The sequence below is a fragment of the Lichenostomus cassidix genome, chromosome 2 (assembly GCF_008360975.1).
Source record: "Lichenostomus cassidix isolate B80296 chromosome 2, HeHo_3.0, whole genome shotgun sequence".
Lineage (NCBI taxonomy): Eukaryota > Metazoa > Chordata > Aves > Passeriformes > Meliphagidae > Lichenostomus > Lichenostomus cassidix.
This window is the reverse complement of record NC_139482.1, coordinates 51408977-51697334: the sequence shown is the minus strand read 5'-3', so window position 1 is coordinate 51697334 and position 288358 is coordinate 51408977. Positions and strand designations below refer to the sequence as shown.

At 41.8% G+C, this 288358-nt stretch overlaps 4 protein-coding genes and 2 long non-coding RNA genes across 9 annotated transcripts in view; 3 read left to right on the top strand and 3 right to left on the bottom strand.

The window, feature by feature from the left end:
* VOPP1 (VOPP1 WW domain binding protein) overlaps positions 1-49160 on the top strand; it is a 62106-nt gene extending 12946 nt beyond the window's left edge. Inside the window, exons 2-5 of the mRNA XM_085051559.1 lie at positions 31366-31424; positions 44198-44275; positions 46301-46437; positions 48699-49160. Coding sequence (XP_084907685.1) covers positions 31366-31424; positions 44198-44275; positions 46301-46437; positions 48699-48880 — 456 coding nt within the window. The 3' untranslated portion in view covers positions 48881-49160. The remainder of the gene's footprint in view (positions 1-31365; positions 31425-44197; positions 44276-46300; positions 46438-48698) is intronic.
* Positions 9182-11306, bottom strand: LOC146441361 (uncharacterized). Its single transcript, XR_014850436.1, has 3 exons — positions 10784-11306; positions 10354-10506; positions 9182-9515 (listed from the first exon to the last, which is right to left on the bottom strand). It is a non-coding gene; the product is annotated as an uncharacterized LOC146441361 (long non-coding RNA).
* Positions 49161-53562: 4402 nt separating the features above from the next.
* On the bottom strand, positions 53563-86948 carry LANCL2 (LanC like glutathione S-transferase 2). 2 transcript variants are annotated; one of them, XM_085051548.1, is made up of 9 exons: positions 85929-86948; positions 75723-75840; positions 71074-71281; positions 68730-68877; positions 67980-68126; positions 64213-64395; positions 61728-61904; positions 58395-58467; positions 53563-56668 (listed from the first exon to the last, which is right to left on the bottom strand). In XM_085051548.1, the coding sequence occupies exons 1-9, from the start codon at positions 86127-86129 to the stop codon at positions 56553-56555; spliced, it is 1371 nt and encodes a 456-aa protein (XP_084907674.1). In that variant the 5' UTR covers positions 86130-86948; the 3' UTR covers positions 53563-56552. The 2 variants fall into 2 exon arrangements, with proteins under 2 accessions (XP_084907674.1, XP_084907675.1); XM_085051549.1 differs by lacking the exon at positions 85929-86948 and adding an exon at positions 85430-85580.
* A 7489-nt stretch (positions 86949-94437) lies between these two features.
* LOC146441358 (uncharacterized) lies at positions 94438-98466 on the top strand. The gene is made up of 2 exons (XR_014850435.1): positions 94438-94928; positions 97848-98466. It is a non-coding gene; the product is annotated as an uncharacterized LOC146441358 (long non-coding RNA).
* Positions 98467-118609: 20143 nt separating this feature from the next.
* On the bottom strand, positions 118610-274541 carry EGFR (epidermal growth factor receptor). 3 transcript variants are annotated; one of them, XM_085051539.1, is made up of 28 exons: positions 274449-274541; positions 167515-167666; positions 165846-166032; positions 165031-165165; positions 163198-163266; positions 160869-160987; positions 159305-159446; positions 158497-158613; positions 157795-157921; positions 157629-157702; positions 156356-156446; positions 155405-155604; positions 154254-154386; positions 152772-152871; positions 150760-150917; positions 145314-145349; positions 143879-144020; positions 142097-142219; positions 140777-140875; positions 136193-136378; positions 132774-132929; positions 131897-131972; positions 130598-130744; positions 128138-128235; positions 127431-127598; positions 127290-127337; positions 127084-127189; positions 118610-126062 (listed from the first exon to the last, which is right to left on the bottom strand). In XM_085051539.1, exons 2-28 carry the CDS (start codon positions 167593-167595, stop codon positions 125686-125688), a joined length of 3495 nt encoding a protein of 1164 aa, XP_084907665.1. In that variant the 5' UTR covers positions 167596-167666; positions 274449-274541; the 3' UTR covers positions 118610-125685. The 3 variants fall into 3 exon arrangements, with proteins under 3 accessions (XP_084907665.1, XP_084907663.1, XP_084907664.1); XM_085051537.1 differs by lacking the exon at positions 274449-274541 and adding an exon at positions 274096-274232; XM_085051538.1 differs by lacking the exon at positions 274449-274541 and adding an exon at positions 274096-274232 and having other exon boundaries at positions 127084-127186.
* LOC146441356 (uncharacterized) lies at positions 274200-276101 on the top strand. The gene is made up of 3 exons (XM_085051540.1): positions 274200-274752; positions 275471-275515; positions 275925-276101. The coding sequence occupies exons 1-3, from the start codon at positions 274200-274202 to the stop codon at positions 275990-275992; spliced, it is 666 nt and encodes a 221-aa protein (XP_084907666.1). The 3' UTR covers positions 275993-276101.
* The last annotated feature ends 12257 nt before the right edge of the window (positions 276102-288358 follow it).

Here is a 288358-nt window from a genome sequence, read left to right as displayed (position 1 = left end):
GATGTGTGAGAGCTGCTATGGGAGCTTCTGTAATGTGAAAACTCTTTAATTTGCAGCTGCACAGATACATTAAGAGTAATCCTCTCTGGACTGATAGGCAAGTGTGAAGTAGTGAAAAGAGAAGGAAGCCAAGACTTACATACTATGTTAACTTTTTTAAACCAGTGAAACTGAAATGGTATCTCATTTATGTAAGTTTTAATGAGAGGTATATCTGTAAACTGCTGCTTAGGATCGAAGAAAAATAATAATTCTTAGTTTCATTCTTAGTGGATAAGATGGTTCAAGGTGTGTAGGAATGGGTATGAAGAGGTATGGAGGCAATTTTTACATCTGATGCAGAGACACTGTACAAGATTTTGCTTTACTTTTTTCTACCTTGCCAGTGTCACATGCAGCACATATAATCTGATTTACTTTAGTAGGAGTGTTATCTTCCTTGTTCTGAAACCTCCAGATGCAGGCTTTGACCATGTGGATTGCTAGTGTGTGACAGAAACCCTGGGGTTCAGCTGGAGCCTACCAGTTGTATTGGATGTGATGGCAGAACTGCCACTGGTGGGAAGGAGCATGATGGGCTCCATGTTTTGGAGTTTGAGCTCCAATTCTAATTGGTCATCTGTTCCCTTCAAAGAAAATAGACTGTAAAGATATTAAATTTCTTATGAAGGTTCAAGTTCAGTTAAATAGATTTCCAAAAGCAAGTCCAATGGAGAAAAACAAAATGAGCAGTGTCTGCAAATATCCCGCTGTCTGGAAGTGTCTGATGGAGCCAAATTAATGACTTTTAAGAAGTTCCCTTTTGAAATGTTCCTGCAGCAAGCTTTTAAAAAAGATCTAGAGAGGCTTGAAAGCAGGAACCCTTTATAAAAGGTCTTTTCTTCGAGCAAGAACATTTGGACATGATGTGAAGCAAGGTTAGGAAGGGACAATTAGTGCTGGGTTTGCTGATACTGCCTAGAGAAAGCTGTGCAGTGTTTTTCTCTGTGGTAGGGATGGCACTTGTAATCTCCCTGTCAGTGTTTGCAAGTGTTACTCGAGCCCTGCTGGTGACTCCCTGGACATCTCCTGGAAGGTGACTGCCTCATGTGTGAGGGTTGTGAACACCCAGGTCTTGAGGAAGGACTGAGGTCCTGAAGCCTCTGAAGCCATCCACAGGACAGAGTAACTCTTCCAAATGGATTGATCTCATGTCTGTGCAGGCTTGCCAGATGTGTCTGGACCTGACCCTCCTTCAGCCTGGCAGGTGTTTTTCCAGCCAGTTGATGGTAGGGATGTGTCGCCTTTGTGCCTGTGGTGCCAGCATGATGGTGACAGCTGGCAGGGCCAGTGTCCTGCCGCTGGGCTGGGTACAGCTGCCTGCACCTGCAGGGACAGAGGTGCTCACACTGGGATGCCTGTTCCAAGCTAGAACGTGTGCTGAAGGTGGCAAAACTACATCATGTGGCTGACTTTAATACCTGGCTCCTCAACTGCTGATAAAATCACCTTTCTTTTCTCTTTTAGTGTTCTGTGTTGTTCTGGAGGAGAAATTCTTTCTTAATGATGTCCTAGCCTTTGATATATGTGCTGTATTCATGGTAACAGCTTCTCCAACTATCCATCTTCCAAATTAGATTAAATCTTTTTGTACATTTATGGTATTTCTTCATGCTTTGTTCAAACACAAGTAATTAAATAAAGAACAGTTTATGCTGTTATGCTTCAGAAGTCCTTGCCAGTGCTTAGATTTTTATGAGAAACCAGAATTTTGCAGTAGATTGTAATGAAAAAAGTATGCTTGTCTGGCACATCTCACAGAAGGATTTCATAGTACGTAGTACGTAGTATTTCATAGTACGTAGGCAATATTAAATATGTCGTAGCATGTTCCAGTCACATCCAGTCCAGATGCATAGCCTTGTACAGATGGGTAAGTGGGCAAAAAGTGTAGAAAGAGTCGTGCAGGGTATTTGTAGCAGAAATAGAAAGTTAAGATTTCTGATTCCTGGTGTCCTACTCCAGTTCAGTATAAGAAAACTGCTTTGACTTTATTATAAACACTTTGCAACAAGCCTTTCTTTTTCATGAAGTTACAAACATGGGCATTTTTTGGGAAGTTCCAAGCAAGGTATCTTGTCAATGGAATTAATCTCTGCAGGCACATGAGTGGTCTGGAGGAAAATTGCTTGGATTATACTCTTCTTCATGTGACATTATCAAATTGTGACCATAATGTTTGTTCAGTGTGTCCTTTTAGTAGTAAATCTGAGATCAATAGGTACCTCCAGATACTTTTAGTCTTTTGTTTTATGCATTTGCACATTTACCATTGAATTGTACTTGTACTGGGATTCTATACTAGTCTTAATGACTTTCTGATGATCTAATTAACCTCAGCTCGTTAGTGATGGCAGTATTTATTTGTGTAGAATATGAATTAATGAAAGTGTCCGCCTGCATCTCACCTCTTTGGATAGCTGACTAAATCTGTTTAACTTACTGTTGTCTTCATAGTGCTGCGTTCTGAAATACTGCAGGAACTAACACTTGTGTGAGGTTCTTTTTTTTCCTTTTTTTTTTCTTTTTTCTTTGCTTTTAGTAATTCATAGAGTGTGCAGTCCTAAGAGAGTCTAAAATTTTGCGAAATTGGGTCAATGCCACTAGGTAGATTAGGTCAAAATAGAAATGACAGAACATCAAAACAGTTTCGAACATTCAAAGGCTGGTTTTGTTTAAGTACTTCCAAAAGCTAGGGAAAGTCCAGGTTTACAATGTGAGGAGAGTGGAAGTTTTTTTCTGAAAAGCTTGGCATTTGCCCAGGGTGTGGGAGGCCAGTTTTGTCTCCTTTGTGTCCTCTGGATGACTTAAGTCCTGAAAGAGTTCCTGCCCTAGATGGGGTATACTAGAATTGATTTATGTCAATTGTTGACATTATCCCTCTTTTCCACTTCTAAAGTACAAAGGAAATATGTGCTAAGCTAGGTGGACAGCTCCACGATGGCTCAGTTGTTTAGGTGCTCTTTGGAGAGAGAGACCTGTGTTTGCAGTGTTTATTCCGATTATACCCTTCAGAGACTGAAGAATATAGAAATTGAAAGACAGAAAAGGGTGAGACATTAGGTCTATTGCTTGTAATTAAACAGTGTGGCCTTGTCTTGGGAAGTGTTTACATGGGGAATTTGGGGAATATGCTTGTGTGTGCTGGAGAAAGAGATAATTCTGTCCTTGTTACTTTTTTACACAATGTCCGAAAAATTTTGCTGCTATCTCATGATAGAGATAGGACGCTGGTGAAAATAGGTCTTTGCTCCTATAGTTATGCTTTTCATGCAAATGTATAGAATGCATAAATGTATGCATAATGTTTAAAAGAAACACTGCCAGCACAAAAGTTTGAGGTTCTGTCTCCTCCAATTGCCTGAAGTTAAATTTTGTTCACTTCCAGGAGAGCGAGAGAGTCTTGAGTCCTTCTGGGTTGGAGACTTGAACACAAACTTGCCATATCCTGGCAGAGCACATTAGCTGGGTTGGGTGGATCTTGACTGCAATTGCTACTGCTCCCTTCCCCTTATACCTCTCTGTGCTGCAGATGTGTCCTTTCGGGCACCTAACAGATGCAAAAAAACCCAAAGCAACATTTTTGTTTTGTTTTTGCTTTAGGCATGCAGGAGTACAGTTTCAGGATCTGAAAAATACAGTTATGTGCCCAACTCCCTAGTATGAGTGGGTTTCTCAGAAGATTTCTCTTACAGTTTTATATCAAGCTGGCGCTATCTGGAGTTTACCTGCTGCTACATATTTAATTGATATGATGACATGAAATATTTGTATTTAATAAATAGCTTATAAAAATCTGTCTTTCTTCTTTTTTTATATTTAGGGCATCTCATGGCAATGTCCTGAATGTTGCATATCCAGTCAAGGACTGTGACAATACTGGAGAGATGTATTTCAAATAATTACCATTCCTCCTGAATAACTAGAAAGATGGGAATGGTGGTACAGTGAAGGCTGCAGAGAGGGCAGTGCCTAGTATACCTTTTCCAGCCTTAAAGACTGTTGTAAAACAGATGCATGTTACATTTAGGCTGAAGGTATTGCTAGTACCTCTTCTAAGCACCAGATTTTTTGCAGGGCTGTTGTATTCCTGACATTTCTGTGCTGGTTCATGGTACCTTCCTCAGCTCCTTCCTGTCTGATAGGGACTAGGTTAGGGAATTCGTGAGGCTGATTTTGGTGTTTTCCTTTTCCTTTAATGAACATCTTAAGGCAGTCTTAAGTACTCATTTCAAATTTTATTTATATGAACTGGTGAAATGTCCACGAAACTGGATGTTTGATACATTAAGTAGCTAGTTTATAGATTCCTGTGTAAGTCTCTCTTATGTTTGCTGCTCTAATTGACTTTATGTGGTTTTTTCTCTGAATATTTCTAAATAATCCAATGATTTACATTTTTTCTGGACGAGTTCAATTTTTTGTTTCTGTGGCTGGTGACAGGGCTGGTAAATCAGGATTGATTTAACACTTGCCACCTCTGTTGGTAAGAGAGATCATCCAAGTGCTCTATGCAGTGAAATTAAAGGAAAAGAGATAAACAGTTTTCAAATAAAAGCATGCACATCAGCAGCATCAATCCTACCGTTCCTTGTACCACCATGTAGAATCGGCACTCTGGGTTTCTTGTTGCACACTGTGGGTTTAAGCTTGGAGGAAACCCTGCATCTTGAGCCTGTGATCACAATTTTATGTGCATAAATAGTGCTGGATTTTACAATGTCCCCCAAGAATTCTCTGTTCTACTGTCAGGCAGTCTTGAAACAAGCTGCCTACATGTGTGCCTTGCAAATAAGCCTCAAACCTAACCTGGAGGAAAAACATCTGTGGGTGGATACACAGCCCAAGCTCCCCACCTCCTCAGAGCTCTGCCCCTCAAATGAGGCTGTTGGCAAAGTTGATAATGAATCCTGGTGATGGGGATGACTTTTTGTTTGGTGCAGAAGTACCCAGTTTTAGCTGTTGTTGGAAAAAAGTTACTTCTTTAGAGCTCATGTTAGAAATAATCAGTTTCCTCATTCATGTCTTCATATATTTGAAGATCTTTTTCCATCTGGTGTTTTTGTGCGATCTACTATACTCTATAGGAAGCAATATAAAAGTATGGCCCCATGGCTAAGGGCAGTGTCATTTAGGAAAGTGGAGTTGTGCAGTTGGCTCTGCTGTCAGACACAGGCACATTTCTTTGTGATTTTTGTCACATATTCTTCTTTTAGTATAAGAAATTATAACTTCTACTCATAGCTAGTCTTGGAAGCCATGGATTAAAAGCCTTAGGAAAGATGGATAGGTAAGTTTCAATAAATTGAAATGAGCGGATCCTACTGTTAACAGATGTGAGGAACAGGGATCTCTGATATCCTTTTACTGAGTACTAAGGAGGATGACCAAGTATCATGGAGTTATCTCTGACCATGTAACGTGTTGGTTCTCACATCAAAGAATGCTCACTCTGACTGTGGGCTGGGGGTCCTCTTTCAGTCTGTACTGTTTCATAGTTAGGAGGGTTTTTTTTTAGTAATGAACTTAAAAGCCTTTAATGAAACCTTATTTTTAAAAAAGTAAAAGGATCTGGATATCAGTTTCATTGCCTCTATGGAGAAAGATTAATTTCTGGGATTTTGTTTTTCCCCCTTTTTTAATGGCCTTGACAACATCAACATTCCTCTGGGCCTGAAGAGCCTTGGCAGTGCTTGATTTGTGATACAGTTGGCATTGTACCTTAAGGAGCCACAGGCGTTGTCATCGTATAGTGTTAAACTCTCCTCCATCATTTGGCAGAGCAGGGCTATCCTGTTCCTCCTGCACCTTGATTTTGGAACCTGGGTACATGATTTTGCAACAAGTAAATTCTATTTAAATCCATGCAGCTTTGATCTGAGATTTGTCTTCAAACTAATTGTAACTCCCAGCAAAGTTCACTCACAATGTTATCTAGAAATTATGGATTCAACGTGGCTTTCCAGACGCTTGCCTAAGTTTGTCAGAAAAGGTTATAAATGAGATATATCTTCCAGAGGTTTTTATTTGTCTGAAAGCCACAAAAAGTATTTTGTATTTCATGTCATGATGATTCAACCCCAGCTGGCAGCTAAACTCCACAGCTGCTCGCTCACCCTCTCCTGGTGGAATGATGAAGAGAATCAAAAGGGTAAAAGCTAGTAAACTGATGGGTTGAGATAAAGACAGCTTAAAAGGGAAAGCAAGGCAAGGGATTTATTCTCTGCTTTCCATGGGCAGGTGGGTGTTTAGCCATCCCCAGTCTCTATAACACGTAACAGTTACTTGGGAAGACAAATGCCATTGCTCTGAATATCTTCCTCTCCTTCTTCCCATACCTAATATTCTGAGCATGACAGCAGATAGTATGGAATCTGCTTTTGGTCACTTGAAGACAGCTGTCCTGGCTGTGTCCCCTCCCAGCTTCTTGTGCACCCTCATGTCCTCCCTTGGTGAGGCAGTGTGAGACACAGAAAAGGCCTTGGCTCTGTGCAAGCACTGCTCAGCAGTAACTAAAACATCTGTGTTATCAACAGTGTTTTCAGCACAAACCCAAACACAGCCCCATACTGGCTACTGTGAATCAAATTAACGTTACCCCAGCCAAAACCAGCGCATTCTGTACCTCTGATTCCATCCCATTTACATTATGCTCAGATCCCACACTATCCTTATTAGCCCCCACCACCCTTCACCCACATTCTTTGATATAATTTGTAGCTGTCATTCCCTTAGTCAATGAACATTGGGTTCATTTAGTCCATGACTTAGGGGTTTCATCTCTTATAGGGAGCACTCAGGACAGGAGAGATGATGTGGAGTTAATTGTGTGGAATTACTGGGTACCACAACCAGCTCAGGTCAGGTCACTGCTGCACTTGCCCTGCTTCTTGTAGGGCTTGTCCTCCAGTGGTTCAGGTGGTTTTTGCTGTAGTAATTCCCATAACATGCAATTCAAAGCCTGGGTTGCAGCAATTGAAAGGCATTTCCACTACAATCTCCACCACTTGTCCCTTTGGACCAGACCTTAGGGTTTAATCATGCAGTGAACTTGACCCTGCTGCAGCTTGGATTTGTCCACAAGACTATACTTCCTTAACAGTTTTACTTGCTTCAAGTGGAGCTTTATCTAAGCCACAGTTTCTTCAGGGATATACCCATTGTGGCATTATCCACAGCCGCAGTTGCTTTGAGATGCACCTGTTCCAGCGTGGCCTTTTATCCATTGGTCACAATCCCTTCAGAAGTACACCTGCTGCAGCACAGACATAACCATGGCCACAGTACCTGCCCTAACATGGGCTTATCTACAGCCACAGGCGCTCTGGAGTGTTCTGCTCCAGTGTGGACTCATCCACAGGTGGCAGTCCCTTTGACTTGAGGTCACAGTGGAATTCCAGCCTGTACAGCACAGAAGCAATGCTCTGGTCATCTGCCAGCTCAGGCGCATCGGCGTGGCTGTTATCAAAATGTTCCCAGGCACAGCAGGGTAAGATGATAAGCAACACAGCAGTACAAGAAGCAGTGCAAACAAAAAGCAGCCAGTAATGAGCACCAGACTCTGACAGACAGGCAAGCAAGCCTTTCAGGCACAGGACCCTGCTGATTAATAGCCAAACAGCAGTAACAGCTATAAATTCCACCTAGCCCCTTCCAGTCTAACCTGTTGTTATCTCCGAATGTTCAAGTCCCATGCTGGCACCCAGAAAGGATGGTTGTGGTTTAACTCCAGCCAGCAACAAGGCACCACACAGCCTCTCCCTCACTCGTATCAGTGGAATGGGGAAGGGAATCAGAGGGGTAGAAGTTAAAAAAAAAAGCATGGGTTGAGATCAAGGCAGTGAAACAGGTAAAGCGAAAGTTGTGCACAAAACAAGCAAAACAAGGCATCCATTCACCACTTCCCATGGGCAGGCAGGTGTTCAGCCATCCCCAGGAAAGCAGGGATCCATCACACATAATGGTTACTTTGGAAGACAGACATCGTCACTCTGAACATCTCCCTTTCCTTCTTCTTCCCCCCACTTTATATGCTCAGCATTACACTGTATGGTATGGCATATCCGTTCGGACAGATAGGATCAGCTGTCCAGACTGTCTCTTTCCAACTTTTTGTGCATCTCCCACCTTCCTCACTGTGTGGTGGTACAAGAAGCAGAAAAGGCCTTGAGGCTGTGTAAGCACAGCTCAGCAGTAAGTAAAACAACTCTGTGGTATCAACGCTGTTTCCAGCACAAATCCCAAACTAGCTTCTGTGAAGAAAATTAACTTTAACCCAGCTAAAATCAGCACACTTCATCATGATGCTTTCATGAAAAGCACCCTCAATAAGCTACCACACAGACTCATCCATGTATTATGTTGCTGTTCAGGAGGTGTTGGTCAAAACTGAACACCTTTCTAAATCCTCATCAAGCCATTTCTCAGGCCATAAAGTTCAGTGGGACATTTGCAGGGGTGAGAGGAGATGCTCCTCTTACTTGTTGCAGTTCTGTGTGGAATTGGATGGTCTGTGTCTTGCAAGCATAAGATCATCTTTGCGGTTGTTTATGGATTTATAAATCTGTGGAATCATGGGATGTGTATTCCTTGGCTGCACCTCTACAGAGGAAGTCTGAATATTTAATGGAGGATTGAGTACTGCATAACTGTTCCATGTAAGAACTTAGAGAAGGTGTTTTGATGGATTGGTTGGTTTGCATCTCAAACTCTGTAGGGTCAGAGATTGTGGGTCTGAAATGTTTTATACATCTTGTGTAGGTTTTAGGCAATTAATATTTCATGCTTGCCCCTAGATATGTGGTAGTGGTTAAAACTCAATTAAGTGGTGATTATACAGAACGATGAATATTTCATTTATTTAATATGAAATAGGAAAAAAACTATATTGCTGCCGTGCTGGTTTTATTTCAAAAAACTTTGTCAAGATTAGCACATTGAAAATCTCTTAAGTGTCCTGAGTTTATTCTGCTGCAAGAATGCCAGTTTTCTTTTGAAAATGGATTTTTAATGACTTTTTAAAATAGATTTTGTTGCTTTACAAGGATGTTTCTTGCACCTTTATAAAAGTTTTTGCCTTGTTCACCTTCAGATACACTCCAAAGTAGTGTTCTGTTCACACCACTTATTAATTGAGCTCTTGGTAATTGCACATTCAGAAATATATGTGACTGCAAGACTGAAAGAAATCAGATGGGTGAGACAAGTGTCTGTGTGTATCTGTACTCTGTCTCAGATGGTGGCAGGTGCTGTGCCAGGAAGGGCCATGAGCCTGCCCACTGTCTCGGGTCCATTCCTTCCTTTCATGCCTCTCCAACATATAGACCACTTGGATCAGAGATATTAGAGTGTAGCTCCCTTTTTATTCTGTTTAGTTACTGGCTTGGATCTATCTTCCATGGATTTGTCTAGTTGCTTTTAAATCTGTCATCTTCTGCATTCTCCTGTGGCTACAGATTTCAGATGATGTCTGTGTGCTGCATAAAAAAGTACTTCTTAAATTAATTTCCTGCTAGGACAAGGGGCACTCATTGAAATTAATATTACAGGGCTTGGCAAGTAATAGTTCTGTATTTGGCCTCATTCAGCTGTGCATTCAACCTTGCTCTTCCTCATCACCAAGGCATCTGTTTTCCAAGTTGAAGGCTCCCAAACCTTTTAGACCCTTCTTGAAAGGCAGCTGCTCCATCTGATTATTCATTGTAGTTTTCCCTCCCTGTACATCTGATTTCTAGCTACAAGCGCTTCTCGAAAAGCAGAAATAAGGACTTAGAGGTGCACTTCAAATTCCTAGGGGAGAGAAATTGGTCACTAGTGTCTGCTGAAAATTTGGAATTCACCTCCTGTATGGAAAAAGAGCTCAAACTGATCTTTAAAATACAGCTAATTTTATTTCCTAAGCTTTTAAGGAGCTGTAATAAAATAACTCATTGGTTTGAGTTGGATTCCAGTAGTGTTACTGACTTTTAGTTGCCCTTACTCTGCAAGGGGTCATTAGTGGAGTGAAGGACTGTGGCTAGCACAGGTTTTCCCATGAGAACTTTCTCCTGTGTTTTATAAACAAAGATAAAGTTTGGATGTTGTTAAAACAGTGTCTCGAGATTTGGACAGTTCAGGCCTGGCCAATCAGGCCTAGGGGGAGGTTTCTGACTGACCAATCTGGGTGACCTCTGAAAAGTCTATATAGGTTGGAATCAAAATAATAAAGCTTTTTTTTTCTATGCCACGCTGAGAATCCGGGTCTTCCTGTCTGCTAGCGGCTCAACAGCAACAAAGGACTTTTCAGCACAGAGAGCTAAAGAGCATGAAACTTACCTGACAAGCACGTGTTGACTCATGCCTCCTGCAGCTTCACTGCTTTTGATGGGGCTGGCCAAGGGGGAAATCAGTATGTGCTTACCTCCTCAGAGAGAAACTAGTCTAGCTTAATTTCCAAAATCCAGTGCTTGGAGGCTTGCTGGAGAATACCTGTAGGAGGAGATGGACAGATTTTAGCCTGAAGAGTGGGGATAAGTGCAGCTGTCAGAAGACAGTTGAAATACATGTACTGCTTCTGCAGCCAGCGCTCAGCTTCCCTCTGCAATGTGAGCATAAAGGCTGCTCATCATCACAACTGGCTCTTAAAAACTGTATTACATAATGGAAGTTTATTATGTGGTTTGTAGCTCACACTATTACTTAGGATTAAGTTTTGTTTCATATAGCTGTCCCACCACCACTGCAGTGTTATCTTCCTGTGTTATACCAGACAGCATGGCCAACATCCATTCTGGGTCATCTTCCAGTGAGCTGAGTAGTTTTTCAGATAAGAGGCTCAGTTTTGTATCGTATGAAACTTTGCTGTAGACAGTGTGGAGAAAGTAGAATTTGTTTTGTTATCTTTGAGGTGGGGCATGTGTGTGGGAGTCTGGGGGAGTTGGGATGGGCCTGCTGGTCCTTTTTTCTTTTGAGTCTTAGCCTGTGCTGTTGAGGGAGTGCACTTCGATACTTGGTGCCTGTTGGATTTTCTGAGGTGCTGATGCCTTTATGGTGTATCACAAACATCTGTTAGTGCCACAGCTGGAGTGAGAGATGGCAAAGGCACCCATGCTAAGATGTAGGCCATGAGATGAAGATGGGACTTCCAGGCTGTTTGGGTCTCTTAACTGTGCTCTACCCTTGAAACTGTAGGCAAATTTGACCACTTGGAAGTATGTGGAGAGTCAAACATTAATGGAAAATCCTCACAGTGCATTCTTCTCTGCATATTGCCTTTGTTATCTAACCCTGTCATCACAGTAGTGCTGCTGTGGTCACAGTGGTGAGATGCAGGAGGAGCTGAACATTATCTACAGATTGTTAGCATTCACATCCTTGTCATTTTCACCCATTTCAGTGCGGCTGTAAATACAGAAAATTGATTCTTTTGAATGTTAATTTGGTTGCCTGGACTCAAACTGCTGTTGAAGGAACTGGATTATATGCTTTGATCTGTGTTGTAGCAGTCAGATTACAGAGTTGGGCTGTTAACAACAAGTGTTTGAGTGTGTCTTACATTAAATACTGCAAATCAGAGTTCAGCTGCTAAGGATCTTACCTGGTGTGTTGGTTGCTTTTTTTCAAATGAGCTTCAGTGTGAGCCTATAGTAACTGTAAGTTTGTTTGTCAACATAGAGGTTTTTTCATAAATCATATGCCCATGGTTATAGTGTTCCTCATGGAAAACCAAAAGGACTTGGGTGCTACTTTCTCAGAGACACGTGGCAGCTCCCATTTGCCCACTCCTTTTCAATTCAAATGCATGTAGCCTGGTTCACATAGGTCTTTGTATATTTTAGTGTACCTACATTTTGCTGATGCATGGCTAGTCATATATTTTTTTTTGAGGAGGGCAGTTTTAAGTACATCTGATATTTAGAGTCAGTGATCTGTGCTTTCTATGTCATGTAAATGAAGAGTGCTTTAATGCTGTGCCTTAGACCTGAGCTAGTTAAATGTATGACATGTGAAATTCAAGCCCAGTAATCTTGGATCAGTCCAAGTGCTAAATTCTGAGAATTTGAACCATGGATATGCTTACTCTTTTTGTTTTTGTTATGAATTGAAAATAATATTATACCACCAACTCTCTTCTTAGTTCCTAGGTCTCTTCAAAATCATTCTACAAATTCAAGAATGTCACTTGATAGAGCTGAAAAAAAAAGAAAAGAGGAGAAATTATTATTTGACAGCCTAATGCTAAAATAAAGTTCTGTCTGTTTACGTGGGGCCAGAAAATCAAGTAGCAAACTTGTCAGTGTAAATGGAATGTTAAAAAAAAAAGGAAAAAAAATTTTGTAGTTCCTGTAGGAATGCCAGCAGGGACTTGTTGAGACCTAAATTCCAAATAAAAATATTTGTAGGCTTATAAGTCTAGTGCAGTCACTTTGGGTACGTGGTATTTGTTGCCTCTACACTTCAAGCAAGACTTGCAGAAACACAGGGACATGAATAATAATGTTTAGTTTGGTTGTTTGCAAAAGAAACTGGTGTGACATTCCTTGATGCATCTGATGGTTTCCTTGATGTTCCTGATGCTGCAAGATGGTCTTGCTTTGCTGCTACTTGGATGAAAACATAAATAGGTAGTCAGAATAAGACTTTTTGCATCCCTTTACTATTGTGCTGGTCCTAGTGTTTTCATCCTGAATCCAACCTAGTCTTCAAATAAATGTGTAAAGTTCTTGATACGTCTCCTTTGTCCTGCCTTTTTTCCAAACATTGGGAAAGGCTTCCAGTAAACGTCTGCAGTTTCCTTGTTGTTTATCTACAGGTCCTGCCATGGACTCTATGCCATGAATGCAAAACATGGCAGCAGTTAAGTGGCTGTATCGAGACCAGTTGCTGTCAGGACAAGAAATATTGCTTCATTGTTTGCTTCTACCCTCTCTTTGCATCTTGCTTTCTGTTGAGTATTTTTATTTTTACACTTTGATAGTCCCTATTCCCTTTTTGTGTAGTAGTTGTGCAGCCATGTCCTGGTTCCTGATACGGGCTTCTGGATGCAGGCAATGATCAATGTGCAATAGCAGTCATCCAGGCATACTTTCTATCAAACTCTACTTCTGGTGAATTTATTTCCCTTTTATTTTTTTTCTGTGGTGTTAAGTACAACAAGCAGCTGCTTCTACCAGCAGAAACTCTGGAGAACCAATTTTCCCATTGTTGATTTTTCCTTCAGTCCATATGGATTTCTCCTTAGAGTGAGGGGCAGATGTACTTTGCCTGCTCAGTTGTATAACACACCACTGGTTGCTTTTCTGCCCTGAACGCATAATGAAATAACCTAAATGATTATAAAAGCTTTAGTATCAGCTTCATTTCATTTTAATAGACCAATAAAAGCAACCAGTGTGCAAGCTGCTGGCTCCAGTACTCCTGCATAAACCGTTAGGAAAACAATATTATTGGCTCTTGACAAAGGAAAATGGCAGTGACAAATCCAAGAAGTCATTTTGAAAAGAAGTCAATCAAGTGCCAGTGAATCCAGAGGCCCACTCATATGCATGCTGGCTGCTGTGAGCTCTTTGTTTAAGGTTGAGAAGTCTGCACTTTCTCATAATTTGTTTTACATGGCTTTGTCTTCTGTAAATATCCTTTGCAGTGTTTCCAGCAATGCTGGCAGCTGCCTAGGCACTAGAGGAGCTTTCCCAGTTAGCTTGTATGCACAGAGATCTGATGGGTTTTTCATTTTATGCATGAGACTGGCTCATCTGGCTGCCTCTTATGCTCTCCCCTTGCAATGCTAGCAGATCATGTATTTGCTGCACTATACCTCATGTGCCAGGTACAGTGTGTTGACCTTGAAGAGCAGGAGTCTCCCTACAAGGACTGAAGGAACCCCAGGATTTCTCTGCTGGAATGCCTGTGGTTACCTCTCTGGTTGTGGGGGGTGGGAGAAGAAGCATCTCATGGGAGCCAACACATGGAGCCTTCTGTTTTGGGCAAAAACAACAAAATCCTGCGAGTCTTGTATTTACCTAAGGTTTGTTAAATGTGCCTTGAAGGATGCCTATACAGTTGTACTGTGTATTTCAAAGTATGCAGAAACTGTAAATCTACCTACCAACCTTCAGCAGATATAAATTAGTACCATCTGCTAATATATTATCCTCTGTTTTTTTGCTGTGTTAGATAAACAAAAGCACTGCTCATGTTTGGGTACGTGCATGGATAGACAGACAGTGGTCTGGTTTCAGACATGGCTACCTGTGAGGGTGGCTGCACCCTGGTACTTTCTGTTGAATGGTATACCTCTGACCTGGGCTGGTTAGAAGACCCCAGTTCTGCTGACACCCTTTTTCTGTGTGCTTTGTGTTTAGGCTTTGCCTGAGACCTCTGCAAAAGCAATACAAGATTCTGAGAGCTTTGATCCCCTCTTCACTGTCTCTTCCTTTGTTTTCCTTCTTTCAAGCTGAAAAGAAAAACCCTGCCTTTTAAATTTCACTTGCTGAATTTAAAGATATCATGATCATTCTTTTCCAGGAAAAGTTTTCAGCACTGCAAACTTTCCTAAGGCATAGACTGTGTATGGGTGCTCCCCAAAACCTCTGGTCAACTGAAGCAATTTTAAAATGTATTATCAGCTAGAGCAAGACAGATGCTGGAAGAGAGATGTAGATGACCTCAGGGACAGTGAGAGGATATGAGAGAGGATTAAATTTTCCTAAAACAGAGCCTGGAAAAGATTAATATCTCTCTGTTATGTGCTATGTTCTGGTAGTTGTGCATTAAGTACTAATAAGGGAACTGAGGCTTCTTTCTGTTCCCCTGTAACCCTGAGGAGCATTTAATAAATTTGTATGGACTTTTCCTTTCCATCTCTTTGCTTTTGCAGAAGTAGGTGAATAGCACAGCATCATCACCTTTCCTGCTTGTCCAAATCTTGTTTCTCTCTTAGGATTTGTTTCACTGTCCCTGCAGCACATCTTCCAATCATCTAGGTGGAAGTAGTTGCATGTGCACATTTTTAAAATTTAGATTATTCTTTGATTCTTCTTTGTGTTCATCAGTGTCACTGGTAGCAGTCTGAGAGTTCACAATCTGGTATGCTGGCATCATGTGCTTCTCTTCTTCTTTTGACTGATTTTTGTAGTTATAAACCTTTGAAGAATGTTTGCCCTGTTGTTTTCAGTTCCATTATATTTGTTCTGGTTTAAGGCAGATGTTTCTAACCCATTAAGAATGCCTTTACTGTGGTAGCTAGACTTAAATTTGCAGAGTTGATCTGAAATACAACAAGAATTTCCAAATTATCATCCTTCGTCTCTTGGTGCATTGTGGATTTGTTATTTTCAGTAATCTTTGCCATTTAGTTGTCAGTCTCACATTGGTGATCTTCCTTTCCATTGCCAAGATCAGCTGCTAGTGTCAAGAGGTTATGATTGCTTTAATGAATGAGCAGGGAGCTTTGTAGTCTGATGGCTGCAGACAAAAAAGTTTGATATTTCATTCTCTTTGAACAGAGTTATAAAAAGTCAACACAAAAACATGTAAAGAATTTCAGCAGTATATCACTACAACACCCTGTTAATTTCAGTTTCAAAGTGAAGGATTTCTCTGGATGATGTTTTCTTTCTTTTCTTTTTGTTTAAATGGAGATTGTACTGTTCTCAGAGCAGTCCATGTGGATGTGCCTGGAATAAGTCATCAAGTCATCTCACAGATGTAGTCATTCTGGATGTAGGGTTTTATTTTGGCTTTTCTCTTGCAAAATACATGGTGAGGCATATTTTCTTTCCTGTTTTCTCCTACCCCTTCTCCTACTACTCAAAAGAAAACAGAGTTAGCCCTTTAGTAGCACTACCTGGTGATGTAATTGCAAGCCCTGAAATCTCACTGGAAGCTTCTGGCTGGACTAGGCTTGAAGTGTGAAGAACATCCTCTGGTCCCGAAGTTTCCAAAATGCAAGTACTACTTGTGCATGATCATATCAGCTAAGTTCTCCTTCCAAACCCTCTGTATTAAGTGGGTTGTTGGAGCTCAGTGATGACCAGGGTCTTGTTTCACCCGTTCCACACATCGCCTTTATGTTGCAGAGTGTGCATGAATGTTGCTGTGCTGCCAGACGTGTGATTCTTTGTTTCTGGAGGTTTCCACAGTTTCTCTTATTTTAACTAGTTTTGCAGTTGCTCTGTGGCCGGGTAGTTGCTCACACTAGTTGGTAGCTCTAATACTAGATTTAAAAGCTGATTAAAATCACTTCTGAGATCTAGTTTCTTTCTTTATAGAGAAAATTAAGTATGTCAGTAAGCTGGTATCTTCTGAGAGAATATACAGTGAATGGTCCCTGTCTGAGACCGCTAAGTAGCAGCTACACTTGCTTTAAACAATGAAGGCTCTGTCTTTTATGACTGGGGACAATATCCTGGCAGGTCTGTACCTGTCTGAATAGGTGCCTATATGCCTCAATACATCTACTGTCCTGTGACATGCCCCAATAATGTACCCAAATATTGCCTGTCACAGGAGCAGCCATACGTGCAGGGACTGAGCTGTGGACAGCCAGAACAATCATCTGACATGAATAACGAGTTAAACTGTGTAACTGATGTCTCTGTAGACACCAGAGGGATATGGCTTTGCTCTGTTGAACAGGAGGGGAAAGGGATCAGGAAGGACACCTATGTGCAGGATGAGGTCAGGGAGAGCCCAAAAGCCTGAAGAACAGCTGAACACCAAGCTCTCTCCAACAGGCTCTCCACAGCTCTCACTGTTGCTTTGTTCCTTTGTATCCCTTTGCAGAAGATTCCACCAGATCCAGCTGGTTGCTCTTCTCCGTCCTTGAGCTGCAGGCAGGAGCGCAGTGCTGTTGGCACTGGCTGCCTGATCCGCCTGCTCCACCTGCCTTTAGGCACTCAGCAGTGATGGCTTTGCCACATCTGTGCCATCAATTGCCTTGGATTTAAAATAATCCCATTCTTTACCTGCAGAAAGGCACGGGCCTATGTGTGAAACTATTATTTAAGTCTGCTTTTCAACCCAACCAGGCCATTTCCTTCCCCACTTCAGTCACATTCACTGGGCAGTTTATTTATGTGGAGCGATCGGAACCCGAGTCTGTGATCTGTTGAGTGTTGGATTGAGCCTTTGCTTTTGCTTTTGCAATTGTTGGGCCAAGGCTGGATTGTTGGGGCCTTTTTTCCCCTCCCTTAAGTAGATTAAAACCGTATCTGAGCATAATAGAGAGCTCTTAGCAATGTTACAAGCTTTGACTTGCTTTAAAATGTCTTTTTTCCTCCTCTTTAAAACTGTAACTTAACATGTTTTAAATTTTTCTCTGTCAGTGGGCCCTTAACGGGAGGAGAATAAATCTTTTTTCACCAGATGTTAACTTCTAAATGCTCTGGCTTTATGACCTCTAACTGTGCCTTTATGCATGAGAATGAGGCAAATGAAGCCCAACAAAGATAGAAACTCTGTATTTCCAATAATAACTGTTTCCCAATTTCCTTGTCACTTCTGAGCCTTTGAATTTTACTCTTCTGCATGAAGTCTTAATGTTTCTTCTATACTTCATTGCTCCTTATGGCTGTTATGTGTGAATTTATAGCCATTGTCTTTTTGCTAATTCGGCTCACTCTGGTTTGTGAGTGGGTATGTGTGAGAAGATGCTTAGCAACTGATGGCAGAGCTTCAAGAGGGGTAACTAAGAAAGCATTTCTGCTGCATCTCACTTCAGTGTTTCAAAAGTGTTTTTAGTATTTAGATTCTCCTTGCCAGGTTTAAGAGGCATATTTTGTTTCAATTCTTTTTTTATACAAATATTAAGTACTTTATTGCTTTGTTCTGTATGAACTTTGGGAAATCCACTCATCCAGACTATAGACAAGTTGGTTTATTCAGGGAGATAAGCTAGCAAAACCTCCCTGTGTAATGCATTTCGCACCAGAAACACCCTACACTTAAAATAGAAAAATCAGCTCTTCAGCTGTAAAAATGTTTTCCACTTCATGAATTTTTATTAAGCATATTTTTTTCCTTCTAAGCATGCTAGTAAGTCTGCAAACCTGGTCTATCTAGCTTTGGAGTCGACAAATAGCATTAAATGAGAAACAAAAATCCGAGAAAATGTTTGGAGTGGACATCCAGTGGTTTACATCATGTTGTCCTCCTTCCATTTCTCTACTTGCTGTAGTCGTTGACTTGCCTTTGGCATTCACATCAGCTAAAATATGTGCCTGCTGCTCAGATAGCCTTGTGCCAGGACTGAAACTGGAGCATATTGTTCCATCATTAAATGGGCAACGTTGAATACTTGGGAAATGAACAACATCTGCAAGTTCTTCAGCTATTTTTATTTGTACTGTGGCTCTAATTTTTCTAGTGTGTTTGTGCTGAAGTCAGAAGAGGAAAGGAAAATAGATCCCCCAAGAGGCTGATTTTTTTGTTTTTAATTTAAAAAAAGGCCCTGTCTGACAAAGGCATCCATAAAACAAATAGAACCAAGGGTTGCCTAGCAATTTACTCGATGCTGTGGGGGCCCCTTAGTCTGGTTGCTGGTATGAATTTCTGGGGACTTTAGTTGCACTTTAGTATATAGTGAGGTAATTGGCACTTTCCACAGTCAGCCCTCTCCTTTAAAAGTCCTGCTACTAATAGCATCTGTCTTAGCCTTTTGTAAAGATTGCTGGCGGCAAACAATTTTCTGTTTTATTTATGTTTTATGGTCCTAGCCAGAGATATGCTCCTGAACCCCTGACTGCCACTCCACTCAGTGGTCTTTGGATGAGGCCCTAAAGTCAAGCTAGGAAAGCTTTAGAGTATGATTGTTAAACAGGATTTCTTAAGTATCCTTTAAGCATCCAGTAGCTTGAATTTGTTCCCGTAAGTCTCATGATCATGTGTCAGGAATGACAAGGCAGAGCCTTGTCCTTTCTGAAAGTTCAAAAAGATGCTTCTTAGAACTGTAGGAACCAGGCATAAGTGCGTTGTTTCTTTACTTGAAAAGCAATTTAGCAAGAATTTTTTTTCCCTTTAACGGAAAGAGAAGTGGTCAAACTGAAAGAGAGGGGGTCTATTCCTTGGGCTGGACATAATTGTAGAAAACTGCATACCACTATGGAAATTTATAGCCATTACTTAAAAAAGGTTGCATATGGGTTAGTATATTTCTGTATTCTAGTAGATATGAAGAAAGGCCATGGTTTGCTGTTCATAGTCAGTAACTTAAAACTTTAAGGGCAAAGCTAAACCCCCTAACACTGGTGCACTGTGAATTGCAAGAAGAGTCTTCTTTGTATATGGAGCCCTATTCACGTGTGTGAAGGACTGAGACTTTATCCAGTATCTGGTGTCTGATCTGGTAGTCTCTGAACTGGGGTGAAAATTTCTGCTGCTTTAGATGAACTTGGCTTTATTGACATGGGTTGGCACCCTTGCATTTAAGCTATTAGAAATTTTCATCTTCTCATTGATAAATAGCAATAGCAAGCATGAGCCATAGGCAAGCAGCCTCTCAATGGTGAGGTGCCAGACTTTTCCTTTCCCAAATTATAGGCTAAGCACACTCCACAAAAAAGGATTTATTTTTTTGCCTTGCACTGTGGGAAGATGATAAAAAGATTTCTGCCCTGGGCTGGCGTGAGGAGGTGTAGCTAATTTGTGGTGTCCTGCTTCTGTGTCAGAAAGGGCTTCTGGTACCAAACTTGGTTCTAGGTGAAAAATTGGAACTGCTGCCTTGCATGGAGGAGAAGTTCACCAGTTACCTGTCTGTAGTATAAAAATGACAAAGCCAGTGGAGTTGTTCCTTCATCAGTACCTCCCTTTGCAAGATGCTGTCATTCCTCTATGGTGGCCAGTCATTCAGAGACTACCTCTGTGATTTCTTTGGCTGCCACCCTGTTGGTTTCTCTCCTCTGAAGCCTGTTGGGAAATATGCTGGGAATAAGCCTTGGCTGTGGCTCAGAGTCACTGCCATTTATTCCAGTTAGCCCTAAGTTTTATTCCACCTCATATTTTTCTGGTTGTCTCAGGCATGTCATTGTCTTCCTCACTTCTCTGCCCTGCTGCTCCTATTCCATTTCTTTCTCTCATCCGTGAGTTTGCATTTGTAGTTACAGTATAAAGTGCCTGAACAGAACTGCCCTGGAGAAATATAGGAGCTTTAGTGCTCAGTGCTGTTTCCCCTCTGAGATGAACCCAGCACTTGGAAGAGCAGCTGGCAGGCCTGTGAAGAGAGGGGCAGCAAGCCAAGCCGTGTCCTGTGAAAGCAGAAGCAATGCCCTTGAAATCTCTGGAATTGCCCATTGCAAGCACAGGGATTAAATTTTCTCCGAAAGTTCAGTTTATGCAACATTATCAACACTGACCAAAATATGCAAGTGTGTCTGTACTCGTCTCTGAGCTCTTGGTGCTATTTCCATCTCTCAGTGTGGGCAGGCGCTATTAAAATCCTCAGCACTTTCAGTCTAGTTGAATAATTTTGTAGCTGCTAGGTTTATAAATTAAACATTTATGGCCGTATCTCATGCTATTATCCATCCGTAGCAGTACCTCCAGGCAAGGATCTTGAGCTTTTTTGGAGTGTAGGCCATGTGTTAAAGAAGAGCGAATGTTTCATTTATGCCTCATCTCACTCTTACACTTCTCAGTATCCCTGAGGTAACCTCAGATATTTCTTGTCAGGAAATAACCTTAGTTAGGAGATTTTTGATGTCTGTGGTGTCTGTGTCAAAGGGAAAAGCAGAGTTCACTGCAGCATCCTGAATTTTTTTTATGTCTTTTCAACTTCCCGACACACAAATATGATCTATCATCTGCAAGCAGGAAAAAAGAAAAACATAACATCAGACGAACTACAGACTACAGGGGTGGTAGCTAGAGGTCCAACAGTGATAACTTGGACATTTGCATTTTAACTGTAGTTAATGGAAGCTGAAAGCTTGATGGTGTCCCAGAAAAATCCATGTATATGAGCAGATGTTTGAATGAGGGGCATGCACTGATTAACAGTGAGAGGAGGCATGTGAAAAGCTACCCACATTCTGCATGTCCTTCATCAAGTTGTGAAGTGAGTGGTTTGAGGGCTGAAAGGAGGTGTGAGCCAAGTTGTGGCTTCTATACCTAACCAAAGAGGTTGTGTGAATTTGTCTGGTTATGTATATCCAGTATCTTTATCCAAAAAGTTATCTTTAGAACCCTTTTTTTTTCTTCTTCTTTTCCTTCCAGGAAGCTATTTTGAATGTGGAAAACCTTAGGTCATAACTCAAACCAAGGAAATTATCCTTTTAGAAAAGTGCCAAAATTCATATGCTTTTGATTTAAATGAAGAGATTTATCACATTCTTAGTGGTTTATGTTGAAACAGGACAATCTGGGACATTCCAGATCATTGTTTAGGTACATCAGGCTCCTAATAAAAGATATTAAGCAAATATTAAGGTCTTATGTAGGAAGTTAATTCATTTGGAAAAATGCTTCACCATCAGTAGGCATTGTCACTTGCCTGAAAGGGTTGTCTGCTTATTTGCTAGTCTAGTCCTTTAACAGGAAACACTCGAAGGAGACAAATGCATAGTATTTCTTCTGCTCAAATAAGTGGTTGTGAGGTGCAGCTGTTAGATTTGTCTCACTGGAATTTATTAATCGTATGCTATTGCTATGGCAGTGTATTGGACTGTCTGAATAGGAGTCAGTTTAGGTTCTTAAGTTTAAATTAAAAGGCATTGGTGAGTGTCTGCCTAAAAGCCACAATAGAGCATCTCCCTAAAAGCTTAAATTTACTTGTTAAACAAATACAAATTACACTCAGTCAACTCTTCTGCTCTTTTATTCTCTGAAGAGAGTTTTGGCTTGAGACAGAGATGTGTTTGCTTCCAATCAGTGGGAACTTTAATAGACTGTGTACAAGAACAGAAAGATGTGATTATTAGCCTGGATGAACCCAAACCCATAAACTCCTCCCAGTGTTGCAGTAACTGAGTTCCAGAGCAAATAGGTTTCTGGAGTGTGACACGGAGATGATTGTATGACAGCCCTGTTTGATGAGCCAGCCTTGCAGACCATACCATGCTTGCCTTTGCTGTGTTACTATCTGAGTTTCAGCATTTGCTTCAAGTTAGTTAGTCTAATGTAGCTGGAGCAAATGAGCTAAAGTTTCATTTGGAACTGTTTTTCTAGTTCCCAGTGTGATCATTAAGCCAGGTCGAATCTGTACTGTAAATTATACATTGCTGCTTTTCCCTTGAGAGACTGAGAGGCCTTGTGAGGATGTGAAGGACATGGTAAATGATGGCTGTTAATATAAGCGTGTAGGTAAGCACTGACTTCACTGTTAAGCAGGTGAGAGTTGACCAATTGTGAAGCTTCCCCCAGCAAAGCATTCAAGTAGATGCTTCTCCTCATAGAAGTACCTGGATTCTGACTTGCCGGGGCTTTTTAGAAACCGGTTTTCAAATACCGGCATGTTTCCAAGGTAACCTCTTTAATCTCTACTGTGTTCAGATGCTTACTAATTTAATATACATATGACATGTGTAATCTGATTTAAAATTAACAGATGCTCCTAAAAACAATCAAACACTAAACGTGATGGGTATCTAGAATAACTTTTTCAAGGTGAGAACTTGACTTGGCATTTCTTACCTTCCAGGGGAACAGCATTTAGATAGTATTCCATTACTATTGATTTCTTTTGTTCCATGCACCACTGGGTGTGTGATTGGTCATGGACTATGCATCTTTTTTTATTTTTTTTGAGACTGAGGATTGGATACCTTCAGTGTCACAGATATTTTCAGGACTTCTAAGTGCAAAGGATTTTGATCCAGTATTTGTAGTTTTGGAATAATATCTCAGAAAAGTGAAAAGAGAAAGGTCTTAGTTGAATAAAAAAATATTTTGTTTTCCAATAACTCCTCATAAGAAGGATCTGAGGGAGGTGTGCATCCCTGGATTAAATGTCAAGAATGAAAAATAAGGGTATTAGGGAGGGGAGCAAGAGTTGCTGTGATTATGCAGCTGCGCTCTGTCCTCTCAGCTTGGGCTGTCTCTCTCTGTGGAACAAATGAGTGTGTGTGGGATGCATAACATCAACAGAACAGAGCCTAGGAACTCCCAAAGCAACTGCCCTGTGTCCTAGGGACCATCCAAGAACTCTGTTTTCCTGTAGCCTTTGAAGGGCTGTCATAGCTTAACTAACCAGAATCTGTAGCGCAGTGCTGTTAAGTGCCTCGATCTTGCCTGCACCGCAGATGATAAAGAAAATTGAGTCTGAATTCATCTTCTTTTGCTCAGTCTTTCTTTGCTTTGGTTTTATTAATTTGGTGGAGGAAAGATGGCCCCCGAGGATTTAAGCACTAGGTAATTTAAAGGCTGTTTTCATTCTTGGAATGGTAAAGTGGAAGAATGAAATGCATGTAGGAAATTCGCCAGTTCAGCATGGACTGGCATGGTTTAAATAACAATGGTGGAGGAACCCAAATCTCAACTTTACCCTTAATAGTGCCCTAGATGGCATCGGTTCCTGCCAGCAGAATGTGCCTCCTCAGAGTCGAGGCTGGAGATGAACCAAGCTTCCAGTCCGTAGTCAAAGGAAAGCTAGTTTGGTGTCTGTGTTCATGGTGACACTGAAAGTGTTACCTATGTTCATTAGAGGTATGTACATAAAAGTAAAAACATTGTATCACCAAATCATTTTATATGAAAAATTTCATTTAGGTATGTTTCATTTTTAAAGAGACTGAGGGTGGAAATGGTGAATGCTCTTGCTCTTGGCATGATCTTCCGTTCAATTTCTGACAAATAATTCCTTCCTCCCATGCACCCTACTTTATGTGTTGTTGTATTATGAGACTTGTTCTGTAGTTAAGGAATGCAAATAATAATAGCCTTGGTTTTATTTCTCATGCATATATAGAAGGAAACAGAGTAATTGCAGATGCTGAATCCAATTTTGGAGCTGTAGAACCTGCCCAGTACCATTTGGAATGGATCAACGTCTGCAAATGGAATTGGGAAATTGTTGCATCTGTTTCCCTGCAGTTGGAACAAAAAAGTCTGCCACTACCCCCTTGAAGCTGCAGAAACTCCAGTGGAATGTTGAGTCTTTTTTGTTTTTCTTGGGTGAAAATGCCTTCAGTATGTGGCATGGCTGATGCTTTCTTGCAGGTCTGACATTAGAACTTTCAGTATAAGATAAATTATACCAGGAAGGTTTAAATGCCCCCACCTCCCAGATTTTATGTTTGTGCAGTTATTGCTGCATTCGTGGGTGTAGAAATAAGAAGGAAAAGCAAGTCCAAAACTTCTCTTATACTGGGGATCTCTTGGCACTTTTGTAAGCATCTGGCTTGACATTCTGATGTAGAACTGAGCTGGGTATTCCACATATCATAGCTATGCTTTCCAAACAGTTTGAGAAAGATTGAGTGCAGTTGTTCCATCCAAGGCAGTCTGATGGTGGTTTGGGTTGATGGCAAGTTGAATATGAGTCAACAGCACACCCTGGAAGCCAAAAGGGCCAACTATGTCCTGGATGCATCAAGCACAGCATCACCAGCCGGGCCAGGGAAGTTACTGTCCTGCTCTATACTGCACTGGTCTGGCTCCACCTTGAGTCCTGTGTGTGGTTTCAGGTGTCACAATATAAGAAGAATATAAAATTATTAGAGAGTGTCAAAACTGGGGTGACTGAAGGGTGAAACACCTTGAGGGCAAGACTTAATGAGAGGCAACTGGGATCACTTATTTTGTGGAGCCTGGAGAAAAGAAGGCTGAGGGGTGATCTCATTTAAGTCTATAACTTCCTCAGTAGGGGTAGGTGGATGGGGAAGTGCTGATCTCTCTCTGGTGACCAGCAATAAGACATGAGGGGATGGAATGAAGCTGCATGGGGTAGGTTCAGATTGGAAATTAGGAAAAAGTTATTCGCTGAGAAGGTCACTGGAACAGGCTGTCCAGGGAAACAATCATGGCACCAAGCCTGTCAAGTTCTGACAGCATCTGGATGATGCTCTTAGCCATGTGGTTTAGTGTTATGTAGTCCTGTGAGGAAGGGCTTGGACTAAATGATTCTTATGGGGCCCTTCCAAGTTGCACAATTCTGTCATTCTGTGATAGTTGTGCTTACTAATTTCTCATATTAGTGCTCACACGTGCGAAGAGATAATTAGTAGGCGTGACTGCTGAGAACGGAGAGAGACCTGAGCGCGGATGAGGTGATGTGTGTGGGTGAGGTTTTGTGCAATGATTTATTGCCCCAGGCGGGCAGTGGGGAAGGTGCAGCAGCCCAGGGGCTCTGCGGGGAGGGAGAGTGCTGTCCGTGGTGCTGAGCGCTGGCCCCGCAGCCTTCCTGTAGTGGGCTCTGAAAAATAAGGGTGCCTTGCTTTGCATTTTATTTCTTCCTTTTCTTCTCCTTTGGATACGGATGAAGGAATTGTATTCAATTGAAATTGTATTGTTCTGGGACTGAAGTGCATTTGCAATTTGCTGCATAATGGCAAAAAAAAGATATTAAACAAATAAATGAGTCAGGCTCCTGAAATGAAATGGCACACGAGGGATATTTGTATTTCTTCTGTGGGAAAGGTTAATAGATCTAAATGCAAAAAAATGCTTTGTGATGGGAAGCTATCTAATGCTAAACCCACATTAATTCAAAATAAAAATATGATGATTAATACATATGCTCTGTGCAGCACAAGAAGTAATAAGAATTAGATGCTTGTGCTGAAATTTTTTACTGTTGCAGAACACACACTGATTAATTCAAGGTGGAAAAATTAAGAATCCTATATCAGAAATACTCTGTTTTTTCTCAGAGAACAGACAAAAAGTCTAACCAAAACCAACTCGTAATGAAATATCTAAAAATAATTTTTTATATTATGAGTTGTAGGATTTTCGTAATCTGGTGTTGATGAAAGAGCTGTATAAACTAAATGCTATTTGTTCTGTTTACTGTTAAATGGGAGGGAAAGCTTGATAAAGGATTGGTATCCTCATTAATTCAGTAAATAAAAATGCCTGAACATAATCCTGAGTTTTAGTAAAAGTTCCTCCTGTCTTTTGCAACAAGGGTGTATGTTGAAATCACTGGTAACATGGCTTGCCAGCTCAGTGTCTTAGAATAGTTGTGCAGATGGGCTACTTTCACTCTCTGCTGTTAGCATTGCTAGGGATACTAGGGAAGAAGTAGGGATGAATTTTGATGGATTCAGGCAAGGCTAAAACAAAATGTGTTTTCTCTAGGAAATTGTTTTCACCCTTGGGCTGCACTTTCCAGTTTCAGTATATGTTGTCTCTTATTTTAATGGATATTTTGCCCTTTTCTTGGCTATGGAAGAACAGGATGTTCATATTCTTGTGTCTGCAACTCCAGTCTTTCAAAGTTTGAGCATGCAGAAGTCCTTCTGTTACAGCCCAGCTTGTATCTCATAATGCTTCCAGCTCTTGTCTAGGCACTGAAAGGGATAGTGTTCTGAAAACTGATGCAATTTTAAAGGTCAGATTCTGTGAAACATTGTGATTCGTAGCCAATAGTGTGTCTTCTGGAGCTGCTTATTTAGTCTTGAGTTGCACTGTAGACTTTCTCTTCATTTTGTCTGGGCTTCATCAAGTATTTGCCAGGTGCAGTGGCCAATAAAGCCAGGAAAGATCTGGATTTCACAAGTGGCCTTCTGTAACAGAGGCAGCAGGTATAGACAGTTGTTTTTCAGATGCTGTGGAGCTAGATGGTGAGAAAGGTGTTGTCCTTCCCATTTTCTCAATTACTAATTTGATCCAGCAGTATGGAAGACAGAGTTGTGGCTCTGTGTATCTGAATAAGATTGTGTGATGCTCAGAAACAATAAGGTCTTGTTTCATGTCTTAGATACTTCTAACTCTTTCTTCCTGTTTATCTATCCTGTTTATCCTGTGTATTAATCCAAGCAGAACCTCAGAGTCTGTAGACACAAGGCTGGCATTTTGGATCGTCTTGCACCCTGCTAATGTACGGCATATACCCAGCTAAGTGGGAGGTTACAACCACTAAGCAGGTCATCCCAGAATACCAAGAGCCATTTCCATTATATATGTGTAGCAGGTTGCTGTTAAATACCTTTTCTTCCCCTTCTGAATCTACCTTGGATCCTTACAACTGCAATAGATAATGGAAAAGAAAGAGGCTTGCCCTCAGTTGCTGGTAACTGATAGGGTTTCATTGGCCTTCTGACTGACCGTAGCCCTGTGCCTCCTACAGAATTTGGCTTTAAGCAGATGTCACAAACTTGCTCTGGATGTCCCTTCAGCATACAGATAGCAGTTGCCCTCCGTCTGCCCTCCACAGGCACGGCTGTCTGCAGCAGGCTGCTTTTTTCATTGGTACTCATAACAAAAATGGACTGTACTCATACTGGAATGTGCATATGGGGCTTTATTTGCTTTTACTTTTTTGTTATTAATTTTCAAACCTCCAGTGAAGGCACTGGGTGTCAATCAAGATTACAAAGAGTAATTAGTCGATCAGATCTATGTAGGTTCTTGTTGTTGCCCTGTGGATTGAGAGATAATGATGTGCAATGTGGAGGATATTCCTGCTAGGGATAGTATTTCTGCAAATCCTGGAAGCATATCTGTGGAGTACCGCCTGACATTCAGTGAGCAGGCTGCCTGCTCTAGAATCCCCCACACCATGTGCATACATGTGCATTTGTGTTCTGTATTTTGTGGTGTGATCAAAACCAGTCTTTGGCTAATGTTTTAGTAACTCCTGTTTCTCATTGTTCTCACTAGCAGCAGTAACATTTGGAATCTCAATCTGCAGCAGGAAGCAGGTTTCCTTTCTTAAAGGAAATCTGAAATAATTTAGAGGCCACAGAAAAGGACAGCTTGCGATTCACATTGCTGCAGTCTTGCAAAGAAAACGGGCTACAAGACAAATGCTGATTTATTTAAAATCAAACAAAAAACAAGTCTTGTGTTTTTTCTCTTTCTCTTCTTTTCTTTGCAAACTTAAGGAATGTATTCAAGCATCTGGCTAATTCACATACCATTAATGCTCTAAAGATTACATATGCACACCCAATTAGACCTGCATAATTTATTTTAAAAATGAATATACTCTCGTATTTGTATTTTATAACTGTGCCAAATTCTTAAAGGGCACAGAAGGGAGAATTTTATAAGAGAAATGTGCATAGTCCCTCCCCTAGAAAAGTTGGAAGTATCAGTAGGGTTGTACTTAATTTTAGTTTTAAAACCGTAGACACACTTTTTTGGCTATTAGTGAATGGGTAAATGGCTTTTAAAATACATGAATGAATGCTTGTTGGAAAGTCTGAGATACAGCCTGTCTTCGTATGGGAGCTGGCAGAGTGGGAACCCATCGTGATGTGTGAGGCCCTATTGTATTGCAGCAATATGACTAATCTTCCCTTTGCGTCTGGTTTGTGTGCTGCAGCGAGTTCCTGCCAGCTGTGGTTTCTTGAGGGTTTCATAGTCTCAAACAACTACAAGGACATTGCTCTCCAAAGGCTGAGAGCCTGATGCTGATGGCATATATCTTCTCTTACTCTTGTATGCCTCTCCACCAGCTTAGCTATGAGGCCAGTACCACTCAGAAGAATAATTTGGATCTTGGCAAGAGGCGGATTATCATAGCCTTCTTCAGAGGATGTATGTGGGCTGGGAAAAGCTAATCTGTACCCTGACCCCCTGTTCATCTCTCTAGTGCCCGAGTGCTAAAGGCACTCAAATCCTTTGAGGCAGTGACATTCTTGACTTATTCTCAGCAGCAAATTCCTGTGAAGTCTGCTAACCAAAAGTCGGGATGGTGGTTAGTTGCTGCCTGCTTTATGTCAGGCTTTACTGGAGTAAAGTTGCCATGGAGATCGGTGGGAGTTTGACTGAGCAGGGAGCTCAGCGCTTTGCCCTTGTGCGTGTAAATCTGTCTGACATGTCATGTGGATCAGATTTGGCTCTGCTGCTCACATTTGAGGTCCACTTGCTTTTTTTGCCCGATTCCCATGTAGGAAAGCTGAACAACTGCCATGCAGTATTCATAGCACTGTGATATTAAAAAAAAGCAGAACTGGGATTGATGCCTGCTCTTCCAGGGCCAATTTAAAAGTAAATCTGGGCACCAAAAGATGTTTAGTGCAGGTATCTAGGCCCTGTAAGCTGAAAGGAACTTTCCCAGACTGGAGCCTTTCTTGTGACATCAGTAAGCATATTGGCTGTCTGAAAAAGAGAATTATTTAGAGGCAGAAACAGAAAACCTACAGTTAGAGAGATGTTGGAAGGAGGAATCTTCCAAATTCATTTTAGAACTTGTAAAGCAGATTAAAATGGGGGGGAGGGTGGGGATACTGAATATAAATGTCTGCTTTACACTTGTAAAGGGTGTGCAGGCTCCACGTGCTCAGAAGCATTTCTGGGAAAACATAAATTAAAATGCTTGAGACTGACAAAAGGCTTCAAGGCTGGTGAGGCAAATGGTGACTCATATTGGCTGAGAAGCAGGAAGGAAAAACATTTAATGGCAGTGCACACCCCAGTCTGTACTCTGAAATGAGGCTTCCCAAGGGGTTGACCTGCAGGCACTGGGATTTTAGCCAACGTCTGCTGATCTACAGCCTTCAAAGGTGAAGAGCCAAAATATTTTTCAGTGACTCGGCAGCATGCCTGCTGGGTTTTTCAATGCATGTAGGTTTGCACGGTGTTATGGAGAGAAACTTGACATATCTCTAGTTTTAGAGTAAGAGGAAACAGCCAGCTGGTGAAAATATTTGGAAGGAAGGGTTAAAAAGTTGGAACCTCTGAAGGAGAGGGGAGAAAGAGGGAATAGGGCAAATGCAGTGATAGATCTTTCAACACCGCTTGTTTCAGCAGAAGCTAAGGAGTCCTGAATATACTGCTTGGACCATGGCATCAATTTGATAAGGGAACAAGGTTTCTGCTGTGCTTATCCTAGAGAAAGAAGACTGTCCTTTCAGCATAAACTAAAGCTTGTGCATCTTGAAGACTGGCGTGAGCCTGTTGTGTTACTGGGAAAGGGCCTGATCACATGCATCAAAAGCATCTTCTCCTCCCCCAGTCTCCTGGACCACTCTTAACAATTTAATCCATAGCAGTTTGTCTTCATGGGCTGTAATTGATCTGTCTGTGATTTAGCTCATCAGATGCTCATTGAAGAGCTTGCAGCCATTTTTATTCATGAAGAGTGACAGTCTGGGGTCTAAACTCGCTTTTGTCTTAACTGGATTCATTTAGTATTCTGGGCTTCGGGAAGGCTAATAAACGTATATGAGCTATTATTTAAAGGTGAGCTGCCAAGTAAATATGAAGAATGATCCAAACGCTGGCAGTGTGCCAAGGCCTCTCCAACATCAGGTGTCAGGTGTGAGCAGCAGAGGGAAGTGTTGCTGAAACCCCAGATACTCCTCATTGCTCTGCAGTGGGTGTCCCACAACTATTAGTGATGAGATAATGCAGCTTGCATGGGAGCTCCTGGAGCTGTGTCTGCAGTGAAGATGGCATTTTGTGCTAATGATGTCAGTGGAATACATAGAAATATTTTGTGCATTGTGTAGAGTTTGGGCTTGACATCTGGTTTTCTTTATTAGGGGCTGCTATTGTTCTGAGCTGCTGCCTGTGCTCTGGCAGTTCCTGTAACGATGAGCGCTTCCCACGTTGCTGGCACACACATGCTGAGAAAATGCATGTCACCATCCTTTAACAGGGATACACTGGCAATCTGCAAAAGAGAAAAAATGCTCCTGGGCTGCAGAAATCAGTTTCCCTTCTCCTCTACTTTAATGAACACTTGAGACATTTCCCCACTGCAAGTCCCTCTTCTCCCCAGGAAGAGGAGATGGGATATATGTTTCTCCATTCTGCTTCTTCCTGACCCTGGGTCTGCATGTCACACACTTCCAGAAGGACGAAAAAAACTGTTGAATTTACTGTGTAGTCATATGCATAGTATCATCAAATTGCTTGTGTCTTGGAGGTCTCGTAAGGGACTATAATCATGCATGGGCTCTTAAATTGTCCATGGTCTTTTAAGACAGCAGTTCTGCCAGGGAACACATGCAGCTGGATCCTGGGTCTGCGCCAAATGTACTGACTTTGTTCGGGAACTGTGGGAAGCTGGTGGGGCCCCCCAGACAAAGCCCTGCGTGAGGGATCTGAATCCTGGCAGGACACACTGCCATTTACATGAACTGACTTCCCACTTGCTGTGTGTATCTGGATTGGGAAATCTTTGGAAATATAAAACTTTCCTAACTGCTCAGAGTCACAGTATTTATAAATACTCTAAGTTTGTGTTTATAACTGTACATTATTCTATGTAAATATTAATGCCATATTTTTCTTTCTTTGTAGTGTACAGAGGCCAAAAAGCATTGCTGGTACTTTGAAGGATTATATCCTACATATTATATGTAAGTAGTCTTTGCTCTTCTTTTTTGAAAGAGAATTAGGTCCTGTAGGCTCTTAGACTGTTATTCTTTCACTAACTGTACTTTTTCTATAACTTCTCCGAGACTTTTTCAATTTTAAAAATGAAGATGAAATAAACTGTCATTTCCCCCCTTGCCTGTGACCCATCTCTTTCCCTTTCTCCTTAGTAAAAAATGAGTGCAGATTCATTTTGCCACACACCCCAGATGACCTTTCCAACTGAAAACAAAACTCAAGTACTTGAGCAGCTCTTATTTCAGAACACTGAAAGGAAACCTAAGTAGAGCAGTGTGAAGACAGTTCTCCCTTTGTTGTGAACAAGGACAGGTAATCAGACAGAATGCCAAGAATGCTTTGAAAGTAACTTTGTGCCTGTGCTTATACTGTTGTTTAATTTAGTGAGTTGAGATGATTTGTTATCCATGGCATAACTGTCCTTTTGATGAGTGGCATCTACATGCACATCAGGCTTGGGTATGAACCAAATGTCAGTGACCTGTAGGTGTACAATTGAGGATCTCTCTAATTGCAGTTTTCTGGTTTGTATTGCCCTCTGCAATGACAAAAAAGTAGAGGAAATGTGTGGGTGGGAGGTACTTTCCACGTGGATTTGGGAGCAGAAAGGAGACAAATGTAGTAAACTTAGTACCTGAGTTGTATAACTTTATAATTGCAAACAACTGTAAACATAAGTTTAAAAGAAATAAAGCAAGGTGGAAGAGCATTAGGTTGTCTGTTCCCTGAGCAAGCTCTTTCTTGCTGAAGGATTGGAAATGACTGTAATCCTTGTGCTACCCAAGAATTTCCCTCCCTTTTCTTCTCCACCTCCACTTCATCTGCCAGAAGCGGGAGAGAAATGCTAGAGACGAAAAGCAGCCAGGAAGCCAGCTGTGAAACAAAGCCCACAGAAAGAACAAAACACTATGATTTAATCATTTGTGATCCTGGATATTAACTGCTTAGGAAGTGTTTGTGCCTAGAACTCACTGTCTCTTTTTTCAGGTGACTGAAATGCTGAGAATTACTCATAAATGGTTGGCCAGAACAGATGGGGGAATTTAAATAAGTTCATTTTCTTTGCATGCTAATAACAACAGGACTTTGATTCCACCTACATTTTATTTTGCTTTGCTGCAATGTGGGAAAGAAGATGGGATGTTACAAAATTATGAAAATCCCACTGTACCTTGACATTCAGGAGTGTGTTATTCATCATCACCTTGGTGTTTTGCTTAAGTTTCTGCCCACGTGCTTTCATGGATAGTGTTTGTCTCCCTTGGCAATACAAAGAGGTGGCTACTTGGATATTGGGTATTGGTTCAGACTTTTTGTGTACCTACACAGTCCTGCAAAAGCAAGGAGTACAAAAAAATAGCCAATTGTATATTTGACACTGTCAGGTCAATCTGAAGACCATCACTAGTCATCGTGTGTGTTTGTGTTACTGCAGCACTGTGTTATTCGAGTCATTGTATAGAAGTGTTGTGGCTGCCAGTCTTCTGAATAGTGCAAGTAAATGGAAGAAGGAAAGGGAAAGGGGTGAGATGTATGTGCTCAGCTGTTGTCCCAGTGGTGATGAGTGTCACGTTAATGCTAATGTTGTTGTGATTATGAGTTTAAGTGGGCAAGAAGAAACTCTAAGGAAAGACGATAAGGATTTGGGGATGGTAAAGCTCAGAAGAGAGATAATGTGTGATAAGTGAAGGAATATGGAAGGGGGGAGAGGGTATTTGAGTGCACAGGAGCCCATTAGGGTTAAAGGGAGCATGCATCAAAGCAGTAGGAAGTCTGTGCATGTTTGCAGTGTCTGGGCTTTCCTACTTTGATACTTCTGCAATTTCAGTTTCTGTTGCCTAGGGTGCCCAGCTGCTTCCTACCTTGCACTGTCTTTTGACATGGTGGAGGAGAGGCACAATTCCAGTCTCAATATCTTAGGGTGAAGTCCCATTGCTTCAACACTTGTTTGACCCCTCACTGAGTTAATTCAATTTGCTAACCCCACAGAAAGTTGTTCATTTTAGCACATTTGAGTTAGTGTTGAATCAGCTTGCTATAGTTTTTGGCAAACACTGGTGAAATGGGAGGAAGGGAGTATTCTGCATATTGTGGGGGAGGAGGCATGAATAGCATCGTCTCCATCAGCATATGGTTGCATGTTAAATCATCTAAAAGCATAATATGTAACTTTATACTGAGAGTGCCTCCCCTGTACAAATCTAGATCTGGGATGTGCTGTAGTGAAATGCGGTTTATTTTATCTTACAATTTCTGTAGCAACAGTCCGTATGAAGCAGACATATTTAGATTTATACTTAAAGGTGTTTGCAATAGATTCCATTCCTTTCTATCACTGGTTTTCTGAAAGAACATTTTTCTACCCAGTTAATATATATAGCCTCTCCTTTGGTCTCAAGACTACCTTTGGAGACTTACAAAACCCAGCAATACAATCCTTTTTATTGATTTCCCTGTGATTTCAGTCCCATGCTGGTACTATGTCACATCTCTCATGGAGACAGTTGGTATTGTAATGAAAAGGTTGGCATGTCAGCTCAGAAATGCCAAGTCCTGTGTCTCTTCACCAATGTAGTGTGGCATGCTGGGACCGAGGTATCCCTGAACTGGCACATCTACACGCCTTAGCCCTTCTGGGTAGGCACACCCTCCTAGAAGGCACCTGCCTCTCTTTAAATTACCCAGAGTAATAGAAATCTGGTGGACTGTCACATAAAGTGGTGGTTTGCTTTTGTGGGAAGTTTAAAGGCAAGATTGCTGAGTTAATCTTTTCTGTAAAGGCTTTACTTGAGCCATCCAAAGACAGATAAGAATTTGTCTGCTAAGCAGGGGAACAGTGTGCCAAAAGAAGTGTTCTGGAAATTCAGCTAGATTTGGGCAGGTAAAACTTGCAGTTATATGACTGTTCTTCTTTTGGAGTTTAAGTTTTTTTTAGTTTTTTTATTCAATTTGTCTTCCAGTATAATAATCTAAAAAAAAAAAAAAATCCATTGGAGATATTGTTAAAAACTTTCTTAAAAATTATCTGTTATGCTTTTTGTCTTAACAGCTCAGGCAAAGGTTGGGGATCTCTGTTCCAGAACTAATGATACATCTTTCTTTCCAAATATTTATTGGTATTAGTATTTTTAAATGATTTTTCCAGTGGACATAATTATGCTATCCTTCATATATCATCAGTAAGCTTTAGTTTAATTCAAGCGTGTTTCTTCCAAATGCAATTCCATTTCTTAAGGCTAGACTGAGGAATTGATAATTTTCCAAATTTTTCTCCCTCCTGTGTGAATAAGATACAGCTTACTTCAGACCAGAAATGAACATGGAAAGCTTACTGAGAATTTGAGAGACATAGGCTGGTCTACTGTCATTAATACAGAGAACTTCCAAGACTGTTCTTAACTTATTTCCCTAACCCAACAAACCGTTTCTCCATGTCATTGTCGCCTGAGTCACTGGATACTGTTGTCAGTTAGGTACTTTCCTCCTACTTCAGCAAAATGTTTATTTATATGACCTAGAAAAATAAGTAAGCAAATATAAAGCAGAGAAAGGAATTAGTAATTGGAGTCTAATTCTTATCCTCTGGAAAAGCAGGGAGCCAAGTTGTTCCTGACTTTGCTTAAAAAGGTCATACATCTCCTTGTGTGGATGCGCAGAAAGTGATTCAGAATTAAAGCTGTCTCAAGAGACTCAATTCTGATGCTCTACAGAGATCCTCATCCCACTCTCACTGAAGTAAGCCAGCTCAGCCTTATCCTAGATGTGCTGATGGCTGGCAAAAGAAACAGTCAAGGTACTTCTCTTCCATGGTAATAATGTGAATAGTAACATACAGAATGCATTAGATTGCAAAACCACCTTTCCTGTATGCAGATGCCAGCAGCACTTAAGATACTCCAGTTGTTTTTTCCACTTCTAAGTTGAGTGTTAATAGGAGAAGGAAGGCTGCTTTATGTCTTGCTGATGAGTAGTAGTTTGACTGGAATAATTGTGAATGTCCCCCTCAGTTGCAGGGTGAAGTATATTTCCTGGTATGACTGATCAATCCCATAGGTCTATTCTGTTTATTTTTCCTTCAGTTGTTAGCTACCATCATACTGGGGCTTTTAATGAGGTGATAAATTCCAGATACATGTTTCTAATCCTCTCCTTGCCAGGCTTCATGGCATGTTTGTAAAAGAGCAGGAATGTTTTTGAGTATTGAGTGGTAAGCATGTGTCCGCAGCAATAGATACACCATGGCAGGTGTCACAGGATAGTGAAGTAGTCACCTGTAGGGCAGGAGACCCATTATCCCTTGCCCTCTTAACCTCATCATGAGGTTTCTGCTTGTTTTTTATTTAGTCCATTTAGCTGCCTGCCTGTCCAGACTGTAAGGTCTGCACTTGGTTGCGAGAATATTGAGGGAGACAGTGTGGAAAACCTTGCTGAAGTTGGAGTAGATGAGATCTCCAGCTCTGTTTGTCCACAGAGAGATTCCACTGCCAGTGTAGTGGTAGAAGCTCTTCTTGCTGGACTTGATGTCTCTTCCAAATACTAGTTGTAGGTGAGGTTTGCCTTTCCTAACATCACATCTACTTGTATATATGATGATTTTTAAATGCCTCTTTTTAAAGCCTGTAGCTGCTTCCAGCTCCTAAGTACTGACTTCTCTCATCTGAGTTCAGCCCTGGGTTCCTTGTCTTAAGCAGATTAAGTTTTGTTGTATTTATCACATGGTCATATTCATCTGGATTTTGAATGTAAGCCCTTATATTCTTGGTGATCAGTCTGTAATAATTCTGTGCATTATCAAGAACCTGCAGAATGTTCCAGATGAAAACATAAAGAGTGATTTTCTCTTGCTGTTACTCAGCAGATCGGTTAGAGGGCACTTCTCCCATCAATGTGTGTACAAGAGGCAGGGAAACCACCCCAAACCAGACGCCGTGTGCGTTGCGTGATGATACCTACTGTCTGTGCTCCACATCCTGTTTAGTGTTTTTAAAGTTGGCTTTCCTGATGGTACACTTAGCTTTCCATTGCAATTACATCTGCATGAAGTGTCAGCAGGTGTGTGTTTAGGGCAGTAATACAGCTGCTGATTTATCCTGCCATTTGATTTGAAGCCAGCAGGGAGGAGGGAGAGGGGAGGCAGTGTAATAGTTTTGCAAGCTTCCAGGCACTTTGAATAGCTGGCACTGTACAGAAATGGAGACCTGGATTCACTCCAGGGCCACCAGGTTTGCAGTGAGCAGTCACAGGAAGGGCCTGTTTGCATACGTAGTTCAATGCAAGAACGTAAGTGCACGGTTTGTGTCATGAAGGAAGACAGCAATAATTGTCAGACCATCTGTATAAAAAGGCAACAGAAACCCACCATCATTGCTCAGTCCTGTGTGACCTTAAACAATAACAATACAAAATGACACAACTAACTTCAACAGTCAGTGCCCTTGAGGTGGCCCACTCTTTGCTCCAAATAAGGGACTAGAGTCCCTTGATGTTGATGAAGCTGTTGAGGCTGTAGTCCTGACTGCTGTAATTACACAGCTGTTAGGTGCCGTGCCAAAGACTTGAATTTTCTTCAGGGGATCAGTTATCTAAAGCACAATCAGGGCAGATTTAGGCTGCCAAATTAACACCCAACTCATCTTGCTAGGAGTGGGTCCTGGAGAGGGGAGAGGGGTTTAATATCTCAGCCCTCACAGGCCATCAAACAGATGATGGACCTAATTTGAGATTTGAAGTTCTGAATGATTTTGGAATTGAAGGCTGACCAGGTATCAGCAGCTAATTCTGAGAAAGGTGAGGAAAGAGGAAAGAAGCGCATTCTCTGTCTTCTGGTGGGGTACTCCTCTGAGACCAGACCCTCCCCTGGCTGAGGTGGGGCAGAGAACCCAGCCTCCTCCCCTTCTCATTTCCAGAGGATGCGATAAACACAGTTGTAGCTTATCATGAGCCTCAGTTTTTCCTGCGGAGGGTGTTTGGCTTGAAATACTCTTCAGATCATTATTTCTTCCATGTCCCAGGCAAGAACTTTAATTAGAGGTTTGTGTTCCGTTTCTTCTGGCTTCCTGTCAGTGTGACAGGAAGGGTTGCACCTGGTTTGAGCTTCAATGGACAGCATGAAGGTGCATCTGATACCAAAGTTGTGTTGAAATTTCTGACCCTTTCCAAATAGGGAGATCCCGAATTAAAATGTTGAAAGACTTGGTTGGCCATTATTACCCAGTCCTTCTCTGCATCTGATCGTGCAGTGACTTGGTGCAGGAAGAAAGGTTTACTATGTGTTAGTATCTCAAATTGAGGCAGACAGCAAATTCCTGGATACCCATCGCCCCCTGCCAGCAGACTGCCTATGATTTCCCAAAACAGTAATGAGATGCAGTAGTACTGCCCGCCCACTGGGAGCAGCTTGAGATACGAAGAACTAATCATCTGTTTAATAAGGGGCCTGATGATGAACTAGAAGTCCTCGTTCCTGTTGATACGAGAAATTTACAATTCCACCTCCAGAAAATTCAAACTTGTCATACGTATTATCTGTAGCTTACTTTTGTCAGATCCTTAAGCTATGCTGTTTCTTTGCTTTGTTCTGTGAAAGAAAAGCCTGCAGCTTTTGTTGAAAAATGGCTGCTTAAGGTTCCATATACTGCTAGTGGGCAAAGCCCAAGCCACTGCAATTCTTGCTGGGTTCTGCCACAAGGGAGGCAGAGAAAATTTCTAGATGGATATATGCTGGCCAGAAAACCATGTAGTGGTACTTTACAGACAACAAAGAGAGTTCCTCTGTAGGGTGGCATTCTTCTTGGGATCTGGGAAGAGAGGGCTGGGGTTGTGGCAAACCTTTGGGTAGGAGAAGATTGTGAGAAGGGTTGGTTTAATAGGAGCAGCTGAGCAAATACTTCTCATTCCATCAGAAGTGGGGGAGGATTTGCTGTATTAGCTGCTGAGCTCTTGCGCAGAGATAGTGTTTATAGGCTCTTCACCTACAGAGTAATTGAGAAATAAACCCTTTTTCAGCTGTTGCCTGCTCTTGTTTTTCATGTCTGTGTGAAGGACAGGAGCCAAGGAGATTGTCTTGTAGGAGATTTTAATTGTGTCAAAGCAGACAGGACTCTAATCTGAGCAAATACTGTTTCTGTCTCTGTTGTTTCTACTCTGTAGAAAAAAATTACCTGACAGTCCTTTTCTTTTTTTTTTTGCCTTACATTTTCTTATGTAGTTAAGGGCTGTGAGATTTACCAAGTGCCTGGATTTACCAAGTTACTGTCTCTAGTGGTCTCCTGGGTACCAGCAGAAGTGTTTTAACTCTCAAGTACAGATGTGCACTGAGGTCACAGCTGCATTCATCTATTCAGCAGTTATATTTATTATAATAAACTTATGTATTCACTACTTATCAGACTTATGTCTTAGAAGGCATTGTTATTGCATATGCTGAGAGATCACCTCTTTATAAGAAGACAAAGACTTTTTGGTGCTGAGGACCTGTAACTGCAGGTGACTGAGTTGGAGTTGTGTCTGCTGAAAATTAAGCCATGTACATGCTAGAGAGACACAATGAACTCCAAGACCGAGGCTGGAAAGCAGATGTTGCCTATGACTCTGTTCCACCAGCCAAAGACCTTGCCTATCTCATTGCTCCTCAAGCACTTGAGTGAATGCCAGTGGAAGGATGTGGCCTTTGTGTTGCAGCATCTTTCTGGAGAGAGATTAAACCTTTGGGACTCAGAAATTGTTACTTAGGTAGGACTCCCAGGTGCAGAGTTGGACTCTGTTTTGATTTCCATCTTCTCTGGGCACCTGTAGCAAAATGGATTTCTTGGTGTAACCCTTCCATTGTGCAGTGGTATTCCCCATGTTTGCAGTCAATAGTCTGTGTCTTTCCTTACACAGCAGTACAGGCAATGGATTTGCTTTGAAGACTGCTTTGTATGGAAAGATGGAAATGCACATACAGAATTGTTTGAAATTAATGTTTAAATAAACTTGATAGAAGATAACTCTTCCTCAATGGCATGGTACATCTTCAGTTAATATTCCTCATTCTTTATCCATCAGGTCTCAGTCTTGTGGCAGTGTAGCTCAGTGACATCACATCAGTGTAGATCTTGTTGAGCTCAGTATCATCACTCTTCGTTGACAGCACAGCCACAGCACAGAGCTTCATTAAAATTTTCTGCTACTCGCTTTGTGGTGACTGCCTGCTTTTTCTATTTGTTTCAAGGCTTATTTGTCTTTTCTCTATTCAGTATCATTTTATCCGGGCAGCTGAGTTACAAGCAGATTAGATTGTTTTATTTTATTTTTCAAACTTTTTTTGTCCTAGAACAAGTAAATACATATGCATACTTCAGCTGTTGGCTGTTGGCTGCCATCTGTTCCATGGGAGCAGACCTGAACCTTCTGACTTTGATGGCTCAGCACTGGCTGTGCCTGGAGGAGACCCACTCTCAGGAGTTCACCCCTTACAGTTCTTATGAGTTCTTACTCCTTCTGGTCTTTTGCTCATGTCAGTATTAAGGCTGCATCTGGCACTTCCTTAAGTTCATCTAATGCTACTACCAGCCCCCCAAAATTTTTCTTTTGTGTTCTTAGTTTTGGTCTACTGCTATATTTTCATTTACACAGGCCCCCGACTCCCTTTACTTTTCTTGTCCCCCAGTCCAAAACTGCCAGTGCTTTCTGTGTTTCAATGAATCCCAATTTGTATCATTGAATTTACAGTTATGTACAGCAATCATGTAACCTGTGACTGGCATGCAACCTTTTTTTAAAATTCAGGTCTGGCTTGTCTTCAGAACAGTGGTTAGAGATCATGCAGTTTACTGTATCTGGTAGTTGAGGTGGGGTTGTGGTTTTAATTCATCCTCTCATCCTCTGTCTCTGTGTCTACAGTAAGGTTTCTGCCACTACATGTGGATTGACAGTTTATGTTTTTACTCCTCCAAAATACATTACTAATCAAACATCTTAAATGTTAAATCAGGTTTTGACCCATATGATGCAAAACATCTAGAGAAAAAGACTAAGAACACTACAGCTTGCGTTTCAAAGATGCAGCTCTTTGCTGCAGCAGCTCTGCTAAGACGGGACTTGTTCAACTGTGTAGATGCAGGTATAATTGGAGAAGAGCTATTGGACAATTTCATTGAGCAGCTATTATCCACAGAACACATGCAAGAAAAGAGTTGTAGTTGTTTGTACAGTTTGGGTCATACCATACACCTTTATGTGAAACTCTCTGCTTTGCTTGTCCTTAAAGGAAAGAAGTTCAGTGCCATGATTTAAGTGTGAACCCAGAGAAAAACCTTGTCCCTGTGATCTGACATACTATGTACCTTTGATCTGTGACACAGCAGTTCCTTGGTGTGCCAGCAGTTCAAGACATCGGACATGCAGATACAGTGCTTTCACTCCACTGAATTAAGAATGAAAATATGTGCCTTCTAAATCATAAATCACATTGCAGACAGTTTCCAAGAGACTGTATTCTTGTTGAAGTTGCAGATTAGCAAAGCAAATAAATTATGCCTTATGCTGTGTCATGGGTTAACTTTTGATCAATGAAATGAACATTGCCCTAGGGAAGTGGAGTTCTTGGAATCATCACTGATCTGTGAAAGAGGGAAATTGACTTTAGAAAAGTCTTCTGGAGATGGGCTCAGTGCACTTCAGATCAATCGTAAATCTCATTCTACTTCAACTGGCATTGGGCACAACTGGTGCCTGTAAAGCAGAGCCAAAGCATGGGTGCAATTTAAAGAAAATGCATACTAATTCAATAAATATATATGTGCGTGTGCTTAATTATGGGGTTTTTTTAATGATCCAGGGTCTTAATTCTGCTGTGATTTGCTGTCAGGCAGTGAGAGATAGTACATCAAAGACTGGTTATACTTAAGGTTGTACGCTACTCTATTCTTAAGCTGATTTTGTTGTTGTCTTTTGCCAGGTAATAAATCTGGCTTTTGTAAGTTAATTGTCATGTAATTGTCATGTAATTGTCATGTAATTGTCATGTAATTGTCATGTAATTGTCATGTAATTGTCATTGGGATCGATCTTGTCAGGAGTTGTGTTGATTTTCCATAGTGCATTGAATCAAGAACAAGAGATCAGCAGAACTTTTGCTGTAGCCTGATGGCAGTATCAGCAAAAGGAATGTTTGTTCTTCCAGTCCTTTTTGCTGCTGCTATCAAATGGTGGGGAATACAAACAGCAGGTTGTTATCATGGCATCATCCTTAATTGCAGCCTTGATTCCAGGCTCACATATGGGTACACGTGTCCATTTTCACAGGCACACAAAATAAAGCACTTGTTTGGTTTTAAGGGTAAAAAGTGAAAAGAATACCAGTGTTAGATCTCAAAAGGATTTCCTTCTTGAGTTGTGGTACTGGTTTAGCTTCACAGATCCACCCAGCAAATGCCGTGCTCAGCCTTGGATGAGTTGGCTCAGAAAGCTTGCTGAGTGCCACGAATTGGAACCACAATAAGAGACTCCTCTATCCTTTGCATCATTGTTTTCAACCATTTGAAAGTGCAGTCATCTGAAACTTCTGTTTGATGGCCTGTTTGTTTGTCAGTCAGTGGTCTCAGGAGCTTCATAAATATTCAGCAGTGTAGCCTTTCTGACTTCCAGCTGGTGCTTTAGCCTTCTTTTGCAGGAACACAAACTAAGCCATTGAGACTTTAAAAATGGTGCTGACTTGTAACCTAGATAACTCAAAGATAAAAAATAGATCCAGGTACCATATTCCTCTACAGATGCTCCTTTAATTTTGGTGGTTTGAATGACCATAATTATATATGTTTAAAATAGCCATTTCCCATGTCTTCTGGCTCTCGAGAAAACAGATGCAAAAGAGGCAAGGCAGGGGTGGGCATGGGAGAGGTGTGTGTGCAGCCTCTATGCCCTCTCTGTTTAAGTTTTATTACAGGTGAAGCTCTTGGGGCTCTGGGAAATGGTGCCTCCACTCCCCATCCTGTGTGTGGTCAGGTGTAGTTGTATGGACTCACAGAGCCAGTGTATGGAGGCAGAGATAAAGACTGCTCACATTCCTAAAATATTTCTTTTTATTTTTGTCCTAATGACCTCAAGAAAGGCTTCTAGATTTGTGGGCTCTGTTTCTTCTCTGTTCTTCTGGCCCAACAAAATTCATGCTGTGCAGCATCAGCCAAGGGGGCAAGTGCCTATCACCATGGATGAAATGCTCCAACCAAAGGCATGTTGCAGAGCAAAAGGGTACCATGACCACTGCTTTAACAGAAAGCAGCAGCTTCCAGTCCATTTTGTAAGGAACCTGAATCTGTCCTTGACTTTAACGTATGTCTTGAAACCTCCTGTAAGGTTGATCCACTGTAGGAGCATGAAGAAGTGCTTAATTTCTTGGTCCCAATGGGACTGAAGGTAATGCTGACTTGCTAAGCCTTGTTAGTAGTTATGTGAGGTCTGGTAGCTTTGAGTATGAGCAGTTGTCAGGATCCTGGGAAGCTTTAAAAAAGAAAAATTGCAGATGGGTCACTTTCAGGTTCAGTGACAGCAAAGCGGGTATTTTTTCTTTTGGTATGAGCGACTTCCTTGGCCTGAGTCTCAAACTGGATGTGTTAATGAAGCTTGCCATGATGATCATGTCAGATCCTCCAGCTTGCTTTAATAAATCCTCCTCCTTATTTGTCATCAGAAGAACATGAAACTGTTTTAACTTGCAAAACAACTGATTGTGTATCCATAGAGCATCCTCCTTTGGCTCCAGCTGGAGGCTGAAGCCTATGTGACAATATGTTTTGTGAGTGAAGCCTTGTTAATTGAGCATGTAAATGTGTAATTGTCTGTACAATTATTCAACTGACATGTTTTTAGTTTGCATACAAATATGGGAGCACAGTCAAGCAGTTGAGCAAACTGTCCAGGATCAGATGCGCAAATAAATATGTGCATTCTGCACACAGATGTGAACACCCTTAAAAAGATCAATCCAGTTTTGGTCACCTCCTCTTTTCTTTTTGTATGTGGATATGCTAATCTTCTTATTTTCATCCAAGTCTGTAACATATCATAGATTCTGTGTTACCTTGGTAATTTTCCCTACCAAACGTTTCACTTGTGTGGGAAATGGGAGTTACCATAGGAATTGTCCAGAGGTTGCCTTTAATGTATGTGCTTGCTTTATTGAAGTGGTACCTTGTGCTTACAGTGATTGGTGCTGTAATACCTTTAAAATTGCAACTTCTGAGAAGCAAAAACAGGCATAAAATTTGCAAATAACAGTACAATTAGAGTTTTCTCTGCACTCGGTGGTTTCTCTGCTTGGAAGATCTTCAGAGAGAGGGTGATCTGGCAGTTTTGTTCTGGCAATTCTTGTCTGTTCCAGTGAATAAAACTCCAAACATTGATGCTCCAAACATCTGTTGGAGGTCTGTAGTGTTCATTTACTGTGGAAGAAAAGACAATAATACTGCTTTTCTTTATAACTTGTCCTTTTTAATATAGAATTGAACACCACATTCAGTCTTTTTGAAGTGGTTTGAGATTAAGTATAGAGGAAGGTATTTTCAATAACATGCAAAAAGTTCCTGAATAGGGATAGAGCGGTGCCATGTATATGATTGACAGCTTTATCCAGCCAAGGGTAGTATGTTCTTAAAATAATGCTTTGGTCAGGGGTGAAAATGGTGTCAGGGTTGGGGATACCATTTTAATCTGTGTGACAGCTGCTTCTCTAACACTCCATCTCTTTATTTCTCTGCAGATGTCGCTCCTATGAGGATTGCTGTGGTTCAAGATGCTGTGTAAGAGCTCTCTCTATCCAGCGACTATGGTATTTTTGGTAGGTCCAGGGCATTTAGGAATTTTATGTTTGTCCTTGTCTTGTTTGTTGGACTTAAATCAGGGTATTGGCAGCCCTGGTATTTTAAAGTTCAGTAGGTGCAAGGATGCAGTAAGGTGTATGTGTACACAGAAATGCAAGGACTTTGATTTTTTTTTCTTGTAAAATTCTCCCGATGTAGTAAGAAAAGAGTCAAAAAGGAGGTTATTCTTGTCAGATTGACCTTTCCTGCTTCTGCATCTAACTGCTTTGTAGAGGCAGCAGTTCCACTTTTATCCAAAACTGCTGAATTCTTTATGCTTGTCCCAGCTACTACCCAGCAGCAGCATTCACTGGCTTTTGTTGGGCACTCTGTTTTAAAAGTGGATCATATAAGGAGGATTGTGCTTTTAGGCAGGGTTTAGTATATTCTTGCCAGCTGAATTGAGGCTTCAATTAAAAAGGAAGAGAAGTACATTTATGACTATGAGGATTGCACTAGAGATGACAGCAAAGGAAAAGAAAGCAGAAAGATTGAGCTTGTGAAACCAGCAGCTCAGTAATCTGGATAAAGCTTAAACTAATCACTATTATATGCATAATGAAAAAATAAGGTAAATTCCTTTTGGAGTGGAATTTAAGAAAGCACCTGAATAAAACCTTCTCATTACAGTACAGAGAAAGCAAATGCTCTCCTAGAAGACCTGATTTCAGGCATTTTTATGTGGAATTTGAACACTGATTTTAAAAAGCCTTCAAAATTGAAACAAATAAACAGTGAAAAACAGAAGCCTGATATATACTATAATACAGAGATTTCCCAAAGCTGACTGTGGGATTTCAGTGTACAATCCTTACTGATAAAAGTGAAGAGCTCTCTATCTCAATCCCTGGGCTGACGTCGTAAATCTCTGTTTTTCTGTTCAGAAAAAAATCCTTTGCAGGAGCACTGCCAAAGGGGAGTGTATTAATATTGGCTCAGGGAAAAAGAACCTCCTTCTGCTCTCATTTCTAATGTAGAAACAAGAACAGAGTTTGAGCCTTTGCATGAAATAACTCTTGCTGCAATGCTGTGCTACACTCTTAGGCACCCGGGAATTCTCCAGAGGAGATGAGCATGGTGTGTAGCATGGCTTGCCTCTGGCCTCCTTCCCTTCCAAAAAAAGCACAGTCGTCATTGTCTTCCAGTCAAAGGCCATGAAACAAGATGGCAATTACAGGCAGAAGAACCATTCATATTTACCAGAGCTTGCATGAGTCACTGGAGTGTCTGATAACTGATCAAGGAAACACAGTGAAAGCCTCTGTCTGAGGATCAAAATCTGATGTGCCCTTGCTGCATGTTCTTGTTTCCACAGCACCAGGGCAAGGGAATGGTGAGGACAGTTTAGTTAATTTGGAAGAGGAGCTGAGAGGAGGAGAACTGTAGCTAAATTATGTCTCTTTTTATTGAGAATGTAATGTCCCATCTAGGAAGCACAGAGCAAAGTTTGTCACCATCAGTACTGAATTCTTCAGTCTTCTGGTTTGATCTTAAGTGCCAGCTATCATGCTTCCCACAGGAGACCAAATTAAAACATTAGGTTAATTTAAGAACATCTAAGATTTTTCTTTTAATGGCAACTGCAAAATAGTATTCCTCTCTGTCCCCCACAAACCTCCTGGGCAGCCTAGATGTTGTAAGCCTGGGGCCTGCTTTCAAGACACGCAGTTTGAGACTGTATTGGCCTGGAATTTCAGTTCAGCATCCCAGTGGCCAAGGTCAGGTGTGAACCCGAACTTTTGAAAAGTTCAAGTGTGTTTTACTTTCAGGTTTGTATTTTACGTGGCAGAAAACATTGACAATAGTACTAAGCACTGAAGATGTCCATAATATATCCATAAGTGCCCAATGAGTGCTATCCCAAATGACAGACCTGCTCTCAAGAGGGAACCTATTTAAGAAACCCTGCTAAAAGATGAAGGCTGATGTACTGTCAGTAAACAGTCTGGATTTAAATACTGCCTGAATGTGCAGGTTTTGACTTCTCTCTTCTTTTTGCCTAGGTTCCTTTTGATGATGGGAGTTTTGTTTTGTTGTGGAGCTGGTTTCTTTATCCGAAGGCGGATGTACCCTCCTCCATTAGTAGAAGAACCTACTTTTAACGTGTCTTACACCAGGCAACCAGTCAACACTGCATCAGGTTAGAGACTGCTTATACAAGTTTCACTGGTTTCTTACTTTGGCAAAGGCACTTGAAAAGGGTGGGTTTTGAGCTTTTGTTTCGTTGGTTTTTGGAAACTGTGGGATTTGTACAAGGAATTGCACTGCACTAAACCATGCAGCCACCTCCTGCAGTGAGTGATGTCTTCAGCCTTTCCAACAGCATAATTCAGCTTCAGTGTACAGAAGCAGTTTTGAAACACGGGATGACAGGACTTTCAGTTCTGTTTTGCTTCCCAGTACCTTTACAGCTGTGTGTCTGTGCATGAAAGGAGGCTAGCAAGCTCTGTCTTTGCAGTGTAAACAAATGATAGGTGTCCAAATTCAACAGTCACATGAGCAAAGAGTTTTAAATACGATTGGTAACATCTGGCAGAGGTGAAGGAAAGCCTAGTATTTTCTTCCACAATCTGGCTGTCTTGCAAGTATTTTCTTTTTGATTTGCCTTCAGTGTTCTGTGCTGCAGTCTTTCTGTGGCAAAATGGTCTTTTTCCCCTTGTTAGTCTGATTGCTGTCTCTCTGGTAAGTAATAACTGTGAGCATCAGGAGAACCTACCTAGTGAGGGCTCCCCTGGCAAAATTGGTTTCTATATTTGTAATTTCTTCCCCTCTGTTAGGTAGTTCCAGTTGGAAACTCTGCTGGGTTTGAATGGTTAAAAAGATGTTGTTACAGACACAAACTGACACTTTATTCACCCTCCTTGTTTAAATCCTGAGAGGTTTTTTTGGGAGCTCCCATTCTACCTCTGTTTTTCTCTTTGACTGAACAGAGTATTTTTCAGCTGGGGGCGAGCCAATCCAACTAGACTAATATTTTTAAGCCTGAAAAATAGCCTTGAGTTTATGTGAACAGAGAGTGTCTTTGGCTGGATTGGTAAACACCAGATTTAAATTTAGAGCAAAGTTTTACTCTTTTATGGTGCTTCATGGGACACAAATTGTGGGCAAATATAAAATAAATACAAGCTCTTTGATGACTTGCTTATGGCACCTGCTTCCAGACTCTTATTACTGTTACTTAAAAGCTTTGGGCTCTGAGCTAACCCCACCACTTATTCTATTTTTTATTTTTAATTTTTCTAGTATTCTAGAAATATTCAGCAACAAAAGCAATGAGAATTAGTAGTTAAGCAAGTTCCCATTTTCCACTAGTTACTCTTCCAGTTTTGGTATCTGTAGCAAATTTACTGTTGAAGTGCAGCCCTCAAAACATGACTCATTTCCTGTCTCACTCCTTCCCTACAGAGATAGCAGCAGCATCTGATGGGAGTGCTTTTCTGGGGGCCTGACTGGCAGAATGGAAGAGGGAAATCCCTTAGAAGCTGTGTCATTGTAGGAATCACAGACTGTCACCAAAAGAGGAAAACCTGTTGCTCAGTCTTGACTTTTTTCCCAGTCCATCTTTATTTAAACAGACAGAGAGAGAGGAAAATTAGCTTACATCTTGAGATAGTCTGTGACTTCAGTTGCATTAAGTCGTCTTCCACCACCCACTGTGATATCTGGGGAGGGTTACACACCAGCTTTGTTCTTATGGCAGCAATCTTTATTGCTCCTTATGTGTCATAGCCAAAGAATTTCATGTTTGGCCATACATTTCCTTTCCTTGTCCCTGCAGGCTCTGATGTAATGTCCTGAATTTAATCTGTGCAAAGCTATCTTGTCCCATTGTGTTAGCCAGCAGTAACTGGCTACGACTTGGCTCTCTGCTTCATGCAGGTTCACCTGCAAGCTGTATCTAGGCATCACCTCCATGCCTAGGAGGGAAATTATCCATCTGAGCTGTGCTCTGGTTTATCAGCAGTCCAGGACACCACAAAATAATCTGTGTAAGACTTGACACCTGAGTCAGGGCCACAGTAGAGACTCCTTTGTCCATCTGGATTCCCACACCTCTCTTCTCTGTCTCTTGCAGACAGAGAAGCTTTTCTATCAAGGGAGCTGAACAGAGCTCACTGTTTTCCCTTGCAAATGGTAGTTTGCCTGGAGCAGTGGTGCCCTTTGTTTCACTAAGTGATTTCCATTGGATGTAAAATTGAAACTTTTTGGTGATACCTGAAAAACTGAATGCAGTCCTGCCAGCCTGGGTTTTTTCTGGAAGGGAGAAAGATATTCCTTATCTTTGCTCTGATGACCAGTATGGAAAACCTTGTCTGAATGTGCAGAGCACAGGCCCTGGGAGAGCACAACCCAATTCTGCTGCTGTTGCTGATACCTTTTCTCTCCCTTTCTTTCTTTCAGGGTCACAACAACCTGGAGTGCCGTATTACACAGATCCAGGCGGACCTGTGATGAATCCCATGGCTATGGCTTTCCATGTCCAGCCCAATTCCCCACAAGGAAACCCTGTTTACCCACCCCCACCTTCCTATTGCAACACACCACCTCCCCCCTATGAGCAGGTGGTGAAATCCTCCACGTGAGGACTCTGGCTCTCTGACCTGACTGTGTGAGAAGAAGATGCAATTGCAAAATGACCAAGATGGAGGGCACCTGCCCTTTTGAACACTTGCTAGTTCTCCAATTCCTCTCTCCTTCCCTTCCCTGCGCCTTTCCTCATTAAAGTTACTTGCAAAAGGGTGATTTTAATTTTTTTTCCCCTCTTTTCTTTTTTTTTTAGTAGAAGTGGATTTTTTCTTTGTCTTCAAAATGAGAGAAGTTGTCTTTGTAATGCTTTTAATGGAAACCTATATTTAAAACCTGTATGTCTTTCTCCTTATTTATTGTTCATTTCAATCAAGGTTTTAATTGTGTTGTGGCAGGTTACTGATAACAGTTCTTGTAACCCCAGACTGATGTGCAGCCTCCCCACAGCAGAAATGCCCTCATCTAAGGGAAATGACAGAGAAAGAGGATAAAGATAGAAGAAGCAGGGCAATGATTTTATCAGAAATTGTGACTATCATCTTTTTCTTATACGATTTTCTTCTACAGTTTAATTCTGATATATAACAGAAGGATGCTGTGATAAAGTCACTGTGACTAGAGTACCAGCATTGGTTGAGTCATGGCAGAGGCTCTGCCAAGTGCCCTAGGAAAGAGGGAGTTGTTGCTTTAAATGATGCACCCAAGAAGTTAAGAACTGGGACCTGAGTGTTTCTTGTCCATCACCTGGACTCTGTCTGTGTGATCAGCATCTTGGCTCCCCTTGTTGTGCCAGTGCTGAGATTGTATGAAACAGACAATGACCTGAATGTTGGCACGAGAGGGAGGTGTTACAACCTCAGAGCTACTTGTGCCTCTTGACAGAACAGTTAGGAACAATGAAATACGTAAGTTTTCTTCCCTAAATTGGAAAATATTTAGAAGGGATAGGAGCACAGGTACAAGTTTACTTCCTTTGATGTTGATGGGAGTTTAGTTTAGTTTGAGAAATAGTATCTTTCAATATAGTTTTACTGCTGCCACAAAGAGTACCAAGTAAAGCTGTCATCTTCAGGTGGCAGATCTGTAAATCTGCTCTCCTCTCTAGGTCAGAAAAATAATAACTTTTTGGGACAGGCTCTTAATAGCAGATGATTTGGATTTCAGTATCTCTGAGTTCTTCACACATTTTGTTGCGAGTGCTCGTGGCCAACTCTCTGAGTGACCACAAACAACCACTTTAAAATAAACACAGAGCCCCTTTGCCTTTCAGGGCTCTCACACCCATCCATGTCTAGCAGAAATGTGAAGCTGCTCTGAAACATGGCTTTGTACTAATGGGACTTTCTCCCTTTGTGCATATTCAGAGTCTTGTCACCGACATGACAAAAAGATGATGCCATTGCCTCCTGCTGCTGAATGACCTGCAAAAACAGCATAGCTGAGGGTTAGGAGTCCAGTGTAGTCTTTTGGGTATCAGGTGAATGCTCCTATGTCATGCCAGCCAGGGCACAGAGGTCGCTGAGGTGGTTTGGAATCTGAAGACCTCTGTTGCAGAGGGAGCCAAAGCTTTATTGTGCTGTTGTTCTGTGCCAGTGGCTTCTGAGAACTTGTTTCTAGGTGTCAAGCTGGATTTGCAGAACATCTCTTTTGCTGTGAATTATGAGTGTCTAAGAAGAACTTCTAGGGCCACTGTTTCTGCTGGTGGAGTTAGTAGCCCTCTGGAGCAGAGCTAGCTCTGGAAGAGTACATTCCTGCATACCTGACTTGGGTGAAATTGTAACCAAGGCTTTCCCTTACTGTGCATCATAATAAGGGACAAAGCAAAGTACTTCTGTGTGTGCAGTCTAGGCTTGGGTGACACTTCAGATAACAAAAAAGTACATTTTGTATATGAATACTAGGTCCATCTGCACATCACAACTGTATATTTTCTAAATTAGCATGCACTTGAAGTGTATGCTGTGAAGTGTAAAGCTGTGTATGTCACTGAGTATGGTTGTGTTTACAGAACGTAATTTTTTAAAAGCAAATCCAACTTTTTCTGTCAATAGAAATGGCAACAGACCTCATGTTAGTAGATAGATGTTATTACGTCCTTTTATATTATGAAATATATGTATGACAGCTGGCTTTGTCCTGGACACATTGAATAGAATGTGCAAGCCTTTGTACATTGAAATTCAACTTCAGGTGAAGTTTCCTGATGTCTGGCTGGTTTTTTTCCTAGTGTTGATGGATGACACTGCCTCATACAACACAGGGAATTCTCTGCTAACAAACTTGCTTGGTCTTTTCTCAAAAACCCAACACCTGTGTGGACATCCATATGTATTACTTGCAAATTGTTTACATGCCTTTCCTCTAGTTACTGCCTTGCAAATTCCAACATGATTTTACTTGGCAGTGGTGATGCCCCAGAATCTGCCAGCTGCTGCAGCTTTGCTAACATGAACTTCCCCATGGGGGTTTGGTGCTTTATCTGCTGGGATTCTCTGGGTGCAGCTACTGCATCCTCTCTCTAACACAAGAGATTTTGAGCCTTGTTCATGAGGCAGGGTGGTGTTTTGACTTGCAAAATAAGGTTGGTGCTGGTGCCTGGGAGTCCTGGGGATGTGTGGGGCACTCTTGTGCACCTTTCCCAGAGGCACTGGAACAGCATGCAGCTGATTTCCCTGCCAGCCTTTGAAAAGTCCCCATCTACCTCAGGAAGGTGATTTAGTGTCTTGTGTTCATCTGTCTCCTGGTTCTTGCAGTCATGTTTCATCCAGGGGTTTAAATGCTTTGATAGGGCTTGGGCAGAATGGAGATGCTTTAGTGGAGCCCTTGAACCTGGGTGGGGAGTCAGGAACATGGATAATGTAACCCCTTAAGGTCCTTTCTTCAGTTGTGTGTTCCCAAAATGTGTTTGGTGTACCTCTGAGGAGGCAGGACCAGGCAGGGAAGGACACCTTTGAGGTCTCTGCTGCTGTGACCTGGCAGCAGTGAGAATGAGAAGGGGTCAGTGCCCTTCTGCTGAAATCGGAAATGAGAAGAGGCACCACCAGGGACTCCTGGTACACGTTGTGTGTAGTTCTGGTGGGGCCTGTGTTTCATCACTTTGGGAAATGATAATGTAGTGACAACTTTCTATAGTTTGTGGGTGTTTCTGTTTGGTTTTTTTTTCCTTTGGAGCCCTTGTGACAGCTTACACTGCTGTGACAACAAACAGCTGGGACTACATTTTCCAAAAAGGTATTCAGACCACCTAAAGAAGCAAAGGAGGTATTCTTTCTTCCCTACTTTAGAAAAACCAACTCCAAAACCTCAGAAAGGTTAGCTTTATATGCTTATATCCAAAATGTCACTTTTTGGCAGACAGGTCAGCCAAGAAGCTGTAACACTTGTTCAGATAGTGAAGCCTATTTGCTTTCATTTTTTCTTTTCTGATCTAACACTGCTAATTGAGTAGGTGAGCCAGGATGTCTTTGTAGGCAGTGTGGCTGTGGGAGCCCCCCCTCTGGTGTCCTGACACCAGGAGCTGAGCTGCCTTACACTTTGTACTGTTTGGCAGGGAAATGACTACAGAGACACCATGCCAGGGAAGATCCAGCGTACAACAGCTTTTACAAAGCAACTGCTAGAAATACCGTAATTAAAGATGAGAGGTGCAACTGGCAGTCACTGTCGCAAGCTGCAATGTGCTGCTAGATGGAAGGGGACAGCAGAGAAAGCAGAGGGAACAGTGACAAGCAGCCCTGCCTTTGTGTACAGATCTGTTATTTTAGCTTTATGCAGTGAGAGAAGTCACAAGGATAGATGTATCTCTGTCTCACCGTTTCTCTCCTGTTGCCTAACCCTATCTTATCTAATAGCTACAAGCTGGATTTACAGCAGTCTACTTGCAGATGTCAAGGAGAAGCAGTGGTTTAAAGTCAGCTCCTTGTGCACAAATCACACTGGCCCCAACTGTGAATCGACATGAAACCAATGGAAACAAATGGGAAAAAAGTTAACAATTTCACCAGTTTGATGCTGCTGCACCAAACACCCTGCTGAGCAGAGCTCTGGCAGCATGGTGCTGCCTAGCTGTGAGGTGATACACAGCACATGTACTTCTTTCCATGCAAGTGTCATATGCTATTTAGATGTTACAGAAATCTGTTGTGCTAGCAAAGCCCCAATGCAATTAACCACCTACACCTGAATTTGTAGATTATCTACACACAAGAATAAATGCTGAATTCAATAAAGCAGCAGTTTCTCTCAGTGGCCAGGATGGCCATGAGTGGCACAAGGGGCTTTGTGAAACAGAAATACTGCCCCTTGCTTGTTGCATGCTTGGCATTTCTTTCTGTTAAAGCTAGAGGAATATTTCAAACTTCCTCAAAGCTGGACAACAGCTATTAGTCAGCTGGACAGAGGTTTCATACATGTGTGTTAAAACCAGCTCATCCTGAGCCAGGCTTTAGCTGCAAACTCTTCAGCAAGACCTGTGTGGCCACAAAGGAAAGCAGTGCTTTACACTAAGCAATGTACACTAAAAATTGCCTGGGAGCAGCAGCAGGAAAGACACCTGCAGTGCTGTTAAAATGTAAAGGTTACAAAAAAGCAATCTGCCCTATCTCTGGCATGTGTTTCATCCTGCAGGACTATGAGATGGGGAATCAGCTCAGCAGTCAGATCAGTGGGACAGCTATCGCCACAATTCTGGAGGGAAGGAAGGAGAGCCGCAGTGAAGAAAAAAACAGACTAACACAAATTACCACCACATAGCTTGATCTTTACTAATAAAGCCAAAGAACAAAACATCAGCATTTTTTTCCTCTTTTTCTGCCCAAAGAGCATTTCCTTTTTTAACACTACTGCTTTTTGCAACAGATGGACTATTACACACGGACAAAGCAAACTAGGGAATATTAAGACATTTTCTACATTTGTAGTTTGATATCATTTCTGAAGACAATGCCTTGGTGAAATGCACCATTTCACCTTCACACTGTATCTTTTTCTTAATGGGCCACCTTTATCACAACACTGTGATGAACAGAAAGGAGGAGCCACGGGGAAAGTCTTATCAGGAAGATGAGGCAGATGCGCTGACACTTCCCAACTCAATACATTTCCAGTCTTACTTCTGAGAGCATTCTGCAGAGAAAGATGGTGCCAGGCCTGCCAGGCCCCACCATGGCTGTGGTACAGAAGAAGCTGGCAGCTGACTTACTCATTGACAGGTCCACTCCATTGTCATGGGTATCTGCTCAGCATTAAGCTGTTCTGAGTGTGTATATACCTATGTATTTTTAAAAATGGCAGGTTTTAATACCCTTTAGTCTCCAGGCAGCCAAAATCACCTCCCACAGGAGCCATTCCAAGCACAGTAGCCAACGCCAATATGCATATAATCACTGAATGAAAAAACCTGCCAGCTGACCCTTGGTTAAACAGTCTGTACAATACAAGCTTGGGATTTGGCAGGAAGGCCAGTGGCTTCTGTCTTTTTACAGGCAGTTGCTGTAAATGTGGTGAGCCCTTTCCCTGTTAACACAGCCAACATGCTCTGCAGCCACAGTGGAGGGGAAGGAACAACGGGACATGAAACAGCATCAGAGCTGGGGTCTACCTCCTTTGTAAGCATTTCTCTGAGACTTCATCCTGCGCAAGTTCCTTCCTGGTTTATCTATGGGCAGGATCCACAGGCTGAAGAAAGAACCACAGTTAGCTCTTCGAATTCTTAGCATAAAGGAATCTCTTATTGAGATGGTCTTTACTGGTACACTGCACATTGCCTCTGTGATCAGCTCTTCCTCTTCTTCACTGATCCTTCATATTAATAAGTCCCTCTGTTCCTCACTTTCTGCTCCTCTGCTCCTGTTTGCTTCAGCCCAGCTGCTTACCATGCAGCATTCCCCACCCCCACTGCCTTTCAGCATTTTCCCCCATCCCTTGCTGTAGAGATGCAGCTGGGTTTGTTGCTTCCACCTCACCTTCTGCCCTTTGCCAGAGGGGTGGAAAAGTCTCTTGCTGCTCCCACGTTTTAATCCTACCTGACAAATCAGCAGAGAAGCTGCTACACTGTGACATTAAGCTGTTCTGCACTGACACTGCTCCTGTTGTCCAGCAGAACTGAACAGGGAAATTATTAACATCCCCAACGGATTTGGCAACAGACACTGTAACACACTCAAGGAAGTCACCTGCAAGGTGATAAATCAAGAAAGATTTATGCAGGAACAACAATGCATCTCCAAGCCTGACCACAGACACTGATGCTCAGCAGATGGCCCACAGGTCACAGATATCCTGATGCATGCTCAAAAGGTCAAACTCTGCCATCTGTCACACTCACACCCAACTGAAGATGCCAATTAATATTGGCACCTGGAATGACAGAGCACAGGAGACCTGGGGAGAGGATGAACACAGAGCCTGAGTGACTGAGAGTGCACTACACTTTGGTACTGCCTGGACACACAAGCCTGCTCTAGGTGTACTCAGAGTTTGTCCCACTTCTCCCAAACCAATGGCCTGATATACAGGAGCACCTGGAGGCAGGTCTAGTGTTTCACAACCCCACCACACTATAGGGGGAAGCAAAGCACTAGCAGCAGTTAAAACTATGGGAAAAGGGCTTTTCCTGTGTGAATTTTAAGACAAAATATACTTCAATTACAGCTGCTAGCAATGGCTTCATATTGCTTAATAATCCTCTGCAGCCTCAATAAGCAGCTGGTATTTATCACTCCTGTACTACTACATGGGAGGGGAGGGCCCAGAACAAATAACCACCTTGGTTCCAAAGTAACAGCCATCTTGAGCTACCTGCATGAGAAGCTTGCCCTGGCACCCTGCCCTCCCTTACTCATCTGTATAGGAGATACTGCAGGACAGATTTACTCCAAATCCAGGTCCAGGAAAGACAGTTATGCTGTCCAGGCTCTGCTGTTGGTGTCAAAGGGAGGTTAGTCCATGTGACTCCACCTGCAGTTTAAGCTCATGGCATGGGATGGGGCTTTGCAGTGGTGGGAAGAAGCATCTCCACTGCTCTAAGTCCCTAATACACTACCCAGCTGCAGGTGTCAGAGGGAGCCTCTCTTTCAGACTTTCAAAGAAGCCTCCCACAACAGCAGCAAAAGACAAGTCAGGCCCCTTCCAAACTGCTATGTTTCTGAAAAGAGATATGGCCTCATATCACTTCATCAAAACAGGTTCATCTCCACCAGCTTAGCTTGTAAGGACTGTGGAGAAAAAGGCAGAAAAAGATGAACATAGAAACATTTTTCATCTAAGAACTGCCAGCTCACCAGTGAAGCTGGGCACCATCCTGCAGCAAACTCTCTCTGCAGGTAACCACTCTGCAGAAAGCAACACTGCTCTTGTTAGTCATGCACGAAGGTACAGGACAGAGATTCACACACAGACCAGCTTTTTGCTAACAACAAAAGACTTGGATCAACACACAACACCAATAAACGTGCAGAGCATGGCAAAGACCTGAAGAAGACAAATACAACAGAAGAGAAAAAGTTCAAAACTTGACTTCTCTGGTCCTCCATCTGAAGGTGTCACTTTAACAGAACTTAAATGTGGCTTCTCCTGTCCATGCTCTAATGACTTCATGGTCCTTTTGGGGCAGGAGGGGTGAGAAAAGGGCTTTATCCATCTGTCAGTTCAGCGTCAAGTTGGTTCACTATCGGAGGCACTAAACAATCTCATCTCTTTTGGCATCAGTTTCCTTTCAAAATGATGGTTTTAGCCGTCCTGTTCCACTTTGTTTTCCCTCCTTTGAGGTCTAAGTTCAAATGCTGGAAACTGGGAAGTCTCCGGAACTGAAATATCTGAGAGGAAGTGAATAGCTCCAGCCATGCCTAAAACATAGCAAGAAAGAGATCTTTGTACATCTTTGACATTAAAATAGCACAGCTGACAGCAAAGGCAACAGCACCTGTTTGAACACCTCCCTCACTACATCTTTTTTTAAAGAGGTGAACTTAGGCCCTATGGAAAGGCAAGTTCATCTGTACTTCACCCTGAAAACCAAGTTTTATTTGACAAGATCAAAGGCAAGAAACAAGATATCTCTGCTAACATCTCAACTGAACAACTTCAATGCCATTTCAAATTAAGAAAAGGTTAATCCAAGTTTAGACTGTCCATCATTTGAGCAGCTCTTGCTCATCATTTCACAGGTTAATAGAAAAAGCCAAAACCTTATTGTACTTGTGAAGAAAAGATTCATTTCCTCACTGTTCATGAAGAGGTCATCCAGAGCCCAAACTGTATCACCCAACAGAACTTGTAGGGTGACAGACAAGAGAGGCACAGCCGGAAAGCATACAAATACAAGTTCAGTTTTATGACCAAGCTAAAATCCTATTTTATAAACAGCTATGCACACATAAAGGAACCTTTCTCAATTACAGCATCTGATGAAAACAAAACAATTAGGAAAATCCCATAAGATGCACATGCAACTTACGTTCAAAGCATGCACATACAGGCAGAATTGAACAATTACAAGCACAATTGTGGCTACAAAAACAAAGCCCAAAATGAACAGTTTTAAAAATCTCAAACATGAGACTTGTAGGTTATTTTAGAAAAAACCCCAGACAATTAAAAACTAAAATAAAAACTGTATGTCAGCTTTAAAGCACAAATCATCTTGCTGTTGTCACTGTTTCACCTTCTCAACAAATTTTAAAGCTTCTATACAACAGATTGTATGCCTGCTTTTTTCCCCTCCCTACAAGAGTAAGCATGGGTGCTCTCAGGAAAAGGAATACTTATGTTTTTCGCCTTTGAGCATTAAGACAGTAACTGTATTTAGAAGGGTTGCATACAACTACTCTCTCGTGCTTATTCACGCCCTGGATTGTTTATTTGCAAATCCCCCTGCTCGGCTGCTGTAATTTCAAATACGTGCGGCAGGTGGCGCAGGAGGCTCATTGTTCACGGAGCAGCCGCGGAGCTACCTGAAATCCCGCTTGCATCTCTAATTCCTTGCTACTGATTCTGTAACGTGAGGAGGATAAACGGAGTAGAAAATAAAATTCAAATAAAAAAATACAAAGGTCTAACTAAGTATCTGGTAACATCTTGGAATTTACAGATAAGCCCTTAAGAACTCTGCATTGCTTTCCTGTTCAAGTGATTTGGGTTGATATTAAAACTACCTTTCCTTGGTTGAGTATGGCAGCAGAGAAGGTCTAGTTCTGACAGCTACAAACTTGTTTGAGACCCCCTACCCACAGATGCTGCCTAGTCCCTCTGAAAAGCCACCTGTGACAAAACTATTGCCTGGACTTCTGTTTGCTGTAAACCAAGCAGCATCAGCCCAGCAGAATTTCATTCCAGATTAACACTGGCACTGGTTTTACATTTGAACTGCTGAAATGCAAACAGGAGTGAAAGTTGTGATAGTGAATGATTTTTGTTTGTCCTTTCTACCTCCTGCCACCCTGCCTTCTTTTAGGCAAAGGTAATGGTATAGGGAACCCACCAAATACTTCCCAGCTCCTACATGTGTGCCAAAATTGCAACGATGCCCTTCTTTCCTGTAGTACAAAACCATTTGCAACCCCATCACTTTACCTTCAAAGAGGGAATAAGGTCGGTCAGGAATACGACATCCATGTGCACCATACTCCAAACACCATTCAGCAAACTGGGGAACACATTAAAAAATACATTTTTATTCAAGATAGTTAAATGCAAGCTTGAGCATCTGAATATCATTAATAGGTAAAAAACATAAAGCTGGGTAAGCAGACACACAACACACAAATCACTGAGATTAATTTGTCCTCCTTCAACCATGACAAAGCCACAATCAGGTTTTAAAATATGCATTTGCACAGAATGAATTTCATAACAATGTAATTAGGTGGTCTAGACCTCTGTAAATCAACCCTGCTACATGCCAATGAAAAATGCTGTAATAACAGATATACTCAGCCAAAATTTTACTAATATTTTATCAGTTTCTTACATTTGTGCTTAATTTATCCACAAACTCAGGACTTAATGTTGTTAATTGGATTTTGGTTTTCTTTCATTTCTGTGCACCAATTTAGAGTATTAAATCTTCAGCTGCCATTAATTAGCTTTATTTACTGGCTCTCCCTGAGCCTTATGAAAAATCATTATGAATACAGTTAGACAATTATGGTCATCAATATTATGTTGCAGAAGATGGATTACCATTAAAAAGAGCTAAGAGTGTCTTATGTTTGATCAACACTGCTGCAAGTAGCTACAACAGACACACATGACTTATGAACTGCACCTGGATCAATTCAGTAACCACCAGCTACTTCTCCTTTACGGCTCCCCAGAGCATAAGGGGGGGCAACAAGTTTCCCTGGCATTTCTGTGCTTGGATGCAAACCACTGCTTGTTCAAAATACAGTGCATAGACTCCTGCAAAGCAAACAACTGAGAGGTCTCTCCCTGCTTCCTCTGCAATTTGGGCAACCTGCTAGCAAACAGATGAGCCTAACTAGAGGGTGCCCCAGCCCTAAAGCTGGAGCTCTGTGGGGTGTAAGCATGATCCCAGAGCCATCGGTCTGTTCAGCAGGAGGAAATGGGTGCCATCTCCTCTCTTCCTCCTTGCCCCACTCCATTCTGCTTAAATATTTAGCAGGGGATGAATCTTTCTTTTCTCAATAGAGGTGTGTGTATGTGTGTGAATGTCTTCAGGAAACACAAGGAAAAACCACAGAAACAAACGTGATTCACACTGTTATTGAGAACTGATTAAACGTTTCTGGGCCCCTTCTGGGTATAAATCTTCAAACTAAGGTTTAGTTCTCCCATGTAATCCTGTCTTAAATGTGAGGATTGAACATGTTTATGGCATGTTTCTAAGCTATAATCAATTCTTGCAACATCCACATCTGATTGCATACTTTATTATTACTTTATTATTTGCCTTTATTATTACTTCCAGCCTGGGAACTGCAACAGAAATTTCAAAAATGCACCGTAGGCTACTGAAGCACAACCATCCTTTCCAAGGTCATAGCTTCAGCACAACACAGATCCAGTAAGCCACGGTATCTTTGTTTGACTGAACGTGGAGGGGAGGGAAAGAAAAAAGTATCTTAGGAAGACAACTGCCATTATTTGTCTCACAGACTGGTCATGCTTGTCACCAACAGTGGCAATTGCAACGCTGAGCAGTGTAGGGCTTGATGCTCTGTTGCCTGGAGCCCAGGATGCCATAGCCACTCTCTCCTCTTACAGACAGGCTAGCTAGCAGTGCCTCAGCCTCCTGGGAGTCTGTCTCATAATGTGAGAGAAAAGCTGAAGATCGAAGTGTGAAGCACAAAATAGGGGTGTTCTCTATTCAAGTTCTTGTGGCTCATTTGTGAAACAGCTTCATGGCTTCCGTGAGGTAACCAGGGATTCTGGGCAAGACTCCCTCCTCTGGGCCTGATGTTTTCAGTGTGAAGAAGCACCTCTGGGTGGGGAGCCATCTCATTCTCTCAGTTACGTGCCTCTAGGTACCAACATAACTGCATGTTTGCTTCCCTGCATGCTCTGGCTCAGAAAAAAAAAGATTTCAAGAATGCCAGACAAGCAAATTCCTCTGCCTATTTCAAGAATGTCCCTTCAAGGGGATGCTGGAGATGCTAAATGGCAGAGTGGCTGCAAATATGCTGCCTATGCTGGGCTCCTCCAGCAAACAGTCTGGGCACTGCACCATAACTTCCTTCTAAAAGGGATTTCAGGTACATAACTGAGTCTCTTCCTTTTTCTGGCTTTGAGACAGGTATGTTTGCTTTTCTTTAGCTTGGTGTGGACAAACATCAGGGCTCTCTTGGACCAGAAATGCAGCACCAACAGGAGCTGCCAATGCACCACAGAGCTGCAGAAGGTGTGCTAGCATGGAGGATGACAGGGAGGATTAACAGCTGTGCTGCTAGCAATACCTGCAGGGTGTTGTGGCTCACACATCAGCAGTGGGTGACTCCATGTGTAACAAAGTCACACACTTGCTGTGGAAGTACTAGGGTTTTATTTCAATCCCTAGGATGCATGTGTGTCTACAGGTGTCCTCACAGCACGATGCTTCGGTAAATGTGAGACAAGCACGAGCTTTTTAAAGCTCTGACAGACCACAGGCTGACTACAGAGACGAATACAGTAATTTTACTTATGGCAAATATTCACTAAAAAGCACCTAAGAAGCAACTCACCAAATTTCATTCGCAATACTTTGCAAAAGGCCTCAGCTAAATAGCTGTGTACACAATATAATACCTCATGTTAGTGAATTAAACTGAAAAAAAAATCCAATAAGCCAAATCAAAGTCTTACAAGGTAACAAAACAGGCAGAGAAAACCTTCTTTGGTAACTGCCAGCACAGTCAACAGCTGATGGCAGAACCTGGACAACTCCAATGGAAAAATTCGGAGTGTGTCTTTCTCTGCAATTTGTGTTAATAACAGAACTCTAAATGAGCAATTTAATAACTGCAATTCAGAGCTCTAAAAGCCCCAAACAGGCACTAGTCTGAGAACAAATAATTACAAAAGACTACAAACAGTATTGCTTGAGGAGCTGAGGGCGACAGTGGATATCTCAATGGAATAATTAGCACCACATAACATCAGTCTGTTATTGTTCAGGCAGGCTAATTTTCAAGCTCTTATTTTCTTCTGAATACATTTATTCCCTCCCCTCTCACAAAACATTTGTGTGTTACTCTGCTTATTTAAGACAGTGCTTGCTGCATATGCACAGTTGAAGTCGTCCAGTCAAAGTGTAAGTAAAGAGGAGCAAGTGACAGGCCCTGTTATCCCACCCAGCAGCACAGCCAGCTCCAGTGCACATCAGCCCACTCCCACCCCTTTTGTGTGTTTACCCTTGCACAGGCACTGGGATGTGAAAGGGAACAGGAATTTTGTTGGGATGCTCACCTTGCAAGCTCGGTAGAGGTACTTTCTGTCCTGAGTTAGGTTATAGAGAGACAAGAAGGAGTAGCCATTGCCAGCAGTGCCGTGGCAGATCCCGTACCCTTTTCTCAATAAACCTCTCTGCCAGATGACATCACTGCACTCCATAGCATCTTTCAAGTATTTTTCCTCCTTAAAAGTCTGTGGAATAAAAACAGAGAATAAACACACATCAATTGAAGTCCTAATGAAAACAAAAGGATGCTGCAGTTGAGAGATATTTTGCTGCTTGTGTGGGGCTTTTCCATATAAAATTTATTTTTAATTTTAATAATCTATTCCTCACAGACTTGCCTTTCTTTTCTTACTAAGTTGTTTCTCCTTTCCCTGCACAGTAAAAGAAAAACCTTTTCAGGTTTTTGTTTCTGAAATCAGGACTTCAAAGAAAAAACTCAAGTTCAAGGCCTTTGGTTCTACAACCTGTAATCTACTTGAAGGGGATGGATGTGGTCCTTTGTTCTTCATCTTCTATTCCCAAACCAGAATTTGAAAATACTGAAATGTGATGCTGCCTCTAAGGACTGCAAAACAGAATACTGGATATCAAATCTGGTCCTAGATTGGTAGGTCCTGCTCTTCCTGACTATTTCCTCCTGGTTACTCACTGTTTGCCTTCAATGCCATGTCAAAAACATACAAGAGTATGTCTTTCCATAGTGCAAGACTCTTTTCTCTGTCACATGTACAAGCAGGAACCCTACATTGCCTTGATGGGTATTTGTATTAGCATATGAGTAGAGTATATACTCAGAAGCAGTATTCAGTTTGAGCAAAGGAACAATTTTGCAATGTTTATTGCAACTGAAGTGCACTTTAGACACAGAGCCCACTCAGAAAGCAGCAAACAAAAGCAAGTAATTGAGCTGATTACCACCAGAATTCCATCTTTATAAAGCCACTTTTTTGCCCACCTTTGCCTAAGTCACTTTACAGATCAACAAACAAACAGAAACCCAAACCAACAATGACAAACCCCCCCCCCCCAAAAAAAAAAAAAACCAAAAAACCAAAAGCCAGACCTGAGGCACTACTGTAGACTCAGTCTTTTGGAGATGGCATCCCTGGTCAAACTATTTAATAAGGTAATAAAAGCAACTAGCATGCAAGATTCTTAAATCCACCAGCTTGATAAAAGAAGTGGCTCTCTGAACAGGGTTTGCCAGCTACTTAGCCGTAACATTTTGAATTAAGGCCTGGCAAAAGCACTTGATTTCCAGGACAAACACTGCTGTCTCTTATCACAAGTCCCTGTGCCTGGTATGAAAGCACAGCCAGCAAAACACACTCCAATTTTTTTCTTTCAGTGCTTCTAAAAGCAGAATATAAAGAGTAATAGAAAAACATATGTTTCATCACATTAAATATAAAAAGAGGCCAAAAAGGAGACTACTAATCAGAACTTGGTCCTATCCCCCTTACCTCCTGCAAAACACTTTGTGCTGGGGAAAGCATCACACTGACAAAGGAGAGAGCACAAAAGTGTTAAGTCAATCTCCTACCCACAGTCCAGAGAAAAAGCAACTGTGACTGCTGCTACATGCAGTAAGACTGTAAGAAATTTACAGTTCACATTACAGGTAGCAGCATGAGTAATTATTCCATAAACCAAGCCTGCTTTTCATCAGCCCACCCAGAGGCCAACCAGAGAATCTGTCAAGGAGGGTTGTCAAAAACAAGAATCAATTTGCATAAATTTAATTAAATGGCATACTTTCAAATGTCATGCAAATCAGAAGCACACAAGAAGACAGGTAGCAAACCTAGTTAAAAATGGAGAAGGGCAAACAGCATGCTTGTGGTAGCTCAGCCATTATATTTATGCCCTAGAAGGGGCCTGGGATCTTGGCTCTGACATTAAGCTCTCAAGAGTTATATCTTCATAAAGGAGTAATTTATGGAAGACACTCTTTGGCGAGGCACATGAACCAACACTTTTGAAAACCAACCTAATTGTTAAAACTCTTGGGATGAAGATTCAAAGAATTTAGGTCAATGTCCTCACACCCAGGACTCTGATGCCAAATTGCTTAAATACATGTCCCTTTTCCAAGAAAGCCTAGTAACTACTAGTGCCCTGAAAAGCAATTTTACCCACTTATTTTCTCTTTACAAATATACCAATATAACTATTCTGAGATTTTTAGGTGCCTAGCCTGGGGTTCTTGTTTGAAAGTCTAGATCTAGATAGATACTAAATTAAAGCCTTGCAATCTAACAGGCCTGCATACAGGTCTCTCTGTAAAGACAGATATATATATACGCATTTATGTATGTGTGTATATATATATATATATATATTTCAGAGCAAGGTGCTAATTACACCAAAGTTGCAGGTTTGGCCCCTGCATGGGCCACTCACTTAAGGGCTGGACTTGATGATCCTTGTGGGTCCCTTCAAACTCAGAATATTATGTGAATCTGTGAAACCTATGAACACAGAATGATTCACCTTATAAGCTTGCATGAGCATGTGGATGACTCCGGGGGCACCATGGCACCAGTGAACCAGTCTGTCAGTCTCGTTGCTCAGTGATGACGGGTAATTCCCAGATCGGAATTTTTTATGACGCACGTAGTCAATGCTTGGCTTCACCAGCTCTGCCAGGGTCTCCTGGTCCACATTTGCAATTGGCTGAAGAAAACATTAAAAAAACTCCATCACTAAACACATCAAGAGAAGTAGTAACAACTTGTGTATCAACACTTAATTCAACAATCTGTTTTCAAGTATCCTACATACGTGCCCTTGATCCAAATACTGTGAATCACATCCTACAGATTTAATTAATATCTTCTGATTATACCCTTATGAAGTGCATTTTTACAGTTACTGCAGAGACAAAGAAATTAGGGCACCAAGTTGTTACCTGTCTTAATGGAGGTGACACAGAAAGACTATGGAAAAACTGAGAGCAGAATATGAGGACTCCCAGTCCTCTCTTCGTAGCTTAAAATAGCGAGAACATTTACAGGAGGAGAAAGACAGTTTTGTAGATATGGAGCTCATAATACACACTTCCAACATATCAGGTTACACATTTCCTTTTAAAAATAACTATTTCCCAACAAATGAAGGAAAGTGCATATAGCAGCATACCTGAAAGAGGTTTATGAAGGTCAAAGTTTTCCATTATAAACAAAGCTCCTTGAAGCTGTGTGTTATAAAAGTGCATTTCCAATTTCAGAAGCAATAGGTACCTCACAAGATATCTAAACATCTTTGTACTACAAACTCATCTTCAATTGCTCTTAGGAATTTTCTTTCTAATTTTCTTATTTAATTTACATCCTGGCCAAATGGAGAATACATCCATCAACCTGCATGCTCCTTGTAACTAAAGGTTTAGAAGCCAAGTAACTGTTGGGTCTGCAGTTGCCCTTTGTTGGCATTCCTTCCACTACCAGCCTATTTTACAGCATTTTAACAGCAGAGCTCTCTATTTTTCCACAACCTACATAATTTCCGGAATTTCTGCAAGCTGTGGGAAAAACCACAGGCACTGGACCCTATAGCAGCCTAATAACTGAGCTTATTTTTTTTAAATAAGTTGTCCTTATTGCTGATTCAATGTCATTCAGTTTCACTGCTTCCCACCAGTTCCAGCACATTTGCGTTAAACAGGTGAGCACACTCCTACAATTGAAAGTCTGACAGTCAAATAAAGGAAAACTTTCAATAACTATATTTTGAGTAACCTGAAGAAACCAGAAGCCTCTATTTCACCTCAGCCAGGAAAACCCTCCCAGACTTCTATCTACACAGTCCCTCAAGCAGACTCCAGCTCTGTGCTTTTCTGAGTGGAACAGAAACCTTCATGCTGCTCATCTGAAGTACACCCCAAAGCTGATGAGCCCTCACTCAGACTCTCTCAGAGCCCACCCCGTGAGGTTGGGAGGCTTTGTAGGAAAGTTTGTTTTGGGGCTCTTGATTTCACACTGCACTCTGGCAGAAGGTAGCAAAGAGGATGGACACCAGCAATAAATGCCTTCAGTCTTGCACTGTGCAAGACAAGCCCAGCCCAGCTCAGCCATCCGTAGGAGATAAATGCAAGAAGAGCAGAGCTCTTTACAAACCTTCTTACCTTACGCTTCCAAGAATATTTGAGTACAAGTGAGTGTTCTGCCCAAGCTGCTGAGGTTCCCAGCACTCACTTCAAACAGCTAAAAAGTAACCTACAGGTATGTATTCTGACTTTGTGGCCAAGAGCAATGATATGCAGACACTTTTGCTTCAGGGTTAGTGAAAGGATCTTGGAGTAGACACTCCCTAGCTAGCACTTCAGAATTCCCTCTCTACCTCCTGGATGAGTACTTCAACATGGCTAAGCTCTTATCCTTCCAGTAGCCTGTAAATAACTCCAGCCACACATGTTTCCTCCAATTTAACAACTGTTTGGACAATGCTCTGGGCACATGGTGTGATTCTTGGGGTGTTCTGTGCAGGGCCAGGAGTTGGACTTGACGATTCTGATGTGTCCCTTCCAAATCAGCATGTTCTGTGATTCTATGATAAAGGTGTTTTACAGAAATTACCTTCAGATCTCAGGTGTGATGTTAAATGCCTTTTTTCTTTTATCAAATAACCATTCAGTAAACCATCTCTTGAATTCTTTGATGAAAATATAGCAAAATTCACTCCATTTGACGTGGGAGGGATGGGGAAAGGATGGGACTCTGATATGCCATCTTCTGCAGTGGATGACTCAACTTTGCATGACTCACAATATTTAACATACAGTGACAAAATGGTAATCTAATGCTGCATAAACAATGGCTTTCTGGTAATTCTTAAAAGCAGCAATTACATATACAGGAAAAATAGCTGGGATTTTAACATGTAGACAGAGTAGCTTCTGCTCAAACCAAAAAGCACTGTGCAATTATTTCTGCTATCAGCCTTGAATAGTAAATGAAGGATAGAGCCTTTAACGAGCCTTCTTTAGAGGACTAGATGTTTCTCTGAAAATCTAGCGCTGCCAGGGAAAGAAAAATGGAAGCCAGAAAGATGAGGGAACCAGAAGGGGATGAACAAATGTTGAAGAAAGTAGTAGGTAAAGCTGAGAGCACGGTAAATCAGAGCAGCTGGAGGCCCCAGTGGGATGGTCACTCCAGAAAATGGGTGTAGTGAGGTTAAGAAATGCCCCCAGGTAGCAGAGCAGTAGCTATTTCCGTAGCAAAGACAGTCAGTTTAACCAGAACTACTGGGGGAAGTGGTGTAAGGTAATCTGAAACACAGAATCTTTTCCAAGCAAGGAATGGCTGAGCAGCAGCAGCACAAAATACCAGCTCAGTCACTTCTGCAGTGAACATTCCTACACAGCTTGAGGCTGCGAGGACGTACAGTCCTTCCATTTGCCTGAAGAAAACTCATTCTGCATGATCTGGTGAGGAAATTGATATATAAAAAGATGCATGGACTAGCAGCAGCACCTTCAAAATCCAGAAAGAGGTGTGATTAAGTTTTGCAGCTCTATGGCCATCTTCTATCATGAATTTTAACGCTCTTTTCCCAGACTTTAGAACAGAAATAAGATATACTGCAAATCTCGGGGCAGGGTGGAATTGATTTAAGTGTGGGAAAGAGGAAATTTACAGAAGAGAGGATCTCACTAAGGAAAACAGAAAGAGGAAAGTAACAGTCATAAACGCACTAAAGAACATCAAACTTTTGTGTGAGAAATTCAGGAGATATGGAAGAAGAAAAACATCTAAATAATAAAAGCATACTAAAGACTATATGCAATTAAGAATAGTCTTCCAAAAGCACCAAGACAGTGGGAAAAGAAAATTACTAGAGAAGAGAGAAAGGGCAGAGAGGACAGGAGGCTCCAGTGCTGCAATCATTTAAAAATAGCAAAAAAATTGAAGAGTGATGGATAGTGAGAAAGTGAATTTTTACCTGTTTTAACTGCCAGCACCAGAAGAAGTATGATGATGAAAGAAAGCACATCACTGTCTTTGCTGAGGACAAGAAACCAGATCCTGAAAAGCTAGTGCTCTGAACCACAACTCAAGAGTTAATTCATTCTAATGTGAGGATACTCTACTCACAGTTTTCTTCTGCTATCAAAGCCTTAGGTTGCCCTTCTGCACAGTTCTGTGCTGCAGTCTAACTCCAAACTGTGAGACCCTGATCCAACACAACACTGCACATGCGTGAAAAACCAAGAAAAAAATCACTGCTATTTCATCCCAGCCAACAGAAGATGCTCTTACCTGCATGAGCATGTAATAGATCCCAGCCACTCCATGGGCTGCTCCAACATACTGCTTCCTGTGCCACTGGTACAACAGAGGACAACGGTCTGTTTTCCGCTCCTCCTTTGAAAAGTTTTTCCCTGACTCAATAATAGCATCTATAACCTAAGAAAAAGAACACACCCTGATCACCTGTCTTGCTTACTTTGATTCAGAGGGTTTTGCTTTGGCATGGCTTAAAAGCACAATAAACAATAAGCAACAGTATAGTGATAGGACAACAATATTCAATTCACTTGGATTTGAGCGTTGAGGTAGAAATAGTATTTTCCTTAATGATGAAATCACTTATATTTTTAAGAATAGAAATTAAATATAGCAATTCTAATTACTTTTTTCCAGCCCTGCCTTCTCTGGTTCTGGTATTTGCAAAACAGTCATTCATGTTCCCCTCACTGAATTCTTTCTTTTCACTGAAACACTTCCACACTTCTGTCTTACGTTTTTTTGTAACAAGGTCTCATCCTCAAGTGGTACAAAACTAGACATATATTAGACGTATTTCTTTGGCAGATCCACCCACACTGGCCTGTCTCAGTCCCAGCTGGGCAGCAGGGAAAGGGGAAAGAGACTGATGGACAGATGAGATTGGGTTCCCAGCTCTAGATCCTTCTTCTCTCCCTCTCATAATTGTTTCAGTTATGCACAAGAGTGATCCCAGTTCAATCTTAGTGAAGCTGTGATGCTGGAAAGAGTAAAGTGTCTTACCTCTTTGATAACAGACTGTGGGACAGTGTCTGGACCGATTTCAGTATTCAGGTACAGCAAGGCATACAAGTAACCTGCTCTGCCATAGAGCAGCTCATCTGGAAGTTCGGCATCCGTGCTTATGACTGTCCTTTGGAGTTGCAACAACCTGCATCAGATAAGAAAGGTGGGGAGAGTAGAGACCACACTGGACTGTGCATAGACACTCCATCAATCAGCAGCAGAACAAATGGTGAAGCCCCACCACTGCCCTTCAATCCCCCCCAGCTCAGCTGGCTGCCAAGCTGACACACAGGAGCTCTGCAGGCCTGCCATCCCTGAGACTGGACACTGTGAGCCAGAGCCAGGTCAGTAGCAGTGCAAGAGTCAGGATTTTGCACAGACAGAAACAGATGTATGGGTGCAGGGTAGGGTTTGGAGAAGCCTGGAGAGCTACTCCAACAAAGAGAAACCTCCTGGAGCCTCCAGGAATTTCACCAAAGTGAAGGACACTTAATTGTACCTGTTTAAAAGGGAAAAATCCAAACACACAAAAACCCCCAAATACCACCATTTGTCACTCCCTCTCCCAAGAAAACACATTGTCTTAAACATTTAGCACCTCAGTTTTGAAAAGGACACTGCTATAACGCACAAGTGCTTTGCCTGCCCTTAGCAATGAAGGGAAAAAAAACCAAAACAAACCAACCCTTGGGCTGGCCATTGTAACTCTAATTTTCTCTACTAATACTCTACCAGTCTGTACCAGCACTGAGGTGGATCAGAGATCTGTTTTCCTGCCACTCTCTCCCTTTCTCTTCCTATCTTTTTTGATTAAATTGATAATTAGATGAAACCATGGTGATGATCGCATTTTAAACTGGGGGAGGGGCAATGACAATCTGGATTAAGACCAAATTCAATTCCCAGATCCCCCCAGCTGTTATTTCTCGGGAGAAATGTTAGCATTAATATCATGCAATAGCAAAACCACTGACCTCAATCATATGTTTATGCTGTCCCTGCTTAATACCAGGGAAAAGCTACTCACAAAAAAGTTTTATATTTCCTTTCTCAGAACTATGCTTTGGGTTTAGAATTAAATTATTTTCTTCTAAACTGTCCACTATTAAATTTTATTGTTGAAATCATACAACTGGACAAGGTAAAATGTTAGAAGTGAAATCACAGATTACATTTTGACATCTATAATGTACCACTCAGCTGGTGTCATGAGCATGTTCGTAAACAAAAGAGTTATAAAATAAACAAATAATCAAACTAAACTCCTTTTCACTACTCCTCCTACAAAGTACTTTCCAAGGAGAGGCAATGCTAAAAAATTTACTGCTAATCTCATTTTCCTATACTCATGCTTCTTGCCTTACAGCAACACTGCTTTCTGAGCTGCATTTAAAATTACATGCCCAAGTTTAATGCCAGTTCTAAAAGCAAAAAAACCCAAACCTAATACTCATTTCAAAACTGAAATATTCTTCATTCAGGAACAGCAGGAGAGATTAATCATACTATGATTCTAGACTAGAAAGAGACCAATTAAATTTCCAAACATAAACCAGAATGGAGATGAGGACATAAGCCTAGCTGCAAATTCTGCCAGCCTGAGGTATGCTGCTGGACAGCTAGCAGGTGGATTGTGGTGCTGAATGAAAACCCCACAGCATTCCAGCACTTACAGCACTTGCTGGCATTGCAATCAACTCCGAACCAGCAAAGGCACAGTCAGCTCTCAAATGAAGCCACATCTAAATAGGATTCTTGAGACATTTGTTACATTTAGATTACTTTGAAAAGGGGCTGGAACTTTTTCAGGCTACCCTTCATATGCTCTGCCCTAATTAAATCTCTTGCCTTTACAAGTTTGCTCTTCCAAATACTTCCTCTTTGCTTTATAAAATTTGTTAGGTATCAATTCGATGCACCATGTTTCCATCTGGCTGTTTCCAGATCTTGCAGTGCACGTTTTGTAATGAATCTACAATTAAGACCCACTTGACAGGAAGCATCACATACTGCACAAGCACTACATATTGCCAATGACAACCATGTGGCTTTTGTTAAATGTCACTTCAATGTGACAAAATCAGAACATGCATGCACTACAGATACACCCAGGACATCCTGTCCTAATAGTGATAGAGGACTCAAGATAACCCACTAAATATGAAGCAAGTGTAAGCCAGCTTTAGTAAAGATAAAGCCTATTTTGTATTCTTCTACTGAAAATTTATCAGCGGAGAAGGTGTCTCCATCTTTAATCCTGTCCTCTAACATTTGCAAAGGTTACTGAACCAATGCTCTCTACAAATGAAGGCCATGACTTTTTCCACCATCAACTACTTACTTGGCAACACATTCTTTAGATTCACTGTCGTTTTTCAGTTTGTGGTAAACCACTGCACCCACTGCCAATGGCCCAGCATCACCACAGAGGAAAGTAACTCTTCTGCCATTCAGATTGCGAAGGATTCTCTTCACATAATCAAGAGATCGCTGCAAATGGCTCTGGTTTTTCGTGACACGGTACAGTTGCAGATATAGGAGGGCAATACCTGAAACAAACACAAGAACTAGTTTCACTTAGTTTTCCATCTGAATATATCATATTCCCCTCTTTGGTGCCTCTGAACCAGTAACTCAAATGTGAACAGGTATTTCGGCAATAAAACCATGTCAGTTAAGGGTCCTAGCTTACGCAATGTGAAGGCATTGGGCCATCTATTTGGATTACATTTCAGCTGGACCGTGGCAAAAATAAAAATTATTAGACTGAAGCCCAGTGATAGAGTCTCAATTGCCAGAAAAAAAGAAAATCCAAGACACAAGCCTCAACACATGGCAAAGTGTATTGGGTTTGCATGGCCAACTTTGGTAGCAGGGGGCTACAGGGGTGGTTTCTATCAGAAGCTGCTGGAAGCTTCCTGCATGTCTGGCAGAGCCAATCCCAGGTGGTTCCAAAGGCTGATGGGCCACAGGTCAAGGCTGGGCTAATTAGAAATGGTGGTAGCACCTCCGTGACAATATATTTAGGGAGAAGAGAAAAAAGAAGTTACTGTGCGGCTGTAATTGGGGCCAGAGAAGATTACGAGAGGAGCAACTCTGCAGACACCAAGGTCAGTGGGGAAGGAGGGGGAGGAGGTGCTCCAGGCACTGGAGATGAGATTGTCCTACAGTCCATAGTACAGACCATGGTGAAGCAGCTGTGAACCTACAGCCCATGGAGGGACTACAGGATGCAGAGATCCACACGCGGCCCATGGAGAGGACTCATGGAGCATGCTGGAGCAGGTAAATGCCTAAGAGGAGGCTGTAGCCCCTGTGGAGAGAGAAGCCCACACTCTGCACACACAAGCAGCCTCTCCTTGAAGGACTGCACCCCACAGAAGAGTGACCCATGCTGCATCAATTTGAGGGGTACTGCTGCCTGTGGGTGCACTCACGTTGGAGAAGTCATGGAGAACTGTCTCCCGTGGAAGGGACCCCACAGTGCAGCTGGGGAATGACTCCTCTCCCTGAGCAGCAAAAGAAGCATGTAATAAACTGACCATAACCCCCATTCCCTGCCTCCCTGCATTGTCGGGGGAGGAGGTAAAGCTGGGAAGGAGGGAGAGGTGGGGGGAAGGTTTTTGAAGGTCTTATTTTACTTTGCATTATCCTGCTCTGATTTTGTTAGCAATAAATTCAATTAATATCTCTAATTAGAGCCTGTTTTGCCCATGGCAGTATTTGCTGAGTGATCTCTTGTGGTCCTTATATCTCAACCCACGAACCCTTCGTTATACTTTCTCTTCCCTGTCCAGCTGCAGAGGGGAGTGAGAGAGAGGCTTTGGCGGGTGCCCTGCATTCAACCAGTATCAACTCACTACACAAAGAAACCAGTGAAGATTCAAAAATTTGAGCCAACAAGCATGTTTATGACTGAGTACACTAACAGTGTAACAATACCCATCTATTACATGCAAGAAGTGACTAATTGCCCATTTGATTTGTAAAAGGATCTTTTGATGACTTTTTGCACTTGTTAAGTTCTTCACAACCCCTCAAAGTACTTCACAACAAGATTACAAGCTTGTACAAGTCAAGCTGGTTTGTAAAAGCCAAAAGTCAAACAAGGACTTGGAGACTGCCAGAAGGTACTATCAAGGTTCACTCCATAATATTTGTTACATAGTTTTCCATTAAAACAATACCTTAAAAATAACAACAATGTAGACTGAAAAAGTGAAAAAAAAAAAAAAAAATCAAAGTGGATGTCTATCGGCCAACTGCAAGCAGACATGTGCAGAAGTAAATCCTGAATCTCCAGACCACACTGTAACTCAAACCCATTTCTGAATGAAGACAGCACTTTCCTGAGCCTCAACCAAAGCTGAGTATACACAAGGCCCACTTAGCTCACAGAGAGGCTCTACTCAGCAGTACAAGAACAAAAGCACCACAAGAGTGCTGGTACATCCTCAGATGTTCCCTGGGTAGGCCCTGAGCAAGCCTTTCTAGGTGAGTCTAAGAAGAAAGCTGCAAAGCCTGGGCAGCCCCATTCAGCATCATGGGAACTTGTGGACTGTTTACACGGATTTGTGGAGCCCCTTTTTATGCTGCCACAAATGTGTAGGTATCTTGGCTTGATCAAAGGATGATCAGAAATATAGCCACAAAGTCCAGTTCATCTAATCCTTCCTAGTGTTTCTCAGTGCAACACACTTCAAATGGCTCCTCCAAGAGGTCATACAGGCACATAAAAAAAGTACTTGTGTAATCATAGGATTCTTATATGCACCCTATGATTGATACACGCCAACAGTATGTGTTCCAAGATTTTAAAGATGTTTCACAATGTACAAGCCAATGCTCATGACTGCACTGCCAGTAAGATTTGCCTAGATTTGGTACACAAAAAGCAAGACAGTTGTTTACAGCACTATTTTTACCTTCTGATTTGCACACTAGGAAGATGCAGCAAAGAGCAAGGCTGGGGAGAAAATATTTGCACTAAGTATTTTCAAAGTCAGATAATTTAAATACCTTTTATTCAGAACTATATCCACAGGAGCCTTGAAAGAAGTTCACAGCTTGGAATAGATGTAGATGGCAATCCTTCTACAAGATGGAAAAATCCCACTCTCATTAGACAATGTCACTTGTTCATCTGTATTCCTGTTTGAGCTAATGATGCCTGTTACTTTTACCTTATGACTCATTTTCAGCATGCTCTGGTTTATCAGCCATAATTTCAGTTGTCAGTCACTGTGTCAGAACACAGCTCCCCGGGAGCCATTCTGTACTGTCAGCACGAGCAAGCCCACCACTGGAGATCTGCACGCACTCAACAGCCAGTTACTTTCAGACCTTGAAACACGTCTATCTTTTAAGCCTGAGTTGTCTAAAGCTTCCCCACCCATCCACCCACAGCACCATCTGTACTGAAACATCAAGAAGAAAGCAAAGCAATTGTACCCTTTCACTGCCAGATTTAAGCCTAAGGATGGACAAAGGCTGGAGAGCTTTTCCAAGTTACACCCCCTCACGACATGATGATGAAAAAATAGATCTCCTCAGGGCACATTTCAAACATGCTGTGCTAAAATCTTAAGTATACTTGAAGCTTGAGCTAGAAGAGCAAGAATAGAATATGCTGTTCTATCCAACAAAGTCCCACTTAACAGGCCTAGATGGACATGCCCTGGCTTATCTTGAAGAACAGTGGCCACATCAGACATGAAAACTGTAGGCTCTGCCTAAAGGACCAGTGTTCAGGTTTCATCTGGGATATAGTTGATTTTCTGCTCTGTAGCTACAGTGCTGTGGTTTGGATTTAGTGAGAGAACAACACTGATAGCACGGTGATGGTTTAGTGGTTGCTGAGCAGTGCTCACCCTTAAGTCAAGGACTTTTCAGTTTCCCATGCTCTGCCAGGGAGCAGGTGCACAAGATTCTGGGAGGGACCATGGCCAGGACAACTGAAGTGAACTGGCCAAAGGGATATCCCATACCACAGGACATCATGCTTGGCACATAAACTGGGAGGAGGTGGCTGGAAGCCACCAATCACTGCTCAGGCATGGGCTGGACTTCGGTGAGCAGGTGGTGAGCAAAGGCATTCTGCATCACTCATTTTTCTTGCATTTTATACCTCTCCCCTTTTCATTACAATTATTGCCATTGGTTGCATTATTATTACTGTTTTATTTTACTTTATTTCAATTATTAAACTGTTCTTACCTCAGAGTTTTACCTTTTTTTTCCCCCAAATCCCCTCCATATACAACTAGAGCAGAGGGTGAGGTAGTAGGGGCAGGGGGTGAGTATTCCGTGTGATTCTTAGTTGCCAGCTGGGGTTAAATCATGCCAATCAGAAGGGCTCATTTACATCTGGACAGCATCAGTGGTGCAATGCTAAATTAACAATGGTCCCTAGCAATAACCATCACATGCACATGTCTAATTTTCTTCATGATCTTCACAGTCTTGCAACCATACCTCTACAGTCCCCCTCCTCACACAGTCATTTCACCATTTTTGCACAGACAGAACAAGAACAGCCAAACTACCCATATTCCACATTTGAAGGCTCCAAGCTCCTGGGCACAGAACATATTCTTCCCATCCCCCCCAGTGACTAGAAGATGCTGTTACCATTAGAAAACTGCTAACTAATAGCCAGTTGAACAGAAAAAGGTGAAAAATAACTAATTTTAAAAAGCAAACTTAAAGGAACAAGAGGTAAGGCAAAAAAGCAACCTTAGAAAATCCACTCCTTTTGCAAGACAAAGATCTCCATATACAAAAGTCAATTATCATTCTGTATCTTTGTCTGCTGAAGTCAATGCAAGTTCCAGACAGTAGTGACCAGGGCTCCAGAGTTAAAAACCAGCTCACACAAATGCCTGTAACAAAGTATTTCTGCCACTCCAGTGAGAATATCAGAACCTCCTGTGAATAAATCCAAATATATCATTAAACAAATACACTTTATTCATATTCTAGCTTTCTCACCAGTCCAGCCAGTATAGGCAGAGCAGTCATGTGGATCTGCCGTCTTCAGCCCTTCCTCCATTTGCTGCAGAAGGTCCTTGATTTTTGCCTGGATACGTTTCGAGAACCGAGCATTGACCTGAAAGCAGGAGATAGAGAATGAGCCAGAAAAGAAAAAAAATCAAGAATGCAAAGCACCTGCTCCACTTTCTTGTTTGGGAAGAAAACCAAACCAAGCCCAAAACAATGAAACAAAAAATAACTAGGGAATAAATAATACATACAGCCATCAGCAGGATCAAGGTGGCTCATCTTAAGTGTGTCTCATGTATATGCATTCTGACTACATTTTAGAGTAACTTACAAGTATCTACACTAGACAAAAATTACCTGTGGATGCTTTAAATTCACACAAAGAGCAGCTATAGACACTGTGACAGTACGTAATTCTAATCACTGTCCCAGTACCAAGACCATGTTATGGACAAACAGCACAAGCCCCACGTTATAGATGTTTGTTCTCATCACAAAGTCCCTGCACATCCTTTCTAGCACTACAGAGCAGGAAATAGCCAAAGGAAAAGAAATGTTCATACTAAAGACAATGAATCCAAAGAGGATGAATAAAAGTAGCTCAGCAGTTTCAGCTCAAGCATGAAGGTAAAGAAACAAGTCTTTGATTTCACACACTGCTTGCTTTTACTTTTGACCAATAGAAGTTTATATAGATGCTAGATATGAAATATAAGAGAGCATGCTTTACTCTTGTCAACATTTCTCTCTCATGCACATTTTATGGGAAGATACATTCCTGATTACTCCTTAAAGCTTACGGAACATGGAAATCAGCATGCTAGTAAGGTAAGTTCTTGCTTGATTACAATACATCCCAAAAGTGTGGGCTTTGGACAAGTTTCAGGTCCTGGATGCCACCATGTAACTGATTACTCAAGACATACCACATTTTGTACTCTTGTTCAGAGTGGAACTTCAAATAAAAAAACAGTGATTTCAAACATCCATCCAACAGATTCAGAAATAAGAAAGATTACAAGAATTGCACAAGGCTTCTGACACAGCAGAAATCTCCAGAGTCAATTGTTCAAATCCATTTTAGGATATCCATGGTAGGACAGGAAGGGACAAGGAAATTGTGCCATTATATCGCACATTGAACATATATTCTAGAAACAAGCCAGAGACATGTTAAGCTTCTCCAGTATCTCTAAGAAATAGCAACCAAACACAGTAGGCATTTGAAGTCTGTTACTCTTCAGCTTTAACATGGTGTTAAGCACCTTTCTGTTAGGGAACTGTACTATGCATCCACATCATCACCACCCCACCACTCTCCCATTTTTCACCAGTTCAGGGAAGTCTCAACACAAAGGAAAACGTTCCCTAAGGGCAGGGCTTCTCTCCTTCAAAAGACAGCTATGCCAATGCTAAGGCATATGGTGAAACAGCATGAGGATATTCACATGGATGCATGCAGGCACAGAGATCAGCTTATCTGACAAGAGTGAACTGAGGCTTCAGACTCCCCATTTATTTACCTACTGCACATCACAAGCATGCTGGTTATCTTTTTGTTCTGACAATACACCTGCTGTTACCAAATCAGGATATTTTATATCAAACACCAGATTAAATTACTCAGGAGGGGAATACTAGGACATCAGGACGCCTGTGTTCTGCACTGAAACCTCAGTCCCATACAATTAATTTAGCTCAGGTTGGTAAACCCTCTCTCTAGAATGTGAATTGTAACTTACTTGTCTTGATTCAGTGCTTGGAAAAGCACATATGAAAGGATATTTTTAACAACAACAACAATAATAATATCCGCAAGCCCAAACAAAGCTACTCCCAAGCGTATGTTAGTGTGAATAGGTTAGAAGTGGCAACAAAGTTTTCCTCAGCTTTCTACTCCTCCACCACTACCTCTCTTTTCTTCTTGTTGCTCTGAAGCTTTCACAACTGAGCACTGTTACTGATAATTTTATAAGATTCCCCTATAAGCATGTAACAGATGTTTACATGCACTGGAATAAATTAATTACATGAAGAAATGAATGTTGAAAGGTGGCTTTACAAGATCTAAAATCTTCCTTCAAGGAATCTTATTACAGCTGAGCATAACACGCTCACTTGTGTGGAGCACAGATTGATTTTCATCAGAAACACATTCATCTCACGGGGATGTTTCCAGCTGGCATTCAGCCTTTTCTGCGGGTCACTTGATATTCCTGTAGGGACAAACAGAAACCAGGAAGCCTGATCTCTGATATCCAGTGGCACATTTACTTCTGGTTCACAACAGACAAGATGATGGCAGGAGCTAAAGACTATCTTTAATTAGAAAAGGGTCTCTCCAGGAATTCAACAGCTGCATTACTTCTCTGCTGCTGCATAAAGAACAACCACTATCATCCCAAACTGGTCAAGTTTTATATTGTCAAAACGCAAAACAAGAGATCTCATTCCTCATTGTACCAAATAGAACCTTGTGCCATATTGGTTATGGTAATTGAAAAGGCTCATTATCAGCACAAAACAAATGTAACACAAAAGAAACGAAATAAATTGGTTTGAAAATTAATACTTTCGTTATTTATTTGAACCATATCACTTTTTCCATTGCAGTGACACAGTAGGCAAAGCTACATCTCAATACAAAGTGTTCAAAAGCCAACAAAAATACAAGGAATGTAAGTATTTATGTAACATCACTCACCTCCATCACTAATGACAAGGTGTCTAAATTATGCTGTCCTTGTTAGCAATACATGTTTCCCCTATCTGCTTTCTTTCGTATGGAGGGTTTCTAAAGAGAATTTAACTCATCTTCTTTTGTAAATTCAGCACGAGAACTACACACCCTACATTAGAGCACAGTGCTAATGACACACAAAGTCAAGGGTTTGATCCCCATATACACTATTCATTTAAGAGTCGGACTCAATGGTTTTTATAGGTCCATTTCAACACAGAATATTCTGTGATTCTGTTATTACAAAAAATACATCATGATGCAAATAAAAATCTCCTAAAACCCCCAAACATTTCACTTGCAGTCAACATTACAATAACATACCAATTCCTACTGACATACCTCTCCATTGCAGCCATATCCTTACTGCCTTACTGCCTTACTGCAGCCTTACTGCCATGGCTTTAAAAGAAACTAGAAACAAGAGCAGATGAGGCAATAAGCAGCTGCTATGTATGTATTTTATATCATGATTTCTGGTAGGTAAGAGAAGTCTGTAGCTTTAAAGTCTTGCATGCACATTTAGACCAAATATCACAGTGCTGACATAAGTCTGACGATGCAACTCTGAAACCTCATGGCACTCCTTTTGTCATTAAAAGTAACCTTTTTGTTTGACAGACATGGGATGAGTTACCTCATTTGCATCTGCCAAAGACATCTAGATATCTATGTGCTGCTCAAAAACACCTCTTGGCATTTTCTTGCTCATGACATCTTTGCTAAGGAACTTGTGCAGAGTCACAGCAGGCCGATGGGGACCTGAGATCACAGCTTCACCACAAGTTGCCAAGGTACTAGTCTTTCTTGCCACCACCAGCTCCCAACACAATCATCTTGCTATTAACCCTGTTTTAATTCATCAGGTTTTGGGGGACTGATTCTGTGTGCAAAACCAGACTGCAGAAGTAAACAACTGATTCTGCAGAAGTAGCAAAGAGATGATGTATATCACATATATATAACATATATACCTATACACACAGTGCTACCCACCAAACAAGCAAAACATGCTTTTATTTCATTTCACTTTGTTGTTGGTGATGCGTAGAACAGGACACATAACATGGTGCTGTGTTGTCTTTCAGCCAAAGTACATTTCAAAGAGAAGAAAACACAGCCCAAGTTAGGTACTGCAGCAAGAATTCGTTTAAAACCCAAACTTGCACAGGAGATTGCAGAAAGGACATGACAGACACCGGCAAGGAAGAATGGAGTAGGGGAAAACTCACAGTTCTGCTGAAATGGGAAATCCTGGCTGTACTGAAGTTCATTGGGAACTTTGCCACTGACTGTTAAGGGAGCCAGGTTTCACACCCATGCAATGGAGCATGGGCTTATTGAAGCAGGATGAGGTCTCATGCTCACCTCCACTGAGCTCCTGCAAAAACAGACCAGAAGGGATGGCAGTAGGATCCCATATGCAGAATCTAGCAAGGTCTGCTATGAGGTGACCAGCCTTTTTGTACAGAACAAGTTCTACTTTATTTTTACCTAAGTCAAAAGACTCATATAGCTCCAAGAGCAGCGCTTTCTACTTTGAAAATACCAGATACTATGGAAGCTCATCACCCAGCCTCTGAAACACTCAAACACATTTCTCTGATACGTCTCAGGTCCTCCAGAAACAAATGCCAGTTCTGCAAAACCACATGCTTAATACATGCTCTGAAACACTGCTGCCTGTAGAACACATTGCACCGTTTTTCAATGAGCTGCCATTTAGTGCCACACATGTGATAATGGGGGAAAAAAAGTAAAAAAACCAAAAAAAAAAGTTAAAAAAAGAAGAAGGGGGAGGGGAGGAAGACAGAGAGAAATCAATAGCTGTCGGCAAATTCCTACACTGCTACAAATGCCAGCTTTGGAATAGGCTTTAAACACAGTTATCACCCTATCTCAGAAGATAAAAGGGCATGGAAAACATCATTAAAAGCTAAACATTCAAGTTATAGAAAGAATGTAAGAAATAAGAAGACTGGGTCTCTAATGCATTTGTGTGTGAAAGAAGCTGTATGTCTCATTGGTTTAAGACAGCAAAAATCCAAAGCTTAAAGATTTAGATCATTACAAAGAATCATCAAAAAGCTCCAGATTATTGGTAACAAAAATAAACATGATTAACAGATATCCTATGTTTTGGGAAATAGAGACTGATAAAGCAAAATAGCAATACTGAAAATCGCTGGTTCTCTAGGTAGCCTAACACCAGCACGTTACTTCTTGAAAGCTGAGAAAATAAAAGCCTGTTGAGAGTATGATTTAAAGTCACTCACTACACAGAAGTCTCTGGCCCAGCTGTGACATATTTAGGTGGTCCTCAAATTGCAAAAAAAAGCTAAAACCTCTACCAATTCTTTCTAAATTACCTCAATGCACAGAGAGCAGATACATTGCACATATTGAGCTTGCCAGTAGGTCAGTGCAGTTAGACCCAAATAAAATTTATTTGCACCAGAAAGCAAGTCCCTGTAATTACACTTGCCCACACAACTAGCTGGAGTAACAACACATTAACATGAAGGCCTGCAACATAAAACTAGAAACTGACAAACAATGGATGGATGTGAGATAATTTAATCAGAACTTGGGGTTTGATTTTACAAAGTATTTTCATTCAGATCTGGTTGACTAAAACCAAAAACCCCTGTGGCTGAAGTGTTGTCCTGAATATCAGGAGAGGTTTTCGCTACAAAAGCATCAGAAAAGCCCTAAGCAGTGTTCAGTGCTGACCCATGCTGTAGGAAAGAAGCAGCAGTTCTTCCTCTCAGGCTGTGTACAACTGCCAGGAGTTGGTGAGGGACAATGAAGTACAACAAACTGATTTGCAGGCGCAATTTAGAGACTCTCAAAAAGCGAAACAAATGTTACTTCTGACGAATCACAGAGAATACTACAAATCTTGTTTGTTTCAGAGTCTCCTATCAAAACAGCATATGCCTGAGATGGAGCCAGGAAATGGCCAAAAAAGTAACAATCTCAAGAAATGCAGCTACCTCTCTGGCAAAAAAAAGAAAGAAAAAAAAAAAGGGAATAATTATTTTCTGGCTTTGGAGGCTGAATTTTGCCTCCAGTGCAATGAACTGTACAACTCCCACTAGTATAAGCTGTTGCTGAGTCAGTCCCAGAACAGAGAGAACTTACTGTTCCCAGTGAGATAACTAAAATGCCCAGTGAGACAACCCAAAAAAACCAAACCAAACAAAAAAACCACTACAAAACAAACAAAAAGCCAAACAAATAAAAACACTAAGGGGGAAGAAGAGCGGTGCTATAACAAAAAAACCTTTATATATATCTTTAAAGATACATTTTACAGGAGAAGGAAGACTGAAAGACACATAAAGCAATTATCAGAAGTAACAGGACATTGAGAAGGCATTAGGAAACTAAACACTATTAAATCACCCAAATGATAAATCTGAGTAAATATTCTATCTCACCATTAAATCATATTTGGCAATAGGCACCATTATCTTTAAAACTGGTTCTCTGTAAGGAGCCCCCTGCAAAGCCTTATTAAGTACATTGTATACATTTGTCAGAACATACTACTTTTTTCTAATATTCTTGAAACACCATGGTTAAGTCAGGAAAAAAACTTATAAAGAAAGAATTAGCCTAAAAATAAGTTAAAGTTTGGGCATTCTAGTGACCAATTCGTAAAGTTTGAATCTAATTTTACTGCTCTCTTGTGATCCCATGAGAAACTCAAACAATCTTAAAGTGAGGGCTAGGATTGTGTTTATTTCTTGATGACTTAATTTCTTGATGCTTTTTTTTTTTTTTACTCAAACACAAAATTCACATAATTGTCCAGGCTTCCACCTTCCCTGGCTGAGCAGATAATATCAGGCTGCCTTTTTTTCCCAAGTCACTGGCCTGTAGTCAGTGTGAAGGAGGATCCCAAATCACATCTGGCTGTAGTATGAATGTAGCCACCACAAGGCTGTTGTGGCTCCAAGGACAGTGGACAATTGGAGGTTGACACTGGTGGGTCACCCATGGAGACACGTCCTTGAACAAGCCATCACCACTCCTCAGCAGCAAGTTCTCATCACCCTTTTCTTTCCCAGGAAATCCATTAGAGCTTTGCAGTTCTCTGCCACACTAGGGAACTAAGAACTAAGGAGTGTTCTTTTTCTGAGTCTACTCATTTCTCTGCCTCACCTGACCATCTACATTTCCATTTTGAAAACTTTTGGACCACTCTGAGATAATATCTATAGGTACCTTTTTAGGCTAAGGTATCACTATGGGGTCCACATGAAAAGGAAAAAGGGGACAGGATATATATTTAATTGAAAGAGTCATCACTTATTAAACAAAGATTTACATTTAAAATTATGTTTATTACTAATCCAGCATTAATGCTGTCTGATTAATTATTACCTTGGCTTTCTCAGACAAGCCACAGAAGCAATCTAAGTTCATGACACTTTAATGGTGAAGAAATCTAGTTATGAAAACAGGGAATTTCAATTACATGGGCAGAGCCTGCACAGATAGCTGCAGTGTTTACTGTGACTATTTGTAAGAAAGCAAATTAGCAACCTCAAATTCTGCTTCTCCTACTCCCATACCTTCAAGCTCTCTGAACTGTATCTTACCCACACACACTTCCATATGCAGCACGTTGTCCCGATTGTCTCACATTTCAGACAATGCCTGAAAGAGCTTCTTGTCCTTTTATCAACCAGGTGAATTTTAGAAGGCAATCATGACAGACTAAGAAATCAAATGGAGGGATTAATAATGCATTGCCTTCCATGACAACAGCAGAGCCCTGCACACCTCAGGTTGTCATTACATGAGTCACTCAGCACTCCTCGCTCCACTCAGCAGCAGATGGGAGGGAGGAATTACGCAGTGCACTGAGGCCTTCTGAAAGATGCTCTAATTTTTAGGATATCTGTGTACTTGTGTACAGAAGTTTACAGAACAGACTTCCTAGCTTGTGCAAAGTCCTTTTGTCTTCACTGGGTCTTTAGGCAAGCAAGACATTTTGCTGATGGAATGGGAGCCTATTAAATGCAAAAATAAAACACTAAAACATAAAGTGAAAATCACAAAAAACAACAAAAGCACCCCAAAGAACCCATCGCAAAGTCTCATAAAAACACAGCACTAGGCATGACTGCATGCAAATACTTCAAAGAATATAAATACACATAAATATAGCTATATTCTACCTCAGAAATATGTAAAATGACTCCTCAGATTTTGCAGATGCAAAACCAAAAGAAAATGTACACATGCATCTGCCTTCTCCTATGAAATGCACAGAATTGCTGTAGTTACACGGTTTCAAGGCATTACAGCAGATTTTTTTTTTCTAGAGGTGCTTCATCCTTCTGAATATAACAGAGCCCAGACACCACCTTTTATCAAATACATGGCTACTCAGGTGCTCTAACGTATTTTCTGAACACACCTGCACAAATGGCTGCTGACTGCCACACCGTAATAAGGAATGTCATCTGCAATTGTTGCTGGGAAAAACATTTGCACCAACTGTAAAACAGCATACTCATCCACAGGAGAGCATAACATTCCTAGAGCATTCCTAGAGGAAACATAGGGCTAGAAATTCTTGACTAACTCACTTCAGCTCTGCCACAGAACCATGCCTCTGAATTTTGATTCATTCAAGAATCAAACCTGAAGTAAATTAAACTGTTCTGCAATACAGCTAGTAAACTCGAAAACATACTTTTTAAGAATGTTCACCTTATTTTGATATCTCACTATTTTTCTGGTTATCTCCCTTGAGAAAGCTCTAGTCCACCTAGATCAGCAGTAAACAAAGGAGTATTTTCTCTTTTAAAAAATGGACATGAAGCGTCAGATCTAAAGCAGCTACACAAGAAGGATGACTTGTCTATGAAGGCCTTAGAAGGAAACTCTTGGTATGTTTTTTACCAATTCAACGACAACATAAAGCTATAGCCATTCTGCCATCTCCTCTCTGCCTTTATGCTTGAACTCATACTTGGATGATTTTTATATACTAAGCCAGATACAAAAGAACAAAGAAATAACAGTTCTCTTCCACAATGAAAAAAAAATAGTTTTACCAACACTGAGCATACTGCCTGAGTTGTGTAAAAAATAAAACTGATTTCACTTTTGAACCTCTTGTTCCTTTTCAAGCCTTCTAAAATGCTCTGCTTTTGAAAGGTGCAATTAACTGCAGCAGTAAGACACTGAAGCCCTGAAGTATACTCTTTTGTGCACTCTACTTAGCCACATACAACTTCATAAACCTCAGTCAGAACAACTGAGTGAAACTTTTCATTGCCTTGGACTGACGGTGAGCTGATGCTGTCCTGCTGGTACTTAAAATGGTCAGAGAACATCCTTCACACTGATGGGCATCACCATCCTTGTCTCGCTCTATCAGCAAGTCAACTCTATATTGCCACAAGCAGAAAAATACAGAGCTGATATCAACAACTTTCCTTTATTCACCCCAGCATAAAATCAAAGGAGTTAGGAAGCTAACTTCCCACCCCCACCACATTTGTGCTTGAAATAGTATCACCACACAGAATTTTTAATGCAAAAGATGACAAAGCTTCACAGTATTGAAGGATGAAACTGCACAGGGGCCAGAGGATGGAAAGTCCATATTCTGGCATTTCTTCTGCAGCTTAATCTATCCTGTGTGGTGACAGGCCAGGCCAGAGCAGCTTTAATACTTAAAACCTAAAACCTACTTAAAACCTCAAGACACTCATAGTACCCCAACCAGCATTGTGTGGCGTCAATGAGATGAGCAGAGCAGAAGACTGCAAACCTTGTGTGACCAGGGCCACCACGCAGACCTTCTGCAGGTACGAACCAACTGCCAGATGCCTATCACGGTGCACCTAAACCTATAAATGTGTGTATGTCACTAAGCAAACAAGTGAGAACAGTCTAGCATCACCTAATGCCTGAATGTTGCTGTTACCTGAGAAAAAAATTCTCCTTTCTTAGATGGGCGCTCATCTTTTTCCTTCCCTTATACACCTTCTCTGGTGAAACTCGGGCAACTTGCGCTGACAACTTCTGAGAAATGGAACCACCTTGCGAGAGCAGCTACAGCTGTTCTGTTATCCCAGGTCGGGCACCACGTTCGCTGCCGTACCGGGACAAAACAAACAGCTCGAACGAACAGCCGCTCCTGCCGACTCTGAGCCGAGCGGCCGGGCCGAGCTCCCGCTCCTTCCCTCAGCTCACCCCGCCGCTCCCTCTCCTCGGGCGCCCCCTGCGAGCCGGGCCAGGGCGCAGGCCGCGGGCAGCCCCACCGCCCCCGCCGCCGGGCCCGAGCTCCGCCGGTGCCAACCCGGGGCTGAACCCACGGCCGCCCGCACCGCGGGGCCGCCGCTGCCGCCGAGAGGGAGCGACCCGCGGGTGCGGCCGGGCCCCGGGGCCCGGGAAGCGGCGCCTACCCGCCGCTCGGAACTCACCTTCCCGTCGGCGCCGAAGGGGAGGGACTCCTCCTCCGTCGGCTGCAGCAGCGCCCTGTCCCGGTGAGCGTCCGCCGCGCTGGGGGCTGCCACGGCTCCCTGGGGCTGGTAGTCGGGGTAGGGGTTGGCGAAAGCCCGCTCCTCCATCTCCGCTTCACCGCCCAGCTGCAGCTTCAGCCTCTTGGACATGCTCTCTCCCATCTCAGCCGGCCCCCGGCCCGCCTCCCCGCACGGCGAGCCGGCGGGGACACACTCCGCCCCGCAGAGCGGCGGCTTTGCAGCAACGCGAGCGCTGCGGCCGCCCCCGGCTACAGCTGCCCCCGGCTACAGCAGCCGCCCGGCGGGGGCTGGGGCTGGGTCAGGAGGGCGGCTGCAGCGACAGTGCCCGCGGCCGCGGGCCCATCGGGGCCGCCTCAGGGCGGAGGCGCCGCCGGCCCCGACCCCGAGCCACCGAAGCCCAACTTTGGAAGGCGAAAGGGAAAGCTGAGACGCCGCGGCTCTGCTCGGCGTCCCCGTCAGCCGGAGCGGGGGAGCGGCGAGCGCGGCGGCATCACACCCTGTACAGGGGCAGAGCGCGGCCGGGGCCGCGACCGGGCCCCTCCACGGGAAGAGGCAGCCCGCCCGCCAGCGCAGGCTGGGTGGCACCGCTGCAAAGCTCGCCCCAGCGCTTCATCCTCCCCCGCCGGGGCTTCAGTGCCTCGGGCTGCTGCTGCCGCCGGCCGCACGCCGGGCGGCGGAGCGGGGCTGCCGCCGGCTCCTCCCGCCCGTCCCCCCGCGGCGGGGGCGAGCCGCCGCCCGGCGCATCTCAGAGGAGAGGCAGCAGCAGCAGGAGGGGCACGGACAGCCCCAGGAGTAGGCAGTACGCCACCAGCTCCTTCGCCCGGCTCATCCGCAGCCGCCGCCGGGCCGTGCTCATCCGCCAGCAGCCCCCGGCCAGCCCCGGCGGCAGGGACGGACGCAGTCCTCAGCTACCGCCCAGCAGGGACGGCGCAGGCGGCGGTGACCGCCCCTCAGCCGGCGAGAGGAGGCAGCTCCGCGGGGAGAAGGGGGGTGGTCTCCTTCCCTCGGCCCGCCCCTGGGCTGTAATGTTGGCCTGGCCACGCTCCAAGAAGCCAAAACGTACTAAAAAACCATCCCCAATACCCTCCAAAAGATATCAGAAAACCTCACAGGCCTGGAGGGGGCTGGCGGCGGTGGGTGGGGAAGACCGTCAGCGATCGGCGGTGGCGGCTGGACGTGAGGGTGGGATAGCATCCCACCTGGGGAGGAGCGCCGTCTGGATCCCGCGTGGATCGCGCGTTTGTGTCCCGGATCCTGGCCTGGGAGAGGGGGCTGAATGCTAGGGCTCTGTGTCCACATAAATTCGTCCCGTCGCTTTATGACACCTCCATTTTAAGCTAGGCGAAGAGCTCCGGATGAAAGGGCACTGTACAGTCATCGATGATAAATATTTCCTCTTCACAAATAAATGGTAGATGTCGTCGATATTGTCACAGCCTTCAGAAATTGATACTGCATACTGAAACACCTTTGTGTAGAAACAGCCAGCAGAAAGCCTGCAATCCAGCCAAACACTGCTCACAATATTGTGTAAAAATACAGACACAGGGGAACTAATTATCCCATGAAATATTTACTCCCAATTATGCCATCCTTTTTGCCAGTGCTTGTAAGTCAGGCAGACCATAAAGCATTAATTCAATAACGGGACACTGTGCAGAATTATTGATCTTTAGTTTTATGCGTTGGGTAATTTTATTGCTATCAAAATACATATTCAGTGTGTAGGATTAAATATAGGTGACATCTGTCCTGGCATTGGCTTCACTTTACAGTTGTTTGTAGCAATATACATGTGAATAAATGGAACAACTTTACTGTTGTTTGTAGCAATATACATGTGAATAAATGTACATGTGAATAAAAGGATATGAATTTGAAATAATACCTTCTTCATTTATATATTTTTATAAATTGAGGTGATGACAAAGCAGAAATTCCAAACAGGCTGTCTGACAAGAAGTACCTTGTATTTGTTCTGGAAGTGAATATAACCAGTGGCTTAAAAATTAGAGTTATCTGTAAAATATCCTCTTCTGTGATAATTTAAAAAATCACTATGCATCATTTATTCTTTGATGGCTAAGTCTTTTGTGCTGTATTGCAGTGCCTGAAAAGGTAAATGCAGAACCTTTTTCAAACGTCTCTTGTCTCTGTGTAAATGTTTCTCTGTGTAACATGTTTTCATCTGGAATGGTTTCCTACCCTTAGTGGAGACTAGCTGCATCAGTGCAAGTAACTGCATCCCCATAATGAAGATCAGAATTAAGCTGATATGATTGTGTATGGCTTCTGTTTTCATACACCTTCTACTCTCCTTGAATCAAAATGGTGGGAATATAAAAGCAGGCTCATACCAACTGGTACCTGCTCAAGGTGTATAGATAGGAGAGAAGGGGCTCCCTGGCACCCTGCAAGAGCAGGTTCTTCCCTTCTTCTGGAGTTGTGGGTTGGGGGGTTGGTGGGTTGGCATCTCTTCCCTTTTGCATCATTGCACTGTTTGATTATCTGCATGCTGCTGCATTTAACACCCTGTTTTCTGAGCACTTCTTTTCATGTTCACTGTTCTTCACATTTATTGCAATGTGGTATGTTAATTTCAAGCATACAAGGCCTTCTTTTTTTCTTAGCAGATGGGATACAGTTCAAAAGTCTTTCAGGCTTTTTTTTCAGGAGTGTTTTCTCCTTTTACTGTTTTACCCTTGATGCATGTGGAGCTCCCACAGCCTGAATGGGAATCATGGACGAAGAAGGAGGAAAAAGTTGGGCTGAGTGGGGTGTCAACCTGTAACATAAGTTTTAAGGAATAATAAATTCACATCTGTCCTCTCCAGCAGTAGGAAGCAGGAGGCTTCGCCTACTGAAATCATGATTTCATTTGCGCTTTCATCCAGAAAATATCTAAATGCTACAGAAAGCAGTGAGCCCTCATTCTACTTCCCACTCCAGCTAAGCACTCCTGGAACCTGCCTTCTGCAGCACTGGCAAATGTGCAGCCCTGCAACAAGCTAATCTAGGTGAAAGCTGTCCCTTTCTGTGATGTAGGTAAAATCCAACTAATGTTTAAACAAAGCCTGATTCTTACTTAGAAATAATTTTCTTCATGTAAATCATGAAAGGTTTTGCTTATAAGATCAATGGGCTATTCATTCTTTACACAAGAGAAAATCATAAACCACTCTCTTCTCACCTTTCCTTCTCTCCAATCCTCTTTCACATCCTGCAGTGTCTGATACTCTGCTCACAACAAGACTAGTGCAATTTTTTTAATAGTAAAATAAAATATCAGTTACATTTTTGATCAGGGCTAAATAATCAGAATCTATACATAAACCATTAATGATGCTGTGCTTTCTTATGTATCTGGCTGCTTGATTCCCAGCATGTGCAGTAAATCAACCTAACTAACAAGGTGGGAAAGAGTATTGTATATCACAGTCAACCCTCTGAGGACCAGCACACAGCTGCCCTTCCCACTACACTCCATGGAGCTACACCATGATGCAAGGTTATGTGGCTTGTGGAACAAATGTGAGCAACCATCAGGGATCTCCATAGCTCTAGCTGTGACATGTTCAATGGTTCTTTCAGCCTCTGTGGTCATTCTTATTACAGCATAATAGTTCTCATTTATTTTTATGCATGATGGCTCCACATATTTGCAAGCAACAGCCCCGTCCATGCTTTGTGCTGTGGAGACGGGATGATGAGTATATGACTTCAGCACCCATGCTAAAGTGCTTTTTAAATTCTGGGAAACCAGTGTAGCAGCTGGCATTAATCTAATTTTATTCCTGGACATAGAGATCCAGCTGAAATTAACTGAGAGAAGCAAGAGCTTCAGGAATGGACCCTGCTAATGTGATCCATAATGGAGAACAAGGCTGTGCACTGCTTTATTTAGTGTGGAAAAATAAGGCATGACAATTTCTCAGCCAGTGTCAAGTAGAACAGCAGATCAGTGGTGATGGGGTAGTTTATACCTGCTGCAAATCAGGGGTCATGCTTTTATTGAACATAAATATAGTCTTTCATACTGGCTTTTGCTTTTTCTCTGGTTACCTCCTCTTCACCTTCTCCTCTTCTGCACTATGTCTATGCTGCAAACATAGTTTGCTCTGCAGCAAACTTTTTTGTCTTTGATCACTACCACAGGCCTATAATAGCCCATAAGAAAGGACTTCCTAATTCCCTCTTCACCTCCCTTTATCTGCACTCCCTAGTTTCTTTTTCACCTCCACCTCTGTATAATAATAGACTCTGCAACTAAATTATTTAAAGCTGTTTAGGTCTATTAAACTAGGGCTTGTAATAATCATGGTATTATGAAATAAAATCTGCAGGATCAGATTTTGCATTTTATTTGCAAAGGACTTGCAGGCTTTGGACCAAATTCAGTCCTGTGTTTAGTAATGCAACATAAGAACTAATTGATGTGTGTGACACATTATTATCATATTGTTTATCAGTAGCAACAAATTTCTCTGGCTGCTGTAAATAACTGATCTCTATGATTATATAACATTGCTATTTAAGATCCTATAGATTCCTGTGAATCTGAGAGGACACTTTGCTACTCAATCACAAAATAAATGTTTCTTTAATATAGTTCTCTTCATATTTTCTCTTCTTATCTTTGGTCTTGTAGCAGCAAAAGCAGTGTCACGAAGTCTGTTGCACTTCTGATGACTGCCTGGTAATAAATGATAAGACTGAATAGCAGTTGTTGCACTTCAGCTTATTATTAAATAATGGATTTTGTTAGAATCAAACATTTATGTTGCTTATCCCCTTATTGCCAGTGGATTTTTATTTGCACATCCTGAGCAATACAACTAATATTGAAATCATACAGGCAATGATGCCTGTAAATGTTCTTAGAGGTCTTTACCATCTATGATGAAAATGGAGACAGCTCACTGCTGTTAAAATGTACCCTTTATAATCATAGGCCTAATGCTGAGTTCTAAAAGGAGTTATTTCCAACCCTGACAAGGTTTCTAAGTCTGGGAAAAGAAAAGTTCAGTTAGTAGAACACAAATGTAATCTCCTGAAGCATGAGGAACAGATGTGAAAGATGAGTTCTGTTAGAATAGCTGTGGCTAACCAGTATCAATAAAAAGGAGCAACAAAACAAGTGCTGGACAGGAGGATTCCCTTTGCCTAAGGAAGCTGTTACAAGCTGGACATCTTTTTTCTCCTGATATTCTTTGAATAACTTAATGTTAGAGGCTTAAAAAGCAGCCCTAGTCACTACCTTGAGGTTGGGATAGATGAAAGACTCAGGCCTAGGATTCACCAGAAATCATGGGCATGTTGCTGTGATGCACTGAGTGATCTCAGTCCTGTTTCTTCAGGGCTTGATTATGGAGGCTTGCGATCTTCAGAGTGTACTCACAAGTCCACAGGTTTGGGTTCTGTCTTCAGTGGGTTTTGCTCCATCAGGACAGAGTGGGGAACAAGCACCTTCAAGCAAAGTAGCTTTACAACTTTTGCAGGACAAGAGCAAACTACAACAGTACAAGAAGGGAGAAGAAGAGAAACAAGGGTAAACAACGGAATACGAGGAAAACTAGACAAAGATAAAACCATCGAGGACTGTACTGCTACTACCTAGGAGAAGATCTCACTGACTTTAAATGAGGTGTATAGCTTGTCTCTGCCCTGACACTGAAACCTCAAATACAGAAAATAGTGCTTAAAATAGTACTGCCTTGATAATGATAGTAGTAAAACAGCAAGAGAGTCTCTAACACAGTATGTGCCGTCCACTGCCTTTCACTGTGGGTAGTCACCAGCCCTCAGAATCAGCAATACAGCACCAAACTGGAGGACAAACAAATTTCTCACCCATCTGCCTGCTGCAAGAGGTCAGGGTTGTTCCTGACATGTTTGCTTGACCGGGTTTTGAAAACCACCACTAAGAAGTGCTCTCTCCACAGGCAGCTACCCCTTCTGTTGTTCCCATGATCAAATTATTTCCTGTGTCCAACTTGAAAGTCCTCTGGTGCAGTTTCAGACCATGTGGAGAAGTGTTTACACTGTTATTCACGCCTCGGTAGCCTTGCTAAGGAATCAAAACTAGCACAGGTACAGCTGCTGTCAGCACAGTGTGAGTATGTGGATCATGGTGCAAGGTGTGAAATGGGCTGCATGTCTGAACAGCACTCTTCTCTTTCCCCCTGCTTCCCCCCACTTCCCCCTTCCCCTTGTGGCATGATATTTTGGATTTCTTGCCTGCCATGCATTTGATAGCTATTGACTTGTCCAGAAAACCATGCTGTAACTCCCTTTGTTATGTTCATCTCTATCCCAGAAGGGCCCTGAGGATACCTAGATTGCCACCAGCAGTGAAAAGGCAGACAGGTCATGCATTTAACTGGAAACCTGTATCAAAAAAGCATCTAAGGTGAAAGAAGAATCAAATCTACTTGTGTATCTCAGTTGATTTCCACTAATTGCTCTGAGAGCCCTTGGGATTGCAGCATTTGTAGAAGCATAGAAAGTCTCATTTTCTGGCGTATATTATGCATGTGTTTCTGCAGGCTTTTCTGATGACCATATGATTTTCAGAAGCCTGGATCTGAAACCAATTTGTTAAGATGTTACTGTAGCATGCAATACTCATCAGGATTTTCTTTCTCATGTGTACTGCTCATGTATTTTACTTGTTGGAGGTTGGGGGATGCCTTGGAATTTTTCTCCATCACTGTTACTAAGCAACAAATAGCTGGGTGATTAGAGCTATGAACTCTTTTGTAAGAGGCAAAGGGTGTGTTTGGGCAGGGCAGGGTAAGGGAAGAGCGGGCCGTTGGAACACTCACTGTCATTCAGACGCTGAGAGGAGAGGCTGCTCTTTGCTTTTCGGGCTGCGACCAGAGGAAATCCAATTGTGCCCTGTTTTTCTTCTCCTGGCTGGGTGAGCTTTGATTCAACCTTTTTTCCCACTGGGAGGTGCACGTTTCCCCAGGCTGCGTTTTCTCGTAGCTGCTGCCGGGAGAGTCCAGCTGCCTCTGCCGCCTGCCCCCGCCCTCTGCTGCACGAGACTGCGGCGTCTGCTGTGACTGCAGAAATCCTGGCGACCTCGCTAGCTAGCCAGGGAGAGAGCCAGCTCCTACCCCTGCTGCCCTGCTTTCTCGCTGCTCTGAGCTGCTTCGCTGCCCTGCATGCTTCTCAGCCCGCCATTACCAGCTGTGTGAGGCTGGCCTGACGCTGCGCCACAGCGCCACCTGCAGCCGCTCAGGAGTCAACGCACCTGCCCTGCCCGGCCGGGAGCTCAACAGCGCCCCTGCTGCTTGCGACTGTAATTACACCACACGGGAAAAGGCTCAGCAGCTCACAAGTCATCTGCTATTGGTTTCTGGTTCTAGTTGTGGTTGCTATTATTGTTATAAATAATTGCTTGTTTATAGATACTAGTAAAGAACTGATATTCCTTTTCCCATACCTTTGCCTGAAAGCCCTTGATTTTCAAAATTAAATAATTCGGAGGGAGGGGAGAATCACATTCTGTGTCCCAAGGGGGGGTTCAACCTCTCTTGGCAGACACCTGTCTTTCAAACCAAAACATTACTATAAACATAAAATTTCTAGATGGACTTCCACTGGTGGAAACTTTCTGCACATTACCTGAGGAGAGCACCAGGCAGTGGCCTTTTCATCCTTTGCTATGGGATCCATGCCCCAGCCTTTCTGGAAGCAGAAACTGTATCATCTAAGGAGATATCTATGGGTCAACAAAACAACAAACCTTTTTCTCTGCTTACCTGAAAGGCCAAAGGAGAACCACATTCATGTGGAAAAGTTCCTAACACAACCCTCTTACAAGAAGAACCTCCATGTGGATACCAGTCTCTTGATTTACATATAACACATCCCTTTTTCATCCTTGTGGAGAACAGCATGGGGAGCCAGTGTGTTTTTACAGAAGAGCAGTAGTGGCCAAGGGAGTCACAGCCCCTTTTTACTGCTGCCTAATACAATCTCACTCACACATTATAAGATAGAGTCATAGGTAAAAGGTTGTATAGTGCACCCCTCCCACCTCCACCCAGTTCGTGCAGGGCTTCATCTGTCCCTGCAAGGTATATATTAGTGCCATCAGCATTGCTCTTCCCATGATTTCTACAGTTTGAGGCTAGGAGGAAGGAGAAACAGAAAAAGGAACATATTCCTTAGTCACTGAATTTCCACATTTTCTATTAGTCACTGAAATGGTCTGTGTTAGCCAGAAACTTGTGCCTGCATGATTTTATCTTTTGAATTCTTCTTGCTCTTCAAGATCTGATTTGTCTTTAAAAGAAACCATGTTTTTTTCAGAAAGCATGAGGAAAAAGGTCTTATTTCCAAGAATGAAGGCGGAGAGGATCTTACAAAAGAAACTGCGCATATTCCAGCAATACCAACACCATTTTGGTAGTCCACAACACTGTACATGTGCGAGCGATGCTGACGCCATTTTGGTAGTCTTTTCCAAATTGGCCAATTGAAATTAAAAGGCCCGATTTTGCGGGTTGGGGGGGCTCCTGCACACAGCCAGTTGGTGTGGGGACATCAGAGACAGTCTCCGCGTTTACCGTGGACCACGCGTTGCGCCGTACCGGCTCCAGGAAGCGGCAGGACCGGCTCCAACCACGCCCCGCCTGCAACTCCCATAAGACAAGCGTGACGTCACTTCCTGCACATTCCAAAATGGCGCCTGCACCACGCAGCACGCTGCGCGCGAGTCGGAGTGCCTCCGGAGCACTCCCTGCCACTCGCGCAGGCACCGGAGGGCATCCACGGTGTGCGGAGAGGCAGCTACAAGTGGCACACGCCGCTCCGGCACTGCGAAACCAGTTTGAGGCTATGCGCACACGGCCGGTGGCTCCGGAAGCCCTGCAGCGCCAAGCCCGCAGCACAGAGACATTCAGGAAGGACAGCGGACGCAGTGCGATGCGGGTAAGCCGTCGCCGTGGCGGCATTGGGCGTAGGGCTACAGTTTCGTGTCTCCGGTACCCGGTTCTGGGTTACAGCTTCTGGGTTCCGGTGACACACAACCGTTTTCTGGAGTTCCACTTCCGGGTTCTGGCACCTGACTTCCGGTGGCCAGAACACGGCTTCCAGTTTTGGAAATTAAGTTCGGGTTTCTGGAACACTACTTCCGGTTTCGGAAATCCAGTACCGGTTTCCAGAACATGACTACCGGTTCCAAAAATGCATTTCCTGTTTCCAGAAACCCACTTCCGGCTTCCAGTACAGCCTTCCTGCTTACGTAATGGACTTCCAGTTTCCGGATATATGTTTCCGGGTTCCGGTACCTGACTTCCCTTTTCTAGAAGTCAACTTCCCGTTATCAATACACGACTTCCGGTTCCAGAACATGACTCCCGTTTTCTGGAAATGAACTTCTGGATTCCGGAACAAAATTTCTGGTTCCCCAAACCTACTTCTGGGTTTCATGACCGTACTTCCAGGTTCCGGAACAAACGTTCTGGTTTTTGCAGTCTCTTCCCGTTGAAGAACAAAACTTCTGGTTCTACTTTCGGTTTCCAGATGCCCACTTCCAGTTTCTGGATAATCATGTCTGGATTCCGGTAATCCACTTCCCATTTCTCGATAATAACTTCCTGTTTTGGAAGCACAACTTCCGGTTTCTGGATAATCACCTCCAGTTTCCGGAACACTACTTCCGGTTTCCGGAACACTGCTGCTGGTTTCCAGAACACCGCATCTGTTTTCTGGGTGATCACTTCCGGTTTCCGGATAATATCTTCCGGTTCTGGAACACTACTTCCTGTTTACGGAACACGCCTTCTGGTTTCTGAAACATAACTTCTGGCTTCCAGATGCCTGCTTCCAGATAATAACTTCCGGGTTCCGGAACAGTACTTCCAGTGTGCAGGTGCCTACTTCCGGTTTACTGGTGCGTACTTCCCGTTTCCCAAATGCCCACTTCTGGTTTTCGGATAATCACTTCCGGTTTCCCGATCACTACTTCTGGTTTCCAGATAATCACTTCCGGGTTGGGTTAGGGTTTGGGTTTTTTGGGTTTGGGTGAAAACTAAACTTAGGTTATTTATTACTCAGTTTAACTGGGAGTGTAAGAGTTGGAAATCAAACTGCAATTCCCCTAGCAATGCTTATCTCTGCAGCGAGCAAATTAGCCAGTAGTGCGTGGTTGGAGAACAGCACGTAAAGGACCTGTTTAACCAACAGAGGAATCATGATGCCATCCATTACCAACCGTTAGGGGAACTTTGCAGCATACAAAGATTTGGTACAGATATTGAAGAAAAGATTAATAGGGAAGATGGAGATAAATGGAAAAATATTATGTGGGTTTGTAATACATCATTCAGTGGAGAAACTCATTACTGTTTTTTGCTAAGAAAAGCAATTCTGTAGCTCTCACTCTTTGTACAGTTTCAATAACATAATTGTTAATTTTCCATGTGGCGTAGTAGCAGGTTCATACAATTATTTTACAGTGAGTGAGGATCTAGAAGAAAGGGAGGCAACAATGTGCTATTATCAAAGGGGATGCATGGGGCTAGAGAAAAGGTAATAAGGTTGACAGTAAGGTAATAAAGAGTGGATTTGGGAATACTTATAACAGGCATTTGTATTAACAGTGTTTGTACAGAAAATAAGGAAAAAACCCAGTTAATTTTGCAGAGGATGATCAGAATGCTGTAGACTTCAGTGATAGAATGGGCAGTTGTGGATGTAGGGTTGGTAGATTTAATAGGTTTATGGGTATATTTACCACAGTCCAAGGTCATACAATCTGCCTGCAGGAGAGTTGGTCAATTGCTAAAAAAAAAAAAAAAATCCATTAAAACTGGAGCAGATGCCAAAAATGGGAATGGAGAGTCTGCTTAATGCAGAAAGCTGAGAGCATTCTGGCTTGTTGAGCAGAATGGAGGCTGTTCACAAATACAAGAGAGATAAAAACATACATCTGTACACTAGGGAGGTGAAAAATGATTAAGGACCATACCTGCAATAGAACAAAATTATTATATGTTGCTCATGATGAAATTCAAGCTAAAAAAGAACAAAAAAAAGGAGTGGTTAACAATCAGAAGAGGAAAACTTTGGAGCAACCTATCAGTGAGGCATTTTGGAAACACTTCAATGAACTTGGGGAAAAAGTGCTATAATGTGGTTGTTGTGAGCCAGTAAACTAAGACTCTCATATTTCTGTGGCTCAGGGAAGTACAGTGGTCTCAGGAGGCATGAAAGAATGCCTCCTTATTCATTGAGGGTGACAGCTTCTAGGAGCCCACGAATATGCAAACAAAGTGGTTTTTTTCTTCATAAATTCCTGGTGAGGGAGATATATTGGCAAGTGAGATGGCTGTAATATTCTCTAAGCTTCTGTGTGAGATTTCCTGCAGCAGGCTTTTAAAGTCTAATTGTCATTAACAGTTCTGCACATGGTGTTTATGTGAGGATGGAGAGCAGATATCTAAACCTGCTTCAAATTCTGCCAAGGGAATGACAAGCCAAATTACTGGTCTGACAGATAAAGAAAGTTAGAAAAGGATGAATCTAGGCAGTCTTCCATTTTATGGCTTGAAGGGAGATTTCTGTCTGAAGTGAACTCCCTATTCAGACAGTTTCCTGAGATGTGTTTTTATTTCCTCAGCTCACTCCTGGTGTTTAACTGTATAAATATTTCCATGATCTAGCACTGAGTTTTCAGGTCTAACAATAATGAGAAGACAGCTGAAATACAAAAGTGGAGCCCTCCTAGAAGCCATTTAAAAATCTATCAGTCTGACATAAAACAGGCTACTAATAGGGCTGTATTTAGATTTTTCCTAACCTGAACAGGTAAGGAACTTATGTGGCATGTTCTCCTTTTTTCCTCAGATGTTCTAGCTTTGAAGAGCATTTTGGATCACAGAATACAGGAATGACTTGGTTGTTCTTCAGTCCCTCCATCACTGTCACACTGCATGCAGTTCACCATAAGGCTGAGTACCCCTCTGCAGTTATGAAGATGCTAAGAAGTTGCAGAATACAGAAGTTTGTGTGCTTGAACAATGAGAGAGGTGACTGCTAATGTCATAGAAAATCTCAGCTCTTCTGACGTAACTGCACTGACTGGCTTAGACTTCCTAAAGTAGTTAAATAAAAGAACATAACTTCTCCACGTGTGTTGCAATTCAGTTGTCATATCACATCAGAATTAAACAAATAACCTTTGCACATTTCTGGAGTAATGTTGGCCTTTATCAAGTAGTACAAATATTGTTGTATCCAGGCTCAAGCAAATTTATTTTTTAGCGTGATTTATTTTTTCACATCTATTTTTTTTGACCATAAAGTACAGCATCTTTCCAGCACAGGGGCTCCTTAACACACTAGGCCAACTTCTGTAAAAATTATAGATTCCAGGGACTAAGGTGGAGGAAATGATTGCAAAACTATTAATCATAGTTGACTATTTTAAGAAAAGGACAGCATAAGAGAAGCAAAATAGAGATAATGGGCTTCAGTAAAGCAGACGTTGATAAATTTTATGAGAGGATTTTTTTTGAGGGATAATTTAAGGATAAAGCAGTGCAGGGGAGATAGCAATTACTGAAAGAAGCTGTATTTAAGACACGACAGCAAATTACTGTGCTGCAAGGGAGAAAGGAATCAGCATAAGAAGGAATAGCTGCAGCAGAAGCTCTTTAAAGTCTTGAATCTTAAAAAAGGATTTATTTACAAATTAGGAACAAGGCCATCTGGCTAAAGCTGGGTAGAAAAAAAATGGACCAAAAGTGTATGGTTGAGCCCAGAAAGATAAACTATACAATGACTTACTACTATCAGGGGTGATAAAAATTAATGTGAAAAGATTGTATGAACACTAAAAGAGCAGAAAAAGGCAAAGTACAATTCTGACCCATTCCTTAATAGGCAAGGATTCCAAATAATAGAGCCATGATGAGAAAGCCAAGATATTTAATGACATCTTTGCTTCAGGCATGACATAAATTCTTAGCAAATGCCTAAAGCATTTAGGTTGTTTCCAAGAGCACAGAGTAGGGAAAGAAGAGGTTAGAAAATATTTAATATGTTACATATATTAAATTTAGAGTGGCCTGATAAAACTGACCCTGGAATATCTAAGAAACTGAAGCAATATCTGAACCAGTAGCACCCATTGTTATCAAAAGAAGAGAAGATTCTCTAGGAACTTGAAGAAAACCCACAGAACCTGTTCTTCAAGAGAGGAAAAGTAAGATTCAAGGAGAAAACAAGTCTGTCTGTGTTTCCCGGAAAGATAAATGTGATCAATGTATGAAGTACCTAGAGAATAATAAGATAATAAAAACTGTCAGAGCAGATTTGTCAATAATAAATCATGTCTAATTAATGGTTTCCTTCTTTGATAGGATAATTGTTCTTATGGATAAAGGAGATGCAGTAAATACGTCTTGACTCTGCTAAGGTTTTTGGCATGGTCCCATCCAACATGCTCTAAAGGAAACAAGAGAAACATATACCTATCCAGGGTCATGGTACAGTGAGCACACACTCACATGCTCTGAGGTTAAACTGGGAAGACATTACATGCAGGGCTCTGTAGAAACCACATTTCAACTCAGGATTTTCATCAACAACATGAATTGTGAAAAATACAAGTGTTCAAACAACTTGAGGCCAGGAGGGATTACAAGCTCTTTGAGACACAGGATCAAAATTCAGAACCATATTGAGAAACAGCAAAAAAAGCCCAAAATCAATGAGGGAAAATTCAGTATTTGTATACAAGCACTTAGCCTTGGGAAAGGGAAACAAAAATACAAATTATAAAACAGGGTATGAAGGTGCAAAGTTGCTCTTATGGAGCTGTCTAATGAAGCCATGACAAATGATACTGCCATAATATGAAACGGTTACAAAACTAAGCAAATCTCAGGCTGTGAGGAGCTGACAGAAGTGTTGTAGGTAACATATGCAAGGCAATTATCCTTCCCTGCTTGACCCTGGGATGCTGACACTGGCATGGAACAGTTTTGGACACTACACTTTCTCAAGTGTTGCCAAACTGGGAGGAGTCCAGAAGAGGGAAATGAAAAAGGTAGGAGGTAGAGAAAGCATGGCCAGAAAGCAAGAGCCAAAGTCGTGACTTTTGAGAAAAGATTGAAGGAATTTGCTTTATTTGGTATAGAAAAGAGAAGACTAGAAAGAAGATGTAATAATAATCCAGTATTCAAGGCCTATTAGAGAGAAAGATGGTAATTTGTTCTCAAAGACCCTTGCAAAACAGACCATGATGAACTCAATGACGTTGCATTGCAGATATTTTATGGTGTGGTATTAGGAATTTATCTGTGTTGCAGTGCCTAATATGCTACACAGGAGAGTGTTTATGAAAGGATTTTAAAATTGGGCTGGACAAATTATTAGATATGGTCTTGGTATAATAGTCTAGTCCTTCAGAGAGGAAAAAGGACTGTTAGATCCCAAGACATCCTTTCCAGGCTTGCACTGCCATTATTCTATTAAATTAAGACCAGGAACTTCAGGACTTGACTTCATAATCTTTGCAGAAAAATTTCAGTTCCAAACTTCAAATATACAAGGCTATTTGAAGGCATCTTTTGCTTTATATGGACGTTAGACAACCACAATAAGAAAGGAATGTGATTAAATTTTTTTACACTGTCTTTAATTTGGGGCTAGTTAAGGAATAATGATATGTGAAGAACAAGATGTAGTTAAGGAACTGTGGGAGGCCTGTAAAGAATTAAACCTGGTGTGTGTAATGAATTCTCAATAACTTCAGCAGGCTGGTTGAGCTGGTAGCCTCATTGGCAGAAATCAGGCTAATTACACCTACCCTGAAAGTCTTAGGGTAGCATCTTAGGGTAACCTAGAATGTTATTCTTAGGGTTATTGTGGAAGAGAAAATGGAACATAAGATGGAACCTTACATGAAAGGCCAAGCATACAAGACATGGAAAGAGTGGAAAGTGTAGGAAATCCTGAAGACCTTAAGAACCAGAAGCAATAGTAGAGAAACATGCTTAAACCCAAAAGCTTTTCTGTGTTTGTCAGAGAATCACAGACTATCCTGAGCTGGAAGGGACTCACAAGGATCATCAAGTCCAACTCCTGTCTCTGCACAGGATAGCACTAAAAATCACACCATGTGCCTGAGAGTGTTCTCCACACCCTTCTTGACCTGTGTCAGGTTTGGTGCTGTCACTACTTCTGTGGAGAACGTGTAACCTGGGCAGAGACTGTAAAGGTTTCCACAATTGTACTTTACTCATTTGTGTTCTCCAATCATGGTCTATAATGGTGGTCACAGGAGGGCTGTGACCTCTTGGGAAGCTGTCACTTCAGTGTTGCTCCATTTACAAAATCTCTCCCAAATAAAGGGTCTGTATGTGAAGACTATGCCAGTACTGGTTTAATCAGGTCTCTTAATGCAGCAGCAGCAAAGGGCATTTCTTGCTAGCTGCCACAGATTATGCATTTATCAGAACAGCTCTGGGATTTGAATACCAGTGGTGGGGCCCCAGATGTGAGATGCAATATAGAAGTTACCTATGAACCACAAAATGTAGCACCCTTCTTCCTTAACAGCTGGATCCATGTACACCATGCAGTGCCTCTGAATGCTGCTGACAGCCTTGGAAGAGGCTTCACTGATAGCAAACTGCTGATGCAAAGCTTTGGCTGGTGTCACCAAACCAACACTTCAAAGTGTTGGTGTCACCAACATAGCCTCTTCCAGCCAACCTAAGGGTGCCTTAAGTGCAGTGCAGAGGACAAGTGTCCATGCATACACAGTGTCCCTGCTGGCTCCTCATCTCCCAGGCACTGCAGCTTCACCCAGTCTGAACTGACCCTTGGAGATGAGCTGATGGAGCAACAAAAAGGACAGAGCAACTCTCACTCCTCGCGGGGACATGGCAGCCAGGAGCCTTATGGTATGGTGCTGGGGCTTCCTTCCCCCACATGCTTCCCAACTGCAACATTTGCATCTGTTTGAACCCCTCTTTTGTGGCAGCACTCTTTGGAGGACTGGGGTCTTAGGATCTCAGCATCAAACATGAGTCCTGGCGTTGAATCTGGACTACATACCTCCTTTCATGTGCGGAAGGCAAGTGGACAACCTCAGCAAAAGAAGTGGGTCTGGGATGCAAATGAAGCCGCCACATGGTCTGAGGCAGAAGGTTTTCCCTTTCCCACTCAGTGACCAACATACTGTACCCACTGCATCATGAATCTTGATGCCTTGGCAGCAAGAGATCCATTACAGTGCGGTTTCCACTCTTTAGCTGAAAGCCTGGCATCTGCTATGGTGTGCTGTATAGAAAAGGCACAGAGTAGGAGGGAATGAAGAAGCTGTTCCAAGGAAAGTATGTTTATGAGAAAGCTTCGGAAGCAAAGGGAATTAAGTTTGAATGAGTTATTCCACATCTGCTGTCTGTTAATCTCGAGTCATTAAGCTTAAACACCAGTGACAGCAAATGCCCTTCTTAAACCTTCTGAGCAGAGGTAGGAAAGTACATATATGTTGACATGCTTCTGGCAAGAGCAGCAATAGAGAGTGGGCAATAAGAGTTGGGTAAGGGAAGTAATAGGCTTTAGCAGGAGGGATTTGTTAAATCTTTGTTCTCCTGCTGTTACTGAGACAGGAGAAAAAATGTAATATTTCTGCATGTAGCTGAAGCAAGCAGAATGTCTGAAATATCTGATGTATGTCTACTCTGGTTTACAGGGACTCAAGAATCCCATGTATTGTATGCTTGGGGATGAAATAGAGCTAGACCCTAAGGGACAGTGACCTGTAAGTCTTAAATGTGTCTGCTTGATTTTTGAAAAGTGACAGAAGCAGCCATAAGGTCAGCATCTTTGCCTTAAAAAGCCTGAGGCTTTGAAGAGTTATTCAAGGCAATCATTTATCTTGTACCTATGAGGAGTTTTTTTTTGCTTAGAAGAAATAACAGAAGGATTTTTTGCTTAGAGGAAATAACAGCAAAACTTTGGTCCCGTCAAGAAAGAAAACATGGTATCTTAATTATCTGAAGAACAGAATTAGTTAGCTCTTCTGCTAATGATGCCTCAGAAGATCTCACTGACCATCAACAATGAAGTAGTCAAAAGCTTAACATATATAGGACATATTATTTCTCTACAAAGGGGAGGATTTATGCACAGTGCTTACTTTAAACTTTGGATACTCTTCTTACTGTATTGCAAACAAATCCTCCCCCATTAATCAGTAGGACTAAAATTTAAGAAAAAGCCTTTTAGTCTGTAATTTCAAGCACCTCAACAGAGAAAAATTAATAAGCAATGACGTGATCTCTGTTTTCTGTATCTGGGATGCTCATTATTGCACCTCCAGACAGTGAAGTTGCCTGTGCTACACCCAGTTAAACTCACGTTTTCTTGAATATAGGTGGAGAGTTGGCCAAAAATTAGCAGCACATTTTCTGGAGAACATGATCTTCTTATTTTCCTCGTATCAGGAGCTATTGAAGAGACATGTGCTCTAAGAATGTACCCTGAAACAGTGCAAGGATCTCTATTTATCTAACAATAAATTGAGAATCTTTTGTAACAGGAGTGCTACAGAGAAGGGAGGAAAGATTTGTAACAAGAGAACACCAATAATTTGCAAATACTGAAAAACTCAGCTGGGTATGAGAGCATGATTTCCCCCCACTCCAGGTTACTCGTTATCAGCAGTGATAAAAACTCGCTTTTAACATGTGGAATGCTTTAGCTGGAATTTAATGAAAGCAATTCTCTCAATGAAAAGCAAAATAAATTAAAATTTTGTTTCGGCTTTCCTAAATGTACGACATTTTTGTAGCTCACATGACTAAAATTCAAATGACTATATTTTTCTCTTGAAATCAGCACAAAAGATTCTTAATGAATGCCTGAATAAGATAAGCTGGAAAATAAATGGTTACTTTCCTGATTTCACTGGCAGTAAAAGTATTGTGAGAAAGAATTGGGAAGACTTAGTATTTTGATGTAGCAAGAATTTCTTTCACTACTTTTTTCTTTGTCTCTAAGTATACTGATTCATCTCTAGCATTCAGGTTTCTGTGGTTAAAATAGACAGCTGTGCACCAGTCTTTGGAAGTAATGCAAACCAAAGAGCATCACACAGCAATTTCTGTAGCTAGAAAAGGACTTAACTTTCAATTACAGCATGTTTCAAAAAGACATCTTGGCTTGTTTTTCTCTTTGTTACAAATTCTATTTGATTTCCTCAGTCCTTATCAGTAGGTATTTTGGATTTTATTAGTGCTTCAGCATACCAACAAAGTATCTTTCATTGAAAAGCATGTAGGTGACTCCTAAATAAAAGATGCATTAACTTTATGGTAGTTAAGATGTTCATTTTACGCATAGTATTGTGACAATATTAACGCCACACCTGGTAGCAACATCAAGAAAGAGCTAAATGGGCATGCAGAGATCCTTGTGATACCATCTTTTCCAGGGTCAAAGTTGAAGGTCTTGGTCTAGCAAGAAAAGTATCTTGTTTATCTTGTTTTGCTCTGGTCTGGCCTTTCATTAGATACACTGATATTAAAAAAAAAAAAAAGTGTGTGTGCTTGTGACAACTTCAGAATTTGCAGTATTAGGTAAAATATGGAACATTTATTTAGAAGGTTTACTCTCCAATGGATCTGCCTCTAGTGGAAAAGATTGACCTTAGTTACAATTCCTTCCCTATCAAAGATGTCACACTGCTTTTGGAGGAATCATTATTAACAACACCAAACAGCTATTGATGGTGACTACCGAGAGCTCAGTGACTGCTAAAGCTGGTTACAATCTAGACCATCTCTAGATTTTACTTTGTGTTCAGAGGAAATTCATTCCTGTGCTATTTTGGGTCTACTAACAACATTAATGATGTGATATTTTCTGCCTGCTGCCTCCTGGTTTGTCAGTATTGTGGGTTTTTTATTCTTGGTATGTGTGTTGAGTTTGCATTGCTTAAATGACCTCTGTTCTTTTTTCTCTCCCTTAAAAAATAAATACTTCCCTATGTTCCAGTTGATCAAGGCTTAGAAACCCACTGCCTCGGGTGTTTTCAGTCTCTTTTGAGTTTAAACTTCTTTGTCAGGATTCTTGCCAAGTGCCTTAGGATGCAAAAGAATCACAGACACATCATCTGGGAAAAGATTTTGTATTCAAGTTGAGACTGAATTGACTTACCGGTTATATAGGGTACTAGGGAATACACATTCACTACATCTACTAGGGAATACACATACACTACTGTGTTCAGGCCAGGACTTCAGTTCAGCTCAGGAGAAGCAGAACTTAAGATTTACATTTTGATAGAATTGTCAGGTATGTTTTGTTTGCATTATTTTTTTAGTTCTTTTTCATATGCTCAGTATTTCAGTGGATGCTTTGATGTTTTATGATGCCTAATGTTTTCTAAGAAATTGAATGGCAGTGTCAAGTTCAAACTAATAAAAGTTGTCTGATCACAGCACAATTTGTAGGTCAGTCTTCTTTAGTCCTGACAATTTTCTAACTTCAAGATGAAGTTAAAGGTGATAAACTTAACCTTTCTAACATGAAGATTGTCCGAGTTTGGATGCAAATCTTGCCAAATCTCAAATGTATCATTTGAATATCCTCTATAATAGTGTTGGTCAAAACCCATGCAATTTCACTGGGATAATTTGTCACATGGAAGGAAAATGACCTCTTTGGTGACATTACTACCAAGATAACATGTCGGACAGACAACATAGGCTGACATTATAGATTTTGCAAGGTGCCAATACACCCATGCCGTAATTCTCATTTTTCCTAAATGTCATGTGCTCATGTCCTTGCACTGCCATTTGCTGTAGTATTTGAACTTTTCAGCCACACTAATTTTGTTGTAATGAATACTACCAAGTCCATGCTTTAAAAAAGGTGAGGATTGGTGTTTGGGTACTGTGGGAGAATTAGAACATGAATAGAGTCATTGGAGGGAGTATCTGGAGCCGAGGACAAATAGGGAAGCTATTATTACTTTCTTTGGCACTTGGCAGAACTGAGGATATGAGGTTCTGGCATACTAAGTCTCCCACATACAAGAACCAAGGTTTAGGGGAGCTTTAGGTCTGCAGATTGGAAGAGGGTTAAGAAATGTTTTTTTGCAGGCTTATAAATACATGGGATAGAGTTTTGGAACCAAATCAACTCATGCCAATGCCAACATACTTATTAAATTGCAAAACAGTGAGGCTCCTATCAGGGTAGCTGCTTCTTCAAGAATGTAGCTGCTTCTTCAGGGATGTATGTCCCATCCCTGGCAGTATTCCAGGTTGGTCTAGATGGTGTTCTGAGCAACCTGGTCCAGTGAAAGGTGTCCCTGCCCATGGCAGGAGGTTTGAAACTAGATGGTGTTTAAAGTCCTTTCCAACCCAGTCTATGATTTTATGATTCTTCAAGGTGCAGTTTGAAAAGCTGAGGAAATTTCCATTTCATCCTTCTTTCCTTTGCTGAAATATTCATTCGAGGACCAAGTGAAATCAGTGCAATCTGGCTATACAGTATATAAGTATATAAACCATCTTGAATTCCTCACAGCATTTTCCACATTGAAAGCATTCAATGGTTATCAGATGTTGTATGTTGACCCACATTGGTACTTGCTATATTAGACATCTATGAAATACAGGACTTGTATCATCTCAATCTTCAAGTATTTGAACATGAACATTATTAGGGCTTTACTTTTGTGAAACAACAAAACCTGAAGAAGAAAAATAGTTTTCTGATAGTCCAGTTTGTCTCACCCTGGATTTAGCCCATCAGAAAGCACCCTGAGGTCCTCCAATGGTCAGTGATACCTCATGTGACTTGGTCTGAGTGAGAAGCTTGTGCTCAGAATCCTCTCAGCAGCCATGTGTGATGGAAGACCTATTTTAGAGTTTGCACAGTGATGTTCATAGAGGCCATCTCCAAATCAGCACCCACCTTGATGAAATACTGTAGGGATCTCTTTGCCTTGTGAAGGATGGAGATTTCCCAACAGCCCTTCATGTTCTGACAGTGTCTGGCCAGACTTCACAGCCCAGTAAGTGTTGCATCCAGTCTGGTGCAGTGAGCGGTTTCTGATGTGGACAGCCTGCTAACACAGCAGAAGTATCTGCTCACTCAGAATCAGTTTCTCCTGTGACACCTAAAAGCTCAGTTGCCACAGAAAGCCTAGTTCAGTGGATAACTGCTTTGTTATTCAGCACTCTTAAGAGCATGAGATTATTTTACTAAAAAACCCCATGTTTGCCATCCTGCTCTTTACCTCTGACGACAAGGTTCCTGTTCCAAACTGCTGAGTTATTTTTGCTGAAATTTTCAACAAAAATAAGCAATTTTGTCAGGCACTGAAAAAAAATACAGCCAGAAAAGAGGAAAAACTGTAGCCCCCTGAAGACTAGGGGTGTTTCTTGCTTCATTTGCTCTAAAGCAGCTTCTGTTACTTCTCTTCCAATTACTGTTCCTTTTTGACAAATCAAGGATAACCGATGTAGAATTAAACCACTTGGGAAGAAGAATAAATCACAGTTATCAGGCTGCAGTGTGCTTCATTAAGTAAGTTAATCTATCAGCTTTACATGGAAAAAAAAAGCATGGACAAAAATTGCCTTTCAACCAAAGCAGTCCTAGAGGGAGAAGGCAACATCAATGTATTCAGCGACTGACAGGATGGAGCTATGGGCTTTGGTTATGATATCTTCCTTCTCAGCAGGCTGCATGCTTCTTGTGGCTCTGTCAGATCTGGCCTTCCAAAGTACATATAGCTCTAGTTAGGGCTACATAAAAATGCAAAAGAGCACAGGACTGAGGTCAGAGAGTGAGAAGAGATGAGAAACTGAAGAGTCAAGAAGGTGGTCTGAGGATATGAAGGAAAGGTGGGAAGAGGGTAAAGAATCCCATAAGGTGAAAAAGATGATGGCCTAAACAACAAGTAGAATGAAGATGTGAAAGATTAAAAAGAGAAAAAGGAAAAGCAAACCAACAGCTCAACCTTCTACTACTACTTTGATCAAGAAAAGCTCCTTGATCTTGGCCAAGAGGTCTTTGGCCATGTAACACAAGTAGGTGATGAGAGTGGAATGAGAGAAAAATGAAAAGCCTGGGCAATGTTCACAGAGAGGCTCATCTTGCTTAAGAACTATAATAGTGGAGGCAGAAAGTGATTTTTAATGTTATATTAAGCTGTGTGAAATGTGATGAGGGGGGCAGGGGAGGTGTCAAGTGGAACAAGAGGGCCAGACATGTTGCTGGTAAGAGTGGTACAGATTTAGCATCCCCATCCTAGTGAGGTGGGATAGGGAGGAGAAGTGTGCTCTCCTGACCAGGTGTGTTTCCTTGTACTGTTTCAGTTATTGCTGAGCCAAATGATGCTGCAGGAGTGGAAAAAGGAGAGGATTGATGCTTCCATTCCCACTCTATATGTGGGCATTATGGGTATGTTTTCTTGATTATTTATTGATCTTGATGCTCACAGAAAGTTATATTGTGGTAGCTGGAGAAGCTGAAGTCTTTCATGTGAAGTACAATCAGACATTGTAAGCGTCTGTGGTACTGAGGTCTCCTAGGGCTAGTTCTGAGGATAAACATGCAGGCCAGTCTTCATGATGATTAGACTCAACATGTCAGTGATGTCACTGTTTTATTTCAATCGTGAAACTGAATCCATCTAGCTATGTCACATACTTGCAACAGTCATCAGAAGATGACCTAACTTTTGTCAAACACTAATTCTAAGTAGCTGTGTACCAGCACTTTAGAAATGCATCCCAGTCCCCTACTAATTCCATTAGTTTTCCAGATATCTGAATATTTCTCTTTCCTTCCATCTCTGGATTTAAATATAAACAGATGGAGGATTTAGAAAAAATAAAAAGGAAATTCTCTATGGTTTCTAGCTATTGGTAAATAACCAAATAAAGTGTCCTCAACAAATTAAAGAAGTAAGCTCTTAAGAAGCTTATCTAGCCTCATCTCCTACTATTTGACCTTTACTTTTTTCAGAATTAGCACTGATTTGATTTTGTCCTGAAATCATTTGCTTCCTGAGTGGTCTGTCTTTACAATGTATGGCTCTGCCCAGTGTGCATTTTGGTGAGGGCTGCTGATGAATGGGTGGCAGCTCTGGGGACAGCGAGTGTTCAACTACCAATTCTAATACTGGAAGAAGGGGCAAAACAGGGAGCAAATCATAATGTATATAATGTGAAATGTTGAAAGCTGATGAGGCAGTAGGAAACACACAGATCTTATACTAGCATATGTCTGATAGCAAAATGCTTCATGATTGTGAAAGAGTGAAGACAGGGCTCTGAACCTTGTTGTACTTTGCTCCTTGTTGCACATGGAAAAAATCAACATAAACTTTGGTATACTACCAAACTATCTGAAAAGGTAGGTCTGCAATTTTGAAACAGTGGATCAAAACTTGCATGAGCCCATTCAAAGCCTGAAAGTTTTAAAAAGAGTTCATTTGGAGCAGGAAAGACACCCAGCCAGTATATATCAGCACTGCTAACTTCCAGACCAAGTCGGGCAAAACAGATCCACTGTGGAAAACAACTGTTGCAGGGAAAAGTCCCAGTAGTCCAGGAGCTTCTATAGTCCCACAGAGCTCCACATAAAGAAGGAATGGTGTGGGTTTATAAGAGGCAAGGAAATGTCCTTCAGCCATGAACTCAAGAGTGAATTCAAGTTTTCTCTCTGAAATTTTTGGTGCTGAAAGACGAGAAAACCTGTTATATGATGGAAACAATGTTACTGATATGCCTCAAAGACGTAAAAGATGTGAAGGTTGCCTTTTGTGGAGCTGAGATAAAAGCTTCAATGAAAACATTTCAGAAAGTCAATGTAATGAACACTGACATCCCTGTATGCAGGCCTGCTTAAAAGCTTTCAGTGTATCAACAGATGTACTCTTCCTCCCACAGGAAAGTTTAAGAGAAAATTCCCGTTAATAATAGCCCATTTAGTGCTTTAGTGTGTGTGTCTTTTAGCCATTTGTGCACCACAAAACCGAGAATGCCTTACCCCATTTGGAGAACTCTGCTTTGCTTACAACACTATCAGCAAATCATGCCTGAGGAAAGGTTTGACATTTCCAGTTACTCACTAGCAACTTTATAGGTCTAGCTTTTCACTTGCAAAATTTCCCTTAACTGACAAACTGCTGAAACTGGTGAAAATTGCGGCTGGACAGTAAACAGCAAATCTTGCTGTTCTGGTTTAATTGTCAGTCCAGCTTATCATTATTTTGTCACTCTGTCATGGTGGTCACTGCAGAAGCTCAAAAACTGAAGAACTGGAGTATTTATAGAGTCCAAGTCTGGCATGTACTTTGCCACTCTATTGTGGCAAAGCCTTTAAGAATTTGCATTTGGAATTAACTATGCAATATGGTCTTTGGCAGAGTTGTGTCACTCTTAAGCAGTTACAATAGTATCAGCTGACAAAGTATATGAGAAAGTCATAAATTTCTAGAGATTAGTTCAGTGCAGGAAGAAACACCTTGCATGAAGACATTGCTCAGTACTGAATGGGAAACTGAACTTTATGACCACTTTTTTAAAACAGCCTAAGAAGATTTATGAGAAAAGGGTAAAGCAAAGTTTCCATAAATGAATCAGAACTACATCTTAAAAGCAGTGGGAGTCAGCTGGTAATCCAACTGCTAGGAAACTGTCTAAATATCTAAGTATATGTGTGCTTTGAAGAACTGGGTCATAAGTGATCTGGCTATTCAAAATGTCATTGTAAAAGAGAGCTACTCAGAAGTATATTTCTCTGAGCCTTCATCAGTGGATAACATTATGCCATACAGTATTTTTGATGTCCATCTGAGAGGAAATATATACAGACTTGTGTAGTTTAAAAATACATATTTTACTCCAGTTTTACCTTTTGGATTACAATCACAAGCTAGTGAGTTGAACTCAGCTTTTATATCATGCACAAAAGATTGATGCTGTTATTGGTGGCATGGCAGCAAACCCTGCTGTAGTGAGGCTTCTTGGGGCACACTCTGACTTGGGCCTTCAAGTGAGTCATGTAGTTCCTTCCCCAGGATGTAAGGATGCCCAGAAAAGAACCAAGTGAGAGTAGTAACCTCAGCAGAGCTGAAGAACTTACGAGTGTGTGCCAACAAGAGAAATGGTTTAAAAGGCCAGTTTGCACTCATCTTGGCTTTGCTCATGCTGAGGTTGCATGCTTGTATTACCCCAGGAACAACTTTACCGAGCTTCTGTGAGACTACTTTACAGAGTTAATCTTGTAAGCAAGTCTTTGCAGACCCACCCAGAGAAGTTCACTCCAACAGGGAGGGTGATGTGCTGTTAGTCATGCTTTAAAGACTTAAGAGGGACATAAATTATATATAACTTTTTACACAGGTTGTATACACACCTATGCATTTCAATAGCATAGTTAGTGCTATTTGAAGTATTTATAGAAGTGCTTTGCATTCAGTGGTGAGTTAAAAAAAAATTTGTGGTTCAGCTGATATCTCAAAGGAATATTTAGAAGTTTTGCTACCATTTCCCCTAAGGCCCTTCCCATGATAGCTGCAATACTCAGACATAGATGGTTAATTAGTGAATGTTTGTAAAGGACTTTGAAGATGAAAATCTTGTTTTCTTTCTTTTTTTCCCTTTTTTCCTTTTAATTTTTTTTGGCTAAACATGCTGATGGTTACAAAGGTGGGATTTCTCTCAGCTTATTTGTTTTGCATGCTGCACTGAAGTGGTTTGCTATGAATTCAGTTTGCTGCCAGATTTTCAGTAATTAGTTTATCTGCTTTGCCTGCTGCTTCCTTTTGCCATGCTGCCCACTCTCCCATAGACCAGCACTGCCAAGGGTGCAGCTGAAGCAGGAGGAGGCTGGGCTCAAGTGCTATGCCTTTCACTATGGGCCAAGTGAAAGAAACTCATTCCCTGTAAGTCCATCAGAGTTACTCCTTGACTTCAATAAGCAATGGAAACATAGCCTTGAAACCAGAAAATGCATGGAACTTATTGAACAAGATCTGTGGGGCTAAATGTTCTCATCTACAAAGGCAACCCACACTGGCATTCTGCTTAGTATAATACTCCTTAACCATTCAAGGTTGAAAAGATGTCAGCAGCTCTGCCCCTGGCATGTTTGACAAAGCCTTCATTCCAGGAAATCTGGTACAAAATAACAAAATCTAAAGAGTCAGGTACTAAACAGTGTGCACTAGTGCATCTTATTCATTTAAATACAAGAGCTCAGCATCAACAACTTTGAGTCTAATTCTCAGAGCTTCCTGCTGTTTCAATAAAAAAACTTTCCCTTCTTTTCGTTGAACTCATTAGGTCATTCTTTATCTACTATCTACGCTTCCACAGGAACTGAAGCATGGAACAAGGCAAACAGCAGTCTCCTTCATCACACAACATAGTATACTTTCATATTCAGTAAAATCACATAACGTTATTCTCTCAGCAATCTTGATGTGCCTAATTTATTAAGTTTTCATGAATTAGACCACTGCAGTATGAGAAAATTTTATACCTATACAAGTGGGTTTATGAAAGATCTTATATGGCTGAAAATAGGTTTTGGGGTATTTACATATTTGAATGTGCAGCTGAGACCGGAGGATACCTTGAGAAGGTGCAAACAGCAACCACTGGACTTCATCTTAGCCACTGCTGCTTACTTAACTGTGTGTCACTTTGTTTGCCTGCATTGCTTCTGCATAGGGTGAAATGCACCTTCCCTATAAAAAAAAGCATCCAGAGTACTATGACAAAACCCCACCATTACAGCAAACCAGTGGTGTTACTGAGTTTGTATTGAATCACAGCAATGTGCAGAGTGAGAATTTTATAAAATGAAAAAAAGTAAATGTAAAATTTCATTTACAAAATTAAAAAAGGCCCAGGAAAGTGAAAAGAAAAGAATTCTCTTTAGCCCAAACTGTATTAAAATATTTATAGTCAAGCAATATGATGTTGGAGGGAAGGCATCTATACTACATAAATAGTTCTCCCTCTTTTTCTTGAAATTATATTATAAATTATCACTATTAGTTTATTGCGCACTAATTTCTCAGCACCTATGGGTAAGCAGTCCCTCTCTCTATATTTATATCTTCAATAAAAAGAATGTCCCTGTTAGATATTTCAAGGCAAAAATCATAGTCAATAGAACAGAAGAGTAGCCATAAATTAGTAAACTGATATAAAGCCCTGCTGGCTCAGTGGCTGTAAACCAGCAGAGTTCCAATCAGACCCCATTATGTTATACTCATTGGAGAGCTGAAGCAGTCCCAGCATCAGGGACTAACTCTTCTGCTTGGTGAACTGGAGTGACCTGCCAGAAATATTTCAAGAGTGGCTGGAGTCAGGGTTTCCCTCAAATTTCCATCAGTATTATTAAAATTCTGGCTTGGTGTCATCAGACCATATAGCAAAATATCTTTCCCAGGAGCTAAAAGGCAGGTGCTCAATGAAAGCATGTAAAAGAGAAGGCATCCATGGTCTTGGGGTAATTCAGTTTATAATGAACCTATTTATTCCTTTTCTGACAGCCTCTAGGTAATTTTTTTTTATTTCTTGGTGTGAGAAAGCATAAGTTGGAGTCGTGCTCATTAACTGAGTTTGAAATAAATATTAATAGAATAGCAGTCTTTCACTCAAGAAAGTTTTGAGAAAACATTTTGAATGATAACTTCAACACACAGTAACCCAGAACTGAGTACAAAATATCATCTGTCAGCCCATTAAAAACTCCTTGATGTAACACCTTCTCTGTGTAAGCAGCTGATAGGCTTGAAAAATAGGAAATTGCACCCTGCAAGAGGATATATATGCTCCTGTGGCTTGTTCTACCTGCTGTGCAAACCTTTTTGCATGTAAAGGTGAGACCAGAAGACTACAGATCCAGCATCTCTCTTCAGAGGGCACTCTTGGTACAGTGATCTTCATTTCCACACGAAATCTAAGAGGCCTATCTCAAAGAGCACTGAGCTGAGTACCTACAAAACCTTGCTAGGAAGCGTGCAGTGCACAGAACAGCCTGCAGCCTGTATTTGGTTCAGCTACAGAGCTAATACTTGTGTAATTGCACTGACCCTTTAATAAAGGAACTGTTTAAAAGGCTGCCATCACCTCAGCTAAAATCATAAGCATGGGCTCAACAACTGGCTTCCTACAGGTACTTCCTCTGAACTGTCTCCTGCTACAGCCCATGCTTCCTCTTCTTCTCACTTCCAGGCAGGACCTACAGTCACTTCTCTTCCTATGGCACTCCCCCATAGGCCCCTTGCTACATCCTCCTCCACTAAATAATACAAGTCCACAAGACCATCCAAGGAGCAAATCTACCTAATTCCATCCAAAACCTCTCTAGAGGGCTCAAACCTTTGTGGCAAAACAAAATCACGACATGTACAAAGGGATCTACTTAATAATTCAGGAAATAAAATGCTCTTTCTGTGCATGTGTCTTTGGTCATTCAACCATGACCAAATTCTGGTGCAGATTTATTTTAACGAAAATGCCTGTTGTCCCAAGTCAGTCAACCAGCCTCTGACGTGTCCCTTCTTAGCTCAGTGCTCCACAATGTTTTCTTCCAGTCCTGAAAAAGTATGCAATTCTTCTATCCTGACAGCCCTTTACAGTCATGCCAGCACCTATTTGCTCCCTCCACTTAGGCCATCCCACACTAAACAAAGTTGTGTTTCTTTATCTCATTCTTTTTAAAGTAAAAAAACCCCAAGTTGTTTTTATTACCTGTGTGTAACAAGCTCTCCTACCTCCCAGGGTCCTTGAAGCAGACAGGGTCACCTCCCTCCAAGGTCTCTCCAGGATTTCTTTGGATAATCTAAATGTACCACCTACACCCTCTTGTCTCCTTCTTCTGGCTTCCCCCTTGTAAACCAGGCTAGTGGAAATCCTCTGATGGAACTGGCCCAGCTACCAACATTTCAATGGGCTCATCTCTGGCTAAATAATTGTTTTAAACTTTCCAGTGAGTATTGTCCCTCTGGGAGAAGTGACCTATTGATCTGCACCAGTTTCTATTAAAGGGAAGCATTAGAAAGCCAATGCAATTAGCACTCTGACAAGGTTGCTTACAAAGATGAATTTGGAATCAGTGTTACCTCTAATAACTATTGCCTCATCACATTTGGTTTAATTACATGTAGATCACTGATTCTCCCAGGAATTTCCTGGTGCCTGCTTGCCTTTTGGTGTTGGTTTCAAGTGTCCATTGGAGGCAGCCTGACTATCAAGTAACTCTGAAGGTGTCCCTTGCTGCTGCCTCCCCTGTGGTGGGGGAAGGCCTTGTTGGTATACAAAGTGTTCCTCATCAGGCTTTGATATGGGATGGGGGAGAAAGCAGCCTGACTTTTGGGAGGAGGGCAACTGTGTTTGTGCTCTTGTGATGTTACATATTGCTTACAGACACGTGCCTCGGGGGCATGTCCATTGCTCTCTGCTCCTAAAGTTCCCAGGTTTTGGCACACATACATTTTGCTACTTTCCACCACTGATACAACTCATGTCTGATGGAAGCTAGGTTTGTTGGCTTAGCACTTAAACCCAAGAATAATTTGAAGTCTCACTTGTTTACAAATCTATTCCAGCATCAATATTCACAGCAGCAAAACAAAGTGGCCAGATTTTTTAGGCAGATCCCCACTGGATTCTAAACCAATAATACAAGTGCTAGAAATAACCTTGCATTAGTAAGCCCCAGGGGCCAATACACTAATTTTTAAAAGTATATGGAGGTAGTGTTTGCATTAAGTGAAAACATGGCTTTTCTAAAACTGCCATTTACTGAAAATAGCCTTTTTTATTTCCACAATACATTAAATCCATGCTGGAGCATTCCCATAAGATAGGAAATGGATGGATGAAGAATTGTCCCTACCAGCAATGTAATGATCACAAACCAAACATGAACCTAAATCTCTTTGTTGTGACACAGCCCATTTGCATTACTTTAAGATTCTTCACAGCATCATCTGCACAATGCTGCTTTTCTTGCAAGACAGGAAGAAACACAATAACTGAGAATTGGGGAAATAAAATTATTTAGAGTAACATGCTCAACAGATTCTGAGGGCAGGAGGATGTCACACTTGTTATGATGCTATTACTTGTATCTCTGTCGTTGAGGGGCATGGTCGTGTCCTTTGCATGTACATTGTCATGTCAGAAGTCAGCTCTCTGGTACACGCTATTGTTTTGCAAGTCTGCTAAAACTAAGCTGCCAAAGAAAAGGATTAATTTTCCATTGGATCAGTGCAGCGACTCTTTCCAGCAGCATCCCATACATAGGTTGGATTAAATGTACCATGAACCTGTACTCCAAATGGACTGGAAAATAAATTGCCTACGCAAGCTCATTTTTTCTGCTTCATTTGCTGGGAGACCTATTTTAAAGCTCTGTGTGCTGTGGACAGAGTTTCTTCCTTCCAAGAGAGGGCACCATTAGCTTTCCTTCTGCTGCTCTTTGAAGCAGGGGTAATAGGAGTAGTCCCACACAGGTTTTGCAAGCTTGGACTCCTTTTGGAAATCTCAAATAGCTGCAGCTGTGTTCTACGAGGCACCCCATAGGATGTCTGGCTACAGGGGCAAGGGCTGTGCCTGAAGGATCCCACCACTATGTTGTGCCAGAGCTGCATTCCCATGACATTTATGCCTACCCCACTCGGTTTGACCTAGCATGGCCTGGCCTCCATGGACAGTGGTAGAGGTTGTACATTGCTGTATTTCTTATGACCATTACATTCACAGAGATCTTTAGCTTTTGATGATTTAACGGGCTCCAAGAGCTAGATGGAAATCTATGCTACCGGCTGTGGCCCTCACTAGCTGTACTTTGGCTTGCTAAATCAGGGCCAAGACAAACACTGCTAAATAAAAGCTGTCTGTGAGACAAGGATATTCATCTCTTGTATCATCATCACTCCTATCTGAGAGGGACAGTGTGAAGTCTAATGCAATCCATAAGTCTGTACCCTTTTGAAAAAGAAAAGGGAAAAAAGGTGCATGCATACAATACATGATAAAGACGACAAACGCCTACTGCGCTATTTCTGAGCTAGTTCAGTTTCACGGGGCTGTAACTCACTGAAGGCAGCAGTCTCTGAGGTTAACACACACATTAAATAACATTCTTCTGCTCTCTTAAGAAAGAAAACACATTTTCAAGTAAAAGGATTTCTGCAACAAGAGCTTTGGTGTTGAACTTCACACAGATGGTGCTTATTAGAGAGATTTCAATTCCCAGCAAACAATTTAAAGCATCACCTGATCTGTAATTCCAGCTCCTCTCTCAAATAAATGACAGCAATAATTCACATTGTGGAACTGGGGGCTTTCTTCCCCATATATACTTATGGATGGGCTCTGAGCCAGCCACCTCATGATGTGGGGAGCAGCATCAGCCACCCCACTAAGCACCCTGAGCAGGATACGTGCCTTTGTGCCTGCTGTGCCAGTGGCACCTCTCCTGGGGGCCTGCCATGGGTCTGATGCATGTCTGACACAAGAACTGAGTCCATCTCTGATAGCAAACGGAATGCCACTGTAACGAATCTGAGTCACCTTCACTGCTGCTCCCATCACGTGCCTTTGGCAATTTCAAGGTCCCTCTTTCTTGCCAGACCCATGCCTGGTACAAACACCCCTTACGAAATGCTGCTGCAGAAGTGTTGCCCCGGTCAGAGCCTTAGGACAGGAACAAACAGGGTCATTTGTGATCAGTTACTGCTGAAATGTGACTGTCTAAAAGAGTGATAGTGTAGCCCTTCCATGTTCACTGCTGTAGGAGGCACATGGGTTTGTCCCAGGTGCCATGGTAGGTGGTCCAGCCGTGGGCCTTGTCAGGGCACATTACCTCTTTTATCGGCTGCCTTACACATTTCTGACATGTTCTGATGCAATTATTGGGCATTTAGATTAGTTCCCCAGAGGCTGGCTTTGTTGATCTCCTGGGTTGAGGTCAGGAGTGCCAAAGGGTGAGGCATGCTTAGTGCTGCTGTTGATAATGATGGAGCCTGTGGAAGAGATTTGTATTCCTCTCCTATCTTTTAATAGCAATTTTCTATATCTTATCTTAGTTTGCCATATCCTGTGCACGCAGATATGGAGGTTAAACTGCAGCTGTGGTTCTTTGGCTGTCTTCTATTCTTGCACCCTCTGTCACTTTTCTGTTTATTTGAAGTTGACTGCATTGAACTCAGTGGAATTTCTCAATGCTCATCCTTCCCAAACACCCACGCTTTTCTACACTTACACCATTCTTCATTTTAAGTTCCTCGCTTTTGGTGCTTTGAAAGTGGGATTTAGCAAGTCAGCATCCTCACCTCTCTGGGGTCTGTACAGAGGCATTGCTCTGCCTCTGTCAGATACAGACAACAGCAGTTTCCTGTCTGATAAAGACTTTTAAATCTACAACTTTCTTTCTGATCTTCACAGAGGAGGTGCACAGATGTACAATATATATTTCAATTTCCTTCTTGATAGTAATTATTCTTCTTCATAGCAATACTAACTTGTCTAGTATCTTCTCAAGTCAGCTGATCTCTAAAGCAGGGGGAAGGAAATCATGTGCCAAAAAACCAAGTATTTATTTAATTACTTTTATTAAAATAAAAATATCATGCATTAATACGCATTAGACATTTCTGAGAACCAGTAATATGAAGATTAAGACTACATTGTTTCTGCATAAAATAGATTGAGCTGGTAAAACATGCAGTCTACGTACTGGAAGGGACTGGATGGAAAGATGAAAATGAGAAAGGTGCTGTTGTGGCTTTTTTTTTTTTTTCTGTGTACAAAATTCATCTATAAAGACAAAAATTATTTCATTTACTAATTGTGATACCAGGGACCTATCCAGGCTGAATGCATACTGACAGTTCCATCTCCTCTCTTCTTTACTGTGTTGCCAATGCAGTGTATTTTGCTCTGTTATGTTGAGGATCCTGCAATTCCTTTAATCTTTGTCTGCTGCATGGTCCACCAGTTGGATAATTAAACACCCATACACAGGGTACACTGGGGCTTCATTTGACTGCCTTTGCTAACAGAATTTCTCTTTCTGCCTAGTGTAGTACAACAATTTAAGTCACCAGTGACTGGTTGAGACTTTATTTCACCTTAGCTATGCACTATGGAAATGGCCAACACTATGGCTTCATATGTCACATCACATGGATCAGCTTTTGAAGGATTGCTTTCACTCTGCTTCTGCTCTTGCCATGGAAGTGAAGTGGGAACCTGGCATGTAAAGGAGCAGCTTTTTTTAGGGCCCTGATAAGCAGCACCTGGGCTTTCATATTGCACTTACAATGGCCACAAGTGTTGCCTGTATTATTGCTCACACCATCAAACTCCAGCACTGTGCATGCAGAGAGCCAAAGAGTCTTGGAGAGAGGAAAGAGTGCTGTTACGAGCTTCACTAAGCACTGGATAAATCCCCAAGGTGACAAATTCTACCAGAAAAAAAATCTAAGTCCATCAGTAAAGAACCCTTATTATGAGTTCTTCTCTGTCTACAAGCTACAAGCTAGCCACTGCTTTTTGTTCCCCTCAAATACAACAGTATATTACAATAAAAGTCCTCCAAAAATTAAAAACAATTAAAAAGAATAATATACACCTCATTTTTTATCGCTCATATACAAACAATCTTTGATCAACAGTATAAACCATTAAACCATATAAAAGTCAAGAGTTTCTTATTTTACAAATAGTGCTTTTATAGTTGAGTAACTTTACAATGCTATGAGGGTACCGTCTGTATCTATGGATATATTGCTTGACAGTTTATTAAAACCAAGTTATCATACCTTGTATTCAGTTGATTGCATCAATACAAAGCAGCCTAAAATGGGCAATGGATCCATAGGATCTCTGATTATTGTGAGGGATTTTCAAAAATCACTCAACATTAGCCTTGTTTTATATTCTCAGTGTAATCAATTTAAACATCCCATTAATTTCAAGGAGAATACTATTAGGAATGTAGGATTAAAAAAGCAACGTAGGTATGTGAGCCAAGCCTCCTACCATTGTAGACAACTACTTTGATTATTCCCTTTAATAAAATATGAGGATAACATTGATGGTGGTTGCAAATGCACACTCTCCAGCTAGCTTGTGAGAGGTAAGGAGAAGAGTCTGGATAAATTTCAGCCTGACTGGAAATGATGTACTCTATTGGCTGTGTAGGAACATCTACCAGTCCACTTGTTTGTGGCAGTTCTGATTTCTGGTTTTCACCTTGTTAATCAGAAAGGTTAACAAGGTGAAACCTTTGTATCTCAAAGCAAGAGATACAAAGAGGTCATAGGACCTGTGCTGCTGTGCATCCAGACAGCCCCATCTGCACCATGTTAGAGATGACAGCAAAGTTGATGAAGCACCAGCCCCAAATCTTGTCTGAAGACATTTTGCTTGCTGACTTCAGCAATGCAATAAGTGGTGTGTCTTTTACCAGGTAGGTGTCCAGTTATCAATTTTTTCCCCTGGGAAACCCATTTTTGGATGCTGTTGAGGCTTAGCTTGACCACCAACAGTGGTACAGACTACTATGACTGCACTTTTCTCTCCCTGCATAAAAAGAAGGGGTTGCACCAACCCTACATTCTCAATCTACACAGCCATGGTAACACAGGTGGTGATCTACCTGAACATCAGACATCAGACACAGGCAGGATGCATGGCAGAAAGCAAAGCATATCGTGGAAGCTCAGTGATTTCAACTCCCCTGCAAAATTAAAGTCATACATAACCAAAAGTGTTACTGTTTTAAAGTCTCACTGCCTGCCTACACACTTCCTCACACAAAAAAGTTATTTCATCATGTCTCATCTTCTCATCATCATATTTTTTCCTGACACTGAGCCAAAATATAATCTACTTGCTTCTTTTTTCTTGGCTGTGTCTCTGTTTAGATATTGCATTAAGTGCAATATGGAAGAGAGGTTGTAGGTTTGGCCCTGAAGTGATACGTGGTCCTGATATTCAGTTTGGTTTTCTATGGACAGGCCTCACCCTCCTGCCAAGCTCTCTTGGCTCAGTGGAGGTCTGACCCAGCCCCAGTGAGGAATGGAGCTCTGTAGCTCTTCTCTATACAAGAGGCTGCGGAAGTGGTGATCAATACCCTATTCCTTTAAAGCAAGAAAACAAGGCTTAACATCTTTGGTCCTAATGCAGCCCATTTGACAAGGTACTTGAAGGTGTCATGTTTTTCTTTTGTATAAACCTTTCCTTTTTTCTATTATCTTCTTCATTATTTTAAAAAGGCGCCTTGAAAGTTGTATGTCAGAACAAAGAGGGAACACTTACAAAAGGAAAGCTAGAAAATGGGATCCCAATATAAAAATTTGAACCAGTGGTGAAAAAACATTACAAAGCACTCTTGCTAAGTGTTATACACAGTTTGACATTTCACGAGTATACAGTTTCCACCAAGACGGAGGACACAGGTACATTTTCACACTTTGTCCTGATTCAGGTGTTTTCTCATAGAGAAGCTTTGGAGGAAACAACAGGCAGAGTATCATAACTGCTTATTTGACAGGCAGTGGTCATACTAACAGAAGATGTTGAACCCTGAATGTGAAAAATGAGCACTTGTCTGGAAATGCAAAGTTTCTCCTTGGCACCCTGGAGCACCCGCAGACAGACCAAGAATTCCCCAGGCACCTTGTGATGGGACCTCTTTAAGCTATTTGGGCTCCTGTGACATTGTTGTAACCCTAACGATGTCCCCCAGGGAAGAGAGATCCCCCTGTGGTATGAATGCCATGTACATTGGTTTTCGCACAAGTAATCACTGCAACCCCCTTCACATCCAGCTGGGATCAGGGACAGGAGCACCTGTACCTCCAGGAACAGTTAGTGGCCTCAGTGATGTCCCTGTGCAAATTCAGCAGCTGTCTCAGGTACAGATTTGTCAGGTGCAGCCCTTCCATGGCATTGCTCTCCCCACACAAGCCCCTTCCTTTCCAACAAACCACAGGACCACATTTCCTGATGCTATGGTGGGCTTCAAGTGATGGTAAGGTTGGTGGGATGGGGCATCACCCCAAGGCATTCCAGAAACCATCATCTAGTTCCAACTGCTCTCTCTAAAAAATCTTACTTCAATGTTGACTGTCAGCTGGGAACAAAAGCAAGCCCCTGGCCTCTGGATGAATTTACTTAACAAAATCAATTGCAACATGAAGGAAATTTCCCAGGTCAACTCCCTTTGCAGGAGAAGAAAACAACCCAAGGCCCAAAATGAAATCAAGTGCGCTGACACTGTACACAATCACTGGAAAACATCAAAGTAAAATGAAGACTCTTACCTTATATTTACATACACTTAGAAGCTATTAAAAGTCCTAAATTATTACTGCAACAGGAGCTCTGTATTAACTACTGTTTTATGATAGATGCTAAGGACTAACTTATGAGTATTTCATTTGCCTTCCTTGAGAAATACAGTAAAAAGGGAAATTTTATCTTTCTCAAGTGATAAAACTCTGCTAGCTTTTATAAGTGGCTGTGGAATGCTACATTTCCCTATTTAGCTGTGTTTTTAAAATCAGCCTTTTCTACCCACACCTCCAGCTGACCTTTCAAGTTATTTTTAGATGTTGATTTATGCTGCCTAACCATGCTCCCCATCATCCATACGGGATGATTTGTATGTATGATTTGCAGGGGCCTCCTTGCTGTTAAATATGCAGTGAGCTGCAGTGGGAAAACCAGGACACTACTGCTGCTTTTTGGTGCTTTTTTTTTTAATCCTGGTGGAAATGATTTGGTATATTCCTTTTGTCTGTTACCCTGTGAGCATTACCTTGTATAGCGCCTGTGTCTCTAGCCACAGCCAGTTGCTGCAGAGTCCCATCCTCTCCCAGTGCCACTGGATCTGCCCCTGAAGGCACTACCCAGTTTTTATTTTTTGCTGGCTTTTGAATCGTTACTGAGCTGCCAATTTACAAATCATGGCTTACAGGACACCTATTTACCAGAAATACTTAACAATGTATAGTTGATCCTGTTAATCTGGAATCTACATTCATATCATTTGTGGTCCTACATCCTCTTTCCTACTTTTTTCATCAAAAAATCACATTCAAAGAAAGATGCTCTTTCAAACTTACATTGCTTAATTTTTAGATGAGTTTCCTTGTTAGTAGCAATGAATTGCTACTGAATCCCTCCTGAATTGTTTTAAAGGGCAAGTATTAACCTCCATTAAATAACTGTCATGCTACATAATGCTAGTGGTACACATTGCTATTTCTCTCAGTGGCTTTCTTGTTTTAGCTAACAGATTAAACAGATTAAAATCAATAAATTCCTTTGTGCAACAGCATTTGAAAGATTCTGTGGGAGAATATGCACTGTGTGATTTTCTAGTGTTCTGCTTGGAGACACAACAGATTTAGCAAATTGAAAGATTATCTGTGAATTCTGTTAAGATCTTTTTTTAGTTTTATGTACATTTCTGCCAGGGTGGTGGGTGGGGAAAAGCAGTGTTGCCTGTGCGCACATGTTGCACACTTGTGAGAGCAACACAACAAATCTGCTCCCAGGAATGCAGGGAGAAATCTGCCGCTAATTGGACGTGGGAACTGAATTTTGGTTACTGTTTTAAATACAAGCCAGTGATAATCCAAGTCAAACATTGTATCTTCAATGCCAGTGTGTCTGGGACTCTGTCATGGTGAGACCACATAACAAACAAGAACAATCTCTGGATTCTGACCCAACATGCCCCTTTACACTGTACTGTAGTCTGACCCATGAGCTGTACACATACAAGGCGCTAAAGCATGTTACTTAAAAAAGGGCTTATATCACATGACTGTAAATCTCCTTTCCTCAGTAAATCTGTAAAAACGGTGCTCTAAGGGTTTGCTGCTTGATCCTGGACTTCAGAGGCAATACTTAAACTGAAACAGATAATGATGTATTCAAAACACAGCAGCAGCATAAATTTGACTGTTTCTAGCTACTTAATATAGACTACAGATCCTCTCCGAATCAGCTGCTAATGCTACCCTCAAGCAAGTTGCCAACATTCAACTAGTATTCAACTAGCCTTTGTCCCCAAATGAGAATTTGCTTTCTGATCTAGTGGTTTGATTAAAATAGCACTGCCAAGCTGCTGGTGGGATGCATATGAAGGACTGACTAAATTCACACTTTAGGCACTTGACTCCTCCTACATTCATAAGAAATGTTAATGATGGAATGATTTTATGGGTCACTGGAAAGACTAGTTACTTTTGCTGCTGTGACTGATTTATACCATCAAGCTAATCTTAGCCTTGCCTTGCCTGTCTATACCACACTAATAACCAGAAGATGATGCTGGGTATTTCGAAGAAGCAGTAGGTAACCCTGTGCTTCAGACGAAGGAGATAATATTTTCCATCCCTCCAGATTATTCTTTCTTTCCTTAATTCATTCTCACTGCTCCTCTTGCATTGCCAGGATAGTAACCCCAAAGGGACATGTAACCAGCCCCAGCCTCTGCCTTGGCTGTATTGGCAGTATTCTGTCTTGAAGTAAGTAAAGTGTACTACTTAGATACCCCTTTTCTTTGCCAAATGTATAAGGAAAATGATTTCTGCTCTGAGCGTCTTTAAGAAGAGAAATAAAGCTGCTGGGCTAGAGCTACCTGTGTTTCTTGCCTTAGTCAAATTTAATTTAGTATAGTTCTTCCAGTCTGTCTCGTGAGTGCTCCAATTTGCCACTATTTGCATTTCCTTGACATTTAATTGAAGTCTGTTAAACATTATCTGACACTTCATTTTTCAGTTTCGGCAACATCTTCAACAGTTTTGTTGAAGAAGAAAGGCATTTTGACAACTTGACAGCTGCATAAAGGATCAGAACAAAAAAAAAGTCTTGTGTTTGACCATCAGAAAACCATCACACTTGTGAGCACTTTATAATCACGTGTGGGTGACTTGGAGGTGTGTTCCTCTTGTCAGTTTATAGCAGTAGTGGTCAGCAGGTGATGCATTGTGCCATTTTGCTCCTTGTGCTAGTTTTCCCCAGACCAATCCACTCCACACTGCTCTGGGCAGAATCGCCCATATGTCCCTCAGATGCACTTCTCACCTTTGGGCCAAAAGGCAGTATATGGAGCCAATTTGTAAAAATCTGGTGGTTTGGAATAACAGTTTCAGTTCCAGGAGTTTTGGAACATAATTTTTTTTCCTGCTGGTGATCTGAGCAACACTTAGCAGATGAGCAGTACAAGCATCTGATCTTGTAAAAGATCCAAAAATTCTGTTAGAAACATTTATAAAAATACAGAATGTAGAAAGGAATTCGACTGTACAATGTGTACAGCTCTCAAGTTCATCCCAGAGTGGCTTTTTACCATGCTACCATTTGAAAATGAAAGGAATGCATCTGTATTTCTTCAGTCCGGGAAGATCCTGCTCCATCCCAACATGCATCCGAGCGCAGGCTATGGGCCTCAATACATGGAAACGGGCAAGGAAAGACCCAAACTACCATCAGACAGGCTTTGCAGTTTCAAAGCCCCATGCTGAAATGGAGAGGTGTGCTTTTCGATGCATTGCGGTTGCCATTTGCTCTGAGCCAGAGTTCGCTCTTGCAGCAGCCAACAGTTCACTTATCCGGTTTGCCTCGCTGCAAGAAGAAACTCTCTATGGTCATGCTGAGGCTTCAATGTATTCACTTTTTGGTGCCGCTACCCTCAAGTACTCTGGGTTTTCTGCTGCAGGAACTTTCAAGAGACCGTTAGGTTTGGTTTCCTTCGGTAAGAAGTCCTGCTGGTAGTCAGGATTGTCCAGATTTATTTGGTGGTTGCTCGCCTGGATCCAGTAGGGAGAGCTCTCAAAGACTGTCTTGGCCAGTGGAGATTGGTTGGTATTGAGATACTCAGGGTTGTCCACAGCTGTGCTGTGTGAATTCTGGTAGCTGGAGTCTGTGGGGACTTTTGAGTTTGCTGTGAGAGAGAAGTTGTTGTAGATTGGATTCTGGACTGCTGAGGCAGATGTTTTCTTGGGCACCAACTGATTTACATACTCTAGAATAAAAAGAAAATAAAAATGAGAAGGAATGAAAAGGAAGATATAAAATGAATGCAGCCATTTTTGTCACTTGACATGTAGTTTCAACCCAGCTGCCACTTGCTCTTCACACATGGCATATCTCTGAACTTCCCAGAGTGGAAAAGAGCCAAAGGCAGGGACTGCCACTCTGTAGCACCAAACATACTGCCCTGAGGTTCACCTTTAAGAATTTTGTTTGCCAACCAACAGAAAGATGACTTGGACCAGGAGACAGCGAGATAGCTACTGCTGATTTTAGTGGCATGTGGGTGGCTGTGTCCCAGATAAGTGTTCTGAAATGGCAGTTTGGGAGGTTAGCTGCCAGAAGCTGTTTCCCTGAAAAAAATGTTTAGAGATGAGGAAAATGCCAAAAAATTCAGGACTGGCAGTAACAGTGACTCCACATTTCACGTCAGTGCTATTCCTCGCAGGGCCTTTCACCCTTTTTAGCTATGGCATATTCTTGGAACGGTTGGTTGGGATTTTTTAAGGACACAAAGCATCATCACTGCATTATCCAGCCCCATCTCCCTCAGTGCTCACTGGCTCTCTCTGACCACCTACACTGTAAGTCCACGTGAAACCATGAACTACCTTCTGTAGAACAATTTCTAAAAGCAGTGAGACAGCCATAAAACTCTTTATATTGCTGAAATGGTAAAAGGAATGAAACCAAAGTTTTAGAGGATATTTTCTCAAGTACAAAGCTGTAAACAAATAACCACACATGCAAACTCCCTGCCTAGATTCCACACATGGCTACCATAAGGAACCTGACTCATGAGGGAACTGAAATGAGAAATGGTCAGAAGTAAACAGATAAAGGCTAGGAAAATGATATGTGCATACTTTTCCACTCCCACTTACTGAGCAAAAATGGTAGAAAGCATTTGAATTGCTTTCTTTCTACAGAAAAGGAAGGAAAATGATTGTATTTGCAACCAAATGGCTTGTGAATGAGTGACCATGGGACGGAAACACAGGGGAGGTACTTACCTGGGGCTGGCAGGAAGCTGTCATCCATGCTGTCCTCCAAGAAGGCGCCTGTTGGGTCTGAGCTATACCTCTGGACAAAGCTGTCTTCCCGCACAGGGTGCCCCTGCTAGGATGAAAGTAGAGAAAAACAATATTAAAGGGACTCATTTGTAGAAGCTGATCCACATAGGAGGAGTTACTCCTTTATTAAAGGTTATTCTACTTACCCCGTTCCTGTCAATGCAGGTTGTAGCAGAATTGTTGCTGGTAGCACTCTTAAAAGACAGAGAAAGAAAATACAGACATTATGAGAAGCAGCTCACTCTTAAAATTGCTTGTCATGTTTCCACAGTGGAAAAATTTCCTACCAATGAACTCAAGAGAGGAGTGCGAGATGTTGAAGGGCTGTTGAAAAAGCCCTGGTGTGGCACGAGATACTCATCAGCATCCACTATATCTTCCATATCCTCCTCCTCCATCAGAGTGCGGTAAAACTTGGAGTCCGTAGGGCTGGGCAGGTGCATCCTATCATCTCCCTGTTAAAAAAATCACCATGAGAGAGGACTCACAGACTCCTTTCAAGCCCTGCTTCTCCCCTTCTCTGTGAGACAAAGTAATTTAACAAGAGGGACAAGATACAAAATCTTGATTCACAGATTCACAGAATATTCTGAGTTGGAAGAGCCACACAAGGATCAAGTCCAACCCTTCAGTAAATGGCCCATATGGAGATCTGTGTGTTTAATCAAATTTACCAAGAGTTTAGGGGAACTTTGGCCTGCAATCTCTGTCCATGCTGCTATAAAATAACTGCATTTTGAAGAGGATCAGACTCTGTTCTCCTCTCATGACTGCAGTATGGACTGTTGTTGGTTCCAGACTGGGACCAATACTAAGAAAATAGTGACCAGTCTTGACATTTTGTTTGTGGTTCTAGCTGAATGTTAGTACCTGGAAAGCAACAATATATCTGGCCTTCAATTATCCATATTATGTGTTTTCATATGCATTGCTAGTTACTTTGGGACTCAGATGAAACGCCTATCAGACGTCTTCCCACCACTGTGGTTAGTACCTGTATAACAAGATAGCGAGGAGGGTCACGGGCCATTTTTGAGAATTCAGCTATCAGCTCACGAAACTTGGGACGGCTGTCTGCATCGATCATCCAGCCTGCAGGGAAAGCAATGCACAAACAAAATTGTTTTGGTGATCAAACACAATAAGCTTAAAATAAAATGTAACAGCAAAAGGAGCTGTGCCATGAGTGGAACAAAGAAAGCAGCTACACCTTAGGGACCACCATAAAACTTAATTCAACAGCTATGGATGTGCACTTGAGCATTGAAAGTGCAGATTTTGGGAAGAAGGAAACAAAACTCTATGCTGGAAAAGTTCCAGGCTGAGCCTGTCTCCTATCCTGCTGGTCTATCTCCATGTGGGCAAGCAGGTCCCTCCTGAGGGATAATCCAAATTAGTCTGCTTTGAAAAAAAGCTCTTGAGTGGGAGAAAGCAAACTGACACCACTGGGTGCCTACAGAGGTACCATGATTTGACCGTCTGACAGTTACTGGACTGCTTCATGAAGTCCCGGGAAGCCTACAGCAGAAGCCCTCTGTACCAGATGTCTTCTAAAATTCAAAACATCCTCACTGGGGACATTTTGAAAGTTTTCTGTAACTAACCTGTATTTAATTTCTAAACAGACTTTAACAAAAGTAAGGCCTTACAGCTTAGTGTGGATCAATGCTAGAAGAGATTTCAAATATAGATATTGGAGGTTTTACATGTGATATTAGTTAGGAAACCCACATTTTCTGTTATCAACAAACAGATGAGCTGATCTAGAAACTCTTGTGTTTAAAATTAAAAATAATGAAGGTCAAGCTAAGTGTGTCTAGAGGAACTCAGAAGAAGCAGCCCATCTATAATATTGGAGAAATGAAGTGGTAGTATGTCATCTGAAATCTGCATTACACAAAGGTATCCTCATTAAACAAAATCCTGTAATTTTCAGTTACTTTTTATCAGGCTAGAAATATGATTCCCTGCTAATTCAAAAAGAACTGCTTCTTGCTTTTAGACTAAATGGAACCTTTGGGAGTTCACTGTTCTTGCAGGAGTAACATCTACTGTTTCTGACTTTACCTCTGAGTTGCCTGTATTTAAATATTGTTTTTTAAATTAAAAGAATAATAATTATTGTGAAATAACTTTGAACATATAAGTTTATACTTTCTGATTATAAAAAGGTATGACTGGGAGTCCTGCATTCCTTTAGACAAAATGGCACAGGTTCAATTGGGTCTGCACTGTAGCCTGCAAACATGAGGTGACCAGAGCAGCAGAAGATGTGCAACTGAGTCCTTTGCCAGAAAGAAGGCTCAACCCCCAGATCCTGACACTCTTGCATTTAAATTAAGTGTAATGGCATCAAAGGGATGGGAATGCTCCACTGATTGTGTTTTAAAAGCAACAGGTACCTGATTGGGTGCCTGCCTCCTTTCTACATCTGGACTGAACCTAAGGAAAGACAGGGGCTGAGGTGTCAGTAGGGCTCAGAATCTCTGAGGAGGAGTTTCTAGGACATTGCTTTTGGGTCTGGGCATCTCCCAGGCTAAGTGCACACTGCTGGACACAGCTCCTTCTTGCCCTGCTGAGCACAGATCAGGCTCAGCTCATGTGGTGCCTGTCCCACCCCAGCAATATGTGGGTGCTCTAGGACTCCCCAAAAGTGCTTCACTATGGAGTGTTCATGGCAGCGTGGCTCCTGTTTCAGGAGCAGGTACATGTTGCTCCAGTGAGAAGGTCTTAAATGCCACCTAGTGGGCTGCCTATCACATCCTCAGAGCAGCAAGCAGGGATGTGGCAGTCGTGGCCTAGAGACGCGCAGGAAGCCAGGTAGAAATCTGACATTTGGTAGCTGATAGAGATGGAAAGGGGGTTTGAGGTTCAGAAGCCCTTTGACATGCCCTAAAACAGCCAAAAAGTGCTTCAGAAGCCCTCTGCTCTTGAGTTACTTTACTGCAACACCTGCATGCCAAAAAGAGACCAGCCAAAAATCCGATTAACAAATTGGAAGAGGAACTCTGAATCCTTATGTGGTGCCTGCACTCCCAGCACTCCTTTAGCATTAATCCATGTGTGTGATTGCTGGGGGAAGCATATGATTGAACCAAGGGGGAACCTGGAGTAGAAGGCAGCTTTATTTCCTAGACATACAAAATCAAAATATCAGGTAAAGTGGTTGCTGTTGCACTAATTTATACTGCCTGACGATATCAGTTTAAACTAATTGACAATATCAGACAGTGGTGTGAATGGTGAAAAAACATTAGTTTGTTGAATGAGTAACTCATGGAATCACATCCCATGCTCCTAGGTAAAGCTCAAGGTGTGCAATCACACTCTAGTGTCACCAGTCTTTTCACACAACCCTATTCATGTGCCATTACCAAGAGCACAGCACAGACAAATGCAACTGAGTTACTTATTCAACTTAGATGAGCAGCCACAAGCCCAAGTGTGCACTCACATTTGACCATGATCATGTACACGTCGATGGTACAGATGGGGGGCTGCGGCAAACGCTCGCCCTTCTCCAGGACAGAGGAGATCTCACTGGCAGGGATCCCTTCATACGGCTTGGACCCAAATGTCATCAGCTCCCAAACTGTCACACCTGCAGGGTGGGAAGAGAAGATGAAAGAGACTGCCAGGAATGGGGCTGCTTGGCCTGGGTGCAGAGAGGGATCCCCTGGAAGCACTGTTTTGAAAGAGCCCCAAAGAAAGAAAGCGTTTTCTGCCATGATTTTATGGAGAGATTAATATTACAGTTTGAAATAATCCTGCTTCCCTTTAAGGTTTTGCTTTTTTATTTATTTTTTTTCATCTTAGCTAATGTATTAGTGTTGAACATTCCACAAACTTCCCAGCCCCAAAGAAAGGAAAAGCAGGTTATTGTCTCCTGACACCAATGCAGCAAGTGGTTTTAAAAATGGAAGTTGTCTTTTTGTTTGAAAACAATCTCTCTGGAGATGAGCAAAAGCAGTTTTTGAAAGACGTGTAAACCAACTGCCTAAGCATCATTTGGTGACATACCATGGACTCTTGTGATGTAGCTGTTGTGATTGTCTAGTAGCTTAGGATACAAAACAAGATTTTGGATGCCAAGATACATAAATGGATTAAGAGAACCAGAGGCTGTACTTTTTTGAAAAGGACACAGGATCTGACCATCTGCATTAAATATTTTCCAGGAATATAAGAGCCCATGGGGGGGGGGGAATTTTGCAATAGGTTGTTTTGAAAAGTTTCCTTTCTGCTCCTTTCTTTCAAGCTGGCTTTATGAACTTTACCAAATACAAAATAAATTCTCTAAGGAGGTTATCACTTTGCTTCCCTTTTAGCATTGTCCTCTCAATACCAGGACAGCACAAACATTTTAGACCACAGCAGAGTTACACTGATTGACACTGACAGTGTGGCTGATGATTTTAAGTCCTCCTTCTAGATATGTGGCTTTATTGTCAGCTCCATTTGATTTCACGTGAAACTGCTGAAGAAAAGCAACAGCAGAACTTCAGCAAATGGGCCAGAGTCTCCTACCTGCAGCCCCTTTCAGGACAGGGCTCATTACCCAAAGCATACCCCTCACTCACATGCAGTTTCATGGGGATTTTGCTTTGTTGAATAGATGATTTGGGCCCAGTGTTTATATATTTGATCTCTTGTTCTTCTCACAATGGAAAGTAAAAAGGTCAGTGTAGAGTCACCAGCAAATCCTGAAATTTTCCAACCCATCTGCAATAACTGTAACTGCTTTTAAACTCACCATAACTCCAGACATCACTTTGATGAGTGTAAATCCGGTGTAAAATTGACTCCAATGCCATCCATTTAATTGGAACCTAGTAAAATTCACAAAGAATCCTTAGGAGGCTGACCCAAAATTTATCATAGATATTTACCACCAGGTGGTGTGTAAATCAATAGTTTGGTTGCACAAGGAAAAAGCCAAAAATAGCAAACACAACTATCTGAATGGTAGAACAGGCAACTTTTGAATCCCCCTTTATTGTTTTCATATATTATGAAGAACCTGGAAACATGTGGAATACTAGGTATATCAGAAATCTCTCTTGCTAAACAGTTTTACAATATTTTTAAGGGTCAAATAACTACTTTTTACCCTTCTATCAGAACAGGACACAAATCCAAACTTAGGCTCCATGACAAAGACTGATGTACACTCATATGGTTTCTATTTATGGCCTCTGCAATATTTGCAAGCAGCTTCTCTTTAATTTCTCAGCAGGACGCATTCCCTCCATCAGCACGCAATACAACACGAAGGCCTGTTGAACCAAGTCTGACAGGTCTTTCTTCTGCTATAAATATACAACATTCCCTTTCTCTTTATAACTGCACAATGTTATTGGTGTTGGCTATGCTGATGAATTTTCCCAGACATTCTGGGTGGGAATTTCAAAAGCATTTGCTGCTCTGCTACCTCTGCTCCCACTGCAGTCTCACTGGCCTGATGCTGCTTTGGCTAATTTCAGAGGACTTCCACAGGCTTCAAAGGCAGCATGCTGAGAAGGCAGCTGAGAGCTTTGAAAAACACACTCCCTTTTCCCCCCCTTTGTTTGAGGCTTTTGCACAAGCACAAACACCAGCAGATGCTCAGTTCATTTTGCAGTATGCTTTACCTTGCCTCCCTCAGCATGATATTCCTTCTCGTCTGCACCGAGCAGCTTTGCCAGCCCAAAGTCCGTGATCTTCACGTGTTGAGGAGTCTTAACGAGGACATTCCTGGCAGCAAGGTCACGGTGCACCAGGCGCCGCTCCTCCAGGTAGTTCATTCCCTGCAATATAACACACTCTTGGTAAGCCCTCACCCACTTGGAGCTTGGACAAACAAGTAAGTCACCAAACTTCAGCTGCCTTGTGGTAACTACACACCACCATAAACACGTGGTAAGTTGTCCCACCTCCTGTCTCCTTTTACATGATGTTTATTGCAAGATGAGGATGTGTGCTCACACTGCTACTATTATTCTCCAGGAACCTTCTTGTGGGTCCATGCACTGGTGGAGTGATAAAGGAGAAAGAGGCAGTAGTGGGTATAGTGGATATAGTAGCAGGGGATGTGGTTCCTTTCAGATTTAACTCAAGAAATACAAAATCAGGATGGAACTTAGAAATAAGGGGACAAAGTCTGCTTTCAGCTGCACTTGTGCAAACCCTGTGACTCCAGGAGAGCACAGTGCAGACTTTAACAATCCCCTGCCATAATGTACACACGCCGACCCTACAGAGTGTATTTAGACAACCATTCAGAGCTGCTCATACTGTGTTTTACTACAAGCAGTGTACTCTGCCTTCTCTTGGCTAACAATGATGCAGTCCACCGTAAAGGTGAAAATGGGACAAAAAAAAGTTAATCTGAACTCAGAGTTGGATTAATTTCCCAGCCCTCTTTGAAAAAGGCAAGTTCTTCCAGTTTCACTGCCTCCCATGATTAGCCTGGATTCGCCATAGCATACGTGCTTTTTCAGTCTGACTGCCTCTCAAGGAAGAAAATAACAAATTGTGCTGGTTTGACTTCTAAAGCATAAATTTAACAGCTGTGTTTCTGACCACAGAGATTACTCCCCTTTCCCTCAAGACCAGTCTCTTGGTGTATGGAATCAGAAGGTTCATGATTTCCAAGTTTCCGGCAATATCTTTTCCAAAACCCACAATTATTTCCAGTCCATACGTTTCTGCTGGTGGTAACTTATACACTTGTATTTTTATGAAGTGAATTGATAAAAAATTACGTTTAGCCTACAAAGTTAGCACCAAAAAGATTGTGTTGATGTGATGGCAGAGGACTGGAGGGAATAATTGCTCTCCAGCCTCCACCCGCTTCCTAAGCCCACTTCTAACCTGGACCACCATCAAATCCTCCCCACAAGTCCCTCAGCAGAACTTCACCCATGCACTGCTAATGTTGCCAAAACAAACCACCCAAACAAACTGGCACAGTGCCACTAAGAGCGTGCACTGAATCACACCAATATATCTTTAGAAAGCAGAGCTCTTGAAACAAAAACTCTGAGTTGCTGACAGAAAACAGACTACCTTAAAAAAATAATAATCCTGTAATCTAGCCCTAGCAGGACAAAAAATTTCCTGCTAAACGTAACTTGCTGCAGAGGATAATAAGACTCAGTGCTGCTGAAAGGCAGAGTATCGGTGTCACACTAAGCTGTTTAAGGTGCTGATGGCTGAAAGACTCATGCACATGCATAACCATACACTGAAGATATTGAACTGCCTGTTTAGAAAGTTCAGCAGATCTTTAATTGTGTGCAGGCCTGGGGTTTAAGCCCTTTTTCATCACTGAGCATGAGACCAATGTGTTCAAAGAGTTCCTTCACAGTGTTTCTACATATGGGAAGTCTATGGTCTGTCATAACATCTTGCCTGAAAGAGAGGACTCCATACCTCAGGGAAAGATACTGTTTGTAAAAGATGCAAAGAAAACTTATTTCAAAGCTGTGAAAACAGGAAGAAAAATACACTTCCCAGGGAACTTGCCTCCTGCTAGTTAGCTGCCAGACATGTATTTGTTTCAACTTTTTTCCCCTCATAAGTAAATTTTTAAAGAGTCAGAGAAGGTTCAAAAATCTGGCATAGCTTTATCAGAGTAGTAACTCCAGACACATTGGTGGGAAAAAGCTGTACACAAGATTTATGAGTGCTTTGAGGAGAACTTCAGTGTGGAGCAGCACAAAAGAGTATGTTGAAGGTCAGGCATTGCTGGCGAGGGTAGAAGTTGCTATGGGCAAATGTTGAACTGACATAAAAAAATCAAACAGAAGCAAACAATTGTGAATGGCAACCTTTCGGGCAAGCGATGCCCCAAGGATCCATCTGGGGACTGATTTTGCCACCTTAAAAATTAACAAGGAGAAGAAGGAGGAGGAGGGAAATATGGCCTCCAGCTCATTCTCCAAAGGGACTGAAACCAGGACAGAGCAGTAATTGATCTTAAACAAGAAAACAAAAGAGTCACAAAAAGACAGCTCATATCCCGGGTGGAAACATGAATTAAAATTCACTTGTTGTGGAGAGCAATGTAAAAAAAGTACACACACTGAGATGAGAAATGTGCTCTGTAAACATTTGGTGGATACATTTCTGAGGTCCTCAGCACGTTTCCTGAAAGCAAACCACATCTGGGTGAGCCTGGGATGTATACAAGGCCTCAAGGGACCGATAAAGTTTTAAGTGTGTGGTTATCCTGCAGACCAGCATTCCTGAAATCAGCAGCATTAAAGCAACCAGGCTGTGTGGACACTACCATCTCATATGATCAATCTCCAACAAATTGCAGTTATTTTTTTGCTGGTTTTGCTTCATCCTTCCATGGCTGCAAATGGCTAACCACCATCCAAACACAGCATATTGCTGCTAAGGGCTACAGGCCATATTGCAGCTCCTTTCCTGCTCTTTGGCAAACAGTACCAGGTGAGATAATGAGTCTTTTATGGCTATTGCAGTTAGATTACAGACACAAACCCAGCACCTATAAATTACAGAACATCTCTGGGGTGCCTGAATGCCTTTTGGTCAAAGCCAGACTGCACAAGGATGGAGCTGGTGTTCAACAGTCAGCAGTTTTGATCCCTGGCCTCAGATATTACAGCGTGAAACTCTCTGAGGCACACAAGAAGGTGTATTCAATAACACCACACTCCTGTGACACAGCCTGAAGAAATCCACTGATGGAAGCAGCATTTTGCTATGGGAATTGCCAAATTCTATTGCCTTCCCTGTCGCCTGTGCTGCATCACATTTGCATTGCATTATCATTTTAATACCGGCTGTTTGGTTTGGATATAAATGTCTATGTGATAATATTACGCTGTCTGGGAGCATTTTGAAGAATAGTTAAGGTCTGCTCATCAGCATGAAAATTGTATTTTGTTCAAGAAAATGTAACAGTTTACTGCCATGTATAAGACACCTAGGACCAGGGTGGTGAAACAGAAAAATTTGCAGAGAGGTAATCAAATAAATACATTACATGCTGTCAGATCTCTGAGTTTTAGCTGATCTGGAATTCTGGTCTGCTTACCTTTGCAATCTGCACACACCAGTTGAGAAGGTACTGGGAGCCGATGTTGTCCTTGTGCTCTCGGATGTAATCCAGGAGGCAGCCGTAAGGCATCAGCTGTGTGATGAGCTGAACAGTTGAAGTGAGGCAGATTCCCAACAAGCGACACACATGAGGATTGTCAACACTAGCCATCACATAAGCCTCCTGAGAAGAAAGGCAAAAATAGCAATGTGAAACATTCCCTTTGGCGTGACATAAATATTTGGAGGCAGTTTAAAATAACTTGGTCATTCAAGAGGTTGCTAAAATACTATATGAAAACTCTGTGCCTCATATCACATACAAATTACACATATGTCGCACTCTGTGGACTATTTTCCATTCACTGGAATGTCCAGATTTTGAACACCAAATTGTTGCTGAGATGCCACAGAAGAGCCAATCTCTCACTAGTGGTACACCAACAAATATTGGACATAAAATCCTGGGGGATTAAAAATTACAGACCAAGGAAGAATTAATAAATTGGATATCAACTGGAAGCTGATGGGATTTCACAATTTTAAGCACCTAATTGCAAGGGCAACACATTTTGTGAACATGTGTCATATGGCTTTTTTCTCCCACAGACCATTTCACAAAACTAACTGGAAATCAGTATTTTTGAGACTTCTGCTCCCCTGTCAAGTTTGATACTAACCCAGAAAGTCAAAGCTGTCATCTAGAACGTGACTGACAGTCTCATTTTTTAAGAGACCGTGTTCTTCTTCAGTCCATGTCATACCAAACAGATTAATAATCAGTTCACTGCTTTAGAAGCTCAAATGCATGTCTTTAAGTAACAATGGTGAAAATATTGCCCTCAATTGGAAAAGCTGGTGTAGACTCATATAGCAATGTAAATGATACCAGGAATGTGGGAGCCCAAGCATAACAGACCCTTTGGTCAATTGGAATTTTGGGGTTTAGTTTCATATATATGTGAAAAATATACCTTTTCTTCAAATATGGGTACACCCTCTGTAGCTTCAGAAAACCTAGCTAAGTAACCCAAGGTACCTCCTCTTCTTTTGTTCTTCTGTGGCAAGGGAAAGATCCCTTCAGAGGCTGGTTCAAATACATCCTTTAACATGGTCATGGGGGTAAAAATCCCTGACCTCATGGTTTTTGTGTGCAAAAACTACTTATGGATTGAAATTTGAAATCTATATTTATACTCAAATCCACTATCAAGTGCCAACTCAAAGAATAGATTCCAATTGGGGAAAAAAATAGAGCTGCAGTTTGGTTTCTTTAACTGACTTTTTGTCTGACTTACAGTATATCACTTCTGGATATTTTAAAAGTAATGTCATGGAAAAAGAACACAAGGGGAAATGAATAGGAATTTTGCCATTCAGTGAGCAGGTCAGCATCTTGATTCAGCATCTGGAGTGAGGCAAACTAATCAGCTCTTGACAATTCAGGCTAGCAGTCCCCCAAATCCTAAAATCATAGGGAAGATACTGATGGCGCAAGGGAAGGAGAAAATCTGCTCTTTCTAAGAGCTTAAGAAAATAAATACCATAGCACTTTACTCATCATCTAACAAGCATTCCACAGATGTCACATAGCTCTATAGCTGGTGAGAACTATTATTAAACAAAGTTATTAAAGCAATGACGTTCAAGAAATAAGCAACCCTGATTCTTAAGCAATACTTTCTGGCCTCAGTGCTGTTGCTTAATGTGCCAGCCTAAGCAAAACATGATGTAATGCAGCCTCTTTTGAGGTACTAGTTCTGCATTTGGTATTGTTGTTTCGGAGCCCTTGGGATGAAAGTGGCCTCCAGGCAGATAGGTTAAATAGGATCTCCAGCAAAACTGGTAAGAGCCCCTCAACCTACTGCATGATGTGGGCACACCATTGAAAAACATCCCTCTGCCATGGATAGCATGGACTCTGTGGGCTAGCTCAAGGAAAGATAAAGCAGGAACACAATCCGCTGTCCAGTTCTGCAGATATTTGTTGCATAATTTTTTAGAGAATCTTGTAAAGTTGTTATCCAATATTCAGACATAAGCAGAGACCAAAACAACTTCATTTCTCTATGCTTTCAAACGGAGCCATTGTAATGATAAAGGATGCCTTGCTTCCTGTTGGGATTTAGATCCATATTATATTCATTTTGGCGGGACAGGGTGGTGGAAGATGGCAGAGTCGGAGCTGTTCTCACTGCCCATCTGCCACGCAGCCTGCGGGGGGCTGACCTGGGGCTGAGCACAGGAATGCTGCAGGAGCTGGGTGGGCGTTTGGGCCACACAGCTTTCAGAGAGCATCCAAGTGTTGACACTGTCTCTTCCATTTGATACTGCAGAGGAAAATAGGCCACCTCCTCCTCCTCACAAAGAGTAGAACGGAGCTATTGTGTGGTTGTGGGTCCCTTTAAGTAGCCCAAGACATTAAAGTGGGTCTTTGTTTCAACTGTTTATCTTGGAAATCTCTTTGGGTGCGCTCTGACCTGCTCCAAGTATGCTTGGTATTTAACAACAACCTTCTGAATTAACCCTACCCTAATAAAGTCAGCCAGAGCTTGCCTGGATCATAAGACCGAAAGCTGCTGTTATTGTTCTATATCTAGTGTGATTCTGAAAGTCAAACCATCTTTAATTAGATATTATTATCTTTGAGGTTCCAGTGACCTTGGAAAATTGGTTGTGTAGCAAAAATCTGTTTTAAGAAGAGCTTTTGGAGTCATCCCTCTGACTTCTTTAGCTAGTTTTGTATTTTTAAATTTTTTTTCTGAAATACAGAGTTCCACCAACCAAATTATCTAAAAATGAACAGGATTGAGAAAGCAAGAGCCTTTTGTTACGCATCCTAATTCAAAGGAAAAGATAATGTGGGAATTTGCTACAGAAATTTCTTTTAGAAGAGAAACTACTTTGATACCACTGAACAGTACGCAGTCCCTGCATCTACTGCCCTGTCCACTGATCCTGATCTGCTGAAGGAAGGATGAAGTACTATAGACTTGTTCAGTAACTCTTCCTTCAGGATACATGCCTTCAGGAATTTAATGCAGGTAAGTTCAAAGCATCCTTTGTGAACACTGTGTTATGCTCCTTATCACTGTGAAGAGCAAAATGAGGGGCAGAGCTCAGGGCAGGCAGCTGAGAAGCGTCTCTGCCAGCTCCGCAGTGCAGGGAATTCCAACAAAAGGAGCAATCACAGGCAGGTGAGGGTCAGGAATAAGGGCCACACAGGGAAGGATCTGGGGAAGGGCTGAGACTTGCCTGGAGTCTAACTAAACTAAAGCCAGAATGGATATTCCTTCCTGTATGGACCCTGAGATGGACCACCTATTCTTTTGCACTACTACAATATGCATATCAAATCATATAGTACCTAACACACAATCTGTTGAAGCAGAGTAATGTATTGGAATAACACTGCTTATTCAGGGTGACTTCAAAAATCCAGTGAGCTTGGTTATTGTCAGTAGCACAAATGGTGGTTTGTTCACAGCCATTTGTCCTGAGACATCTCACTACAAGACTGGGCTTTTTGTTAAGATCTTCACCAGCTTCAACAATTTGAGATGAACCTTCCTACCTTGAGGTGTCATTTACTGGCCAAAACTAGACTTTAAAAAAATTTCTTCTAAATTCACTCCCTACCAAGATAAAAAAATTCCAGTTTTCCCCATGGCTGAAAGATCTGTGTGTTTGATTAACACCACCATCGATTCCTGGTGAGCAGGTCTGTCTGGGACAAACCAGAGACAGAACAGAAAGACAGACAAATACACTCTTCTTGTTGCTTAGGACTGGACCACAGAATGGAAAACCTGAAGTTACACTAAACTTCTGAGTGCTCCTATCTGCACTCAGCGTCTTCCTTTCCTTGCATATGAATTTATATATCCTTGGTGCTGTATGTTCCATGGCTTTGGATCTACTTAAAATTTTCATCAATTCCAAGTTTGGGGAACTTTGTATTTAGGACTGTGGTCACATGTTGTAAACTCAAGCATTTATGAACTCCTAAATCAGTGTCCCATACTTTTTTCCCTGTTTTCTGAAGTAATGAGCTATATCCAAATGAGAAAATAGGATTGCCAAACCTCTTTCAGAAAGTGAGATAATTTCTTGCATTTTATGGCACAGAAATCAGACAGCTGGGATTTTTTAATGTTATTTTGGATTTGTAGTTAACTTAATCCTATTTAACCAAGCAACTAGCTTATGACAATTCACAGGATTCATAAATCATTATGCCTGTTGCTTTTTGGCTTAGTTGTACCACCATAATGACAATAAATGCTACAGCTTAAGGCCTGAAACACTGGAATAAAGAAAGAAGAATTAGTCATAAATGTATGGTCCTTACTACTCCTTAGGTGCTACCCCACAAGTATAAAATCTGTGTTTTGGATTGGATTAATGGGAGACACAAAAGCACTTCACAGACTGGGTTGCAAAATGCAGTACTTCCAGATGGAGAATTGAGTTTAGGGTGCAAAATACTTCGTCCCACACAAAATCCTGAAACCCCTCGAGTTGTTATAGAAGAAAATCTACAGACCACTGACAGATTGAGAAAACAAACATGAAAACTCACATCAAGTATTTCCTTGTTGGCTTTTGGTGATGTAGCCTCTCTCAACTCTTTAATAGCAACAGGAATTTTAACCTTCTCTCCTTCTGGGATCCAAAGTCCCTACCAAAAAGAAGTACAAAGAGTTATTCAGTCTCATACCCAACAGGTTAATTTTCACAGTTACAAATACATTATACATCTTCTGAGTAGACTTAAATATTCTGAGCAATGGAAAGGCATGGTAGACAACAAAAATATGCAAAAAATGTGTCTTGTGGGTATTACCAAATTCTTCTTAATAGGGCGGTATATCTTTCAGTCACCTCCACCGTACTTTTTTTAAAAAACACGTTCATTGCTGTCCCCGTGTAAATAGCCCAAGAGATGCATAAAGAGCAATTTTTGTGGATGGAAATCTAACTGATTTGAGCATCACAGCAACTGCATGTGCAAAACCTTGCCACTTCCAATTTATAAATCATAGGATGAAAAGAATTAGCATTTTCTCATTAAAACAAGATAGCATCTATACTGTACAAATAATCCAGTCCCAAACATATGGCAGGTAAGTCGATGTCCAACTGGTGCAGTGCTCTACATCTATAGTGTCAGGAGGCCATTTAGGTGGCAGGTCAGCAGCATGACACTGTGAGGACATGTTGCTGAAATCCCCAGCAGTGTAGGTGCACATCTTTTTGTGCCCCTGAAATTCTTAATCATAAATGGAAGCCTGATTCAGAATATAGAGCCTTATAAAGAGATATAGGAACATACAGTTACTGGCAAAGCCTAAAACACATATCCTGAATAAAAGGAGGAGCACAGAAAAGTGGAACTTGATGAAGAAGAAGCACAGAGGATAAACAAACACCAAGAGAAAGAATACCTTGTGAACCTACACAACTAAAGGTGTGCAGACACTTCCACACCTCCGAATCAGTTGTAATGAAAGAATGATTGAAAATTATAAAAACAAGACCCCAGATGACACAGAAAAATGGCTTTGCACTGAGCTAACCAAAGTGCATTTCTTTTTCTCCTTAATATTCACAATGGGATATATTTGACTATGGTAGTTACTAAGTCAAGATCTTTGTTCTACAGGTTCAGCAGTATGTTTTGGCAATGTTTTGTGAAAACCTACTCCTGCTACCCAATCCCTAACAAAACTAATGACGATTCAGTAATCTCTCTACTCTTCAATAGATAGATACATGCCATAAAATCTAGGTAAAAAAAAAAATCTACACAATGATCAAAGCTCCCAGATCTTGCTTTGCTTGGGTGGCTTCTAAAGGAGGAAGTAAGATGAAAATGGGAAGAGAAACATGGTGATCTTACCTTATAAACAGTGCCAAAAGCTCCAGAGCCTAAAACTTTGACCTTTTTAAATTCTGTTTCCTTTAAAATTCTCAGATGTGCCTGGTTTGGTGCCTCCCCGCTGGGTGTCAGTGGCTCGACAAGCTGGTGCAGAGAAAAGATGATGTTAGATGGTCACACAGTCTGGAAGGCTGAACATTTTGAGGAAGAAAATCTTTCTTTTAAAATAATGAACATTTGATTCCATGTGAAGCTTACAGGAGGATATCTCTGCTCTGACTCGCAGGAATAAATACCTGCTCCAAAAATCAAGCACAGAGTGGCAACTGCCATTTTGAAGGAGAATGAAGGAATACCTTTTCTCAAATGGAGGCTTTGACTTCAAAGCCTTGAAACACATGGCATGAAAAATAATGTAATTACCACAGATGCTAAAGAAGATTATTTTTGTTTTGAACTTGTGAATAAATTATTAAAATGTTTAAAATAATGGGCAAGAATCACCTGCAACCTTTCATGTCTGCTCTTGTTTAACTGGATAAAATTCCCATGCTACCAGTGGTACCCCCAAACCACACGGTGTACAAGCAGCAATTGAAACTTTGATAGTGATTCTTTCCTCAAAAAAAAGGATGTTGAATTGGCTATTGATTTTTTCAAAATTTGATCTAAGCCTTATTGCAAACAGCAGTAATGCTCTCCTAAGATATTTAACACTTTTACAATGCATGTCAGCTTTTTCCTAAGTGTTTTTCCTTTCACTTTTCCTTTGAATAAAACCATATTTAGCTAGATTCAATCTGATTTTAGAAGGTCAGCAGCCTCTCTGTTGTGATGAAATACCCTCATTTTGAGGAGTCCAGAGGGTACAATATGTGCCGAGCACAAACTGAACCCTACTATCACAACTGCAGAATACAGCAGTTTGTAAAATATAGTTTCACAGTGCAATGAAAAACAGGCCAGCCTTTTTTTTTTTAAGGATATTGACAGCTGGCTCTGCAAAGCTGGCAAGTACAGGAGGAAGCTGCAACTGGGATTTTAACAGAATGTTAAAAACAATTGGCTTATTTACTAAAACTGGACTAGAAAGAGAAGGGGGCTAACCACAAAAGAGCAGCTTCTATCCAGGATTAGGAATTTTTCTATATATGTGGTATCCAGAGGGTGATGCTGTAATGCACGCAAAGCCAAGGAAAAAACAAAAAGCAGTGTAGAAACCTTGTTCATGCCTGACAAGGTGAACCATTCTCTCTGATGGCTTTGTGGGCTTTTTGTGCTAAAAACAAACCAAAGACAAGACACAAACACTTCCTCAATTCCTTTCCCTCCTCTTCTTTTTTTTGCAGGATCAGGCACGCACCTGATCAAGGGGGTAAAATTTTCAAAAGCACCCCAAGCTACCACAGGATCCTCAAGGCTTGTCCGCAGGGACACACAATTTGAGGCTGAAGGTCAACACAGCAAGGTCATATGGAGCTGCAAACACATTGCACGTCACCCTGAAGGTGTAGTTTTTTCTGAGTAGACTATCTCAATGACTTTCCTTAGGGTTCAGACATCCAAATACCTTAAATATTTTGAAAATTATATAGAGAGGGATCAGATTTGAGATTAAGCGAGAAGGTGTGGGGTGCGTGCTGCTGCTTTCCTGAGTAGTGTGGCAGCTGCCGCATTCCCCATCCCAAGGGATTGCTGAGTTACAAGGCAGATGCAGGTTGCTTTAATCCTTTGGTACAAGGAGGAGGGCACCCACTGTCCCAGATCAAGGAGTGGTGCTGCAGCCATGCCAGCAGTGCTCACCTCCCTCTCCTGCAGCAGCCGGCGCAGGGTCCGCTTTCTGACGATGTGGCGTCTCCGCAGGTAGAGCCCGATGCCCAGGCCCACCACCACCAGGCACAGGAGACCTCCGACAACACCAGCTGCGATAGAGGGGATCTTGGAGCTGCAGCACAAGATGGGATGCAGAAAGAAAAAAATTCTTAGGTGTAAGATTTTGAAGAAGCCCTACAGAAGTTTCAGGAAGCCTTAGGTTTTGAACAAACACACACTCTGGAAACCCACATATGCCTATTTGACATTTCAGATTTCTTGGGCACCTGTGGTTTTAAGTTACTCATCCAGTAATCTGTTCAAAGTGGTGCTTAATTTCCATCGGGGCTTAAACTAAGAGCCTTCATTCTTCCCTCAAACTCACAATTGGAACTGATCCTCATAGCTTAAGTGAGGGGATTTCTTACTCTGACAAAACCACCAAGCACATGAGCATCAAATCTGTGATGCCTATGTGTGCCAGCTGTGGGCAACCCACATGTGATCAGAGAAACAAAGCATGTGGAGTTAAGGCCTCTCAGGAGGGCATACACAGTTGTGCTGCCTGCAATGCAGCTGACATCCCCCCATTATTCGAGGGCCATGCTGTAAGGATCACAGGGAACATCACATCATCCTTACAAGTACAGATGTTTGAAGCCAGGTATTGTGTGTACTATCCCCACTGTACATACACACTGCTGCCTCTTTATTAGAGCCTCTGTAATTGCAAATTTAAGCTGAAAAGAAAAACCTGTTTTCCAAGGTTGTTTTTTGGTTTGTACTTAGAGATTCTTCCCAGCATTCTTCTAAGTTGCCCCAGGGATTACTATTAAATGCAGTCACTTTTTAACAGTAGTTCCAGGCTGAATTTGTCTTGCCATAGCATGACTTTGTGGCCAGAAACTAAACCCCTCTCTCTCAGTTAGAGAAGACTGTTTGCTTGTTGCGTGACCTTGAGCACATTATGAAGCCAAACAGTAAGATATAAGATCTGACGTGAGTGTGACAAATGAGCATTCATCTGGGCACGCAGCACTTGGAGATGTACAGATCACAGGGCTGGAAAAGACCCTCTGCATCTCTGAGGTCCCTGTAACACAGGTAACTATATCAGTCCTAAACATACCTCTCTCTGCCCTTAATCCTTTCTTTTTCCACCCCCTCCTTTTATTCTTCAGTAACAGATCCCAGGTCTCACCTTGACAAAAACTGTAGGCAGAACAAGATCTTAAAGTCTTTTGCCAGTAGCAATATTTCTCAGTTCATTAAACTATTTTTGTAAGTCTAAGCCTTCTCTAATCTGTCACTTCCCTGTAAAGAGCTGAAGACTTTAGTCCTAGCCTTGCAGTGTCCAGTGTGGAAATGTAAACACATACGCATTCTTTCCAGCTCTGCCATTAATTGTAGCAGATGAAATACTCACCCATTTGGACAGCCTTCAAGACCTGGCCCTTTGCACCTGTAAAAACAAATGAACATTACAAACATAGTAGCTCTGGCCTACATACTTCGGTAATTCCAACTAAGAAGTGTGCTACTGATTGAAAAATTTGTGTTTCAGAGCAGCCCAAGTGTTAATGTAGGAATTTATAATAGTCATACACTCCATTAAATATCAGTCAACAACCTTGCTCCAAAATCTTTTAGCTAGAGAAACAGCTATGCTGCATGTTTAGTTTAGAGAATGTTTTAAAACAACTTTTTAGCATGTAGTACAAGTGGGGGGGGGGGACATAGATACATAAAATTCATGGATTTCCTGTGCAGAGCCCGAGGCTTACTGTGGAGGAGGACAGAAGAAGCCTCCCCCTGCTACAAGGACACAAATACACATGGAAATATGTCTGCAATGATCCTTGTTGCATTCTTCCTGCATAATGCTTGTTTCCTGATTAGGTAAAGTTTTCAATTTCCAGACTTTCCACTGCAATGGAAAACTTGGGTAGCAGATACACAGACTCTCATCAAAAAACGGAATTTGACAGCACTCTCTCTGGCTATAGTTTGTTGGCAAGTGTCCATGATACATTTCCCTTAGAATCCAAAGTCTTAGGTTATTGGTAACGTAAACAGGTACAATAGCTACCCAGAGAGCCAAGACCTCTACTAGCAAGTCATTCACCCTCCATTTGAGTTTAAAATGCTCCAAAATTTGGCAGCACAGTCCAAAAAAACAACATAGATGAAAACACTGACTGCATTCACTTGATGGTCTAATGAGCATGAGAGGCACGGTGCATTCCCCAGGTGCCGCTGGGCTACGAGATGTATGCCCTTCATGGGAATTGTGGTCTTTGTGGTGTCTACTGAGGAAGGAGAGCATTACAGAGAGGGTGACATCACCTCTGGAAAACAGAGCACAGGAAGTAAAGTCCAGTTTGTGGTATCCGCTCCCTGCACTGACTTAAAGAAAATGGATCATCTCAAAACAACTCCAGAGGAGGTCAAGTAGGGGGTAAGGAGTGAGCCTATGCCAGGAAAACTGCTCTGGAATCCCTCTCACTGAGAGGAGAAACCAGAAAAATTTCAAAATGCCAGGTAGAGCTGCAGATCTTCTCTCATAACTTGGTCTAGGTCTGGGGAAGGAAGAGTGAAGCAACTACTCATTTTATTAGGTTTTTGTTTGTTTGTTTGTTTTCATTACTTGGATCTTCCCTTGAGTATTTGTCTTGTTTCTGGGCCAACACAGTGCTCCAAAACTCAGCATCTGGAAGGTCTTGTAAGTTCACTGGGCTCTCATGCAAGAATGTGCATCTTGGTGTCCTGGACATGCTGGAAGTGCTGTGCATACCAGTTCCTGGATTCCGGGTCCTCAGCCTTGTTAGCTCTCCTATCTGCATACAGCTTGCTTTGTTTGCTCAGTTGTGTAACTAAGCACAGAGAGGCTGCATGTGCAGAGCAGAGCCAGCTTGCTTATGGTCATAGGAGACAGATCTCACCTTGGGTTTCTCTCTTTGGGTGCTCAATGCAAAACTGATCCAGGATTCCAGACCTCATCCAGTCATGCTCTACCACCCGGACATGAATTTCTAATGCAACAAAGCATGTGCAGCTGCTCTTGATAAGAATGTGAAATTAGAAGACCTCACTTTATTTCAGAATATGACTACTGTCCCTCAAAGTATCTCTTCCTTGAAATTCTGGCTGCCACGCTACTTTATGATGGCAAGACCTCTGTGTGCTTTCTAACAGCAAACAAAACTGGCTGAGGGGATTGTATCTACAGTCTGAGGAATGACTGACCAGTTCTTCTCTTACACATCAAAGCAGAGGCAGGAGAAATGGATATTTTTATCAGTCCATTTCCTTTTCCCACACAAATCCATCAACATCAAGTTTGGTGGGATAAATTAAAAAGGTGTTTGGGAAAAAACAGACAGATTAGCTTGTGCTTTTCAAATGCCACTTGGCTTTCTGATTAATTTCACAAATCAGAGAAGAAACAAAGCCCATAAGAATTATCCCTCCAGGACTATATATAACTATCTTTCTTAATGTGGAATTTTATGATGACACCGAACATAAGTAACCCAGAATTTATGGAATCTAAACAATCATGTTTTCCATTCTTGAGTAATTTTTCTTCTGCCCTCTGCAGAAACCAAAATGACAAATGTGACCTTATGTTATGAAGTACCTCAAGATCTTATGGATATATTAGATGAATATAACAGCAGTTGCAGTCTTTGATACATTTCTCTCCTTATTGGAAAATTAGTTCTGTGTACAGTTCCTGAAAACTACTTCATCCTGAATTCAGCATTTTACCTAAGTAAATATTACTTGTCCCGGCACAGACCCAGCTATTTATTTCCTAAATCCATCAAGATTTTAACGACTTTCTCCCCAGCCCATAGTTCCCAATTTGATGTAATAAAGTCAAGTTGTTATGACTGATGGCCTTTCAGTGAGGATTCACTCTATAACAGCCTAACGTACTTCACAATCATAAAAAAAATTGAAAACCATTTTTAAACCTTCTTAAAACTTTACAAAAATTTTACTTTGTCCCTTCTTTCTAATTAACCTTCCAAGTGTGACAAATACATAGAATTTGTGCTGTGCTTCTGTAGTCCTCCCTCTCAGATCCCCTGGCCACCTTCTCATCTCCCCCAAAAATCCCTTGGCTTTTAAAGTGAAGACTGGTGAGACACACAGTGTTGGAAGCAACTGTGGATGGAGGCAGGATGTGTCAGTCAGTGGTATTGGCTACAGTGGTGGCTTCTCTCCTCCTTGCTTATCCACTCCAGTGGCTGTGTCTGAGTTTAATTCCTGTACTCTGTGAGACTGGAAGGGAAAACCAAATCCTCCAACACTGACCAGGTCAATTAAGATGGTGAGTGTCATTAGTTGCTGAACATATAAATGGGGTAATTCTGGGGCTTTTGAGATGTTGCTTTCTTTATAGTAATATTCTCAGCTGTACTAGAGGCAGGGCAAGAGGAAGCTTGTGTACAAAATCCCCAAGAGAATACAGGAGAATTGGGAGAGAAGGGGTCTTTAAGGCTAAGCAGGAGAAAGCATCCTTTATTCTGTTTTCTAATGAAGGATGAAAAATGGACTCGGAAAAGAAAATTAGACTTGAAGGGATTCATCGTGACATTACAAAAGAAGCAATGTGCAATCAGTACTCATACCTAAAGCAAAAAACTGAAGTTCATGACAAAACTCAGCTGAGAATAGAAGTCTTTTACTTGAAGCTTCTTCAAATAAGGAAAACAGAGAGAGATCCTGGGAACCCTTACTTGCATGACTACTGAAGTCAGCACACTTAAATCATGCTGATAAGATTTTGTGGGCTCTAGCCGTGAAATTGGACAGGGACAGAAATGAAGTTGTTGTTTCTTGTCATGCAGGAATCGCTGAGTCTGTGGTTTCTAAGGATGCAAAAGCTTTGTGAGACAGATGTTTTCCACCCACTGCTGAACAGATCCATTCCCACAGCAGAATTAGGGAAAGGCATGAAGAGAAATGGCATTGCTGATGGATTGCCTTCAGAGGGACAATGCTATGGCAGACAGCATGTTCCCGTATTATGTCACTGACACTGGCTCCCTATTCATCAATGGCCACAGATGTCCCATCCCCATAGCAAAAATAGCAACACTACCTCCTTCCAGCTCTCTTGAGTCCTTCAGGGATACAGCCTATTTCATCTGCTGCATTTGGGCAGCAACTTGAATTGGGCTATTGAGTGCGTTCACAATGTAACTGATGCAAGCTCAGTTCAGTTCTTTCATGTGAAATATGAAATTGATACTACTTCTTATATTCTGCCTTAATAACACAGGGCCAAATACACTGAACCATATGTTGGGTATCCCTCATTTAAAAAAATCTTCTTACTGTAACCTCATCTGCTGCCTGACTCTTGTGGTTCACCCATCCACTGCTAAAGCCAAGCAGGAACTGACTTCTCTGAACAATTCTGCTTGGGGAACTTGCTTGTGCACTAAAAGTCACTGTGTGGCTCATTTTACATCCCTGTCTGGCAAATTATGTCCTCTAAGTCTGCATTCGAGTCTAGTGTTTCATCTCACTACTAAGGCTGTGCTGTGAAGAAAAAGTCTTGTTCAGATGTGGTTACTCATTACACTATTCCACTAATCAGCTGCATTTCCATGTGGCCAGTTAGAAGGAGGATATTGGATCACTGTGGCCAGTTCGTATCAGAAGGGACTACTGAGGTCACTAATAAAGAGCAAACTTCTTAAGATCCCTTCTCAGCTCCAAAAATTTGTTCTCAGCCTGCAGTGGGAAGCTCTGATATGCCTTGTCTATGACTACAGCAAAAGCAAGGGGCATTGCCGGTAAATCATGACAAATCCACAAGGCTGGTACAGCTACCATCTGAAAATCATTGCACTTAATTTCACTATTAGCACTAGAAAGGGATATTACTTGCCGATTCCACTCTTTATCTCCTTTTTTCTGTGAAGGTAGGAAACTGACAGTTGGATTAGCTAGTGTATGATGTGATATCTGGTCTGAATATGTTACAACTCATCTTTTGCAACACTTATTACAGGCATATTATAGAAGGATTTTGGATCAGACAGACCTGCAGGGTAAAAGGTAGGGGCCTGTGAAAGAAAATACACCAAATATGGGCTGGCTTTTTGCTCTGAAAGCATCACAGTCCAATAACCAACTCTCAAAGCCTAAAACCTTTTCTTGCGCATCCCATGTCCTTTGCAGGCTGGAAATCAGGAGAAGAGACAGTTATTACTTGTGACATAGGTTAAACAGATCAATTCACAGCTTGTTACAGGTTGCAGTTTGAGCGTGTCCCCAAATGGGGACAAAAATGGCTCATATAGATTGGGTTTATTGTATTGCCTGTTAATAAAGCCACGCTCACAAAGCTTTAAACTCAGACTGAGTGCCAGCATATGAAAGAAGGAAAAAAAGAAAATCACTGTGTTACCCCACTGGGATTTCCTTCCTGAAAGTTGAAAGGTGCATAGGAAAATGGACTCTGGGAACCCAGCATCCACCAGATGTCACTGATGTTCCTCTCAGAACCAGAGGACACAGCAACAAGCCAGGTGGGGAAAAAAAAGGTGCGTCACTGGTGGGTGAGTCCTGTAAAATTCTATTTTCAAGTTATAAAACAAGCCTGTTTCAAACCCCTTAAACCATTCTTTTTCTTTCCTTCTGCATAAAGACAAAATACCACCGGCCTTTTCCTACTCAAAAACTCTGCCACACTCTGCTTACATTACCTGTGTCTTCCTGACCTCTCTTTCTCCCTGCTGGTTCTTCTGAGTGGTTTGATATGGGACCATCAGGAAGAGAAAGAGCTCGAGACAAGCTGTTTCTCTGTTTCTTTTCTTCCCTGTCTCCATTCAACCCCAGGTTATACTCACCCCCGGGTGCAGTTTGGGTGGCAGAGCTGGCAAACATTATTCCCGTCGGCATATTTCCAGACGAGGGTGTCATTCTCACCCAAAACCCCTGCTGGACAGGATTTCACACAGTGGGGACCATCTATGAAATGGGCACACTTCATGCAATTGTCAGGGCCCTGCAGAGAGAAACAACTTGTTTATAATGCCCTTACATCAGCCTATTCAGGAGCAAATTCAGAAGATAAATATAAATGCCTTCCACTGCTGGAAGTTTTCAGCATCATCTGGTTTTATTACATTGCTATCTGATATTCTTGTAACTGCTCTTGTAGGATGGACCATGCAAAAAGCAGTTCCTGTGATTACAGGTAATACTTTCTTGCATTACACAGTTGCTTCTTTTTTCCCTCTGTCTTCTGTCTGGTTGGAACACTTGTATTTTGCATTTTAAATGGGAATAATTTAATGATAAGAGGTTATCTGAAAAGCAGACAGGTTGGCTACTACCTGGTGCAATCTACTGTCACACAATTTAAAATAATGAACTTGGACCTACTGACACCTCCCTGAAATACTGGCATCAAATCATTATTTTTCTGGTTTCTCAGCACAGATTCTTTCCTCTGTTAGGGAGAAGCATAGGATGACGGAAGCAACCCAAGGAGTCCATGCATTTTTTTTTTCCATTTTGGAAAGCACTTAGTTTGTATTTAAAGGCATTGCCTTTGGCCATTTTTGGCAGAACTGTTTTTATTGAGACTGTAACAACACCATGAATGACCTAAATATTTTAAAGCAGGGGAACCAGCAATTGTGGGTCAAGTTCTACTATGGAGAAAAACCAGACCCAATCCACAATGTCAGTTGCAGTGGAACTACAGTGAGACACGCTATAGGAAGATTATTTTAATCACTGTAATGTCTAAGAGCCACTATAATAGACTAATTACTAGATGCTAGGCAAATATGGAACAGGGGGTCAGTGCCTGAAGGAGTTTATAATGTTCATAACCTCCCTGAGGCCATGGTGCTAGGAGGGAGAATGGAAATGCTTCACATTACTGAGCAGTGACTCTTCAAACCCATGATGGGTGTTGATGTTCTGGCCAGGACAGGGTTAATTTTTGCAGTAGCCAGGAGGAGAACGGCTAGGACATGGGAATTATTCTATACCACCTCATGTCATTGCCAGGGGCAGGGGGAAGGAGTTTCTTCTGGGGAGAAGGGGTTCCTTCTAGTCGAGCAAGCAGGGTAGGGTGGCATAATGTTGTTTCCAAGCAATCACGTGTGAATCCTTCACCTTTCTTGTACACTTTGTTATTAATGTTGTTGCTGTTACTGTTCCCATTCTTATCTTATTGCTGTTTCCAGTAAATTGTTCTTATCCCATCCAGCGATTTTCACCTCTCATGCCTCCAATTCTGCTCTCGAGCGTGCCACAAGGGAAGGGGGGAGGGAGGGAGTGAGTGGCTCGTGGTTTGGAGAGTCTCAGTGGGAGTACTAAGCTGGGGAGTACCATTTCTGAACCACAACAATGGGCAAGGGTCAAACACTCAGAGGCTGTCGGGGATGGCAAGAGGTGTTTAAAGAGCTGGGTTAAATAGCACAGAAGTGGACCTATGATGGAAGCAGGAGATGGGATCTCCAAAAAAATGAAAGAGAATTGGACTTTTGCAAGTAAGGTCTGAGTTTGATCTAATGTGTTCACATCAGCTTGGAAGTTCAGTAGCTACACGTTATTCAAATGTGTCCTCTGTTTGCCAAAGTAAGTATTTTATATCTGTAAAAGTACAAAAAGTATCAAGGACCCTACAGTGCCTGTGACTGTGGATTACACATCACAAAATAAAACTAATACCCTGAGGTCTCTTATCCTGCTCCCTTGCCGCACGATCTTGACTTCTCACCACTCCCATCTCTACTCCACCTCAAATACAGTTAAAATGAGACATCAAGATTATCTGAACATGGGAAATACATATTAATACACGATCTGAGACTCAGATTTGCTAAAATGAATCTGCTCTTACAGGTCCAGTGCAGGTTGCATTGTACATGGTGGAATTTTGCACCAGGCACTCAGGGTGGCAGGGGAGGCACTTGGAGTCCTTTTCAAACTCTCTTGGCTCTCTGGAAAACAACAAAAAAAGAGAAATAATTAAACCTCAGGCTGAATAGCGAGTGATAAACCGTGATCTTCTCTTCTTTTCCAAACTTTTCCACTTTAGATTGAGATTATGATGGTGGTACTCAGACAGGAGGGGGGACCCTCTTGGGTATACCAGTAGCACTTGCTCAGTGCAACAAGGAGGATGTAAGAGTAAGGGAAATTTGGTTGAGAGTGAAACACATGGCACTCCAGATTGCACACTACAAATTGGTTTACTTTCCCTTTTAAGCTAATGTCACAGAATACTCACAACCATTTCTAGAGGCTTTTAAATGGTAGTGATGTAAAGAGATCAGCAAAAACAGTTCAAGTGATTCCAAGGCTACAAATAATAATCAGGAAAGTTAAACAGCAAGGCACTGATAATTAAATTCATGTCCTCTCTGCAACACACAATGAATCATTAAAATATGAAAGTTGGGAACAGATGGTTTCAATAGCAATAAAGCTGTTCCACTTCAAGTAATGGTGTTATTAATTAAACTAAACCTACCCATCATTTGATGCAAATAATGCCCGGATCTGCCCTTCAGGTTATAATAGCTGCTAGAGGGAATTCACTCAAAAAAAAAGACAGCTGCTAAACTGCAAGCCAGTAGAGAAATACAAACATCAGAGGCATTAGCACCCTGACAAGTACTTGTTTAATACTCAGGAGCTTTAAAAGTCAAACTTTGAAACATTTATTGAAAAAACCCTGTAATTTTGCTGCTATTTTGGTGGACATGCCTTTTCCACCTACATTACCTGTTGAATTGACACACAAGGTAGCAATAATTTTCTGTGTCCTGAGTAAGGCTGAAGCAATAATTTTGCCTGAAATTGCTGCTCTCAGTGATTTTTGGATGAAAGTTCATTCTCCTTTAACTACAACTTTGCAAACTGCAAGGGTGAACTGCTCATCTCAGCAAATACAAGAGTCCCTTTGCAGTAAGGAAGTTTACCAAGCAGTGAAACCCTGGATCTGGGGACGACTGAGCTCCCAAAGACACTAAACACACAGCGTATTTTACATGACTGTCACAACTTGGGCTTCAAGCTCCTTTCTTTCTTATGGAAGAAATCACAAGGCTTAGCCTCCTTGGGCCTCCAGATAGTCTCCTCGTGGGCTTAAGGGGATGTTTCTTAGCAGTCACCATGTCAGGAGCAAGCTCCTAAGCAATACTGGATGGGGAAGGAGAGGTACCTCAGCTAGGTACTGTGTTCACACAACATCTCTGCAAAGCTGAGGAAATCCCATGCAAAAACCCAGTTTCTTGCCTTCTTTCTAGCTGCAACACATTTTAAAAACTAAAACCCCCACACCTTCACCAAAACCTAAAGCACCCCTGAGACACCTTACCCTTGCAGGATGTTGCACTGTTTCACACATTCCTTCTGGCGATCAAAAAACCTGCAGGAGAAGCAGTGGAAGGGCCCTGGGCCCCAGCAGCCCACGTCTGAGCACAGAGGGTCACAAACATGCTTGGCAGCAGCTGAGAGAGAAAGAGAGACAAGAAAAGACATGAATGTCAAGGCAAGAGAGAGGTCAAACTCTCCATCCGCACTCCATCTGACCAGCCAGTTTCCCCAACCTGTTCCAAAACAGATGTGAATGGTTCTGGTAGTGTGGAAGAGGAGTAATCATGCTTCTCTAAATCACAAGGACTGAAACTGAGTGACTTATATCCATCCAAAATACGAATGAGCTCCTCTGTGATAGCTTAACAGATCTACGATAACATTAAGTCAGGCTGAGAAAGCTGGGGTTGTCCACCCTGGGGAAGAGACAGCTCTGGAGAAACTTTATTGGAGCTTTTTTGTACTTAAAGGGCACTTATAATCCTGTAGTGACAGGACAAGGGGAAACGCTTTTAAACTGAAAGAGTAGATTTCAAATGGATATAATGAAGACATAGTAACAATGTGTGGTGAGACATTGGCACGAGTTGCATAGGCAATTGGTGGATTCCTAATCCCTGAAAGAATTGAAGGTCAGAGTGGATGGGGCCCTGAGCAACCTGGTCTAGTGAAAGACATCACTGGCCACAGCAGAGGGCTTGGCCTACGTGACCTCCCTTCTCACCCAAACCATGCTATATTTCCATGATAAATTTCTAAAATACAACAAATTCATATTCTGCAAAAAGAAATAATTAGATTTCAGCCCAGGGACCACTGCATCCGCAACATGGTTGAACAACATCTTCAACTGTGTCAAAAAAGGCCAGTGTTAGGAGTTAGCTTTTGTGTCCTTCAACTGACATGGCTTCACTGTGCCCATAGTAATGAAGAAGCTCCTGATCTGTTGGACACCACAAAGTCCACATTTTTGTGGGAGAATAAAAAAATCCCACTGTTCTCTCACCACCTTCATTAAAGCAGTATCACTGATGAATTTCATAACTAGAGGAACAAGGAGAAAAAAGCCTTGCTTGAATTATGAAAACGCAAGCTTACTCTTGCATTTCAGCATGAACTTTGGTGGGGAGCAGGAATGCAGCGCTGACTTACCACACTCATTTTTATCTCTGTTCTGTAAAATTTTTGTTTTCTGGCTCTCAGTTGCAAACAGGCTGTGCCAGTCCATGGTGTCAGCATAGCAGAGGTTCTTGTTCCTCATAATGGCAACATCTCCATCACTTATTTCCTTGAGGGAGCGCAGCCCTAAGGACTGTATTTTCAAGTTAACAACAGCAAGGGAATACTGACCACTAAAATGGAGATGGACAAATAGAAAAAACATGTAAGAAAGATAATTAGTAAGCAGGATTTACTCAGCATGTTTTTATTTTAATTTTCAAATGTGTGTTGCTGTTAACTGCACTTTGCTCTAGCAAGATCCTGGTAAGCCCTCTAAACTCAATGCCTTGTGCACGATGTGCCTGTTTTACGTAACAACTGCAATACTCACATCTGGTTTTGCAAGGGCTTTTTAAGCTAAAACTGGCAAGACACACACGTTCTGACTAGCAAATGATGTGCAACAATGGTTGTAGGTAAAGAAGCTACTATTTTGTGCTTGTCCACCAAATCATTCTTTGTCTTAGGGCAAGCCTAGGAGGACACTGGAAGCACTGCTGGTGTCTGCACTGTTTGGCAGCCTCCATCCCCAACTGCCCAGCTACCTCAAATCCCACAGTGCTTCTGATCTCATTGTAACTTACCCCAGACTGTAAAGAGTACTTTTTTGCTGCCTGTACTTCCAGGATGGTGGGGGAGACCCTGGTACTGAAAGCAGGCTCAGGGCAGCCCTCCATGCATGACAGAGAGCTGAGGGTCTTCACTCCCAGGGCACATTATCTACTGCTAAAGATGGTGCTCTACTCCTCGCAGGGTTTTCCCCATTTTGCATCAATTTTGGGACACCTGAGTTTTGCACTGCTTCCAACCTTGATGTGCTCAGACAAGAGCAGCTCTAAACACGGTTTCTCTTAGAGTCACTGAGGCACATGATTTACTTACTGCTGCTTTGTTCTGCCTCGTATAATCTCCAGATTTTCAAAAGCATAGAGATCAGTAGCATTCTCAGGCCAGGCTTGAATCAACAAAAATCCTGAAAGAGTAAAAGAAGATTAAAAAAAAATAATGGAAATAAACTCACCATTAGTTCTGGCAGCAGAACCTTCTGCTGTAGCAAATAGTGCACCAGGGGAAGGCACTTGTGCTTTCCCTATGCTTATCTGAAGGATCTTAAAGTGTAACATGACATTTTAGGGAGCCAGGAGATATTTTTAAACCCCATTTTATAAACAGTTTACTTCTCAGCCCACCATGAGGGCTTAGGAGCATAACAGAGCATGTCAGTGAGCTGCACATCTTGCCGCACCAAGTCACCAGCAACAATGGCTCTTGCCAGCAGATACCCTGGCTGAGAGGCTGCAGGCTCTGAACCTGTGTGAGAAAGGCAGCACTCCATCCCATTTTTCAGCCAACCTCAAGGAAAACTGAAAAGCAGGAACAGAGCAGAATAGCTACTTGTAGTGGATTTGCTGAGGGAAGCAGAATTCCGCACTCAGCTGAGGTGTTTGGTAGGAAGGGGAGAATTTGGAAAATTGCAGGCTGCTGTATTAAGCTCTGCAGTTAGTCATTGCTACCCTGAAGGGAACCACACAGGTAAGAGAGAAAGAAAAGGGGAACTGGAATCATGTCTATGGACCCAGCTCCAATGTTACTTTCATTTCGTAATGGACTGAACACAATTACTTTTAATTGATACTTGGTGGAAGATGGCAGCTGAGCACTCTGCTGGCTGCTTTGTGCTCATGGAGACACATTCACCCCAAGGAAGAGCTCTTCAGGCTGGAAAGAGGGTGTCTCCGTAACAATGACGCAAGCCACTGAGCACGCTTCCCTAAGGAGCTGCTGAAAGGTTTTCCACAAATAGAAACACACTTGGCTTTTTTTAGCTGGAGTGGCACGCCTCTGCATCACCACATGCTTCTTGGGTGGCTGAGGATCTCCACTGCTCTTACTCTTCTCTAGGGCTGACAGTTCAGCAGAAGGGATGTTCTGGCCAAACCACACACCTTGGACGGAAGACCAGTATGGGTTACGTGGGCGTAATGCTGGCAAGGTGCTGCTGACCACCGTAGTTAAGAGTGACCCTTAGTAGCTCAGAGACAAGAAACACTTTGCATGCACTTCTCTTCATGTGCTTAAAAAATTTCCCTCCTCCCTCTTCGTGTTTTTAGCAGTATCAGTCAGAAAACATCTCAGCTTAAAACTCATTGCTCACCTGATATTTCTTTGACTGTTTTGAAGACGTCCAGCTTCTTGGGGTCCAAGGGTAGGGTCTTCGTGAAGGCATCACTGAAACAAACAGAATGAGGAATTGGGAAAAGAACAGCCTAGATTTCCCTAGCCCTTCTCTTTCAGTGCTTAATGTCCAGCAAGTTACTCACCCTAGAAATGCAACTGGGAGAATGCTGACGTCCCCGTTGATCTTGGTACAGTTTTTGAAGGAGTCAATATTTGTGGCATTTATGGAGAGGATCCCTTTAAGTTCACCTATTCCGATGCCATTGCACACTGTTAAAGGAGAGATACAAAAGTTAGGGGGGACAAAAGTGAAGCTGAGTCACATGGAAGAGTAGAAACATGGAGGTGCCATGAGTTCAGAAAGCATTTCCATTAGGTCAAACCTACGACTTTGCATTTCATAGATCTTTTGCCTGTTTTAGCTTTTCAGAAAGTGCCACAGGATAACTGCTTCCTGCCTGCCCAGCCATGCAGCTCTGGTCTGAGCATCTCTGCACACAGGCTCTGGCACATTCCCTTCTCTTTCTCTAGCACATTTTCTTCTCTCTCCCATTTTCAGTCCCCTTGCTGAGATACTCGGAAGGACAAATGGAGGAAAAGGCAGATGTGCAAGATACACATGCACACAACACAGTTTGTCTGCTGTACTTGTCTGGTGTATCTCATTTGGACATCCTTCTCCACTGTCATATTTCCTGATCAAACCACTTGTCAGATCTCCAAACTATCACTGGATCTGATTTATATTTAATTTTCACTTAACTAAGATCAGAACTCCATGCCCTTTTTATAATAAGTTCTTTATCATCTCAAAGCCTTACTGGTATATTCCATGCTTTTAATACCTTTGCTGCACAGCCCATCACACTTTTTGCACTTCCGAACACCATTTTCTTCCACTTCGTAAGTATCAGCATTGCATGAGCGAACGCAGGACCCATGGTCTGTCACCACATAGTTGTCTGGAAAAACAAAAAGCATACAAAGGTGACTGAAGTGCAAGAGGGATGCTTTGGGCACTGGACCAGCACTTTAATACTAGTAAGAAAAACGGGGTTTGAACTTTTGGCACACTCAGGAAAGTACAGGTATTAAATATGAAATCTCAATAACATCATTTGAAGGTAGAAGAACATACAGTGCTATCACCATTTTACAGCAAGGGGAATGGTCACAGAAGGATAAAACAACATTCAAGTCTTGATGGATTAAAAAAATATAGAAATGGAACAGCAAGAAAGGAAAAGTAAGCATCTGTAGAAAAAGCAATGATCACAGCTGCTGAAAGGGAGTGTTAAAAACAATTACTTTTTAACAGTCCTAATTAAGAACCAGTTAAGAGTTGATAATGCTTTGGTAATCCACAAGATTGATCCCATAGAGCCATTATTTTGATGATTTTTATAAGATGTCTTTCTCTTCACCAAGAGAAAAATTTTCACAGGTCAAAATCTAATGATTAAAAATCAGGCAAGGTGATAGATGCAGACTGTTTGAAGATGCTCACTTTTTCACCTGCTTCCAGTTGCCACAGAAGCTGAAGAGAACAAGTGCCCTTTCACTTGGCCACAACATTAATGGATGACATAGGACCCTTCCCGCCTCTCACCAACCTCCCACATCCTCTGCAGCTGCAACCTGAAATGAACTTACGTGGACATTCCTTTACACAAGTGGCCCCAAAGCTGTATTTGCCTTCAGGGTTCACATCCATCTGGTAAGTGGTGGGGTTATACAGCACCAATGGGGGACACGTATCCTTGCAGGTAGCATCATCCCGAAACTTGCGGCATGCCTGTCATTGAACAACAGCCCCCATTAAACTGCCTTCTCCTTAAAAATTGTCAGCAATTTTATGTTAGGTCTTCAAAACACCCTGATGGCCTCATCTGCTTCCTGCTTAGCTCTGATGGAAACCCCAAGCAGATACAGGGACGGTCTCTCAGGCTTTGAAGGTGAAAGGTTGCTTCAGGCTGGGCAATGGAGTTAAGTACTTTTTTTAAAAAAGAAATCATGAGCTTTTCTTTTCCTGAACAAGAAACCTTGGCACTCTGATGGAGAGCTGCTGGGATTCACGTGGGAACAGGAGCAAATCTGCATGCCTTAGACAGAAAGATTTTCCCTACAAGCACAACCAAATCAAGACAAATGGTATTTTCTTGCCCACTTTTTAATAACCCAAATTAAATCAAGTCCTTTCCTGCCAATTACTAACTTTTCTGGCTAAATATTAAACTGAAGCCATTACATTTGGCTGCAGGTAATTAACAATTTAGCAGGCATTTATGAAGGGCAAGTTGGTTCTTCCAATCTAAATCTACATTAAATTAATGATCACTCATTTTCCCTTTCTTCTCCTCTGGCTTTCCAGATGACAGAGAGTAACTGTCTTCTCTGTGAGCCAGTAAGGGTATCGTAGCCATGCATCTTAAAAGGAAACCAGGGATAGAGGTAGCAACAATAAAATCCAGGTTGGATGATTTCTACGGCAATTACCCAGGTATCACTTAATTCAGAATGAAGTGTACTGCAAACATGGGGAAGAGTTAAAACCACAGCATGCACCGACCCCCTGAAACTCTCATGGAAAAGCAATGGGACATTTTTTCCCTACAGAAGCTCCATTTGCTTCTTCTCTCTTCATGGCCCCAGGGTACCCCAAACACAATGCTTTTGTGTCAAGTCAAAACCAGAAAGGGAAACCCCAATTTCATGCCTGAAGTTCAATGAGATGCAAAAAATGAAGAGCCATCACATCTTATTCCCTTTACAAGTTCTTACTTTAGAAAACCAAGATTATTATGGGCTAGTGCTAAGGAGCACAAGGCAAAGCTGTGGTGGCCTGGAAAACTGCTGCACTGTGGGGGCAGCTGTGGGCCTGTGGACCTGTCCACGTGGGGAAATCACCTACAGCAAACATTTAGAAGCTCTGCAGTGACTTTGAGCTCACTGGGCACTCAATGGCACTAACACTGCTTTGGAGCACGCTAGGAAGGTCCATGGGCAGAGTCAGTAAAGACCAGCTAAGGGTACCAGGAAGTTCATGTCATCTTCCCTCCCACTGACCACCTGTGCAGGGAAGCCCTGGAGCACCCTCCAGGTCAGCATCTCTCAAGAGGCCTTCTGGGGCTGGAGAAGGCTAGAGCACATGCAGCTGAAAGCCCTGCTCACTGTGTCAGGGATTGAAGCCCCTGTGGTGGTGGTGTAGCATCATTACCAGGCAGTCACTTTCCCGAGGCCCCGTGCACCCCGCAGCACACTGGTTGTGGCAGCAGTCGCTGGGCACCTTTCCCCTGCACCGGCCAGAGCACTGCTGAGCACAGATGACTTTTGTCACTGGAAGATACAAGAGAAAATGAAAAACATCAGCTGTATTTGCTGCAATGAGATCAAGAAATATAGAGAAAGGGTCTGGTGCAGGATCTGTGCTAGATTTTCCTCATGGGACCTTCTGTCCTCATTTGAGGCTGAAGTTTGGGAGGGGTGAGTGCAAGTGTGGGTGGTGGTAAGAAGGGGTCGTGTTCAGCCTGTAATTATCTTGGCTCTTATGAGGTGCTAAGAACTCTGATCCCAGCCAGGAAATATGTCCTCCTTAGAAGGAACAACCCTGTTGCATCAATGACTAGAACAAGAAAAATTCAGTGGAGTCATTGCATCTTGTAGATGGGGAACAGGGTAGAATCTGTCTCCATTTCATTGAGAAAATTTACTATTATTGGTGCTAACTTTGGGAAAAACAATGTGATAGAACTGCCAGGACTCTGTACTATAACTGGAAACTGTACATTGTTGGCGTGGTGCTGTATAATGTCCCTTTAACGTAGTAAAATATTTCTGAAATTTGCAGAGAGAGGGGAGACTCACTCAGCAAGCAGATTTCATATGCACATTGAATTATTTTTCTTTAATGTTCAATTTCTTGGCTACATTTTATCTTCAATACACAACTCCCTCAGGGTTTGCACCAGTGCAACAACCGCAAGGAAGAACTGGCCCTGGTCCAGCTTTTTACAGGAAAGCAAAAACTGCCTGCAACATTTTGTTGAGAATTGGGAAAGCTTCTTCATTTGAATATCAAAGCAGAGAAAAGGATAATCAGAACAATTAAAAAAAAAACCCAGAAGTGAATGGCTAGAATGTTTTTGTACCAGAGACCCAAAATGGGTCTCCAAAAAAAAATGGTTCTCTCCAAAAAAAAATACTGATCCACAGAGCCTGGCATTAGATGCCAGAAGAACCTGATGGCTACTCTGCTTCATTACAGCACCTTGATCATTTCAGCTGTGCATTGTGCTAACTGTTATCAACTTCACAGTTGGCACAAATGAGTTATGATATTATTGGGAATTCCTGTAACTCTGAAAATCACAGTTGTTAATTAACAGAAAATTATTTCAAAAAATAGCCTGCTACAGGGTATATAATGGTAACTTTTAAAAATCATATATTCTACCTTTTTCCATTACACAATTCTATATCCAAACTGTATTATTTTATTTTTCTTGTAGGCCTGTAAGTAGTATATTTTCAAGGAAACAGATTATTTCCACAGTATGTATTCCCTTCTCTGATAGCAACTCCTCCATTCAACTAGAAACAGGGGAATAAAAGGGCACATTGTTCTACACAAACAGCATTGTGATACAACTTTTTTCATAAGAATTAGCAGGGGAATAAAGCACCTCATCACTTTGATAGCTATTGACTAGAGCTTCCTGCTGGAAATGTATATCACATCAAACATTTTTACTTCATATAGAATATCCCATGTTCATTTTCAGGAGAAAGAGACCTATCCCCCAAACTTTCCCACACATGGAAATGTGGGATACATTTTCAGTTGGCCAGATTCTCAAATGCCTGGAGAGGCAAGCAAGAGCCCGCAAAAGATTTTGTTTTATGCACTTGTCAATCTCCCAGTTCCAGTGAGGGTTTGTAAATGCTGGAAGCTTGCAGGGCTGATGCCTGAGGTTTCGCAAGGTCCTGGGACAGCTGTGCAGCCTCAGCTGCAGGAATCAACCCAGGCAGGGCTTGGTATGCACAGCCACTGTGCACCCTGAGAGACATACTGCAGAGCCCACTGACAAAAACTGAAGCTTATACTAAATGAAGACAAAAGGTATGCACTTTTTCCTCAAGCTCTCAGTCATACAAATTTGGCTTGATATTTGCAGACAGAAAACTTTGGTTCAGGTGACTATTTGCAATGGAAAACTGAATGTAGGGTGTTGCTTCCATTTGCATTACGTCTAGATCAGCAGTTTTTCCACTGAACTTTTCAGAAAACAAAAACCAGTGTATTTCCCCACTATTTAGAGAAAAAAGAAATAATGAAGCAATGAAACAAGTAACATGGTCTTCTTCCTCAATTGTTACTTTAGGAAAAATTAAGCCTTGCAAAATCTAAAGCAATTCTAAATGCATTTTTCTGCTGCTCTTTTTGTATCAGGCAAGCATCCTACCTGCATAATTACGGTTAGTTTTTCAGTAGACAGAAATGTATGTCAGAGCACACAAACTATTTCTTAACTAATCTGCAGGCTTACGTTTTTGGCAGTTTTGTTCACCAGGGCCCCAGCAGTAGTCTTCTGTGCAGTTCTGATGGCATTTGGGACCTAAAATACAAGGAAGAGTAAAATATCCTGTAAACAAAGAAAACAGCAATATACCATAAACAACAAAAAACAATGTCTGGATATTTCCTTCTTGTTAGAGCAGGTAAAAAGCACCTATATAACCGTGCTCAAAAATTTTAGAGCTTAATTCCTTATCCTTTGTTCACCTCTGCTTTCCTACGTGCAGTTCTCCACCTCCACACATTTGAGCAAGCAAGCATAATACCCAGCCAGTCTAGCTTACGAAAGAGGCATATTTTTCCCAGGAACAGGAATCTCAGCTACTGCCCGGCTGGCCCTTCTGCTGGGGTTTTCATGCAATGGCAAGTCACCACTGGCTTGCAGTCAGGCATGTGCCAGCTGCTCACTACAGGCCACATGTAAATCAGTGTTTCTGAACAATGCAGTTCTAAAAAGAAAACAAATCCAACTGGATTCACAGGCAACTGCTAGCTACTCTGACCACAAAGTAATTTGACTTGTCTGCTTTGTGTCCTCTTCCCATACTCTGCAAAAGATATTCCTTGGTGCAGACTGTGCTGCAGATGGACAATCGATGGAGACGTGGGCAGGATGGACGGACACCTTGCCTGATCTTGAAGGTTCAGTGCTGGGTTCTTTCCCATCCTTCCCCCCTTGCTCTATTGTTTCTTCCTCTTTCTCTTAATGACAAGCAAAGTGCCAGAGAAACAACTTATTTTAGAGTATGGGATCATTATTAAAGCCATAAAAGGCTGTCTTTAGCAGAATAATGTGGAATTCACTACATTTAAAAGGCATTTCCTACTAGAGCGTTTCTTCCCGCTAACAGCATGTGATTCTCCTTCCCCTCATCAGCCATCAAATAGCTGAACAAATGCCAATACTTGTCCAAGAGTTGATTGATTTGGTGTGGGACCAAAGAATTTTTTTTTAAGTTGAAAAGTTAAAGGTTAACATTTCTGTGGTATTCAGAGCCAAACTCCTGTGCTGACATGTATAGTTTGCAACTCCTTGATTACGCCAGGGCTCTGTAGAAAAATAAGTCAACACAGAAGTTGGCTATTAGCTCTCAGGCAATTATGCAACTGGAAGAAGATAAAGAAAATATGTTTTCCTGCCAATTTATAGTGCCAGAAATGAAATGCTCAGAAATGAAAATAAACCCTCCTTTCCGTGAAATGACTGGGGATTTTATGAGGGACTCATAAGGCTGAAGGATTAGCTTGAGCCTACTCTAAGCTTATACTATACAAACTTTTAAATATCCCCTCATCTCCCTGTTGATCTGTAGCATCAGATTTATCTACCTGCTTATTATTACTTTTGCCAGGGTAATCTGTGCAGCCCAAACCATAAGGATTTTATGGCACTCAACTTGGGCCTTAGCTCTTAAAAGGTTTCAAGTGGACTCCATGAAGGTACCCATATAGGTTTTCTAGATCAGAGCCTTGTATTTTAAACAGAAGATTGCTGGAAAGCAAATGAATGCACATTTTTCTGAGCTGTCTTTCTGAGCTGAGCACATATGCAAGGGTTACTGCCTTAAACCAAGAGAAACGCTCCCAAGAATTTTGCTGAACTATGAGTTAAGGACCTAACCATCATGAAAAATTCTGTCTTAGGCCAGTGGTGCAGAAATGAAAGCACTTCTCTTGGAATAGGTCTTGGTGGCCATCATTAGAAATTATTGCACCAGGAACCCACTGCATGAAAGATGGGATGTTCACTTTACTCTCTGAAATGGAGGGGGACACATAGCACTTTTGGCAAGTTAATACTCACAAGAAGACAAGTTGCTTGCAAATTCAAGTACTGTGGGAGGCTTCTTGCTCGTGTCAATGATGTCATTCCAATGAACAGTGTCCATGTTGCACAGTTTGGGGTTATTGCTGATTTTAACACCTCCATTGAGAATTTCTGTTACAGAAAGAAAAAAATTGCTAAGTCAAGCAAATCCCTAATTTGCCCCAGAGACATCCTCAAAACATCTCTGACCTAAAGAAAGAGAAATAAGTCACATATTTCTCTACTTCAGTCACACGATGCTGACAGAAAAGGACAATCTGCATGGCACCAGTACTTCTGATGGTGCAACTAACACCAGGATCAGACTGACTCGTTCTGGAGAGTCAGCTGCTCTTGGATGCCATGAAGATGTGACTACACGTGGCTTTCTGCCTGGCGTCTCCTCTAGGGCCCACAGCGCTCAGCTGAGATGGTATTGCTGGTGTGCATTGCCAGAGACTGTGTGAGACACCAACACACCTATCACCAGTTCCCACAGGGATTTTAACAGAAAATATTGATGCGTATGCACTGGAATCAAGTAATAAAAAATAACAGATGAATGCTTCTTTGCTAGTTTCGGGCATGAAAATGAATCTCATCACCTTGTTGATGCTTTGGATTTTCTTTGTCGTTTGCAAAAGACTGGTTAGCAGGAAAGCAAGTAGGAAAGTACATTCAGATTTTTGTTTTTAAAGCAGGGTTTGATGGCATATGACTTTGAGAGGCCATTTCCAATCAGATCTTGACACCAATAAGCTAACAGTTGAAGTTGGCTTTAGAGGAGCCTCGACCACTTGACCATGTCTCACCTGAAAGCCTCTTCATTGGCAGCTGTCGGAGTCCCTGGGTTTTATTCATGTGGTAGTTGGACAAAACTGCCAGGGCGTAAGAGTTGTCATACAACACATTGCCTCGGATGATCTGGAGGTTTTCTAGGGGAATGACATCCACCATGTTAAGTGCGATGAGTACGTAGCCTGCAACCTCCTGTATCGTCTGAGAGAACAACAGAAGAAACAAGACGCTTAATCCACAGTACTCTTCAATAACTGCTTTCCTCCTCCCTCTCCTCCAATCCACCATATTTCAATTCTAAGGAAGGACAGACCACTTAATCTCATCAAAACTAAATTAATCTAAGAACAAAAAGAGACTGTGGAAAACTTTGCTGATTAAGCACATATAAACTCACCCTTTGAGCAGCTATTGGGGGTCATTCCAAAAGTCCAGCTTACCCCTGTTCTGTCCCTAAGCATGGGAAAATGGGACTGACTAGAGGATGCAGAACCGGGCAAAAGTATGAAATGGCAACTAAGTGTGATGATTTCCATAAATACTTGCCTAGCCTTCAACAACTGGCAGCAGAGGGACGCTATGTGATTCAGGCTTCTATATTCTCTCTTCTGTGCCCCTTCCCTTGCTCATCAGAGGGGAAGATTAAGCAACATTCTCCCTTTAAAATAATGTACATATTTACATGACAAAAAGACAAGTGAGGTACTGTTGGTGCATGTGGGTTAATTCCTGTCTTGCACTGTGAAATGTGTGCATTTCTATTCCCTACAAAAGTCACTATAAGTTAAAAACCTTCAGGCTACTAGTTAGGATATTTTCCTGCTCTATGAAGACTACCAGTGAATTTTCAAGACACTCGTTTTGCTCCTCAGAACACTGAGCTCCATGGTCAGGTTGTGCTTGGGAAAGAAGAATGGCAATACTATCATATTTGTAACCCCTATGTTCAAACCATAGATTTTTTGATCTTGCTTGTTACTTGGCTGGTGGAGAACCTGGAGGTCCCTGTGTCAGCCATGGCTCCTCCCCATGCCATGGTTGCATTTTAACATCTGTGCTCTGTCCGTTCCCTTCTCAGCTTGCCACAGCTGCTCATGCACTAGTGCACAAAACAAATGTTGAGATGGGAGTAGCCCATGTGTCAACCACAGGGAATTATCTTGAAGATCGCATGAAGAATCCATGTGGGAAGTTATTGCACAGGACTTGCCTGCCTGCTGAGGGTGTGAGCACTTCAGGCTGGAGAGGCCCTCAACACCATGGCAGGGGAAGGGATTGCAGTTTGGAGGGCAGGAGAAAGGCCTCCACACAGCAAAATCTGCCACTCGCTTTGTGCTTTGCTTTGCCCAACAGCACCACAAAGCCTTTTGCTCTCTGAGAAGTGAGGTAATGGGTAAGGACGTAATTCTAATTATAAAGAAAAAGAAACCCATGTGCATGGCACCCAGCACAGGCTGGCAAGTACTTGAAAAGCTATTTCTCAAAGTACCCGGTTTTTACAGTAGGGTTGAGTGCATCCTGCAGCCTACAGGTATGCTTAGACTGTGAGCTGCAATTCCTCTGAAATTAGCTAGTTATGTTTTTGGATGACCACAGAATTTTTTCAGTAGCCAATCCTATGCTACTAAAAATGGAGTAAGATTTGTTTTAGCAGGGAAGGCTGCATTGGACACGAACTCTAACCTTCAGAAAAGAGAGGTCACGATTGTGTTCCACGTATGTAATCTCCAGGTTGCTGAGTACCACCTCACAGTTGTTGTACATCCTCTGCAGGCTGGTGAAATGGTCTTCCACATGTCCCAGCTGGGTCAGCTTGTTATTTGTCCCTTGACAAACTGTGGAGGAAAGGAGAAAGCTCCATGAAGGAAAGGAAGAATAACTACAGGACAAAGACTTGTTACCCACTTGTCTTTAAAAGCACCACAGTAAGTTAAGCATAAGCTTCATAAGAAACAAGAACATTATCTGTCATGACTCTAAAGGCAATGGTTATAAGGCACAAATCCAGATTTTAAGGTCTAACTGAACCTCCAGAGCTTACACACCTCTTGCCACTCTGACATTTTGGGAGTATGATAAATTCAGGAGATTTTCTGACATATTCATTTTTGGCACTCAAATCCAGTTTTGCATGGTGGGGAAGGAGGAGGTGTCACACAGAGCACCACTGAACTTCCAAACACTTATAACAGCATGATGGAAAAATTAGTCCCCACCTGAAATTATATTACTCTGCTTTATTAAATCTAGAGAAACTGAAAAAGCTATCACCATTGTATTTGATTGCAATGAATAAGCAAAATGCAAAATTGTTCTGAAGAAAAAACACCACACACAACCCTTAGAAACTCTGTACTCATACAGTTGTTCCCTGGGCTATCCCTACAGAGCTCAAATGAACATGTCTCTCAGTCATGCTAATACAGAGCAAAGGAGAACGATATAGAAGGCAATCTGGTAAAAAACTTCACAACCCCTTCCAGGGGCTCCTTCAGCTCAGCTTTGCTCTTCAGTGGAGCAAAAGGAGGCTGCCATTGTTTGCATAACGCAACCCAACCCCAGCCTGACTGCACAGCTTTCCATAACACACTGAAAAAATTGCATTCTTTTAACTTGGAGAAATGAATACATGAAATGATACTTTTGTAGAGCCATAATTCGTAGAAGCACCAATTCCAAACTGGGGCACTGCAAAGCAAGTAACAAAGACTCTTGACAAAGCTGGAAATAGGTTTCAGTTCTAGTAACAAAACACACCACCTGTTCAAGATATACTGGACAACTGATGGTTTATTAGTAGGAAAAATAACTTAATAAGCAGTGACAAAAACACACTTGCCAATCAACACAACTATTCACTGAACATGTGGTACTTCTCAGTACAATCATCAGCACTAGGAATTACAGTGATAACAGATTAAATACTCTGGACCATGTTTAAAGCAAGGCTGTTCAATCACATTCTGCAGTTATTTCTCATTACACATCTAGATAAACGTAATGTTTGGAATCAGAGTGGCAATTGCTAGTAAATGGGAACACGGTAACAGGGGTTGTGAGTACCTCACCTAAGCTGCTTTTAGAAAATGTCCTTTTTTGTATACTTTGAATTTCTGGATTTCTTAACATTTGCTTTAGGAATTCTAAGAGGGACTTCCTGTTCCAGTTTCAAACTTAACTGCATTGTGTTCACACTTCAAATCTGTATTTGCTGTCTGCTTCAAGTACAAGGACCACAAATTATCAGCCAGAGTCACGGGTAGGTTTTTATTCTGTGGAGTGGTCACATTTTGAAAGTTCAAAATACTATCATATGGCTAGTCTGCTCTGGAAAATATGTTGTTTTTGGGCACTGGGGTGAAGAGGCTTTGAACTGGCTGGAAAAATCAAGGAGTCATCCCAGAAATCATCTTGAATTTTAAGCAATGTTATCCTACAACCAAAGAAAAAAGCCAGTAATAACAGATTCTCAGACTATTCAAAACCTCAACTTGGATGCTCAGTTTAGGCATCTCATATCTGATCTTTAGAACAGTGTGATTTTGGAAAACACTCCAACACAATGCAGGAGCAGGTGCAGTTTAGACTGCTCACAGAAATAAAAACATGTAAGCCATCCTGCTATGGTCTTCAGGGTCCATAAACAATCTGATGCACTTGTTGCATCTCTGAGGTTACCAGCAGAGATCTGCCCTGATACTCAGGACAGGCCCAATGCAAAAGCTGCACTGTTTATGCTGCATCTGAACCAAAGATGGGTGGAAGGAGGAGCTTTCTCTGGTGGCATCCTCCTGTCCACCTGTCCCTTGATGGACCCTACGAGGCTTGGCATGAGTCAGATCACATAACAAAACAGCCCAGCTCACTGAAACAACCCCTAAGACAAACTGCACTCATTTGAATGTGCTTCTCTTGGGATCAGACAAGTGTTGGAGCTCTGAACTTGGGTCAGCCATCTTGAGAAACACAGACTTTTTCACTGCTTACTAGGTCACGGCTGATGCAGCAAGTCAGAGGCCATGGTTGCTCTTGCACTTCTCCCTCTCCCTCTCCCTCTCCCATGGGACCTCCCAGTGAATCATGCCAAAGAGTTGATCCAAGCTACAAATAATATAGGACAATAAGTAAATAATTGGACAGAGGGTATTTTTAGCTCAGGAAAGCTTGTTGATTTGGTTCACCATAGAGCCCCATGCATTGGAAACAGGTCAGTGGACAACAAGGAGACAAAAACAAATAGTCAAGAGTAGGAGCTTCCCTGCTTGTGAAGCTGCAGAGGGAAACCCAGACATAACAAGCTCCAAAAAGGCTTCAGCTTGGTCCTGCAGGACCTACTTTTTTCCCCCGAACTGTGAGTAGAGAGCACTTTGATGGCTCCCTACCAAAGATGTCTTTGCTACATGCAAAACCACTGGTCCCCTCACATCCTCTATCCAGTAAACAGTAGCTGTAGATGAGATATTAGTTAAGATCTGGAGAGCGGAAGAAAAAGGGCTGCTTCTGTTAAGAAATCAACAGTATGCGGCTGTCAGAGCCTCAGTCAGAACACCACAGTGGAGCTTTCTCCCTTATGCACAATTTTTTGTTTGCACAAAGAGATATAAGGGATCTAAGTACACCCACAAAGTGAACTTCATCACACCAGTATTTACCAAATGAGAACCTGGGTCATATACAGTATATTCTGAGCAAATAAAACTCAAATCGAACAAAACAAGCTAAACCCCTACCGCAGTATTACTGAATGCAGGCAAAGGTGCAGAATTATTTTCCAACTAGAACATTTGAAAAGAAAAGAAAATGGTCTGCTTCTATGTGATGAATGATATCATGTCTGCAATTTCTTTTCTTATGGAAACTGTGTTCTGAAAAGATACATGTTATAATTATCTGTATATAATATCACAGTGTGAATGCCACTCTGGCCAAAGGCTAAAGCACAGACAATGAGGTGCTTGCCTCGCTCCACAGAGTTTTAAGTGGGATGTGCATGCTTGAGTGGATGGAATTTATTATGATTTAACCTCTATTGAATTTGACCTATTTGCCATCTAAAGGACAGGTTCTGATGCCACATACAACACATTCATTACATACTTTTGTTTCAAAGTGTAGCAAAGACAGCACAATCCAGGTTTAGGAGTCAGAGGTGGGCATGGATGCTTGCATGGTACTGCTGGAGGCTATGGTAGTATGCAACACATAATAAATGTTTGATGTAGACACACATTTTAGCTAAAAAGGAGAGTAAAACGTTCAGGGTGAGAACATCCCTGAGCAGTAGAAAAGCTAAGATCCAGAACTGAACTTCAGGGCATGGGTTAATCCCTGAAAGATGAAAGCTTTGCTTTTATCTCTGACGTTAATATAATAAAAACACAACCAGTCTGGAAAGTTTTGACACAGAGAGCACATCCCAAGAGGCTGCTGTCTGTGTCAGTGCTGAGAGCAGGGCTGCATGCTGGGAGTGCAGGGTTCTCCCACCCCAACCAGGGTGATCTCCTGGACCCTCTGTACCCCAGCCATCAGCCCTGTGACATGGAGGCAACCCAGAATTCTGCGCGGCAGCATCATGGGATTGCCACCATGAAGCATTTAAATTCTATGTGATTTAGATTCTAGCACATATGCTGCAATTCCTAAGCGCCAGAGTGATGCTGATCTTGGATCAGTTGCAACACTACCTCAACAGACAGCCTAACAAAATTTTAGATATTGCTGAAATGACCCAAATGTCAGGTGCTGTATAAGGCAGAGGCAATCAAAGGGCTCAGGAAAGAGGCACACTGTACTGATAGGCGCAAACTTATTAAATTTAGCACTTATGAAAAGTGCTGTCCTGACTACAAAAATCTTCTGTGTCTCCACAGACATGCTTGCTCCTCCCTTTCAATACAAAATCACAGAATCACAGAATCTCACCTTGCCCTGAACGTCCATGATCCTTCTTGGGAGAAAAACTGTTTCCCCTTTATGAGGTCTGCCACTGACCTTCATCTAATGGGGCCTCAGAAATTAAATGAAGATGCTTGTCATTCAAGCATAAATATGCACATCAGCTATAAGGGCAGGTCCTATATATCAGGTATTTTTTTAACCAACTTCAAAGCATACCCTCATAGCTATCAAACAGATACACATAACCTGCTGTGGAAACCACCAAAGTGCAGCTTACTAGCAAAGATATCTAAGCTTATAACAAAGTACTAGAACAACCAGGACATTTGTCATCATGACTAATCTATCAGCAAGAGAAAGAACCATGCAATGTTTTCCGTAAAGAAAATGGTATGAAATATCAGAGGTTGGAATAAGAAAGTGGCGTTAAGTTTTATGTAATCAAATAGAAACATTTTATATTCACAAGCTCCTCAACTCTAGAGAGAGAAGGGATGAAGAAATTTCAGTATTTCTGGGTTGAGTGTGTTTAACACACTGAGTAGGAATTTGAAGAGGAAGGAAAGTTCATGTGACACAAAAAGAAAACCAAATCTGCTGCAATGTGCTGTGGGAAGTTATGAAAAGGAAAGCTAGGAAACAGGTGAGGAGTACAAACAGTGCTCAAACACTGGCACGTTTTCCCTTGAGAACAGTGTTTGCAAACCCATTTTCAGCTTAATGACAGCAACATTTGGGCACTGGAAATTCTTCTGCAGATGATAATGGTTTTTGCACATAGCCAAATACTTTAATTTAAGACACTGTGAAAAATAACCTCATGTGGCTGTAATACGTCCTTGCTCAAACAGTGTGGTTCAGAGTAATGCAGTTGCTGAAATTAATTCCAAGTTTTAGACACACTGGGACCAAAACAATGACAGAGCTCTTAGAAATACTTAGATGGAAACTGTAGTTGCAAAAATTACCAAAACTAACACCCTAGTGGAGGAAAAGAATATGCTTTGAGGAAAAGCTTTCCCAGATGGTTTCTTATTTCTATTTATGGAACAAAAACACTTTTTCCAGATAAATGCAATGTCAGGCTTCCCTTCCTAACTCCAGTTAGGAGTGGAGACCTGCCCTTCAATGTCAGAAGTCACGTGCTGAATTGCAAGGGATGGAGGCATCATGACAGCTGGATGGTCTGATTGCTGGTGAATGCCTTTGCCTGAAAGAACAAATAATCACATACAAATCAACTTGCTCCTGAATGAAGACCTCACCAAAGTCACAATATATCTGACAACAAGGGATTCAGCCTTCTTAATTCACCAGGGTGGTTTTTTTTCCCTCCCAATATAATTTACTAGTATTTCTATTTTTCTTCTTTGTTGCCATTATTTAATCCCACATGTACCTTTAATAATCCTCCAGAGATTAAGGCCAGACCAGGATGTGCTGAAATCAGTCTTTCCACTGGCTTCAATGTGAACTGGATGGGGGATTAAGTTCTTCTCTTGCTGATGCCAGTGTAAATTTGGAGCAAGTACATGGACAGGATGGACTAGCCCAAACTTTAAGCTTTGTGCTCTGAAGCACAAAGTGATACAGATATTTTCTGTAAATACCAGCAGAATTTCAAAGAAACAGGAACTGTCACTTTGCAATTTTCTACAGTTTAGGAAAAAGTTGATTTCCAAAGGTGAATAATAGATGGGAATTTTGAGATTATGTATTTCCAGTGAGATACTGAAAGATAATTTGAATTTAGGCCAGTTTTCTTCACATGGTTTTGTCAGTGATCTCCTAGAAGACTTCAAATTAGTGCTGAGGATTCCTGTAGATGACACAAGCATTGCTGGAGTTCTAAATAACAAAGAGGGACAGATGACCTGCACAGGCTGGTTTGTATAATTTAGGAAAATAAGCCCTCTGAACAACATTACACAAACTATAGCCAAAGGCAAGGTGTTACATCAAAGACTGCAGAACACAGAGTAGACAGAAAATGGGGTGCTGGGATGCAATTGCCCTGAAAAGGACTTGGGGATAATATGAGTTGACCAGTGCATTGTTCGACAAAACAGAAACCAGCAGCCACTGGGTCCATCAGTGGGAAAACTGGGTCCAACAGTGGGGCAATGCTGAAGGAAGGGAGTCAGGAGCTGGTATTAATCCCTGGAGGTGTCCCAGCATGCCTGAGGATGGCAGCTTCTGCACTAAAGGGCTCTCCTTTCCCTGCAAAGGAGGTGCTCCCTTGAGCAGCTCCCACTCCCAGTGGCACCAGGATGCTCCCCTCAGGCTTCAGTCCTCCAAGCTACATTTCAATCCATGTCCCTGACACATGGCCAGTGACGAGTGCACTAGGATTTTGCCTTGAGTTCTGCAGGCTATGAAGTGAGAATGATGGCTGGAAAGCAGAGCTACCCAAGATGTCCTCACCAGGAGCTGGGGTGCTGCTGTTGGGTTGCTCTTCCACTGGCACCTTCTGGAGAGGCTGCTACCAAGGTAACTAAGAGCTTGCATGGCTCTTTCTCTTTTGAGCTACTGCTCAAGGTTAAAAGGCCAGGTCTATTGCAAGTGCAATCACCAGCGAACTTATATAATGAGTTGCTTCTACAGTCTATTAGTGAGGAAAAACCAAGAATAAGGGAACTTCATATCTTTCAACCACTATGCAAACACACACATATATACACCAATGATTATGAATAGTTTATAAATATTAGACACAACACCTAATAAATTTTGTGCAGAAAACCACAGTGGCAGCTTCCCCCCTTTTTAACCATCTTTATAGAAACTCAAGTCATACTGACTGTGCTATTTGAAGTCAGTGTGGCCTTTGAGGTTCCCCCACAAAGTTTTCCCATGCGAACCTGATGGAGCAGGGTGGTGAGCTTGGCTCTACAAGTATATCAATAGCAGGATGGGCAAAGTGATGAGTTCATGCCCTAGCTTGCCCTTTCCAAACTCACTGCTCCCTACACACAACAGAATAACTGAAGCTGTATGCTCTAAGGCGGAAAATGTGGCTCTTCGAGTCAAAATGCCAATGACAGCTTAGACATCCAAGCGGTGTACAGCACAGGGAAACACCACTGAGTGCTATGGAAAGGAATGAGACTTTGGGAACCACTGAGGAGGAAATTAGGCAGTGGGGCAAAGGCAGAGTTGGTGGTACATTGGTAATGTTGGATGGAGGTTCTGCCATCCCACTTATTATGGATCCTCCAAGAGAAAGCATTGCCCATGCCTATGTTTTAGACCTTCATGCTGTGTGAAATCCACATACTGACCAAAGTAAGTTTGTCTTGAACTGTACTTTGTGCTCCCAAACAAGACCATGCAAAGGCCAATAGACTCTGGTGTCAGTCCCAGCAGGATCTGTGTGCTCCAGTGGTTTGTTTCCTCCAAGGATGGGTGTAGCAGGTAGCACAGGCCCTGGCTAAGAGCCCATGGCTGCAGTCCTCCTGCTCTCCAGCTTCATACACCAGCATAGTTATTATATTCATCACAAAAAAATCTATGTGCATTTGCTGGGCAGAGCTCTGGAGTGTGAGAAAGACTGTCACACAGCCCCATTCATGCAGAAAAGGCTCATAGAAATGAAGTAGTTCTTGGGGAATCCCTGGTGAAGTTTGCATTACTGCGTTGCTGCAAGTGGTGTAAAAATTCTGCATAGAGCACAACAGCAAGTGGCTGAGAGAGCTCCAACAACGTGCATGGCTCACCAAGCCTTGAATCTGGTGACACATGCCTAGCAGGGCTGTGGCATCACAAGAAGTACACCACGATATTTGGGAAAACAAGTAGATGACAATGGATACACAGGCTGTGTTCCGTGGTCTAAAAAACCCTACATACTTCACTGTTGTTTGTTCTGGCAACATCTATGAAGCAGCAGGATTTTATAGCACAATAAAAAGAAACTGAAGATGTGTGGCCACGAAAATATGGGATCAGTCGCTAGTTACATCAGCACTGAATTGTTTAAAATTGTTTCAAAATGAGTTAACTTGAGAAACCAGAGTTAAAGGCATTAAACTATGCTGTGAACATTTTAGCATGTGGGATTTCTTGAGACACTGCAATTGCGTATTTCAATTTGTGCCTTCCAATGAAAAAAATAATATGTTTTTCTTTATTCAAATTAAATCAAGTGTTATGTTGAAGTAAGCTGTGGTGCTCATGCATGTATTTCTGAATCCCCTGAGGTATAAATTCTATGTGACTACTCATCCACTGGCTCAGAAAGGACAAGAGAAAGCACTTACAGCTGATTCCAAGCAGAACACTAAAAGCTTGCTATTACTAATACAACACATCCTTATTTTTTTTTCACCAACAAATACATTACAAATACATATATATATGCAGCTCTCCCAGATGAGCAGACTGACAACTCTAGAGACTGCAACGTATGCAGAGAACTGCTGAAGCAATTTGCTGCCTTCAACTACACATGCCCACCTCTGTGATATGCCCATCCCGTTCTGTGTGTGGCTCTGCCCACCGAGGACATGGGAAGTGCTGCCAGCAACCCCAGTGAGTGCTGCACCAAGCCTCTGGGCTGGTGCAGCTGCATCTGTCCCGATGCTTCCTCCCAAGCTGGTCTACAGTAAGTTCCAGCCTTCTGTAGAGTCAAACTGCAAAGCTACAGAACGGTCTATGCCCCAAAGTTCCCTACGGCACATCTTGTACCTTAAGAATGAGGTCAACTTCTTGAGCAAGACTAAAAAGAGACAAAAACTGCAGACAGGACTAAGATAAACAGTATTTACTGCTTAAAACAATAAAGGTACTGGTAAATTACTAATGTAGCAAACGTCCTGTCAACTAACTACAAAGAACAAATGCAAGCTGATAAAAAGCATTAAAAGTTTGTTTTCAACAACTGCACATTCATGGGAATAATAAATGCTAACACTTACTCTAGGGCTTCCAGATGAAATTTGGATATTTGTGCATGTTGACAAGCAAGCAAGTTAATACATGCTGCTGGGTTTGAAGAGCCTCCAGTAATATTTAAGTTTAAAAGGAATAGCAGAAGAGCATATTAGATGTAAATGAGGATCATCTTCTGATCTTCATTTAAACCTTGACTAAAACTCAGTGGAAAGACTGCTATTGAAACTAATGGGAACTGAATCAAGCTCTTATTTCACTTAATTTAACTGTGTGAAATTTAATAAACGAGGTAAATAGACTTTCTACCACCCTTTATTCTGGGAGGAGGAGAACTACAATTACATTTTGAAAGCACAGCTAAAAAGCCACAAAATTATTTAACAGCACCTGGGTAAGTTTTGAAGACGAAGAACAATTTATCTTCAAAAGTCTGGGAAGAAAACCCATTGAATTTAGTAGTTGTAACTATAAATCCTGCATGTTGTAGCAAGTGGACTGCTTTTAGAGCTGGTCTTATTTAGTAATAGGGAATCTCAGTCACATTTAATGCCAGAGCTCAGTTCTCTGAAGACATGTAAACAAGTTTGAACACTATAAAAGGTATTTGAAATGCACAATTACAGTAGGTTTCACGCTGTTCAAACACTGAAGAAGTTCCCTCTCCATCTCATGATTTGCACAGCTCCTTCCTCATGTTCTTTCAGCCTTTTCAGCAAAGCAAATGCTCCATAGATTAGTATGGAGCCCAGAAATTCTGCAATCCGAACTCCAGAAATAGAATGTAATACTGGATAAAGCTCTGCTAACAGTCTTAGACTTCTACGACCATAATGTCCATTTGTGCAGGTCATAGAGAAAAAACTTCTGAGGTTTGTTTGTTTGTGGAACTTTGTTTTAGATTTTAGTGTCTTTGAAAATACTAGTAAAAGAAACATTGAAAATAGATAAGTGAAATTTTCTTTCCCGAAAAGAACAAAACCTCACATTTATCAAAAAGCTGTGCCTTGTATTGACCTGTGTGTCTTTTTAGGTCAAATTATTATTTCATATATATTCAGAATTAGTGACTGTTTAATTGTGAACAGTTTAAAATCATAATAAAGATGACTGCAGCTGCTAAATTTGATTTTGCAACTCTTTTGTCCCCAATATCTGAGGGATGGTCTTCCTCAAGGACCTGTTCTAAGGAATGAGGCAGGAAAAACAACACACAGCTTTATCAAAGACAGCACCCTCCCTGCATGCAAATATGAAAATCCAGAAGATGACATGCAGATAAGGATTAAAAGAAAATCCACCCTTACATAAATGACACAAACCTGCTTTAACACATTCCACACCCTGCAGAAAAAGTTGCCAGAAAGAAACTGCCCTGTCAGTTCAGTGAAAAAGGGGAATAAATGTCCCCTTGTACACAAGAAGCTGGTAAATCAGCTACAACCTAAGCTCCAGCACACAAAGTGAAAATGTTATCTGTAGCAGACGGTTGGACTGTACTTATCTTTGCCAAAAATGTCTTGAGGGGGGAAAAATACCAGAAACTTTTCACTAGTGCAGTGAAATGCATGTAGAGACATGAAAGCTGGAGAAGCCTGACTGTAGAACCGATCTCACTCACTCCTGTTCCCATCTGCTCCTCTGTTCCTGCAATGTTTCTTTTGCAAAAGATTCCACTCAAGTGTTTTGATGAATGGAAGAATTTTTGTATTCCATTCGGTTTGGAGGTTTTTTTTCTTTTTTTTTTTTCCCACTCTGACTAAAAATAATCAGCTTTTGCCTTTCACTACATTACGGGTTGGAAACTTGCTGCTGTACATGGGTCCCTGGCTTTTTTTTGTTTCCTAGAAGAAAACAAAGGGAAACAGAGGTGGGAACATCCCAGTATAAGCTCCAGCCCCAGCATCACTGCTGTGGGCAATCTCAGCAGACTTGCAGGAGGATTGGCCCTGCTCATCTGCCAAGTGTATACACCACGTATGTGTTTGTCACTCCACTGCTGCTAGGGTGCCTTATACCTTCCAAAATACAACTGAACATGCCTGAAAAACACACTGCAGTTTGTGTCCCTGGCACTTCCTTGCCTTCAGCTTTTTGTGGGAAGAAGTTTCTCGAACAGCAAGAGAATTAAAATCACATTTTAACATATTTCTGGTATATTGCATGGAGATGACACATTTTTCTCTAGCTCATATCTTTGGTGAAAATTCAAAGAAAGGAAGGATTTCTGGAGTAGCAACCTTGGGAGATATTACAGGCAATGTTAAGATGTGAGATCCATCACTCCAAGAATTTGCATGCTTGAATCATCCAAGGACTTTTACAGAGTACTAAAACTATGAGGGAAAAATATTATGTGAGGCAGGCATTTATGCACCTCAGCTGAAATAAAAAAAGCACACTTCATTTTCGAGAAAATTACATTAACTTCAGAAAGATCTGGCCTTGGCCACTGCATCCCAGAAAGTTTCCAAAATTGCAAAACGGTCGCCTTCTGAGCAAATGGGCACATCACACAGCCAACTCTCCCACTCCACTGCAAAGCTGCTCCCTGCCTTGTGAAGTATCTTCTGATAAGCCTTGCTAAAACCAGAGCCACCTTATCTGGGAAAAATGATACCTACCAAGTTTTAAAAGCCATAGGTCTGTTTGGCTGCCTTTGATGCATTCGCCAGCTTTCAATCACTATCTGTCACTTCATGGAGGAGCTGCAGCAGCTCTTGTGAGCCCAGTAAACCACCTTGCTGCAAGCAATGAAATGCTACCAGCCCCAGAAAACAGAGCAGCTTTGTGTGTTAGGAGCTTCATGTTTTAGGAGCTCTTGTGTTGCTTTCGTCTTCACCTCCCAAAACTTGGAAACAAATACTCATCATGAACAAATAAAATTATTTCTTCCATGGGCTAGGAAATAAACTTTGCAGTGTTGAATGTGAGACTGTGTACTACATTGGATTGTATGGCCAGTCTTGGAAAAATAAAGCAGAACAATTCTCTTCAAAATACTAAAACTAAAGGTTTGCGTTACAAAACTTCAAAGGATTTGGACAGATTTTCTGAAGTAGGAATACGAGTTTGGCATGTAAATCATACAGTGTGCCAGTGGGAGGTGGTCATCAGCAGTGGCTATTGAAAATAATCTTTTTAAAATGGATCAGCACTGCTCAACCAAAGACAGAAATTTTGTCACTAAGAAGTAAAGTTTTAAAAAACTACTATGCCTCCATGAAGGAACATTCTGAAAGGACAAGAGTCCCAGTTTTGCCCCAAATGCCACGTTTCTGTGTTGACATCAGTGTTGCATGAGGGTATTTCAAGAGCTTGTCTCACTCCAAAATCACTTAGTTGCACTGGGCTGCAGTACATTGGAGCAGCATTGTAATTTTTAAGCAGAATGCAACACGGCATTCAAAAAGTGGTAAAATGAAAAAAAAAGAGTAAGATGGGCTTAGAAGGGACAGAAAACAGCTGCTGGTAGATGCATTACAGCCTTATTCAGCTTACAAGCTCCCCAAAGGTTCTGGTACAGGAGTTAAGCAAACCCATGGGAAAATCGAGCTTCTGATCTGACTATGTTATACAGCTACAGGATGTCTCGGCTGTCACCAGGTTTGCTTTTACAAGACAGTGCCCAATAGAAGGGGTTTGTGTTTTTTAGCTCTTGGATCTCATATATAAAATTACTGAGTTCTTTCAGAGCTTTGCCAAAATAAGTTTCCATTAAAAGTCTCAAAACTGTCTATGGAAAGTTTCTGCTATGCTTTACTGAACTCTCCCAATAAATGGCAATACACTTTATCCCTGTGTGAAAAAGTTCTATCAGTGTGCATGTATTCCAGACAATGTGTTACTAACACAACCCAGGAAAGAAAACGTGGGTCTCAGAGCAGCTAAGATGCGGTGATTAGGGTGTTGCATTTCCCTCTGAATGTTGGAGCCCATTGTTCCAAGGAGGAGTCCCACAGCCCTGCAACTGCACTTCTCAGGATGTGACTGATGTACTCTGCAAGGCACTGGGACACAGCAAAATACTGGCCTTCTGAAATTTCATGATTAAGGCTGTACTTTGGAGAGGAATTAATCCTACCCAAAAATGTGGGGATGCTCATAAATAGCAAACATATTCTTACCTGTTCCTAATAATGTATGTTTTGAAGCACGCAAAACTGTCAGTCCTTCTTTTGCCATTTAAGTCCATTTATTTAAAAATTTGGCTTTCCCTCAGGAGCGGAAAATAAGTTTTATGCTTCAAGAATACAACACTCTTCAAGTGGAAAATCTGCATTGGCCTAGATCAGTGACCATGTAAAGATGAAGTTGCTGAAGCTGTGATGGTGATACTGCTGCTTTTGAAAATTCTGTCCTAAAGCCTTACTCCATTTTTTTTTGTTTTAAGCAATTTTTTAGATTCAACCTTGACTATAAGTAATCAACCCTATACCACAGAACTGGAAGGCCATCTCTTGTTGGAAAGCTTTTCACTGTGGCCATTATGTGAAAATTTATGGAGAGGCAACAGGATTTCAGACACAGTGACTAAATATGCGTATCTCACATGCAGAGCAGCGGCAACTTAACTTTTGCCTGCTTTCAGTAAAGGGATGCTATTAGATCTCTATGGTTATTATTGCAAAAGTGGATCATCTCATTCATTCTACAGCATCATTTAAAGTGCTTCCTCAACCAGAGATTTTCAATTTGTGCTCTTCACCACTCTGGGAGACCCTGGACTATTTTCATGCCCATGAAAGCTAAATAATGAAAAACAGGCTTACACTTGCTAGAGAGATCTGTACCTCACCTCCCTTAGAAATACTGAAGGTGCTTGCATATTGAGCAATGCTGGAAACCACTGGTATGCAAAAACTGTGAACTCCTTCAAAGCAACTCCTATCACTGCCTTACCCCCCTCACTCCCCAGCATTGTATATTCACACGCACACACATATATATATATTACATGGCCTCTTGATGCCACCATAAGTCTATCTGAGGTACTTAAAGGTGAGGTTGAACTGGAGTAGAGGGGTGGTATAAGCATTGCACACTGATTTCCAGTCTCTCCCTGAGCATGAACAGTGCCTACCACTATCTCCCATAAAAATTTTGTGTGTTAATGCACAGACCCCATAACAAGAAAACACTCCCAATCATGCAAATTCTTACAGGAGTCTGCCTATGGAGCCACTGCCATTTCTTCCAACCTTATTTTAAGGAATATATGTCATCAGCTTTAATTTATACAGAGCAATTAAAGTTTTTCAATCAGAGGAATAATATCCCTCCATTTGTGTAACGAATATCCTGATTCCTAAGACACAGTGAGCTAGGAAGTGCTCTGGAGCACTTCAGAAGAACAGAGACTCAATACATTCCATAGCTATGTATGATACTAACACATAGTTGACTCTGAGTGAAAAACAATCGTGTCTCAATTTTCACAGGAGTTTATCACCACATAACCCAGATACTATAACTATTTCCTTGCTATGATGTGAAAAGTTTCTTGCCTTGTTCACCAATTGGCTGCAAGGAAAGGCGGGGGGGAATTATGTGGGGATTTGGAGCATTATGTTCCTCTATGACAACTGCCCAAGTTAGTGCATTAATTATTTCTTAGCACTATCATGTAACAGTGTGTCCCTAAACAAAAGTAGTCAGCATATTTATCAGTGACTTAAAAATGTACTTTATCCTCTGTGGCACAATATCATGACTCAAAACAAAACTTGAATTCTTCAGCTGGAGTTTTTTCATCTGGGGTCATGCTCTTGCCTTGAGTAAGAAAATAGGAATTTTTTTTTATTTTTTTGTTTGGTTGTTGGTGTTTGGTTTTTTTTTTTTTTCTTGTGAGGAAAGCACAGTATTTTCTTTAGTTCTCTTATGAGATAAGATATTTACTACTGAACACGTGCTACAAATATATGACAGAGCAATAAAGACAATTTAATAGCCTGGGAATCTCTTGCTCAAGAGGACTAAGAGGTCAAAAGTTATGGCTTTGACATATAACATGTGCTTTTTGAGTGCCTTCTAATTGCAGGAAATGTTTTGATTTCACAATCTTACAAATATTCCTGAAAACTCTGAGGTATTTCTCAAAGTGATTCAGTCATGGGATTTAAAAACTGGATGCTTCCTCTGACCACCTTACCTTAGCATCTAGTGCCTTTACGAATGGGAACTTTAAGAGGTCACGGACAGCTCTGGAGGTATTTCCCCTCCTGGAAGGGGACTTTAATAATTACACTGTATGCAGAGCACTGCCAGCAGAGGAAGAGATCAGCACTGTTACGCCAGCCGCTGGACAAACAAACACTGAGTCCAGCTGTGGTGCACATACACACAAGCCCTACCAGATCCCTGCCAGAAGAGCTCAATCCCTGCCTCTGCAAGGGCAGAAAATCCATGTCATGCCATTCCTGACAACTGGACGCTGCTGAGTCACTCATGCCTGGGAAAAGGAAGCACCAGACACAGCTGCCTTCAAAGGACTCACTGGTGTGAGCTATCGCTAGACCCTCAGCGGGTACAGATGAGCAAACCAAGAGAGCTACTCATCCTCTCTGCATAGGACACTGTGCCCCTTTTTTTGCAGACAGCTAAAGATTTCTGTAGAGACACAGCATAATTCAAATTTTTCTACGAACTTCTGGGTTATAACAAGACCTAACTTGCCTGTGATTTATTAATTGAGAAACAAATGGGAGATTAATATGAATGAATGACACAAGGATAGCTATAAGCAGATTTCTTATCCATTAGTACCTATAGGGTCATGTGATGTTTCTCCAGGTTCCCTGCTCAGTGTTCATGTGTGCCATGCCACAGCCCTCTGGAGACATATGGAGCCCCAGGGAGGCAGCAGAGCCCTCTGTGCATTTTGGAGGTTGCTCCAGACCTTCATCCCTTTGATATTTACAAAGATTGCTTCTAAATGTTCACCCTAAACTTGGGCTTCACAGTTCAGACTTTGTATAAGCTATGTTCTTTCCATTAAAATAGCTTTTTCCCCATTCTGATATTGTCCTTTCCAATGCATATACCATGTCCCAGATTATTTTGATTCATTCAACTCTCTTAGCCCTGCCTCATAAACCAGAATATCTCTGATTTTCCTTTTATTACATCCATCCAGTTAATATCCATATCCCATGAAACTGGAGACCAGAACTGTACACAGTGCTCCTGCAAAGGACTTAGCAGTGTATTGTAAATAATATTAATGCTTTATCACTACTGGGACTTCCTGTACATTGCAACCTTATTTTCTGGAAACACACAAGGGCTCCCCTGTTCTTCCAGATTAAAACAGAGTAAGTATGTACCTTCGGGTTCTGCATAATTTTAATTTTAATTCAATTTTTTAGCATCCTCCAATGCTACTTAAATGCCATCCAGACCTTCCTTTTCCTTCTCAGTATCTCTCAGCTCTTCATTGTGAAACATCACTGTGAGACACACCTACGCAAAGTTCCTTAATGAAAATATTTAATTATACATGTCCCAAGAACGACTCTTAAGGATACCCAGTAGATATCTGTCTCCAGAGCTTTTCTGATACAATCTGTTGTGTCCTCTTTAATCAGCTCTTCATCCAAGTTTAAACTCTGCTACTAAACTTCACCTCCTTCAAGTTATGTAGTAACTTCCACTACTTCATGACTTGGGTTACTGAAGTTCAGGCTAGTAATTATCTCCACAAAATGAAACAAAGGCAAAAACCCAACCATCTCACCAAGAAAGAACACATGGTAGGACTAATCTTTGCTAACACAATTAAAGCTTTTGACTATTTTCCATTTCTTTATTTACTTTAATTTTTCTTTCCTTCAAAGTACTTTCTGAAGCTGAGCATGATCTCAAAGGCAGAACATAAAGGTTTGACAGCCATGTGGCTTTCTTCATACATTGAAAACATGAGGGCCTTATTTTATTTCACAGACATGTAGAATCATGATTGCTTGATGACAGATTAAATTGCATACTCTTTAAATAAAAGTATTTATCACTCTTTCTTAACTATACATAATAGGAGCTTGACCTGGGTATGCTGTGACTGGAGATTGGAAAAGTGGAGATGATACATTTCTGTCAGTGAAGGTTTAAGATTGTGATGTTCCATTAAGAATTACTTTCCTGCAGATCTCCCCTGGCCATGTACATTTTACTGTACATGTAAACATCCTGTCTGTGTTTAGTACCATATAATACTTTTCAGGGTGGCAAAATTCAACCTGACACAACTCGGAGTTAACCTCTGATTCATTTTCTTCTTCATTGATGTAACTTTCTGGCATTCACACCCTTTGCAAAGAAATAAGGAAGGTTGGACTTTTAAATCCAAGTTAATTTTTAAGGGAAATATAATTGGAAAAAAACAAACCCAGACAGTCATATCTGTGTCGCTGAAACTCTATGAGCTGTACCTGATAAATTACCTGTCTGTGATGCCACAAAAAATACTTTGTGCTACTTCCCGTACACCTTGTTGGTAAAGCTCTGCTTACTTACCTGTTACTGTTTGACTAACTATTAACCACAATGAACCTGTTGGACTTTTTTTCCAAACATAGCAAATATTTATCAGAAAAGCAAAACTTATTCAGTAAGCCAAATGCAAATGTTGGCTCAGGCAAGGTCAGAGAGGTCATGGGGAGCAATAAGGTTCTATTCCTGCATGCAGTAGTTTGTTCATTATTGCTGATTGCAAATTAGAGGAAGATAAATAGAAGGTCAGAACTGTAACTTTCTGTTTCTTATTGGTTTTCTTAAAAGGTATTATTTGCAGAGTGGTTTGGAATCTACTTCCAGACTGCAGGGAGAAAAAAAGCTATTTTCTAGGCTCACTGACAAAAACATTTTCAAACTCACTGCAATGCTACTGACAAATTTTGGGGTTTTTATTTTTGGGTTAACTGTCTGTTTCTGAGCAGCAAGCAATAAAATATTTCAGGAGAGCAATGGATGTCAGACTACCAACAACACCTGCATCCTTTCCTAGCCTCTCACTGGCACTTCTTGCTCTAACATCAGGGGTGATGGCTTCTGTCCCCTTCACAGTATCCCTGTTGGACAGACCCAAAGGGTTTATACCTGTAACACAGTCTTATTGGTTTGAGACACCACTCTCACATGCGGTTAAGTCTTGTCTCCCCATGTTTTGAAAAATCACTAGACATTAAAGGAGGTAAACCAAACATTTTATTGACAAAATTAGCCCAGGCTACGGCTGAAGTAAGACACGCAAAAGAGACCATCAGATGATACTGTAAGTGCTGGCAGACCAGTCTTACTCCCACCTTTCTCAGTGGGGGGAAGAGCTGTTTCAGCAGATACTGCAGACATCTAAGCTGAGAGCTTGAATTGTAATAAAACATTTCACTTTTCCCAGACGGTGTTCTCCCATTCAAGGATGTTTGTGAAACTATGCTGCCAAATCTGTGATTTCATAAACTTTTCCACGGTGATAACATAAACAGTGAGTAGTGATTTATCTGAGGGATCAAGCTGCACTAGAAGGGGAATGTGAAAAAGTATGCATTTGAAGGCATCATCTCCCCTGAGGAGGGATGAAAGCTCATATACATGTATAAAATGAACCACACACCCCAGACCTGACAGCATTCAAGCTTTTTTGGTGTGCTTTCTGAAAATCCATGTAAAATTCAATGAACTGAAAAAAATTGCAAAAAAAAGAGGTTTTTAACTGAATTAATTGTCTTACCTCTTAATAAAGCAAATTTGTTTTAATGCACAGCAGAGCATTAACAGTAGTCTCCATTACTCACTGAGCTTTCACTCTTGCTTTTAAACCAGTAGATGATGGCTTTCTCAGGAATTATGAGATTTTGCTCTCAGTTACATCTACATCAAAACAGAAGTAATGACCCTGACTGGGGCAAAATTATTCCAGATTTACATCTCTCTCACGGACAGCACCAAGAAAGAACAGTTTAAAGACAATCCAGTTAATTAAATCCACATTCATCGCAAAAATCACCCTTTTTAAAGTTATGAGCAAGAAGAAAAACTAGATTTAGCCTGTTAGTCTTATTGCCAAGCAGCACTCACTATAAAGCCCACATGAATTCAAAATTGACTGTGCACATATATTGTAGCAGGGAAGTTACGGCAGAAAGGAGAATAACTTTCCGAACTTTGATAATTGCTTGATCTGGAGTTTTGATTAAATGGTCCTTCCAGTACGAAATTATCCTCTGAGAGGGCCACAGTCTTGAATTCCCCCTCATATTTCCCTAATGGTTTTCACATTTTATTTTCTCTACTGCAGTCAAAACAACTTCTTTGGCAGTCCTGTCTTCCTGCAGTACACAGCCTGTGTGATCACTCTTATCCCAACAGAAGGCATCTGGGACTACGTTCTCTCCTGGATGAAAGTGAGAGCATCTGTCTTCACCATTGAAATTAAATACTTTTCATTTTTGCAGAGCTCTCAGGGCCTTGGTTTAAGTGCTGGGAGAAAGGGAAGATATCACATAGTGCTGCTAATGCAATTATCAGGTCATGGATCCATGATACACAAGGGGTAAGCAGAGGGAGAGATGTGTGGCCAGTTACCTGTCCCAGAACCCAAGCCTTGCCCTGGTGCCTCTCCCTCTCTGCTCCAAAAGAACCTCACACACAGGTTAACAGCAGCCACTGATGTTTAAAAGAACCACATAATCTGAAAGTGCTTTTTAAGTTTTGTTTTTCTCGTCAAAAGAGATGCTCAAATTAGTTAAAAAATTGTGATAAAGCTGACTATTATGTAACTTATCCCATAGTTTATAATGTTGAGAAACAACCCAGGCAGAATCATGCAGGGGAACAAATGCACCAGAAAGGATAAACTCTGCCTTTACACACTACTCTGATGGTCAAATTAGAATCAACATCTCAAAAGCAAGAGGAAGAAATCTTGGTTAATTTTTTTTGGTGTGTACCATCACCACCACTCCCAGTCCAAACGAGGACAAAGTATTGAAAAGCCAGAAGACAGGAAAGACAAATATTCCCATCAGTAGCAGGGCTGTCCTCCATGTGATCAGTCACTGTCTGCTGCTAAGACATCCAAGGTTTTCTCTGCATGTTTCTTCATCCTGGGCTCCTTGTGGTTTTATCATTTTACTTGGCACTTTCCCATTTAGATTCAACTTTATCGTTGAAGATCTACCCTCTGCAATCTGCCCTCTTCCAAACAAGCAGCCAGAACGCAGTGAACCAGAAGGCTGCTCTCCCCCAGCCTCTCTCAAAATAGCAAAGAGAAAAATGCAAAGAGGAGAAAGATCTTGTTTTAGGAAAGCAAAGCTCAGGAGTGAAGAAGGCATGAGCTCACTGTGCAGTGAGGAGTGCACCTGTGAGCTGCAGCTTGAGTGGGCTGGCGTGGGCCAGGGGACATCACTCCCACATCCTTGTGCTCATCCCAGAGCCAACACTGCTTCCTTTCCCACTGCCTGCCATCATCATCCAGAAATTCCCCAAAGCAAAATCCTTCTGCCTTCTAATCTGCATCATCCAAAAATATTTGCAAGCTGAAAATCAGGGCTGTGATGCACCCAGAGTTCATTTACCCAGAGTAAATTTAATAACTAACAGCAGTTATTGTTTGTTAATGTGTGGAGCCTTGTGTCCCATTGCTTTATTAAAATTTCTACATGTATTTGTCCACATCCAGGAGCTGTTTATTCTTCTCTGTGACTACTACTAATAATTCTCTGCCAATATTTGATATTGAAGTACTAGGCATTAGTGAAGTGCCAATTTCCAGGAGCCATGAGTAAAGACTGCCTTGTGAACACACACACACACATACACACACACAACCAGATTATCTGAGTCAGATGAAAAACAGATAAACCCCACCACAAACAACAAGAGAAAAAATATGCAAAAATCAAGACAGACACATTTTAAGGATGTGTTTTACTTTTAGTGGTTGATGGTTCTGTTAATGGCAGCTAAAGGTAAAAGAATTACTGGGGTCATCTGTGATGGTAGTGGGGTAAGAAGCAGCATCCCAACCTCCCAACACAGACACCAAGTGAATTGCAGAGCGGACAGGCGATACTGTCTGTGTCTCTGGTGGCACTGCTGGGCTGCTCCCAGCTCAGCTCCTGGTGCTGGCTGGGCATCAGTAAGGGCATTCCCCAGTAAGGGTGACATCACTGCTTTTTAAAGGATTCACCAGTCATACTGAGAGGGTATTGTTAAAAAAAAGAAAGTAAGTAGTTTTCCAATTACTAAAACACTTGGGTCTTATCATTCATTATGCCCTTGGCTTCCTTATAATAACTCACATTTATCTGGGCCACTAAAGACCCTTTGCAGCAAGCCAAGTGACCCCAGCTCACTCTGCACCATCTATTTCCATTTCCAGCCCCTAAGTGCCACGTTGAGAGGTTTCTCAGCCACCACAGGGTGCTGAGAGCCATCCTGCCCACCGTCTGCTGGTTCATGGTGTAATCAGGCTCCTGAGAGCCAGGGCTGGTCCGTGACAAAAGGCCAGGTAAGCATCGCAGAGCAAGACAAAACTTGCCCGAGCATGACAGCTGGCTGAAGTCAAGGTTACTGTAGGCTGCCAGAGCTCTCGCCCTGCCATCCCGAGCCTGAGCAGAGAAGACAGCACTCCGCTGCAATACAGCATGTCCCCCAGCTGAGTTAAATAAAAAATAATAATAATTAAAAACTAAATTCACATACTGAGTTAACATAGATGGGAATTGGGAAGAGCAAATAGGAGGGGGCAACAAAGTGAGAGAGTAGGTGCAGTCAGCTGCTACCCGCTAACTCAGACCAGGGTTTGCATGGCCGCTGAGTCAGCTTCTGGGCTGTGAATAGAAAAGTCCAAACACCAACAAGAAAAACATTACATGCGGGAGAAACATCCAGACACTCACTTGGGACACGGACTTTTCACTGGATCTGTCACCCACTCAAGTCTGCTTTTCACATTTTGGAGGATGAGAGGAAAGCAGGGTAAGAAAATCACTGAGACACAGGATAGCGTCAGCTCTCCCACCCACAGGTACACTCCTCCTCTGCCCTTGCTGGCTGCCACCCAGGGCGGCACTAGGAATTTGATAGGACAAACCCATCCTCAATAAATATATTGCATCTCATTTAGGAATAGAATTATGCCCAGCGAGGGACAAGGGAGTTTCATGTCACGTATTACCCAAGATTTTATTGCTGCTGGTACCTTTCACGTACAACTCACAGGCAAACAATGCGAGGCCAAGTGGGAATTACTCACAGCATTTGGTGTGACACAATGCTTTACTATGAAGAAGCAAAGGTCGCTTTGGTCCACTTGATGCCAGAGACTGAGAAGTTTGAAGTCAGTGCAAGTTACTGCTTCTTCAGGCCTCTCTGAAATACATGCTAGAGCCATTAAGGTGGCCCTGGGGACACCAACATCTCTGCTACCTCCACCTCCATCACCCGGGTGTCCTTTCTCTCGGGGGCGATATGTGGAGTCACCAAGCAGGGCAAGAAGAGAGAAGAGAATAATGGCATAGAAATCTTACAGAGCTCTTGCACATAATCACCACCCATCTCTGTTCCTCAGAAACAAAGCAAATTATCGCATGTGGGGCTGATCTGCATAGCTGATCAAGGCTGCTAATTGTCAAAGAGGCTCCAATGTACACACATGTATCTGACATTACACAGAGTAGAATATGAATTTTCCTGTGGACTATGTTAAAGTTCTGTTCTTAATTTCCAGTGCTACAACAACAACATTTGAAATGGTGTCTATAAAATAATTTCCTTAATATTCCCTCTGATTGACAGCAGAAAGGGGGGCACCACATGCCACATACTTAGGGTTATTAAACCAGATGCTGCCCTCACTTAACACTATCTTATGACTTGCAAAGGTAAAGACATGGGGGAGAACACAGTCCACAGCACACAGCAAGTAACAGGAACAATAAATGCAGTTACCTGTGCCCTGAAGCAAATACATGTCCCTGAACTGATGCCATGGGAAAATACCCTGTTGAAACTACCAGCTAGTCAGCCCAGAATTTCACATCATGTTCATGCCTGCAGCACTGGCAAGAACATTGGAGGGGTTTTCCCTGTGGATGCTCAAATGTTCCTGGTGACGGGGTCTCTGGCCATAGCCTAGAACATGCAAGGCAGTGCTTGTCCAGATCCATGTTTTATGGCCCAATTCCAGGACTGCTTTAAATAATTAGGCAACATTAGCTTTTTTTTGCAATGCAAAAACTGCAGTAGGGAACCTGAACAAGCACAGTGTGTAGCAGGTTTCAAAATATGGTTAATCCCCATGTGAATTTGAGAGTATTTCTTTAAATCTTGACTCTTTTTTTTTATCATCTGCATAAATGACAAAGTTAGTATTCCCAGGAAGACTGACTCATCTGGGAAAAATCAAGAGCTCCCAATTATTTCTCCTGTACCTGTCCCTTCTTGCTCTGCAGCTTATTATTTGTAAAGAAGAGAACAACTGTTAACCAATAGATGTGTTCATACTACCCCACCTTCCTTTTCAAAACTATCTGAGATCACATCCTATTCTTCTCCTCAAAGATACACAGCTGAGCCTATCTCTGCACACAGAAGGGGCTTTGCAGGAGTAGTGGCAAGATTGATCTTTTCCCCTTCTCAACATTAGCATGACCCTGTCTGTTTCCCAACCTTTCTACCCTTGAGAATTATTTTATGGATGAAAAATTATTGAACTCAAAATATGAGAAGTCTGTTCTTGGAATTAGAGAGGGAAAATAGGAGAGACATGACCGCAAAAATTTACAAATTTGTTGCAACCTTCCTTTTATTTTCTTTTCTTTTCTTTTTAGCAAATTATCAGAGCTCACTGTCAGTGGCAGCATATGAATACATCTGCAACGACATGTGTCATATTAATGAAATACCTCTAAAAATGCAAATTATTCATGACCCATTAACTGCGAAGGGTGCACCTGTGTGCAGATCTCTGCAGCAGGGATTGCTCCTGACTGACCTGACAGAGCCTGGCCTTTCAGCTTAAATCCAACACAGCTGCCTGCAGGCACATGGGACACGAATTTGGTGGCAGTCAAAACTGTGACAGTGACTTAGTGAGGGCATTTTAATTCCTATGGGAAGGTTTTGCAGTGAAGGGGATAGCAAGATCTCACTAACTCTCCTTTCTCTTTCTTTTTTTTTTTCTTATTATAGGCAGATACCTCATTTTCAATCTTTTGTGGAGAGAACAGAAAGTCAGTATCTAGTTACCGGGAGGGGTTTATGTACTGATGCACTGTATATTTACATAGTTTTTAAATATTTTTATTAGCTCCTAAACAGTTCATGCTGCCTGCCAATGACTTGCTTTGGGGCCTCACAGATCTGTCTGGTGGGAATAAGAGGGAAAAACATGACTTAATTTTGTACCTTTTTATGAACAAACCCACTCATGTTAGGTCTCCTCAAATAAAAGCAGAGTTTCACTAGGGAAGGTTTGAGTAGAAGGGGTGGCTATTCCCACTCTGCTCTCTGTCTTGTATTTACCAGGAGTGGCAGAATTATACAGAAACTAAGCAGTTTACACAACCACCTGAAATAACAGGATTTGTACTGTTTTAACTCCATAGGAGTTGGTGACTCACCAGCAATGATACTACACTTCAAATAGATATTCAGCCCCATTTTTTCAGCTGAGCAATCAAGCTTAGCGGGAGAGGAAAGGGGGGGTCCAAGCTGTCATTCCTCTATTAATATTCCTTCAATAATTAGTTGCTTCTCACAGTTTTCCCTTTTATTTCATGCCAGAAAGCAAGCCTTTCCATGAACAACATACCAAAAGAGAGTGCTACTATTTTAAAGTGTCAGCGTTCGCAATATGAACCACTCTGTGTAAACAATGAGATCTTCTCTTGCCTTGAGTGAACCAGATGTCTCAGAAAAAAAACCCTCAAACCTTTCCACACGGAAGACAGTTACAGCAGAGAAGAGGCTCTTCCACCAAATTGACTGGTGGACTTTTCTATCACTGGAACAGGTCTGCTTTTCACCTTTTTGTTGCTTCTAGCTAATCTGCACTTTTCAGGCAGAGAGGCATAAATCAGTTTTTCACAGACATGTCTTAACAGCCAAGTTTTTAAATGCAAAGCTGCATCTTCTACTGTGCCTGTCCCCTCTCTCCTACAGAACTGTGTCCTTGATTTATTAAGATGCAGGATATGATTGATTGTAGTTTCTCGGTTTGTTCCTAATTCCTAGCCAAAGTTCACGGATGCTGCTGGGCAATATTGTCTTCTCAAGCAGCAAACAGAGAAATAAGAGAACCAGGCTATGAAGATGCTTCTGTTCCTCCTGACAAAGCCTGTTCACATGCCCCCTCTGAGCATGGGTTAAAGTGAGCAAGGTTTTGGCTGTGGCTTTTTCAGAAGGGCTAACAGCACAAGGATCAGCCCAACAGGACCTCTTTAATTAGTATTTGCAATGCTAATTTCCAGTGGCAACATGCTGGACTTAGAAATGACTGAGAGACCATCTTACAGCATTTCACCTCATTAGAGAGAAATTGGCATTCAGTGTTGTACTGAAAGATTCCATTTAATTAGTCAAAAGTAAAACAACAACACAGCCCTGTATGATGTCCAAAGAAGTAAATATCTACATGATTTTCTTCCCCTTTCTATCATGAATCAAAGTTCAGTTTCCTGCTAAGGTGACACAAATTTCTTTTCCTGAGGTAAACAGTCTTGTGCTTTCCCTCTGGCTCCTTTTATTGTTAAAAGAAAACCTCAGAATTACACTAGTGAGAAATGAACTTGCCCTCTCTTCTGTCTTAATAAGAAAAATTGACTGTGGGTGATTGTGTTGTCGATCTTTGTAAAAGCCAGGGTAGATGTAAAATGTTCATGGCCGAGCTCAAATTATCTTTCACATGATGAATGTGAATATTAGGAATTTGGTTTCAAAACTGAAGTCAAGCACCTGATTTTATTCTCTGCCTAGAAAAACGTAGAGCTGAATACCTGCTACTGCTAAAGAAATTAAAATCACAATGAAATGAATTGAACATGGCTGGGTACCAGAAAAGCATGGAGGCTTTGCATCGCAGGCTCAATGCCTTCTTATAATTCACCAGTCAAGAAAAGATATTTTTAATCCTGTTTTCTAACAAGTTCACTCAAGGACCCCAAGGAATCCCATTTTCAGATGTGTTTATATTTACATCTTTTCATCCTGGTGTCCTCAGAGTAGCACAAATTAAAACCAGAACCCCTATAACAAGGTACCTAAGCAAAAAATACAAACATGGTCTGCATCAAAAGAACCTAGGCTATAGGATCTCAGATTTCTTTAAAATACAGCTGCTGGAGCTACCATCTACACAGCTAGCTGTTAAAATCTGTTAAATCTGTTAAATTGCTCAATCAGAAAGGATAAGGCCTGGTTTAGTATATGAAAGAACAGCATCAAGCAATTAGAAAACTAGGAATAAGCTGAATTACTCAAATCCCTCCACCAGCTATGACACTCTCTTCATAGCATCTTCTCTGTTGTTAGGCAGGCTCAAAACAAATCTTGAAAGTCAACAGGCTCCAGTCTCTGCTAGACCAGGAAGAGCAGCCCTTTCCAGACTTGCCAGCTGAGCACTCTCTACCATGTTCTGAGGGGTGGACCTGCCTGAACCAGGGTTCTGGAAGATCTCTGCTTCTGGAAGGAGGAAGAGCAGCTGAATGGCCACATCTACCTAGTGTCCAACTGAGATGATCAAACCATAACTTCTTCAAAATCTGCTTGGAATTCCAGATTTTGGGCAGAAGAGCAACTTCACTGAAATTTGTGCTCCCAGGCACAATATTTCTAGGAGGGTTCCAATGATTACCTTCAAAACCAGAAACACATGCTTTGCCATCACTCATATTACTCCACAAGAAAATAAATTTCTGGCACTATTAAAAATATCTATGTGAAAAGAAGTTCATATACTGTTGTTATGCAAAAATTTCTTGTAGCTAGTAGACTACATAGCCTATTAAAAAGATTCCAAAATGGCTCTAGAACTGATGAACAGGCAATCATTTAGTTTTCCATGACATTTCCAAGTTGGTAAACATGACCTTTAATTTGCAAGGAAAAACAGAAGTTACCTCTACTACTGCCCTGCATTTAATTCACTCTGCAGGACCCAGAGGATCTTAACAGTTTTTTCTTCATCCTGTATATTAGAAATTCAGCTGAAATCTTTCCTGCTTAAACTTAATGAAACTTACAAAGCAAGAAAAATATTTTCTGTCTTTTTTACCACCACTCACTATCAAATAACTTTTTGGAAAGCTCTGAAAGTGGCAATGCATAGACCAGGCTTTTGAATATGTTTGATTTCCTAGACTGGATAAGTCTTTTATGTAAATTCTCCCATATGGATTTAATATAACTAAAAGAAACAAGAAAAAGTGCATAGGATCAGGGACACAAAAAAAGGTAAGACATTGTAGTTTGAGGACAAAGTGTGCCTCTTTGCACTCTCCAACTATACTTAGTGGTTTGGGACCACAGAATTTAAAAAGAACCTAGAGCACATTTCCAGCTGTTGCACATTTTTATTATTAAAGATTGTTAAAGACACTCGAAGATTCTATTAAAATCCTAAATCAATGAGACTGCTGTTGTCAACACAATTATCCTAAAATGCAAAAATCTGTTCAGAATGAGACATATACCTTTTTTAGATCCCAGACAGACTAGTGGCCATTTGGGGGTTGAAGATCTGCTTATATTTCAGCTGTAGGCAGTTTCTATAGGCAGTTTCCCCCAGAAAACCTCTTTGCAAAAAGAAATTATTATCATCTTATTTCTTCATAAACAATATAATTGCAAAAAAAGGGAGAAAAAGGTTTAATATTAAAATATTTTGAAAATGTTTGAGCACAAAATAATCTTCAAAAGTTGTTTCCACCCTTTCTCAAAGTCTGAGTTATAGACATGTCATCAGGAAAAGGCCTCATGCTACAAAAGCCACTATGCCCATTTGAGAACTACAATTCTAATATAACCATTACAAATAAATACAACTACTGATTCTTCTATCAAAGAATAAAATTATTTCTGGTAGTGTTATTCGCAGACTAGACTGGATTGACAGTATATGCTATGTGCTCATTTAAGTTTGTTACGGCAACACCCTGCAAAGGAAAACAGTAAATGTGAGCTCCTGTAAGGCTGGAGCTCTAGAGATAGTGCCATGTCATTTTGACTCCTTTATTGGATGCTTTAATTATGATACTGAGCACAACCAGCTCCCTCACGCCAAATAATAAGGGCAGAATTAACTTCTAAGAGTCTCATCAGAAACACATTTAAATATACACACAACAGCTTCATAGTTGCACTTAATTTGACACACAGCCAAGATCCCAATGACTTCAGAAAGGCAGAATTAGGAATTCAATATTTGCTAAACAACAAAATTACACCATATAACAAAGACTAAGTATCTCTCCTGAGCTTCAAATACTATTAATCTGGGAAAATGCATTCATAGAGTCCACTAATTCTGCTTATGAAGAAGCTGGATGCAAGAACATCTAGAACACACCTCTGCCATGAGTTTCAGCTTCAAATTCTTTTCCTGAGTTGCCTTCTTTATAATGGCTTTGCATGAAACTCACTTACATAAATGTTCTTAAAGCAGTTATGCTTAAAACAAACTACAAACAGAAAATTAATTTAAAACAGCTATTTTAAAGAATATCCATGAAATCTGTACACAGAGCTGGTTTTTTTCTCCTAATTTTCTGCTTAAATATGTCTATTACTGCAGCAAATCCCTTATGCTCTTTCAAGATACTTCATACTTCACCCAGTAGTACTGATAAGCATTAGAGTAACAAAATGTTAACTACAAACAAAAATGTCCTGTTCTTAGCCCCTTCACCAGAAGAGCCAAAAAGCTTAATTCTATGACACAGGTGTTATCCTTTTTTTTTTTTCCAATTAGAAGAACTGGATCAAAGTTCAGAGACTTTGTGAATGCTGAAGAAAAACATACTGCAGATCAGTCAACTGCCAGTAACCCAATTCATTTTCTTCCTCATACTGGTCTGGAGAAAATAACAAACAATTGGTTTAGGACCAACATTCCTTTCATGCATCAAATCAGCTCTTCTTTTATCTTGCTGGGAAGCAAAAAAAAAAAAACCCAACACGCAGATAGACAAATTATAACAAATGTTCTTACAAGATATCTCTGATATAACTGTTTTCTGAAAAGATCTGTACAACTAGATATAGTTCCTGTGTGCAAAACCCAGCTGAGATTGCACAGTCTCATGACCGTGATGTCACGATCTGCAAAAGGAAGTGTACATCTATACAAAGTCCTTGAAGTTATCAAAATTCTATTTAAAACTAAAGGAGACATAAATGAAAAACTTCCTGGCCAGATCCATCTCCAGGATTTATTAGACAAGAAGGCTTCTTTGTTGCTTGGGACCTTCAGCTTGGAAGAACTTCTGCTCAATTGCACACACAGATGGAATATCACAGAGCTCTCAAAGCTAACCACCAACAGCACTTTAAGATGTGAAGCCTGACAATTCCCAAAAAATGGAGAAGGCCAGCACACACAGTTCTTGGCCATGTGTGATTGAGCTGGGAAAGTGCTGAGTTCATGCATTAGGCTTCAATAACAGCAGTGATATCATGCCTGTTGCTTAAAGAAAGGGCTGAAGTATCTGCAGTGCTTTAAGCATAAGGAGCAGCATCTTGTGGACTGCAGGGTAACTTTACTGGAAAAAATGAGACCCACAGTTAAGTCAGTGTAGGCCTCAGTGTGGAAGGCAGCCTCTGGACCAGCCCCTTCTTATTTTGACGTCATGCCACTAAACCTAACACGTGTACAGTGGCTTTTCATAAAGCCTGACCTTTAACAACAAGCCCGTGGTATTACACAACAAACACCAACAAAATGCCCATTGCTACAGAGGGATAAAAGAGAAAATCCTGTTCCTAAGGGCAAGTCAGGCTTCAGGACTGGAAGGCAGTGCCACCTGCCTCAGCCTACGTCATGGGTCACCAGCATGGCCCCAGTCAACCCAAAAGGTTTTATAAAATTTATTTTTTAGTAGAAAAGCCAAAGACCACACTCTGTGGCCTTGGGAGTCACCAAGACATCTACAAATCTCTGCAGTGGCCAGGATGCCCCTCTGATGGCATCCCTCTGAAGAGCATGTCCATGTTAGTGCCTCAGGTCAGGCAAGGGATGTGCTGGTAAGGGAAGAATTCTGTCCAGTTCATGGACACATGGACACCCTCCCCAGTGTTCTTTTGGGCTCTTTAAGTGCACTTTGAATGATTGATTCTGGCATTGATTCCACTGGGTGCACACTGCCTCAGGCAGAAGCCCCAGTCTCATTGTATTTCCTGCCAACCAGCAGAAAATAGGCAAATACCCACACCTTGATAATTTTTCACCTTGGTACCATGTTTGAACATGGGGAAACCATGACCTTAGACTACACTCCACGACAATTCCAGGACAGAAAAAGGCTCCAGGCTTTTCCCTGCTGCAGCAGCCAGTAGTGCAGCAGCCAGTAGTGCAGCAGCCAGTAATGCAGCTGCTGAACACCCACTGCATCAGCGACATAAGGAAAATCCAAAGGCATCTGTTCAATTCAAGTGGCAGGGGTTGAGCCTGCGTGTGGTAGGAGAGGCCAAATAAAAAGGCAACACACACAAAACCTAACCCCACGCCCCCTGATTTCCTCCTTCTAAACACTACCATAATAAACCAGATGTGCGTGTTACTGCCTTTCTCCGGAAAAACTCTTATATTGCAGGTTTTTTCCTTCTTCCTTGTCACACAAGTCCGCAAAAAATGCGGCAAAAAGAAACATTATGAGCAATTTCCTCAAGAGGGAAGGAGAGAGATGCCTAGAAATATAATACATACTGACTACAAGGACTGCTGAATTGCAGGAAAAGAAATATATATCTCCAGCAAATCAAACAAGCAGCACCTCTGACGGCTCAGTACCCACTGACCAGCTTCCAGATGGGGAGGAATTGGGTTTTCTTGCTGTTATTCTACATGTATGAGAAAAGACAGATAGGGCTATGACTACAAAGAAGTGAGATAATATAATTAGCCAAATATTTGCATAGGAAAATGCTGGAAGCCTTGTAGGATGCATATTGATTGGGAATGAATAACAAAAAGGCTGGCAAAGGGACTCCAGGGTAACTTCTCCTCATCACCCAGAGGAAAGAGGATAATTTAAGGGAAAGAACAAACAAGTAACCTACCCAAAAAATTAACTGAACTCCTTCTCCTACTCTGTAGGATAAGCTACAAACCAATCTTGTACAAGGCATGCTAGAAGCCTAGTCTGAGGGTTTCAAAGTGAAAGTCAAAGAAAGCACCTGCTGTGCTCTAATAATTTGGTTTAGCCATAGTTTGCAACTGTGGTCCTCAGGACCATGTCAGAGAGATGCTGCAAGGGCAACATTGAAGGACTGATTGAGAAAAGCTGTTGGTGATGCTCTTCCTTCTTGCCACCTCTCAGGAGCCAGTTGAGCCCTCTTCTTTTTCTCCATCTCTCCAGGGTTTTGACTCCATTGCAAAATTTGTCTTTGGGAGCGAGTGTATTCATTAACCTTTAGGGAAATGTCTCACCAGACAAATTAAGTCAGGTGACATTTTATAGGCAGTGAGTGATTTTCCAGGAATGTTTCTGTACTCGGCAGTAACACATTTGGATAAAATTTCAGGGTTGTTCCTAAGACTTAGAGCTGGAAGGAGAAATGAGGACACCTTCATGATGCGAAATGGGAAACAAGTGGCCCCAGTCTTCCCCTCTGTGGCATATTTCCTCTGAAGGACCACAGATGAGAAGCTCTGACATACGTTAGGAAATACATATGTTTTGCTTTTCTAACAGCCCCAGCCGATTACTGCCTAAAAGTTTGAGGCCAAACCTTTTAAATCATTATGTTTTCATTCATAATTCCAGCATAAAGAGACCAAATCAAGAGTGCAAACTATTCCAATTTCTCTCCTCCCCCCAGGGCATTTTCACTCTATACCACAGGCTTCCCTCCTGAAAACAGTCATCCCCAATTCCCCAGACAGCCTCTTCACATCAGCCTCTTTTGGGAAGCTACTGATTTTAACCCCACAGCAACACTTCCCCTTGACTAAGCTGCATATGGGCAAAAGTCTGCACAACTTACTCCTCTGACTATAAACCCTCCCCAGATAGGAGCCATACCTGGCAAAGAAACTCTGGCCTTAATTTTATTTAAATGCAATATCCTTTAAATGGAGGCATGTTTTGGCTGTCAGATTTAAAATCTCAGACATTTCAGCGGAAGGCTGTAGCCATTCCTCGGTGCCAACTCTGAGGACATTCATTATTTTGTATGGTAGCGCTGAAACATAACAGGAACAGAGAGAACCTGGGGCCTGAGAGCACACACATGTCTCCAAAATCATTCACAAGGAGGATGGAAACTGACAGTAGACTGGATCTGAGCAGTGGAAGAGTTCAATGCCAGGCTGGGTGGAGCCCTGAGCAATCTGACCTAGTGTGTGGCATCCCTGTCCATGACAGGGAGTTGGAACTAGATGATCTTTAAGGTCTCTTCCAACTCAAACCACTTTATGCCATCTGGATGGCCCTTGTCTGTGAGGCAAGGTGAGATATGAGCTCTGTTAACAACACCTAGTAGCCCTGCGGAGTTTTATTAACAACAAAACATCTTCCCACACAACCCATGCCAGAACTTAAGGTTTACACTTATCAAGAAGGTAACAAATAGGGCAGAGAAGAAGGTGTGGCCACAAGAATGTTTACTCTCATGAGGAAATGAGATCTTTCGGGTATCATGATTTTTTTTCTCTACTGCAGTTACAGAAAAACTTTCAAAACTATCACAGGAACATTTCAGTGATATTTTTACGAATAGGCACTTATCAACTGGAGTGGTCCAGAACAAGTTTTTAATAACAGGATCACATTTCGTTCTTCCAAATGCAGAGCTATTTAGAAGCTGAGCAGTATACCACAAATAGAAATATTAATACAGAGCGGTCTGTACTAAAAAGCCACAGATTTATTTTTCCAATGTATGGACCACAAATATTGTTAGAGAAACACTGAACATACAACATCTGGCACACATCTTTAACTTACACACCAAAGTTGTTAGCAGCCTTATTCCAGCCACGAATCTATTCTACTGAGGTATTCAGCTTCTAACACTGTATTATATTGCTTCAATCCACAGCTGAAAAGCTTCCATTATAAATAATTTTTCTGGGTTTTTTAGAACCCTGTTTGGCTTTCTAATGGTCTACAAAGGTCTAGAAGCTCAGCTGGTTGAAATCAAAGCAGCTTCAGAGCAGGAGACTTTTCACATAGCAACAAGTTCTCTAGCAGACCATACTGTACTAGCTGTTGGTGATAACTGGAAAGGGCTGGAAGAGATTGTGGTGGTGGCGAGGGAGTTGTTAAAGCTTGGTTGAAGAGCTTCAACTGCTTAAACAGAAAAGCTCTACTAATATTTCCCAAACTGCCTTTTTCAAAGGGTGTGCTTACTAAGTGAAAATACCAAATATGCCCGCCCCCTTTTCTGCTCACATGACGGCACAGAGAATAACCCATACAAAAGAGAGGGGGAGTCTTTTAGATGAAGAATTTAAAAGTTAGGATGCTAAGTATGTGCCCAGTAATTGCAAAGCAGAGCCGTTTATAAACAATGAATCCTTTTTGACGAGTGCAAGTGCTGGGGTTTAAGCTCGATTGCAAACCTCTGATCCCTTCCTTCTGTTTCTGCGATCACAAACTCTCTTCACATGGATTTTGCACCCAACTTCTACATTCAGAGCTCTTGCTATGTTTAGGGGTTTTATCACAGATTCCTGCAGAAACCTCACGAGCAATAAACCCATAGACGTCAGTAATGACCATGACAAGGGTATTCTTACTAAGTTTCTCTGAATCACCCAGTTATTTATCAGTTAACTAGAATAAATATTGACTTGTTCTTTGCACTGTCCTCTACAAATACAAACCCACCAGAGGGATCAAAAGGCTAAAAAAAAAATATCAATGTTGGTAGATAAATATGAAAAAGAGCTGGTTATTTGCCCTGGGATTTCCTTGCTGTTTCAGATTTCCATTTATCAGATGTTGGCATTTAGAGAATAATCTTAAAGAAAGAAGACCTGATATTAATATAAAAATAAAAACCTGAGTAGCTGAAGTTTTTGTTGGTTGGTTGGCTTGTAAGAAACCATCCAGAAGAAAAACAAACCCAAAGAGACCATTTTTTCATCTACGGCTGTTTTCTTTCTAGGAACAGATAAACACATATATTCTGATTTTCATGGGTTTGAAAAAGCCAATGATAGTTAAGCCTGGACCAATTTCCTAGATCTTCAGCTACAAGTTTTCTGCTTCTCTTTCTCCTCTATGGCATAAATTCCTATCTGAGTGGTTTCATTTTTGGCACTGAAATTGAGGCATCTTTCTTTCTATTTTCCAATACAATCAAAATACCAGAATCAGCAAAAATACCAGTCACAGTCTGAGGGATGCAAAAGAGCACCTGAAAGCAACAGCCCTCAGCATCTCCATCTGAGCACTCAGCCAATAAGACACTCAAAACCACAGAGCACTTGACAATGTGATGCTTTTGTTTATTTATCTCCATTTAGCCCATAAGAAGTAAAAGAGTAGTGAAGACAATAGAGAAATCAGTCTCCCCTCAAAGTGACTCATGCAGATGAAACACAAGTACAGGCCTGGCTGCATGTGACCTCATATATAACTTCTATTACTGTAATAACAAAACATATAAAAGATATGGGCTCTAAAAAAAGCACAGCTTCACATGACAATCTTCCAATTCTCCCCCAGGCCTTTTAATTAGCAAACAAAGGCTCTGGGGAGCCAGAACAGAAAAAATTTCCATTGACCTTGCTGCTATTTGGGTCAAAACTTTAACCTCCCTCTCCCTGCGCACCAGCATAAAGTTGGCTCTTCTATCCTCCACCACTGGGCAAGTTGAACAAGGCAACTCCTACCCAGCTGTGAGGTCATGGAGGGGGAGGCCAGAAGTAGTGGAAAAGGAGATTATGAGAACCCAACAAGGAGGGCAACTGGGGTTACCATGATGAGGCACCATAGCCAGGAGACACAAGAAACATCAACAGAGAAGAAGCTCTTTTAGTTCTACCACTCACAGTGTACTTGGTGCTCAAATGCAACACTGAGAAGGGAAAGGTAAAGCCCAAGAAGTAACACTTTCAGGAGTAAATGGATGCGGTTAAATGGTCTATATTATTCTGGAAGATAAGAGAACTTGTAGACTGAAAGAGTTTATGATGTACGAGTCAATTTTCTGCTGCTGGTTTACAGGTAAAAAAACCCAAACCACACTAACAACAAACTCCCCATACCACCCATACGTAAGAAAGAATTATAGCAGTAGAAATACCTGTTCAACACAGTAAAAAGGGAAAATATTTCCATTTTTATGAAAAGAAAAACCTTAACACCCTATTTGGATGGCTGTCAGACTAACACTTTCTGTCTCGGTTAGTTCCCCTAAAATTGTGCATCTGCTGAGTCTTACCTAAGGGTATCACTCTAGAAAGTGAAGGAGCTCTTTCCCTGATGCTTCTCTCTCTGCATGAACATGGAAATAGAAATTCTGGAGGCAAATGAATACAACTTCTCAAATGAAAAGCAAGCATTTAATTCCAAGATACTGAAAACACTAATTTAATTGTTTTTAATAAAACATGGGCTTGGACAAAGTGTTTTTAATAAAGATCAGACACCAAAAGCTTCTTTTAATGTTTTCAAAACCAGTTTTAATCTCACACATAATGAGATGCATTTCACTTTTCTAGAATTCCAGCCCTCTGACAGATAGACTAACTTAAAACAAAAGAAAAGAAACTCCTGGCTTCAAAGTCACTCCAGCTGCATGGCCCAGCTGGAAGGAGACAGAAGGCATTATTCCCTCTTGACTCCTTCAGGGGCTGGAAGGGCCCAGTGTTGTCCTTGACAGTTTGATACTTTAGGCCAGTGCTGGGGGGAGGCGAAGAGACACAAAGTTAAGAGCTGCCAGAATGCTGGATGTCTGGGTGGGAATTCTCCCTCAGCTACCCTTGAATGTGCCTTGAGTGCTGAGATGTACGTACGCCATTGGATGCTCTCCTGCTGCTGCCTCAGCTGACAGGCTCCATCAGACCCTAGGGCATTAGCCAGGAGCTCATCCATTCACTTCAGCAGCACTTCAGTATCAGATCCCCAAGTAAGTGGGTGGGATTTTAATTAAAGACAGAGAAAAAATGTTAATCTCATTAATAACCGTGGAAGGGAAACCCCACTAAGATGAAAGACTTGTTTTGTAGGAGCATGAGAAGAATATCCTGATGACTGGCATGTACAGTGCCTTTTGCTGGTCTGTCCATCTATCCTTTTCTTCAGGAACTTTTGGTTAGTGGGGGGCTTATTGTGTGACAGGGGATAACATCATGCTCTTAGTCACTTCTCATGTACTAGGTACCAGCAAAACCAAGGGAAGAATGTGTTGAACAATAAATAACATATTAAATCAGTAATATCATCCAAAATGCAGCATTCTAGTGATGGTCTTGGAAGTGTTGCACTTGCAGTGGGATTTTTATAGCGAGGTATTTTTGTGAGGCACATGGCAAAGTACATTACGCTTTGTAATGTAATGAGGCACATGATAGCAAATACTTTAAGAAAAGAAATGCAACTATGGCAAGTGATGACAATTGAGTGAATCAAAGAGCACCACTAATGTTTAAAAATACTACTCTTCAGGTAATTGCATAATCGTAAGGGCTGCAATTTGTGTTATGCTGGCTGTTTACACACATAATAAAAGTAGAGTCAGAACCAATAACAATAACAGATCTCAGATCTTATTTAAAAATATAAGCTTGTTCTTTTGTTAAAAAAGGGAAGAAAAATCCCTCGACATCTAAACAATTTGGTGAAACTTGTAATTGGCTGATGGATGAGAAAGAGACGCAGGTTACAGAAAGAAAAGGGGATTTTGTTGAACAAATTTTCAGGGACTATTTTAGCAATTTATGTTCTGTTTTTGCAGCTGTGAAAGCTCTTATTCACTTGACTTGGAAGTTTAAATAGTCCACTGCCCATAAGTAAGTAATGAAATTAAGTATAGATAATATTTGTAAGTTCTGGCCTCAGAGCTTCCTTTGAAATCAAAGAAAGTAAAGAGTGTTTATCACCTAAGAAACTTTTAAGCGTCCATTTGTGCCCTTACTTTGCAGGTTTATCTCCTGTTGACTTAAAGCAAGGACAAGATTAGACTCAACAATGAAATTCCCATCAGTTTGTTTAAGCACAGGACCATTTTCTGCTCTGTATTTCACAAGTCTTGGATTCTTGGACAGCAGCTTAGATGCAACTGCCGTAAGAAGAGATTCCAATGACCTTGAAATGAAAAGAAAATACTTGTCTGGCCAGTGGAATGACACCCAGACCATCAGAAAGGGTTCTCTGCTGGCAAACATCATCCAAGCCACTCTGTAACTAAAGCGGGTTTATTTGTATTAGGCAAACAATAGATGATCTAGACTTTCTATCTGATGAGTTAAAACCACATAACATATCCATAAAAATTTTAGTTTTAGGGAATTTTTAAATGGTCTGAGCAGAAAAACAAAATAAAACTTTTGTCAATGCTCTTATAACTTTACCAGCTATGAAACAAATGCACAGGACAAGCACTTACAGGGCAGCAGCACATATTTAATCTAACACCTTGTCAATATTGTGCTGGATGTTTTTCTTTTGCAGTTTGTATGGGGCTGAACTGGTTATGTCACAGGGTTTTTACCTGGCAATAGAACGTCATGCATGCAGCTCAATGCTACTTAAATTTGAAACCTGTGTTAATTGTAAAAATTAAATAATATTCACTAAACAATAAGATGACAATTCATGCTTGTGAGATGGCTGTCATTAGTATTACTGACCACAGTGAAAAGAACATATGATTTAATATAATTTCATCATTGCATCTGGTTCAGCAAAATTAATCCAAACCTTCCTTGAAGTCTAAAGCCTGTCGTTTCCAGGAGACATCTGAATCTTTATAGTGTTCTTGTGTAATACATGGGATGAATTATGTCCTAAGTGAGCGTGCAGTTTGATACCATACCAATATATTTTTTCCATCAACAGCAACTGCCATCTTCACAGAAACAGAAGTTCCAGCAAATGAATGTTATCACCAGACATTTTCCCCTGGGATGTTGCCTCAGGAATTATGTTTTTCTCTTGCAGCGTGGAAAGCTGTTCAGTGTGCAGCATCTCTGGGAGCATTGTGGACAGTATGTTCTCTCATTAACTTGAGAAACATACTTAATAAATGACAGGGTTTGCATTTGATTGCTAAAATATGCCTCTCACCTTATTCTCCTTGGCTACACATAGAAGGCACCTATTAAGAGTCCTAAGGCATGACTTGTGAACATGGGAGTATTCACTACAGCAACTGGATGCATTTAAGCCAAGACCAGATCTGAGAGTAACATACTGGCAGTTGTGATTGTAGTGGTTCTATTACTGGTGCTTCAGATGGTTTTGGAGCTAGAAAGGAGAGAGAAGAGGTTGAAGGACCCTGTTTTTCACATCCAGCAAATCCAAGCAGGCTTTTTCTGCATGCCCTCACATTCATCCTAGCCTCCAAAACACTTGGACTAAGAGTTTAATCAACATATAGCTTAAACATATTTTTTTATGACCATTGAAACTGTTTTAAGATGGCTGAAGTCTCCTCTCAGCACTCGGGTTTTGGGCACAGCAATGCTGTGAGGGACAGGCAGGCCACCCTGGGAGTGGTACTGCCCAGCCCCTCTCCTCCATCACGCCCACAGCACAGAAGATCCCCACAATATGCAGCACAAGCTTCTTCCTGGCCATAAGCCACTCCACACTCATTTGCAACACACATTCACCCCTTGCTTGTCTGTCTCTCATAAAGCCCCTTCAGAACATTTTAAGAAAATACTGAGCTAATTAGTGTTGAACTACAGCAGCACTCAATAGCTTTATTTGGGTGTTTTAGTTCATGCCAACCATAGCCACAGGTTATCCCAAAGAGGTGCTAAGGATTCACATGCCCCCAGTCACTGTGCTTCATAATCTCCAGAAGATCTGCTTCAGAATTCCCAACATGTTATTGGTAATAGCTTTCATGCTTTCCCATTAGCACATTAAAGACCTACTGCAACTGCACCCACAGAAGGGGATAATTAGGCTAAACGGGCAAACTTCTGAAGCAGCTTTTCTATAAATAAATAATACTCTATAATATAAATAATTACCCATTGATATATATACTGAATAGTAGATTAAGGAAAGGAGAAGCTTTTCCATCTTCCCTTGCACTGACTGTAATATCACCGCCCCAAGCCCCCAGTTTGCTATTGGAATGGAACATGAACTAGGGGCTCCTGGCTGCAGCCCTGGGAGCAAGAGCAGTGCAAACCCCAAGGGGATGGCTGGACCAAGAACTGAGGGCAGCTGGTGGTGGTGGTGGCTTGGGGGTCATGAATGTGAGCTGCAGGTCTCACCAGCAATTAAGTGGGCAGAGTGCAGGTGGGGCAGCCACATAAAATGCCATTTCTGCTTGCAGCTATTGACTGCAGATGCACAAGTTTACAAACGGCCTTGAGATCCCTTGGGAGCTGTGTGCTTGGTGTGCAGAATATGCATTATCAACACAGTCTGGATCAAATACATAGATTTGCCTTTACAGAGGATATGCAAACATGGAACAGTCCCCAAGGTCCTGCCTGTGCACACACACCAGGCCAGCCAGCACCACTGGGATGAGCCTAAACCTAACACACATGAGTGGAAGCCAGTAAGTGTATATGTGCACAAGCAGGCTGGTGGCTGGCAGCACAGCTGGCCATCGTTAGGACAACCGACAGCAAACTTGCACCAGCACTGCCCTTAGCTGGGAGCATGCCCACCATGAGACCTCCACTGGCCTGCATGTTTGGACACAGCAGTCCCACTTCGAGGCCAGGACACAGGAGAAAAACCCTTGGAAACTTTGCAGTTGATTTTCTTAAACCTAACAATATTCACCAAAAACTGTGTAGGACAAATGTATTAAGGATAAATCTGTGCATACTGGATTTTTTCAGTACACAACTAGTTCTTTGGCTTGCGTAACGTCATGGAGTGATTATTATTTGCATTAGAAACACTGCAAAATAAATGCTACAATCCCATGCTTTTTTTTTTTAGTTTGTTTTTTTGGTTTGGTTTTTTTTCTGAGCTCAGAAATGCAATTTAAATTTACAAACAGCTCAGTGGCTCTACAGAAAGAGAAAGAAAAGAATATTTTACTTCCGATATAGTCCTTTCAAAGGATAAACCAAATACAGTAATAAACTTCAACACTTCAGAAGAGTTGAAACTATAGCTCTGCAAACATTCTGATTTAGCACAAAGGAGTGGACTGGATCTTTTCTTTCACATATGTCACATAAGGGAACATTTTTTTCAAGTGCCAAATGATGTGGTAATAACAGGGGTAACTCACGCTACAATGTACTTACTTGACTTTACTGTAAATGTCACATGCTCATAGGTGTCCCGCTGTACTATAAGTTGCTCTATAATGCAGCATTACCTCAACAAAATAACACCCTCAGATTTTATTTTTAAAGTTAAGAAGACCTGGAAATTCACTTAGAAATTGCACTGAAATTTTCTGCATTTGATGTGATTAACCATACACTGTTTTAGAAGCTCACTGCCTGAAAATGAGGGAATAACCTTGGTCTGAGCAGCTGAGCATCATCTGCCAGCCAACGCCCAAATTCTCAGTGTGCTAAGATTTCAAAAGGATGATGGTGATGACAAAAAGAACAAAATCAGATTAGGGACATCAGATTTTACATCCCACTCCTGATAAAGAAACCCCGAGAATCACAGAATATTCTGAGTTGGAAGGAGCCCACAAGGATCATCAAATCCAACTCCTAAGTGAATGGCCTGGACAGTACAGGGGTTGAACCCCGACCCTGGAATTATTAGCACCATGCTTCAACCAACTGAGGGTCTTCTCAGTGTTGTATACAATACTGCACAAAATATCCGTGGAAAAAGGAATGGCTAGCACTAACCAGCTTGGAATTACTTCTGACCTGGCCTTTGCTGTCTCAGATCCATGCATCCTGTCAGCTCAGTAAGCAGACTCAGAAAAGAAGTTGCCAAAATAATTTATTGTTTGCTTTTTCCCCTCACTGCAGTGTCACTGCATACATTACTGAAAGACACAGCTCACACCAGCTATTTTCCCAATGTACTATTCCTTCTGAGCATCAGAAACCTTTGAATGACAACTTCTAAGTACACACACCAACTAAAACACCCTTTGGGGCTTATCATCTGCTGCCTAATCTAAATTTATCACAATATTTCCAGCATGCTTCAAAGCAGAGGAAAGGAAGGAAAAGATAAGCGGTTTTGCAATGATTAATAAAGAAATCCTCTTATCAGATTCTCCTGTTCATGAAATATACAAAAGTACGATGAGTATTTAATATCTATAACTTCTGGGCAGCCCTAACAGTGAAGACTTCTTTTTCAAACAGTGTTGTAGCAACTGATCAGGGCTGCTGGATTAAAGCAGTCATGTAATGCTTTGGGGGTCTCATGAAGGTGAGTCCCCAGAGCACTGACAAGAAGATAAACAGGATGCTTTATTGCCATAGGTTTTTTTCCTCCTCTGCTGTTATTGTTGACTGTAGAGGAAAAAAAAGTTTCCAGATGATAATATGCGTGAGTGTAATGGAAATGACATGCAGGCAACAGCTTCCCTCCCCCATTTGGCTATCAAATTGAGCTCAGTCTAGAGCAGCCCAGAAAACTGCATGGGGGGGGGGAGGAGCTGGGGAGGGTGAGGGGGAGGGCTCAAGTGGGCAAGGGAAGCAGTGAAAGCCTAAATAAACTTTGACTATTAGATAACTGGGCTATTACTGCTCTGTAACACTTCCTGAATGGCCTAGAAAAAACACAGAGACAGTTCTTGTTCCTGCCTGAAGGAAACAAAACACAAGGATGAGTGCTCAGTATGTCAGCTGAAAACTCTGGTTATTTCCTTCCTTCCTTCTTTCTTTCTCTCTCTTTTCATTAGTTTTAATTTGGGTTTGTTTCTTTTTTTTCCCCCTTTGTTCTTCTTAAAAACCATGCTGTATACTCAGCCAAAGCCAGGAAGACCCTCTTTCATGCAAAAAAACAAAACCAAAAACAAACTATTGAAGTTTCTATTGCGGGACGTAAGCCCCATGTGTTTTACACAGGCACTGGGCACAGGCTGCAGCCACTGAGGCTACTGGGTGAGGCATCCCACAGTCCTTCCAGCAGTACCCTGGCAGCTGCAGCTCCCCAACAGCACCTCTGCACAGAGATATTTCACTCCTTCAGAACTTGGAAACGTTTTTTTGTCACTTGAGTCACTTCAATCGAGGATATTCCCTGTTGTTAACTTTCTTGCTTGCATATATGATACTGTTGGTGTGCTAAAGCTGTTAGACTCATTAGGGAAGCATCTACACCAGTCATGTATAATTACAATTCCTCAGACTCAAACCAGATGCTCCAGACTGTCACAAAAACAGTAACTTGTGCTGTTTATATTCACTGTTCTCTTTGAAGGTGAAAGCAGTGAGAAATAGATTGCTCAACACCATATTTGGAAGATGGTGTGACCTGGAGTTACAGCTAATCTTTCTCTCCCAATCTGTTATAAACTTCTCCATTCCTCTCCACCTCCTCCTGGTCCATCAAACACTCCCTGCATCTGCTGTAAGCTCCTGTTCTGGCTGCTCATCTTGCTGCCCCTACAGAAAGGTTGCAATAAAATGTGGCAACTAAGACCATCTCAGTGCACTGCCCCCCAGGCAATGACACACACCTCCCCTAACCTGCTCACCGCCTTCTGTACCAAATGGGAACTTTCTATCCAGCATGCTTTGCTAATGCCCTCAGACAACACCTGAATTTTCCACTTATTTACACATTCTTTGTTGCGTTCCTACTCTTGTCTAAACCATTCCACCTATATAGCAGTTTTCACTTCTTCCTCAGCTCCCTACTACTCTGTACTTTTCTTTGCAGGCATTTCCCACTCCTTCCCTACTAAACCACTTTAACACCTTTCTTTTTACAGCATTCAATATAAAGTCCCCATGGGCAACCTCCTCTATGGTGGAGCAAGGGTGAACAGGAATGTCAAACTGGAAAGTACTGGTCTGCAACTGGATATAACAGGACAGCCTGACTGGACCGAGACCTCCAACCTCTGTGCGCTCAGAACTGAACAGCAAGTATGTCACTGACACAAACACACACAATACAGACAAGAAAGTCCAAACAAAGGGAAAAGGCCAAACCCTTAAATGCTCCAGTTTTGGTCTAGTGGCCTTAACACTTTGCTTCTCACCCAAGCAGGGGATACATTTAAAAAACAGAACCATAGAGGAGGTGAAAGAAGCTCCAAACTCAGGAGACCAAATGAAGGCATTGTGACTGACAAAGAGAGGTGGGGAGGGGAAGGACAGGTTTCTGAAGTGTAAAACCGAGCTGGTGGAAAAAAGGAGGTAAAGAAACGCTTAAATGGCTTTCTGGTGCAAATAATTGCGATATATTTTTTCCTAACTCCTTCTTGATATTTTCCCAAATTGTTCCTTGTAATAACTGCCCCTGGAAAATGGAAATACTGAGAGGGGAAAAAAAAAGAAGTAAATTTGAGTAAAAGCAAATTCTGTATTTGTATTTTAGTAAGCCGCCAACATAAAACATTCACCAGCTGTGAGCTCATCCTAAATGTTAAGGGGTAGAAAAGCCGTTTTGCAGGACTGGAAAAAGTGATGTTTTAACTGACTTAAAGAAAAGTCTAAGCTTTTTCCTCTAGTTTTGGAATCCTAGGAACATTGAAGAGTCAGTTCAGGAGCCCTTGTAACCATAAACGATTTTTTTTTTCTGGTTAGTGACTTTTTTATTTTTTTGTTCCCAGAAAGGCTGTCATTAAATAAACAACAGGGATCATGTATGAAGAGAGACATCTTTGAAGCCTGAACAAGGAAAAAACCATTCCAAAAATTCCTAAAATGAACACCGAACAAGAGACAAGGCATGGGATGACTCAAGGTCTGACATACTCCTCCAAGCCCTAATGGAGCTTGATAGGGTGTTCCACTGGGGAAAATAAACCTCTCCAGAGAAAACGAAACCGTTACACACAAAATGGGTGAGGAAAGAAATGAAGCCCAGACTTCATGTTGAGCAGCCCTGTCACTGCATCCTGTAGGTTTGCATCAAGCCTCAGTGTGGGCTGTAGTTTGGAAAGACCTTGTAGATATCGATGATGAGGCAGTTAGCTTGAACATCACAGATGTGTGGCAGGGCTAAAGTAGAGGAGCCAGAAGCACTTGTGAGCTGGAGGACACCAATTAGCATCTAGTGCTTGGCTAGCAGGTGCTGTGGTGTTAAAGTGTTAGAACAGTTGTTACATGGCTCCTCTTGTTCTACCTCAGTGGTACAGGCAGTACTAGACCCTGCAAACACATTCATGGGGTTCCCAGGTGGGTGCGAGACCCAAACCTGTGAGGGTGGGTAGCCTCAAGCCAGTACAGCACATTGGCTTTGGTCTTTGTCCTGTGATGAGGTTTCCCCCCTAAGAGGTGGCAGGTAAAGTCCTCTAAGAAACAAGATTGTTCTACCAACTGCTGTGGGCGCCTGACGCTGGCAAAGCCTCACCCAGGGACTCCAGCAGCATACTGAAAAGCAATAACCTGTGCTGCTATTGAACCCTTTGTGGAGACTCAGAGCTCTTCAGGGCTGCTCTGAGAAAGAGACTGCCCCAAAATTTATGGGTGCAGACCAGTAAACACACTAGAAATCAGTTGTCACCATCTTGGCTAAGAAGTTGCAATTAAATATCAAATATGTGTAAGCGCTAACTTTTACTTTTGCCTGTGCCATTATCAAGTTCCTGTCTTCTGTGAAGGAGCTGCTGGAAATTATTCATAAAGGTGAAGTCACTTGCCATGGTTGAATGCAGTGCAAGGGCTGGTGTCTGTTTTCACACGGTGGTTATCAGAATGGGTTACCTTGATCGTGCAGTCCATTTATTCAAGCCTCAAAGGAACATTCCCACCATCACTGAAGTAGGGGCTTTGAATTGGAAGTATCACCACAAAGAGAAGGCATATGCAAATTTGGAAAAAATAGCCTCAAAAAACATTCTTTGCAGCAAAACTCTTATGTTTTGGATGGTAGCATTTCAGTGCAAGACAAATACAAGAAAACAGAGACTTCCCATTTCTATTTTTCTTATATCTCCCTAAGCAAGGGACACTCACTCCGTCTTTAAGGGAGCAGCTCATGAGTAAGGTGGGAAGGTTTTGTGCAGCTTTGCATTTATATGTATGAAATTTCTTTTAAGTGCACAAAGAAGCGTACTTTGACAACATACTGTTAAAGTTAAGTACCTTTGAAAGGGAGAAAAGTACAAAACCAGGTTGTTTAGCTGGCTAACAATAAAATTTTTCTGGTTGGATGCATTTACCTCTATTCTCATTTAAACAAAAAGAATGTACTCCACTGAGTCCTATTAGTCTGAGTAACCAAGGAACTTGACCAAAAATGAATGAATGAAAAAAAAAATTAAGTTTTACTCAAGTTGCTTGTATAAAGCTATCGGGTCACCACATTTCCTTTTCGTGTCCTCAGCCCCTTGAAGCAGTGGCAAGGTATCCAATTTCACAGGGATCATTCTTGCTTTACCTGGATAATTCTACTAAATGAAGCTGAATCCCAATCCCAGTTTTTTACCAAGTGATACTATTACCAGAATGATGAAAATGGAAATCTAAGAAACAGGACATAAATGTAAAACGTGGAATGAGTTTCTGAATAAGAAACCAGAAGGGGAAGAGCTGCAGAAGTTCACCATAGTCCTTTCATTCGTTCGGTTCCAAAGCTTCCTGTGAGTGCAGAGTAATGCCTATAAATTGGGAACAGAAGTCTGAAACATTCCTGCTTCTTAGCATCAAGCTGAGATAGCTGCTAAGAAAAGCTTTAACAATTGTTCCTTGTACATCTACCTCTACGAAACAACATTTAAAAAATCCAAAGAAACACAACTCCAACAAAACAACAAGAAAAGCAGACACAGTCAGTTATCGACAAATAAAGTACACTAATATATCTGAAAGTTCCAATGAGAAGCATAGGTGCCCAGAATCCCCTGGGAAACAGTTCATACCTTGTAAAGCTGAATAAACCATATTTTCCAGATTATTGAGGGCAAAAGATAAGGATGTCTGATGAAATAGCAAGGTAGGAACAATTTGCAAGACTGCCTTCCTTCTGATGTCTGCCCATGTCAAAAATGCCTCATTGTTTCCCTTACTATCAGTACCATGGGAAACCTCAGCTTGTCTCTTCTCCACAACAAGAAGGCATCTGTGGGGCACAGTGGGCTCCCAACACCCTCAAACATTTTGGGGAGCTTTCATGGTACAAAACTCCTCTGTCTGTTCTTTCCAAAGCAGAAGACTTCTTTCAGAAACTATATTGAACATAAAGCGTTTTTCAGCGATAACATGAGACCAACAGCCTGGGCAAAGACACAGTTCATACATCTGCCAACTTCTTTCTAATTCTGATGGCAGTGTGGCACTTTGAATGCCTGCTGTCTTGAAGGCCTGATCTATTATTCATCAGACATCAGTTCTCGTGCTCTTCCGCTGTTTTATCACAACTAGCCCATTAGAACTCTGGTTTTGCTAGGTTAAGATTATGGGTCTTATTTATTTCCTCACTGTAAATGGTCTCCCACTGAAGCCATCTGGTGTCAACCAGAATGTTAAACAAGACACTTGTAGTCTAAAACCTGAAAAAGCCATAGCCTCATTCAGCATTTCCAATTCTGCAATGGAAGTATGCTGCACAATGTAAAAAGCAGGTTTCTATTTTTCATTTAGTCAGCCAGAGCATGGTTACCTCCAGCCATTTGAAGACCCTTGTCCTCTCTGCTTCTCTCTCCAAGCCTGTTCCTATCTCTAGCCCAACTCAAAGCATTGCTTTTTTTCCATGCCTAACACTTTAATCTCATCAAACACCACTTTCATCTTGTGCCAATGTTCTTACTGCTCTCACCGTTCTCACAGCTAAGAAACACCTCTTTCTAAGCAACCGTAGGAGAAAAGTAGCTAAAATGCTGCAGTTAATGATCTGGATGAGGAAACATTACCTCTGTGCACCAGATTGGGCCCCATCACATGGTGCTGGGTAAGTAATTTGCTCTATCTTTGCAGAGCAGGCACAGAAGAGTTGAATTAAAATTGGATTTGCCAATATTTGCAAAGCATTCATTGATCATAGCTGGGAAGTGTTATTACTACTTTATTACAGAGACGACCAGCTTTGCTGAAGACACAGAGCTCTTCTCCACAGCTAAGCATTTGTGAAATAACCAGCTGACCTAAAAACCTCACCAACCTCCTGTGAGACCTGCTGTAGCACAGGGAGGGAACTGTGGGACAGAAATCTCATTTCATCTTGTTTAACAGGCTCAGCTACAGAAAGTTAACAAATTGCTAGAGAACCGTGCAAACGCCTGTCAGCTCAGTGGCAGCGCATGACTGCAACAGAGCACACAGACTGCGAGCAGTGTGAAAGACTGGTGAGATCACGAAGCAGAAAAACAAACTACAGACTAGCAAATTAAGAAAAGCTTGTGTGGGCAAGTCTGCCTCATTCCCTCCGGTTTTTGTAGTAGGAAAGGTGCCATTATGAAGTGGCTGGAGCGAGTTAAACACCTTTCAAGTGTGTTCTAACAATTAGTGGTATTGTGAAAAAAAACCCCTTGGCGTTTGTTTAAAAAGAAAAATTGTCTTATTTAACTACAACTCCAGTGTTTAAAGTATTAATAACTGCCTATGCCACTCGTTCCTACATGCTTACATGCTTTTCAAATTGCATTTGGTAAAGCTCAGTCCATCTGTTTTCCCACACTCCATCAACACATGCAACAAAGTGAGCAAAGGCTACCTACAGTAGGGTTGTGTTTTGTTCAGAACTTTCTGCTTGCATACCAGAAATTCAATGCTAATTGAACATGCTTTGGGCGCATTCAGGCTACAAAAGGAGGGGGCTCAGGAAGGGGAGGGGAGAAAGGTTTTCACTCATCACCATACACCCACTTCCAGACGAAAAAGTGCCCGGGAAGGATTTGTTCATTGCAGAAGCCTGGTTGCATACCCTTGCCTCTTGACTCCAGGACAAACCTGTTGCAACACGACAATATTACGCAGCAGAAACTGGACAAGCAGCTGCTGATTTGCCGCACTAACTTCAAAACCCATAAATTTTCTTTTCAAACCCATCCAACAGGACAAAGAGAAGTCTGTTTGAGATTCATCACAAGTTCCAAGCTGGTGGTTAATTTGTATGAAAATAGGTATGGCGGTTCCTGTAAATAGCTCTCCTCAGATACTCTGTAGGTAAGTGGTCTGGGGAGCATTTGAAAAGAGATCATCCCCTAATATCAGCCTGCACCAAGCCTAGAAAGAAACAAATGCTTGGATGTGCAGCCCCAGAAGGGATGGTGAGGCAATCTCTTCATAGAGACCCAAGGAAGTCTCCTCCTCTCCAAGGAGAAGGAGCAGAGGCAGAAAATGAGGATGTGCTAAGGCTTTTCAGGTGGATTCTTCACCAGCCATACATCCTGATCCTCTGCTGCTGCTCCTCCATCCTTGCCTGTCCCTGCCATGCTGTCTGTCTGTCTGCCACCCCCTCCATTGCACCAGCACAACTGTTTCAGCAGCCGCATTCTGTGAACCGGATTAACAGGTCTGGCTCCAAAAGAAGGAAAAAAAACCCCAACAACCCAACCTAAACCATTTTAATTGCCAGGCTATTTTTATATTCTCCAGTGTTGCACAACATGGCAGGTACAAGTGAGGGGGTGGCACTTATCAGCACAAGGTAAGGGCAAGTGAAGAATGAGGATGCTTTTAGTGGGTAACACCAGGAAAGATTTTGTCAAGTGAAATGTACGTCCTAACTTTCTCCTCCATTATAGTTCCCAGTGGCTGCTTTGCCTGTCATTTCTTTCAAGATGATCTATTCTGGAGTCATATTAACTTGTGTGTTAGCACAGACATTTAAAATTACTTCTAATGTCTTCAAATTTCTACATTTTAACTTACAAAAATATTTAAATAAATCTATCTCCTCTTAGAAGAAAGCCAACTGGACACAGAATTTTCAGGATTTATTTTTATAAGAATTCTTTGGCAGGGATATGTATCAGGTGCATAACCTATATCAAATACTAGTTCAGCACTGCATGGCCATCACTTGTGTTTTGAAATTGTCTGAAAATACCTGGGGAAAGAGACTGTGTTGGACAAACCACAATCAGAATAAAGACTTTTGCAAATGAACTGCCACTGCCACCCCTGGAAGCAATTTTAGGTGGAGAAATGAAGTAGCTATCACTTAAATCTTTTGTGTAAGAAGGTCTGGAGGCTTTTTGGAAGCAGGAACAATTTTCAAAATCCACAAAAGAAAAAAAATTGAGTTAACTCACTATGGGTTTATTGGTAACATAAGTTTTCATGTTTGCTACACATCGTAACAGATGAACTGCTGAGCATTTACTGTTAGAGATCAGAATGGATATTTAAAATACTCCCTTTATTACAGATGGATTTCTGGTGATACAGGTGGGATGCTACATACATTTATGATTAAAGACACTGGCAGCAGCCACCTGCATGGGCTCTGGATGCCATTTGAATATCAACCAGCAATTCTGAAACCGTGCTCATAAAAAATTCCTCCCATCAATAGAAAGGTCAAAAGCTGTCCTCATGTGAAGCCTAGATTATAAGTATTTTTCCCATTTAAAGCTTTTGTGCTGTAACACACTGAATTCTAGTTTGTGCTTTAGGACTAAAGGTTATTATTTTAAAATATGGATACCTACTTGATTCATATCTCCCCACCTAGATATTCAGTGTGACTATAAAGCCTTCCCATAGCTTATGCCAATGTAAAACATGGAATAAGAAAAAGCAGTTCCCATTCAGTTTTCACTCTTCGTGGGAAAGTCCTCATGGTAACATTTATTCTTTGGCTAAAGATTTCAGTATTTGGTTTAAGGAATGATATTCCAGTCCTACTCAACTGTAAAATGTGGTGAGGCTAAAATTTAACCCCAGGCTTAAGCTGCATAGCCTGCCCACTGTGTTTGAAGTACTACTCCAAAAACTGTGTCATGCTGACTGAAGTATGGAGCCATACCGCTTGACCAGTGAGTTCTGTTTTCCTCAGCCTCCCTTGTCTGCACCTCTTCCTGTGGCATCAGGGGTGCTCACAGCTCCGTAAACTTTGACTCTCCCCCGCAAAAAATCCTTGCACCTTGTGGGATTTCCCAATCATGCAGTGTGGCTGAACTTAAGGGCCAGCAAATCTCTACTTCCACTGTGTTCATGATAAGTGGCACGGAAAGTCCGTGTCAATTAAGAGTTTATTTGGCGTCACCGTGATTTTTCTTTCCCCACCCATTGCTAGTTTATATACATACAAGGGGGAAGGAGGGAGCTCTGCAAATACAAGAGGCAGTTACAAGTTCTTCCTTCAGCTGTTCTGCTGCTGCTTGCAGTCCACTTGTAAGGATGTGGTTTATGAATAGTGCAGAAATTAATAGCAACCTGCATCTTCCACCTGCTTTTGACATCTATGTATAGCAGGCACCGGATACTTGCAGAGGCTCTCAGCACCTTCAGCTCCAAACAGTCCTTGCTTCTGTTAAGATGATAGCAGAGAACAGCTAGACTTTCATTCATTGCTTTCATAACATCAGCCAGGTTGTAATTTGCTGGGAACAGGATGAGGCTATCAAAGCAGCACTGGGGAATTTTGTTCACTGCTATTTTTCTTCCTAAGCCCGGTGTTTGCTTGAAAATGTATCACTTTATCTAGAAGAGATTTTCATTCACAAGCAATTTGTCAAGTGACTTCAAACTTCTGGGACTGTATTGATTCCAGAACTGCAATTGCAGTTGTCAGCAACATGGGCTCCTGCAATCTGTTAAACACATTCCTCGAAGGTGGTTAGTATCCTCCCTTCTCTTTTCCTGTGGGAAAGACAGCCACAATGGGCTCTCACTCACCATCCTCTGAAAGGCTTGTCTGGGAGAGTTTATTATACTAAACCCTGCTAGTCTTTGCCCTTCCTCCCTGTGAGCCTGCCTCGCAGCGGAGCCAGCCGGGCTGGCTGATGCCTGACTGTAGCATGCTGACTGATGGCTACCAAGTAATGGATCAAGCCAGCCAAAAGAGCTGGAAACCCAGCGCTCACCACCTCTGCCACCCCCAGGACAGGGACAGCAAAGCCCCAGGGGGAGCCAGGGCACCATAGGCAAAAGGTAACCTCAGCTAATCTGGACAAGAGTAAAAATCATCCCCTCAGCATAGCTAAACCCAGGGTAAGAAGAGGGGGTTTTTTCTCTTTTTTTTTTTCTTTTTTTCTTTTTAATACATCTAAGAGGACTAGAACAAATCAGCACCAAAATGCTTGATCCCCTACATATGGTCAAAGAGCTATAAGCCTGGTAGTTCAGTTGCTGCTCCTTGCTGCTGCCTTGCTTAATTCTGGCTGTGGCAATACCTCTCCTTAAGAAAAGGGCCTGAGTCACACAGCTCATTGAACAGGCTTGTTCTTAGGTCCCCTCTTCTCCTGTGCATCTTTCCTTTGCAAATTAAACCCTTTTTCAGGCACAACAGCAAGGTGAAATGAGGTATAAGAAATCACTTGGGCTGCTGGGCCAGCCCTCCAGCTCATGGAGCCTGGCAGGGAGCCACCGAGAAGCAACAGTGCTGTGCTGATTTGCACCAGCTAAGGCTCTGCCAATAACCCTTTTAAGGATTTGGAAAGAGTCCCTGTGAACTAACAGGCTGAGAGATTTTAATCTGAGTGAAGGGGAAGGGCGATTCTGCCTGACCTTCACCTCCTCTGAAGGAAGGGGAAGGAAGGAAGGACCAGCTGAGCAGAAATTATCTGAAATAAAAGCAGGTGTAGGCATACACAAGGTAGTGCCTGGAAAACAGAAAGCTGCTGCACCCTAAACCAACATTCCTTCATACCAGAGAGATGAATAATATCAAATAATAGATGCAAGAAAAACACAACCATTCTCATCAATTCTCTGTTTCCTTCCCCCTTGCACTTCTCAACTATGACCAAGATCAAAGGCAAGGTTATTCCAGTATGTAGCATAGGCATTTGTATGATTTGTTTTCAATAAAAATGCAACAAACTTGCCAAAAATAACACTCAAAGTATTTGCACCAGAACAATCCCACCAAGGGTGAAATATGGACAAGTGGCACCAGGGCTAAACTCAGGACAGTCAAAGCCCAAGAGGGATTACTTGGCTTTGTTGTAAGAAACTCCTCTCTAAGCACTTTCTCTTTCAACACTGCTGAAATTGTTGCTAGCAACAAAGCAAAGCAAAAACAGAAGAAAATTTGGATCTAACGTGCTTTCAGCGGGCATTAGCTGGCAGGCTGCATGGCCTAGCAGACCTGCAGGGTTTCTGCCAAGCTCTGCCAGAAACACAATATATGTAGTCAGCCTTTCTGAAAACTCTGCAGTTTGCCTTTAATTAATTTTACTGTCACATCATCTAGCCATATTCAATGTTCTTTACAGAAACTGCTATGGATAACACAGTAATCATGAAATTATCAAGGGCAAATGGCATGTTTTAAGAGCAGCCACTTGAACTGCAGCTCTTTTTACTGAACTTGCTCAATTAGAGACAAGCTGTCTCTAAAGGCATCATACTCTTAACAGCAAAGGTTGCTGGCTGTGTTTTCTAAAAAGGTGTATAAATTTATAAATGGTCCTGTATCTCCTTAGAAAGCAGAAGACATTGGATAAATGCTAAGTCTTTGAGAGAGCAGAACATACTGAAGGCATTCATGGAAACATCAGTGTACAGACAAGACTAATGTCTATATGACTGCTATTATATAAATTACATTGTATTAGTCATCATGTTCTTCTAGATATTAAAATCCCTTTCTCTAATGAACTGCAACCATAAGCTACTCCAGTTCTCTAAGTAGGTCACAGGATACTGGGACATGAAAATCCTTCCATCCACAGGCTACAGCTACAGCAAGAAGTGCAAAATAAAAAATATTTGTATTTCATCTGATTGACCTTGTTTTGCTGGTATGCTCGGCTTGATACTGTTTGCATGTGGAGAGGATGAGGCAGCATAGCCTATAAGGGCTGTCTGTATATACCAGGAGCATAGGGGAGCAAGAAGCAGAGAGACAGCAGTCACACTGAGCTCCCAGGGCAGCAAAACACTTGGCTACCACTAGAAAACCTTTCCTAGTTTCCAGCCCATACCCGATCACCTCATTGTCAGATTTTGCAAGGGACCCAGGGCTTTCAGTCTGTGCTTATTTCGGGGGTAGTTAAAGGGATTTAATATCCCGAGAGTCCCCCTTGACATGATAGGATTTCCCACGTGGGTTTTAGCTCTATAATGGTTTTCCCCAGCAGGAAACAAAAATGCACTGGGCTATCTTCTAACCTCTCTTAAAAGTCCTCAACCTCCCCTGCCCTAATCTTTTTCTTTTTTTAAACACAAATTAACTACTCTGACCAAAGGACAGGAAACCTGATTTCCAGCACAGCCCTACCTACAAACAGTTGTACAGGCACAGGGTGAAGGTGGGCGACTATGAATGAGAGGGCAGAACAAGTATTCCCTAAGCCAGCTTTGTGGATGAGAAAAACAGTCTCAGAAACAGTTTCCTAAACACATGAATACAATAAATTATATTGGTATTTCATTCCCTTCCTGTACTTTTCTACTCCACTGCCTATGTCAACTTCTCATACATTGTACTTACAAACATTTTAAATAAAGTAATGGAGGTTATTTAACTAAGGTTCTGTTCCACATAAAACATTCTCCCCTGGGTGCTTCTGGTTCATTTTGATTAAAGCTTAATAGAGTAATACACATTGACAGGCCTTTCAACATTTCTCACTGGAGAGTCCCCTCTCCCTCTGCCAGCTTAGTCTACAGAAATCCCTCAATTTAAAAAAAAACAGTTGAGATTCATTTAAAAAAAACTCTTCCTCCTCTTTAACTTTTGCAATTCATTAGACCTCCATAATTAAACCAATGGGAAATCTTCCAGTTCCCCAATGGGTTTTTGTTAGCCAGGAAAAAAAAAGTTTTCCTGCATGTGCCTTTCAGCTTGCACTGAGAATCCCAGGCTTTTCGTGTGAGCAGCTGCAGCAGGGTTACCCAGGGTCGGCTTGGGTAGGAAGCAAAGGTTTCCTCCAGTCAGATAGGGGGAACATAGCCATGGTTGGCAAAAGGGAAAAGAGAAAACAACTTCCATTCAATTCAAAATGCTTTTAAAAAGAAAAGCAACAAGAAACATTTCAGGAAGGGACTTTGCTATTGGAGAATGATGAGGAGAGGAAAAACCAGAAAAATCTAGATGAAGTGCTAAATATTCAGCAAAAGATGTTAACAGAATCCAAATAAACCACTGACATGAGCTTTTTATTTTATATCTATGCACACAGCCAGGCGACTTAAACATTGCAAACCTGCTTAATATCTTTCTTCCAATCCTCAGTTTCAGCTGAAGCAGCTTGGACTCACATGGTCCTTCCATCCTTTACTAAGCAACCCATATCCCTAAGAGCTTAGCATCCCAGGATTTCCAGGTGCCTGGTTATGCACAACAGCACGAGCAAGCACATGTGGCCTCGACATTTTAATCATACTGAGTCTGCTTTGGAGCAGGGCAGGAGGAACATTCCCCCGTCCCTCAAAACAAAGGGGACAAGGGGCAAAACCTGTCTTGAGAGCCTCTGCATTGCATGACCTACCAGCAGCCACTTCACAAAGGCTTGAGTAAATGCCAGGGCAGTATGGGAAGGTGCCCAGGTCAGAATGCAGGTATGCTCTGTAGGCTTTGCTGCATCCAAGGCACCACCTCTCTGAGGACTTGAAAGTCAATAATAAACAAAACCATCCACATCCTCCAAAATCCTCCTAAAACCCTGAAAATGCATGATTTGCAAGGTTCTTGGAGCTTCAATTGCCATCCTCTTCATGAGAAAAGGCTATTCTTACTCATAAATGAAAATCAAAGCTGATCCATTTTAACATGACTAACCCCAAGAGCAGCTCTTTCTATTCTTGAAGGCCTGCCCCCCGCTTGTATACATGCTTATTCTCTTTGTTCAACATGTGCCACTCATTAAAATCTCTGGAAGACAAGTCTGCATGGACACCTGATGACAATACCTGCAGAATTATTTTCAGTACTGTCCGTATTCACGCCTCCTCTCCATTGCATAGGGAAAATAAAAAGATAAAACACACTTGAAAATATTTGCTTAAAACTTAAAAGAATATATCTGCAAGCTGGGGTTTTTTTTAGAGGAGAAAGAAAAAAACCCATGCAGCACCTGGCAGATTACAATAGCTGCAGGAACTGAAATTCAGTTTCTCTCCAGAAAAACTACAATGAGGGGATGTAGCAGAAGCTACTCCAGCTAGTACCCTGGGAGTGCCTGCCTTCAGCAGCGAGGAACACTCCTCTACCTTCTGTGCAGAGGTTGCACTGAGCAGTGCCAGCTGCATTCTGCAGATGCCCAACAGGGACGTGACACAGGGATCAGCTGGTGGTCTAGATATTTAACAAGACTGAGAAAAATAAACGTTTCCTTTCCCCACCACTATATATCAGTGCCATTGCAACCAAATAATTTGCTTCTGTTTTACATATTCTCACTGTTTTCCTCCCCAAAGCATCAGCATATGTAAGTATATGACATACATAAATAAATGTTCAAATTATCTCCAAAACCAATATTGATAAGTCATAGATCTTGTTTGCCATGTTTTTATCCAACAAGCTGAACATCTCACTGGGAAACCCCATACCTATAGGAAAAAAACAAACCCAAACAACTCCTATTATTTGGTTCATGACAAGATTAACGTCTTGCAATGCAGACATTAGTTTCTTTCTTCAGTCTATACCAATCCTGTAACAGCAGATCCCTGTTGTGAAATGAAAAAGAGTACAACTCAATATGCTATTCATGAATAATCCAATGTGGATACAGAGTTATTCAGCTACAGTGCAATTAAGAAAGAAAAAGAGAGGGTAACAGTGGTAAACACCCAGGGATATTCTGAATTTAATTGGGATTAGCATGTAATACTCTTACAGCCTTTTGAAGAGAGGCTACACAGTGGTATACTGAGACCATAGGCAGTTGAAAGCCCCAAGCACCTAATTTAATGATCTTTTTAGCTGGCGTAAGTTGCTCTCAACAGTGGGTTCGTTTGTAGGGAGTTTAACCCAGCACTGCTGCTTGAAGCTGAACTCTGCTGGGGGCAGCAGACTCTAATGCTGAAGTACATTTTGCAGTGTCAGGGCAGGGGAGCTGAAGCATGTGAGGGTCTCTATGAAAGCCCATGATCCAATCACTTCTCTCACACTCAGCTCCTCACACACAGAGATACTACATGTAGCACCAGGGAGTGCTTGCCTTGAGGAGAATTGCAGAAAAAGACATATTTGGAGGGTTGCCAACGTGATGGGGGAGGTGTGTGCAATGCAGCTACATTGATTCTGCCTGGTGTCATCTATACACTCTCTGTGCTCAGTTCCTCTAGGGTATATATAAAGAGGGGGGAAATAATCAATGACTATTTTCGACTCATGTTTTGGGAAGGTGGATAGGAAGAAATCAGGCAGCCCTTGATGGTTTATCCTCTGCTCACAGGAATATTTGCCCATAACTACCAGTGCTCTGCTACTGCCCAAGCTGTTTAGAAGGCAATGGTGCAGATATCTGCAGCCTGTTTGCAAGAGTAGAGTGCCCATCAGCATCTCAGACAGTTGTGCTGCTCTTGCCTTAAAGAATGCCTCAGGGAAGGGAAAGGGCTGGTTCAGCGACCATATTACCCACCGTTACAGGCCCTAAAACAAAGTCAGCAGCTATCAAGCTCACCGAGGGCATGTTCAAGACTCTAACAGACCTAAGCAGAGGGGAAAAACTGAAGTACTGTGAAATTTACCTCGCGAATTTCCACGGCCTGCTCATTTTTTGGTGAATGAGACTACAAGAGGATAGTAGGGAAACTTGGGTACACAGGGAGATAAAAAGGGATGTCTTTGATATTTTTTCCCTTTCAACCTGCTTCAGATCTCTCCTTCAGATTGCAAGTGTCAGAATGGTTTTATAAAAGTCAAAGTTTGCGGTAGGACTCTCACTGCAAAGGCACTACTGTCCTCATGTAGTCTTTGAAGATTTTTCTTCCAAGCTGTTCCCACCATGCGTCTCCTCAGTTACCAAAACCAGTGGGAATCAGTTGCACGTGTTGCCTCAAGTATTTCTACAACTGCAGAGCTTTGTTTGTATGTGGTGGTAGTGGGGGAAATGGCTTTATTCTAAATATATCTCAGTCTTACATCTGGGTGAAGAAACAGTGATGAGGTTATCCTTTTAAGTGCTGGTAACCGGGTCTAGTATATTTGTTATTGCTGCACCTCTGAGAAAACTGAACTAGGGACTGTTGTACTAAGTGTTGTTTTTCTCATGTAAGGACAATCTCTGCTCTGGTGAGCTTATACAAACCCACTTTCTGCCAACAACTTAGCAAAACATGGAGCACATATTCCGCTGACTTATGTCTGCAGCAGTTCCACTGAAATCAGTGAGGTTGACCTACTTGTAAATGGAGCAGAATTTGATTCCTGTGTTTATTTGTAAATGGCTATGGAAGAGACTGACCAAGTATGCATGGAAGAAAGATAAACCAGGACATCAGAGGAAGCTTCTGCCTGGACTAAATTTCAGAGGGTTTGAGGACAGAACATGGGAACGGATGGATGAATCCTTACAAAAACAGCAACCGGACTTAGCAGCTTTGCTTTGTTAACCTGAAAAATGTTCAGGGAACTCCCATGCTGGGAGAATTCATGTGATCTCACTATTAGTTACTTCCCCCTTTACCATTTTTCGTTTGTGCATCTCACTTGAATAAAAGGAAACCAGCTGCAGATAAATGACATACATCAATACCGCAGCAGTGGCAAATTGAAAGCAAAAGGCAAAGGAAAAACCCAGTAAAAGGTCTTTAGCTACACCATGTAACCAGCAGGGCAGCACAGCCTGAGGTATGCTTCATCAGCCAGGCATAGCATTTGCAGCTGGCATGAGCATTGAAAGCAACACAGCAACACCGATCCAAACACGTGTCCTGTATTGTAACAGGAGAGCATTAGTGTTGGCCAAGCAGCTTCTAGTTGCCATGCATTTAACAGGGATAGGAGAAGTGAAGGGACATACCTCAGAGTCAAAGTAATTAAAGGTTTGGGCTGATGACTGGGATTAAGATACCAACACTGCTGTTTATCTGTAAGCCCCCAGCAATCCCAGGAGCAATACTTGCTGCAATAGTTGCCGTGTTGCTACCCCAGGTTCAGCAAGGATTTTCCATGACAGCCTGCATATACCAATCCACAGGGACAGGAAGGGAAGACACATAGATGAAGCCCCAGCAGTCTGAAGAATACTTCTGAAGATTGCATCTCAGCTGCAGAAAAGGGTTTTTGGAGGCTACAAGTTTTTAAAAGGCTACAAAGTATAAGCACATAAGAATTGGAAAGATGCAGGACCTGCACTTGGAAACAGCTGGGAATAAATCATCTCTTCAGCACCCTGCAAAATGCAGGCCAGCCTGCTGTCAGACCTGACAGAAGCTGTGGTTCTCACTCACTGACTAGCCAGTGTGGTGGGTTGAGAGACAGATAACATCATGTCTGCACCCTCATTTCAGAGGCAAGAATCTGGGCAGGAAGAAAGTACACCACCATTAAGGGAGCAAATATAGAGATTATTATTGAAATATCACTGGAAACAGAGGAGGAAAAGGCTCAGCACGGGCAAAGTAAAACATCTTAAAAATGAGCCTTCACACAGGGCTCTCCATCATTTCCAGGATTCTCTAAACCAAGCTGGCATGCTGAGGTACAAAGCCAGTTTTCACTGGCACACAGTAGCTCCTGCCCTTCAGTGATTTCCAAACTCGGCAAAAGCTAGGAGCCAGGAACCACTACCTCTCACAGACACTGTACCAGCATGCTTAATTTGGGAAAGGAAAATACAGTCTGGCACATTAGCCGTGAACAGCTGCCAAGCCCTGCTCTCATCTATGCGGTGCTGGAGGCAGCCAAAAAAAGGGGGGAAAAAGTCCGACACCACGTTGTATTCCCTCAGCAACAATCCCCCTTCCCAGCCATCTCAGTTTCAGTGAGCTTACCTCCTTCTGAGCATACAGGGAATCAGCTTATATTCAGAGCTAATAAGAACACCAAACCACAAGCAACCTGGGAGAAATCGGGAGCCTGGTAACACAGCACAAAAGTGAGGCTACAGAGGTGCTTGCACACCCTATAATGTTGAAATAACCAGTTCTGGAGATTGTGCTAGGGCTTGGTTCACCATCCTGCTTGATACCACCACCAAGCATGACAAAAATCTTGCCTTCGAGGCTGCTCCACAGCGTACACTTCTGTGCCTAATCCAACTATAATTAAATAAATCTAATTTCAAATGGGAAAATTTCAAACCTATTAAGAAGAAACCTGCAGCTATTACATAGATTAAGAAGCATTTTGGAATTATTAATACATGTGTTATTAACACATGTTAGGCCTAATCAGAAGAAAACCCCCACGTTTGAATAATTTACTACAATCACATGGATCTTTTCAGAAGTTCCAAAGTAAACAAAAGGTCTCCAAAAAGGAATTTCATAAAAATAAATGTATGGTAACAAATGTGGAGAGAGCTGTATTTATTTACATTTTAAACCCTACGAAGCACTGATGTCTTATTTCATAACATTCTCTACAAGCAGGAAGACGAAACCCAGGATTTTGGGTGGGCTTGTTTGCGTTTGTGAGGTTGGTTTTCTTTTTTTTAAAAAAAAAAAATTATTGTAATTTAATCACTTGCTTCCAGGATACTGGGCTTTGAAGAAAATGTCAATTGTCATGAGCTGATGCTGCTGAAAATCGAATAAAATATGTACTTTTTTGCAAGCACATACAGGATCTTCTATTTGGCTTTGACCAGTACTAACCAGCAAACAAATGTTTACCCTCAAAAACCATGCTCCAGAAAACAGACTTAAGTATACATGCAAACGTCTTTGCTTGCCATCTTCTGTTGCAAGTACTGGCAATAAAAGCTTGAAAGTTTTCTGCCTTCACTGAAGGAAGTGCAAGAAGGACGGGTTGTGGTAGCACAATGTAATGCAGGACAACAATACAGTGTGGAGAGCACAGAGCACAATTCAAAGCTATTCTATACATCCACAGTCTCATGAACAGCTTTTAGCAACAACTGCAGTTCCTATGCCTCATCCCCGGAAGAGTTTAAGGCCAGGCTGGATGTGACTTTATGCAAGTGGAAGGTATCCCTGCCCATGGCAGGGCAATTGGAACTAGATTCTCTTCAAGATCCCTTCCAACCCCAGACCTCCTATGAGTCTGTGAAGGACACAAATAACGATGGATCACATCTGCTTCCATCACCCTCCAGTGTTCTCACTCAGTCATACCAGGCCATGGAGCAGCTGATGGGTATCTCTGTCCACTGCACTGATACTGGCAGCCCCACTGAGTCAATCAGCTCCACGCTTCTCACTTTCCTCCCAAACCTGAGTCACATTGAAGTTTTCAGCCTCAGGAATCAGCCCATCCCAGCTTCAATTTCAAGTGGTGGAACCAGCAGTAGGGACCAGCTTAGAGGGTTTTCTCATGGCGATGAGCTCGTGTGTGCTGTCTCCTCAACTCATTCATTCCCCAAACCAGGAAGCAGCAGACAAAGAAACGTGTCCTCTCTGGTCAAGTATTAAATAAAGGGGATCAAATAACCAATTCTTTTGAAATGCTCTTATTATTTATACTATTCAAGACACCATAAATCTCAGAAAAACTAAGCAAAGCTCACAAGAGTTCAAAAGATGCCACCTTAGACTAAAAATACAAAGGCCTGTCTTGAATAGATAAACTACTGAGAAAGGTCTTAGGGAAAACAAAAAAGCAAACCTTTTCCAATGAAACATGTAGATAAGGGAAGTGCCTCATTCTTGAAGCTGTATTGATTTCTGATGCTTTTTTGCCTCCACTTAAGTTCAATTAGCTAAAAATTAACTGCTCAGAAGCAAAATATAAAATGATGAAGCCACTCATTCATGGGAAGCAAACCTGCTTGGAAAGCAACAGCAAACACTCTGTTGATCCATTGCCCAAAAGAACTTTGTTTTAAATGTGTAGAAGAGTACAAAAACTTACATAAATAAGGCCATGCTCTTACAAAACCTTAATATTCTGGACTTATGTTGCTAACTTTGTGACTTGAAGGAGTTTAGCAGCTGGTCTGTCACACAAGAATGATCCAGCCTCTTGGATACAGCATAGACTAAACAATGATAGCCCACTTTCAGAACCTGGCAGAAGTGTTCCAGCCTCACCCCATCCTTCTTTAACCACAGGCTCCCTCCTTGATGTCTTTATTTAACATTCACCACCTGCTCACTGCTCACTGCCTAAAAACTGCCTTAGTCTCTGGAGTTTCAAAAATGCTGTTTTTCTCAGAAACCAAAAACCTCAGTTTTACCAGAGAAGGATGGAACCATCTTTTGCTCTATCTCATACTTTGTTTGAACACACAATGCTTTCAAGAAGAAACAAAAGACACTCACATAACCAAATGAACAAATAAAGACAAATTCCACTTGAACTGACCATCCCTAAGTGGGCAAGTATTCTCTCTAATAGTGCTAGCACGGCCCAGATGAAGTGGCTGAAGAAGTTTGTGAAATAATTGTGATGTCCTCAGGGGGCCCACCTTACTCGTACTCTGCCTTCTCTTAGGAGAAATAGTGAGTTTGTATTAATTACTTAATATTTTAAGCAGTAATTCTGCTTCAGGTATTTTTCCCCTTGGAATTTAGCTAAGGTCAGGTATTTGATAGTACCTAATGAAAAGTTTTGAAAGGACTTCATAATCAGTTACTCATTTTCAAACATGTTTTGGTAAAGAACAGAGATGCACACAAACACAGCAAGGAAAATAAGCAGAATATGTTAAAAGCGCCTGTTTTTCAGGAATATCATCAAAAGTTGAAGTAATAGGAGGAGGAGATCTCCTTCTGTCCTGTAGCTTTCCCATATTGATCCCCTCTCCCCTCCTTGCTGGATGGTATAGAGAGAACCCATGCTTCTGTTTATGATGTCCTTCCATTCCAGCTCACTGGAGCTCAGATATTTTATAGGCAGCCACCAAATGGTCACATAAAACATGGCAGACCCAGCTACTGTGTCATTTCAAACCAAGTTAATCTGAACAATGTGTGATAGGCCAGAGGAAAAAAAGCAGGGAGGTGAATACAGTTCCAACATTCACCCTGGGAAGCTGACTTGAAAATTAAACACAACTCTTTCACTTGTTGTAGGAACTATGAGCCATGCTGGAACAAAGCACGTCTCATCCCTACTCTCCTCATTTTAAGAAGTCGGCTCATCTCTTTTTTTTTTAATTCCTATACTCTACTATGAAATTGAACAAAACAAGACAATTTGTCATTAATCTGTCAATTCAGATAGACCCACTGAGCTAAGATAATGGCATATATTGAGTGGTACAGACTTAAGAATTATGCTGAGCCGGGAATGCGTTAAGCTGCCATGAGAAATCTGTGGTGTCTCAGCATGGTATCACATTGTAATTTCCATTCAAAGGAGACCCTGTCAATCAAGATGTATTAGAAATGATACAAGGTTTCTGGTGTTGCACAAAGAGCTCTCAAAGCACCAAATTTAGGCCAATGCCTCAGTTTTAGTTTTCTGTATAATAGAGACTATGTCAGTGGTTGGGATGTCCAGTGCTATCACAGCATAAACTAGTCAAGACACATAATCAAAAGTAAATTAAAAGATGCCCCATAATTGAAATGCAAGTATTTAGAGGATGTTGGAAAACAAGCAGCAAGTCAACATGGAGTAAAGTGTTCTGGTTATACACGGCAGACCATAGGAAAGTGAGGAACAAGCCTCACCTCTAAAGCAAAGCAAAACAAAGAAATGTGTATTTTTCCTTAAACAAGTGTTAGAGGACTTGTAAGTAAAGGTTTTATCTAACAAAAACCGAAAGAATAAGTACCTGTCTGCTCTCCTGAAAGAGAAGTGAAATCTCCAGCTGTGGCTAATGGCAGCCCACGATGGGCACCTAATCCTCCTCCCTTCTCGGCCAGGCCTGCTGCTCACGTGCAGCACGCAGAGGTCTCCCCAGCCTTCCAGCGTCACCCGCCCCCTCACATTGCTCCCTCTGGAATTTTCTGGCACAAGGCTCACCTGCCCCATGTTACTCCTATGACATGTTTGATCTGTGTACTCAAGTTGCCATGGAGTAGGACAAAACTTTGTAAATCTCCACCGTTCAAACAGATTCTCTCAAGATGTGTCATTTTAATGCATTTTCTCAGCCTTTCTTTACATACCATCTCTCTGCCCTCCTTCCCCTCCAGCCCAATCTCTCTTCCCAGTACCTTCAAGAATAGAATACGCAGAAAGAAGTGAAAATATAGCAGCTGCTCATTTTTTAAAATATTTATATTTTTCATTTCTGCTTTACAGATTGAGCCAGTTATGCTCTCTGACCCAATATTAAAAAAGATGCAGAGCTGTATGTTTTATTCAAACTAGATAAACATGCAAAGAGTCCATGGCATTTGGGAGAGACAAACATAAGTGACAGATTGGAAGATGGGAAAAAAAGAATGTGCTGGCTATTTCTTTTTATAATATAATCCTGCTTTCCAATCCTTTCTTGGGAATGTTTATTTTTGTGTTAACACCAAAAATTATTTTAGCTACACTGTAAATATTTCTGCTAATTTCCTAGTTTAGTTTAAATTTCATTAGCATCCTAAATACAGAAGAAAGGGAAATTTTAAACAATCAACAATATGCAGAGAATTTCTTCTGGGGTGCTGGAAAGGCTCCTGTTTTGTACTGACCCTACTCCACTCCAACAGCCCAGCAGTGGTTTCAGTAACTTGCTCTTAAGCACAATTAAAGAACACTATAAAGCTGGAGTAAAATGCAACTAGTGTGCATGCAAAAAGGCACATTTTCTGCAGTGGTAAGTACAAGAATTAGGACCTGCTTGGGTTTCAACTGCATTAACATGACTTGAGCACAAAAAGTCAGTCCATATGGAAATAATCAGTTAAATGAACACTGAAGGCTTGGTCTGAACTTTCCTTAAGTAAAGCAGAAAAAATATTACTTTTTAACTGTACGAATGACCTTAGCTCTTTTTTTGTTTTTTCCAGTAGAAAACTCCCACTGTTCATTAAAGCACCTCACATACAACAGAGGCCTTAAAAGGAGAAGTGGCTCTTGCCTACGAGCAAGATGGATATCTACCCTGCCCCTACTACTACTGCCTTCTCAGCTCACAAACTGGGGACAAGAAATTATTACTGCAGGTCTCCTCTTCATCTCTTTAATTCTCTTCTTCATTTATCTTTGCTTTTCATACCATTAGGCTGTACTGAAGATGGATAATATGTCATCAAGTGAGAACTGAGGTTAATAGCTATCCATGGGTTTTAACTTACCTTCTTTTCTCATTAGAAATTCTCTAAAAAATAGAGGGAAACATGCCTTCAGGTGGACAGTTACTGTTTCAGACTTTCACCGCTCTGTGGCAGGGACCCACAGACCTGCCCTCATTTAGCAAACTACCCAGGAAACGGAGCATCCTCCCATTCCCTCCCCATGCTTGTCCTGGCCCTAGGTATGCCAGCAGGGGCTGATGGACCTAGACCCAAACACTGACACTTGGCTCACATTTCTTTCCTATCCTCAGCAAGCCACCTTGGTTTTAATTCCCAGCAGCTTCAGCGCCCGTAGCTTATTTATTGAGCCAAAATTATATGTAGATTATCACATGGGCATAAGGAGCTCTGCTTTACCTTGTCAGTTTTTTCATTTCTGATGATCCATATTCAGGCAAGACTTGCTTCTTCTTCTCCAATTCACAGATGAAGATAGCAACTTTGTATTGATCATTCAGATCGCAGAGACAGGTTTCTACCCTTGTTTGGAAGTCCAGGTCAGTGCAGGCAAAATACTGGACGGAACAATGAAGAGGGCTCACCTGAGATGACAGCTATATGACCGTGCACACTGGAAAGCCACAGCACCCACCAGCGCATCACAGGCACATTTACAGCAGGGAACAATGGCTGAAGGACAGTTTTTCAAGACAGGAGGCAAGGACACCAGCAGGAAGCAGAGGGGCAAGCAGCTCCTCTTTTCCCGCCTTCATGTTGGCGCTGGCAATGTTTATTTTACCAGATTGAGACACTTCACAAAAGTGTGTAACAACCTCTGAAACAAACTCTAACTTAGGTTACTTTCTTTATTTATTCGAACAGTGCCAGTGCTGAATTTATTTTCCACAGAAAGACTCGAGACTGTCAAGAACTGCTGGTTCTTACATCAAAGAACCAAAAATCGCTTTGGTCCTTCACAGACAACTCCGATTACTTCTAAAGGCAGAGGCGAACCCCACCCAAGTCTTGCTATTTTGCCTTCACTCAAGAACTGACTTGCCACAAAATTTCACTGGCTTGCAGCTCAGGAACCAGGCAGAGTCTTCCAGCAGCTTCTCTTTCATTCCAGAGCCACAGCATACCTATCCTTAATACATTAAAAAAGAAGAGATGCCAAAGCCTGATGTTTGGCAAGGAAAAATGAGCTCTTGGTAACACTACCCCTTGAGACATTGCTGCTGGAGCCATGGTGGGTTGTGCTGACACCCCCCCACCTCCCTCTTTGGTTTGAACAACAGGACTGGAAAGCTGTGGCTCCATGATAGGAGTCCCACAGAAGGACATGAGGGGTTCAGGTCAGCCAGAAGCACATGACAGCACTTCTGTTGGGTTACCTGGGGGCAGGTGATGTGACATTTATTTTTGACTCCATGTCTTCACACCACCTTCATGACAGCTGCAGAACACCTAGCATCTCATCAGGCACCAAGCCAACTGCTATTGAACTATGTAATTCAGCTTTTCTTACCTTTTTTTTTTTTAAATTTTTTTAATAAAAGTCTTAAGACTGGAGGGCAAGGGACAATGAAGTGTGATTTACCTCACTGTGAAAAGATAGCAAGCTGGGGAGAGGTGTCCACACAATATACATCAAAATGCCCATCAGATTTGGCCACTGTTTAAGACTGTACCCTCACCTCAGTCCTTCCAGTCATGCCTCACAAAAGCCTCCCACAAGAAACAACTTCCCCAGTCTGCCAAAAGGCTTAAGAAGAGCTCGAAGCTTCTCCCTGAAGAGAGCCTGAGGCTGAGGGCTTGCATGCAGCTAAAAGCAGATGCCCTGACAAAAGTCCTCCCTGTCATTGCCAGGACATGCCACCTACCATGCCTCTTCTGGAGCTGGGTGTGTATTAGTCACAGGACATTTTGCAGGTGCCATGACCCTTTCATTGTGGAGCTGGGTGCGACCAGCATGGCATGTCCCTGTGCCAGAGGAGCCACTTGCCTGGTGCTCCAGCCAGGGCTCCAGGTCCCTAATCCATTTTCAGTGTTTTAGACCTCCGACTCCACCATTCCAGTGTGTTTCCTCGTCTAAAGTGCTCTCAAATAATTAACCAGCAAGCAAAATGTCTTGCTAAGGAAGAGAAACTTTGCTGTAGGCACTTGAGAGCCCCCTATTTCAGCTGGTGCAGAAAGGTAATCCACATTTTCCTCTTCAGTTTAACTCACTCTTAACAATTCTATTTAACTAATAAAGCCATACTTAATAATCTGCCTACTACTTGGTCTCAAAGCTAAGGCATAACACAAATATCAAGTAGATTTCCCCCCTCCCCTCCTTTCTCAAACATTCTCAGGCATTTCTTTGAGGGATCTTTAAAAAAGGATATTTAGACTCAAATAAGTGAAAGTACATGTTTTTAAAAAGTGGATTACTGCAGATACAAAGAAGAACAGAGAAGAGTTTGCAGACTTGGTTTGAGAGAAATCCCTCCATCCCCCAAACCCAGTGGTCTTCAAATCGCAACTGCAGACTCACTGATGAAGAAGTGAAGCAGCACGTGGACAAGAGCTAGAGCTAAGATTTTTACTTCCTACGACTATAATTTTACGTAACTGAATCTGTGATGAGCCTAAACTGGAGAGCTAGAACCAGGTATTTAGTCTAGGTCTGTCTTTGTTGGAAATTGAAAATGCACTTACATGCTTGTGTGTTTGGGGACACCTTCTATTTTATGAAAAGATCTGCTGTTATTACACCAGATGTCTCTACAGTTACAATAAATTATAATAAAAACTCCACTTCTTTTTTCCTTGTATTTCTGAAATATAGGCCTGAAGAGTTTCATCAATTTACCTTAGACCACCAAACAAAGTTCCTTTAGTAGCACTCTATTTAAGAAATCTGGTGGCCTTCCTCACCTGCAAACCATCACTGCAAAACCATTTGAGATAACATAAAAATTACTTTTTTCTCATTTGGAATTTTAGGCTTAAAAAGTCAGAGATTACTTGAAAATATTTAAGCCCCAATGAAATTTAGTAGTAAAATCTTCAAGCTATTACATGAGCTTTAGTATGAACTTCAGATGTTTTCGGGCACTGTGAGGTTCTTCTTGAGCAGAAAATGCTAAAAGAAACATGGAGTTAATCCTACACTGGTTGGTTTATCTCTGTTTTCCAACACAAGTATGCCTGCTGGCAGATGTTGGCAGGAAGCAAACTATAGACCAGAAGTTAAAACATAATAGGGAGAGAGCATTGTTATGGAGAAAACTATCAAGATGGTTACTAGAGGAAAGAGTTTCCAGCCTGTGATTTCTCCCTGTTCTTTTAATGTATGACTTTATGTATGAGTTTGTTTTTTTTTGGTTTTTTTTTAACCCGTATTTATTTTCTGGCACTCCAGCTGACAGTGCTGGTTATGAGGCTCAGGTCCCCAGAGGCAGCAATGTTGCAGTGACAGCTGGTGACCCAGCCTCAGCAAGTGCTTAAGAATGGAAGTGAATCTCAGGAGTTTTTTATATAATAGCTGCTCCATCCTCTTGCACACCATCTCCCTTATCTTTTACAAGGACTTTCCAAAATGCCTCTTCTACCCCTCTGCAAGGGGAAGTGGCATGGGCTATGTAGACAGCCTCACGTACAGTGACTCAAAAGTTAGGAATTAACAGGGAGGATATGGCTGGGAGAAATAAAGCCCCAAACCCAAATTATTCCAAGGACACTTGACATCACAGGGGAGTAATTATGAAGGGAAAAGAATCAGAAATGAGCAAAAGCTAATACAAGCACAGTGGTTATTTCCTGTTCACTTACTCCTCAAGTTTTTTTTCTTCATCTGTAAATTGACCCCATCTGGGTTTTTTTTTTTCATTCAGCCCCTGAAGGGAGACTATGTGGCACAGTTTAATAACAAAGTTCCCACAAGACTTAGCAATCCAACGTTATCTCAATGCAGTGTTCCGAAACAGAGAAGAAGGAGGCACCACTCAAAAGACCATAAGAGTACCACATGACAAGCAATCACCATTTGCAGAGACCTGTAGGATCAGAGTGAACTGACAGCAGAACGGAGAATAAAACAAGTATAATCCAAGATAAGCACTGAAGAAAGAGCGCACATTGTGAAAACCAGTTCTAGCACGGCTGCAAGCAGCAAGAGGACTTTCCCATTGCTACTCATGACATGAATTTTGATGGTAACCATGGAGCACTGGCAACATTGTGAGAAAGTCACAGACCAAAGATACTGTATTTTAGAAAAAGTCTCTCCAGATAATTATTTGGAAACCTCTTCAGATTAAACATTATTGAACATGAAAATGGTAGCAATCTTTCACCAACTCTGCAACACAATGTTCTAAATGCTACCAGGTCTCCTCTAAGGAGTGGTATTGAACTCACTAGAGTCCCTGCCTGACTGAGGTGGCCATATTCCTTATTCTAGCAAAGAAAAAGCATTTCTTCACAGGAACCCATCTTAAAATCTACTTTTACACCAGTCAGCTTTGGGTACAAGCTTTCAGAATTGAAGACTGACAATATCACTTCTTAACAGCTGTGTGCCTATTGACTGAAACCTTCTGTGTGGGCAAAATAATCCTTCTGTGCTATTTGCATTTCAGTGCTTCTAATACAGATTTTGAAGGTTGTGGCCTTGCAAGTCTTTTTCACAACTTATTTATAGTAGCCTCTTCCCTAAAATGAAAAAAAGTTGTCATTTATATTTCTCCTACATACCTTGGGACTAAGGTAACCAGCCCTCCACATTACCTTGGTGCTCTGGTTTGGGGTTACAATTATAAAGCACCAAGTGATTTATTGTCCTAGGATACTTTATGAAAGGTACCCAGCTCTGAAAATGGGCTCAAAAAAAAGGGAGCTTTCATCACCAAGTTCATAATAAAAACATTTGAAAGAAAGCAGGAATAAAATACAAAACACGTGCGCAGCACAGATGCTGTAGGAAAAATCTGTTTGTTTCAAATGCACTGGTGAAATTGGTCAAGACCATCACATCTGTTCTGAAGCACAGTTCTCACAAACACAACCACAAGTAAAGGCAAGGATCAGGCAGAAAGGAGGAAAGGTGTAAGGTCTGCACTCCTTTATCCATGCTGACCACCGTGGGATATACCCTCATACTTTGTGAGAGGCCGAGGTGCAAATACACACCCCCCTAGAGATCTGTGGCCCTTCTTGTCTGAGTGTGAGACACGGAGATGTGCTCAAAACAACTCGGCACCAGCTCCTTGGGAAAGCTGTTCCTATCTTACTGCATCCATCTGCTTCGGGACACAAACACAAATCCCATTGCAAATTTTTTTTCTGAGAAAACAAGAGACCTCATAAAAAAATAGAACAGGAAAAAAACCCCACAAATCAGATGCCTTTTCAGTAGATTCCAAAACCCCCCAGATATTACAAAAACTTTAGTGAATGTAGATGGAAACTATATTTTTGGAAACACAAAATTCAAGCATGTGTAAATTGAGAACAGCCAAACACTGTCCACCCTGCAGAAAAATGCCTCCAGAGCATTCCCTCTCAGCCCTGCAGTTAGAAACAAATCATTTTGCTATACAGGCAATCAATTTCTAAGTAGAAATTCTTGCTTTTCAATTTTCATATCAAAGTCAATGGTGAGTCCTACAAAACAAAAAACAATAGTAGCTTGGTCCAGTGAGACTTCTATGTGATCACAAAATTTATAGAGATGAAATTATAATACTCTCGGGGTACTTTCTGGGAACAATCATTGGATGCAGCTAGTTATAAAATAAAGACAAAAAATCCAGTCTGAGAAATTTTTGACATGTTGTATTTGCCATGGAAATGCATGTAATAATGGGGTACACTGAAATGGAGGAGTGGGAAAAATCTGCAGTTGCCAAGGAGGAAGCGGCATTAACAAGTAACTCATTTTCCTCTAAACTTCAGTTATGAAAGAAGGTGCTCTAGGGATCCTAAGAGGTAAAAGCCACTACATAACAACTCAATAAAAGAAAGGCTATGTTATAAAGAGCAAATCTTTATTAAGATTAACTACAAAACACTGTAAAACAATAAACTTTCCTTTGCCGTGCTCAGTTGCCATTTTCTTTTAAAACCTCATGACCTTCTCACTGTGCCCTTGAATTGTACCATTAGTTATACACAATATATTGTGAACTAAAATGAGCAATGATCATCCATGCCAAACCTTATACACAGATTTAAAAAAAAACATTGGCAAATGGGCTATTAGAAGTGGATGCATTGTATTGATTCCCCCTTAAAGCAATTTACAGTTAGACAGCACTATTCACTCAGTAGCTTTAGAACAAAAATTGCTTGTATTTATCTTGTTGGCAAGGAGAAAACACATCAATGCATTAGGGCTGAGATCTGTATCTTGTTACAACAGTGCTGAAACACTGTCCATTGTATTTAGCATGGACCTGCACATGTGTTAATGTGACAGTACTTTAAAAGATGAAGATTATCAAAAGAAATACTTTGCCACGTGATTGCATTTCCAAGTGTTTCCCTATGTTCTTCATTCCTCAGTGAGCCTTCAAGACAAGTAATTACAGAAAACACTTTCACTGCAAGATGTCTGGAGATTTAATAGTGCATTTAATCAAGACAAAAATATCTTTATATATGATACTTTAGCTAATGATCCCAAGAGAAAAAAGCACATATTAGAAGGAAGGACAACTACAGAGGCCAGGAGAGGAAGGAATAGGTATCTTGATGGACAAAACAGTGCATAAATCATAAAAGGAAGTCAATGTGACTAGTTCCTTACAGTACTGTGGTTCAGGATAAGTTCCCTGACTAACGTGTTTTCTCCCCTCACAGGCCTCCTCTTACACATCTTTTTCCAGGTCCATTCTTGGAATTATTGGAATTATTGGAAAAGTGCAAGAGTATTGCATTTTGCTTAAGTCGGTGAGAAAACCACCCAGTCCACACTGCACTGGTCAGTGTCTTATTTCAGATATACAGAGGTTTTCATCAGCACATCTGATTGGGTCACACTTAATGGTTTCAAAATCTGCCCACCCTCACCTGACACGACTTTGGGTACATACCTTTCCCCTCTTACAAACAAAAGCCTTTTCTTAAAAACTCTGACACTAGCTTAGTTGGTTAGAGAACGGTGCTACTAACGCCAAGGTTGTGGATTTTATCCCTGTATGGGCCATTCACCGAACAGTTGAACTTGGTGATCCTTATGGCTGCATCCAACACAGAATAATCTGTGATTCTGTGAAAAACATGCTTTTCAGAAAGTCAAATAGTGATCAAAATAAGTCATCAGGGTCAAAAGAGAGACTGAGGGAAAGGCTTGCTTTTGCTCCTTTGGAGTAAGATTAAACATGATAATCACTGTCCCTACTGACTGCAAACGTCATTTAACTCAGCTATGGACTGAACCACAAGGTTAAGAGCAAGAAGGGATGCCACTGATGATATCATAGCATTATGTAAGATGACTTGATACTGTTCCTTCTATATCGCCAACCACTGGTCCATGCCCAAGCACCTAATGTCAAGAGTCGAGCTACATTTGTTCCACTACAACACGATGTCACAACATGATGACACCCTGATCCTGACCTGCATTCCTCTGCTGCTCTGGTTTGGAAACCACTTATTTGTGTGTGAATGCCATATTTCTGTCATACTTGTTACCATCAGGAGATCATTTCCTACTCAGGTAAACATTCTGATAAACTCTCATTCTGATAAATCCTGAGGTGGATCAATGAAATGGATTTACTGATCCAGGGATACAACTGTGAAAAACCAACCTCATGTCTGTCTGTAAGGAAGGAGAGCTTTGAGTCTAGAGGATACCAATGCCTCAAACATATTCTTGCAGTAATAAATTAGTCCTTATTCACTTAACACTAATTATTTTGTTCTGATGAACTTAGCAGATATTGTCAGTGTTGAAATGTCTAGAGCAAGTTCAAGGGTTGCTGTCATAGTAATTAACTGATCAGCCACAGCATGAACTGAAAGCTCTTGATAACCACAGACCACTGTCCTTTTTTGACAGTTTATGGGAATGCATTCCAGAGAAACAAGGACTTATCTCCAAAGAGCCTAGGGAGACAAGGGAAACCACGGAAAACCTACATCCCCAAAACACTGGCAAAAATGGTGAAGCCTTCTCCAAGTGGTGTTTATCTGACATTTGCCATTTTGGAGGACACTAGAAGGCAGGTCAGGCAGGCCTCCTCTGCCAAAGCAAAGGAAATCATCTGCGGCCTCTGAGAAGAGTAATTTTTGTCACATGGAGATCATGTACACACAGGAACACTTCCAGTGACCAAACATAACAGGCATGTACTGGAGATTGGAATCAGGACAGAGCACAATAACAAAAACCCTGCAGCTGTCTCGACGTCATGTGTTTGGATTGCACAAGTCATCGATAGCATTCTTCTACTGCCATTCTACAAAAAAAGCCTTTTCTGTCATTGATGGCTGAATGTGTTTGCTTCCCACCTCTTACCAAGGGGCATCATGCCTCCAGACACAGCCTGAATGCTGTGCACCGAGCCTGAATGCTTCATGCACTCCTTGTTCTGGCTTTTGGGTGTCCGTAAGTACATCCATTAACAGGTAAAACACACCACTGCACTGCACATCTTGTCCAGCAGGTCAGATTTTACTGCCATTTTCACCACACAAACATCCATCAGTTACCTATAAATGCCATGACCATAGAATAAGCAAGGCGTTTGTGTGCTTTGACTGCTTAAAGGAAAAAAGGGAAGCTTTTAGAACAGGCACTAAGCAGAGGCACACAAAAACTGTGTAACATCCATTTGAAAAACAAAACAAAGGTCCAAGTCTCACTTCAGGCTTTTCACTGGCTTCTAGGGTCATATTACTTACATCTTTATTAAATGCTTAAAGAAAAAAAGTTGTTACAGAGATAAAGATGATGTCACAGATGTCTTATTTCCTTAAAGTTGATACTCATTAATACACTGGAGATGGCTGATTTACAAAGGCCTGATCCCAAAAGTCACACCCATGCACTCACTTGCTTTCTTCAAATCAGTGTGAGATGAAGTTATTCAAAGCATCTCCAGAAAAGCCTTAAGAAACAGCTGTGTTTTGCACTTCTAACTGTTCTTTAAGAATTTACAGGCAGGACAGTGTTAGTAAATAACCAGATAATACTTCCATGACATGCTCAATTTCTCTATTATTGAAAGGGAAGCTAATTTTATGACTAAAGCTCAGTTTTCAGTGAATACAGCTTTAGCACAGATGCTTTGGTGCTGCTAAAGTCCACAGTAATTGCATCCTTAGCTTTTATCACCAATAACTGAATGGATCTGTGGTTTGCCAAATCTGTCCAGGCAAAACGCAGGGTCTCCTTCCAATTCAGAGGAAGTTCCTGGATGTCAAACAGGTCATTCTCTCTGAATCAGCATTTCTGATTCTTCAAGGCATTTACTGAATTCTGGAAACTAAATGGTGGCAATTTGCTCAACTCCTCTGAGCGCTTAACAATCATTCAAAAATTAGCAGAGATGTGAAGGGAGCAAGCAGCGTAAGAGCCCTCCTGGAGATATTTTTTTTAGTGGGTGGAATCTGGAGGTTTTCACCCAAGAGGCTTTAGCTTCAAAAGGCACCATGATCATCTTAAGAATGGTTTCCTGGAGCTTTAACCAGTGAATGCTAAAATGCAAAGAGCACAGAAACAACAGTAGTGTCTTCTGCCCATCTGAATACGACTGCCAAGAGGAAGACTGTAACTAGTTCCTGGGAATATCAATAACTTGAAGGAGCTGCTTTACAAAACCATTTATGGCAGCTATGAGAAGCATCTAGGGGTCAGGATGATGCACTTGCCAGCACCAGCAATCAGCAGGAATCACATTCAACCAGCTGAAGGACTGCAGATTAATAGCCACTCTAGTCCACTCAGCAGTGTCTGGGTTTACTGTAAAACATCTTAAAATGGACAAATTGTTTCAAAGGCTCTACAAATCAGCAGAATACGAAAAGCACAATCCTATAAAGGTTACAGCTACCAGACTGGGTGGACAACTTCACATGAGAACCTGCATGTTTGGATTCAGCTTCCATTTTAAAATCCAAAATCTTGTTTAAAACATTAGAGACTGTTGTACTGGACAATGGTCTGGGATGGACAACTAGCTCAAGTTCATTCCTTGGAAACTGCTAGAGGGTGAAAGGAAATTCTCTGAAATTTGCCATCAAGTTCTACCATTCTTCAAAATCTTTGCTTTGATCATCCATTTCCTGCTGTCAAGTCACCCTGCTGTATAATAGTCTGATGTCCACTATATTATTTCAGAGAAGGAAACGGCCTTTGATTGAATACACTACCATGCTAAAACTGGGTTGGCAACTACTCCAGGAGAACAGGCCAAGCCAATTTTATTCAGTACTGGCTTCATGTCCAAGGATGCATGTGTTTCTTTTCTCCTTCAAAGCCATTACCATTCAAATCCCTATTTTAACCTGTGCAGAATTCAAGTAAATCAAGCTCAGCGTGTGTCAGGACTGCAAAAGCCTTCTGATCATCTGGACCATAAGCCTCTCCACCTTGTCTCTGCTCCAGTAGGATCAGCAGCAAAAGAAACCAGCCAGGACAGCAGGGAAGAACTAAAAATACCTTTCATTGTATTTTTTATAATTCCATCAACCTGCCACTAAAATAAATTCTGAAACAAGGGGATGCAGTTGTATTTCAGGTCACCTGATAGATATTTTATCTACAGATTTCCCCTGCTTGCTCTTTGAATCCATGTAAACACTGTGGTAAGGGGTTCAAGGGTTTTAAAAAATTCTAAGTAAAACTTGACATAGCTGTCAAACGGGACATAGGATACAAAGTACTGTTGCAATACGTGGTATTTATGTAGTATTTATGAAAAAGCAAACATAGGAAAGCTAAAGCCATTAGTGGATGCTTTGAAAGGGGAATGCATGGGTGCACCTCTCAATCCCTTTGGCAGGAAGAAATTCATTAGGGACACAGGGCCATGCCTCGAGCAGTTAAACGTCCTTCACACGTTTAGGCTCCAGCTCAGTTGCAGTGGGACTCCTTGCATGCTTAAAGCAAAGGCAGTGTGTTTGAAGAATGCCCCTTTGCTAACTGTAAGAGCAGTGGGGATTTGTTATTGCCTTGGGCAGCCTGGAACTCTCAAAGAGATGCAACATTCCTATTCACAGAGGTATTCAGCAGAATTTGGATCCCACAGCAAGGTAGACAGTTTCAAAGGAAGAAGATCAAGGGAACAGACCTGCTAATAAAATGCTAGAATTCATATCTTTTGCTCTTCCACTTCAGAGCCTGTCACCCGAGCCTCTTTCAGCCTCAAAAGCCTCTGACAATACACGGTTCTGTTTCGGAAACTCAGAACACTGGAAAAGTATTCTGTTTCCAAATACTGTCTTTAAAAATATGCTGCAGTTTTGCTTCCTCTAGTCATAATGATAGACCAAAGAAGAAAAGAAATTTAAAAGGGATTGTTTGGGGCTTTTTTAAGTATATTCCCTTGTCAAGGATTAGCAGATAATGATTTCTGCTTTGCTGCAGAGAACTTACAGAATTACTTCTATTTACCTAGTATCCTTTATCCTGAGGGATTCAAGGGGTATTTATGAAACATAGGCCAGAATTTTTAGCTCAGGAATGTGTGCAACTGCAAACAAACACTTTCTGGGCTTGCTCAGTTCAAACATTTGCACGTAAGAGCATCCAGCTACATGTTCTATTTCATCTCCCTTTAAACAAACAAACAAGAAAACATCCTATTTGCAAAACTGATTTGTAGAAATAAAATTTATGTGTATTTGGGAAAATACTGAAAAAGTTCCACTATGAAAAAACACACTCTGGTAAAATCAAAAATTCAAGTGTTGTCTTGTTTCAGGTTCCATAATAACTATATTTAATTACACCTGTGCATACCAACTTACCTTCACTTTCTCTGAAATAGTTTTATTGCTGCAGTACAAGAGTATCTCCCAGGCAACTTACCTGGGAGAGTCGTGACAACTGCTGTTTAATCAGTACAGCAATTAACTTAAGTTCTGCTTAATGGCTGAACATTCAACCTATGGCATGGACTGGAGTGATGTTTAACTCCAGGGATGTAGCAAAGGCAAAAGTATAAATCACAATCTTGTTTCAGAAGAAAGTCTCATTAAGATTAAATAAAATACAAAGATTAACTAAAAGAAGTATCAGATATCAACAAAATTCAGTAAAGCTCGTTTTCAGGATTTTTTTTTTTAATAAATATGGTTCTCTTGGCCAAATACAGTGACACAATTCCCAAAGCAAACTTCCTAAGGGAGGTTTGAAGGTGGGAGGGAGAAGGAATCTTCCTCCCACTGTGAAACTGTTTTACATCCGATGGCTGAAAGAGCTTTCTGCAGCCACATTGCTCCAGAGAGCTTGGGGCACAACCAGGAAAAACCTTCAAATGCTTCCAGATGCACTGTGAATAACTAAAGTGAAAAACCCACCAAGCTTTCTACCCAATTCCTGAGCAACTGAGTCTCCCGGAGAGGTCAAGAACTGGCTGTGGGTTGGGGAATGCAGTTCTTCAACCCTTCTGGGAAGCATCTTATCCAAACTGTGAATCACAATAAAAGTGTTGCTGATGAGGTGGGGAAGGGCAATACTGCTCTGAAAGCCTTATGGCTCCTGTTAAACTCTGCAAAAGAAAGGCAGAGAGCCAATTAGGCCTTCAACATCCGGCAGTGGACACAGGGTTGATTGAAATTCTGATTTGGGGCTTGATAGCTTTGCCAGGGATGCGAATTGGGCCTTTGGAGTGTGATGAGAATCCAAGCTGTACTGCATCATTCTTACACTTTCTGGAATAACTCTTGAATAATTGCTGTCCTACAATTAGAAGTGAAATCAGACCCTCTTTCTTAACACAGAGTACATTATTATTAATATTATCATTTGCATGAAAAATACCTAGATAAAGGATGCTATTCATTCTAACAAAAGCTAAGGAGCTCTTAATAGTCACAATATAGTATTGGAGTTGAACCCTCAAGTGAACAGTTTTTATCTATTCTGTGATATCTGCTGTTATCTGATCTTTTGAATATGAATCACTGTAACAAAGTAATGCTAAACCTCTGCTGTTCAGAGGACAGGGCAGAAGTTACAATTCAATTTACTCTACGTGGACATGATTCACAATTTTTTAGAAGCATATGAGTAGCTCTCCACGCTATGCCTGTGCCATATATAAAGTTCATTAACTTTACCACCTTTTTTTTGTGTAAGTGATTTTTCAAGCCTTCCTCCTGAACGAAAAGTTAGGATCAAACCAATTTGTATCCTCTGCATATGAACACATTCAAGTCCAGAACAGATGTTAAAGTGCCTGTTGCAATTAAAAGGCATGCAAGGCGTAAGTGCATTAGGGGGAAAAAACCCCAACATCGGTGCATTAGTAATGGGCCTGTAGCATTTCTTGTCTTTTTTTTCCAATTGAAAATACCTTGTGAAAACACTGTGCTGCTAAAAAAAACTTTGATTATGTGGTATCAGCTGTCTTAGGGTCACATTCTCAATAACAGAAGTCTTCCCAAGTGCCACAGAAAAAATACAAGAGTATATAGATTTTAGTCAGTGGGGCTGCTTTAATGCAAAGCTTCACACAGACTCACACACTGCTCTTCTACTACACAACCACCCACGTATTGTGCTCTTCAGAAGCATGTGCTCACCCTTAAACAGAGAGCTTTCCGCTTCCCTAATCTCCTTTGACTTTTCAGAGTGGATCTGGCCACACATGAAGTCATTCTGACCCATCGGTTTACATTCAGCCCTTCGCTTACACCTCTTCCATCAAGGACAGTGCTTGCAGGATGCAACCACATGCAATATAAATACGGGGTAGGAGAGCCCAGGGGCTCCTTCTGCGGAGAGACTCTTCTCCATGGAGGCTGTGGACACTGCCCTTTACTCTGACCACTTTGTCCTTCTGCCACCAGATCATCCAAAGGGAATGCTGGGTCCCACCCGTGCTGTTCCTACAGGTGATCCCACAGCTGAAACCTTGGTGGCAAGAGTGGCTGCTGCAGAAAACTGTCTCAACATGAAGCTCTTCAGAGAGGGCAGGGAGTAGTTACACCAATCCAGAAGTTCAAGGCAGAGGAGGGGGAACATGTTCCAGCTTTCAGTATAAACACAAGGAGCTCTGCTCAGCCAAGTTGAATTTTTTTTTGTCTCCTTTGTAAAGCTCGCAGAGGTGTTCCACATGGCGGAACAGAACAACAGGGTTGTTTAGCACCCCGGGCAAAGAGCAAATGTTTATTAACTGAGAGAAAATATTCCTGCTCAGACATGGCCTGGCACGCACAGCTCTGATGAAAAGTCTCTCCAGCCATCGACATTAATCAGACTGAGCTCTTCCTTGAGACTAAAAGAAGTGTCTGCTCTACATGCTCATCATAGCTTTTACACTCTTTCTCCCTTTTTTAAAAATAATATATAAGTTTTTCCATTTTAGTTTTAATTAATCCATCATTTCTACCTGTAGTCATTTGCTGTGTACCTCATGGATTCAGTATAAAAAGGTCCTGTTCAGTCTCCTCAAAATCCCTTACTTAAACTTCCATCCCTCCTTCCATCTCTTAGGAGACTTGGAAATACACTAATTTATTTTCACTGCTTCAAGAAAACATATATGTTAAACAAATTGAGATTAGTTTAACATCCCAAAGGTTTAGCAATGTGCAGGTAAAGTAGAATGGTAAAGGATGCAGGTAAAGGATATTAGGTGTCTGTGTGCAAAATGAGCAGATATTTCAGGAGCAGAATCTGTTGCAGGAACATTTTATTTTAAAACTAAGTACAGAAACTGTTAAAAAATTCTCGAGAAGTGAACAGTCAAAGTTGCATTCTCCATTAGTATCAGAGCCACTGTGCACACACACAGTTTCACAGTGAAAATAAGCTAAATTTCTTTCCCAAGGAGTATCCCTTATTTGTACTTCCTGTCTACAATACCGGATAGCAATGTCCCTCCCACATGGGCTAAGTGCAACCACTGAATTTGGATGAGTAATGACCAGCTGGGCTGAAATGTCTCCAGTAAAATGTTCCTCCACCACAAAGTATGAAAACTTTTTTGTTTCCTGGCTTTTAGTTCAGACTAAAAAGTTCAGAGACTCAAGAGAGCACCCCAAGTCTAAGCCAAAGTTTTGATCTACGGAAAGTTCATGCTTGCTTGGTAATGCAAACAGAGCACACTACCACGTGGAAGGGACTAAATCATCCTAAAACAGGATTACATGAATGAGCAACACACCTTAAAAAAACCCCAGATGTAGTACAAAACATGATAAATTACCTGTACAAAAGAGGAATCAGCATTCCTCTGAGTAACACTCTAGGTCCTAATTGCACATAACGATCTTGCCAGGTAGCAAGCTACCCATCAGATCTGCCACCTCAGCACAAGAGGACAGATGCTTCCAGTACAACATGCAGGTTTTTCAGGGAAAAGTAAGAAAAGCCAGTAACTATCACAGACAACTTAAAGTCTCTGTCCTGACTACACTGCCTCCCATTCATAAAAGATAGGTTACAGCAATTTTATTCACAAAATGTCTTAGAAGGAGTCTGTGACCCCAGGGCAGACATTCTGAAAAACCTAAAGATAACTCCCGGATAGAGAAGCAGTGCTACTATGAGATATGTCTAACGGAACCCATATTCCACACCAACTGCCCACAGAGCAGCATTTTAAAATCCAAACACCTAAAAGACCCTTCCTTCCAAAATACCTCGCTCTCCCAAATAATGAGGGATGGGACAACAGGAGAAGAACACATATCTTTGCTTCCCCCCGCCAGGGTGTAAGCAATGCACATCTGAGTGCCTTCCACAGAATGGATTCCATGGACTTGCAGCACTGGCTGTGGACATTTAACTGTAGGCAGGAAAGCACCAATCTGAAATGTGGGAAGGAACCCAGAAATCTCTCCCCGAAGATGAACGCATGGAATTCAACCACGTTATCTATAAGAACTTGGAGACTGCCCAATAACAGGTTAGGACAGCCTTGACATATCTGATGCTTCAGCAAGAGCCCTGTGGGAATGACTCATACCAGCCTGTGCAGCTGGCAAGTATCCAACTTCCACACAGCAGATCGGGAGAGACCCAAGAACTCAGTGGGACAGTGGGGAGCGATTAACTTCAAAATCAGAGCAATTTTCTCATTTTCAAGGGTAGGAGAGAAGCCCTATAAAGGCCAAGCTGCCAATACACATTTGGAATTGTCCTGTACCTCTCCAGTTGCAACCTTCTGCTTCTCTCCTGGAAGAAGTGAAGCACGTTCAACCCTATACTTATGGGATGCATGGATTCCTACATTCTTCCCAAACTGCTAGCAAGCACAGTCCTGTGCATCAGTGAGACTAGCAAATGACTCTTCTACCAAACAAAGGTTGCAAATCCACTGCAACCATGAGTCAATGATGACAGGATCAAGAATTTCGCCCATGCTGCCACTCCCCAGAAATTTATATAAAAATGGGCTCTCTAGAACATCAACTGCACAATATCAGTTCAGCTCTAAATGTTCTCCAACCTATAGAATAATTTCTTGTTTTAAACTTCTGGGGGGGCGGCAGTGTTTTTTATCACTGCACATTTGTATCACTGCAAGTTTGAAAGTTGATTAATCAACTTTCTCAAACTAGTCTTAGGGAAACAATTGTTCTCTCTCTTTTTTTTTTTTTTTTAATTTTTTTACATTTCATTACAGCCAAGATCTAGATTTTTAACTCGGTCTCTAACCAAAACAACATACCTTCTCTTTTGGAAAGTGAAAAGTAAAGATACCCTTCAGCTGAAAAGCTGTAAGACCTACCTTCACCTTAGTGACTCCTCCCTCAGTTCTCCACTCTCTGTTTGCACTGCAGGATCAAATCAGGCTAACAGGTTGCACTAGGGTCGCTACCAACCTTATCTTCACTTAGTAATCCCACATATCTTTAAGAGGCAGGAACAACTTTGGAGAGTGCAATTGTGAACAGCCTATGAGCTTGAGTGAGTGAGCTCTGGCATGGGCCATTCAGGTCATTGCACTTCTACCTGTGAGGTACAAAAAGACATCTCTACTTCTCTACTTCTCCATGGAGTTCTAAGTGAATTTCAACAGAGATGCAACTGTTGCATCTGCTTTCCCCTCAGTGAGTCACCAGTAAGGCTGCAAATCAACATTTTATATGCTGCTCCCACTTATTTAATACAGCAGTTCTCATTATATTTTCAAGAAAAAATAATACGACTGGATTTTTTAAAAAAGATAAAGGCTGTGAATTTTTTTTCCCCTGCACAAATATGTACTAAGTCCTTGGATGTTCTCATAATTTCCTGGCCTTGTCTTTAAAAGACATTAATATGCTTAAATACCTGGGAATTAGGTTTCAATTACCAGGATCCCCCAGAGGTGTTTTTACTTTTTCTTCTTCATTATGCAAAGAACATGGACCAAGATCAGGTTTTTTATGAGCCCACCCACGAAGGCATCAAATCTGCTGACTCTTAATAACAAATTTGGAAAGGAGAACCTGGTGAATGTATTTTAACGTTTGAAAAAATAAATTAAACACAAAACCATGGAAGAGGTCCTTTCACTCCAACAGAAAAATCTCAGGACAGGAATTAAAATACTGTGACTTTTCAGTCTCCCCAAAACATCACTCCATTTAATTTCATCACCTACAAGGGTGCAGGGCAGATATAACTATTGCTGCTGCCTTCTTAAAAAAATTTGTGGAAAAAAGAGATTTGGCAGCTTCACTTTCATCCTGTTCTCCGGGCAGAAACAGCATCAGCCATCACTCACTACACCTCCCTGGTGTTGAAAAGACTGAGCTGGTTACCAGAACAATAATGCAAAAATCAACAGGTGTAGACCCATAAGAGGCAGTTAATGCAATTATTAATAAATACAGCCATTTTGTGAAACCATCCACTTACTTTGTTTACACACTAGAAATTTTAGTTCTCCTTGGAAATTACCTTTCATCCTCTGGGAATGGAGTCTCAGGGTTGGCTTCAAAGACACAAAGCTGGCTGGCACAAAGCACAGGTCTTTTGTTTAATTGCCCTCTTTTGAAGAGGAATATTAAGTCAGGTTAGAGTGAATATGAAAGGGAGAGGCCACACTGGAGTTGATGGGAATGAACAAAAGCAGTGCAAACCATACCTACCCCCTTCTCCTCAGCTCTAACGGTATTAAGGGAAGCATACTTTCCCATCCAGATTCTGCAAAATGATCCAGCAAGAAAGAACAAAAAAAAAAAAAAAGCATGTTTGGGATGGAAAAAGCTCTATACTTTCCTGAGCGAATTTTATTTCTTAACATACAACAATATCCACAGGCTGAGTATCTAAAGCTGTCAGTCTCAGAAGTACTAGTACTGGAATAGCTCCCCTTGTCAGGAAATATCTGATACCAAGTTAGACTAAGGCTGCCTGATAAAAACCCCACAGGTAATGTTTTTAAAGAATCAGGGTTTCTGCACAGCAGATGTGTGAAAATAATAATTGACATATATTTCCATGGATACATGTAAGTAAATACTAGCAGAAATGCACCACCAACCACACCTCTGTGGACACTAGGGGTTGGTTTGCCCCCAGGACTTAGGACTTTTCCTTACAATTTAGTATTTGCATTTGTCAAAAAGAAACTGCCAAAGTGAATAGCTTGAACTGTTTTCACTTGCTGATACAAACTGTTACGCAAACAAAAGAGAACAACTAGTCAGAACCTATGAACGCTCAGTGAAGTGCTTAACTTTTGAGAAAGAAAACTTTACAGGGGGAAGAAAAATGGTTTCTTCTCTTTTTCCTGAAACAGCAAAATTTTCTGCTCTTTTTACTGACATTCTGGGCACTGCTTACTTAAAGCTTCCAAAATTAAATTAAACCACTGCATTGGCTTTATCCAGTGAAGTAAGTGATCATAGATGCTACAAGCAAAAAACTTCTAGAGTGCAAGGAGGTGGCTTGCCTAGTCATCTCTGCTGAATGCCCTGAAACTCCTCTTTAAAAACATTAGTGCTGGATTTTGATTCAGTATTTGAAGTTATTCTTTTCCTTTCCCTAGTCAATTCTTCATGTCAAGTTAGTTATAGCAGGCTGGGATCTGATGGGGCAAGGGGCAAACCCCTGTCCTTTACTTTTGTCCCTGGGAAGTGCATGCTATTCCCATGCAGGAGATAAACTGTGGTCCTAAAACGGATGTGCAGCCTGGATTTAGACAGTTGATAATGAGTCATTAAACGTAACACACAGCAAAACATAGAGGCCATGTGGATCCAAACCACTGTGTGCATGTAAGACAAATGCTTTCTCGGGCAAATACAGAAATGCACGCTCTTCCCTGCTGTGGCAGACAGGGAATTCTCCAGGCAGGCGTAGATCCATACCGTACTGTAAATTATGGCCTGCTATAAATGAAAAATGCTGATTTGGGGATTGTTCACTTTGTTATAATTTTCCAAGAGTAATATCCTGCAGGGAACAGCCAAGTTAATACAATGTTTCCACTCAAAAATTGGCAGTACGAGCACAGCCGATGGGGTGTATTTAATGAGAGTTTGCCTGCTGATAAAATGTTATTGCAGAACGTGCAGGCTAAGGAGAGCCTCATATTTTCCATCCTGGATGAAATCTTAGCCTAGAAAAACCCAGTAACCAGCAATAGTTCTCTGGACTTGTAATACAAGGTATGGCTTGACTCTGTTTTAGACATATTCTGTAATTCATAAGATCCTTCAGCCATCAGAAATGTACAGATGCCCTTTTGTCTGGTTTATTCTCAAAGGGAGAGGCTTGGGATCTGCCATAGATGCAACTCATACTCATTATTTTCACACTTGGCTCTGATGCGTCACACAAGGTTCATCTGCTCCATCTGAACCTGAGTGTAACTTATGGAGCTAATCACCTCCAAGCTAATCACCTGAACCTACTCAGTATTTTCTCCAAACTTCCTATTTTTGGCACAGTGAGTGAGTAATTTGCAGTAAAATGTGAAACTACAGTAATGTACAAAACAAAAGCTGGGATTGAGCAACTGAACTGAAAAAAATCCAAAGTGTCAAAAAGCCCCCGCTGCTCTGTTGTGAGCATGGCACGAAGGTAACAGATGTGTGCAGCCCTGAAATCCTCCTCTCTGCTCCTCTCCCTGCCCTATGCCTACAGCGCTCAGCACTCCTTTTGCATCCATCAGCTTACATAAAGCTCACAAGCTGCTGAAGTCTGAAACTCATGGAAACATAACACGGGAAAAACTCCATTTCACGCTACATCTCCATGATCAGCATCATGCACAGATGAAGTTTCAACTTCTGCATCCGTTGCCAGATGACAGATCAGTGCGTGAACACCGAGGGCTGGAAGGAAGAAGCCAAGTATCACAAGATCCCCTTGGGCTGGGCACGGGAGGTTGCACAAATGCCCACCAACAAATGTTACAAGTCTCCCCCAGGGAGCTTGAGAGCTGAACGTGATGCAAATTGTATGGAGTAACAGTTTTGCCCTAATTTGTACAATATCATTTTGCAGCATAACTGTTTTACATCCAGTATTGTGCAGAGCAGGAAAGAAACCCCCAAACACTGCCTTGAGATCACAGGCCAAGTGTTTGCTAGAAGCTACTAACAAACATGTGCGTGTGTGTCAGCATGTGCGTGTAACTCCACGGCTCTTTTCTCCACCCCCGTACACAGCACGGGGAATCTGCTAATGCTTAAATGGTGGGGAAGGTCAAAGATTTATTGTGGGAAAGCCAACAGTAATTTTGCTGCCTCTCTAGAATACTGCAAACAGCCAAATCACACGGCTTAAGTAGACAAATAAAAGTTACACTTTAATTTCAGACTTTTAAAGAAATTCTAGGTTTACTGGTCATAGAATCCACCACCCAAGACTAGAGACCCACTGCACATTTCCATAAACAGAGGGAAGCAAGTTATTCCTTCATAAGCAGAGCTCCTTCTACATGACGTGACAACAGCATTTTCAAAGGCAGAACTGGGATATCAGAAACCTCCTTGCTCACAGGCCTGCCAAAAGCCCAGAATCCTTGCCTTTGGCAAGGATTTCTTCAACTTTCCCTGTGCTCCTCCATAAGAAGAGGCATGCAAACAACTGGCAAGAGGCAAAAAGATCTCCTGGAAACACAGTGGGAAGCACTGTGCTCGATCTGGAAGCAGGATTTCCCTTAACACCACAAGGGATTCACCAAGAGAGGTTTGCTCTGTCCCCAGGTGCCCACCTGCCCCTGGTTACACATACATAGCTTTGGGGAACACTATGTGCTGCAGCTGTGAAGTGTCCCAAAGAGTAGATATAACCAAAGGCTTACTCAATCTCTGGTCTGCAGGGTGGCATTTTGGAAGATGTTGTCTGACCCCCCAGGCTGATCCCAGGCTCAGTCTTCATTTTTGGGAATACATTTTCCCATGGAAGAAAGCTGCTAGCAGGAAAGACCCTCTGTGTGCTCAGAAGAAGCTGCATATTGCAACACCCTGGTTTGGCAGAGGAGGCTGCAGTGTCCCTGCAGCTGTCCTGGGTAGCAGCCAGGGGCTCTCACTGAAGGTGCTTCATCCTGCGTCCAAGTCTTTTATGAGTCCCAGACTTGCACAAGAGGACTGATGCCAAGTTCAGTATGTTCTTGGTTTTACCAGCTGCCTTTTTAAATTAAATTTATCCAATTCATAATGTGATGAGAAACTATGAATAACAAAGTGCAAAAGGTTCACTTGATTTTGTTCAGGTTCCTTGATGTTTAGCTGGGGATGTTCACTCGACAACCCAAGGCTTCAGTCAGTGCCAGTCGGTGATGCAGACTTTTCTCTGGCAGGAGAAGGAGGCTAAAAGCATTAAAGTGCCAATCCCATGTAAAAAGCATGGAGCATCTAGCCTGTTCTATGTTAAACTGCTGCTAAGTGCCATAAAAAGTGAGCATCTCTATGTACTTCATCCCAAAGCTTCCAGCAATTTGTTCCATTACCAAACCTCAAACCATTTACTCTTTCAATCCATTGCATTTTAGACAATCTGTGCACTGCTTTTTCGTTCATCACAGATACTCAGCAAGCAGGTACTCTGTAATTTCTGCTCTCTCCACCTTTAAGCACACTGGATAAACATGGGGATGTTTGTCCAGTGTGCTTAAAGGTGGAGAGAGCAGAACATGGGGATGTTCTTTAAGCACACTTAGGGACAGGGCCTCCCCAGCTTTACTTCTCAGACCTCACCACAAGTAGACTTACTGGTGTCTGGGCTCACCAGTGAAAATTTTCATTGCCATGTAGGACCCCAGGCCTGAGGGATCTTCCTTTGCATCATATAAATCCTCTCATCCAATTGGCACTTTCTCGCCACAATGATCACAAAAGCATATTAACAAACGTTCACCAAATTTGAGAAGAAATCCTGAGGATGCTACAGGAACCAGCTAGATTTGGATGGCATGGGCCCTGTCCAAACAGTTTGATCTTAACCAGTGTGGGTAATGGAGCAAACAAACCAGGCCAGTTGAAATGTTTTGTAAAAATCATTGAAAAGAAAAAAAATTCAATTGCCCGTCTCACACAGTACCATCAATACATGACAGAAAGCAAGCACTTGGTTTCAAAGGGGTCATTAAGCCTTAAACTATTCACTTAACACAAACGCCACTAGCAATACTGGTCAAGTAAATGTTTGTGCATGATTACACTTCAGATTTAAATGTGAAGCTGTTGTACACAACAGGATCTGTGGAGAGTTGTTTCTCTTTCTAATGGATTTAAATTGCCAATAAAATGGGGCCCAGGACAAAGACACAAAACAAGCTTGAAGAGCAAACATGCATTTTCAAAAACACTATGAAGTTATCAAGGGCATTGTGCATCACCTGTCCAATGCACATACTTTAAAAGAAAATATTAAATTAAAAATAAATAAAAATTGTGGGGAAGGAGCACCTTTTGAATCAGATCATAGAATGGACAGCCATCACACAGCACTCTTCTCCACTCTTCCTGCTTTTCCTTCCTATGAAGCTTTGTCCAGAAGCACAAATAAGCCGTGAGAATCCTCAGCCAATACAAAACTTCTGGTAAGGGCAACAGGCAAGTGGTTGGGCAAAGGAATACACCTATCCCAGCTCAGGAGAAAATAAAGCAAACACAACATGACAAAGATTGGCGTCGGGTTCCTCGGCCAGGGAGAAGTGTCCACCCCTCTTCTTCACAGCTCAGTCTGGCCAGCTTGCAAGTATCCTTGTTATAGAGTAGCTAAGTGCAGAAGTTGTGCAGCACCTTTTGCAGGCTTCCCAGATACTGAAGAGCTACTTTTAGCTTATAAAGGCCTTTTGTCTTCAGAAATCATGTAGGATCTGCAAACAGCTATTGTCCTGAAATTTTGCCAATGGACCAAACTCTCTTTCAATGGAAATAAGCTATGCACTCCTTAGGCCTCCATATCAAATGCTTTAAAAAAGGAAAGTAAGAATGGAGATGTAAATATCCCACCTGTTATCCTGGCATGCTGCAGAAAGTAGTGTCACTAAAAAAATAAATTAAAAAAAATAAATAGAAAACACCCAGCCAAACAGCAACAACAACAAAAAAGCAAACACTCAAACCAGAACTCACTATGCCATGTAGGTGCCTCATAAATATCCTCCTTAAGTCTTTACCCACAGCTGAATTTGGATTGCAGCAAAAAACCTCATTTGTATTCAGACAAAGGATTGCTGCTAATGCTGCAGAAAAACACAGTGCAGATTAATTCTCAATATTAATGAAAGCAGAATATCCTAAAGCTGCGAACTAATAAATATACAGTCATGGCCAATGACAGTTTGTAGACAACATACAGTTCAAAGCTTTAGAAGTTTTTCTTTTTTCCCCCCTGTTTTGTTTTCTATGGGTCCACAACTTAGAAACCCCGACAGATTTTGCAAGAAAATGCCATGGAGAGATAAATTAATGGGATCTTAAAGAAGCAATTATGCAGTCCTCACTTAGAGAAGTTTTAACACAGTGAATCATGCCTAACCCAAACACAGCCTCCCAGCTTATCAAGGAGACTCAGACTCCTCCAGACGCCAAGCTGGGGCCAAAGAGCAAAGGGGCAGCTGTGCCAGCACGCCAAGGCTGTGAGCAGTGCCAGGAGCCATGGGGCAGGCAGAGCCTTCCCCCCCAACATCCCTGGACAGCAGCTCCCACATGGGCACCACCCACCCAGCAGCAGCCCCAGTGCAGCATTTGGCACTCGAGGGTGCCCACACACTCCTTGGAAACTCAGAGGCAATTAACAATGGGCACACTTCCCCAAATCAGTGGATTTTGTGGCTGTTTCCAAACATGCGCACACAAACACTTTTTAAAACCCCAGCACTTATAGGTTGCTGTGGCTTCATCCCCACTTTGTTTTACAGCTAAGAAAATGAAGTCTCTTTAGCATGCACACCTTGGATTGCAGCACATAATTCTTGATAACACACAATTACTTGGGGCTGGGGGTGGAGCAGGGCTTAGACCATATCAATTTATACAACAGTGCAGACAATTATAATACACCGATCCTGATTTTATAATCCTCTTTTGACTATCTCATGAGAAATCCATTATTCTGATCCCTACATAGTCAAGTCAAACCCACCCAAACAAAACCAAAACCAAAGCTCTCCCTAAAACCCAGAGCTTGCTAAGGATTTGACACTTGAATTCAGGTAATTTTAGCTCTTCCTTGGTGTATCTTTTTCTTGGTCATACTTCTTCCAGCACTTATTCTGAGACACTAAGCTGAAATCCCCTGCTTTATCTGCAACAGATTATTATTTCCATGCAAAAATCCTTACTGCAGTTACAGTGGTCTGAAATAAATACCCAAACCAACAACAAGTAATTGGAATACTGCTGCATAGGACTTCTCTACAATGAATCATAAAGGACAAACCTTTTTTTTTTTTTTAACCTTTACACCTGACAGCCCAGACTGGGAGAAAACCTGAAAGACTTGCATCCCTGCTTTTGAACATTGCTTTTCCTGGCTGTAGACCCAGGTCTGCTTTCAGACCTGAGCACAGTACCTCAGCATTTCAGCAGGGCTGCAGAAGATTTACCTAAGGGTAGAATGTGAACTCATGTTTTCATATATCAATGCTGCAGATACTTACATTGTCCCCTTTTCATACCTGTGGAAGTATTTGTTAGCCTTAGATAACAGCTGCCCATGCAGCCACCTGCTGCACAGGTAAATGTTTGCTATTCCTTCCCATAAATGAAAGTATGCTAACAAACTTGCCTGGCTTTCAGAAGCCTCTCGTGTTTAATTTAGTCCATAGCTAAAGCAAGTTCTCTCTCATTAACATATCATGTTGCATACAATCAGGAAACACAGCAAGGGAACACCTGCATTTTAAACTAGGAGTGCTAAGCATTATAAATAAACCTGGTGCAATGAAATATGGAGTCCACGAAATAACTTTCTAAACTTGACATCAGTCACTCACTTTCACTTTGTGCACAGGTTGTGAGTTATGGAGAAAATGCCACTTTCAGGTATCAACCCTACCTACCACCACACCGTTTAAGCAAGGCTCTGAACTTCATGTACTGAAATAATGCCACTGCCTTTAACTTTAAAATTCAAAACAGACTGTCCCCTCAATGTCTCTGTGAGCAGATGAACAAAAAAATTCCCTACCTGGTTAAACTACTTCGAATGGCGAACCCAGTTCCTCTGCCCCTGGGAGCTCCTTTCAAATAAACGGTCATCAGACTTCTAAGCTTTTCTGTCTTTGTCTCCAAAAGCATCTTTAACATGCATCTCAAGCATCTTGTTAAAAACCTGCTAGTACTGGAAAGCATTCCCAACATAACATTGAGTTTATCCTCAGAAGTGAGTGAATAATTAGGTATCAGGCAGACAGGCTGGATTTTTGAAGGTGGATGTGCATTTCTGAGATAAATCACTGACTGCTTTCAATTTTTGCTGTAGTACATTTAAAGCACTACATACAAATAAAATACACCATTAAAAGTTCTGCTTTTGACTACAAATTGACTTCTTTTTGTTGTCTCACACAAATTATCATACATGTTACGTATCAGAATACCTTCACTACAAACCCATTCATTTAATACAGTATTGGGAACATGCATGAAATATCCTCTATGCACTGGACTCCTCTAGAATATTTGTACCAGAACTAAATTGAGTTTCTGAAGAAACTTCTTGGGGACTCCCTCAATCAGATTCTTTTATCCTTTGGGCAGCACCACAAAGATGCTGTTTACAGTCTCAGGATACAGTCACTATTGCTGCCTTTACCTCAGTGAACTTCCAAGTCCTTTTGGCATCGGTTCAAACAAAACATACCGAGGCTGTAGGATGGTTATCAAGTATAAACCTGCTCCACCATCCTACAGTAACAGTAAAGATAGTTACCAAGAGAGAGAGTCTGTGAGGAAGATCAGAACAGGAATTACAGAGAAAGAATATCAGTTTAAGTGCTGCGGGTCATACTACAGCGAAGGTGTAAAAGGTAGAGGTTCAGAAATCATCCAAAAGTAATCTTTCAATGTTGGTGCCTACCTGACCCAGGCTAGGAAGGGAAAGCTGCCTTACAACCCAGCACGGCTTTCAAGCTAAACTAGTGAATTTTCAGAGGTATTTTAACAACAACCTATAGCTTTACCAGGGCTTGGGTTCAGCTCTAAACATCCAGCTACAGCAGGGTCTTCTTACACCACACTGTCTTAAAAGGAAAGCTCAAATGGGTTTAGACTACTAGGTTCAGACTAGCTTAAAACCTTTCCTAGTCTCTTCTACATCTGTTGCTTCTCCTAAAACAATTACATTTTATAGTGCAGAAACTTCTATAATGTACCACTCTAACGTTTAATAGACAACAAAGCATCTTTATATGCACACCCCTCAACACAGATTCCTTGCTATATAAAATACAGGTGATGCACAGATGTAATGTGAAACCCTGTCCAAAATTCAAAACTACCCATAAATCAAAACTTCTGATACTTCCAGTTACTCATGACTTCCCTTTCAATCATTTTCAGTGGCTCATTGTAGAGAAATGCCAAGCATCTGCCCTCACCAGTCACGCCCTATGAAAGTGTCACCACTGGAGCTTCTCAAAACCATCACTCCCTTTTGCAATGTAATTTTTATCATCTGTAAAACAGGACTCTTGAACCTGTACAAACTCTAGCCCTATACAGAACTCATCTGATTTGAAAGGGATTGCACACAGACTCGAAATAATGCATCTGTCAAAGAGCTTGCTGAATTAGATCTATTGCTATTTATTTCCATTAAGAACTTTTCTCAACTTCTGAACAAGTTCATGCTCTCCTTGCACTGTAGCATTCACTAAGTGTTAAGTTCCTGCTCTCACTTTAGCTACATGCACTTTAAAAATCTGTCTAATGTACTTTTATAAGCGCTACGTAAACGGGAGCTACTTCAGTGCCGGGTGGCATAGCAGTTGCTCTGGTAACACCATTTTTTCTTAAATGATAGAGCAAGAGTGCCAGAGGCCTCTATATACTACGAATTACAAATTAACATATATAGCCCTATAGAAAATAGTTCTCAGGAAGAGAGAGAGAGAGGTGTATGTTACACACATACATGCTTCTTTGCAAGAGCTCCCATGTAAAAATTTTTTCTTTAACACATCCAGTGTGTGAGTGAAATGTCACTTAACTCCATCAAGTTCACTTCAGTAAGTTTAAAGATGCCTCATTTTTGCTAAAGCATGAGACCACCACTTTGGCTGCCAGCAATCAATGCCTGAAGCCACAGTGCTTTACACAGCCTGAAGAATTCACCCATATTGATAACATCCAAGCATATATACAGAGACAATCTTTTAGGAAAAGAAAGTGTAAGGACAGTAATGAGAATATGTGCTTACTAGACTTACTTGCCTTACCCAGGCAAAAGACTCATTTCAGGTTATAACACTGATACCATACAATCTTGGGATGTGATTATCATCTTACCTTCTGTTTTGGGAGAATTACTTCTTGGCATAGTGTTCATATAAAACAGTGTGGTATCCTATATCAGTTTTTCCCTTTAAACTAGATGAGAAGAGTTTTCTTAGGCAAATAAAGTAATAAAAAACCTGAACCTGCAGTGGCAGGCAAAATATCCATAGACTTCAAAGGGATATGATGCCTACGGTTTGCTGGATTGAGCCTGAGAGAAAATGCATGTCCCTGCTGCAGTGTTACTGTAACGGAGAAGCAAGAGTTCCAGATATTCTTCTTTCTCCTCCAGTTCTCCATAATTTTTCCTTTTCTGTAAGCTTCCATGGATGTATCTACAGTGGTTTTTTTCCAAAGTTGCATGTTCTGAAGCTGGGAAGCCAAACCATTTTGAGGCCCTCCTTGAATCCCACTTTACCACCCACAATACATCAAACACATCAGGAAGGTGGAGATGGAGCAAGCAATTTTATCAACGGGCCATTCAAGATCATTAAATTAAGAATTGTATTTTTCTGGGGTAAAGCACTCCTGAAGCTGTATAGGTGGAGAGACGGGAGAATATATTCCCCCAAGATACATTCCTACCTCTACCATCACCTCCTGAAGAAAACAAAGCAAATCAATACGGACAAGCAGTAACTCTAGGAGGGACAGACCTTGTGTGTATTTAGCGCATTTCTGTTCCCCTCCTTCTCAGAGTATAAAAACGAATCTCCACTTACAGGCAGGTAAACCAGTTCCTCCTTTCCATCCCATGCTGCAGGGGTGGAAAGTCCACGTTCAACTCTTCGTTAAGCTTTGCGTATCAGTGCATCTGCACTGGATATGTTGAATATCACCAACAAAATATCAGAGCTGGAGCAATTCACTGCTTGATTAAACTAATGACATATTTTCCTGCTCTCCTCACTGCATTATCAGAGCAGTATTAACAGCTATGTTGCTTAATGCACTGTTAAATACCCTGTGCTATTTATTTTCTTGCAAAAGAGCTTCCTTCTCTTCCCACTTTGGATTAAAGCCCACTTTGCATCACACTGTGGCCAATAATTCACCTAACCAATCATGTGGAAGGGATGAGGGGGAAAAAAGGAAAGATAGGAAGGTGGTAGCTATGAAAACAGTTTGAAAGGGACCATACATTTGATACAGCTTGTAAGTTATAGACAAAATTCAAGTGCCTCTGCACTTCTCTTTTTAAACGGTGTATTAATGCTTATGAAAGTAATTAAGCCTTTTTAATGTTCACATTCTAATAATTGTAATGCCAAAAAAGCCACAGTCAAAACTAACAACAGAGTAGAAATATAGAAAATGTAAACAATTTTTTAATTTTCATACAAACCCTGCAGTGGTGTTGCCTATTCCTGCTGACGTAGTGAGCACTTGGCAGAGTAATGAAAAAGTGCCTGTCCTCTACACACAAGAACCTCTGATGAAAACCCACCTCAGCCCAAGGCAGGTAAGGGACTTCTGGGCAGCTACAGCAATTGTGGACCTCAGTCATTAATTTTTAGCTGACAGTATTACTTATTATTTATTATTAGAGTTATTACATCTTCAGAGTGAAAGTCTTATTTTATGAAATTACATAAACACGATTGATGGTAGCAATTTATTCCAGGAGCTGAGGACATTCACTGGCAATCTAACAATGGATGGAATTATTGTTGACAATTTTACAAAGGCTTTTATCAAAGTTTATGGGCTATTAAGCTCAACAGTGCGATTACCAGTATGATATCATCTCTCTCAGTAGTACAGTGTTGACCCACAACAATCCATTTTCTAATCCTCTCTATTATAATCAGTCTGTTTACTCAGAAGTCATATGTTTGCTATTTCTGAATGATCCGAGTCTTTGTATTTTAGTTCACAGATAGAATCCAACAGGTACCACACTAAACCAGGATAAAATAGCCCTTCTTTCAAATTCCCACAACCAATTCAGATTTTCTCTTCATAAGCTGAAATACGAAACACAGATGTTAGCTAAGCATACCTGTATTAAATTACATGATATAGGCAATACTATAAAAAAGACAGTATTTCTCTCCAGAACATCAAAGGATTCAGTTCTTGACCCAAGTTTGTCATTGACACCCGTCCCTGCCCTGTGCTGTCAAGAATTAATTTGGCTGGTAGTAACTAACAACCAGACAGAAAAGAAACAGAGAAGATGTTAATTAGCTATTTTTACTCTTAACTCACTGAATAAAGTGTGCTCATTGATGCAAACCAGACTGCTGCTGTTCAAATCAAGATGACCCTCATTTAGAAAAAGGGTCTGTTCTTCCTTTTTTGCATATGCTAAGTCTTTCAAGTGTCAGTGAGAATTATCCACGCATACTGATAGGAGCATCTTACACACTGCTGAACACAAACTTCCTTGGTGCTGGATTAGTTCATCTGCCATAGACAACTGTGATAAACTGATGCTGCCTAGGGGATCTCCCTCATTAAGGAGGGAAAGAGAGAACAAGAGCAGATCTGAAATAATAAAATCATTAACAAGAGCACCTTGCAGAGCTTATTAGCTAGGAAACAGATGGATAATACCATTGTTCAACACTTAATTACTTTTTGAAGACCAGACAGAAATAAGAGAGCATTTCAGTGGTCATCCTTTCAAATCCCAAACAGAAAGACAAATGTCAAACTGATCCATTAACTGGGCATGTACACTAACACAGATGTTTTAAGAAATAATGAGATCCTACCAGATAAGTGAAGATGCCCACGTTCTGACTTTACCTCCTACTGCAGACTTCCTCACTATGAGATGTCAAATTAGGAACTACAAATTACTTTACCATCTGCTGCAACTCAACTACTTATCCTCCTTTACAGATTGGTGGAATCCGAGCACCCAACATAAATTTTGCTTGTATGTTTTCCCTTCTGGATCTGCTGTGAAATACTTGTCCTTGATCCTACTCTCAAAGACTGCACTTTTGCCATTAATTTTGAGGTGATGATAATGGCATCCATATCTACCCAGATGTTACAAATATGACAATAAAGACAAAGTGTGGAGCTGATACCACCTTGCAAGCACTTCACTCAGTCTGCTGCACAGACAGCAGCTCAATTCTCACATTGACCTTCCTCTGCTACATGGGTGAAACTTCAAATGGAAGCCTGTGCTCTGTCCCCAGCATGCTCGGCTAGAAGGGCTTTTTTCATTAGTAAGCCAAACACCAAATGGTCCATTTGTACAGGCAATCAGTGCCCTGCTGGCCATTGTGTCTCACTAAGGACAGTCTCACCATTCTGATGCCAGTCAGAATTCAAACATGGAACCTGAGGTGGAAAAAACTCTTCCTGGGCATAGTTTATCTTCTGTTCACATTACCACAGGCATCCATTAGGAAAGTCCTGAATCAGTACCTGAGGGAGGGGAGATGTGACTGCTACTAGGTTTTCCTACAGCTTGGTTTTGAGGGAGTGACTTCTCTCCCTTAGTCTAGCTCTGAAAGCAAAGCTGTTACAAAGCAGCTTCCAGAGTCAGGATTTTGCCAACTAATACTTTGGCTTCCAAAAAAAATTGGTTTGTTTTGTTCTGGTTTAATCGGTTTTTCACTTGGGGTTTTCTGTTTGTTTTTAATGGGAAAGGAAAAAAAAAGGCATGTATTTGGTGCTGAACTAGTCTGAAGAGCAGTAAAACAAACTGAATCCTGTTTAAGAAGCAAGAATGTCAAAATTCCATTCATGAGAAATAGATTGCAATAAAAACGGAGGAGAAAAACCACCCCACTCCCGTAACAGCTTTTGACTAAAGGCTCTTACTATTCAGCAGTTTCCAAAACATCATGCCAACCAGTCACTCAGAGGATCCTCTTGAGGTATCCACTTGAGGATACCTCCCCCACATTTTTGTGGGGGAAGGCTTCCTTGTCTTCATGTGCCCAGTAGATGATCTGTGAGCCTTCAGATTTAACACATGAGATGCAAGACTGTCAAACATTAGTCATATCTCCTCATATCACAGCTGTCCCTTCCCAATGATTAAAGGAAATGAAAAAGGTTTTATTTTTTTCCCCAGCTTCTAAAGTTTGTGCAAAGTTCACCACCAATACCTTCAGGTAGGAGAACCGTAACTTTCAGAAGAAACAGAGCAAATTGGTACTTTTATCTGGCCCTGAAGATCTGGTATTTTCATTATTTTGAAAAGCTGTTTTATCAAATGGGTATCCCTTGTGTCTAATGCACGTTTCATGCTTTTTTAACTGAAAAAGTTGGAAAGAAATATGACAGCAAAATTTTCTCCTGAATAGAGCAGATGATCACTTGGCCAGTAGGCCCCAAATTTTACAAATTCTTCATATCCCCAGAGCCTACCTTTAACCAGAGCTACTTACTGCCTTTAATAGCCCAGGGTGTATTTTCCTAAATTAACACTGCTTTGTACATGGTACAAGCAGGTATGACAGAGTAGTAAAGTGACCACATATTTTTTAAAAAATGCTATTTTCACAACACCAAAACCACCTGGGATTTTTGTACTTGATAATACAGCTACTTAAAATTAAGACAAACTACAAAATAGCATCAGGAAACAAAGGCCAAGACAATCTTTTCTTCCTTGTCTTCTACACTGAATTGCAATATTCTCATTCCAAGTCCAAATCCAACAGCAGACGTTGCAGGTGACCCATGAAACAAATCCCCTTGGAAACACCAGGGACAGCACGTAATCCATGAACACATCTGAGAAAAGCAGTTTTCTGCACCTCTAGTTATGCACATCCATGGGAGTTGATGGTCACGTAAGACATGAAGGAAAGCTAAGACTGCAGCAGTCATAAATGTTTGGGAAGCACCTGCTTGAGAATTCCCCACTACAATTAAAGAAAATGGAAGTGCATTTGGCCAGGTCACTTCTTTTTCCTGTTAAGCATCTGTTTGCAGAAAATTAATAAGAAAACATAAGTGTAGAAGATACAGCACAATGCCACCTGTGCAAAACAAATGTGCAGCTCATTTTAATGTAAGCTCTGGTTAAGTGGCTTGTGTTGAAATGCTACCTAGCATTCCAAGTGTAAACCAGCTTAATCATATCTATTGAAAACCACATAATAAATAACATGAAATATGCAGCATGCCACCCTAATTGCAGAGGTTGTCTCACTTACTAGAAGTCATTTATTTATTCAAATGACTTGAGCTACGTGATTCGATCTGAATCATGGGAACTAGTTACTGATTTGTGCAAACAGCCTCTTACTTCTTTGCTAAAGGCATTGTTGAAATAACTGACCCAACTGCTAAAACAAGCTTCTTCCTTGAACCCTGCCTCCTTCTTTAGTCTTACCCCCTGAGTGGACTTCAGAAAACATCAGTGTTCTACAAAAACACTGTGAACTTAATTTAAAAAAAAATTAATTCCAATGTACTGAATTAATTAATGCAATGGAAAAAATGGTATTTTCAAGATCACATAATTGTTTAGTAATAGGGAACTGCACATGCAGCCATAACTTCACTTTGCAGAATAGATGTACACAGCTCCCAAGAAGACACATCCACTGCCTCAGAGGCAAATCAAACTCAACTTTCAGAATTGCACATTATGTCTCAGATCTTACTGGGGGGAGGGGAAGTGAATACATATCCTCAAACAGAAGGAGCTATAATAATTTTTTTTGTTGGTTTCAGGATTTTTTTTTAATTAGGCCTTGCAAATGTGAAAATTGCCAACATAACTGCGCTGCAGCTACACAGAAAGCATAATTTAGGAAACAATTCAGACCTTACATCTGTTTACACCCAGCCTTGATTTGCAGCTACTGTCTCACACTGCTGTTATTTCAGGAGGTGCCGGGGCTTCCCCGGGGCAGCAGAGCAAGGGGCCTGGCATGCTGAGCCCTACCACAGGCAGGGAATGAGCACGCCTCAGTCACTAGGAGCCTAGCCAGATGCATGCCACCACAGGTCACCTCATCCCAGGCTCCAGCCAGCCTCTGTCTAGGGACATGTATCCAGGGAAGGACACAGAGAAGGGGCTTCAGGAAAGAGGAGGAATGATGCACTGTATAAGACATTTTTTCAAAGCTTGCCAATAAGCCCCAAGTAGGATGTTGGTTACCTTCAACTCCAGGCAGTGTTTATCATCAGCTTGGGCATGGGGTGAGAGGCCAAAGTACTAGCAGGCAACTTCATCAACGGCCAGATGTGTTGCCTCAGGCAAGCATTCAAAGTCTCTGTGGCTTCGATCCCTTGACTTATGATAGGTAAAACAATACTTTTCCCTATCTAGGAAAAGTGCCATGCAAGCTCGCAGTGCCCAGTGCCAAGAGTAGATGATTTCCAGAGCTTTCCTAGTTATCTTCATATCTACTGCAGAATCTGGTGATGGGAAGGCAGGGATTATGCTACCGTGCTCTGACTACCAAACATACAAACCCCGTTCCCACAAAGTGATAATTTTCTTCCTATTAAAGCCAGACTTAAAATACTACTATACTGTCATCAAGACAGCTGGTTTATATCCTCTTCTCCTTCCTTCCACCTCTTCCCTAGAAAACATCCTGTCTGACACAGTTCCTGCCAAGGCATCCAACCTCACAGGTCTCTGCACCCAGGAAGGATCCATATCCCCCAAGAGAGTGATTCTGGCAGAATTGCCTTTGCTGGTCCTGAATATTTTCAGTTTTTCAGTTTGGGATGGAGGAGGCTGACAAATCCCCCACTTTTCCAGGGAGCTGGAGGGTATTTGCATGGAGGCTACCCACCCTTCACATGGCACCTTTGCAAGCTAAGGCAACCACAGAGAGGTAACTGCTAGACATGAAGGCTTTTAACCCTCACAGAAGTATTGCTGGCCCTTGGGGCATTGCTACTGCTCAGCAGCATCACCCTGCCTGCCCAGAGCCCCAGCCGCCTGCTCCTGCACCTCCAGCAAGGAGCCTGCAAGTCTCGGGCTCCTCCTCCAGAGCTCAGCAAGGTACAGTGAAGGCACCAAACGTGGAGGTCAGGGAGGTAATGGATACCAAGCGTCTTTCAATTTAAACATATTTATTTATTTCTATTTCATTATTTTTCCTATTGCATTATTTCAATTGATGAAAACAGAAAAAAAAGTGATGACAAGCATTTTGGACTTTATCTCAATGTTCATAGAGATCGGAGCAGAACTATTCAAGTGTATATAAATGACAGTTTACCCCACTCCTGAAACCTTAAATTTTTGAGCCAAGCTCAGCAAACGTACCTTGGCCAAAAAAACTAAGTGGGAGGGAGGCATAAGAAAATCAAGTGGTATTCTGGTATTTTCAAAATAAACCTGCAAATTTTCATTTCAAACAACATTTCATTTTGCTTCTTACATAACTTGAAAAGAGGTGTTCTCAGGTCAAATTTGATCTTCCAGATTATATTAAAACAGGGCTTTTTTTCTTGGTGGTTTGTTGCTGGGTTGTTTTTTTGGGTTTTTTTTTCTCTTCACTTCACTAAAACCACCCCTGACATATTTGTTTCAGTATGATTGGAAGTTATTCTTTTCTTCTAGGTTTTTTTTTTTTTACTCTTCAACCACTGAAACAAACAAAAGCCACCCGTGATTCAATGCACTCTGCTAGTAGAACATGCATGTGAACACGTAGATGTTTACTTTCATGTACGCAGATGTGCTGGGCAGAAGAAGGCACTCTGGCAGAAGGAGAATCCCTGCATCTGCCCTGCACGGATCTGTCAACAGGCAAAAAAACTTTGCATTGAAGCTTCAAAATGAAAGCTCACACATCCTTATGGGATACATAAATCCAGCATTTCTCCCTCCTAATTATGCCTTCTGTTCTGTTCTTCAAAAAATAATTTTAAACCAGTGTGGCATGGTAGCACTTGTTAGCTCAGTGGCCAGCCCACATGGGTGCATCGTTTCACTCTGTTCATCAGAAAGATTTCCTGTTTAAACACACAATCTTACAGGTAGGTTTCTCACATTTCTTCATTTGAGCAACCCTCAATATCATTAAGCATAGAGAGCACAAGACTCACACCTACACATTCTCCCTATGAGACAAACTACAAAGTCATGTTGCAGTTCCTAATAAATTACCCTCTTGCTACAGCAGAAATAGACATTTATTGTGGTCCAAATTCTTTGCACAGAGGAATACATATTTTTTTCCACATTCCCTTTAAGAATGACTTCTTCTGCACATACTAATGCAAAATGTTTTGTAACTATTTCTGAAACACAAAAAGAAATACACTATTACTCAACACTGTTAGGTCAGCATAATTCGGCCATCAAAAGGAAGCCTTACAATTCTCTTTGCCATAGTTGGAAGTCAAAAAGTAACATAACCAGAATGGACTGAAACACCACCATTAGGTCTCATACTGTACCTACTAACAGTGTTCCTGGAAGACGGGGCACAGGACAAGGTCAAATCCATATGTACTTAACAAGATCAGTGTGTACTGTATTAAGCTAAACAAGGACTGTCAAAGTCCACACAAAACATCAAGCAGTGGATTTCCACATTGTGTACCATTAATCCCTGGAAAAACATAGTTCACCTGAACACTTTCTACCAACACCTACACAATGCTGATAAACCCCTAGTGTGGGCTCGCCATGTCCTCATGCATTTCATGAGCTCCCTAAAGCCAAAAGATATGAACAGCAATGGTCCTCAGGAATGGACGATTTCTGAGGAATCACATCCAACACAGCTCTTATACCACCCTCATCACCAGAGGCATGTGGCATTGCATGCCTTGCTTGAAGGGTGCATCCCAGTGGTGAGGGCCCCCTCGTCATTATCCCTGCTCCCCTGCCACAGAACTCAGCATCCCACGGCTCCTGGCCATGGCCCCTGTCACAGGGGCTGGGTGAAGCACTGCTCAGGACCGAGGGAGGCAACTGGGTTGCAGCAAGATGTGCTGCTCAACCCAACCTTGAGGCGAGTGCAAGACAGGCGACTGTCCCTGTCGCTGCATAAACTGCTGCTTTAGTGTTCATTGCAGGTTACACACCTCCTACAACTGCCACAAAGCAAATGCAGGAATCAAAAAGTGAGAATGAGCCTTCCGCTGAGAAGCAAATAAAAGCTCTGCTGCATTTCCTAGTAACTTTCTCTTTCTGATAAAACTAGCAATTTCCCAGCCAAGTTGAATGTGATTCCTGTGCCAGATGTGCCCTGACGGACAGAAGTTCATTTTCTGCTAGTAGATGCTCATGGAGAGCAGTACAACAGAATGGGGGTTTGAGAAATTATAAACGCAATTAGAAGATGCCCAATGCAATTCACACATTTCCAAAATGACAATTATTCTATCTAGCAAGTAATCTTTTTACAGAATTAGACTTCACCCTCGTTTTGACTAGTCTAGATTTGTAAAGGTTTGTTAGCCAGGTCACCCCATGAAGCATTCCTAATATAGACCAGCCAGAAGATGCTTTTGGGAGTACAGCCAGTTCTAGCTCCCTCAAATAAAGTTCTACAAGTTAAATTTGTGTTACACAAACCCTTTTGCAACAGAGATCCAAATCTAACATGACATTTAACACAAGTTCTTGTACCCATAAATGCTGGTGCTTATATCATGCTGACACCAATTTTGAGTACCAGTTCTTTCTGAGATAATCCACTCATATACACAGTGTGACTGTACTCTCTGATGCACACACACTACTGAAACCTGTACTAGAGCAGGAGCTTGTAGCAACATCAACTTTCTATGCAGAACCATTCCATGAAGGTACTGTCATCCTCCCTAAAATGAAGTAAACCTTCCACTAGGCTTGTTTCTGAAGAGCTATTAAGCAAAGGCAGTTTGTGCTCAAGGAAGATAAGGACACCTTCTGAAAGAACAGGTTTGGCTAGTCAGCTATCTTGCTGCTAAAGCTAGCATATCCCAGTGATTTCAGTGATACATGGATACCTAAATGCAAAAGTCAGCCCTGAGGACCATAATGGCATTGTGCGACACTCCCCAAAAGTCTCTCTTTATAAATTAACAAATAAATTACAACGGACTACTCTGATTGTAAAGTCTCCAGGGCATTGATCTTGATTTCCTATTTATCTGCAAACCTCTTAATATACTCTTGATGCAAGAAATAGTGCATTTGTATTTACTATCATTTCAGCATCTAGTTTGCTCATCACACACATGCACTTTGCTCTTGTAAAATTTTTCACATAGTCACTCTATTTTGCAGGTTGCCTGAATTCAGGAGATGACTGCTAGCATTTTATCTTCTCTTAATGATGGGATCTGGGTTTCGTTCTTAATCATTCACACACTGAGGTACTGAAGTAAAAGCAGCTCTACATTTACTATTTATTTATTTCTATTATCTCACCAAAGTGGGCCATATCAGTACCTAAGTTGCCATTTCTCTAACTTGTATTTACCATCAAGACTGCACAGATTGATTTTAGCTTCCAAATCCAAAAAAGTTTGGTCATTTACCAAGGAGAATAAAAAATAATATATGGTTGCACAGACAAGACCTCACATAATAAATACCTACACAAACATATAAGCTCCTGTCCCCATAGAAAATTCCACTTGTGTCTGTGGTAATACAAATACAGGAATGAGAGAACAGTGTACCAGCTTTCCCAGGATTGTAACAGGAGTATGAGACATCCCTCAACTGGTACCAGGTAGAGAGAACACGATTCCTCAGCCAAGCTGTGGATGTGTGAGCAGCCCCCTGCTCCTGGGAGACCCCCATGCTCGCTCCCACAGCACGCACAGCTCACAGGCTTCTCCTGCCAGATCTCTGCTCCACAGAGCAGTGGCCAGGTTACACAGCAAAAGGCACTGGATGCTTGCATGTAACTGGATTAAACTCTGCACAATCCACAAAGACTAGTCTACTTGTACACATCTGCCACAATTAAGCACGGAATAATACTCAGTGCAGAAACTACAGGACAACGTAAAGGGCAGCAATACTCAGTATAAGTACACACACAGCCCACATGTAAACACTGCACAGGATATTAGACAAAGGATTTTCATTTCACATGAACACGAATACTCCGCTATCCTCAAAGAACTCAGTCCTTTGCATAAGACTCCAGGTACAGAAAGCTACCACAGTCCACTCCGGCAGCTCCCGAGCTGCCCAGCATGCCTGTGTGCACGCTGCCGACATGGAGCAGCACACTCCCATCCCACAACGGCTGCAGCTACAGATCAGAACTAGAGATATAAAACTAATATATAGCAACAGAAAGCTATTTGCTGAACTGCAGCACGGACGCCGAGCACTGGCACACAAAAAGGACATGGGTCAAAGGCATCCAGTGTAAGCGGCATGCCAGCTATCACCGGTATTTATCTTGGGTACCACCAAGCAGGCCACATTAGTGGAAATCCGGATTAGTTCCACTGTGGTTAATGTGGGTCAACATCAGAGCAGGTAGATAGACGCTGGAATTGATCACTGTGGTGAGTGTTCAATTTTGAGCCATGCTGTTTGGTTATGGAATATGCTCAATGATACTTTTTTTTGTACCTTAATGATCACAATGTTATAACTAAACCAATTTTCTCTCATCCACATTCAAGAAAACTAACTAAAATCTTAGGACAAAACACAATTGTATTTAAATTTCCATTCAAATATTAACTTGATCTGATTTTATAGGCTGATTTTGATGTTCACCTAAAAAAACCCATTTGCCCAGATGCTTTTTTTTTGAGACATTGTCTTTTGGTAATAGAGCAAACCAGGTTGAAATTTTAAAAAGTGTAATTCCACATGCAATTTGAACTTCTAAAAGTCCACAGAACTTGGTCTTAAAACTCAGAAGTGTTGCATATAATTATGACAGCACGTTAACTTTCACCATTTCTCTGAATTCTGATGCTAGGTCCTATCACTTGACTAAGGAGTCAGTCCCCAGAATACACTGATCCTCTCATACCTGTTGGACCTGTTGCTTCAAATTACATCTCTCAATTCTCAAATGCTGCTTCATTTTGTACCTCTGAGTAATTTTCTTGCTTATCTTCAAGTGTGGGGAAAAAATAATAAAATCCAATTGATTAATGCTTTCTGAAGAAATCCTTCTGCCTTCACCTCTACCACTGAGCCTACTGAGCCTCCAGCTCTTACTAGAGGAACAGTTACCTGCTGACACATCTCAAGAATAATCTCTATTGGATTTATCACATAGCTGTTGATTATTTAAAAAGCATCAAAAAACTGGCAACCTCCTACGTTTAAGACATACAGAATTAAACATTATAAACAAGGTATTTCTCCTCACTCTTTACATGCAGGGCATGTGCATCTGCGACTGCATCTCAAAAAACTTCTAACACAGGCAGAGCAGATGGAGGCACTTTACTTCTCATCAGCTTCAAAGGGTGAGGGAAAATAAATAAATAAAAAGAAAACCGGGAAAGAAAAACTGCCCATGTTACATCAACAGCAGGTATGAACTTGATTTCTGGAACAAGAGAACCTTTCCGCTTTTTAAAGGTTGTGCAACTAGTTCTTTTGGATGGGGTGTTCCTCACTTTCAGGGCGGCTTTACAGTCCACAGTCACGAAAGACTAACTCAGTTGCTCTAAGCCATGCAATCAGTCCTTTTAAAAAGCAATAGTTCTCCCGCTTTTTCTTTAAAAAGAATGAAAGGAAAAGAAGAAAAACCAAACCACTCAAATCTGCATTTTTCCTCTGGCTGGCAGATTTCCAAGATAAAGAGGACTGCTCTCCGGCTGGAACAGCAGCCGGGGCCTGCTCTCCAAACTCACAAAAGAGAACACCACACACAGAGAAAAAGCGACGGGTCTGACCGGCCAGAAACGTCTTGAAACCCTCTGAGACAGTTTCTCCAATAAAGAAGGGAAAGCCGAGCACCGGCGGCAGCCCCACGCCCCGGCCCCACAGGCAGCCCCGCCGCGCTGTTCCCACGCACCGCCGGGGCTGGCAGCGCCGGCAGGGTCCGGACGGGACGGCACGGGGGCTCCTTCGAGCCGGGTCGGGCACGAATAAATCGTTCCTTTCTGACAACTGGGGAACCAGAACACACATGAAGTTTCCCCTCTTTTCAGTCACCCCTCCCCAGGTGTGTACGCCTGAGTATTATTACTGTGGCTATCTTTGAACAGGACAAGCGGAGGTGTCCGGGTCACAGCGACGGCGGGTTACCGGAGCGGTGCTTGCTCGGGAACCCCGCGGCTTTTCCCGGCCGCCTCGGTGCAGGGGAGCCGGGAGCGGCTGTGCTGGGCTGGGGGAGCGCGCTCCGGGGAGCGACTGGGCAACGTGGGAAGAGGGGAAGAAGGAAAAAAGAAACACTAAAGAAGCACAACCAATGAGATGTGCCAAGGCTTATTCCCTTTTATTTCCTCCACCCCCACAAAAGAAAATAAGCCAAGAATCAGGAAGTCAGGGCTGCGTGATCGCTGCTATAGGTTTGGTTTTCTCCCCGTTTCTTCTCTCTCTCTGTTTTTGGGGTGGGATTTTTGGTTTGGTTTATTTTATTTTTTTTCTTAGGGAAATAAGTAGTTGGGACTTTCCCTCCGCCGCTCCCCAGGGAGGCTACAGCAGGCAGCCGCCCGCAGCCCCGGCTCCCTGGTCCCCCGGGACGCAGCCGGTGAAGGGCGACGGGATCCCGGCGCCCTGGCCCCCCGCGCCCCCCTACCTTTCTTTCCCTCCACGGCGAGGCAGAGAGCGAGGCGCCCCAGCAGCAGCACCAGGACAGCGGCGCCGCGGGGCCCGGCAGCAGCGAGGGGGCTGCGGCCGCCCATGCTGCGGGACCGCCGCTCCCTCGGCGGAGTGGGTCGGGGGTCGGACGGGACAGGCGCACGGATGATTCCGCGGTGCCGCTCCTGCTCTGCTCGTCTCCCGCGGCAGCGATCAGCTCCTCTCCGGCGCTCTGCCCTGCGCGGCTCCGAGCAGCATGCTGGAGAGCGGCCGTCGAGGTCTGCGCGCACACGTGCGTGCCCCGCTGCGGGCGGGCTGCTGCCTTCCTCCTCCTCCTCCTCCTCCCCCCACCTCTGCTCCTCCTGCTGCAGGCGGCGGCGGGTGCGCAGGGGCTTGCGGAGCGGCTGGAGCCGGCTGTGGGACGGGGTGCGCCCGGCTACGCTCTCCACTCGGTCGCGGAGCGCAGGGGCTCCCTCTGGGGACGCCAAGGAGGAGGAGGATGGGAGGGAGCAAGGAGGAGAGGGGAGGAGAAACCGGCAGCGCCTTCCCCGCCCAGGTGGAGAAGGGGCGGGCCCCCCACCTGTCCCGGAATACAGGATGATAGGAGGTGGGAGCGGGGATGAGATAGTTCAGCCGTCCCTCCTTGCTCGGAAGGGTGTGTGTCTGGGGCTTTTCTACTTCCCGGCAGTTTCTGCCCGGCAGCTGCCAAAGGCATGAGTATGCATTCGCGCCGCTGCTAGCAAGAAAGCGGCTTGGCTCTAACGCAGCTTCTGCCTTCCCGCGTGTCCCCGCCCGGGAGCGCGGGTGTCCCAGGGGGAGTTGCAGCAGAAGCGTTGTCCCGTCCCGTCCCGTTCCACAGGGAGAGCTGTCCCGTGGCAGCGCCAGGGAGAGGACTGCCGGCAAGGGAGAACTGAGGCGTTTTACTGGGGAGCAGCGAAGCCGCTCCGGAGGTTCAATCCACTCCCCAGGGGCACAGCTCCAGGGCTCCGGCCTCGTTTCTGCTGCCCAAAATCAGCAGAGCCCACTCGGCCTCAGCGAATAGTGCTGCTCTCGTCGTGTTCATTTTATTCCCAATACTTGTAATGCCAAGAGTCTGCGTGAAATGAAACCGCTCTGGTTTTATGCAGGTTTAGCACACGGATAACAGGGTGCGAATCTGATCGTACCGCTTCACTCCTCTGCTGCCAGCAGTGGGAAAATGCTCCTTACTCCGCGTAGCAAGTTACTTAATACACACAAAGTAACACAAGTGTTCCTGAGGTGCTCCGAGTCCATCCACAGACATTAAGCAAAAGAGTGCGTGTTCCTTTCTCCCAAGAAGAAAATCCAAGTTATTCACTCTTCATTAAAATATTCTTACGTTTTTTTAACAGGCTGTTTCTCTGGAAAGTGGGAGGAAGCAGTGTCTTGTCACTCAGGTATGTAAATAGGACACAGAAGTGCCACTTGTCTGGGCTGGGGTTTCTCCGAGTAAATCATGATTCAACACTCAAACTTGCTGAGCGCTGGTGGTAATTTCTTCATAAAGCTCGGGTGAAGACTCGGGTTACACAGTCTATAGGATATGAAGGCTTAAAACTGTTATGATTAAGTGGGAACTCCAGAACTAAAGTCAATAATGACATGAGGTTTGGGAAATTCCGTGCTAATTGCCTGTGTATCTCACAGGGCATTGGAACACAATGAATTGCAAAATATCCACTGAGTGTACCTTGACTTTCCTCTGTTATGCATATTACTCTGAGAGATACTTACCCCTCTCCTACCAGTCAACTTCCTCCCTAAAATCTTTCTTCTGATAGTTTAACTAGTTACTGTCCTCACTAGGCAAAGGAAACGACCATCGCATTTACTCATCCGAGAACAAAGCCCAGTGCCTGACCACATGCCTTTAACCATGTATCATCCCACACGCCTGTAATCATTTATTAAGCTGAATTGTGTTACAGGATGGCTTTCGTATGCTGTAGCTGACATTCTGGTTCAATTATATTTTGTAAATAATGTGAAAGATGTACTTTGAAGTAAACTCAGACATTAATAACTCATATTCTTGATTTCATGGCTGTAACTGAGGACAGAACCTGAGCTTACAATACAATATTAGTACAAATTTGCTTCAAAGATTCTCACACAGTGCAACTTCATAAACACTCTGCGTACATGGTTCATTTTCATTTATTTAGACAAATAGGAGGATCTTTAAAAGTGAAAGAAACCTAGAAAAAAGAGATCAGCATCTAGGGAGGGAATATTTGCAAAGCATCCTCAGCACACACTAATGATTATAGCTTGCATTATGATAAAGGAAATGTGATTAGGACAACCAAGAAATGAAGTTCAAATCAGTTTTGTATGTAAATACTAAATAAAAATGTGCCTCTAGACATGCACATTGGGTATCAAGCTACCACTGTAGAAGGAAATAGAGTTTTCAAAATCTTGAAGAAAGGTTTCAAAGTGACAAATGAAAACCAAACTGAACATAGGAAAAAAAAGAAAACATCTTTTGCATATTAATTCAGTGGAGAAACTGGTCCAAATCGTGTCCTGGCATGCTAAAGAACAAATACTTGCTTTGCAGAATTTTTGTGATTCTACCTGCTATACTGAGCAGGAACATATCATACATGTTTCACCCCTCCATCACGTACTGCTCTTACATAAATGCATATAAATTCAAGTATTCAATCCTAACTAATCTCCTTCATTGCTGACATGGTGAGCAAGGGGAGACTAGGCAAATTCCCCTTTAAATTTTTTTCCCACACTGCAGATATGCACTACAAGAGACACTCATCTGCTGCTGGCAGTGCAGTACTGCTGAAGGGGCTGCACAGCAAGCTGCTATAAATTCCATCCTCCCACCTTTGTGAGCACAAATGTGTTACTTTTGTGGCATTGTGCTCTGCTTGCCAAGGTCACGAGACATGTAAAGGAACTCTAAGACTGAAGTTTGAGAAGCTTATCACAGGCAGGAATTTCAGAACTTTTTTACACAACTGAGCAATTTCTGAAATGGTTTGAATTCAAACTTGACATTTTCCCTAAACAGCCGGTCACATACCCAGTGACTGCCTTTGGTATAACTCCTTTGAAGCGAGCATTAATTTTACCAGGGGCATGCAATATTCATGTTGCAAATTACTGGCTACATGTGTACATGGATCAAAGGTCATGGAACAAAGGCAAACCTTTTGACCACCAATTTTTAAATTGATAGTTAGTAGTGAAAATACTAAATGCAACATGTGTTCTCAGCTTTTTTTTTATTTGCTTGCTTTATAGTATGTATATATATATATCTTATTCTTCCATATTAAGCATAAACACGCTGACCTATGAAGTGAAGATCATTTAACCTGGTAGTTCTTTCACATAAGGATACTTCTGGATTGCAGAACTTGGCTGTATTTGCGTACTACCACTTGCCTGCACCACTGAGATGATTACATTGCCACACGTGGAGAGAAGAAGCTGTAAGAGGATGAATAACTGATTTCCCTATCAGTAGAAAAAGCAGGATTAATTCTCCTATCTCTTCCACAATTCCTCTAAACAGAATAGAGTTTCAAAATCCTCTCAAGAGTAAAAAAATCCCTGCTGCTGGATCCTTTCCTTACATGAAAGAAAAAAGTGTTGCTTTTCATTATCCACTAAGAGTGGGTCAGCATTTGCCCCTCAAAAAAAAATCATCAGCAACTATTCCTCAGTGGCAATGCAGCTCTTCTGTGTGTGTTGCAAAAGTGATTTTAAAGGGCAGGCCTTTTACTGGAAGAGAAGGAATTAAATAGAAATTAATTAGTGGGGTTTTACAATCCGGTTTGCTCAGATTTTGCATGGTGTTTGAGATTGTTGACATTATATTTTGCATTGCAGTTTGTATTCTATGACTCCTCACTCAGGTTTTAAAGCAAGGGCTGAGATAATAATTCATGGAGGTTTATGGCCCTTTGCAGGTTGAAAATATTGCACAAACATTAACTAATTTATCTTTGCAAATCTCCTGTAAAGCAGGTTAGTAGCTATCATTTCGATTTTATAGATGTAAAATAATTTGCCTTGGGCAGAGCCTTAGTGGCAGAGCTAGGGTTATCACTCAAGAGCTGTTTATTCTAAACATTCTATTTAAACCTCTTTGGATCATGCTGCTTCTACAGAGTGTCCCTGATGAAAATGGATGCATTTTAACACACTCAGATTATCTATCTGTCTCTCTTCTCTTAACATTGTTTACAGAATCATAGAATCCCAGAATATGCTGAGCTGGAAGGGACTCATGAGGATCATTGAATCCAACTCCTGGCCTCACACAGGACACCCCAAGAATCACACCATGTACTTGAGGGCATTGTCCAAAAGCTTCTTGAACTCTGTCAGGCTTGGGACTGTGACCACTTTCCTGGGGGAGCCTGTTCCAGTGCCTGACCAGCCTCTGTGGGAAGAACCTTTTTCTAATATCCAGCCTAAACCTCCCCTGACACAACTTCAGGCCATTTCCTCAGGTCCTGTCACTGGTTACCACAAAGAAAATATCAGTGTCTCCCCCTCCCCTTCCCCACATGAGGAAGTTATAGACTGCAATGAGATCTCCCCTCAGTCTTCTCCAGGCTGAACAGACCAAATGGCTTCAGCTGCTCCTCATATGACTTCCTCTCAAGGCCCTTCACCATCTTGGTTGCCCTCTTTTGGATGCACTCTAGTAGCTTTGTATCCTTCCTACACAGTGGCACCTAGAGCTGCCCCCAGCGCTCAAGGTGAGGCTGCCCCAGTGCAGAGCAGAGCAGGACAATCCTTTCCCTTGTCCAGCTGGTGATGCTGTGCCAGATGCCCTCCAGGACACAGTTGGCCCTCCTGGCTGCCAGGGCACTGCTGACTCATGTTCAACTTGTCATCCACCAGGACCCCAAGTGCCTTTCCATGGCACTGCTTTCCAGCATCTCATTCCCCAGCTTGTCCATACATCCAGGGTTGCCCCATCCCAGGTGCAGAATCTGGCACTTTGGTTGGTTGGTTGTTTGTATAACAGCACTTAGAAAGGACAACAAACTCACAAACACATTGGGGTGTTGACATTAAACCTGTATTATAATAAATTGCACAGTTAGTATTTCAACACGTGACCACGGTGTTATCTCAGGAGGGTTGCTACCTGACCTTTACTTTTTTTATATCTGTGTTCTATCTATCATCTCAGTCACCAAGTTCAATGTGGCATTTTTCAGGGAAAATTCTCTTAAATCAGGAACAGATTTTTAAAATTATTTGAACTCTGTTAGGATTCACAGCATCAGATTTTACACCAATGAAAGTAGGCAAGAAAAAGTAAATTTAAAAATAAAACCTGTGTGGCTGTAGTGGTTTTTAGTACCCAAAGATTTATTGCAGCCATTGCGTGGGAAAAAGTGTGAGCTGTCCATTTTCTGAATTATGTCTTCTCTTTGAAAAGACCCCCAATTTTTGTCTGGTATAAAGCAGGAAAAAAACTCCACTGTTCTGAGCATTTTGATTAACATCTAAAGTACTTACAAGAGAAAAAAAAGGGTATGGCAAATTCTCTCAGTATTGAAGATAAACACTGCAATTGATAAGATAAACTGAACAAGGTTATCAGGGTTTCATAGGAATAATTACACCATATGGAAAAAAGTATACAGATTTACTTATTGTGCAGTTATTCTTTGCCCTCTCACAAAATCTCTGCTGAGCTCCTGGGGAATGTGGCATCTCCATTGACATCTAGGAGATAATTTCAAAGGGTAGAATACACTTCCTGCCTAAAAGCATCTGTCATTTTGGTGTTTGTAACTTCATGGAGAGAATACTGTGGTTTTTCACAAATTTTAACAAGTCCCTGAACTAGTTATTTCTTGCTTTGTTCACACCTCAGCAAGTTTTACAGTCTGGAAGGGTGAGGGCATAAGAATTCATACTGTGATGTGATGGGTACATTATACACAAAATCTTTGTTACTAAACTTACAAGTTTCCTACATAAAAACAAGCTTCTGCCTTATTTCTGTACTTTGCTGAGGTGACTCACACTGATATTACTATGCTATATATATTCCTTCATTCAACCAGAAATCATACAACTCTGTGTGATTGCAGAAAATACAGTTTGAAGGTGCTGTCAATAAATGAGATATCAGAAGAAGTGGAGCTAACACAGAATCACAGAATGAGTCAGGTTGGAAGGGACCACAGTGGGTCATCTGGTCCAAACTCCTGCTCAAGCAGAGTCATCCTAGAGCACATGGCACAGGATTGCATCCAGCTGGTTCTTGAATATCTCCAGTGAGGGAGACTCCCCCACTTCTCTGGGCAACCTGTTCTGGGCAATCTGCTCAGTCACCTGCAGAGTAATGTAAAAAAAGTTTTATTCATATTCAGATGGAATTTCCCGTGCATGACTTTCTGCCCATTGCCTCTTGTCCTATTGCTTGGCACCACTGAGAAGAGCCTGGATCCATCCTCTTGACACCCTCCCTTCAGATATGTACATATATTCATATAGTCCCCTCTCACGGACATGGCTTGTGGGCAGCTTGTTGTCCACCAGGATCCCCAGGGCCTTATTGCAGAGCTGCTTTCCAGCAGGTCAACCCCCAGCCTGTGCTGGTGCATGGTGATATTATCAGATCACACTGTATAGTTAGTTATTCACGATGGGTGAGTACTAGTGCTGGGTGTCTGATTATGAACACTTATACTGCTAATTGCATTACTCTCACTGTCTGTTCTGCACTTTATGCCCTTGCTCACCTAATTCCCAACCCACTGCATAGCCTGTCACTGCCCACGTCTATTCACAGTGACAAAGGGAAAACTAGGCACAAGCCCATGCCATGAACTTTGCCTCAGGAAGAGTAAAAGTACCATGAAGCCAAGCTCAGGTATGATGGTTGGTTGGGGCTGGTTGTGTTTATCCTGCACCTTCCCTTCCCTTCCCTGGTTTTGATCTACCCCTTCCCAGCTCCCACACTAAGTTCAATACCATGTGCAAATACTGCAAGTGGTTGCTCAAAATATAGTCTCCTTAGAGAGTGTAGTGCTGAGAAATCTATAACACAGAGAGAGTGAGGAAAGCTGGTAGCCCTGAGTAAAGGCACAAAGAATGTGAGTTGCATCACGGGTGTGGCTAACGGGGGTTTCTTCAGATTTAGCCATCTCCTGCTGTTTTCATCCAAAGCAGACACTGACAGGAACGATAAGACATTGCAACACTGTGGCTCTTATGAAAAACTACGGCAACAGGCTAGCAAATGTAAAATAAGTCAGCCTTCTCTTTTATACACTCATTTTTTTTTGTACTGTGGAGGTGCCTATACCTTCATTAACTTTTCTACATGAATTTCTAAATATTACTCAAATTAAAACAAATATACACAGAGGCTGACTATACAAGGAACTACACAAGGTCATTTTCCAGTATGAAATGGATTGCCATAGAGTAGCTTGTGTCCATGAATATGTTAAAGTCTCAGCCTACAGACTGATGTGGTTGCATCCAAACTATCAAGAGCACTCCTTGGCCTCTGCTACCTCTCAAACTGTATGTGAAGACTACTAGCCACTCTACCCTGAGACTGTTTGTGTAAATGAATAGTGCAGATAATCTAGCACAATGTGCAGGGAACACTCCCTGAACAACTGACCAACATGAACATGGCCATAGCTATTTCCCAATATTTCAAAGTCAGCAGTTCTGTTTCTTACTCATCTCAGTGCGCACAGATCCAATAACTGGAGTATCTTGGTGAATTTTCCTTATTAGACAAAAAAAGCAGAGATGATAATCAGTTCTCTTCTCCCAGCCCTGTTGCACAGTAAGGACCCTAATGTTTATAGACAATTTCTTGTTTTCCTTCCCTGTGACCTCACAAATCATCACTGGCCACTGAAATCATTACCTTGCATTTTTTCCACAGGAAAACTAAGCCCAATAGCAAAACTGTCACTGAAGAGAATGGGAAAAGCATTTTTCTGTCATGTGCCTGAAGGGTTTGTCCCCCAAGGGTTTTAACTACAGAGTAGATGGTCATTTTTATTTAAAGCCAAATAAGTCATAATGCTTTAGAAAAAATCTGTCATGTTTTATTCAGCATAGCTAAATAATAAAGATATATGTGGCAAAGACTGGTCAATTAAATATGATTAATGTAAGCTAAATCCCAGAGATACTGCAACTGCACTGAAACAAATCCCATAGCACATGAACAGGTAACCAGCTGATGTTTTTCTTTATCATACTTTTAACTTTCAAAATCTTTCTCTGGTGAAGGTTTTCTGCAGCATATTGGAGACCATCAACAAATGTGACTGAGCAGAAAAGCAGGTTCTGGCAATCAGAGATGTCATAAAACTCCCAACTTTCCAGCAATGGCATCTTTCTTTTCTGATGAGAAGGAGCCAAAATAAATGCCCCTGGGGAAGGCCTTAAGGCAATTTGGCCAACATAACAAGGTACAATATTGAAGACTGAGATTTGGGTAAGTCACTTGCTGTTGGAGGATTGGATTTGTGAAGTAAAATAGCTGCAACACAGGCCCTGCCATCATCACTGCATGTGTTTCTGAGCATTTTAGTTCAGACTGCCTTTTGTGATCCTGTGGACTGAATGTCCACTACTCATTGGGGTATGCTACACATGCCCCTGGAGCACATCTTTCAGCTCAGCTTCTTTTGGAAGGAACACAGGTTATGCACCCAAAGACCATGGCATGAGGAGGATCAGCCTCAGAAGCGCACTCTCGATCCATACCAAAATGCTTTTACAAACGCTTGCCCACAATCTGCCGTTTCTAGAAAAAGGAGAAACAATAAAATATTTTAGTTCCTAAAGAAGTTTTAATCTTTAGAAAGCAAGACCAGACCTAGAACATCAATCTTTGAGGTTTCCAAACTGGGCTGACCCCAAACCCAGAACATAAACAAACCCAGTCTTTCACAAGTTACCTAGAAAACCACTCAATATGAAAACGGCAATGGGACAAGAATGCCGAGCACTTCCCATTACCCAGCAATCAAGATGAACAACGGTGAAGTAAACCCAGGAGTAAAACAAAACATTCATAGGACTTGTAATGAAAAGAATAGGTTAAAAACAGCCAGGCAACTCTTCAGGGAGCCATTCCAGTGATACATACCAGCAGGAAGGCAGGGTGGGAACCAGGGCTGGCCACTGCATCCACAGAAATCAAGTGCTACTACTCAATTAGAACAAAGTTAGTTAGTCCTGTACAAACCAGATAATCAAGAGCTGACATCACATTTTAGATGCTGTCAAAACATCTAAAACATGGCTACAAAAAAGAGTTGTGAGAGGCCACCTGAATGCTCTGAGCTTTTCCTTCCTTCTTATTTACAGCATGGTCCCCAACACACCGCAGGATATCTATTTGATCTCAGCTCTCTGTTATTTACTTCTTGAGCTCCCAGCAGCTTTGATGGCAGTACTCCCTTTCTGTTCAGACAGATGAACAATTTTTTGAATTAAGTCTTCCAGAGGTAATTAAGATATAGCTGTCTCTGTAGCTTTCGCTTCTCCAAACTCAGAGTTAGTCCTTAAAATCCTCATGTGACTTGATGGCAAGAGGATGTGAACCTCTAATCAATTCCATGTGCACACTCCCACCTCCATCAGACCCTCAGCTACCAGTGTGTGATATCCTGCACTGCTGGTAAGAACATAATATCCTGGTGTAATAGAAAGCATACCGTAAAACAGCCCAGGGATATATGAGGATGAAGAGAACTGTCTCCTGCCAATTTTTTTTTCTAAAATGGGTCAGATTGGATAGGTTACTTCACGTTCTCCATCATCCTGTCTTTATAAGCAGCTCCCTAAACTACAAGCTCCTCATCATTTGATTTCATGCATAACTTCCTTTCCCAGCCACTTCTGCAGAACTACAGACCCAATTCATTTAAAAAATGAGACCCAGTGCAAGAGCAGTAGCTTTTCCAGACCTGCTTCCTTCCTGACCTCACTGCTTATTTGACTGCAAAACAACTGATGCTGCAGTTTTCAAAGAGGCAAGCATGGACCACAGTTTCTATTCCCAGTCTGTGGGAGTGGGAAAGCAACTTCGGCATAAATACATGCAATTTGATACTTTAAATATATTTCAAACCAGATCCTTTTCCTTTAAGCCTAATTTCCTCTGAAGATAGAAATTTATCACCAATGACTCAAGCTTCCTCAAGGTTTTATCAATTTAAACTTCAATAATGTTCTTCCTTCATGTGTTCATGCTACATTGCCTAGCGCTTGCTTATCCAGCCAGCACTTGCTCATGCAAACCAATACTTTGGCTTTTCTGGCTTATTTGTGTGACTGTTTTTTCATTATGTGTCTTGCCCAATCTATTAATTTGAGAAAAGGGTCTTATGGGACTTAATAAGTCTGCAAATGGGTGAGTTGTTTAAAATCTTGCCTGTTTTCTATATGGTTGCAGCATACAGAAATGCTCCTTCTGTATGGAGCAGGCAACAAATGCCTGGGCCTCCCAGCAGTGGAACTACTGAAGACTGTTTTTCTACAAATGATTTTGCTTTCTTCCTCTGTTGCTTGTCATCTGCAGTACCTACTGTGCCCTCCAACACCAGCTGGGTTAGAGACAGCCGCTATGGAGATACATCTCCATGGTAATTGGTCACATTGGCTGATGGTGACACAACAGATAGCTGCTGAGGCTGCAGCATGTCCTCTTCACCTAACACCTGGTTTCACAAGGCTTAGGAGGTCCTCAGTCTTCTGTGGAATTCAGTTAAAATTAGTTAACAGGGATGGGGATGAAGAGATGGAATGACTGCATGAATCTTGCTTCCAAACTAAAAAATCAGAAGCTGGCAAGAAGTTGTGATTGTTTGACTTGAAAGAGTTGAAATGTGTCCTTGATGTCCTTTCTAGCAGCTCAGGAATAATAACAGGTTTAGAGAGTGCAACTCCATGACCTTATTTGAATTGGAGCACACTGCAGTGTGTCTGAACAGCTCTCTGCAGGCTTTTTTTTGCAAGTTTAAAGAGACTATATATCAGGACATCAGTATGGTCCAAGGTTACCAGGATCATTATGGCTAATGGCAGAGGCATATGTGCTCCTTGATTCTGTTGTTTGTCATTCACAGATCTGCTCCTGACCTTTCTTTTTATCTCTGCATCTCATCCCAAAGTTAACATAAAGGACAACAGAAGCCAGGTCTACTTGAACAAGCCCACACGAGAGTCAGAGGGCTTCTTTGGAGAGTTGGCTACGAGCTCACAAGAGCTTCCCTCAGGGAAGGAAAACAAAGAGGTTGTGTTTCTTTTGCAGCTTCTCAAGAACCAGAAGACTGACCATAAATGAACACCAGTCTTATCTGAGTATGCAGAAGGAAGAAAGGGGAAATAAGAATTACAATGAAAATGTCTTAAAAACACAAGTGGGAGCCTGTCACTGCCTTTCAGGAAGACCTAGTGCAAAAAGGAAAAAAATCTGTTCCAAAGGAGGTAATTTTCTATTTGTGGTCTGAAAAATTAGATGCTGAAGTAGAAGCTGGAGCTTCAGAAGCTGGAAGTTTGTGTAAGCCCAAATGTAAAAGGGGGATAACGAGTTTACGATTTACATAGGGGGATTCCCTATGTAAAAGGGGGATAACAAGTAGCACAAATACCTAAATAATTTCTAAGAATAAGGACTTAATAACTACATACTGGCTTTACATCCAGGGAAGGCTTTAGGAATGCGAAATATTCTTAAAATTTTGACCTTCCACAAAGATTTTGGCTTGGTATCTGTAAGGGGGTGTTTTCTGTTTCAGGGACCAGCTGCACTCACACTTCTTAAGTGAAGCTTCTTCCCTGAAACAGATGTCCAAGTTGATGAGATACTGCATTAGCACTGCTGCTCTGTTCACTCTTAATTACTGGTGTGGTGACAAGAGCGGTATAAATCAAGCCAGTCCAGCAAAGAGATCTTGCCACAAGCTGGTTAACCACTACATTAATATGAACATCTGACACTTCATTTTCTAGGAAGGATTAAAACAAGAGTAAAACTTTGGGGGAGGCCACTAGTTTGTATGTATGGGACAAGGTGGGGGAACAGAGGCCATAAGCAGCAAACTCCACATTTTCAACTGGTATAAATGCTTCAACCCTTCCTTTTGCCTGTGGTGTGGAGCCCACTCAGACTCACTCAGAGCCCAGTGTGAAGGAGGGCAATGAACTGAGGTGGGGTTTGCTGCATAGTGGTTGCTTATGTGCCTCTAGGCAGGTCCAAAGCACACAAAAAACTCACTGCTGTTGGTAATCAGAGTGGAATGATGTATTTGCTTTCTTTCCATTTTAAAACAAAAATCCAGCCTGAGTACTTTAAATAGCAGCATTTCTCTAGGAAAGACATTTGTTTACTTTAGTGCCTGTAAAATTCATCGGAACAAGGGTATGGGAAATAGAAAGCCTCGTGCTATTCACAGAACAAGTATAACAAGTTCTGCAAGCTCTCTTCCAATGTTTCACCAATTCACTCTACTCAAAGCTGGCAGATTAGACATCATAGTCAACACAGTACAGAGATTTTCCTTAGTTTACGAGTTAAATACTGCAATGTCTTTATAAATCTGGGCCTAACACATATAACTACCTCCCACCCAAATAGCACTGGCATTGCTAACAGGCACCAGTTTTGCTGGAGACAGGGCCAGGACATTGAGAAACTTGGTCTGCTGACACTTGGCCCAGAAGAGCAGAGGTCACTGGCTATCTCCTGCAGGCCCCATAGCCCACAATCTGCCAGAACCTTATTTTTCCAAAGCTGCCATTTTCCCCTCAATGCCTAGCTTTGCTGTAAAGGATGTCGCCATAAGCTGAGGTGATGTATGTGAGCAATTTATAAATGAGTTCAAGTTCACTGAGGGCTGTTAAATACTGGTACACAAACACAATTGTTGACTCAGGGAAGGTATAACACCACAGCAGCCATTGGTATTGTCTGGAATGGGGAAAGAGAGGTGTCATGGAAATATGATTTTAGTTTGACAGTACAGCTGCTCTCCCCTTAATTAAGGAAGCAAAAGTGGAAGTCCTTAGGCACCATACTCCAGTTTTTAAGGCATTTACATATAAAGAACATCACTTCTCCTTCCCCTGGGGAGTGAACAGCCTTTATCCACCACCACTGGAGCTATTTTTAAACAGCAGAGAGGCTTTTCCTCCATGTCAACACAGGAGCTGCTCTCTCCCTGAGGCCACAGAATGGGACACCTACTCTGTCCAGTTACTAAAAATACTTGTTGAGTGTTGGATGTATAGGGACTGACAGATCTCTGAGATATCCACAGAGGTGGGTGATAATTTGGGTTGAATTCCACCGATTTGGCTCTGATACCAGGCTGCTGCCCACATGTTTCTGGCTGTTGGCTTTATTCTGACACGACACAAACCTACCCAGGATCTGTGTGGGATCACATCAACCCAGAGGTACAGGAGAGGAAGAGAAAATATTTGTCCCTAATACTACAGGGAAAGGCTCTAAAGCTTGACCATGTGTTAAGTAACACTTCATTTCACTAGGACCTTCCCTCATCTCCAAGGCATTACTCATGGAGGAGGGACCTGCTCACCATGAGTAAAGGCTTTGGAATCTGTCCTCAAGTGTGGAACACTATGAGAGCAATACTGAATATGTAAATCTCTGCTTTGTACCATATGTGCATGGCATTAGGAAAACACTGCATAACAAAGAGCAAAATAAGGAAAGCATGTTCAACACCTCAATCTACATTCAAGCTGCTGATTTACAGAGCTAAGGGACAAGCTCTTGATCTTATGTTCCAACAAATTGCAGGAACAAGATGCTGACAAGTTATCAGAGGAAAGTGGTCCTCTAAGAACTTATCGAACCTGTCCATAAGTCCATCCATGTGCAGAGGCATTTCAATTTTGAACAGCACTAAGAAGAGGCCAGCCTCTATGGGCACACACACTATATGGCTTCTACAGATTCTAGAGAAGTCTCACAAAAGATGAGGATACTCAGGACCATGAACATTTGTGGCTTGACCTTCCTTAATCTCAAGCAGCTGATTCCTCAGAATAATTTACAATGACAGAGAAAGAAAGATGACAGCATTTGATCTTTTGCTTTGCTGTGGAAAAGCAGAGCGTATGGCAACACAGAAAGCACACTTTCTGCTCTGCCTGTCTGCTAGTACCACTATAAGAAATCAAATTCATCAAATTATACCCTCATGAATCATGTTTTTAACTGGTTTTGT

Coding starts and splice junctions, on each gene's coding strand:
- LANCL2 (XM_085051548.1), bottom strand. CDS start 86,129: ATGGGAGAGAGCATGTCCAAGAGGCTGAAGCTGCAGCTGGGCGGTGAA. Junction 75,841..85,928: donor CCTTCGGCGCCGACGGGAAG/GTGAGTTCCGAG, acceptor TCCTGCTTTCAG/GTCAATGCTCGGTTCTCGAA. Junction 58,468..61,727: donor ACCTCTACCGAGCTTGCAAG/GTGAGCATCCCA, acceptor TGTGTTCCCCAG/TTTGCTGAATGGTGTTTGGA.
- LOC146441356 (XM_085051540.1), top strand. CDS start 274,200: ATGCTGCGGGACCGCCGCTCCCTCGGCGGAGTGGGTCGGGGGTCGGAC. Junction 274,753..275,470: donor GTCCCTCCTTGCTCGGAAGG/GTGTGTGTCTGG, acceptor TTTTTTTAACAG/GCTGTTTCTCTGGAAAGTGG. Junction 275,516..275,924: donor AGCAGTGTCTTGTCACTCAG/GTATGTAAATAG, acceptor TGTCCTCACTAG/GCAAAGGAAACGACCATCGC.
- EGFR (XM_085051537.1), bottom strand. CDS start 274,201: ATGGGCGGCCGCAGCCCCCTCGCTGCTGCCGGGCCCCGCGGCGCCGCT. Junction 167,667..274,095: donor CGCCGTGGAGGGAAAGAAAG/GTAGGGGGGCGC, acceptor TTTCCTCCACAG/TTTGTCAAGGGACAAATAAC. Junction 132,930..136,192: donor GGTGTGTGCAGATTGCAAAG/GTAAGCAGACCA, acceptor GTTATATTGCAG/GGAATGAACTACCTGGAGGA.